Here is a 232750-nt window from a genome sequence, read left to right as displayed (position 1 = left end):
CCCTCATCCTTGTAGGGCACTTAGGCTCATATGTTCTGAAGCTTCACTGTCCAGTACAGTAGCCATGAGCCACTTTTTTTCTGTTTATATTTAAATTAATTAAAATTAGAAATAATTAAACATTTAGTTTATCACTTGCACAAGCCACATTTCAAGTGCTCAGTTGTTGCTAGTGGCTAGCATATTGGACAGTGCAGGTCTTTCCGTCATTGTACAAAGTCCTATTGGATGTCGCTGCTTCAGAGGAAGGAAGAGAGAAAATAAATGGTATAGTTTACGAGAGAGTATAGCACACAGATTGAGAAGGGTTATCTCCCAGGTGTGGAGAAAAAGGGATAATGGGTATGCAGAGAGCCCTCCAAGTGAATCAGTGACTTATTTTTTTAAACATTTTTAATGATTTCAGAGAGGAAGGGAGCGGGAGAGAGCCATAGATACATCAATGATGAGAGAGAATCATTAATTAGCTGCTTCCTACTGGGGATTGAACAAAAATAGATCCAGATTGAGTCTGAAACCTGGGCATGTGCCCTCAAAGAGGAGTAATCAAACCATGACCTTAGTTCATAGATTGATGCTCCACCACTGAGCCACACTGGCCAGGCAGTGACTTATTTCTTAAGCTGAGTGGTGGGTGTATGAATTTTTATTACATATATTCATATATATATATATATATATATATATATATATATATATGAAATATTTTGCAATTAGAGAATAGTTGAGCAAAGATCCTGGCTCTTGTACTTCATTCTCCCCCCGCCCCGCCCCCAAGCCCCACTCCACAGTCTCAGAATTGACCACAAGGGAGTAGAGTGAGGAGTGTGCTGTGGATAATGATGTGGCAAGAGGAAATGCTGTTGTCTGTTCCCTTCTTTTCAATCCAGTCCTCCCTCTGAAGAAGGCACTTCCACACATGAGACCCCCTCCCACATTTAGCGGTCCCCTGGTACTAATTGATATTCTGCTAATTAGCCTTATTGTCAGCACTAAGTGCCTCTTTCCCTAGGAGACCATTACCTCATTAACTGTGGAGTGGGTGGAGACAGCAGCTGCCTGGGGCTGGGCCAGGGGCTGGGCTCCGTGGCTTTCTGCTTCACATTGTGGGTGTATCTTGCCACAAGCCCCTACTCCCCCCCCCCCCGGCCCCCCCCCCCACATTTGTCCTGGAGTTTCTTGAATGGAGGCCACTACAGTGCAGGGAAAAGAGTAGTGAACTTGGAAATGGAAGAGTTGGCTCTAGGGAGACCAGCAATTTTCAACCTTTTTTTATCTCATGGCACACATAATTACTAAAATTCTGTGGCACACCAAAAAATACATTTTTGCTGATCTGACAAAAATAAGTATATATTTTTTTCTTTAAAAAAATTTTATTGTTTAAAGTATTACTTATGTCTCCTTTTCCCCCCATTGACCTCTCCCCGGCCATTACCACCTCCCAGCACATGCCCTCACCCCCTTACTGTCTGTGTCCATGGGTTATGCTTATATGCGTGCATAACAGTCTGACCTCTTACCCCCGCCTTCCCTCTGAGGTTGGATGGTCTGTTTGATGCTTCTATGTCTCTGGATCTATTTTTGTTAATCAGTTTATGTTGTTCATTATATTCCACAAATGAGTGAGATCATGTGATATTTATCTTTCCCCAATTGGCTTATTTACTGGCTTATTTTGCTTAGCATAATGCTCTCCAGGTCCATTCATGCTGCTGCAAATGGTAAGAGTTCCTTCTTTTTTACAGCAGTGTAGTATTCCATTGTGTAGATGTAACGCTGTGGTTTTTTTTATATTTTATTGATTTGTCACAGAGAGGAAGGAAGAGGGATAGAGAGTTAGAAACATCAATGGGGGAGAAACATCGATCAGCTGCCTCTTGCACACCTCCTACTGGGGATGTGCCCGCAACCAAGGTATATGCCCTTGACTGGAATCGAACCTGGGACCCTTCAGTCCGCAGGCCAACACTCTATCCACTGAGCCAAACCGGTTAGGGCTGTAACGCTGTTTTTTAATCCATTCATCTGCTGATGGGCACTTAGGCTGTTTCCAAATCTTAGCTATTGTAAATTGTGCTGCTGTGAACACAGGGGTGCATATGTCATTTCTGATTGGTGTTTCTGTTTTCTTGGACTATATTCCTAGAAGTGGGATTACTGGGTTAAATGGGAGTTCCATTTTTCATTTTTTTTAAAATATATTTTATTGATATTTTACAGAGAGGAAGGGAGAGGGATAGAGAGCTAGAAACATCGATGAGAGAGAAACATCGATCAGCTGCCTCCTGCACACCTCCCACTGGGGATGTGCCCGCAACCCAGGTACATGCCCTTAACCGGAATCAAACCCGGGACCCTTCAGTCCGCAGGCCGACGCTCTATCCACTGAGCCAAACCGGTTTCGGCCATTTTTCATTTTTTGAGGAAACTCCATACTGTTTCCTCCACAGTGGCTGCACTCCCACCAGTAGTGCACAAGGGATCCTTTTTCTCCACATCCTCACCAAGGTATAATTTTTATTCATTCACACCAGACAGCTATTGTTCTGTTGGCTGTTGTTTTTTTTTTTTTTTTTTTTTTTTTTTACAATCTAAGGAAAAGAGGTTAGTGCTCCTATAGGGTGGTGAAGGCCTGGGGTGGGGATAGGGGCAGGCTAGAAGAGGTCAATGGGGGGAGGGGGGAAGGAATATCTGTAATACTTTCAACAATAAAGATTAAAAAAAAAAAAAAAGAGGTCAATGCCCCTGACTAAATAGTCAGGTGCTGCATGTTTTAATTCTTGTGGCACACCAGTGTGCCAGGGCACACCAGGTGAAAATTGCTACTCGGCCCTGGCCAGATAGCTCAGTTGATTGGAGCATCATCCCCACACGCCACGGTTGTTAGGGCACATACAGGAAGCAACCGATGAGTGGATAAATATGTGGAACAACAAATTTACGTTTCTCTCTCTGTCTCCCTCAAAATTAATATTTAAAAATACAAATAAAATTCTTGCTGTAGTCCAAGTGGAAGAAAATAAATTCAGCCTCCCAAGGTGGGTGGGAGACACTGAGGGCCACTGGGCCTGTGTAAAATGTTCATTCATCGCCCAGGGGTACTATAATTTGTCTTTTTTTTTTTTTTTTTTTTTTTTTTTTTTTTTTTTTTTTTTTAATATATTTTATTGATTTTTTACAGAGAGGAAAGGGAGATGATAGATAGCTAGAAACATCGATGAGAGAGATACATCGATCAGCTGCCTCCTGCACACCCCCCACTGGGGATGTGCCCGCAACCAAGGTACATGCCCTTGACCGGAATCGAACCCGGGACCCTTCAGTCCGCAGGCCGACGCTCTATCCACTGAGCCAAACCGGTTCCGGCTATAATTTGTCTTTTTAAAAAATATATTTTTATTGATTTCAGAGAGGAAGAGAGAGGGAGAGAGAGAGTTAGAAACATCAATGAATGAGAGAGGATCATTGATCGGCTGCCTCACCTCAGGCCCCCTACTGGGGATAGAGCCCGCAACCCTAGCATGTGCCCTTGGCTGGAATTGAACACGGGATCCTTCAGTCCACAGGCCAACGCTTTATCCACTGAGCCAAACCGGCCAGGGCAATTTGTCTTATTTTTAATATATTAACTTTATTCATACCTGACCCAGGACTTCCTCCATCCACCTCATTGTCTCTAAGTTTTTTTTTGTTGTTTTTTTTTAATATTTTTATTGATTTCAGAGAGGAAGGGTGAGGGAGAGATAGAAACATCAATGATGAGACATAATCATTGACCGGCCATCTCCTGCACGCCCCCTACTGGGGATTGAGCCTGCAACCCAGGCATGTGCCTTTAACCAGAATTGAACCTGGGACCTTTCAGTCCACAGGTAGACGCTCTATCCATTGAGCCAAACCAGCTAGGGCACTCTTTAAGTTTTTATTAAGGACACATTTCATATGTATATACAGGAGTGGTCAAAAGTAGGTTAATAATAATACAATAATTAATTAATATAAGAATAAACTGTTTCACTTATAATTGTAAACCTACTTTTGCCAACCCTGCATATCTAAAAGTAGGGAATAGGATAATGAACCCTCACATATCTGGGAATCCAAATTCTGGCTTTGATGATTATCAGCACTGGACTAATTTTGTTTCCCTCTCCTTTCCTAACCCCCAGATTAATTGTCTCTTGAGGTTTAAATGGCCATTTATTCTATCCCTGTGATCTTAATTTGCTCATTCAACGATTCCATATCTCTTCATTAAACACTGCCTATGAGTCAGACATTAGTAAGTTTATTGAAGACCTAGTATATACCAAGTGTTTTACATACCATTTTATTTTATATTACCCTCCCTGTTATTATCTCTATTTTACGGATGATAGAATTGAGCCTCAGAGATTTAATGACTTGTTCAAAGCACTAACTTTAAATTCTATGTTTTGCCGAAACCGGTTTGGCTCAGTGGATAGAGCATCGGCCTGCGGACTGAAGGGTCCCAGGTTCGATTCCGGTCAAGGGCACATACCTTGGTTGTGGGCACATCCCCAGTGGGAGGTGTGCAGGAGGCAGCTGGTCGATGTTTCTCTCTCATCGATGTTTCTAACTGTCTATCCCTCTCTCTTCCTCTCTGTAAAAAAATCAATAAAATATATTAAAAAAAAAATTCTATGTTTTTTCCTATGACCCGATGGTCTTGACCTTGAATTACTATATATCACTGTTCTTCCCAGACAACAGAGGTCTTCATTCACTTATGTGTTACTGAACCTCTAAATGTGGGTGCCAGGCCCTGTGCTGAACACAACTGACATAATTCCTCCTTTAAGGTGATTCAACAGGCATTTACAATTCAAAGCGTTAAATGTTACCGTGGTTTTAAGCCAGGTAAAAACTCAATCGTAGTCAAAGAAGACTTCATGGAGGAAGTGTAGGACAAAACATGTAGCACAAAACAAAGGGCAGTGGGCATGGTTAGAAGTTCCAGGGAGGACAGCAAAGGCTGGAGGAGGGTCTGCTGAATTCCGTGGTTGTAGCATGGCTAGAATATGTAGAGTTGAATGGTGGAATAATGAAAAACAAGGCAGGAGAAGCAGGCGGAATCTTGAAGGGTCTTTGATGCCAAACTTTAGACTTTACTCAATTGACGGTGGGGGTGCTCAGCTGGTGTGGCTCAGTGGTTGAGCATGAACCTATGAATCAGGAGGTCATAGTTTGATTCCCAGTCAGGGTACATGCTGGGGTTGAGGGCTCCATCCCCATGTGGTGTGTGTGTGTGTGCGCGCGCAGAAAGCAGCCAACGACGATTTTCTTATCATTGATGTTCCTGTCTCTCCTTTTCCCTTCCTCTCTCTGAAGTCAATAAAAACGTATTTTTTAAAAAAGACTGTGGGTAGCCGAAACCGGTTTGGCTCAGTGGATAGAGCGTCGGCCTGCGGACTGAGGGGTCCCGGGTTCGATTCCGGTCAAGGGCATGTACATTGGTTGCGGGCACATCCCCAGTGGGAGGTGTGCAGGAGGCAGCTGATCGATGTTTCTCTCTCATCGATGTTTCTAGCTCTCTATCCTTCTCCCTTCCTCTCTGTGAAATATCAATAAAATATGTTTAAAAAAAAAAAAAAGACTGTGGGGAGCCAGTGAAGGGTCTTAAATAGGAGAGTGACACCAGATTTGAGTTTTAGAAAAATCACTAAGGATTTGGAGAATTGATTTAAGGGGGTTGGACAGGGAGACCAAGTAGGAGACTGATAATAGTAACGGAGGTAAGTAAGGTGTGTGGCTTGGACAAAGACAATGGCAAGGTAAATAGGAGGGTAGAGGAGCAAGCCTGGATGTGCACCTGAAAGTACTCAAGAGAAGGACTCAGAAAGGAGGGTGTTAGCCCCTTCCCAAGGACTTTTCATTATTCAAACTCTCCTAAACGGTGTTTACATTAAGGCAGGTGGTGGGGTCTTTCAGAGATAGTAATGTTTCTGGAAGTGAACTGGAGGATCAGCCTTCTCCCTCAACATCACAGTGAAAGAAATGTCCAGAGAAACAAAGCGACTTGCTCAAGATCACACAGCATGTCAATGGCAGAACATGACTCCTTGTTCATTACATGGAATTAACCCGGCCTCCAGTGAGGCTAGCAGCTGGGGGTGCTCTGCCAGCATGACTGGACCTAAGGTGACCCGAGCAAGATTTGAAGGGGTTGGACAGATTCTTCCTCCTCCCCTCTGCCTCTCCCTGCCACGCTTTCCCCTACACGTGGCTCCAGCGATCAGTCAAGGCATAATTGTTCAAACAGTTCCTTTGTGCAGAACAAGAGGTTCAGAAATTACGGTCTGCGGCAAGAGTACCTATCTTGAGATCTGAGATCCCCTCCTCCACAACCCTCTCCAGCTAAGGAAGGGGATAAAGGGCATTCCTGAGGCACCTAGTCCCACCCACTGTACTCCCCAACTCCCTTGTGGTTTCTCCAGTCAAGTTCTCACTGAGAGGCCCCTCCCTCAGCGGCTCCACTGTTGCCATAGCAATTAGGTGGGTGGACAGCCCATCCTACCTAGAGGCCACCCAACCCTCGCGTGGGGAGTTACCATAACAACCCCCTTAGTAATGAGGGGGTTGTGTCCTTCCCCCTTCTTCTGCAAAAGGAGAGGTGGGTGGCTTGATTGGCAGCTGAGCACACGAAAGAGGAGGGGAAGGAAAAGGGGAAGGAAAGGCGTCAACGGAGAGCTAAGAAGAAAATGGGGGAGAGAAAGGGCAAAAAAATAGGGGAAGGGAAGCAAACACGTGTGCGCACGCGCGGCAGCTGGTGGTGCGCGGCCGCCTCGGCCACCGCCCACTTCTTTCACGCCCGGCTCGCGCGGTCGCTCGGTCCTCACGCGCGCCTTTCTATACCTCCTCTGCGCTTGCGCGCAGGTGCCGGCGCCTAGGGGGAGGGGGACCCGGCGCGCTCGCGTCACGTTCTCTCGTCCACCCTCCCGGCGCGCCGCCACTCCGCGCCTGCGCAGCAGAGTCGGCAGGCTCGGGTTGCAGGCTCCCGGACGAAGACTCCTGTCAGCCCGTGGGTCGGTCCTCCCGCCGGCCCTCCCCTTCCCTGGTGGTGTCCGCCCCCAGGATCCCCCGATGGGGGAGAAGTGGCGACGGCGGCAGTGGAATAGCCGAGCAGGAGCGTGAGCGGCTCCGGGGCCCCATTCGCCGCGGAGGCCATGGGCGACCCAGCCCCCGCCCGCAGCCTGGACGACATCGACCTGTCCGCCCTGCGGGTGAGCGCGCCGTCCCCCAGCTTCGCCCGGGTTCCTGTCCCCGCCGCAGGGGAGCGGGTTGGCTGCTCGCCTCACGTGCTCCCCGGAGGCCCTCTCCGGCAGCGCGCCCGGTCCCCCTCGGCGACCCCCGCTCCTTTCCTGGGCGCCCACCGGGGCTGGGCCCCCGCCCTCTGCTCTTCTCTCTCCACTTGCTGCAGATTCTGGGGAGCCACCAGTTCGGTCCCCACCCTGTGGGGCCCCGCCCCCACACTTCCCTGCCACCTCTACCTTTGCTAAGGTTCCGGGCTCTCTTCCTTCAAGGTGTTCGATGGTCACCCTCTAGTAACTAGAGTCTAGTTCCTCTAAACTTAAGCTCCATCACCTGCAGAATCTTTATTATGGTGCCCCTCCCTAGCTGCCACCCCCCCCCCCCCGAGCCTCTTTCAATCCTTGCCCTTACTTAGGGCAAGGATTTCCTCCCCCTCCTTTTTCTGGGTTTCTCCAATGTTGACTTTGCAACTGTCTTGACAAGCCTCCCTCTCATCACCCTTTATCCTCCTCGGCCACCCCTGAATTGCATCTCTCTCTGGTCGGAATATCAGCCTCCCAACTCCACCCCACACCGCCTACCGTCGTCCTCATCCCTCCGTTCAGCTCTCCCTAGCCTAGCCCTTCTCTGGTGTTTCGAGTGCAGCAGTCTAGAACCAGGCATTTCCGGTCTCAGGGTCCCTGAATATTACATTACCAACTCTGCAGCAGTGTGGGGCTGGGAGGAAAGACAAGTGCATTGGTGGAGGAGGGACGCATTTATTCTCTTCAGAAACTCTAGCATGGGTTGGGAAGAGGATGTTTATGTATGTACACACACAAAACACATGCTGTATGTTATGTGGAAAACCTGCTTGAGGGATGGGGGGGTAATGAAGACCTCTCAAGGGAGGGGCTAATTTGAAAAAGGATGAGAAGAAACTACCGCAGCAGGAATTTCTTGGAAATACCTATTTATTGTTCCGCCTGGGGCGCTTGCATGCCCTCATATGGGAGCTTTCAGGAGCACTTGTGTGCTTTTCTTTCTTCAACAAGGAGCTCTGACTTAAGGGGCAATTTAGTGATTTCAAGGTGAACACTTTAGATTATCACCCAGGTGGTGTTTTTGTCCTGTGTCCTTCGAGCTTTTCATCAGGCCAAGATGTGGGGAGAGTAGGATTTCCCGTCTCTGGGTTAGCTTCTCTGGAGGCCGTTTACATTGTCTTCTGGCTTAGGAGTTCGCCAGGGAACACAGCCAGTATCAGAAAAAAGGCGGTCAGCCACACAGGTGCCCCGGATATGACTGGAGGGGAGAGGGGAATTGAAGAGAACAGAGTCATGTTGTTAATTTGTTAATTGGGTTTCTCTAGGTGACATAGATTTTCTTGCCATTCAGGTCATAATTTGTTTGGTGCAATGTTGGGCTAGGAGACCTGACTTGCTGGAGATAAGGTGATAAGTTGCTGAGGAGGGAGAGACTAAGCATCGAATTTCTGTGTGTGTATTGGTGGGGAAAGTGTCTGAAGGCTTTAGCAGGGAGATTTTTTTTAAAATATATATTTTATTGATTTTTTACAGAGAGGAAGGGAGAGAGATAGAGAGTTAGAAACATCGATGAGAGAGAAACATTGATCAGCTGCCTCCTGCACACCTCCTACTGGGGATGTGCCCGAAACTAAGGTACATGCCCTTGACTGGAATCGAACCTGGGACCTTTCAGTTTGCAGGCCGATGCTCTATCCACTAAGCCAAACCAGTTAGGGCAGCAGGGAGATTTTTAAGGTCAGTTTAAACTTTGATTCTCAAGTTAAGCCAGTTAGGATATAAGATGATAATTCAGGCTCCCCTTGATTTGCTCCTCTATGAGTCGAGTCCCCACTTTCCCTTCTTCCCTTCCCACTTTAGTTGTTAATTAACTCTGGCTACAGGTTCTGTGGCTGTGGTGACTAAATTACAATAAAAAAGGGGTGAGTTCAAACCATGACCTTTGATTTAAACCTTGTGGGACTCTGCTTGGGCTTCTGTTTTCTTTAGCCTCCTCTGCTAGTTTGGCCTGGATCCTCAGCCTGGGATTTCCAGCAATTCTGCAAACACCCTTTGACCTTGAATGTGGTATTTCCTTTCTGGACTTTTCTGCTGGAAGCAATGTTTGCCTCCTTCCTCAGTTGCCTCCTGCCTTATTCTCCTCTCTCCTTCCAGAGAGGCCGCTGATCTGCTCCCAAGTGCTCTGTCTTTCCTGCCTCAGGCTTCTTAATAAAGCACCCCCTCCCCCCACTACCACCCTGGTACGCCAGGGGTTGAGAGGGAGCTGTGCTTTCTTTGAAATGGGGCTCGAAAGGGCCTGCTTCCTCCTTGATGCTGACCTTTTCTCAATGCCTGTCCCCTCTACTCCACCTCAGAGAGCTGCTGTGGCACTGTGGAGCAACTAGCTCAGTCATCTCTTGCTCTGTTCCTGTCTATTTTCCAGTGAGAAATTGGTAACCTAGAGCCGTGGTCAGCAAACTGTGGCTTGAGAGCCACATGCGGCTCTTTGGCCCCTTGAGTGTGGCTCTTCCACAAAATACCACGGCCTGGGCGAGTCTATTTTGAAGAAGTGGCGTTAGAAGAAGTTTAAGTTTAAAAAATTTGGCTCTCGAAAGAAATTTCAATCCTTGTACTGTTGATATTTGTCTCTGTTGACTAATGGGTTTGCCGACCACTGCCCTAGGATTTGGCTCAGTGGATAGAGGGTCGGCCTGTGGACTGAAGGATCCCAGGTTCCATTCTGGTCAAGGGCACATGCCTGGGTTTCGGGCTCGATCCCTACTGGGGGCGTGCAGGAGGCAGCTGATGAATGATTCTCTCTCACCATTGATTTTTCTATCTCTCTCACCCTCTCCCTTCCTCTCTGAAATTAATAAAAATACTTAAAAAAAAAAAAAGATGTTTTCCTTTACATCATCTTGTGTTGGGGGCCTAGGGAGGGGGGATGGGAGAGGAACATATTCAGCATTTAGTAGCTGGTCTTAAAGAGGACAAATTGTCATTCTCCTCTTGTTTCAAGATAAGGCTTGATTTTTAGCTGGTGATGAGAGTAATAGTCTGATATTAGGGAAGACTGAATTGCACTAATCTCTTAGTCATGTGTGGGGAAGCCAGGTGGACCTGCCACTTTGTGATCACAGGCACCCTTGACCTCTTTGAGGCTCCATTTCTCACCATCAGCACAGTAGAATGGGGTTGTACTCCTAAGTTCAAGTCCTGGCTTTTTCACTGAAACCTTGGCCTTGCTCCTCCTTCCCTTACTTGCTACAGATTCTGCAAAGAGCCTTAACCTCTCTAAGGCTCTGTTTCCTCATTTGTATAGGAGAGGATAGTATACCAGTACTGAACTCAGTTGCTGAGGGTTAATGAAATACTGTATGCTAACTACTTAGTCCAATTTCTGGCACATAGTGAATATATACTAGCTTTTATTGTTGTTAATTGTTATCAAGTGGCAATCAGAGAAGCCTTCTAGGGCAACTGTATCTAAAATAGCACTCCCTCCCCTGCTTAATATTTATATAAAATTTTATGTAACATTTCCTTAGTCTGCTTTATTTTTACTTCATACTATATATCACCAGTTGACATATATATTTTCATCAACCCTGACTGAAATGTAAGTACTGTGAAAGCTAGGATTGTGACTGTTGTTCATTTTTGCATCCCGAGCACCTATAACAGTGTTTTGCGCATAAAGGGGGCTCAAAAGGTTGTTGAATAAATGCATGTTATAATAAGTGAAAGCTCTTAGCACAATGCTTAGAGAAAGCATTCAACAAATGTCATGCTTATTAGGCTTCCTCCTGCCACTCGTTTATATGCGCACAATCAAGAATATATCTTTTCTGAGTTTTTTTGAAATCAGACCTTGTCTGGTGGTAAAGAGGGTTCTGGAAACTTCTATCTGAGCAATGCTCGTGAAGTAAAGTTAGGATCATTCAAGAGAAAATTTGGGCCTCTTGTTTCAAACCTTTTTTGTGTCCAAGCTTGGTTATATTCCAGAAGAGTCTTCTGACTTGGAACTCTTGGCTTCTCACAGAGGGCAAGTATCAGTGGAAGTGGATGGGACAAGGAGGGAGCAGACCCCAGGCTGGCCCCTTTCCTTTGTATTGCTCCTTTTGGTTGACCTACTTCATAAATCAAACAGCTTCTCCTTACTGTCCAACCAGCTGGAAGTTTTAGACTGCAGTGTTCCTTGAAACTATGGAGCTAAGTACAGTGTTGCTGTATTGAAATAATATCATGGAGCGCAGTCAAGAGACTTGTTGCTAGGTAGTAGTGCTGACAGAGATGTTCTTTTCCAATGATTTTGTGTTGTTGTGTCTGTTCTTTGGAGAATATCTTCCCCCTCCTTGTCTCTTCATGAGACTGTAGAGCCAGCACCACTTGGAAAGCTGGCAGTTCTGGGCATGCATTTCTAGGCTGCTGAGCAACGTGGGACTGCTACTGTGTTCTGATGTGCTAGCTGTCCAAATGTTGATGACAGATGCCTCAGGCAGGGGAATGGGAAGACTGACCTATTGCAGAAGAAATGGTGTTAAATAGTGACTTTTTTCTTAGAGAACTGTAAATGGGGAGTGGGGCTGTTTGGGGAGCTCGTGGCATTTGGAATGAAGTGAAATACTGTTTGGCAAAATGAGGGAAGGAAGATTGCAGAGAGTTTTGCTGGAACTAGATGTTCAGCCATTCCCCCAAATGAAGGCAGAGACACCCCCACCCTTGATGCTGTGGGATAGGACAGATTGCCATAGTCCTTAGTGATACATGGAGGGGAAGGTCTTTGCAAAAGTGAGGTTTTAACAGTTAAGATAGTAGTAGGAGGGTTAGCAAGAGAGCCAGCGGATCCACTCTCTCAAGCTTGCCCCAGGAGCTCAGTTGACACTATGCTGTGTGGAATCCTGATTTCAGACTTAGCCTCCTCCATTCCTTGCAGCTTTGAACTGTGTGCCTAACACAGGGTAACCAGTGCTCGCTTTGGCAGTGTATATACTAAAATTGGAATGATACAGAGAAGGTTAGCGTGGCCCCTATGCAAGGATGACTCACAAATTCACGAAGCGTTCCATATTTTTAAAAAGAAAAAGACAGGATAACTCACACAGCTTGGATAGGTAGAGTGTCCTCAGTTGTCATTTTGGGGACAAGATGGTTGAAAGTGTGTAACCGCTCATTACAAGCTTGCACCTTTCGCATAGGTCTATAAATAAGGAATGTGGTAACCTCTCAACCCAGAAATATAAAACAGTTCTGGGACTGAGGAGCATCTCCAGAAGCCATCTGAGAGTCTGTCTGACTAATCATTCTGTCTCCAAAGTTGTGCCAGAGAAAGTTAATAATATCCTTTCTTGCATCAGTCAGTCACCAATCATTGTCAGTCTGCTGTATTGAGAATCAGGCTCTCGGTACTATGGGAAGGATGTAATATTGTACTCAGTACTGTAGAAAGCTATTTATTTAATCAGAGCTCTGGGAGCATCCACTTAAGAAATGCCTTTGTGTCCTGGCCAGGTAGCTCAGTTGGTTAGAGCATCAACCCAATATGCCAAGGTTTTGGGTTTGATCCACGATTGAGGAACATATAAGAATCAACCAATGAATGCATGGGTAGGTGGAACAACAGTTTGATGTTTTTTTCTCTCTCTCCTTCCCTTCCTCTCCCTCTCTAAAAAAAAAAAAATCAGTAAATAAAAATTTAAAAAGAAATGCCTTTGCAAGTTCAGGCTCCCCTTTTCTGATCTGTTATTGCTTTCCTCAATGCCTAAGAACCTTGGAGGAATTTCTTGTTAAATTTGTTTTCCATGAATTATACTCATTTTCTCTTATCCTCAGTCATCTTGAAATCCAGTCTTTTCCCTCCCTCAACAAACACTTTATACCCTCCAACTCCCTCAATCTTTTCTTTCCTAGGTTTAAGAAATAGAACAAAAATAATCAGGTTAATAAGTCAACTCTCAAAGCACTTCTTGAATGCCCACAGAATACAGAAAGACACAAAAACATCACTTGGTAGAAGAATTGGACCCCTGTCCACAGCCAACATTCATTGTCTCCTCTCTCCTGTTCTTCCTGCCATTCTTTTCCCAACCAACCAGTCCTTGACTTGAATCTGGGATTTTCCTATCTACAGGAAGCTCCTCCAGAGAGTAATTGGAAAGATACTTGAGGTGCTTTATAAGGGTAGGGAATGGTAGAGGAAGGAGAGAAGAAAGGGATGGAATTGTGGTGACTCAAGGAGCCTCTGGAGATTTTGTCTAGTGGCCAGATAGCCTGAGGATGTACTTGCTAACTGTGGGAAGGATTTCCTATCATGTCTGAGGAAAGATCTAAAACTAGGCATAGAGGATACAGTGACAAAACAATCATTGGTTTTCCTACAGTGTAGGTAGTAGGAGAGATATTAATAAAATAATCAGTGAATGAGCCCTGCCTGGTGTGGCTCAGTTGGTTGAGTGTTGTCCCATTCACTGATATCTCTGATTTGATTCCTGGTCAGGGCACTGCCCCGGTTGCAGGCTCGATCCCCAGTAGGGGGCATGCAGGAGGCAGCAGATCTATGTTTCTCTCTTTAATTGATGTTTCTTTCTCTCTCCCTCTTCATTCCTCTCTCTTTAAAATCAATAAAAACATATATGCCTGATATGCCGATTGGTGGGCTGTTTGGTCAACTGCTCAACCAGTCGCTATGACACACACTGACCACCAGGGGGCAGATGCTCCTACTGGTAGATTAGCTTGCTGCTGGAGTCTGGCCGATGGGGACTGGGCGAGATGGGCCTGACATGCCCTGGAGCCCTCCTGTGGTCCCTCCCCAGACGGCCAGCTCCCATCTGCCCCGATTGGGACTGGGCAAGACGGCCCCAATCGGCCCTGATTGCTGGCCAGGCAGAGGGACCTCACCTGTGCACGAATTCTTGCATCGGGCCTCTAGTTAAAAAAATATTCATATATAATACATATACATACAATTGCAAATGATGGTAAAGACTGTAGGAGAAAACTTTGGTATGACATGAAAACGTATAATAAGAATTGTCCTTACTTTTTACATGGCAGAAATATTTGGTTGGTTAGATTGAGAGAGAAGTAAATCACATATAAGAAGACCAAGCTGGTATTGCCATAGAAGGAGTAGATAGAAGTGAACCAGCAGGTGGAATTTGGTGATGACCAGAAATGGGAGAGCCTGGAATGGGGCTGTTCTTAGGGTGGAATATTTGGTCAAAAATCAAGGGCTTGGGGCCTGAGGATGGAGTGGAATTTTCTTCTTCTTTTAAATGCTTTTTATTTATTTTTATTTATTTCAGAGAGGGAGAGAGAGACAGAAACATCAATGATGAGAGAGAATCATTGATTGGCCACCTCCTGCACACCCCCTATTGGGGACCAAGCCCGCAACCGGGGCATGTGCCCTTGACCGGAATTGAACCCGCGACCCTTCAGTCCGTAGGCCAACGCTCTATCCACTGAGCCAAACCAGCCAGGAATGGGGTGGAATTTTCAAAAGGATTTCTTCTGAGCCTTACTATGGCGGGGGGGGGGGGGGGGGAGTTTATTTGTTTCAAAGGGTAAGGGCATATGACTCATATGACCCTCATTTTTTTTTTTAATATATTTTATTGATTTTTTTTTACAGAGAGGAAGGGAGAGGGATAGAGAGTTAGAAACATCGATGAGAGAGAAACATCGATCAGCTGCCTCCTGCACACCCCCCACTGGGGATGTGCCCACAACCAAGGTACATGCCCTTGACCGGAATCGAACCTGGGACCCTTTAATCCACAGGCCGACGCTCTATCCACTGAGCCAAACCAGTTAGGGCTGACCCTCATTTTTATTTAGTATGGGGAGAAACTCTGAGTCTGGGGTGTGTGGACTCACATGGTGCTTTGCAGAGGGTGGATGAAGGAATGTGCTTGTTGCCTAGAGAGGGCCTATGAGGGAGAAGGGCATATTAGTAGATGTTTTATTTTTTTAAAAGAAAAATTGTATATATTTAGGGTATACAACATGATGTGTTTTTGTTTTGTTTTTGTTAATCCTCACCTGAGAATATTTTTACCATTGATTTTTGAAGAGAGTTGAAGGGATGGTGGGAGGGAGAGAGAAATATTGATGTGAGAGAAACACATTGATTGGTTGCACACACCCTCACCATGGCTGAGGATTGAACCTGCAACCCAGGTACGTACCTTTGACCCAGGAATCAAACCTGTGACCCTTCGGTGTGTGGGCTGATGCTCTAACCATTGAGCACACCAGCCAGGGCTGCAACATGATATTTTGATATACATAGTGAAATGGTTGCTACAGTCAAGCTAATTAACATAGTCATCTCCTCATGTAGTATGTGTATTACTGTGTATTACTAAATGTCATTAACCTAAGTGGTAGCTAGGATTGGAAGGTTGGTAAGTCTCACAGAAATAAGTACAAGTAGGCCTGGTTGTTGTGGTCTGTGGGAAGTGGGATTCTTCCTGACATTAGATGTATATAAATAGATGATACTTTTCAGTTTACATTGTGTACAAGTAAAGGGTGAGTGGGGTGTGAAAGGGGAGTGTTCCTGATTTTGCATGCTTGAAATGAAATGGGTGAGAAGCCGTACTCCAGGAGCAGCTTCAGTATCTGGGGTGGCAGAGTAGAAGACAGTGGGATAAACTGAGAAATGTTTGATGGCACAGCCTGTGGGAGGAGCCTTAGTGGCTGGAGAGAGATGAATGGAGGAAATGGACTCTCTGCCTAAGAAAAATGGTGATGGCCGAAACCGGTTTGGCTCAGTGGATAGAGCGTCGGCCTGCAGACTGAAGGGTCCTGGGTTTGATTCCGGTTAAGGGCATGTACCTTGGTTGCGGGCACATTCCCAGTGGGAGGTGTGCAGGAGGCAGCTGATCGATGTTTCTCTCTCATCATTGTTTCTAGCTCTCTATCCCTCTCCCTTCCTCTCTGTAAAATATCAATAAAATATATATATATATATATATTTTTTTTTAAAAAAAGAAAAATGGTGGTGGTTGGTAAGGGAGGAGGCAGAAAACCTTTGACAGAGGAGGTAGTTAGGACCTCAGACTCATCTAGGAAGTGCATGTCCCCACAGCAAGAGAATCTTACAAGGTCGAAGGTGACTTGGAGAGCTTCTGTAATCACAACCAGGAACCCCCTCCACTCTGAGTCTGACTGAGTCAGTGCATGTGGCAGGGAATGCACCTCTGCCTTGCCTTTAGGAAGAGAAGGTCTTCTTAAAGAAGGCCTGCCATTAGCTGGTCTTCTGAAGAATTGGGAAATTCCTCACAACCTCTTCTTTTACCAGGAACCATTTGAGGCTGTGACCTGAAGGGCTTGCAGTGCTGAGCTGCTCCCGGAACCACAGGTTTGGAGGAGTTTTCTATGTACAGCGGTGCTTGCAGGGACAGATTGAGGATTAGGAGGGGCTGAGTGAATAAAATTTCACCTCCATCAAGAGTTACCTCAACTGCTTTTTCCACAAAGACTCTCCTGACTATGCTAGTCCTCACTGTTTGTGTTCTCCATCTTCTCACAGACCTTACAATTTAGCATTTGGTTATATATTACCTCATATTGAATAATATTTTATGGGTGTTTTTTTTCCCTGTCACTTCCTTACGTATAGAGACTAAGATCTGTATTTTCCATTGAGTTCTCACAGTGCTTACAAAAATGCTGAGCACATAGTAGGGGTTCAGTAATTACTTGCTTGGTAAGAGATATGGATTTAAACATTCCTGTGACTTGCCGAAACCGGTTTGGCTCAGTGGATAGAGCGTCGGCCTGCGGACTGAAGGGTCCCGGGTTCGATTCCGATCAAGGGCATGTACCTTGGTTGCGGGCACATCCCCAGTGGGAGGTGTGCAGGAGGCAGCTGATCAATGTTTCTCTCTCATCGATGTTTCTAGCTCTCTATCCCTCTCCCTTCCTCTCTCTGTAAAATATCAATAAAATATATTTTAAAAAATATAAACATTCCTGTGACTTGTCCTTTCCCCCTAGATTCAGTCTACAAGCACCAAAGCGTGCCTTATATGTGCTTGGCACTGCAACAGAAAACAATACAGGTTATTCAGTGCATTGCCTTCCAGGGGGTGTTTAGAAATGAGAGGGGGGAGGTTTAATTGTCACATGTCTTGGAAGCACTAACAGTATTTAATATTTGGGGATCAGAGATGTTAACCACCCTACAATGTCTAGACAGCACATTGAAAAATTGTGGGGTTTTTTTCCACCTAAATTTCCATTAGTGCCTCTTGTGAACTTGTTATGAACGAGGGAAAGGTTAGGTGGAGTACTAGACAGCTTTCTTTCATGAAATTGGAAAGTAGTTCCTAAGTGAGCTTTTACTTCTTTTGGGGTGGGGAGAGGAATGTAGGCTTTGCATGGCATAGATCTCTTCTAACAGCTTTTGTCTGTGAGCACACCTCAGGAGGTAAAATGGGCCTGCTCCAAGCCAAACTGTAAGGAAGAAGGTTTTCATGTTCTGTTTTCACCACCCACCCACTTTTTCTTTCAAGGCACATTTGTAAGAAAGTGGCTGAAGCATGTAGTTCTTGGTCTTTCATTCTAAGTGGCTCAGGAAAGAGTTTTCAAAAAAATCAAACATGGCAACCCCAAAGCCTAAGCAGTATGAGGCAGAGATAGGAGTGTGCACACACAGTGTTTGAGAAGGACAGCACCTTTGTCTCATCTTTCTGGTCACCTTGAATACAGAGGTGTCATCACTCAAATTTCAGAAAAGTAACCAGATGTAGAAGGCAACTTGCCTAGTGGATTCTTTGGAGAAAAAGACGATCGGGTGTGGGTGAGTGGCTGGGAGTAGAGCTGCTGATGGGGAGAAGTTGATGAAGCTGTCCATTCACTTCTCACTACGTATCTCCTAATCTAATTTAGGAGAGCAGAACTCGATGGGTTCTCTGAGTGGTATATTTCTGGCTGGAAGCTTTATTCAACAAACATGTATACATGTATTTTTTAGGAACTGTTCTAGGTTGTGAAAGCTTACATGTGGGTGACATCAGTTACAGGGAGTAGGTTTTTAATATCAGGTAGTATGAGTTTGGATGCTTCTCTCATGTCGGATTATGAGCCATGGAAAAGACCTAAATTCTTATGGAAAGAAGAAGGCGGTTACAGCTAAATGTGGTTTGGGGAAACCATGGGTAGCCTTTTAGGCCCCTTTAATGTTTCCTTCTGGGCCTTCAAACCTGCAGTTTGGAGCTGGGTCAGGCTCTGTATCCCTCTGTGGTGTCTACATTGCTGGACAGACCCAAAGCATGACCTAGAATTGAGTTAGATTTCTTAGACCAATTCAATGGCCTGCCTGGCCTCCTCACGTTCCTTGTCCACACTATTTACAGTTTTTTCATTGACCTTCATGGGGAAAGAGGAAAAAAGGAAGGAGAGACAGGCTTGGCTCTCAAGTCACCCAGGAAGAGAGGAAGGCAGGAGAGTCCTGTGTTGTAGAGAAGCCTGCCTCACAGGTCAAAATCCAGGCCACAGAGGCCTTGAGCTAGTAGGTTGGGGTTGACAGCTTAGGGCCCACTGTTTAGGGCTGTGTCCCTAGATCACCAGTTCTTGTGTTGGATTCCAAGGACTGAGGAAGAGTTTAAGGACTCGTAGTCTTTTTTCCTGTCTTCTATGCACAACAGGAGGAGGTTACATACATACAGTGTTTTCTTCTCCAGGGTCTGCCCAATACTGAATGGCCCTTCATGCCACAATCCCTCTCACTGCAACCTGAAGCCTACTTTTCTCTTAGATTGAGCCTAAAAATCCTTTGAGTATCTACTATGTGGGGCACTCTGTTCACAACACTGACTTAAACATCTGAATACCAGATGTGTGATTTGCAGTGTAGTATATGTAAGCAAAGGTGTATTTATGAGGTGGTGATGGTGTGTGTGAATTGAGGTTGATTATTTTCCTTGGACTGTTTTACCCAACCCTGGTGCTCAAAGTTTGAATGAAGAAATGTTCCACTCACTCACTCCTAGAAACACTGAATTTTGTAGGTGTTATCCTACAGTATGGTATTACTCACTGACTGTATATGGTTATCATCACCATCACTAATAAAAGTAAAAAGTGATTTAAGTGCCTATGTTTAAAGCAGAGCATTCATGGGCCATCTTACTTTTTTTTTTTAAAGTAATTTTATTGATTTCTTTAGAGAGAGAGACAGAAACATTGATGAGAGAGAAACATTGATCTGCTGCCTACTGCACGCCCTATCTAGGGATTGAGCCCACAACTGGGCATGTGCCCTGACTGGGAATTGAACTGTGACCTCTTGGTGCATGGGACAACACTCAATCCACTGAGCCACTCCAGCTGGGCCCATCTTACATTTTCCCCCCCAAATATATATTTTTTTATTGATTTCAGAGAGGAAGAGAGAGAGAGAGAGACAGAGAGAGAGAGACAGAGAGAGAGAGAGGAACATCAATGATGAGAGAGATTCATTGATCGGCTGCCTCCTGTACGGCCCACACTGGGGATCAAGCCTGCAACCTGGGCATGTGCCCTGACTGGGAATTGAACCCTGACCTCCTGGTTTATAGGCCAGTGCTCAACCACTGAACTACACCTGCTGGGCCCATCTTACATCTTTAAGGTGCCCGCAGTAGGTCAGGTCTCAGAGCTAGTTAGGTCTGACTTCCAATACTCTTGTGCTTAACCACTCCGCTATATTGCCCAGTCCCCACCAGAAACAAAGGGCTCCCATGTGTTTGGTCAGCCTGGGGTCCAAAGTCATTCTGTGGATGAGGTGTGTTTCACAAGTCAATGATGAATGCCCAGATACTTCTCAGATCCCCTGCCCTGTCCTCCTAAGTTCCTCAGACTGAGTAAAATTGACAGTCTCCAGAGAGCTCCTAGCTGGAGGCCTACTGACTGTAGAGGCTGTTGGAGCTTAGGCAATGTGATACTTGGAGTGAGCATGGCATTAGAAGCTGGGAGACCTGATTCCAGCTTCAGTCCCATCTGGTTTACAGGATGAGAGTGCTTTCTCTAGGATAGTTTCCTCACTAGCAAAAGAAGGGGATGAGAACAGTGGTTTTTAGTCACAGGCTGAATCAGAATCACAGGGGTACCTTTTTAACCTACATATACTCAGGCCCTGCCCTCGGAGGTGTGATTCAGTCATTCAGGGTGGGGCCAGGTGTGTGTGTTGTTCCAGGTAATCCGATGCATTTTCCTTCCAGAGCTACTGGACCAGATGAAACTTAAGGTTTTTCTAGACCCAGGAGTCCACTCCTGCCTTCTTTCCTTCCTCCCTTCCTAAAAATCTTCGAGTGCTTGCTATGTTCACAACACTGACTTAAACATCTGAATGTCCGATGCATGATTTGCAGTGTAGTATATGTAAGGAAAGGGAACTCATGGGGTGGTGATTGTGTGTGTGAAGCTGGGCAAAAACGATATTGGAGGAGGTTGGCCAGAGTTGGGTAACTGAGGATGATGTGTGAGCCGGTCTGGGAAACAGCAGCACCTGCTGTGTAAAGATCTCAGGGTGACCCTAGCCAGTTTGGGTGGATAGAGGGTCAGCCTGCAGACTGAAGAGTCCCCGGTTTAATTCCGGTTAAGAGCACATGCCTGGGTTGCAGTCTCGATTCCCAATAGGGGGCATGCAGGAGGCAGCCGATCAATGATTCTCTCTCATCATTGATGTTTCTGTCTCTCTCTTCCTCTCCCTTCCTCTCTGAAATCAATAAAAAAAAATATTTTTTTTAAAAGAATGATCTCAGGGTGGGGATAAAGTTGGGGTATGTGGCTGGGCATCTGGGAAGGACACAAGAAAAAGATCTAAAGGACTGTTTGAAGTATGAATCTCAGAATATGTGCACTCTGGAGACTGTTTCCTGAGTCTCTTAGTGCTGAGTGGAGAGCAGTCAGACTAGGTGAGGACTGACGCTGTAAGAAAGGGAATTTTTACTTGGGTTTTAAAGATAGGGAGGGGCCAGAAAGGTAGGACCTTCCCCATCATCACTCTCCCCCAAAGCCTGGCCCTTGTAGACAGGCTTTCATTCAAATCCCAGTTCTATCACTTAATGTGTGACCTATGACAAAGTCATTACTACCCCTATGCCTCATTTTCATTACTTGTCAAAGGAGGATAACAAGAACCACCCAATAGAGCTGTTGCTAGGGTTAAATACAAGTGTAGGTCTGATAAGTGCTCATTAGATAGGTGGTGGCTTCCTGATTTCTCTTATGAAAGAAAGCACCCAGAAAGGGTGTCTCCTGGGGTTCTGTTAATATTCCTCTCCTCCTGTGTTTTGTTTGGGAAAGAGAAAACCGCCCAGTCTATTGAGTTCTATCTTAATGGCTGTGGGTGGGTGAGTCACTGAGCCCCCAGGTGTGGGCATAGAATTCCTTGAGCCTGACCTCCCTTTCTCTGCCCTAGAGCCTTCTACCATCTCCTGAAAGTCTTCCAGCTTCATTGGAAGAAAGAGCAACTTTAAAATCTAATACCTGAACCTGAAACTCCTGTTTGTCCTGCCCCCTGAGTCAGGAATTTCCTGCAGTAGCTAGGCAATCACTCTGGCCCTGCTTACACTTTTGTGTCAAGGCTCTCTGGACCCACCCAGAGGAAGCACTGAGCCTGGGGGTGGGGGTGGGGGGTGGGACCTGTGCCTCACCCTTGGGAACATTCTGATGGGGATACATTGCTTTGTTCTGATGTGTAAGACAGGACATTCGCACAAAAATGCATAAAGTGCTTTGGCAAAAGGCACAGATTCCTGGGTGGGTGGCTAGGGCCTCTAGGCTCCTCACAAGGCCTTGCCTGGAGATTTAAGACTTTTCCAACCTCAGATCCTTGGGCCTTTCCTGCTACCCGACCTTTGCTAGCTTAACTCTTTATCCTTTTGGTCTTAGCTTGAATGTCACTTCCCCAGCAGGCCTTTCCTGGCTCACCTCCCCCATCATGACCTCCCTTTCATCTTTCTAATAGTGTTTTGTACTTTTTTCTTCATAGTCTATTATAGTTGGATTTGTGTAATTGTGTCATCATGTTCTTAAGGTCTGCTTCCTGTAAACCCCATTTCTATTTTCATTGCCACACTCTACTGTCTATCTAGTCGGCACTCGATATTTGAACTGGTGTCCTGGGCCCTAGAGTTGATATGAACGCAGGCAGGGAGGTTTTCTTAGGAGAAAGAGGAGAGATGGGCCTGTTTAAAAGTTGGGTGAGCATATTTGCTCCATCCTGTTGGTCAGGAAGTTCCATCTGTCTCACCTACATCCTTTGGGCTATTATTTATTGAGTTAGTCCTTGGCAGAGCAAGAGAATATCTGGTCTCCACCCTTTGGAGACTAACCCTGGTTTTCCTTTCTAAGTCTGATTCTGACAGTTCTCCATTCCCCTACTGCTGGCCCCACCCTTTATCTGCTCAGACTGCCATTCCTTCCAGGTTCTCTTTTCATAGTCCTCTTGTCTTTCATAGCATTCTTTCTCTCATGGCAGCTGGTCTCCTATCTGGAATTAGAAGCATGCAGGGGTAAGAGAAGTTACGGGTTTTCTTGGTCATAAAGCTTCCCCAGTCGTTTGCCTCGGATTTGTGGACATCTGACTCCCACAGGAGGAGGTTGGCAGTGAGGTATAATGATTTGTTTGTGCTCCAATTGAAAACCAGCAGTGAGAAGCCTTATTATTATCCAGCCCTGATTTTTGTTACCCTCTTCCGTGAGCTTGGTGTCTGCCAGCTTGAATGAGCTTGATGTCTTCCCCCCTTGCCTGCCTGCCTCCTGCTTCCATATTCTGCCCTTTCTTGCCTTCCCCTAGTGTCTGCTTCCCAGGGACTCCCCCTCCTCCCTGCCCCTTTTAGCCCTACCTCCAAGGTCATAGATCTTTTTCTCTCCCTTCTCTTTCACCTGCCCTCCTCTCAATTCTACTCTTTCATCCTATTTCTTTTCTGCTTAGTTGCCACTTCTTCACTCTAAACCCTAGTAACACCAACAGGCTTATTAGTAAATGACCTTTTTATTTTTTTTTAGCATGTGAATTTTTTTTTATTTGGGGGTAACATTGGTTAATAACATTAGATAAGTTTTATTTTTTTATTTTTTTAAATATATTTTATTGATTTTTTACAGAGAGGAAGAGAGAGGGATAGAGAGTTAGAAACATTGATGGGAGAGAAACATCAATCAGCTGCCTCTTGCACACCCCCTACTGGGGATGTGCCCGCAACCAAGGTACATGCCCTTGACCGGAATCGAACCTGGGACCTTTCAGTCCGCAGGCCGATGCTTTATCCACTGAGCCAAACCAGTTAGGGCAACATTAGATAAGTTTTAGGTGGTGTATGACATTATAACTTGATACCTGTATACACTATAGCATGCTCACCACCAAAAGTCTAGTTTCCATCTAACACCATAATATTTTATTCCCTTTTTCCATTTAACCCTCCATCCCCCCTGTAACCACCAAAGTATTGTCTATATCTCTGAGTTTGTTTTTGGTTTTTTGTTTCCTTTTTTTAATATTCCAGGTATGGGTGAAAACATACGGTTTTTGTTTTTGTTTTCTATCTAACTTATTTTGTTTAGCATAATAACCTCAAGATCCATCCATGTTGTTGCAAATGGCAATATTTTATCTTTTTTATGACTGAGTGGTATTTATTCCATTGTAGATGTATCACATCTCTATCCGTTCGTCATTGATGAACAGTTAGGTTTGACACAGTTTTTCCTTGCTCTATGGGAGGCAGTCTCTTCATAATAACTATGCAGATTTGTTGCATTTTATGGATTTAAAAATATTTACATCCATGAATTCTTGTGAGATGAGTTTGGGTAGATCAGGAAAAGAAACTCTGAGAGGTTAAATAATTTGCTGATTTGCCTAAATTACATGAAAGAATTAGATCGAGTGCCCAGGCCTTCTATCCTTGGTGAAGTATAAACACTAACCATTTTATACCATTCCATTTTTACTACACTCCTGGCTTCCTTTTTGCTAAAAAATAAATAAATAAAATCTGTTCTTACGTTTTCCTCTTAAAATTTTGAATCTTCCTGTAAATTGTACTCAGAGGTGGGATCACCTTCTGTCCTCACCAACCCATTCTCTGCCCACTTCTTTCTCCTTTTCAGAATACTTAGCTCCTTTCTCCTACAGGAAGCCTTCACTTTATCTCTTCTTGCCCTGTTGCTTCCTACAGTCTTTGGGTCCTTATTAATGTTCCTATTTGGGTTTTGCCAATTATATAGGAGTTCCCAGTTTTAAGAAAGTCCACTTTCTAATGACATCTATATACCAAATATATAAATTAGGGGGTGCTGATTTACATAACAAAAAAGGATTCCAAGCCCTGGCTAGGTAGCTCAGAGCATCATCCTGATATGCCAAGGTTGTGGGTTTGATCTCCAATCAGGGTAGATACAAGAAGTAACTAATGAATGCATAAATAAGTGGAACAACAAATCGATGGTTCTCTCTCCCTCTTTCTCTCTAAAATCAATCAATAAATTTATTTTAAAAAAAAGGATTCACATTTAGTAGCTGACTTAGTGCATTGCTTCTAAGTAAATATTCATGGATTATTTTGAAAGAATGGAGATAAATCCAAACTACTGTTAGAAACCATTGTATTAAGGAGAAGGGAAGGTTTTTCTAGATAACACCAGCCTTCTTTTATGTTTGTATTTATTCATTCAACAGAATGTGGTATTGAATGTGGCCCTGACCACCAAGAACTTAGGCTAGCAGAGAAGACAGCCAGTTAAAGTCAATCACAAAAATGTAATTGGTGCCATGAAGGGGACAGTACAGAGTCCTGTGAGAGCAGAGGATAGTCAGGGAAACTTCCTGGAGGAGGTGATGCCTCCATCGAGGTCTGGAAGAATGGGCATGGGACATTCAGGTAAGGAGGGGAGTGATGTGTAAGGAGGGAAGAGTAAATAGCATGTGCAAAGACCCTGAAGTGAGAAAGGGCATGGCAGATTAGAAGAACTGAAAGAAATCCAGTAGAGTGTAGGGCTCTTGCCCCTCAGCCTCGTCCCCAACCTAGCATGAAACAGAACGACCCCAAGATGGGAATTGGCAAAGCTCTAGATAAATTGCCCTGGGATAATCAGCTGTAAGGCAGTCAGATCTGAGCCTGAGGAAGAACCTCTTTGGCCCACAGATGCAAATGGAATCTAGTGGACAAAGCCAGGGGGTAGACTATGGGAGGCCTCCTTAGATTTGCCATCAGACGACTAAGCAAGCTTGAGTTCTAACTTCACCATCACAAACATTTAACTTCTCGGAGACTTGGTTTTATCATGTGTGAAATGGGGTAATAATTTCCACCTGGCTTCCCTATGGGTCTGAAGTGCAAATGAGATAATGGCTGTGAAGGCACCTTGTGGATTTTAAGGTGCTGGGCAGTTGGGTGATGGCAGCAGTTGGTTGTGGCCATGAGGTGATGAAATTGATTCTGCTGGTTGCAGAAAGATCAAATTGCTCTGATAGCTTTCAACATTTTGAAAGCAAAGACCTTAAAAAGTTGAGATTTATCCTACCTGGTTTGGCTCCGTGCCGTGGTCGGCAAACTGCGGCTTGCGAGCCACATGCGGCTCTTTGGCCCCTTGAGTGTGGCTCTTCCCCAAAATACCACGGCCTGGGCGAGTCTATTTTGAAGAAGTGGCGTTAGAAGAAGTTTAAGTTTAAAAAATTAGGCTCTCAAAAGAAATTTCAATCGTTGTACTGTTGATATTTGGCTCTGTTGACTAATGAGTAGTTTGCCTACCACTGGTGGATAGAGCGTCTGCCTGCGGACTGAAGGATCCCGGGTTTGATGCTGGTCAAGGGCACATGCCCAGGTTGCGGGCTCATTCACCAGTGGGCGGCCTGCTGAAAGCAACCAATCACTGGTTCTCTCTCATCATTGATGTTTCTATCTCTTTCTCCCTATCCCTTCCTATATGAAATCAATAAAAATCTATTTAAAAACAAAACAAACAAAAATGTTGAGACTTGGGAAGTAAGTATTGGAGAGAAAAAGGGAAGTACCACCTCAGCTGCCTAGAAGACTTTGCAACGTCTGCCAAGTCTGGGCAGGGGATGGCCAGAATGACCTCAACAGTCTTCAGACCTGAGAGCAGGGGTTGTTCTTGTAGGCCTCCAATTCTTAATTTTCCCTTAGAAGGCTCTGGAGGCAGGCGAAACTTCAGAAACAAGCTGTCTATCTTTTAGGGTTTTGGGTTTATTTTTAAATTTCTGACTGTAATGGTATTTATATTTTCTTTTTTCCTTTCCCCACTTCTCCAGCTCAGCATCAGGAAGGGACCATCTGTCTCCTGCCTTGCCTGTGGCCATTTTAGAACCAGCACATGGCTGCTCGAATTCTGGTCCATCTTCCATTTCCCTCCCTCCCCCTCTGCCTGACTTTCTCTCCTCTGCACTCTCCATCTAGCTCCCTCCATGTATCAGCTACCCATCTCCTGTGGGCCTCTGCAGCCCTGAAGACCTCTGGTCTGGATAAAGCACCAGCTCAGGGTCCCTGATCCTGTGCATGGAGACATGGCTAACCTCCTTGCTGAGGCTGCTTCTAACCTCCTCTGCTCTGACTGGTTTCTGATTAGAATGGTATTTATGTTCATGTATGTGTCATGTCTGAACTTGTTTTTGCCTTTGCGTGTATCTGCAAGCGTGTATGTTCATGTGTGTGTTCTGGCATAGAGACTCAGGAGTGACTTAAAAACTACTGCTCCCCCAGTGTTTTTTGAAGTAAAAACACTTCAAAACATCTATAACAGTCACTAGCTAAACAAAGTATTAATACTTCACTGTGTGGAACCAGAATAAAAAAATCTGATTCGGTTCCACAGTGTGAGAGGTAGGGTTAGCCCAGAGCCGAGTGGAGAGTCAGTTTTACAGAATGATAAAAGCTGGGGAAAGGAGTTTTTTTAAGACTTTATTCGAGTCCAGTTTATTATTGGACATGATGGACAATGGGGGATTGATTAGGGTTTGTTTGTTTGTTTTTAATCCTCACCTGAAGACATGCTTAGAGGGAGGGATGTAGGGAGGGAGCAAGGGGGGGAGAGAGAGAGAGAGAGAGAAACTTGCATGTGATGGAGATACATTGATCGGTTGCCTTCCATACGTGCCCTGACTGGGAATCCAACTGGCAACTTTTCATCTTTCCGTGCACACAACGACAACCAATGAGCCACTCTGGCTGGGCTGATGAGGGTTTTAATCTTCCTTTCGCTTTGTCTTCCTTCCAGTTTGTTGGTCCAATGAAGAGGTGCTCTGATGATCCCTCTCCTCAAACCCCCCTCTTCCCCTTTGTATGGGCTTTCTGGGTCACAGGAAGAGCTCAGGACTTCCTTTCTCACCATAGGAATATTTAATCTGTTTCATGCTTTGGCTTTGGGCCTGCTTTCCACACTGAGCCCTGTGCGGTAGGAATGGGGGTGATGCAACATACTTCCCCTGGTTGATTTAGGGGTAGATGGAGACTGACTCAGGCCTTGGAGGACCACCTCCTGTTGAGAAAGGCAGGCATCTGAACCAGTTGGGTCTTTAGGGCTGTGTCTAGTTTCTCTGCTTGGGTAGGAAGGAAGAGGTGACATAATGAAACTTTTCTTGCCACTTCCCTACCTCCAGTCCACACATCCACTCCCATTTCCCCCCGCTTACGCACTCTCTTTCTCTCTCTCTCTCTCTCTCTCTCTCTCACACACACACACCTTTCTGTATTTTTTTATCATGTGCACACATGAGCACATATCCTGTAGCTACTCATAGCTAATTGAAGGATGTCTAAGTATCCACCCCTCTACCAGAATAATCCCCCGACTCCATATCTCTGCCAGTACTGAGTAGGCTAGGCCTATGCCTAGTGGGACTTGAACTGTTGGAGCAGCCCTATCTCTGCCCCTCATCTCACAGGCCCTTAGCCTCTCCCCTGGTGGTGGAGTATCTCCTATAGAAGGGGTTTAGGGTTAGCAACCTGGCTAGTAGTGGGACTAAAGGTTGGGATTTCAAGTTGCATTTGCATGGTTCTCACTGTTCTAGCACTTAGATTATTGGTTTTTTGGGTGTGGCTTTGAGGCTGCTGCTGAGCTTCTGAGAGGTGGAAGGCCTCCTCCCCTAGGCTGTGCCTTGGTACCACACTGCTACCACACTGCCTTTGCCCCCCTCTTCCTCTTTGTGTGGGCTTTCTGGGTCACAGGAAGAGCTCAGGAAAACAGGCCTATTGTTTTTTTCTCTCAGTCCAGCCCAGTCTCAGCACCAGATAAATAGAGGCTCCACAGGCTCTGGCAGCCTGGCTCTTCAAGGGCAAAAGAGTTGTTTGTCTTGGGACTTTCTTATGCCAGCTCTGGGTTCCCTCTGTAGACCACAAGTTCCCATTCTCTTTCCCTAGTGGCCCCGCCATTCTTTTTCCTACTTCTTCCTCTGTTTGTCTCTATACACGTTTTTTTAGGTCTCTCATCCTCTGTGGAGTCCTGGTGTGCTTGGCAATAGGAATGGGCCTCTCTCTTGTAAGTGGGAGGATATGGGGCTGTGGCCCCCTCCCTTAGCCCTTGTCCTCCTATTCCCCCCACACCTCAGGGCAGCCCCACCTCCTGGCCCTGCTTCCCTGTTGGGGTAAGATGGCACCTTGCCTGGGTTTAGGAATGGCACTGGTTACAGCAGCAGGACATGCTGGGACATATTTGAGTGAATAATCATTGCTGGGCTTGAAACACAGAAGATGCCCTAACCGGTTTGGCTCAGTGGATAGAGCGTCGGCCTGCGGACTGAAGGGTCCCAGGTTCGATTCCGGTCAAGGGCATGTACCTTGGTTGCGGGCACATCCCCAGTAGGGGGCGTGCAGGAGGCAGCTGATCGATGTCTCTCATCGATGTTTCTAACTTTCTATCCCTCTCTCTTCCTCTCTGTAAAAAATCAATAAAATATATTTAAAAAAAAAAAAAAAGAAAGAAAAGAAACACAGAAGAGACCACTCCTTCCCTCATCTCTTTCCCAAGGACTCTAGCCCTTCCCCAGGCTTTATGCTTCTAATTCTTTCCGCTAATCTAGCAGCATCCTAGACTCGATATCCTGGAATTCTTAATGCATGGACCCTTCCAGCTCTGGAATTCTGTAACAAAAAAGTAGGGGATACATTTTCCTATTTTACCTGCTTCTCCTGCAGTTTCCTCACAAGCAGTCTTACTCCGTGTTTTAGCCTGTCACTCTTCTCAACATGTTCATTTGCTGTATTGATGTCTGACTTAAAAGGTAGAGCCAGGGCCAAAACCGGTTTGGCTCAGTGGATAGAGCGTCAGCCTGCGGACTGAAGGGTCCCAGGTTCGATTCCGGTCAAGGGCATGTAACTTGGTTGCGGGCACATCCCCAGTGGGAGGTGTGCAGGAGGCAGCTGATCGATGTTTCTCTCTCATCGATGTTTCTGACTATCTATCCCTCTTCCTTCCTCTCTGTAAAAAATCAATAAAATATATTTAAAAAAAAAAAAAAAAGGTAGAGCCAGGGTTTAAGAAGGCATTCTTTGCCAGGCACTTAAAAAAGATGCCAATTGCCTGCCAGCGTGGCTCAGTGGTTGAGCATCAACCTATGAACCAGGAGGTCATGGTTCAATTCCTGGTCAGGACACATGCCCAGGTTGCAGGCTTGATCCCCAGTGTGGGGCAAGCAGGAGGCAGCCAATCAATTATTCTCTCTCTCCCTCTCCCTTCCTCTCTGAAATCAATTAAAAAAAAGTATTAGCCCTGACCGGTTTGGCTCAGTGGATAGAGCGTCGGCCTGCGGACTGAAGGGTCCCGGGTTCGATTCCGGTCAAGGGCATGTACCTTGGTTGTGGGCACATCTCCAGTGGGAGGTGTGCAGGAGGCAGCTGATCGATGTTTCTCTCTCATCGATGTTTCTGGCTCTCTATCCCTCTCCCTTCCTCTCTGTAAAAAAATCAATAAAATACATTTTATTAAACAATAAAAATAAAAAAGTATTATATATATTTTTGAATCTTTATTGCTGAAAGTATTACATATGTCCCCTTCTTCCCCCCATTGGCCCCTTCTAGCTAAAAATATATTAAAAAAAGATGCCAGCTAATATATAAATACACACACACACACACACACACACACACTCACACTAAAACCCTAATATGCAAATCGACTAAACGGAGGAAGGACTGGCGGAACGGTCACTATGACATGCACTGACCACCAGGAAGGCAGACGCTCAGCACAGCAGCTGTCCCCTGGTGGTCAGTGCACTCCCACAGGGGGAGCGCTGCTCAGCCAGAAGCCGGCTTGCCCCGCTGGCGAGCGCAGCGGTGCCTTTCCCACCAGGCACCTCCGCTGCAAGTGGGTGGTAAGGAGCTGCGAGAGGGATGTCTGACTGTCGGCTTAGGCCCGATCCCGGACTGTGAGAGAGCGCAAGCCAGGCTGAGGGACGCCCCCCCCCCCCGCCCCGCCACAAGTCCATGAAATTTATGTACTGGGCCTCTAGGATATATACTAGTATATTTGCTGTTGTTGATGTTGTTAATTCTTACCTGAGGATATTTTTTCCAATTGCTTTTTCAGAGAGAGTGAAAAGGAGGGAGGAAGGGGCAGGGAGAGAGAGGGAAACATTGATGTGAGAGAACCACATCAACTGGTTGCCTCTTGCAGGTGCCCTGATTGAGGACAGGGCGTGAACCTGCAACCCAGGTACATGTTCTTGACTGGGAACAAACCCAGGATCCTGCAGTCTGTGGGCTGATGCTCTAACCACTGAGCAACCAGCCAGGGCAAAAAAAACCCACGATGCCAGCTAATATTGATAATAAATAGCAGATTGGCCCTAGCTGATTTGGCTCAGTGGATAGAGTGTCAGCCTGCAGACCGAAGGGTTCTGGGTTCGATTCTGATCAAGGGCACGGCACGTACCTCTGTTGCAGGCTCCTCCCTGGCCCGGGCCCTGGTAGGGGCGTGTGGAGGAGGCAACCAATTGATGTGTTTCTCTCATTGATATTTCCCTGTCTTTCCCTCTCTTTTCCACTCTCTCTAAAAATCAATGGAAAAATATCCTTGGGTGAGGATTAAAAATAATTTTTTAAAAATAAATAACAGTTTGCTTTCGTTGAAGTACTTAAAAAAACAACAAACAAACAAACCCTTACCCCTCAGAGGATTTCATCTACATGCAAGGCAGACATAGCATGAATGCCTGACTTGAATGACTGTGGCCATTTGGAGATGGCAATCAGAAGTACCCTGGGAAGAGGCACATTATTAGAGGAGGTATTGTTAATGGAACAAGACTGGAGGCCAGGGTTCTAATCTGCTACCTCTGGGCCACTTCCAAGAAATGTGACCCCAAACCTAAGGTATTTCCCTCCTTTTGCCTAGTCTGTCTCCCACCCCTTTCATCCTAAATGTCACTCTGACTCCAGACCTCTCCTGTACATTTCTAGGTACTCACATGCTAACTGTGAGGGAGCAATTGAGGTTTCCTTCTTCCCTTGCCCTACAGTTTTCAGTCACTGCTCCCTAGTCCTTGAGCTTCAGGTAGTAACCCCCTGCCCCACTCAGCCTCTGAACTGGATTGCGATTTGATAATCCTGAAATAATTGATGCATAAACTCTTTAGCATTTTCTCTTGGGAAATGGGTACAGTCTTCATTTCTTAACCTAATCTCAGTCTGTCCTACTACTGCATTCAAGTGACTTTTTGGTTTCAAGGAAGGGAAAGGAAAATGCCAGTTGGTACTGGTCCCCGAGCATCAGACTAACTGCCTTGCTGTTTGTCAGAGCTGTGCTTGCCATTTCCCTGTAGTTCTTTCTCTGGATATGAGCTGTGAGAGAGACCCAAGGAGCCCCTTCAGGGTCAGCAGAGCAAGGAAGAAAGAGCCGAAGGCCAGTTTGTGCCCAGTTCTCTCCTGGCCAGTCCTAGTGAGTACAGCCCTTGATGAAGGTGTAAATCCGCAACTTGGGAAGGATCAAGACGCTGTGCCTAGTCCCCATTCAGCTCACCTTTATCAAACACATAGCATGTGTTGAAGGCTGGGGAGATTCTAAAGCACAAGGTAGTGCCTTTTGGAAGTCCTTGGGCTATAGCTGGGGAGACTAACACACTTGAAATCGTTAAAGGGGAATTTAAGGCAGAGGAGAAGAGTCTGAAGGGACAACTTTCTGCCCCCTTGCCTACCCTCAGGCTGTGTTTCCTCTTTACCACCCAGGTTGGTGTCTCTTCTCTCCCTCTGGCTCTTTATCCTCAATTTCTTCCAGAAAGCTTTCCTTGACCAAACCCATCTCTATCTTGCTCTGTCTGGCATTTAAACATTAAATCAACAAGCATCTAAGTATCTTATGCATACTCAGAAACATACCTGGTGCTATGAGGAAAACAGAATGGGCAACAGGCATTTCCTGAATCGTGCAAGGGTAACATCCTGAATGAGCTGCCCCTCACTATGTTAAATGAGTGTGAAACATGGTCCCTTGTATTACACATTGCACATGGAGTTACATCCACCTGGAACGTTTTTGCAGTTAACATCATTGCTGGCTCTTCATATCTGAATGTGTATATTATAAATCGTAAGTGATACACAGTGTAAACCACAGTGCCATGTAACTTTTTTGCTGGCTGTTTTTGACCTACATGAGGGGGGTTGTCAATTGTCTCAGAGCCACACTTCAATAATTGATTCCAACACTTTGGTGATGCCTTCCTCGGCCTCTACATCAGCGGAATGCTTTATAAAGTTTTATGGCTTATAAAACATGGAGGATAAGAAATGCTTAGCAACATCAGCTCTAGTGGGTGAAAGAAAGCAGCCACAGGCTGTTACTCCACATGCTTACTATGCAACAAAAGTAGTTTGTGTGTGATACAGATTCTGAGCTGCACAGATAGCCTCACTGCTGTTATTTTTCATTCAGGCACCCATATCAGCACAAGTTTGCATAACTCATACTGTGTAGTACCCAGGGACCACCTAGTTCCTGCCATTAAAGAGCTTCTGTTCTATTTGGGAAGTTGAGACATTATCATGTGAAAAGTTAAATAGTGATGTTGTGGTCTAGTTTGTTTGGTTGCAAGGAACCTGCGCAAACTATGTCAGATGAAGGGATGATTGTAGCACAGACTCTGGAGCCAGGCTATAAGCATTCAAATCCTGCCTCTGCCACTTAATTAGCTGTTTGACTTTGGACAATTACTTTACATTCACTGTGCCTCAGTTTCCTCATCTGTAAAATGGCACAAACAATAGTATCAATGTCATGGAGTTGTGTGGGATTACATTGATTGGTATGTGTAAAGCTCTTAAAACAGTGCTGGCTATTAGAAATAATTTTTATTTACTTTAAGGTACAGAATCTCATTGGCACCTGAACACAGAAACTTGGAACTATATGGTAGTTCTGGATTCACGGTAACATCAAGGAACAACTAGAACAAATCAGTTAATCTCTCCCCACTTCCATCTCCCTCCATTTTGCTTTATTCTCAGCTTTCCTTTACCTGAGGTAATAATGGCCTCTCTAGCCCTGACTCTCTGTGTCCTCTCTGGCATCTTCCCTCTGGGTTTTAGTTGGAAAGGCTGAGGGAGAAATCATCTTTCTTTCTTCAGTCTTGGATTGACTACTCTTGTGCCAGGAACCCTTTTCTTAAACTCATGAGCTATGGCTGGGGCAACAAAGAAACCAAATGGTTGGAAACATGGTCCCTTAGACCCGTGGTCGGCAAACTGCAGCTCGCGAGTCACATGCGGCTCTTTGGCCCCTTGAGTATGGCTATTCCACAAGATACCACGTCCTGGGCGAGTCTATTTTGAAAAAGTGGCGTTAGAAGAAGTTTAAGTTTAAAAAATTTGGCTTTCAAAAGAAATTTCAATCACTGTACTGTTGATATTTGGCTCTGTTGACTAATGAGTTTGCCGACCACTGCCTTAGACAATAGGAACTGTGAGTAACTAGGGCAAAACAGAGCAGGGTAACACAGTGCTAGAGTCACATTTTTGAGGTCAGACCTTGGCTCCACCACTTCCTGGCTGTGTGTAACTCTGGGCAAGTCGTTTAATTGCTCTAAACTTTCTTCATCTGTGAAATTAATGTACCAACAGTATCAACCTCAAAGTTTGTTAGGAGATTATACTTCTAAAGCGCTAAGCAGTACCAGAAACAAAATACTAAAAAAATACTACCTTTTTAATTATTAAGGGGATATGGTGAATGTGGGCAGTGAGAGGTATCTCTGGGACAGATAATCTAGGAGAGCTTCATAAGATAATAAAGATAAGGGCCACAAGGATGGGATGGATAATAGCATTCATTGCTCAGAGGAGAGTAGTACTGGGAATGCTTTTAGACCCCAGCTTAAATATGTTGTCCTGAATGAGCCTTTCCCCAATTCCTCTGACTTGGTCAAGTTTGTTCTCTTAGCGCCAATACTTCTCCATAGTATGTAAGATGTATCATGGTTACAATTAAACAATTGTTATTTGATGTCTGCCTCCCCCATTAGAATGTAATCACCATTATGGCAGGGTCTGCCCCGTTTTGTTCACTGTATGTCTGAGCCCAGCACAGCTCCTCGCACACAGTAAGGATACATACATTAGGTTGGCAGCTTCATGGAATGTGGACTTGAACTTTTAGAATCATAAAGTTAGAACTGCAAAGTTTTTCTATTTGTTGAAAGGAAAACAGTGACTTGCCCCTAAAACCCACAGCCTGTTCACAGCAGAGCCAAGAATAGAAATCAAGTTGCCTCACTCTTCACCACTTTATAAGTGGTTGCATTTCATCGTTTTCTGTGTTTGTCTCAGGACTTTTTCATTTGTGTCATTAGGTCAGAAGCACTTTGAGAGCTTTCTTCATGTTAGTAGAGTAGCATTCTTGAGTGGAAACTGTCATTAATCAACAATAATTTATTGAGTGCTATGGAACATGCTCTTGGGATTATTATTTCTTTATTGAGGTATAATTGATATACAACATTATATTAGGCTCAGGTGTACCACACAATGACTCGACATGTATGGGAAAGGATCACCACAATAAATTCAGTTAACATCTGTCACCATACATACAGAATTTTTATTTTCTTGTGATAACTTTTTTTTTTTATATATTTTATTGATTTTTCACAGAGAGGAAGGGAGAGGAACAGAGAGTTAGAAACATCGATGAGAGAGGAACATCGATCAGCTGCCTCCTGCACACTCCCCACTGGGGATGTGCCCGCAACCAAGGTATATGCCCTTGACCGGAATCGAACCCGGGACCCTTGAGTCCGCAGGCCGATGCTCTATCCACTGAGCCAAACCGGCTAGGGCACTTGTGATAACTTTTAAGATTTACTCTTAGCAACTTTCAAATATGCAAATAGTATTATCTTACCTAATAATAGAGAAACATATAAATTGACTGTACCTCCGCTACACCCACAGCCAATCACAGTGACTATGCAAATTAACCCAACAAAGATGGTGGTTAATTTGCATACATACCTGGGTCCCAGGAACCTCCTCGGCACCCAGGTCACTCCCAGCCGGCCATCGGGCAGAGGCTTTAGACTTGGGAAGGGGCCGAGCCTGCGATCGGAGGGGCAGGGGCCGAGCCTGGGATCAGAGGGAAGGGGAAAAAAAATCAATGGAAACATATCCTCAGGTGAGGATAAAAAGAAAAATAAAGAAAGAAATGTCATGTCCTATGAAAGACACATCTTGAAAATGCCTAAAGAAAGTTGTCATTTTTTCATGGTGAAGGGACTGGAGTCTGTGTTGATGAAAATACCTTGGTGGCTGTGGTGACTGGCAGTGGCTGCAGCAGCGGGGTGATGGAGCTGGCGCCTTCCCCTGATCAGCCTGGTCGCCTCCTGCAAAGGGAGGCCAGACTATGGCTTAGGTCCGCTCCCCATTGGGGAGCGGACCTAAGCCATCAGTAGGACATCCCTTGAGGGCTCCCAGTATGTGAGAGGGGGCAGGCTGGGCTGAGGGACCCCTCCCCAGTGCACGAATTTCGTGCACCGGGCCCCTAGTTAACTATAGTCATCATGCTGTATATTACATTCCTATGACTTACTTATTTTATAACTGGAAATTTGTACCTTTAAACTACCATCAGGATTATTATTATTATTTTTTAAAATATATTTTATTGATTTTTTACAGAGAGGAAGGAAGAAGGATAGATAGTCAGAAACATCGATGAGAGAGAAACATTGATCAGCTGCCTCTTGCACACCTCCTACTGGGGATGTGCCCGCAACCAAGCCACATGCCCTTGACCGGAATCGAACCCGGGACCTTTCAGTCCGCAGGCCGACGCTCTATCCACTGAGCCAAACCGGTTTTGGCCAGGATTATTATTTTTAATAGTTTTATTGATATAACTCACATACCTCCAAATTCATTCTTTTAAAAGTATTTTAGAAGTCTTATGACTAAGGATTTACAGAAGAAGCCACTTCAAGACTGGTAGGAAGAGCAGAAATCGAAGAGAGCTGGCCTGCTCCCATGGACTGTGGCTGAGATTCCAGAGGGCTATCTCAGCTGCAAAGGTTCACCCTGAGGAGCGTGGGTCTCAGTCCCATGCTGGGCTTCCCAGCCCAGAGCACCAGAGCCAGGAAGAGATGTCCACATAACATCTGGCTTTGAAAATCAGCAGGGATTCTGTCTGCCAGAGAGAAATGGCAGTCTGCTAGAGACACAGGTGCCCTACTAAAGGGCCAACGCACAAAATCTCGATTGCAACTACTCACCCTGGGCTGTGGCAGAGGGAGGGTGGAGCGGATTAAAGTCTTATATGGGGGGAGGTTTGTGGCTCTGGGGAGAGAGCTAAGGGCACAGACGCCAGGACCCTTGATGTCTGAATCATTTTTCTACACCACAGACTCAATCTTTCTTGGATAGAGTACTCCCTTCTTATGGTATCAGCCTAGAGGAAAGCAATGGCCCCACCCTGCTGAGGAGTCAGCTGCCTGAGCTGTGGTGTAGAGGTCTGGGCAGACTCAGGGAGTGTCAGTGACTAAGTGGTGTAGCTTTGGGATGGGGGCCATTCCCCCCACTTTCCCATGAACCCCTCACTGGAGATCTCCTAGCCCACCCTTCGGGCTCCAGGTGGTCCCATCCTCTCGACTCCTAGTGGTCATGCTCTTTTGAACTTGGGCTCCTGGCATAATTTTGGACAGCTGAGTTTTATGGCTCTAAGACGGGGGCCATTTTTCCCTCACACGCCTGACTGGTTTGTTTGGGCCTCATAAACTGCTGGCCTCAGCCTGATGACTCCCTGAGACCCTGCCCCATGGCAAAGGTCTGCTGGCATACAGCAGGTGGCAGCTAGACTGGGTATACCCTGGGACATTCGCTGAGTAGTCTTAGATCCAGCACTGACACTGAATTTCAACCTGCATCAACCTGGTGAACACCACTCACCATACCTGGTGACTCACTGAGAACCTACTTCATTCAACTTGAGTGCTGCCAAGGACTCTTTCAGTGACTGAGCCTAACAGGCAGCTGGCAGGAGGAGGCAGATCTTGGGATTCCTTAGGACTTTTGCTGACCTGCTTCTGGGTCCAGTGCTGGTAAAAGCTGGCCTTGGTGGTCAGCTTGGTACTTCCCGCATACCCAGGCCCAGCAGAGGCAGGCACAAACAGTAGATTGCTTTGTAGTTCCAAACAGGTTGCCTAGAGCTAGTCACAGGCAGTGTCTGGCATTGGCCTTCACCAGTGTCTCCCAGAACCAACACACCCAGTGGCCAGCTTTAGACAATAGAGCAGCATCAATTAACTTAATAAACAGCATATCCAAAAGGATATCTTGGCAGTCACCAGACCCTGCTGAGGCAAATTTCGCTACATGTGATCAACACCTGCACAGCCTGGCAGTCAACCCCACACACGAGCGGGCCCATAGTAATCAAGACTAAATTATAATAGGAGGACCCACATAAGGGACATTCCTGGAGCACCCAGATCAGGTGATTAAGGAGATAGCACCGCTGGTTCTCAAAGGACACCTACTACCTAGGGCTACCCTACCAAGACTGGGAGTCATAGCAGATCTACCTAATACATAGAAGAAACACAGAGGCAGCCAAAATGGGGGGACAATGAAACATGCCCCAAATGAAAGAATAGGAGAAATCTTCAGAAAAAAGAGCTAAATGAAATGGAGGCAACCAATTTATCAGGTATAGAGTTAAACAAAAATGGTTATAAGGATGCTCAAGGAACCTAGTGAGAGCATCAACAAAGAGATAGTGAGCAGATAAAAGGACATAGAGCCAGGCCGGTGTGGCTCAGTAGTTGAGCGTGGACCCATGAACCAGGAGATCATGGTTCGATTCCCGGTCAGGGCACATGCCCAGGTTGCAGGCTCGATACCCAGTGGGGGGTGTGCTAGAGGCAGCCTATCAATGATTCTCATCTTTGATGTTTCTGTATATCTCTCTCTCCCTTCCTCTCTGAAATCAATAAAAATATATATATTTAAAAAGATTAGAACAGAAATAAATGTAATAGAGTAAAAAAATACAAAAGATTAATTAAATCAAGAGCTGGTTCTTTGAAAAGATAAACAAGATTGACAAACCTTTAGACTTATCAAGAAAGAAAGGAAGGAAGGAAGGAAGGAAGGAAGGAAGGAAGGAAGGAAGGAAGGAAGGAAGGAAGAAGGAAGGAAGGAAAGAAAGGAAGAAAAAAAGAAAGAAAGGAAGAAAGAAAGGAAGGGAGGGGAGGGGAGGGGGAGATCCAAAAGAAACAATCAGAAATAAAGAGAAGTAACAACTGACTCCAAAGAAATACAAAGCACTGTAAGAAAATATTACAAATAAGTAGATGCCAACAAATCAGACAATCTGGATAAAATGGATAGATTCCCAGAAACATACAATCTTCCAAAACTGATTAAGGAAGAATCAGAATCTGAATAGACAGATTACAACTAGTGAAACTGAAGCAGTAATCCAAACACTCCCAACAAACAAAAGTCCTGGACTGGATGGCTTCACAGGTGAATTTTACCCAAACATTCAAAGAAGAGCTGACACCTATCTTTCTCAAACTACTCCAAAAAATTAAGAGGAGGGAAGACTCCTAAGTTCATTTTAAGAGGCCAGCATTATCCTTATTCCAAAACCAGGTAAGGACACTACAAAGAAAGAAAGCCAGTATCCCTGATGAATATAGATTCTAAAATCATCAACAAAATATTAGGAAACCTGATGGAACAATACATTAAAAAGATCAGACACTCTGATAAAGTGGGCTTTATTCCAGGGATGCAAGGTTGATAAAATACCCACAAATCAATAAATGTGATACAACACATAACAAAATGAAGGATAAAAATCACATGATCATGTCAATAGATGCAGAAAAAGCATTTGATAAAATCTAGCACCCATCTATAATAAAAACTCTCAGCAAAGTGGGAATAGTGAGAACATACCTCACAACATAATAACGACCATATATGACAAATCCACAGGCTACATCATACTCAGTGGGCAAAAACTAAAGATCATGAACAAAACAGGAATGCCCACTTTCACCATTCAACATAGTACTGGAAGTCCCTAGCCCCAGGAAACAGACAAGAAGAAATAAAAGGCATTTAAATTGGAAAGGAAGAACTGAAGATGTCATTATTTACAGATGACATAATACTGTATCTAGAGAACCCTAAAGATTCCACCAAAAAAAAACCCACAAAACTACCAGAACTGATAAATGAATTCAATAAAGTAGCAGGATACAAAATAAATATCCCGAAGTTGGTTGCATTTTTATATACCAATAATGAACTATCAGAAAGGCAAACTAAGAAAACAATCCCATTTTCAGTGGCATAACAAAGAAAATACCTTGCATATAAAAGACCTATACTCAGAAAATTATAAGACACTGAAGAAAGAAATTGAAGATGATACAAATAAGTAGGAGCATATACCATGTTCATGGATAGGAAGAATTAACATCATTAAAACTTTGATACTACCCTGGCTGGTTGGCTTGGTTGGACATTGTCCTGTGCACCAAAAGGTTGCCAGTTTGATTTCCATTCAGGGCATATGCCCGGGTTGCGAGTTCTATCCCCAGTGTGGGGCGTGCATGAGGCAGCCGATCAGTGCTTCTCTCTTCTTTCTAAAATCAATAAAAATTTATATATTTTTAAAAATGTCCATAGTACTCAAAGCAATCTATAGATTCAATGCAATTCTTATTAAGATACCAATGGCATGCCGAAACCGGTTTGGCTCAGTGGATAGAGCGTCGGCCTGCGGACTGAAAGGTCCCGGGTTCGATTCCGGTCAAGGGCATGTACCTTGGTTGCAGGCACATCCCCAGTGGGAGGTGTGCAGGAGGCGGCTGATAGATGTTTCTGTCTCATCGATGTTTCTAGCTCTCTATCCCTCTCCCTTCCTCTCTGTGAAATATCAATAAAATATATTTTAAAAAAAAGATACCAATGGCATATTTCACAGTCCTAGAGCAAATGTTTCAAAAATTTATATGGAACCGCAAAAGATCCTGAATAGCCAACCACAGCAATCTTGAGAGAGAACAAAGTTGGAGGAATCTACTTCCTGATAATCAAACTATATTATAAGGCCATAGTAATCAAAACAGCATGGTACTTAGCCTAGTTGGTGTGGCTCAGTGGTTGAGCATTGATCTATAATGAACCAGGAGGTCACTGTTTGATTCCTTGTAAGGGCACATGCCTGGGTTTCAGGCTTGATCCCCAGTAGGGAGAGTGCAGGAGGCAGCCGATCAGTGATTGTCTCTCATCATTGATGTTTCTATTTCTCTATCCCTCTTCCTTCCCCTCTCTCTCAAAATCAATTTAAAAAAACATTTTAAAAATGGGTAGAGAACCGGAATAGACATTTCTCCAAAGAAGATACACAGTGGCCAATAAGCACATGAAAAGATGTTCAACATCATTAGTCACGAGGACAATTCGAAACAAAACCACAAGATACTACTTTATATCCACTAAAATAGCTATAACAAAAGGATGGATAATAACTAGCATTGGTGAGGGTGTGAAGAACTTGGAACCCTCACACGTTGTTGGTGGGTATATTAAAATGACGACGTTATTTTGGCAAACAGTTTGGTAGTCCTCAAAATGTAAAACAAAGTTACATATGACCCAGCAATTCTACTCCTAAGTAGATACCCAAGAGAATTGAAAATAGTATATGTCCACACAAAAATCTATATGAAATATTCACAGTAGCATTATGCATAACAGCCAAAAAGTAAAAAGTAGAAACAACCTAAATGTCCATCAACTGATGAGTGGATAAATGTGATATGTCCACATAATGGAATATTATTTGGCAATAAAAAATGTATAAAGTAATGATATATACTATAACATGGATGAACCTTGAAAAGATTATGTTAAATTGAAGCCAGTCAAAAAAGGCCACATATTGTTTGGTTCCATTTATGTGTAAAGCCCATAATAGGCAAATCCATAGTGATAGAAAATAGATTAGTGGCTTCCAGGGACTGAATGGAGGTAGGAATGGGTAGTTACTGCTAATATGTACTGCGTTTTATTTGGGTTTGATGAAAATGTGCTGATATTAATGTTGATGGCAGGTCTGTAAATATACAAAAAACACTTTAAAATACTTCATTATTTTTTAATTTTTATTGAAGTTATTAGGATTTAACTGGTTAATAAAATTATATAGGCTTCCCGTGTACAATTCTATAATACATCATCTGTATATTGTATTGTGTGTTTACCACCCCAAGTCAAATCTCCTTCTGTCACCATTTATCTCCACTTTGCCCTATTCTACCTCTCCCCACCCCCTTTGACACTGGTAATCACCATACTGTTGTATCTGTGTCTGTGAGTTTTTTTATTATTACTATTTTTTATTTTTTATTTTTATTGTTTGAAGTATTACAAATAGTAGTACATACGTCTCTTTTTTTTCCCCATTGACCTCCCCCCTGTGTCTGTGAGTTTTTTGTTTATTTGTTTAATCCCTTCACCTTTTTCACCCAGCCCCCCAAACCGCATACCCTCCAAGAGCTGTCAGTCTATTTACTGTATCTATGAGTCTGTTTCTATTCTGTTAGTTTATTTGTTCATTAGATTCCACATGTAAATGAACTCATATGGTATTTGTCTTTCTTTGACTGGCTTATTTCACTTACCATAATACTCTCCAGGTCCATCTACGCTATGGCAAAAGGTAAAATTTCCTTTTTTTTTTTTTTTGTTTATAGCCAAGTAGTATTCCATTGTGTAAATATATCAGCTTTTTTAGCCACTCATCTACTGATAGGCACTTGAGCTGCTTCCAAATCTTGGCTATCTATAATATCTATAATAATAAAAGCATAATATGCTAATCAGACCAGTCATCCTTCTGGACAAAGCTGCAGCAGGCAGGCGGGGGCCACGGCAGAGGCCCCTGGCCGTGGCTAAGGCCCTTGCACGAATTTCGTGCATCAGGTCTTTAGTTATAAATAACACTGCAATAAAGAGGGGTGCATATATTCTTTCAAATCAGTGTTTTGGGTTTCTTTGGACATATTCCCAGAAGTGTTATCGCTGAATCATAAGACAGTTCCATTTTTAATTTTTTAAGGAAACTCCATACTGTTTTCCACAGTGGCTGCACCAGTCTGCATTCCCACCAACAGTGCACAGGGTTTCCTTTTCTCCACATCCTCACCAATCTCTGCCCCCTTTATTTTTGTTGTTCAAATGTGGCTTCTATTTTTATCATTATTTTTTAAAATATATTTTTATGGATTTCAGAGAGGAAGAGAGAGGGAGAGAGATATAAAAACATCAATGATGAGAGAGAATCATTGATCGGTTGCCTCCTATACGCCCCCTACCAGGAATTGAGCCTGAAACCTGGGCATGTACCCTTAACCAGAATCAAACCTGGGATCCTTCAGTCTGCAGGCCAACACTCTATCCACTGAGCCAAACCAGCTAGGGCTCTGCCCATTTTTTAATTGGATCATTTGTCTTTTTGTTATTTTATTATTGAGGAGTCCTTTTTAAATAAAAATCTCTTATCGGGTGTAAATCCCTTATCTAGATACAAATCCCTTATCTGATATATAATTTTCAAATATTCTCTCCCATTCTGTGGGTTGTGTTTTCATTTTCTTGCTGGTGTCCTGTGAATCACAAAAGTTTTTAATTTTGAGAAGTTTAATTTATCTTTTTTTTTCTTTTGTTGCTTGTGTTTTTGCTGTCATGTGTAAGAAACCATTGCCTAGTCCAATGTCATGAAGATTTACTCCTATGTTTTCTTTTAAGACTCATGGTTTAAGCTCTTACATTTTAAAGTCTGTGATTTATTTTGAGTAAATTTTTTTGTATATGGTATGAGGTAGGGGTCCAGCTTCATTCTTTTGCAGGTGGATATTCAGTTGTCCCAGCACCATGTGTTGAAAAGACTATTGAATGAAGATCTTGGTACTCTTGTCAAAAATTAAGTGATCACAGTCCTGACTGGTTTGGCTCAGTGGATAGAGCGTTGGCCTGCGGACTGAAAGGTCCCAGGTTCGATTCCGGTCAAGGGCATGTGCCTTGGTTGCGGGCACGTCCCCAGTGGTGGGTGTGCAGGAGGCAGCTGATCGGTGTTTCTCTCTCATCGATGTTTCTGGCTCTCCATCCCTCTCCCTTCCTCTCTGTAAAAAAAAATCAATAAAATATATTTTTTAAAAAAATTAAGTGATCACAAATTTAGGCGTTTATTTTTGGATTCCCAGTTTTGGCCCATTGATCTGTATGTCATATTATCATGCCAGTATCACACTGTTTTGATTACTATAACTGTATAGTAAGTTTTGAAATTGGGAAGTGTGAGCCTTCCACTCCAACTTTGTTCTTCTTTTTTTTTAAAATATATTTTATTGATTTTTTTTTTTAGAGAGAGGAAGGGAGAAGAAGAGGTATAGAGAGTTAGAAACATCAATGAGAGAGAAACACTGATTCAGCTGCCTCCTGCACATTCCCTACTGGGGATGTGCCCGCAACCAAGGTACATGCCCTTGACAGGACTCGAACCTGGGACTCTGGGACCCTTCAGTCCGCAGGCCAACGCTCTATCCACTAAGCCAAACAGGTTAGGGCTGTTCTTATTTTTCAAGATAGTTTGTCTCTTCTGGATCCCTTACATTTCTATATGATTTTTAGGGTAAGCTTGTCAATTTCTACAAAAAAAGCCAGCTGGGCCCACCTGGAGTGACTCAGTGGTTGAGCATTGTCCCATGAACCAAGAGATCCTCTGTTCCATTCCTAGTCAGGGCACATGCCCAGGTTGCAGGCTCCATCCCCAGTAGGGGGCATGTAGGAAGCAGTCAATTTATGATTCTGTCTCATCATTGATGTTTCTATCTTTCTCTCCCTCTCCCTTCCTGTCCCTGTAATCAATAAAAACTTTTTTTTTAAAGCCAGCTGGGGTTTGATAGAAATGCATTGAATCTGTAGACCTTAACAAAATTAAGTATTCTGATCCATAAACATAGGATATCGTTCCATTTACTTAGGTCTTCTTTAATTTTTTCAACAATGTTTTGTCGTTTTTAACACTTTTTTTTGTTAAATTTATTCCTTTTGATACTTTTGTAACTTGTACTGCTTTCTTACTAGTACTTTTATTTTGGACTGTTTATTGTAGTATGTGGAAATGCACTTGTATCCTGCAAACTGCTGAACTCATTGATTAGTTCTAATGGGTTTTTAATGTATTTCTTATAATTTTCTACATACAAGATTATGTCATCTGCACATAGAGATAGTTTTACTTCTTCATTTTCAACCTGGATGTCTATTATTTCCTTTTCTTGCCTAATTTCCATACAGAACATTGAATAGAAGTGGCAAGAGTAAAAAACCTTGTTTTATTCTAAGATTATGTTTTAAAAATATATCCATTTGGTCATATTCTTGAGAAACTTAAACTCACGGTAGAGATGAAATTAATATGTGAAATTGAAGGTGAAATTTATGGGTGGGATAGCTTGTGGTGGGCTAGAGTAACTAGGGAAGATTTCCTGGGGGGAAAAACAACAATTTGTGATTTGGCTTGGCTGTAGGAGGTCATTTTTAGGCATGCTTGGATACTTGAACATAGAAAAAAATGGGGAGTAAAGATAGAGATTCTGTAGAGCTATTTTAGGAGAGAGCAGTAGTTGGTCATCCAGAGTGCTGATGGCTCTCCTACCACTGCTCAGCCTGCCTGGCTTCATTCAGCTCTCTGGACGGTCTACACCTTCATTCACCTATTAGTAACCCCCTAAAGCAGGGGTCCTCAAACTTTTTAAACAGGGGGCCAGTTCACTGTCCCTCAGACCGTTGGAGGGCCGGACTATAGTTTTTAAAAAAAGCTATGGGGGGCGTGCAGGAGGCAGCTGATCAATGTTTCTCTCTCATCGATGTTTCTAGCTCTCTATCCCTCCTCTCCCTTCCGCTCTGTAAAAAATCAATAAAGTATATTTAAAAAAAAAAAAAAAAAAGCTATGAACAAATTCCTATGCGCACTCTGGGCCCAGGACGAGTCGGCTGCTAAGCAGGACAGGCAGCGGCACCTGGCGGGCTGGATAAATGTCCTCGGTGGGCCGCATGTGGCCCGCCGGCCGTAGTTTGAGGACGCCTGCCCTAAAGTATAGTGTTGCTCAAAATGGGTCCACTGCCTTTTGCATTAGAATCACCCAGGGCAGTGGTCGGCAAACTGCGGCTCGCGAGCCACATGCAGCTCTTTGGCCCCTTGAGTGTGGCTCTTCCACAAAATACCACGTGCAGGCGCACACGTACAGTGCGATTGAAACTTTGTGGCCCATGCGCGGAAGTTGGTTTTTGGCTCTCAAAAGAAATTTCAATCGTTGTACTGTTGATATTTGGCTCTGTTGACTAATGAGTTTGCCGACCACTGACCCAGAGGGATCTGTTAAATGGACTGATACCTGCTCCTCACCTGTGGTGCTAATTCAGAATCTCTGGAGGCAGATCCTAGGAGTCTGATTCCCAGGTGATTCCTATATATCATGAAGTTTGGGAGACACTATCTTAAAGCACCTTGTGTAGCATCTGTTCCCAAGTTTTTCCCAACTCATTCAGGCCCCCAATTCTTAGTAGATGATCTTCCCGCTGACATTGTTAAAGTCAGAGTCATTCAATATTTATGGAGTTCCCTCATCTTCCTTCCTCTTTACTTCAACAGACCAGTATCTCTTCACTTTTTATCTTTTACTGTCCTTCTCCCTTCTCTCTTTAGTTATTCATACCCTTGTTCCCATCCCTTCCCACCTGTCAGCAGCTGGCTGGACAAGAAATTAGACTGCTGAGAACAAAGAGTTTGAGCACCAAGAGAAAGAGCTGGAGAAGGCCTACCACAGCATCATTACAGAGCTGTGTCCACTTGCAGGGGCCAAGCCAGGACTGTTTTGGTGGCTTCCCAGTAGCAGAGCACCTCCCTCTGCAGACACCTCTATTAGATCGCCATCAAAGAGGGTGACCAGGCACGGACAGGTGCATATTTGAAGGGCTCACATTTGAGACCAGATCAGTACATAAATCATATTTGAACTGCTAAGCATTTCTGGGCATTCTGAATCATTGGGTATGTGAATAAGAGAGAAATAGGCACTGTTGTATTTTAGCACTATGTAAATCAGTGGAAGATACAATTTACATGCTATGGAATACACATATACATGCGTATACACATATATATCATTAAAAAGTCAATTCATCAAGCATCATCAGTCTCCTCTTTTTGTGGCTTCTCTTCCACAAGCATGAGAGATCTTCCCTATTTTAGAAACCCTTTCGCCTGGCCCTTCTGCCTCCTCTAGCCATCATCTGATTTCCCCCTTCCTCTCCAAGTTAACATTCTCTAGTGAGGGGGCAGCACCCATAGCCTTTACTGCCTTGTTACGGCATCTCCTCTTCCTGCTCTCACAACTGCAGTTCCCACAGAGGTTCCTAGTGGTTTCCTGGGCGCTAAGTCACTGCTGTTTTCTTCAGTCCTGATTGCCTCCTCCTCTGGTGTCTGTTCTTCTACGCTCCATTGTGTGGCTCTTCCACAAAATACCACGTGCAGGCGCACACGTACAGTGCGATTGAAACTTTGTGGCCCATGCGCGGAAGTTGGTTTTTGGCTCTCAAAAGAAATTTCAATCGTTGTACTGTTGATATTTGCACATGGCCATTCCTCAGAGGCTGACCTTGGCTCTTTTATTTTTTCCCTGTGCATGCTCCCTGGACATCTGGTCTCCTGACTCCAACTCTCACACGTGTGAATGACCTCTAAATCTTTATCTCCGGACCTTTGTTTCTAACTGCCTGATAGACATTTACTCCTAAGCGTCCCCTAACATCTCAAACTCAAGACCCAAACCCAGACTGCTGTTCCTTAGCATGTTATGGTCTTCCCCACTCCTTTCTTTTTTAAAATATGTTTTTATTGATTTCAGAGAGAAAGGAAGGGGGTGGGGGAGAGAGAGAGACATGGATGGGCTGCGTCCTGCATCCCTCTCCCCTGGGGACTGAGCCCGCAGCCTTGGTAAGTGCTCCCACCAGGAATTGAACAAGTGACCTTTTGGCTCATGGGACTTTGCTCAATCAACTGAGCCACTCCAGCCAAGCAGCCTTCCCCAGTCTTAAATTCATATCACCGATCGAAACATTAGCCAGCTGCCAAAGCCCAGCGTAGACTCTCCTCTGGGGAGTCCGCCCGAGATTTCCAATCTGAATTTAGTTCTGTTCCCTGAAACCATGAAACAGATTTTTCACCCAGTTCAACTCCCTCTTAGTTTGTATGTGGAAGATGAGGCCCCAAACCGTTAAATACCTGCTTAGGGACATACAGCTAAAGTTCTTAGAAACTCTCTCTCCAGTGCTCTTTCCACTCCACCAAGCAGTTTCTTAATGCCTTGAGTGTTTTCAGTTGCTCTTATGGCAAATAATCATACACTGCCATGTGTACATGCTGGGGTACTTGTAAAGTTAGAAGATCCTGGAGCGACCTTCCATGTTTCTCAGGTATCACTGAGCTCCTCATTGTGCCTATTTGAGGAGTCATCACTTAGTTAGTGCTCAATAAATATTTAATTGCTGAATGAAAGAAGAGAAAGTTGCCTTATAGATTTTCCCTGATTAGGGCCTAGCCCGGTACAGGGTAGATGTAGACGCTCAGGAAATATTTATTGGTGACGAGCAACTGTAATGATCAGGCTGAGGTGTTTGGACTCTTCTTAGGCGGTGGGAGCCATGCTGGTTCTAGGCAGAAGAGTAGGATTTAAAAAGCACCATGTTAGGAGGGTTCAATCTGGCAGCAGCAGCAGAAGTGAGGCAGGAGCTCCAGGAGGGAAAAGAGGAGGGATTGCTTGGCTGGCAGCTTTAGGAATGGAGAGGAAAAGACAAACAGGGACATTCTGAAGGGAGGAAGGATAGGGTGACTGTGATGTGGAGAAGGAATGGGGAGGGGGGTAGAGAATGGTACAGAGGAGAGATTTTGCTTTGAAAATGGTATTGCTCTTTTTTTTAATTAATATTTTTATTGATTTCAGAGAAGAAGGGAGAGGGAGAGAGAGATAGAAACATCAATGATGAGAGAGAATCATTGATTGGCTGCCTCTTGCATGCCCCCCACTGGGAGATCAAGCCTGCAACCCAGGCATATGCCCTTGACCAGATTTGAACCTGGGACCCTTAAGTCCGCAGGCCGATGCTCTATCCACTGAGCCAAACCGGCTAGAGCAAACAGTATTGCTCTTGACGAGGGGAGAGGAGTAGTCTCTGAGGAGCATGCTCTGTGGAGGATGTTCGGTACATAAATGCTGTGACACATTCATGCTCTCAGCCTAGTTCTTAGCATAACCATTTCAAGTAGGTGTATTTATCTTTGCTTATGGGTCAGAACACGGGCTTGAAACCATTAAATCATCTTCTGAACCCAGTGTGTCTGACCTCAAAGATTGTTCTTTCATTTCTCAGTGCCTCCCAAACATATAGGAGGAGACAGATTTGGAGCTAAAATTATAAAATTAAATCTGTGCTGATTTGAGGTGATGGTGGTATATCATTGTGACTCTAATAGGCCCATCATATTTTCTTTTAGATTAGGAGCATCCAGAAAATCATAAGTCCTTTTTCCTTGTCTCTGTTCATCTAGAAAGAACTAAGTTGGATGCAGAAAAAGACATCTCAGCAGAGTTAAGAGGCCCCCAAATGGATGAGCCCTTCTATTGGGGAGATTTTTAGGGAACTGGGCTCCCTTCCTCTAAGTCTAGATTTGCAGGTAGACAAGATACCTTCTTCCAGGTTCCAGGCCTCTCATTAGTCCTCACAATATCTCACAGTGAAAATATCTTCCTTTCCTGTGGGGCCTGCTGTTTTATTAGACCTGTTCAAGGTCTTTTCTAAAGTAACTTCAGCTGGAGCTAAATAATTGAACATAGAACCACGAAATTCTTGGTCTGGTCAGCCCAGGCTCGTTCAGAGCACATAGAAGGAGCCGTCTTCTACTTCTATCAAGTCTTTCCCTGGAGTAGCTTGGGGATGTTCTTTCAGGCTTCTGTATGCTAGGCTCTGGGCGAGGTAGGTACTGGACACACTGGTAAACAAGGAGGACTTGGTCCCTTTTATCTGGGAAATGTCTAGACAAGTCGATACACAATTGCAGTGCATGCTAATACGTGCTCTGATAGGGGAAGTACATTTTTATCCTCCAGTTCCCCTCTTTGAGAAAATGGACGGAGATAGTATAGGGTAAGGATATTCTAAAAAGCCTCGGGCTGGTGTCTCCCTGGTCCCAACCATGCCCAAGTTATGTTCCATGTGCTGGATTCAGTGGATGAAAGGGGAAGGATTCTTTTGGTGTTTTTTGTTTGTTTTCTTTCTTGTTTTTTGTTTTTTTAGAAATCTTATATTGGTTTTCAAAATCAGGGAGAAAGAGTTTTAGATTCTATACGTCTAGGATTATCAGCACAGAGGCCCAAGCGCTGCCTGGAGAGTTTGTTTCCTAAGTGACATCCTCAGTTTGTGCCTCTCCTCTTAGTCCTGCAGGTGGCGGGAGAGGGTCTGCCCAGTCTGCAGAGCACAGGAGCCGGCTGGCTCTCAGCTTGCAGCCCCACTTCCCAGCCTCTCTCCCTTTTTCAAAAAAGAAGTCCTGCCCAGGAGGGTGTGGGCGGGCCTCCCGGCAGCTGTGCTGCTCAGCCAGGCTGCCTGCTCTTGGCTCAGCAGGCAATGAGCCTCTTTAGAGGCTTTGTCTGAGCCTTTCGGGCTCTCTCCTCCTGGCACTGCTTGGCTCAGGAAAGCAGGAACTGAAAGTTCTCCCTTCTCATCTGCCCCTGCCAATGGCCCTCTCACTGTCACCTGCTCTCACTCCCTACCTAGAGCTCTCTTCTACCCCCAAAGGCCACAAACACCGGCTCTGAAGCCCTTGGTCTCGGGAGGACTGGGAAGTGGGGGGGGGGAATGTCAAAAGGATGGTGGCTCTCAAGTTCCAACTCCCTGCTTTTAAAAAATTAGTAACTGAAAAAAAAAAATTAGTAACTGTAAGTAACTTATTGCACACACGCTCTTAACCAATACCAGGCATTGTCTTAACCATTTTATGGGCATTGCCTCATTTAAAGTTGACATCAACCCACCCTAGCCAGTTTGACTCAGACTGAAGGCTCCTAGGTTCCATTCCAGTCAAGGGCATGTACCTCGGTTGCAGGCTCAATCCCCAGCCCTGCATGTGTGGGAGGCAACCAGTAGCTGTGTCTTTTACATCGATGTTTCTCTGTCTCTCCCCCTCCCTTCCACTCTCTAAAAATCAATGGAAAAATATCCTTGGATGGGGATTAACAATCAGTCAATTAATCAATAAATTTGACACCAACCCCAGAGGTGGGTACTCAGGCACCCCGTTTTGCAGATTGGCTATACACTCTCAGAGTTTGTCATTGAGTTTGAAATCAGGAGCATGTCTTTGAAAAGCTAGCTGGGCTCTGGCTTCTGTTTTCTCTGATCTTCTGACTTTTCCCATAGAACATGAACTCTGAACCCATCCAGGAAAAGGGCAGCTGGCCATCAGGGTTCCTCTGCAGGCCTCTCATAATATACTAGTCTTCACTCTTCTCTCCTGATTGAATCCATCCCCACCACCACCCCCAGGCTACATAATCTTTTTCTGAAATCTGACACCTTATTCTTTCTCTCCCTCTCCCTGCCCCTCCAGGACCCTGCTGGAATCTTTGAACTGGTTGAAGTGGTTGGCAATGGAACCTATGGACAGGTGTACAAGGTGAGACACTAATGGTACAGAAGTGTGACTGTCTTCCCTGGGGCCCTCTCAGGAGGGGTGGAAGAAGTATATTCCAGGTCAGGAAAGTGGAGGGGTTATGGGAGATTGCAGAGGCCGGGGATGTGGGAAAAAAGAGAGAGAAGAGAAGAGAGGAAGAAAGTAATGAGGGAAGGAAGCAGCAAGAAGTGGGATGTTTTTGCTGGCTTCTGCCCGACTTTAGAACTATTGGTGTAGCGGGGACAGGTTTGGAGTTGAATGGGGTGTGGGAAAGGAACAGCTGAAGGCAGAGGGAATGGTATCAGAGCTCACTTGGGAGTCCAGAGTAAAGCTCAGGCCAGAGGTGCAGGTTTGGCCTGACAACAGAATAACCCAGGACTTGGAATGGGTGGGATCCAATGAGTGACCCTCTGCAGAGGCTTTCTTGAGCTCCCACAGCTGGTCTGCAGCAGGGTGGGAGCCGAAGCTCAGGCTTTCTGCCCTTGAGGCCGCCTCTCTCCCACAGAAGTGATGTTTCCTCAGCCACTGACTGTACCTTCTGGCCTGACCAGCTCGGCATTCTCGTGTGGCCTGATCTCTGGTCCCACTTGAATGGGGGGAGGTGGCCACAGCAGAGAGATGTTCAAGGTGGATGCTGCCCCAGAGAATACATGCGGGCTTCTTTGTCTCCAGACACAATGCTGGGTCTTTTCACAAGTCTCCTCTGTATCTCCAGGGCCTGTTTCCTGGGTCACTAGGACCACCTGCCTTTCTCTTACCCTTCTTCCATGTAAGCTTTGGGAAACAGGCACCTCCTCCCCCCTTTCCCCATCTCTTGCCTAATTGTTGCCATGGAAATCCTAGCTCTGTGTTCTGCTTTTCTGGGCTTGGGGTCTTGAATGACTGCTGAGGATAAAAATAATCCATGGCCTGGCAATGCCCATGTTCATCCCCATGAGGGGCTGCTTTCCCTCACTCTTCCCCAGGAAGCCTTGGACTTTCCTGTCCAAACCCCAGATGGCTTCTGCTAGGAATATTAGGAGGAGGGAGGAAGAGACAATGGCAGGGCCATCCTATATATAGAAGTTTCTTCCCATTAGCTCTGGTGATGGGGCCATCGACATGTTAGTGTTTCCCTAAAATCTCAGCTCTATTTTCTTAAAATATGTTTTTTATTGATTTTTTTTTAGAGAGAAAGGAAGGGAGAGGGATAGAGAGATAGAAACATCTATGAAAGAGAAACATTGCCCTAACCAGTTTGGCTCAGTGGATAGAGCATCGGCCTGCGGACTGAAGGGTCCCAGGTTCAATTCCAGTCAAGGGCATGTACCTTGGTTGCGGGCACATCCCCATTAGGGGGTGTGCAGGAGGCAGCTGGTCGATGTTTCTCTCTCATTGATGTTTCTAACTCTCTAGCCCTCTCCCTTCCTCTCTGTAAAAAAATCAATAAAATATTTATTTAAAAAACAAAAACAAAAAGAGAGAAACATCATTGATCAGCTGCCTCCTGCACACCCCCTACTGGGGATCGAGCCTGCAAACTGGGCATGTGCCCTGACCTGACCGGAACCGAATTAAGTGACCTCTTGCTTCCTGGATTGATGCTCATCCTCTGAGCCACAGCAGTGAGTTCGGCTCTATCTTAATTCTTTCCTGTCAACAAAATAAAAAGCCTGGGGGCAGGGAGGAGCCAGGGGAGGGTGCAGATCCTGGGAATAGCCTCCTATCCAAAGGGGGCTTGTGTTGCATAGAAGATGCAAAGAGAGGCAAAGACCCTCCCTCCTCAGCATCTTTCCCAGGTCCCTCCAGCTCTATCTGAGGATGGAGAAGATATCCTTGACTCCCCACTCTAACTTTCAAACGGTAGGAAGTACAAGCCAGAGAGGCTTGAGTATGAAGGGAGCAGCACAGAGCTTGGAAATCCAGTCTTGGTAGTTTTTCTGTAGCCCACTGTTAGTCCTGTGACCAACCAGTAAATTGAGGTGTCTAGCCACCATGATGGGGCATATTCTAAGATAGAAAAGGCCAAAAGGTGTGGCTCCTCCCAGAATCAAGCCCTCCGGGAGCATGACCCAGGCCCCTCTATGTTTGCCTTTCTGTGCACAGGGTCGGCACGTTAAGACTGGGCAGCTGGCTGCCATCAAGGTCATGGATGTCACGGAGGTAAGAAGCGGAATGGGGCAGAGGGGGATTGGAGCATTGAGGATGGGGCTCACCTTCTCCCATTCACTCAGGATGAGGAAGAAGAGATCAAGCAGGAGATCAACATGTTGAAAAAATACTCTCACCACCGCAACATTGCCACCTACTATGGAGCCTTCATCAAGAAGAGCCCCCCTGGGAACGATGACCAGCTCTGGGTGAGAGTGCCCCCTGGCCTGCACCTGCCCCTCCTTGCCCTTTCTGTCTCCAGGCTGCTTGTTTGGAACTCAGCATCAGTACCCAGAGTCTCCTGGCCAGCCTTTTCTTCAGTCCCACAGCCTCTCCTGTGTATGGATTGAGGGACCTCCTGACCCACACTTTGCAGTCTCTTGTTCTCTGGGCGTTTTGGTGGCAGGGGTTCTGGGGCTCCCCCCACCTTTGCCCTAACCAGTGCCTTACCCTGTGTCCAACAGGCACTTCATAATTATCGAGCAATGTAATCCTAGCAAGGGCTGGGAAAGACCACAGGGAGGTTAGTTGATGAGTTCTGCACTGGCACAGCCCCTAGGAAAGCAGCAGACCAAACTCTGTGGTAGGCGACAGATAGAGCTTGGACCCCTCCTGACAGGGTACAAGCCTCTGTGATTGTTCTAACCAGAACTTACTGCTGCTCTTTCGGTCTCCCCCAAATTCCCTCCTGGCCCAGAACATTTCTAAGTCATTCACCCTCCCTACCTGGGCACTGGTGCCAGCTGATTCCTCAGCCTCGCCCTCTCTGGTAGTCAGCCAGACCCAAGGACAGAGCAGCAGGGAACATGGCAGTGGCTGGGCAAGGTTGGGGTGGGAGGCAGCAGGGGATTGGTGTTCATGCCAGGTCTCCCCTTGCAGCAGTTGCCAGGTGAGTACTTATTTAGCACTTTCTGCATACCCTGCACAGATAAGTAAGAATCATGGTTCCTGTTTCTATGCAGTAGTCTTTCTGTAGGTGCCTGCGCACGCGTGCGCACACACACACACACACTCTCTCTCTCTCTCTCTCTCTCACATTCACATTTCATACACACAAAGGAAGGTGAAGTAAAGGGTTAGAGAGGTTTACCTGCCAACTGTACCTAGTGAGAGATCCTTGAGGACTAGAGGTTAGGTGCTAGTGACCAGGCGCCCCCTTCTGGACCTGTTGGACATTGTCCTCCCACTATGCTATACTCAGATGTGGAGCATATGTAAATTATTTTTGCATATGCAAATGTCCACATCTCTTCCAACCTTTTTCTGTGTTGGGTGTGGCTTTTAGAAAAGGTACAGTGAAAATATTTCCACAAACATGCCTGTCACCAGCGGGACTTACTTCCCTTTTGGCACCTGCCTCTGGGTCTCTGGTTCTTCCCTAGAGATGGCACAGGGAGCTCTCCTCATCTCCCCACTTTAGTCTTACCTCTGTTTGTGGAGTTTCCCCCAGAACACTACCAGGTTCCCTCAGCTCTCTGGTAGACCCTGTGTACTGTTTTTGTCTCTAGCAGACTGGAGAATTACTGGTTCTAGCCCCTTTCTTGACTGGGATGAGAGGTTGGCAAACTTTTTCTGTGAGGGACCAGATAGTAAATATTTGGGGCTTTGTGGATCATACTGTCTGTCACTACTCATCTCAGCCATTGTACCATGAAAGCAGCCATAGACAATAGAGTGGGCATTACTGTCTCCCCCAGGACCTTTATTTAGGACACTAGTTTGCATGTCCTGTGATCCTCTCTTTATTCTTTTCAGCCATTTGAAAATGTAAAAAACATGCTTAGCTCATTGGCCATAGTTTGCTGACCCTGCTCTAGAGCAGTAGGGGTTATGAGTCCCAAAGAGGATCTGATGAGCACATTGGACCCCTCATTTTGTCTATAATTTCAGGGATTCCTTGGGCTCCTACTCTGGACAAAGACCATGTCCCCAAACCCACCCTCTCTATCTTTTCCGACTGTATTTCCTTCCCCTTTTTCTCCTAATCTCAGGAAGTTCTATGGCCTTTGTGAGGGGGGCATGTGGCCCCTGCCCTTCAACTTATACCAGTTTTGACCCCAAGGCCTCTGGTTCTCCTCTAGGGAGCTGGCAGGGGAAAGGGGCCTTGCCTAACTGCTACTTTTCCTTCCCATCTCCCTGGGACTGCAGCTGGTAATGGAGTTCTGTGGTGCTGGTTCCGTGACGGACCTGGTAAAGAATACAAAAGGGAATGCCCTGAAGGAGGACTGCATCGCCTACATCTGCAGGGAGATTCTGCGGGTGAGCACCAGGCCCCTCCCTGCCTCCTGCTCCTGGGCCACCCCCACTGGAGCTTCTCCCTGGGCATGGACCCCCCTGCACTGAGGAGGAAATGGAATTATGCCCTCTTTTATTTAATTTAATTAAGTTATTGATTTCAGAGAGGGAGAGGGATAGAGAGAAACATCAATGAGAGAGAATCATTGATTGGCTGCCTCCTGCACGCCCCCTACTAGGGGTGGTATCGAGCCCGCGACCCGGGCATGTGCCCTTGGCCAGAATCAAACCTGAGACCCTTCACTCTGCAGGCCGACGCTCTAGCCACTGAGCCAAATCAGCTAGGGCTATGCCCTCTTTTACAGAGCAGGTGGCCTGATGGGGTTGGAGGCTAGAGACAGAGTCCTAACCTTGAGGACTCAAACTGTTGGAGGAGACAAGTGCCTCTGTTTCCAAGCTCTGCTATTTCTCCACTTGCAACCTACACCTGGGAATTCCCAGGAGCCACCACGCTGAGAAAACTCCAGGAAATCTCAGCCTGTACTTTGGGCACATGGTGGAGAGGGACTGCTTCTTCAGCCCAGCCCCATCCAGGCTGATGACCTCCCCTCCCTCTCAGTCAATCCACATTCTCGCTTCTTCCCCCCTCCTCCAACACCAAGCCTAATTCCCCCACTCTCTGCCCAGGGTCTGGCCCATCTCCACGCCCACAAGGTGATTCACCGAGACATCAAGGGGCAGAACGTGCTGCTGACAGAGAATGCCGAGGTCAAGCTAGGTACGCTGATTCCTTCTGGGTGGACAGGCCCTCTCACCTCCAGGACGAGAGGCCCCCTTTCCCCTCTGGGGGCTTAAGTCCCACAACCTGTAGGCTGGGAGGCTTGCTTTCCCATGCCCTCCCCTGGGATGCCCTGCTGTCTGCTGTGTCCCCAGTGCTATGCAGGTCCCTCTGGAGAGCTGGGGTATTTTTATCTGAGGTGTTGTCTTTTCACCTTGGTTTTTCCCAAGTCGCAGGGAGACTAGGTCAGGTTCTTCAGGGTGTTGATGGGATGGGAGAGGTTCCGGGGAGTGTCTAGGTAGAGCCAGGACCTCAGCTGCCTTGGGACATGCCCATGCTGGGTCCAAGATGAGGGGAGCAGATGTGACACTCTGCTATGACCCCTCTCTTCATGTCTTTTCAGTGGATTTTGGGGTGAGTGCTCAGCTGGACCGCACCGTGGGAAGGCGAAACACTTTCATTGGGACCCCCTACTGGATGGCCCCGGAGGTCATCGCCTGTGATGAGAACCCCGATGCCACCTATGATTACAGGGTATGGACCAGAGAGTGTGCAGCATGGGGCAGCCAAGGCAGGAAGTGAGATGGGGGTGATGGATAGATTGAAAATATCAGGGACTTAAGCAGCTTGGGGGACAAAATGAAGGTCTAATGATGTGTTGGCTATGAGGGTTGGGGGACATTTTGTGGCAGGGGAGGTATGGATGGGAATATTGGGTAAGTTGGAGGACGTGCAGGGTTAGAGGAGAGGCCTCAGGAAGGGATTGGCCAGCAAGGGGTTCTGAAGAGACCAGGGATTGTAGGTGAGGAGAGTCACCAGGAGCATTCACCTGTCCTTTCTTTCCCCTCTGTAGAGTGACATCTGGTCTCTAGGAATCACAGCCATTGAGATGGCAGAGGGAGCCCCCCGTAAGTGCGGAGTCTGGGAGAGAAGGGGGGGCCCAGAAAGGGGCTGTAGGGAAGAGGTGGCCCTTGGGAGGTCATGGTGAGAAGGGCTCCTTTAGGCTCTCTGCATGGCAAAGGGACTGATGGTCTCTTCCGTGTCCCAGCTCTGTGTGACATGCATCCCATGCGAGCCCTCTTCCTCATCCCTCGGAACCCACCACCCAGGCTCAAGTCCAAGAAATGGTAGGTCTCTGGGGATTTGGTGTCTAGGAAGGTCCCTGGACAAGGCCGCCTCCACCATAACCCCCTGGGTTCAGGCTTGGGTCTGCACCATACAAGAGGCATTGGGAGAGGCTGGTACTGCAGCCAGAGCATTAGGGGTGCTGGCGTTGGGGTATGGAGAACACAGAAGGGAAGTCAAAGCGGCTTTTTTTTTTCCAATTTAAATTTTTTATTGTTTAAAGTATTACATAAGTCTTTTTTTCCCCCCATTGACCTCTACCCAGCCACTCCTACCCCCCAGCACATGCCCTCACCCCCCTACTGCCTGTGTCCTTTGGTTATGCTCATATACATGCATACAAGTCCTTTGGTTGATCTCTTACCCGGCCTGAAGTGGCTTTTTGATGAATGATCTGCCCTCTTCCTCCTGTGACACCCCCTTCCAAGGGGGCCCTCCTAGTGTGAGCCATTGTTTCCAGGTCTAAGAAGTTCATCGACTTCATTGACACATGTCTCATCAAGACTTACCTGAGCCGCCCACCAACAGAGCAGCTGCTAAAGTTCCCCTTCATCCGCGACCAGCCCACAGAGCGGCAGGTCCGCATCCAGCTCAAGGACCACATCGACCGATCTCGGAAGAAGCGAGGCGAGAAAGGTCAGTGGGGGAGGCGGGGGGGTGGGGGGGTGGGTCAGGACACTCTTCAGCCCTTGCTCCTCTTCACCAGCCCTGGCTCCTCCTTGCTCCCATTCGGGCACCTCTCCCAGACCCTAGCTGTCCCCATCCGAAGACATCTCCATTCCCAGGCTTTCAACCCCAGAGTGCTTTTTCTCATACCACCAATTCAAGCCAGCCTTCCAAATGAGTGCGGCCCTTTTACATCCTTAGAAAAGTGTCCTTTGAACACATTCATTTGTGAGTGCATGCACACATTTAGTCACATCCCACCTACTATTGGGTCTAATCCCCATGTCTGTCCAGGCCCAAACCTGAGACCCACCGTCATTTCATTGCTCCAAGGAGGTGGGCAGGGACCCAGGTGCGTGGCCATCCAGACAGATCTTATTGGTTGTCCCCGTCTAAGGTTTTCCTAGCCCAGGGTGGGGTCTGGGGCACTGGGTGAAGAAACAGCAGTGATCTCCCCCCTGCAGAGGAGACAGAATATGAGTACAGCGGCAGTGAAGAGGAAGATGACAGCCATGGAGAGGAAGGAGAACCAAGGTAGGCTTGGCAGGTGGAGTTTGGGGGCCTCACTTTTCGTCCGAGGGGACATCAGAGGTCCTTGGCTTGGGGACTCTCAGCCTGGGGATGGTGGGTTAGAGACCCATAAAACAATCTCTGAGTGCTGAGAAGAAATGGAATGAATGAGCGAGAGGTGGCAAGAGCCCTGGCCAGCGTGGCTTGGTTGGTTGAGTGTCATCCCATGCACCAAATGGGTGCTGGTTTGGTTCCTGGTCAGGGCACATGCCCTGATTGTGGGCTTGGTTCCAGTAGGGGCATGCAGGTGGCAGCTGGTCCATATTTCTTTCTCTCTCAAAGAAAAAAAAAATCAATAAAAACATATTAAAAAAATAAAAAGAAGTGGGGAGAGGGTGATTCAGGGCTGCAGGCTGGGATGTTGCTGGAGGACATGGCCCAAGACTGGGCAGAAGAGAGTGACCAGAGGCAGACTGTCTGATCCAGGCAGAGCACCTACTCGGGTGGCTCCCAGGCGTGAAAGTGGGAAGTGACTGGGTTCTGACCCTCCCCCCTTCATTGTGCCACCCTGACCCAGCTCCATCATGAACGTGCCCGGCGAGTCCACGCTACGCCGGGAGTTCCTCCGGCTCCAGCAGGAGAATAAGAGCAACTCGGAGGCTTTAAAGCAGCAGCAGCAGCTGCAGCAGCAACAGCAGCGAGACCCTGAGGCGCACATCAAACACCTCCTGCACCAGCGGCAGCGCCGCATCGAGGAGCAGAAGGAAGAGCGGCGGCGCGTTGAGGAGGTGGGGTTGTCCTGGGAGGACCTGGCCAGGCCTGGTTCAGCACCCCTCCTGGTCCCATCCCTGCTTTCATTAGGACAACAGGGAGAAGAGGGAGCAAGCCAGGGCTTCCTAACCCGCTTCGTTCAGAATTGGATAGAAAGGGTCTGTCCTGTTAGAGGCCAGTCCCCACGTGCACTGCCCGCTCATCAGCCCTGTGTGAATGGTGGTGCTATCAGCGTCCCTTAGGAGCAGAGCCATTTCTGAAAAGCCATACTGGTTCCCCACAGACAGGACTGTCCCTGTCCTTGTTTCCACAAACCTCCACTTCAGGGTTGTCTAGCCCTGGGAGCTGGCGTCTGTGTACAAATACTTCAGGCCCCTGAGCATCTGACTGATAAGCAGTTGTCTAGTCTGAACATGAAGAGGAGCCTTCTCTTTACCCTCCTTTTACTTTTAAATTTTTGGGGGCTTAGATTTGCTGGAAAGTACAGTCTTGTCAGTCGGACTTACTGGAGGTGTGTGGGAGAAATTCATTTTAATAGAGAATCTTATTTTTAAATAGCTTTAGTTTTTTATTTTAACAGCACTATTTTAAAAGATTTATATGCATATTTATTTTTTCTATGCATATATATTTAAATGTATTTATTTTGCAGGGAGCCATGGTGGGAAAGGCAAGATATAGGTTGGTTTTAAAGATACCTTAAGTCAGTGGTGGGCAAACCGTGGCTCACGAGCCACATGCGACCGACACCCCCACTTCTTCTAACGCCACTTCTTCAAAATAGACTCACCCAGGCCAAAAACCGACTTCTGCACATGGGCCACAAAGTTTCAATCGCACTGTACGTGCGTGCCCGCACGTGGTATTTTGTGGAAGAGCCACACTCAAGGGGCCAAAGAGCCGCATGTGGCTCGTGAGCCGCGGTTTGCCAACCACTGCCTTAAGTGATGAACTTTTTGCTGAAACAATTACATGATTTCAAAGTTCATGGAGAGCTGGGCTTAACAAAAAAGTTAATAGAAGCATCCACACTGTCTATGAACTGCTCCCCAAAGCAGGCCCCAGTCTTTGTTGAACAAAAACAATTTGTAAGAAAGCCTGCTACAAGAGAACATAGTCAATATTGTTTTCGGGTAGCTGAGGGACAGAAAGTTGTGTCCAGCAGGTGTTTCCTGGAGCAGGCCTGCCAAATTCTCATTGTGGAAATAGGCACGGCACAGGCCCCTAACTGTAGTGACCCTAAGGGCTTAGCTTTTTTCTTTCTCTTTCCCTTCGTTTCTCTTTCTGAACATGAAAGGTCCTTCTAAAGAACCACCTTTTACTTTTGTTTCAGCTTAGATTTGTTGGAAAGTATAGTCTTGTCAGATGGGAGGGAGAAATTCATTTTAATAGACATCTTTTTCTCTTTTTCTTTTATTGGGGCAGACTCTTTGGTCAGAAAGGTTGTGAAAGTAAAATGCAACCTGAGCTTCTAATGTTTGCTAAGGACCTGGCCAACTCCCTCTCCTCTGGGTTGTGCTTCTGTGCATGGGCACCTGCTGCTCTCTTGTGGCCAAAGGCCATCATTACAGCCCACTCCTTTTGGATTTACAGGCAGGTTGTTTTGAGAGGCCAGGAATATTGTTGACTCTGGTTTTTGGTGGGCGAATGGATAGGAGAAGGTGTTATCCAATTCGGCCCACTCCAAGGACAGCAGCCAGCTGCTTAGTCTCTGGTTTCAAGCTCACAGCCACATTGGACAAGTAATTTTTCCCAAGCTAAGCCCCCCATGGGCTCCTGTGTAGGAGTAGGCAGGTCTATGGAAACAAGTTGAAGCCATTCTCTCTCACCATCATCCCAGGTGAGAAGGAGAATTGTCCTGAAAGGGTCGCCTTTCCAGGAGATGCCCGAAGTGGGCTGGGTTTCCCCTTCCAGCGCTGAGTGTACAGTCCTTAAGACCACACCTCTCTCACCCACAGCAACAACGGCGGGAGCGGGAACAGCGGAAGCTGCAGGAGAAGGAACAGCAACGGCGTCTGGAGGACATGCAGGCCCTGAGGCGGGAGGAGGAGAGGCGGCAAGCAGAGCGGGAGCAGGTACAGGCCCCCAGCGCACACTGCACACACCCCTTCCCTCCCCTGGCCTCCCTGCCCGCTCCTGCTGCCTGCATCCCTGCTCCCCGATACCCTTTTCCCCTTCTTTCCCTACCCCTAGATTCCTCCTATCTTTTCTAGCTTCACTCTTTCTCTCTGTTTTCTCCCACCCTTCAACCCCCAACCCTGGCTCCCTGCCCTCCTCCTGTCTCTGTGCCTTCATTCCCCATCTCTTTGCCCACCCTGACTCCTCTCCCCTGCACTCTCCCTCATGGGTCCTCCACCCTGACTTCCTCCTCATTCCCTGCCCCTTTGGGGCTCATCCCATCCCCGTCCTCTCTATTGCTCTTCCCTGCTCTCCTCATCCTCACCCCACCGATCCTTCCTCTTTCTCCAACTCCTTCGCCGCCGCCGCCTTTTCCTCTTTCCCTGCCCTTTGCCCCCACCCCAACCCCACCCCCCAGGAATATATTCGTCACAGGCTAGAGGAGGAGCAGCGACAGCTCGAGATCCTTCAGCAACAGCTGCTCCAGGAACAGGCCCTACTGCTGGTAACGGGGTCCCCCAGCTTTCTCTGGGAAGATATGTATCAGAGCTTCTCTGCCGGAATGGAATGGGATGGGAGCACTTCAGGGGAAGGGACTCACCCAGGCATCAAGGGGAGACATCTTTCTAGGCAGGAGAAAAGAAAGGGCATGCCACCTCTAACTTCCAGGGCTACATCTTGCTGAGCCCCTCTTCCTACCCTTGGGCCCAGGAATACAAGCGGAAGCAGCTGGAGGAGCAGCGGCAGTCGGAGCGCCTGCAGAGGCAGCTGCAGCAGGAGCACGCCTACCTCAAGTCCCTGCAGCAGCAGCAGCAGCAGCAGCAGCTGCAGAAACAGCAGCAGCAGCAGCAGCAGATCCTTTCTGGGGACAGGAAGCCCCTGTACCATTATGGTCGGGGAATTAACCCTGCCGACAAGCCAGCCTGGGCCCGAGAGGTACTCACTGCCTCCTTACAGCCTAAGACACCATCCTCCCAGTCCCTCTGCCCGAGGCCTGAGCTGTAAGAAGTGGTCATTCTGCACTGGCAGACACTGAGAAGGGGAAAGGGGTGCTCCGCTCAGGCATGAGGGCTGGAGCAGTGGGGCAGGTGGGGACCTACATTTTGAGGACAGTAAAGCAAAAGCTGGCCTGCTTGGCATCCTTTTGAATCACAGGTAGAGGAGAGAACAAGGATGAACAAGCAGCAGAACTCTCCCTTAGCCAAGACCAAGCCAAGCAGCACAGGGCCTGAGCCCCCTGTTCCTCAGGCCTCCCCTGGGCCCCCAGGACCACTTTCCCAAACTCCTCCTATGCAGAGGCCGGTGGAGCCCCAGGAGGGACCGCACAAGGTGAGTTTCTTCCCATTCCTGTCTTAACACAGACATAGGGAGCCTCAGTCAGCGCAGGGACACGCACACACAAACACATCCTTAACCAGGGATCACAGCCCTCATGATAGATACATGGGCAGAGATATTACCTGCTTGCTGCTGTATGTCTGTTCCTACATCTTGCCTGTTCTCGGGCTCCAGGAGCCCCTTTCACTTGATGGGTAATTGGAAGCTGGAGGCTTTACTTGCCCCTTCCTCTCAGCCCAGGCCCCGGCTCACAGGTGGGGATGTGCACAGAGTGGGCAGCCTACCCTCCCTGGTCTCTCCCTGCAGAGCCTGGTGGCACACCGGGTCCCACTGAAGCCATATGCAGCGCCTGTACCCCGATCCCAGTCCCTGCAGGACCAGCCCACCCGAAACCTGGCTGCCTTCCCAGCCTCTCATGACCCTGACCCTGCCGCCCCCACACCCACTGCCACGCCCAGTGCCCGAGGAGCTGTCATCCGCCAGAATTCAGACCCTACCTCGGAAGGGCCTGGCCCCAGCCCGAACCCCCCAGCCTGGGTCCGGCAGGATAATGAGGCCCCACCCAAGGTAAGGACAGGCCTGTGGGACCAGGAAAGAGCACAAAATACAGTTGACCCTTGAACAATATGGAGGTTAGGGGCACTGACTTCCACACAGTCAAAAATCTAAGTGTAACTTTAAAAATACGTTTTTATTGCTTTTTAGAGAGAGAGGAAGGGATAGGGAGAAGGGAGAGAAAGATATAGAAACATAGATGAGAGAGAAACATTGATCCTCCTGCATGCCCCCGACCAGGGATTAAGCCTGCAATCTGGGCATGTGGCCTGACTGGGAATCAAATCAGTGACCTCTTGGTGCGTGGGTCGATACTCAACCATTGAGCCACACTGGCTAAGTGTAACTTTTAAATGCCCCAAAACTAAATTACTTATAGTCTACTGTTGACCAGAAGCCTTACCATGAAGTAAGTAACATGAAGTTGATTAACACATAATTTTGTATGTTATACATATTGTAGAAGTTAGAGAAAAGAAAATGTTATTAATAAAGTCATAAGTGAAAAATAATACATTTACAGTGTTATACGAGTTTCTTGAGAAAAATCTGTGTATAAGTGGACCTGCGCAGTTCAAACACATGTTATTCAAGGGTCAACTACAGTAAGAGAGAGAATGGACGAGAGTGGAGGGAGCAGCGAGGTGGAGATGGGTTTGGGGTTGGAAGGCAAGAGAAAGACAAGTCATCCACCACAGCCCCCGTCCTGACGGGGTTACCGTCTGGGCCCATGAATGTGTTGTGATCCCAGCGGGTGATCCCGGTGTGAGTGTGTGAATAGAAGGATGCCCAGGGTGTTTGGGAAGCACTAGGGGCCAACCTTCTGGGTTGGAATCCCAGCTCTGCCATTTCCTAGCTTCATGACTCTGAACAGATTTATCAACTTCCTTGAGCTTAGCTGACTTCATAAAGGCTAGGAGAGCACCTTGTGAGCTTCAGCGAGGATGAATGTTTGTGGTTCCAGCATAGAGCTGGCTCCCAGCACTCTGACCCTCCTTCTCTCCTCAGGTGCCTCAGAGGACCTCATCTATTGCCACTGCCCTTAACACCAGTGGGGCCGGAGGGGCTCGGCCAGCCCAGGCTGTCCGTGCCAGGTAACACCTGAGCTGAACAAAGTTGGGTGGTAGGTTAGGGAGCGGGGCGGGGACAGAAGGGAGTTTGCCAGGTTACCCGCTTAGGGGTGGGCAAGCCCCGACCCAGTCACCTCAGCCCCCTCCCTGCCCCTGCCCCCGGCACCCCTGTGCTCCCTTCACAGACCTCGCAGCAACTCCGCCTGGCAAATCTATCTGCAAAGGAGGGCAGAGCGGGGGAGCCCCAAGCCTCCAGGGCCCCCTGCTCAGCCCCCTGGTCCGCCCAACGCCTGTAGGTAAATGGAGTTGTCCCCTCACTCACTCCCACCCTCACTTCTGCCACCTACTTGCCTCCCCTGGTGATGGCTCCCTCTACAGTGCAGCTCAGCCCCCAGGGAGGGGAGCACCTTGTTGTCCTGACCCCGTCTCTGCTCTCCCACAGTAACCCTGACCTCAGAAGGAGTGACCCTGGCTGGGAACGCTCGGATAGTGTCCTCCCCGCCTCTCACGGGCACCTTCCCCAGGCCGGCTCTCTGGAGCGGAACCGTGTGGGAGGTATGTGAGTGGGCCTGGCGGCCTGCTCTGGGGCCTGGACACAATCTCCATCAGGGCAGGGACTGAGACATCCTCAGGGTTAGGGTGGGGCCTGGGCTGGGCGTGGAGTGTGTCTCTGAGCTCCGGGGCTCAGGCCCCAGGTCTCAGCCCAGGGTGTGGGCTCAAGGTCACCCCCATCCAGGTGTCAGTGACCTCCCTTCTCCCACCGTGCCATATCTAGCCTCTTCCAAACTGGACAGCTCCCCAGTGCTGTCCCCTGGGAACAAAGCCAAGCCTGATGACCACCGCTCACGGCCAGGCCGGCCCGCAGTAAGTCGGCAGGTGGCAGCTGTTGCCCTGCCTTCTGGTCTGTGACTTTGGGGCCAGCTTGGAGCCTCTTAAGCTTGGGTACTGGGGGTGGGCCTTCATTAACCTGCCTGAGAGTGGGGGCTGCGGGATTACAGATGTACTTCTCAGTTACTAACCTTTCTTAACCTCTCTCCTGCCTCTTCCTGGCTGCCCTTCCCCTGTGGCCCCTCCCAGAGCTATAAGCGAGCCATTGGTGAGGTTAGTGAGAAGGGGCCTGCTTGCGGGAGCCCTCCTGTGACCCTGCCCCTTCTCCTTGGACATTCTCTACCACCGCCCTCTCCCCTCCCCCGTCCCCTCCTCACACAGCTCCTCCCTTGCAGGATTTTGTGTTGCTGAAAGAGCGGACCCTGGATGAGGCCCCACGGCCTCCCAAGAAGGCCATGGACTACTCATCGTCCAGTGAGGAGGTGGAGAGCAGTGAGGACGACGAGGAGGAAAGCAATGGCGAACCATCAGAAGGGAGCAGAGACACCCCTGGGGCCCGGTATGGGGCTCCCTGGGGGTGGTGGCACGCCCACATCAGAGGCACCCAGAGAGAAGGGATGTGGGTTCGAGGGAGGGGGACCTCTGGGCCAAATCTGTGGGGAACCCTGGTGTCACTGCTGGTGAGTGATTCCTTCCTTTCTCTAGAGAATGGGGTATGAGATGGGTGTTCCTCTCTCTTGCGTTTTGCTGTCAGTAGGGCGGTGGTCTCTTCAGGTATCTCTCTACCACCAGCCTTCCCCAACCCCAGTGCGGGGCCCAGGACACCCAACAGCGGGACAAGGTTGCTCAGTGGGGGCTGAGTGCATCGTGTTTTGAATAGAATCTGAAGCTGAAAGCGCTAGGCCTCCTGCTCTCGCCTGCTGCCATGGTACTTGGGTGGCAGGCAGGACCTGGAGGGCCTCATGACCTCCCTCTCTCCCATAGCAGTGATGGGGATACAGACAGCGTCAGCACCATGGTGGTCCATGATGTGGAGGAGATCGCCGGGACCCAGACCCCCTATGGGGGTGGCACCATGGTGGTCCAGCGTGTGAGTAGGCACCCCATTCTTCCCAGCACCTGCTGTGACCCTCCTTGGCCCTAGCACTGGCCCCCTTCCCTCTGTTTCTTTAGACACCTGAAGAGGAGCGTAGCCTGCTGCATGCCGACAGCAATGGTTACACAAACCTGCCAGACGTGGTCCAGCCCAGCCACTCGCCCACTGAAAGCAGCAAAGGTCAAAGCCCCCCCGTGAAGGATGGAGGCAGTGATGTAAGTGGGTGCAGGCAGGTCCATGGGACGAGGGGAGGGCACTGGCGGTGGGCAGATCAGGGCGTGTTTGGGGGTTACTGCGCTGGGCGGGCAGAGCACCTGGGCCAGGGATCCCCTGGGGGTACATGGGGCCAAGGAACAATAGAAGGGGGGCCACAGGCCGGGGTCTCGCATGTTTGCCTGACCACCACTCCTACCCCCACAGTACCAGTCTCGTGGGCTGGTGAAGGCCCCTGGCAAGAGCTCGTTCACGATGTTTGTGGACCTAGGCATCTACCAGTCTGGAGGCAGTGGGGACACCATCCCTATCACAGGTGAGGATGGGAGGACGAAGCTGCCATGAGGCCTGGAGAGGGCAAAGGTGAAGTCCTGGTGATGCGGTTCACAAAGCAGTCACGGCCTCCCCTCACCTGAGCACCTGCCCTGTACAGAGGCAGCAAGAGCTCCTGGGCCTCTTTAACCCGAGAGGGAACATGCTCAGCAGCACAGGGACCCATGGGACAGAAGGAGCACTTTGCCAAGCCTTTGGCTGTTTTAACACCTTCGTGCACCTCCTCCATTCTCTGGTCTTTCTCTTTCCTTCGGAGTATTCAAAGGAGCCCAGACTGAGTGTAAGGGTAGAGTAAGAAGAGACAGGGTAAGGGGACGGCAGCCCACGCCGCTTCTCTCCCCCTGCAGCCCTAGTGGGTGGAGAGGCCAGTCGGCTTGATCAGCTGCAGTATGATGTGCGGAAAGGCTCTGTGGTCAACGTGAACCCCACCAACACACGGGCCCACAGTGAAACCCCTGAGATTCGGAAGTACAAGAAGCGATTCAATTCCGAGATCCTCTGCGCGGCCCTTTGGGGTAAGCCAGGGCTGGGAAGGAAAAGAGGGATCTGTGTGCCCCTCTGCTCCTGGTCGGGTGAGGGCCTGGCTCTGCCTCTGATCTGCCCAAGGGCTCCCATTGTAGGTGTCAACCTGCTGGTGGGCACGGAGAACGGGCTGATGTTGCTGGACCGAAGTGGACAGGGCAAGGTGTATGGACTCATTGGGCGGCGGCGCTTCCAGCAAATGGATGTGCTGGAAGGACTCAACTTGCTCATCACCATCTCAGGTGTGTGTGTGGAGTACAGGGGTGGGGACAGGGCCCGGAGGAGGGGGCTCAGCTCCGTGGCTCTCTTCACCATCTTCAGCCTGGGCAGAGGGCAACCTTGGTCCAGGAGCCAGAAGGTGGGGCCACTTTCTCACCCCTTGTGGTACGCAGAATAGGATGGCGGGAGGCAGAGTCTGGATCTCCAACGAAGGGAGGGTGTGTGTGTGTGTCCTCGCCCCTCAGGGAAAAGGAACAAACTGCGCGTGTATTACCTGTCCTGGCTCCGGAACAAGATTCTGCACAATGACCCAGAAGTGGAGAAGAAGCAGGGCTGGACCACCGTGGGGGACATGGAGGGCTGCGGGCACTACCGCGTTGGTGAGGAGGTCACAGCAGAGTGGCCAGGGAACATTTGTTTATGAGAAGAAATGAGGGTTTGGGCTTAATGGTCATGAAGCCAGAGACTTGGGGCCTGGCACTGGGGGTTTAGTGACAGACCTGTGGGAGGGGCCTCGCAGTCCAAAAAGGGAAGTCCCAGCATCCCTCTTCTTTCCTGCCCCCAGTGAAATACGAACGTATTAAGTTCCTGGTCATCGCCCTGAAGAATTCCGTAGAGGTGTATGCTTGGGCCCCCAAACCCTACCACAAATTCATGGCCTTCAAGGTAATCCCAGCCTCAGCCCCCCAACACTGTTCCAAGGTCTGACTCCTCCACCTGTGTCCCCTGATCCCTTCTTTCCTCCACAGTCCTTTGCTGACCTGCCTCACCGCCCTCTGCTGGTGGACCTGACGGTAGAGGAGGGACAGCGACTCAAAGTCATCTATGGCTCCAGTGCTGGCTTCCACGCAGTGGATGTCGACTCGGGGAACAGCTATGACATCTACATCCCTGTTCATGTAAGCTCAGCTGAACTGTGGGCAGAGGGGGGCCGCCAGTCTGGGCTGCAGACTCAGGGACTCCAGCTCTCCTCTTCCCAGATCCAGAGCCAGATCACGCCCCACGCCATCATCTTCCTCCCCAACACCGATGGCATGGAGATGCTGCTGTGCTACGAGGACGAGGGCGTCTACGTCAACACGTACGGACGGATCATTAAGGATGTGGTGCTGCAGTGGGGAGAGATGCCCACTTCCGTGGGTGAGTGGTGCTTGTCCCCGAGCTGCAGGTCCCGAGCTGGCCCTAGGTGGGCCTGGGCTGCAATCCACTCACTGCCCCTCAACTTCTTTCTCCTCCAGCCTACATCTGCTCCAACCAGATAATGGGCTGGGGCGAGAAAGCCATCGAGATCCGCTCTGTGGAGACAGGCCACCTGGACGGGGTCTTCATGCACAAACGAGCTCAGAGGCTCAAGTTCCTGTGTGAGCGGAATGACAAGGTGGGAGCCTCTTGCCCCTTGGAAAGGGCCGGGGCCTGCATTGGTCTGGCTTCCAAAACCTTAGGTTCCTACCAAGGAGGTGACCATTGTGGAGTCTTCCTGAAAGGGGCCCTTGGGGAACACACACGCAGTCACAGCTTGCCCTTTCCCTTCCCCCGCCCTGTTTCTGAGAACTCCCAGATTCTTTCACCCTAGAGGTCTGCCAGCTGCCCTCTTCCCCAAGCACTTCTGCTCTTCAGGGGGATAGGAGTAGTTCTTTCTTTTTTGGGGGTAATCCTCACCCAGGGATATTTTTTTTTCATTGATTTTTAGAGAGGGGGTGGGGGTGGAGAGAGAGACACATCAACTGGTTGCCTCCTGCATGCGGAAGATTGAACCTGCAACCCAGGTATGTGCCCTTGACCAGGAATCGGACCTGTGACTCTTTGTTGCGTGGGCCATTGCTCTAACCCCGTGGTCGGCAAACTGCGGCTCGCAAGCCACATGCGGCTCTTTGGCCCCTTTAGTGTGGCTCTTCTACAAAATACCACGGCCTGGGCGAGTCTATTTTGAAAAAGTGGTGTTAGAAGAAGTTTAAGTTTAAAAAATTTGGCTCTCAAAAGAAATTTCAATCGTGGCACTATTGATATTTGGCTCTGCTGACTAATGAGTTTGCCGACCACTGCTCTAACCACTTACCAACACTGGTCGGGGCGGGGTGGAGTTATTCTGAGAGACTAAACTGCAGTTTCTCTCTCCCTCTCCCAAGTAATTGAAGCCCCCCCCCCCCATCCCTTGGTGACTTCTTCTCCTCCCCTCACCCCCAGGTATTCTTTGCCTCCGTCCGCTCTGGGGGCAGCAGCCAAGTTTACTTCATGACTCTGAACCGCAACTGCATCATGAACTGGTGACAGGCCCTGGGCTGGAGCTCTCGCACAGGGACCCAGCTCTCCCTCCACAGCCAGACTTCCCAGGCCGCCCTGCTTCCCCCTCCTTGGGCTTTTGCTTTTACTGGTTTGATTCACTGGAGCCTGCTGGGAACGTGACCTCTGACCCTTGATGCTTTTGTGATCACATGACCACTTTCTTCCCCAACATGTTCTCTTCCCCAAAACTGTGCCTGTCCCATCTTCTGGAGAGAGGCACAGCTTCCCCTTAACAGGAATTGAGTGGGCTTAGCCCCATCCCCCCTTTTCTCCACTTAAGAGGAGAGTGCTTGGGGCTTGGACCCCGTACCCCACTGCTGCTGACTGGGCAGGGCCCTGGGCCCCTTTATTTGCACGTCAGGGGAGCCGGCTCCCCCCTTGAATGTACCAGACCCTGGGGGGGTGTCACTGGGCCCTAGGTTTTAGGGGGGTCACCAGCCACTCCAGGGGCAGGGACCATTTCCTCATTTTCTGAAAGCACTTTAATGATTCCCCTCCTCCCAAACCCCAGGGAATGGAAGGGGGACCCCGCCAGCCAAAACATTTCTCCCTTTCCAACCCTCATCTCTTCTAGCCTCTGTCCTTTCCTGGTGGAGGGAGGGAGCATGGAGCTCAGGCCCTCCACACCCCCTTGCTTACATCTGTATATAGTGTGAGCAGCAAGTAGCCCTGTTCCCTCCCTGCCCCTACCCCTCCTCAATGTAGTGGCCTTGGATATCCCGTTTGTTAATAAAGACTATTCAACCAGCTCCCACCACTTCAGACTCCTTTTTATTCTGTTTTCTCTCACAGTCGATACTCACCAGGGCAAGCAAGCAGAGTTGGGACGAAGGGGGCAGGGTGGGGTGGAATCTACAATGAGTCTTGGGGATCCAAGTAGATGGGCAGTACTTGACCAAGAAAACCTAGAAGAAATGACTGAGGGAGGGCCAGGGCATCTGCAGCCTCATTCCCTGGGGGCCTGTGGGGCCTGCCCTGAAGGCATTTGGTCCCAGCTGCTCCAACAGGGCCAGGCCAGAGGGACCTGCTTCCTGGCTCTAGACTCCGTAAGTGCCAGTCCTGCAACGGTGTCTCCCGTGTGGCTATCAAATAGCTGCCAGCTTAGAAGCTCACAGGGCTAGAAGGTCCTACACGGCTGGAGCCTGCGCAAAACTGGAAGGTCAACAAGGCTGAATCAAGGATGGTCTTTGCTTCCCAGAGGATTGGCATTCAAGAGCTGTTTGAACCACCATCTTGGCTGGGTCAGTGGTTGGGCGGGGACCTGTGAACCAGGAGGTCACGGTTCAATTCGGGTCAGGGCACATGCCAGGTTATGGGCTCGATCCCCGGTGTGGGCATGCAGGAGGCAGCCAATCAATGATTCTCTCTTATTGATACTTATATCCCTCTCCAAAATCAATAACAATTTTTAAAAAGTCTTTCCTCTAATCCCTGCACAGTCACCAGACCTACACACTTGTGCACACGCAACATGTGTTTACAAAATACTGATTTATTATCTATCCCTGTTGGTAAAGGATCATAATATAGCAGTGGTAGCAACTTGTTTTTCAAAATCTATTTTCTCCTGGAAATCAGTGCGGCCACCAGCTCAGGTCTTGATGCACGGTGGGTAGGGCAGGTCGGGAACCTGGTTTAGGTAGCCCCCCAGGAAGATGAGGCTGGAGCCCACAGTGAAGAGCACCAGCGCCGCCCAGAAGCAGATGTTGTCCAGGGCCTTCCCCATGCGCACCCAGTCGGACACCTCCTAGGAAGGGGCGGGCGCGAGCTGAGTCCCTACAGGCTGCAGGAACCTGCAGCACAAACGCTGGTGGGGAGGCCTCGGCAGCGCACCCCCGCCCCTGACTCCGGCCCCACCTCGCCGCTGGCCTCCTGGTCTCGGGTGCTCTCGGCCATGAAGTTCACAGCATCCACACAGCAGCGGATCTCGGGGGCGGCGGCGCCCAGGCTCTGGTAGAGGGCAGCTGCGGGAAGGGGGAGCAGCCCGGTGGGTTATTAAGGCCTCCCCTGCTTCCAGCGCCCCCGGTGGCCCACCCGGCCACGCTGCTCACCGGTCCAGGTGCCGTGCCGGTACCTCTGCCCCTCAAACACGAGCTCGCTCCGCGGCTTTTTCAGTATCAGCTCCTCGGCGCGGAGCAATAAGCCCACGGACGATGCCCGCCTCGGGGGCAAGGCTGCCCCGGGGGTCTCCGGTGGCGCGCCCGAGCCCAGGAGGCGCGGCAGCAGCTCTAGCAAGACCTAGGGGCGGGGCGGGCGGGGCGGTGCTCAGCTCAAGGCCCGCCTCTCGCCCCGCCCCCGCCCCCGCCCCGCACTTACGTGGCGCAGCCGCGGGGACGTGGCGTGAGTGGCGGGCGTCCGCAAAGACACGTTGAGCACGAAGACGCAATTCATGACAATGAGCGTGGCAACCACCATGACGAAGATGAGGTACCTGAGGAGCCCGGAGTGCGTGACGTCACACCCTTCCCCCCCCACCCCCCGGCCCCGAGCCGCAGGTGGAGCCTGGTCCTCTGACCTCACAAACACACCTCGCTGCCAGGAGTGGGGCCTCCCCACCGCTCCTCTGCGGGGCCCCTCGCGCTCCCCGGCCCTCTCCCTTCCCTGCCACTCGTGGCAGCCATGAAGGGGACCCCCAGCTCCCTGGAGACCCTGCTGTGGGTCTACCACTTCCACAGCTCCACGGAGGTGAGGCGGCGCCCGTGGCCCGGCCTGAGGGTAGCACCTCGAGACCCCCGGGGAAGGTCTCCAGCGGCCCCCACCGCGACCTCTGTCCCATGACCCGCCGGCTCCACTGCCCCTGCTCCTTCTCCAGGTGGCCCTCCAGCCCCCGCTTCTGTCTTCGCTGGAGCTCGCTGTGGCCGCGGCCCACGAGTATCTGGAGCAGAGGTTCACGGAGCTGAAGTTGCGGGAGCCGCCCGCTCCGGAGCCCACCCTGGGGCTGCTGCTAAGAGAAGCCGCAGCCAGCGTCGTGAACTTCGGCACCACCTTGTTAGAGGTAGGGCGCTGGGGGGCTGAGGAGGGGCGGGAAGGGGGATAGGGACCTCTGCACCCCCAGCTAACTCCGGTACCCCCAATGAAGATCTCAGCCCTGTGGCTGCAGCAGGAGGTGCGGGGACTCGGCGGAGACAACAGCAACGCGGGCCCCGCCCCGAACGCCGGAGATCCTGGTGGCGCGCTGGCCCGGGTGGCCCAGGCTGCGGGACAAGGCACTCGGCAAGTGGGGGCTGCGGTGGGCGCGAGCGCACGGTTCCTGCTCCAGGGGGCATGGCTGTGCCTATGCGGACGGGGTCTACCGGGGTCCGCCTCATTCCTGCAGCAATGCGGAAGCTAGCTGGATCTCGGAACCCCCGGGGAACCGGTGAGTTCGGGATGGGGAGGTGATTTGGGAGCCAGAGGCGGCGCGGTTGGGGAGACACGGAGCCGCCTCCCTCCCCGCCCCCGGCAACAGAGATACTCAGAAGACCTCAAGGTGGCGTCCAGCGGCAGTGCAGAGGATGGGGGACCGGAGAACCCACAGTCGTCCCAGGCCCACCCTGCGTTCAAATAAAGCCCACGCGGAGACGAAGCAGCCAAAGGTGCTCCAGAGTCATTTGGTTTTGGCCCCGCCCACTCCGACCCAACCCTCTTAGCTCCGCCCCGTGCCAGTCTGGCTCCGCCCTTCGCGCTCCGCGTGGGCACCGTCGGGACCCTGGGGACCCTCGTGCCCTCACCTGCCCAGCAGCGGCACGCTCAGAGACGTCTCTGGGATTTTCTGGGCAATTAGGAACAGGAAGACGGTCTGGGCGAGCAGGACGTTGATGGAGACGGTGCATTTCTGGCCGCCGGCTGGAGGGAGCGCCCAGTGAGAGCTGCTGCCCCCCCCCCCACCATTCCCCAGAACGAACCCCACTTTCGGGTTGGGGCGACTCCTCACCCTGCGCCGGCAGGAAGTAGGCGAGCAGCACCAGGCCCGAGATGAGCACGCAGGGCACAATGATGTTAATGATGTAGAAGAGCGGCTTCCGGCGGATGATGAGCCAGTATACGATGTCAATGTCCCCTCGACCGTCAGCGGGGTCCCTGTCCTGGCGGTGGATCTTCCCAGGGCAGAAGTCGATGGCCCACTCGCCGTTCTCTGCAGGACGGGTGACGCGCTCAGCCTGCTCTCGGCGGCGGGCAGGACCGGGGTGCGTGGGACAGGGGGGCTGGATCGCTTGGGCCTTGGGCCGCCGGCATGCGGGCTATTCGGGCAGGGCCGAAAGGGTATTCCGGGTGCGGTATGGAACGACCGCGAGGAGGTAGGACTGGTCCGACCATCGAGAATAATTTCAGGAAAAGGGCAAATTAAAGCGCGGTTGCCAAAGTCGGTCCCTAGGATTGATGGTCTGGGGCAGCCCCACTTTGCAAGTCCCTTATCTGGACCCGTCTGGAAGCGGGTTTTAGGAGCAGGAGGGGACCTCACCGGTATAGGCCTCCGTGTCAATATCGATCTTGCTGATGGGTTCGCCGTCATCTCCCACCACAAAGGCGAACTCCACCTCTTGGGCATTGTACGTCTGAGAGCTGTGGAGGCAGGGGGCCCCCACCCCAGAAACTCGGACCCAGGCCCTAGCCTCAGGCCCTGTCCTGGATGCTGGAGTCTGGCGGGGTAATAACGCCCCACCCCGTTACCCAAATCATGCTATTTTCTCCCCTACTTCAAATTCGCTGGAGCAGCCCCACCCATTCCAGAGCCTGGCTCCGCCCTCAGCACAAAGCCCCGCCCCCAGATTAGTGTTTCCCCATAGGACGCCACCCCCTGCTCCCCTAATCCGTAAAGGTCCGGGCCCCCAAGGAACTCTTCCCACCGGAAAACGAGCGAGCAGTTCTGCCAGTCGAAGGGGAAGTAGGAGACCTCCACGGCGCAGGTGCTGCGGTAGATGGCGGGGGGCAGCCAGCTCACGTAGCCGCCCTCGTAGACCAGCACGTTGCAGTCGTAGGCCACACCGAAATGGCCGTCGATGCTGTGGGCTCCCAGAAACCCGGCGTTCGCGGAGGTCCGCAACCCCTCGCCCTCCCAGCAACCACCCGCCCCAACCAGGGCCAACCCAGCCCCCTCAGGCCTTGGCTTCGAACAGCCTGGTTTCCGTTCGCCCTTACTTGTTTTCCAGCACAATCTCTGGTAGCCATACGAGTTGTGATGGGACCCGCAGGATTCCTATGTCCCCAAAGTCCTTCTTACTGAAGTTGAGTCGGTAATCGTGCCAGTCCTAAGGGGTGGGACGGAAGGATATGTGTCCTGCATCTCCCACCTGGTGCCCACGAAGAGTTTGGGTGAAAGGGGCTCCCTGGACAAGACCTCGCACTGTCTCCCAGATTTGACTCACGATTCCAATCCAGACGCTGGTGGTGAGGGTCTCCTCTTTCTCGTTCTGCGTGGGGGAGATGAGGAGGGATTCCAGGGCCACTCGTGAGCTTTAGGACGGCGCTCGCTGGTTGGGGCCAGAAGTGGAATTTCAAGCTCAGAGATGGTGCTGGGAATGGAGGTGGGTATCTTACCAGTGAGATGAGGTTGGTCAGGGTGACCTTGAGGTTGATGCTGACAGTGTCCTCAGGCCCCCTCACAGGCCTGCATTTTGGGTCATAATTGTCGAAAAGATGGTGATAAAGGCGCAACTCCTCATTCTTCCCCTCGCCTCGGCCTGGGGATGGTGACAAGCAGTAGAGTCACTTGAGACGAAGAGGCTAGGGGGCCTCCCCCCTCTGCTCCCTCCGAATCTGCCCAGGGCTCTGCCTGCCTCTGAGACTGTATTTTTCCATGAGTGTCTTCTGAACCGATGTTATTGTGCTTGGGGACCAAATATTGCAACCCAGTCTACATCTTGGTCTCTGTCTTGGTCTTGTTTATGTTAGTGTCTCCATGTGTGTGTGTGTGTGTGTGTGTGTGTGTGTGTGTGTGTGTGTGTCTCCAACCACCCCCCCTGACCCCTGTCCATACCGAGAAGCTGCAAGAGGAATAGGGCGCTGAGCAGAGCCCCTGCCATCCTGCTGTCTGGTCCTCAGGGTTATTCTGAACTTGGGCAGGCTTGGAGCGGGGCAGGCCAAGGCTCATGAGTGAGGGGGAGGAGGGTGTTAGTTCCGGGCTGAGTTAGGGGACTGTCACCTAATCCTCTTACTGCCCCACCCCTACTGAAGCCAGGGACATCTTGTCTGCTTCCAGAGACAGCTGCCTCATCCCATGTTCCCTGCCACCACCCCATCCCAGCATCCTTTGCTTGGACTTCAGCCAGCTTCCCAGCAACAGAGCTCCTCCTCTCATGACTGGAGCAGGCTGAGTTCAGGTGAACAGGTCCTTTAAGAGCACCTGGAACCACAAGCCTGGCAGCAGGGGGATGGAGAAACCCTGCTTTCAACATGCACTGATGCCCTTTCAATAAGCTGCCTTGTGCAGGTGACATCCCTTGCCTCATACCCACGTGGAACACACATTACCACCCCCCAGCCCAGCCAAGGTCACACTGGTGCGGTTTCTGCTGGCAGAGTTTGGCAAAAGCAAAGTGTCTGTAAAGACCTGGTAATGAGACAGGCGGTCACAGGGGAGTAGTCTGCAGTAATAGACTTCAGCTGGCAAAGATGACCTGCTGAAATATAGGGCCCAGCTCCTCCCACAACCCATCCCCAAGTCCGCCCACTCCCAACCCCTCTCCTTGCCTCTCTCTCTCTGCTGCCACCTCGTGGCCACATATGATAGTACTGTCTTCACCACCCCTAACACACACACACACACACACACACACACACACACAACTTAATTGATCCTTTCAGTTTCTTAAAGTCTCCCTGGACCACCCTAATCAATCACCAAGGATACTTATTTAAAATTCAGATGTTTAGTCTCCATCCCCAAAGAATTCCAATTTAGGAAGATGGCAAAGATGGGATGCCAGGAATCTTTTTTAAGAAGCTATCCAGCCCTGGCCTATGTGGCTCCGTTGAGCATCTCACGCATTGAAGGGTCACAGGTTCAATTCCGGTCAGGGCACATCCCCAGGTTTCGGGTTTCATCCCAGTGGGGTGCATATGGGAGGTAACCAATCGATGTTTCTCTTTCTCTCTCTCCCTCTCCCCGCCCCCTTCCTTTTTCTCTTTCTCTCTCCCTTTAAAATTAACTAGATCCCTAGTAACAGCACTGATCCTCTCATGACTGGCGAAACATCGATGATCTCTAAAATCAATAAAAACATTTTTTAAAAGAAGCTACCCATATATTTCTTCATGGGTGGGAGGTACTGAACTAAGAAGCACTTTTTATGCCTTACGCATTGCCTCCTCAAGCCAATCCAGCAACGCAGTTACCATTGTGCTGAATGTATAAAAGAGGACTCTCAGATCAGGTGTAAGGTCACAGAAATAGATTGGCAATAATGCATGAGACTTATCGATAAGCTTTATTAATCATTTTTACCTGTGTTCATTTTACACTTCACAAAACACTTTCATGGCCATTTTGGGGGTCTCCTTCCTCTACCTGTGCGGTCCCCATGTTACAAGCACGGACACTAAAGACCAGACAAGTTTATCCATTTCCCACACATCTTTGAAACTTCTATGCTTCCTCTGCTGCCTTATCATTCCACGTTTTCCACTTCAGACCCCCAGAAAGAATCTACTTGGCCCATCTCACCTTTTTGCATGTGGCTGATACATATACTGATTATAAAATCTGTGATGCTGCTTATTCCAGAGCCTCTAGATTAGGGACTGGGCAAAGAGTTGTGATAAACAGATATTTATTCAAACACTAGTGGGCACCTGCAACACTCCCCGAACAGGGCCAGATGCTGTTATTATAGAGATGAGTAAGACATGGCCTCAAGGAGCAGAGGAAGGCTTATAAGCAGACAGTATCACCAGAACTGTCAAAAGGATAAAAAAACAGGAGCCACTTGGCTGGTGTAACTCAGTGGTTGAGAGTTGACCTATGAACCAGGAGGTCATGGTTAGCTTCCAGGTCAGGGCACATGCCCGGGTGCAGGCTAGGTCCCCAGTGTGGGGTGTGCAGGAGGCAGCTGATCAATGATTCTCTCTCATCATTGATATTTCTATCTTCTCCCTTCCTCTCTGAAAGCAATAAAACTATATATTTTTTAAAAACATACAGTAGTGAGGCAAAGCCACATCTGGACCAACAGCCTGCATGTGGGAGAGCAGTTTAGGGGGAGGGAGAGTGCGTAGAAATCCTCATTCCTTGCTGCCCAAGCCCCGTGTTGCTGCTTGGGTCATTAGCCCACCGTGTATCACATTCACCACAGAGCACCTTGCTGCAGGACCCCTGGCTGGGACTGTAACTTGTTTCAGGACCCCTGGCTGGGACTGTAGCTTGCTTGCAGGACCCCTGGCTGGGACTGTAGCTTGCTGCAGGACCCCTGGCTGGGACTGTAGCTTGCTGCAGGACCCCTGGCTGGGACTGTAACTCATAGGTGAAGGTCTTGCTCAGACTAGTGAATCCCACCAACATCTCTTGCAAAGTCTGCACATCAGAAACCTTCCCCTACTGCTCTCACTGGTTTGGCTCAGTAGATAGAGCTTCGGCCTGTGTACGGAAGGGGCCGTGGTCAAGGGCACATGCCTGGGTTGCGTGCTCAATCCCCAGTAGGGGGCATGCAGGAGGCAGCCAATCAATTCTCTCTCATCATTGATGTTTCTCTCTCCCTCTCCCTTCTTCTCTCTGAAATTATATATATATATATATATATATATATATATATATATATATATATATATATATATATAAAATCTCTTAAAAAGAAACCTTCCCTTATGTAGTCGCCAGGAGGGCCACTCACCCCTCACCCCTCCCTCCTCCCCTGCCCGGCTCCTGGCCGCAGTCCATCCCACTAGTGCTGGCACAGAGCTGAGCCATCTTTTTTTCTTTCTTTCTTTTCTTTTTGCTGTTTGCTCAGGATCTCAATTGTCTGAGGGACTGAGACTTTCTTTCAAGTTGGTGGAGTGAGGCACCGAACTCAGACCTGGGTTTTGTATTTTTATAATAAAAATTCCACAGATCCTTAGTGGGCTCTCTGACAATTTTGTTTCTGAGACGCCTTAACTTCCAAGCTAGACTCAAAGATCTCAGCTCAACAGGAAGCCACTCCCTTCACCTACTGGCTCTTGGCTGGTAACTCGGAACAGCTGCAGCTGTCCCCATTGGCCAGGCCAAGCTTCTCTTTCTTAGTCATCAGTGCCCTCACAGTGGAAATATCCCCAAGCTGCTCTGACTGAGGGGCCCCCTCTGACACAACAGAAAGAGACCCTTTTGTAAATTGGGAGAGTGGATTGGCTGAGCTAGGACAGGGAGCAGACACTGATTTCTAGGCTGTCTTCCTCACTGGAACCTAAGCTCTCCGGTCACTGAGACCTTGCTGGTTTACCGTGTTCCAGGCACATAGCACAGAGCCCAGCACATAATAGGCATGCAATAAAAATTTACTGAATAAATGAATGAGTGCCTTCAAATATATAGTGATGGAAGATGATTTGATCTTGGGTTGTGGGCACACAATGCATTATACAGATCATGTATCATAGAAAGGTAAACTTGCCCTAGCTGGTTTGGCTCAGTGGATAGAGCGTTGGCCTGTGGACTGAAGGGTCCCAGGTTCGATTCCGGTCAAGGGCATGTACCTTGGTTGCAGGCACATCCCCAGTAGGGGGTGTGCAGGAGGCAGCTGATCGATGTTTCTCTCTCATCGATGTTTCTAACTCTCTATCCCTCTCCCTTCCTCTCTGTAAAAATATCAATAAAATATATTTTAAAAAAAAACACCCAAAAAACCTATGTAATCTTAGTAACCAACATCATCCCAATTAATTTTAAAAAATGAGTGCCTTCCCTAGCCGGTTTGGCTTAGTAGATAGAGCGTCGGCCTGCGGACTGAAGGGTTCTGGGTTTGATTCCAGTCAAGGGCATATACTTTGGTTGCAGGCCCCTCCCCAGCTCGTGCAGGAGGCAACCAATCGATGTGTTTCTCTCACATCGCTGTTTCTCTCTGTCTTTCCCTCTCTCTCTAAAAATCAGTGGAAAAATATCCTCGGGTGAGGATTTAAAAAAATAAATAAATACAAACGAGTGCCTTATCTTCCCAGCACCCTCCCATCTACCAAGAACTGTTCGTCTCCAGCCATGTGACTCCAGAGGCTCTGCCAAGTACTTAGAGACTCCTCACCTCTGGCCAGAGTTGATGGATCCAGAACACCTGGCCAAAGAAAGCCCTTCCCTGAGAATATTGTCAAGCAGGAACTGAGGAAGTCAGTCTTTCTTTGCTGTAGGAGGGCAAGATATAACCTTCACATTTTTGTTGTTGTTATTAATCCTCACCAATGCTATGTTCCCATTGATTAAATTTTAGAGAGAGTGAAAGGGATGGAGGAGGGAAGGAAAGAGGGAGAGAGAGAGACATTGATGTGAGAGAGACACATCAATTGGTTGCCTCCTGCACGAGGCCCAACTGGGCTGGGGATCAAACCTGCAACTAAGGTATGTGCCCTTGACCAGGAATTGAATCCATGACCCTTTGGTTTCCCAGCCAAGGTCCTAACCACTGAGCAACCAGCCAGGGCAAGATATAAATTTAGATGCACAAGGCAGCCATGTTCATTCCCCATTTTTTACATGAATGAGAGAGAATGCAGCTGGTACACAAAGACAAGCAGAGACAAAAAAAAAAAAAAAAAAAAAAAAAAAAAGGCCTCCAGTATCCCAGGCCCTGGCCCCAGAAATTCCAGAGGCCCGGCTGCATTTGTCTCCTCCTACAGGCTGCTTGAATGAGGAACATCAGCATCCTTCTAGTAAATCCTCCTTTTCCTGACTTAAAGACATTGGGATTAAAAAAACAAACAAACTACGCCAGCTGGCGTGACTCAGTGGTTGAGCATCAGCCTATGAACCAGGAGGTCACGGTTTCATTCCCAGTCAGAGCATATGCCCCGGTTGTGGGCTCAATCCCCAGCGTGGGGCATGCAGGAGGCTGATCAGTGATTCTCTCTCATCATTGATGTTTCAATCTCTCTCTCCCTCTCCCTTCCTCTCTGAAATCAATAAAAATATATTTGAAAAGAAAAACAAAGAACACTAAAAAAGAAGAAATAAACTAGTATAAAGAAAAAAAATGCCTCATAACACACATCAATTGATTGACCTGAAAAACCCTTCTGATAAAAAAGGTAATACATGCCATCACTATAACAATTGAAGAGTGCAGAAGGACATAATGAAAACCCAAAGCTTGTTTCTACCCCTTCTTTCTCCCAAAGGTTGGCAGCCACGGTTAGCTGTAAATCTTCCTAAAGTCCAGCACATGTAAATATATATATATTTATATAAATATATAAATATATAAATATATAAATATATAAATATATAAATATATAAATATAAATATAAATATAAATATAAATATAAATATAAATAAATATATATATATATATATATATATATATATGGCATCAGACTATGTTTACTATTCTGCAGCTTTTGTTGAGATTGGCCCGTATCAGTACATACAAGTCTTCATTGTTCTTTTAAACTGCTGCACAGTGTTCCACTGCATGAATGTACCATAGATACTTTATCCAGTTCCCAATGGATAGACATTTAAGTGCTAACCATTTGGGGTTTTGCAATGACAAACTATGCGAACGTATTTATGCATTTATCTTTGGCATACTTTTGCAAATATATCCATAGGGTTAATTCCTAGCAGTGAAATTGCTGGGGCAGAGTTCATGCATTTTTTAAACTGTTGATGCCTTTTGCCAAATTGTTCTCCGAAAAAAAGCATTCACACCAACAGAGTGTGAGAATGCCTGTGTCATCATACCCTTCCCAGCAGAGAACATTATCAAACTTTTTTTTTCTTTCTTAAAAGCCTCTATTTATTGCCTGACCGGCATGGGTCATAAGAAGATAAGAGGTGGAGAGAAGAAGGCAGAAAGGCTAGGGACCTCGAAACCCAAGGAACAGCATGAGGACGGTGAGTTTCCTGGGTTTTCTTTTAACTTCACTCACCCCCGTCTTGGAAGTGAAGTCAGCAGGCTGGACACCAAGGCGCAGACAAAACAAGAAAAGCAAACAAAATAAAACCACAACAAAAACCTGCTCTCTCTAGCCAAAGGACCAGGAAAGGGGCAGCCTAACAAGAGAGAAAACTTGGAAAATAACCACTCTATTCCAGCCAAATACCACAGAAAAACGGTGCCACACCCACACCCACAACCACACCAGTGCTGAGCCTAGACTTCCACTCTTCCCGGGAGATAATGAGGCACCCCAACTCTCACCAGGGTGGTTTCCGAGAAGGTCAAGTAGGGAGTGGGGACTTTCATCCCCCCTCTCCCTACTCTCCCTCCCCCACCAGCTGGAAATGAGGCCTCCCACACTGCAGGGTCAGTAAGACCACGTGGGTGCCGGGACTTCAGTCCCAGATTGGCAGTGGCGAGGCATCCCTCAGCCTCCCTGCTGGGCTGTGTCAGAGGAGGCCTTCGCTCATTACGTCCTCCCCAGGTGGCAGTGCAGCCCCTGTGGGAACTGGAACCCTCCCCCTCACGCTGCAGCGAGGAGGCCCTCGCCTCCAGCAGATGTCAACAGAGGCTGAGCTGGACCTTGAAGGGCTACTTTCATCTGACGGTGAAAAGGCAGCACCCCCCCTGACCCCCCAGAGCCCTGTCAGAGAAAACCGGCTAAAACAGGAGGGTTAAATAAGGCCCAGAGTCTCATAAAATAATACAACAATGTCCATGTTTGGCGTGCGCCAAGCACACAGCGCGCGCTGGTGTAAGAATAAGAATCGGGAAACATCCTCTGGGGAAATGCTTCAGCTGCTGCGCCCACATGTCAGGACCTGGGGGTCTTTACGCGCATGCACGGCCACGAAAGCAACAAGCCGGCCAAACAGGAGACCTCGGACAAGAGCGCAGCTGAGCTGCGGCAGTGGTCCAGAGGAACAAGCCGAACCGGCACCTGCTGAGCGAGCTGCTGAGATGAAGAGGCTGGCCGGGGAGAGGGAGGAGATGCGGAAGGGGCCCAGATGTCTCGTGGCATCTGCCCAGGCCGGTGGCGAGCCCCTGTGCACTGGAGTCGTGCGAAGAGGTGGCACCCGGCGAGGGGCTGCCAGCTCTGCTGCCCGGTAGGCCGCGCACCGCTCACTCCGCAGCCTCTCGCCTCGGATGGAAGCCCCTCCTCTGCAGCCACGCATCGAGGGTTGGGGCCGAGGGCGGTAGGGGCGGCTCCAGTGCGTGGGGATGGCCAGGGCCACGTGCTGTACCTTACTGTTTCCGTGGGGGCCACCCATAGGTCTGGGTGGATGTGTTTTCAAGCGTCAACTCTGCCTGCCCGCACAGGTGAAAGCCGAGCTTGGGGATGACTGCTTGCAGGGACTTGCTGCGGACCGGTTTTATGAGGTTTTCATGAATTTTAGTACGTAACACGCACTGACCAGAAATGATAGTTGGATGACAGATGAAATGAGAGAGTGTTGGCGAGTCCTAGGGCGCCCTGGGCCCAGGGCTCCTGCGAGCCACTGCAGGGACCTGCTTAGAAGGCGCATGCTGGCAACCCATCCCCTCTCCTGCCTCCTGTGTTTTCCCTTTTCCTCTGAAAATGTTATAACAGGAACGAGTATCAGACCTTTTTGGTTTAAAATAAACACAATTTTAGCATTAAAAAATGTCCATGTTGCCCTTGAAAATCATTCCTCTTACCAAGAACTGGGAAGGCCCTGGGTGGTTTGGCTCAGTGGATAGAGCGTTGGCCTGTGGACTGAAGGGTCCCAGGTTCGATTCCTGGTCAGGAGGGCACATGCCCGGGTTGTGGGCTTGATCCCTAGTTGGGGGCGTGCAGGAGGCAGCCAATCAATGATTCTCTCATCGTTGATGTTTCTATCTCTCTCTCCCTCTCTCTTCCTCTCTGAAATCAATAAAAATATATTTTTAAAAAAGAATTGGGAATATCTCAAATTGAATAAAAAAAAAGACAATCAGCAGCTGCCAACACGCAAAGGAGAGAGGTGTTAGGATTATCTGAAAAAATATTTTCAAGCAGCCACGATAAAAATGCTTTAACAAGAAATTATGACTTGCTTGAAACAAAGAAAAAGATAAAAAGCTTTAGCAAAGAAATAGGTCTAAAGAAGAACCAAATGGAAATTTTATTGATTTTTTACAGAGAGGAAGGGAGAGGGATAGAGAGTTAGAAACATCTACGAGAGAGAAACATCAATCAGCTGCCTCCTGCACACCCCCTACTGGGGATGTGTCCGAAACCAAGGTACATGCCCTTGACCAGAATCGAACCTGGGACCCTTCAGTCCGCAGGCCGCCGCTCCATCCACTGAGCCACACCGGTCAGGGCCCAAACGGAAATTTTAGAACTGAAAATATAATAATTGAAATTAAAGTTCAGTTGAAATGGGCTCAACAACACTATTAATGAGAAAGCATGTGAGATGACACACAGTGGCACTCCCATGAAAAGTGTAATTTAAGTGGATTTACCTAAAAAGCAAAAATGATTGTATTTTCAATCTTTTTAGTGAACTAAGATTTCAACTCAAGAATGTAAAAAGAGGACATGAAAATAAGCTCAAAGTATGAGGCATTATTAACGATAAAACTAGACATTCATCATCAAATAGGAAAAGCACAGCAATTGACTAGTAAAACTAATTAGTTCTTCGACTGGTCCAATAAAATAGACCAATCTTTGGTAAGTCTGATGAAGAAAGAAGGGGCAGGAGAAGGAAGAGAGAAAATACAAATAAACAATACTAGGGGTTATTACTATAGATATGGAGATTTTAAAAGATGATAAAAGTATAAATGTTCAAACTTGCAATAGTAATTTTGAGCAGGCACATTAAATGTATATTTTAGTAGAAATATCAATTACCAAGTTTGACTCAACATGTAGAAATCTCAACAGAGCAATAATTATGGTAGGAATTGGAAAGGTATTCAAGGAGCTATCCCTCCAAAGGCATGAGGTCCAGATGGTTTTATAGGTGAATTCCACCAAGCCTGCATAGAACGGAAAATCCCTATGAGCTCTAATTTTTCCAGAGAATATAAAAATTCCCAACTTACTTTACAAGGCCACTCTCATAACAAAGCAGAACAAAAACAGAAAAAGACAAAGCCCCTCAAAAGAAATCTATGGGCCACTCTCATTTTCTTTATTTTTAACTTATGAGGCTCTATACTTTTTTTTAAATTTTTTAAATTGATTTCAGAGAGGAAGAAGGAGTGTGAGAGAGAAACATCAATGATGAGAGAGAATCATTGATCGGCTGCCTCCTGCAAACCCCCACTGGGGATCGAGCCCACAGCCCGGCCATGTGCCCTCCTGACCAGGAATTGAACCCGGGACCTTTCAGTTAGCAGGCCAACACTCTATCCACTGAGCAAAACCGGCTAGGCCGAGGCTCTATACTTTTAAAAATTAAATTTATTAGGGTGACATTGGTTAATAATAACATTATATAAGTTTCAGATATACACCTTTATAATATGATATTTGTGTATGCTATATTGTATGTTCACCACCCAAAGTCTCGTCTCCTTCTATCACCATATATTTGACATCCTTTACCCATCTCATCCTTCCTTACTCCCTCCCCCGTTCTGGTAAACACTATTCTGTTGTCTATACCTATGAGTTTGTCTTTTTGTTTCATTTATTGCTTTTTGTTTTTTATTTTACATGAATGAAATCATTACAGTTCTTGTCCTTTTCTGTATGACTTATTTCACTTAGCATACTACTCCCAAGATCCATCCACGTTGTTACAAATGGCAATATTTCATCTTTTATGGCCACATAGTATTCCATCCTATATATGAAGCACATCTTTGTCCAATCACTTGTTAATGGACACTTTTGTTATTTCCACGTCTTGGCTATTGTAAATAGTGCTGCAATGAACATAGGGGTACATATGTCTTTACAAATAAGTATTTTCAAAAATTTTGGGAAGATGCCCAGGAGAGAGATTGCTGGGCATATGTTAACTCTATTCTTAATTTTTTGAGGAGCATCCATACTGCTTTTCAGAGTGGCTGCACCAGTTTACATTCCCACCAGCAATATATGAAGGTTCCCTTTCTCCACATCCTCTGCAACATTTGTTATCTCTTGTCTTACTGATAGTAGCCATTCTAACCGTGTGAGGTGGTATTCTGTGGTTTTGATTTGCATTTCCCTTATTACTAGTGATGCTGAACATTTTAAAAATATATTTGTTGGCCACATGTATGTCTTCCTTGGAGAAGTGTCTATTCAGATCTTCTGCCAATGAGATCTTCTGCCAATTTTTATTTGGATTGTTTGTTTTGTTGCTGTTGAGTTGTGAGTTCTTTTTTTCTTTTAAGATATTTTATTGATTTTTTTACAGAGAGGAAGGGAGAGAGATCGAGAGTTAGAAACATCGATGAGAGAGAAACATTGATCAGCTGCCTCCTGCACACTCCCTACTGGGTATGTGCCCGCAACCAAGGCACATGCCCTTGACTGGAATCGAACCTGAGACCCTTCAGTCCACAGGCCAATGCTCTATCCACCGAGCCAAACCATCTAGGGCTGGGCTCTCAATTCTTTATAAAATTAAAAACATTTTCCATCCCCCTCCGCTTTGTCAAGCATCCGCTTATTCTCTATATCTGTGTGTCTGTTTTCTATTTCTATGGGCTCTCAATTCTGTTCCGTTGGTCTGGATATCTGTAGTTCTGCCAATACCATATTGTTTTGATTATTGTAGCTTTGTAGTATAGTTTGAAGTCAGGGAGTGTGATACCTCTGGCTTTGTTTTGTTTGTTTATTTGTTTTTTAGTTGCTTTGGCTATTTTTGGTCTTTTGTGTTTCCATACAAATTTGAGAATTTTTTTTGTTCTGTTTCTGTAAAAAAAAATGCTATTGGGGTTTTTATAGTGATTGCATTAAATCTGCATATTGCTTTAGGTAATATGGCTATTTTAACAATGTTAATTCTTCCAGTCCATGAACATGGAATATTTTTCCATTTCTTCAGTTTCAACAATGTCTTACAGTTTTCTGGGTATCGGTCCTTCACCTTCTTTGTTAAGTTTATTCCTAGGTATTTTATCCCTTTTGTTGCACTTGGGATTACTTTCTTCATTTCTGTTTTTGATGTTTCATTGTTAGTGCAATGAATTTTTGTATATTGATCTTGTGTCCTGCAACTTTACAGTGTTGGTTTATGATTTCTACTAGTTCTTTTTTTTTTTTTTTTTTTTTAGTCTTTAAAGTTCTCTATATATAGAATCATGTTATCTGCAAGTAGCCACAGTTTTCTTCATTCCCAATTTGGATGCCTTTTTTTTTTTTTTGGTCTTTTTCTTGTTTAATTTCTCTAGCGAGGACTTCCAGTACTATGTTGAATAACAGTGCAGGATAATGTTGGGCTCATAAAATGAGTTAGGAAGTATATCCTCCTCCTCCTCAATTTTTAAAAATAGGTTGAGATAGAGTGGTATTAAATCTTTGAATGTTTGGTAGAATTCACCAGTGAAGCCATCTAGTCCTGAACTTTTTTGGGTGTCTGTGTGGGGAGTTTGTGATTGCTGTTTCAATTTCCTTTATTTTAAAAAATATTTTATTGATTTTTTACAGAGAGGAAGGGAGAGAAATAGAGAGTTAGAAACATTGATGAGAGAGAAACATCAATCAGCCGCAGGCCGACGTTCTACCCACTGAGCCAAACCGGTTAGGCGCAGGGGTGGGTAAACTTTTTGACTCGAGGGCCACAATGGGTTCTTAAACTGAACCTGAGGGCCGGAACAAAAGCATGGATGGAGTGTTTGTGTGAACTAATATAAATTCAAAGTAAAGGAGCGGAGGGGAGAGCAAGAGAACTGGATAGAACAGCCGGATCCGGCCCGCGGGCCGTAGTTTGCCCACGGCTGTTAGGGCGATAATTTTTATTTTGTTTTGTTAATCCTCACCCAAGGAAATTTTTTCCATTCATTTTTTAAAATATATTTTTATTGATTTCAGAGAGGAATGGAGAGAGAGAGAATCATCAATGATGAGAATCATTGATTGGCTGCCTCCTGCACACCCCCTGCTGGGGATTGAGCCTGCAACCTGAGCATATGGCCTTGACTGGAATTGAACCCAGGACCCTTCAATCTGCAGGCCGATGCTCTATCTACTGAGCCAAACCAGCTAGGGCCCATTGATTTTTTAGAGAGAGTGGAGGGAGGGGGAGAGACAGAGAGAGAGAGAAACATCAATGTGAGAGACACATTGACTGGTTGCCTCCCGCATGGGGCCAGGGATTGAATCTGCAACCGAGATACATGCCCTTGATGGAATCAACCCCATGACTCTTTAGTCCTTGGGCTGACGCTCTGACCATTGAGCCAAACCAGCTAGGGCATAAAGGATGATTTTTGCTGGATATATTATGATTAGCTGATAGTTCTTCTCTTTCAATGTTATAAATAATAGTGGCCCAGTGCACGAAATTTGTGCACATTAAAAGGGGATTAATTAGAGGAAATATTTTAATATTGCTATTTGCCCTTTCTCTATAATAGAAGTGTCAGAGATGAAAGAAAATTAGTAAAATGTATATGAAAATCTTCCTCCTGTCAGAATCTGGGGCACACCATGGGACCCAGAGTCAAGTCCCCACCCACCCACGTGCACCTCAAAATTGCATAAGACCCAGACCCTGCCAGCCCCCGCTCCACTGGGCTAGATCTAGACCCGGTGGGTCCCATCCTTGTCAAGCCCCGCCAGGCAGGGGGTGCAGCCTCAAGTCCCCTGGCCGGGCACCAGGGCAGGGGGCGCAGCCTGAGGTCCCCGGTCAAGCCCCACCAGGCGGGGGGCATAGCCTCAGGTCCCCCGGCCTGATGCTGGGAGGGGGGGGCACAGCCTCAGGTCCCCCATCAAGCTCCACCAGAAGGGGGGTGCAGCCTCAGGTCCCCCGTCAAGCCCCACTGGGCAGGGGGGCATGGCCTGAGGTCCCCTGGCCGGGGGCGAGGGGAGCAGCCTGAGGTCCCCCGGCCCAGCACCAGGGTGGGGGGTGCACCTTGAGGTCCCCCATCAAGCCCTGCCAGGCAGGGGGCATGGCCTGAGGTCCCCCGGCCTGGCACCAGGGTGGGGGGCATGGCCTGAGGTCCCCTGTCAAGTCCCATAGGGGCTGGGGGGCGTGCAGCCTCAGGTCCCTGCTGATTGCTCATTAAGGCTCATTACGGGAACCCAACCTCAGCTGTGGGTGCAGCCATCTTGTGTTACGGAAACCCCCGCCTCTACTGTGGGTGCCGCCATCTTTTGTGGCGGAGTGATGGTCAATTTGCATATTCCCTCTTTATTATATAAGATTCCTCCTACTCTCTCCTGTCTTGTAATGTTTCTGCTTAAAAAATTGATGATAATCTAATGGGGTCTCCTTTGTAGGTTATAGTCTCCTCTGGCGGCCTCTATAATTCTTTGTTATTGATTTCTCATTTGTTAGCCTTTTCTGAAATTATAAGAGTCTATTTGAGACAAACTGATGACATATGCCATGGAGCAAGAGCTCAAATACTCCTGAGAATAAGTTTTGCAGCTTCTTTTATGTATATTGAAATTCAGGAGGTGATCTAAGGAAGACTGGAGAAAGCAAGGTTGGGATTGGAATAATAGGGTAGTTAACAAGATTATGTGCTCTCTTTAGGGCTGGCTAAAAACCTTTCACTAGCCCACTGGCAGACTGAAGAGTTGCAGGCTTGATCCCCGGCCCCAGTGGGAGGCAACAAATCGATGTTTCTCTCTCTGTCTCTCCCCCTCCATTCCACTCTCCCTAAAAATCAGTGGAAAAACATCCTCGGGTGAGGATTAACAAAAACAAAACAAAACAACCTTTCACTAAAGAAATTATAGGCCTAGAGCACAACTACCTACCATGTCCTGCCCAGTTAGGAATTTATGATTAGATCAGCCTGTGGGGTTACTTTCCATAGAAGTTCCCTTTTCATCCACAATCCCCCCTTTTGATCATTAATCAGCCTGAAGGATGCATTGATGACTAACCTTTGGGACAGATAGTATGGTCTCACAGCACTAGGAAGGCTCATTCCTAGGGAGTCAATATTGAAGTCTTTTGTTGACCATTGGGGATGGCAAAATACTGTAACTATGGGATATAGTTGAGGTCAAAATTTCCCCAAAAGGGAGGGACAGGTAATTGGAAGGCAGTCTGGTCTATGGCCTTCATTGCAATAAAGCACTCCAAACCATTTCTATCTTATGAACTATCATGATCCAAGTTTTGCCTTCTGTCTCATTTTTCTGTATCTGGCACCTAGTATTATTTTTTTAAATATATTTTTTTATTGATTTTTACAGAAAGGAAGGGAGAGGGATAGAGAGTTAGAAACACTGATGAGAGAGTAACATCGATCAGCTGCCTCCTGCACACCCCCTACTGGGGATCGAGCCTGCAACCAATCGAGCCTTTGACCAGAATCGAACCCGGGACCCTTCAGTCCGCAGGCCGACGCTCTATCCAGTGAGCCATACTGGCAAGGCTAGTATTATATTTACATAAGCCAAGAAAAGAGTATTAACAGTTACCTTATACATGTTCAGTAATCATAAATAGTTGGACTATATAGAAGAACCCAAAGAACAAGTATAACTATTATTATGACTAACATAATAGCATATAGGTAAAAACAATCAAACAAAATGGATTATACCCAGGTATAATACCCAGGTAAAAACAATCAAACAAAATGGATTATACCCAGGTATAATAAAGACATGTCTGTTTTACTTAAACCAATAAACTTAAGCTAGCTTTTATTTACTAAGGATTAATTTCAGATCACATGAACTTTTTAAAATATATATTTTTTTATTGATTTCAGAGAGGAAAGGAGAGGGAGAGAGAGATAGAAACATCAATGATGAGAGAGAATCACTGCTAGGCTGCCTCCTGCACGCCCCCACCGGGGACCAAGGCCACAACCTGGGCATATGCCCTGACCAGGAATCAAGCCAGTGACCTCTTAGTTCCTGGGTCGATGCTCAACTGCTCAGCCACACCCAGCTGGGCAGATCACGTGAACTTTAAAAACATTTGAGTTAGTTTCTATATTTCTGAGAATTTTAGAATACCCAATTCTTATATGCATTTGCCTTTAAATTAATTTTAATAATACCATCCAGAGGTAGAAAATTACCTCACAAAATACCACGCACATGGCCGACTTAAACAACAGATATTTGTTCTGAATATTCTGGAGACGGGAAGTCCCAGGTCAGGGTGCATGCCATGGGCTCCTGGCGAGAGTCTCTTCCTGGCCTGCAGATGCCATCTTCTTCTGTCCGCATAGGGCAGAAGATTAATTTTGACAGTTTGAATAAAATGTGACCTGGAGAAGTTCTTTTAGCTTTGGTCTGTGAGCTTCCTCTATTCTAAAGTCCAGTTCTTTCCATAAGCTTGGGAAGTTCTCATCAAGTATTTCTTTCACTAAGTTCTGTGTTCCCATCTCCCTCTCTTCTCCTTTTGGTATACCTATTATCCTTATGTTGCTCTTTCTAATTTAGTCAGATAGTTTTCATAGAGTTCTTTCATTAAAAAAAACAACTAAAAAAAATCAACAACAACCTCTTAGTTCTCTTTCTTCTCCCTCTTGAGTCACTTTATAGGTTGTTGTTTTTGTTTTTTACTTATAAGTTTTTATCTTCATGTTCACTCTTCCCTCTGATCTGCTCCATTTTCAGTGTTCTCTAGTGTATTCCTCTTCTCCTTTATTGAATTCTTCAGCTCCAGAATTTCTTTTTGGTTCTCTCTTATAGTTTCAATCTCTTTAGTAAAGATCACTGAACTGTCTTTCTCTGTATAACACCGAGCTTCTTCATAACTGCGATCTTAAATTCCTTGTCATTTGAATCATCATCTTCCATAACGTTGAGTTTGGTTTCTGGGGACTTATTTTCTTTCTGTTACCTTCATTGTTTATGGTATTTAATGGTTTGCTTCTCTGTCTGCGCATGGAAGAAATGAACTTTTTTCTTGTTTAGATACTGTTTGCTCTCAACAATTCAGCAGGTTGATGGATGGGTTACTTTCTTTTTGCTGTGGTGCTTAGGTCATCTCAGTTTTCTTTACCAGGCTCTGCCAGGGCGTGTGGGCAGGGGAGGTAAATTAGCAGTCTTGCAGCTACATCCCCCTGCCAGTAATGGCTGTCAGCACTGTTCTGTTGTTTTAAGCTTCCCAGCCATCTCTGCCTGGCTCTGCCATGATGGGGAAAGGAGAAGAGAGATGGCCTTTTGCAAGTGAGAAACTACTTCTTCTCCTCTTATGCTCCAGACCATCAGAGAAGGGCCGCACCCTGACTCCTCCTCTGCTACCACCCTGCGGGAGTCGCAGTGGATGCTGAACTGCATCATGCCCACTGTCCCGTCCTTCCCCCCGTGCCACTTCCCCTACTCCCCGTTTCAAAACGCCACCCTCTGATGTCCTGAATCTTCCAGGTGTGTGTGTGTGTGTTAAGCAAGGGAACCTTTATTGAGTTATAGTTGTATGACTTGTTGCAAGTTTAAGTGGAGCAACAATGGAGTCGTCTTAGTCATGATGCTGACATCAACCTGGACCACTCTTATTTTCTAATGTAGATGTAAAAGTTTTAAATAAAATGTGAGCAACCTGACCTAGAATTATACTAAAAAAAATAATTTGGAATGGCCAAATAAGGTTCATCCCAAGCATTCAAAGATGCAAAATTGGAAAAAATTAAGGACATTCACATGTGAAGAAAATAAAATATAGGATCATTTCAGCAGGTGCCCAAGCACATGAATCTCTTACCTATGACTGCAAAAATCCTTCAACTTATGAATCCTTGGAGAAGCAGAACTTGGCTCCTATTACAAACGCTGGAAATAGCAGATACTTGCTTTCACTGACCCACTGAGTCACAGGCACATGATCAATCAGGTCACCCCAGATGTTGATTCAGGAGTTACTATCACAAAGGAGTAGAGTGGCACAGAATCCTCGCTCTCTGCAGCGGGAGGTTGTGAAAACACTGAGTCCTGGCTCGGCAGCTGGAGCAGTGGAGCTTCAATGACCCGGTCTTGCAGCAGGAGCAGCGCTTTGCTCACCGGACTGGTTCTGCAGCCTAGTTCTGAGCACGGGCTACAGTTCCAAGTTTGGTTCTCTAGCTCTCACTGACAAATCTGTAAAGTAGCCAGTGTATTTTTAATAAATTCCTTTCCGCCTAAATTAACCAGATCATCTGCTGCTGCTTACAACTATAAGCCCTATTACTAATGCAGCAAAAACCAACAGCCTTAGGGCCTTATTCCACATTGTAATCTCTCTATATACAACTTTCTACCTCACTTCCTGCTGTTTGCTGTATCCTTTTCTCCACATTTTCAAATACTTTTTGCAGCTGGCAAATATATAAATGGCAAGACTGCGGACTGACTGCATCTGGCTCGTGTGCACCCCTTGTCCAGTCACCAATGGCAAGTAGACAAAGGCAGGCTCAGGCCCTTTCTGGGGTATAGTCGGTAGGACATGTTAATCATTAGGAAATGGTGGCTGAATCTCTGAAATAGGCACCTAACCTGATGTTGGCAAGTCCTAAAAGGTTTTCTGGATGAAGGAATTCTGGACTGGAACTTTCCATATAAGTAAGAGTTGCGCAGAAGGAGATGAGATAAGAGAGCCCAGGCACAAGAAAGAAAATGGTCTAGTGTTAAGAGATGGGGCTGGTGAGGTAGGCACAGGACTCTACAGGTCATGTTAGGGGTCTCAGACTTCCTCCTGTAAAGAGCCATTGATGAGTAAGCTGTGAAGTATTTGAGCAAATCTGAAGTTCTGAAAGACAGCTCCAGTGGAGAATGGGAGAAAGGGAAGTCAGAAAGCTAGGACACCAGATGGGAGGGAGGCTGTTGCGATGAAGCAGTAGAGAGAAGATAGCACCCTGGACTAGGAATGGTGGCAGTAGGAAAAGAAAAAAAAGTGGATTTGAGAGCGATTAGGAGGTAAAATCAATGGAACTTGGTGACAAGTTGGATGTGGGGATGAGGGAGGGGAGGAGTTAAGGATAACTATCAGGGATTTTGTTTGTATTGATTGAATAGCTAGACCAGCATTTTCTTTCTTTCTGTTGTTCTCTTTCTCCCTTTGGGCTTTTGTTTTATTTTGTCTTTTTTTTTTTTTAATCCTCACTCAAGGATATTTTTCCATTGATTTTTTGAGAGAGTGGAAGAGTGAAATATTGATGTGAGAGAAACACATTGATTGGTTGCCTCCTGCATGCACCCCAACCAGGGCCTGGGCCGGGGAAGGAGCCTGCAACTGAGGTATGTGCCCTTGACCAGAATCGAACCCGGGACCCTTCGGTCTGCAGGCCGACGCTATACACTGAGCCAAACCGGCTAGGGCTCATTTTGTCTTTGTTTTTGTTCTTTTCTTTTTCTTTCTTTCTTTCTTTCTTTCTTTCTTTCTTTCTTTCTTTCTTTCTTTTTTAATATATTTTATTGATATTTTACAGAGAGGAAGGGAGAGGGACAGAGAGCTAGAAACATCGATGAGAGAGAAACATCGACCAGCTGCCTCCTGCACACCCCGCACTGGGGATGTGCCCGCAACCAAGGCACATGCCCCCGACCGGAATCGAACCCGGGACCCTTCAGTCCGCAAGCCGACGCTCCATCCACTGAGCCAAACCGGCCTCGGCTCAGCTTCTTTATTTTTTTAAAAAACTTTTTAAATCAATATTATTTGGAGAGAGAGGGAGAGAAAGACACATTGATGTGAGAGTGAAACATTAATCAGCTGCCTCCTGCATGTCCCCCATTGGGGATCGAGCTCACAACTCAGGCATGTGCTCTGACCAGGAATTGAACTGGCAACGGTTCAGTGCAGGAGATGACGTCCAACCAACTGAGCCACACCAGCCAGGGCATCTTTCGTTCTTTTTTTGTATCTAAGACTAGCAATTTTCTTTATTTTTTAAAATTTATTGTTTTTAGAGAGAGGAAGGGAGAGGGGAACATCAGTTTGTTGTTCCATTTATGATGCATTCTTTGGTTGCTTTTTGTACGTGCCCAAACTGGAACACAAATCCACAATCTTGGTATATCAGGATGACACTCTAACAAGCCAGGGCCAGACCAGCAATTTTAAAAAATATGTTTTTATTGATTTGAGAGAGAGAAGAAGAAGGGAGAAGGGTAGATAGAAACATCAGTGATAAAGAAACATCGATCAGCTGCCTCCTGCACACCCCCTACTGGGGATTAAGCCTGAAACCCAGGCATGTGCCCTGACTGGGAATCGAACCAGTGACCTCTTGGTTCATGGGTCGACTCTCAACCACTGAGCCACACTGGCTGGGCCAGACCAGTGATTTTCAACCAGTATGCTGCGGCACACTAGTGTGCTGCAATAATTTTTAAAACATGCAATACCTGGCTATTTAGTCAGGGGCCCTGACCTCTTTTCCCTTAGACTGTCAAATTTTTAAAAATGACAACAGCCCTGCCTGGTTTGGCTCAGTAGTTAGAGCATCAGCCCATGGATTGAAGGATCTCACATTCAATTCCAGTGAAGCATTGTACCTCGGTTGCAGGCTCGATCCCCAGCCCAGTCGGGGCACACGCAGGAGGCAGCTGATAGATGTGAAAGAGACACATTGATGTTTCTTTCTCTCTGTCCCTTACCCTCTCTAACACTCTCTCTAAAATCAATGGAAAAATATCCTTGGGTGAGGATTAACAAAAAAACAAACAAAACAAACAGAAAAATGACAACAGCCTGGCCGGTGTGGCTCAGTAGTTGAGTGTCAACTCATGTTTCTCTGTCATCGATGTTTCTATCTCTCTCCCTTTCCCTTCCTCTAAAATCAATAAAAATATATTAAAAATAAATAAAAATGATGTTATTTTGAAAAATAAATAAATAAATAAATAAATAAATAACAGCCAACACAATAGCAGTCCAGTGTGAATGCCATCTTGAACCATAAATATATGTCATATAATAGAGTTGCATCTTGTTGATCACGTTGCATAATAAGGTTGCAACTGATTGGTTATATTTTGATATCAGAAATCCTTATATACAAATATAGGCACCTGGCTTTTTTTTTTTTTTTTTTTTATGGCACTTGACTTTTTAAAAAGTCACTTTGGAGCAAAAAGGGTAGGTAATTACCATTATTATTATTATTATTTTTGGTAAATCAATCAAAGTTATACCTATTTTTTTGTCAGATCAGCAAAAAATGTATTTTTTGGTGTGCTGCAGAATTTTAGTAATTAGTTTATGTGTGCCATGAAATGAAAACGGTTGAAAATCGCTAGTAGACAAATCAATGCATAATAGTACCATTCACCAGGCTGGACAACACGGGAGGATAAGCTTCTTGGAGAGAGATGATGAGCTCTGTTTTGAACACATTGTTCTAGTGTCTTTGGGACACTCCAGAAATCCAAAAGGCAGTGGGATATATGTGTTTGGGTCTCAAGAGAGAGGTCTGGGCTAGAGATAAAATTTTAAGTCACTGGAGTACAAGTGGTAGTTGAATGCAAGAGAATGGACAAGGATAATCTCAGGTGTTTGTATAGTATAAAAAAAAGAAGAAAAAAAGAGGCCCAAAGAACCAAAGTCTGGGGGCTGGTTAATTTTCATGAAGGACAGAGGAAGAAGAATCCACAAAGGAGATGGGGAAGGGCTAGCCGGAAAAGTAAGAGAAAACCAGGAAAATTAGTATTATGAGTCTCAAGGTGGGTGTGACCGTGAGTATGCAGGCTGTGGAAAATAAGTAAGATCATAATGGAGAAGTGTCCAGTGGTTGTAGAGGGGTTGGGGGCACTGGCAACCTTGGCAAGAATGCTGAACCAATGGAGGGGTGAAACCAGCCTAGAGTTAGGTGAGAAGGCAGAGGGAGGTGAGGGTTAAAATTAGGCAACTCTAACGATGTAGCTGTGAAGGGGAAGTGAGAGTGGCAGCTGGAGGGGTTTCTAAAAGCTGGATGAGGGTGGTGGTTAAAGACGTCCACTCCCAATCTCCCTGATGTAGAAGGAAAGTGGGAGAGAGTAGAGCCAAAAAGAGGGCTTGGGGGAAAGCTGTGGAAGGGGGTGATAAGGGCCTGTGTCCGGGAGGGAGACTGTTCACTGGGTCACAGAAGTCCCTATCAGGTTGGCACTTCCTCCCATCCCCATTCCCTTCCTGCCCCTGCCCAGGCCCTCCCTAGAGCTGGAAGAAAGAAGGATCCAGTCACACCCTGGAAGAAGCTCTGTGCCTTCGGAGGTTTTTCTGCCTGCCCGTAAGCTGGGGTTTGGGCTTTAAGGGGAGGGAGTCTGAGGGAGGGATGAGAGCCAAGGACCTGGAGCAGGCAATTAAGGCTTTGGGGGACAAGGGCGGGAGAGGAGAGTGGCTTGGGGTTGGGAGGTGTGGGAGCCAAGTTTCTGGGAAGGATTCTGGAGGCTTCAGCGAGGGCTAGGGCCTGGGGGAATAATGTTGGGGCCAGTGAGGTACCCACTCAAACTCCCTTTGCCCACAGGTCCTCATGCCTCTCCTCCTCTTGCTGCTCCTGCTTCTGAGCCTTTCACACCCCGTTCCCACCTGTGAGGTCTCCAGAGTGGCCAGCCAGGTGGAAGTGAACTGTGATAATCAGGGTCTGAAGGCGCTGCCTTCAGATTTGCCGGCAGACACCACCATCCTCCGCCTGGGTGAGAACCCCCTGCACACCTTCTCCATGGTGTCCCTGGAGCCTCTGACTAGCCTTACTCAGCTGCATCTGGGTGACAGCCAACTGACTGAACTGCAGGCTGATGTGAAACTACCCCTGCTGGAGACCCTGGAGATACCCCGCAACAAGTTGACAAGCCTGCCCTCGCTAGGACAGACTCTGCCAGCACTCACTACCCTGGACGCCTCCTTCAACAAGCTGACCTCATTGTCTCCGGGTGCCCTGGATGGCCTGAGCCACCTCCATGAGCTCTCCCTGCGTGGCAACAAGCTGAAGATTCTGCCACCCCGGCTCCTGGCGTCCACAACCCAGCTGAGGAAGCTCAATCTAGCCGAAAACCAGTTGACGGAGCTGCCCCTTGAGCTCCTGGATGGGTTGGAGGAGCTTGACACCCTCTACCTCCAAGGAAACTGGCTGCGTACAATACCAGAGGGCTTCTTTGGAGACCGCCTTCTGCCTTTTGCTTTTCTCCACAGCAACCCCTGGTTCTGCGACTGCAACATCCTTTATTTCAGTCGCTGGCTGCGACAGAATGCCGACAGTGTCTACTTATGGAAGGAGGGTGTGGATAACAAGGCCATGACTCCCAATGTGGAGAGCGTGCGATGTGTCAATCTCAAAACACCCGTCTCTGCCTACTTCGGGAAGGACTGCGCGCCTCTCAAAGGTGGGGATGGCACAGAGGACTATGATGACTATGACGAGGACCCTACGAGTGAGAAGGTGCCTACCATAAGGGCTGTGGTCACCAACACCAAAGCCCATACAACTCACTGGGGCCTACTTTACTCAGAATCTACTGCTTCTCCAGACAGCCAAGTGCACTACTTGCCGACAACCCCTGAGTCCACTAAGAAACAGACCACATTTCCAACCACGTTAGAATCAATTACATTCTCCCACACTCCCAAACCCACGACTGAAACCACCACAACCTGGACCACTCCAGAGCCCACCACAGCCCCGACTACCCCAGAGCCCACCACAGCCCCGACTGCCCCAGAGCCCACCACAGCCCCGACTGCCCCAGAGCCCACCACAGCCCCGACTGCCCCAGAGCCCACCACAGCCCCGACTGCCCCAGAGCCCACCACAGCCCCGACTGCCCCAGAGCCCTCCACAGCCCCGACTGCCCCAGAGCCCACCACAGCCCCGACTACCCCAGAGCCCACCACAGCCCCGACTGCCCCAGAGCCCTCCACAGCCCCGACTGCCCCAGAGCCCACCACAGCCCCGACTACCCCAGAGCCCACCACAGCCCCGACTACCCCAGAACCCACCACAATCCTGACCACCCCAGAACCCACAACCCCAGAACCCACAACCCTGACCACCCCAAAACCCATCACAACCCCGAGCACCCCAGAAACCACAACACCAACCACCTCAGAACCCACCACACTCCAGACCACCTCAGAACTGACCACATTAACCACCACAGAACCCACCTCCCTCCCTCCCTTAGAATCCACAACAATCATCTCTGACTTTGACAACCTCATCAAGGTCCAAGGATTGGCTCAAGGGAATGTGGATAGCTCCAGAAATGACCCTTTTCTCAACCCCGATTTTTGCTGTCTCCTTCCCCTGGGCTTCTACACCTTGGGTCTCCTCTGGCTCCTGTTTGCTTCTGTGGTCCTCATCCTGCTGCTGATCTGGGTCCGGCACATGAAAGCACAGCCCCTGGACTTTGGCCAGCCTGTTGCCCTGACCACAGCCAAGCACACCACACATCTGGAGCTGCAGAGGGGAAGGCAAGTGGCTGTGCCCCGGGCCTGGCTGCTTTTCCTCCAAGGATCATTCCCAACTTTCCGCTCCAGCCTCTTCCTGTGGATCCGGCCTAATGGCCGTGTGGGGCCTCTGGTGGTAGGACGGCGGCCCTCAGCCCTGAGTCTGGGTCGTGGTCAGGACCTGCTGGGTACAGTGGGCATTAGGTACTCTGGCCACAGCCTCTGAGGTTGGGTGATTTGGGGACTTTGAGAGGCTCTGATGGGTTTTCTTATTGGGATCTAGTGGGGGGGTGGGGGCTAGTGAAAATCACAGGGTCAGGGGGAGGTCTTAATTACTTTTTTATCAGAAGCCTCCCCTTCATACCACAGGAACATAACCTCAAAACCAGTAAGCCAGGAGAGGAAGTGAGATGGAGTTGGGTGGTTCATAGAAAAAAGCATTGGATGTAGGAGGGGGTGTCAGACCACTAGGTTATTACCACTTTGGGGAAGTTTTAGGAAAAAGCAAATAAAAAACAGAATAGAGCCTGGCTGGTGTGGCTTAGCGATTGAGCATCGTCCTACAAACCAAGAGGTAATGGTTCAATTCCTGGTCAGGGCATATGCCTGGGTTGTGGGCTCAATCCCGTGTGGGGCATGCAGGAGGCAGCCGATCGATGATTGATGTTTCTACCTCTCTATTCCTCTCTCTCAAAAAAAAAAAAAAAAAAAATCAATAAAAGTATTGCTTTTAAAATAGAAGAGTGGCCCCCACATTTATCTGTGTATTGAAAATTTGAAGAGATTTATCAAGATGTGAACCCTGATTGTCTTGGGGTGGTATAAATATGGTTTTCCTTTCCTCTGCTTGGCATTTTCTATCATCATATTATTTGTATAATAAAAAATAATTTCAAAAAGAATAATTAAGTTCTTTTGGAGAGGGAGAGTGGCTGGCATTCACAAGGCTCCAACTACCCCCTATCTAGTTGCACTACTCACCCCAAAAGATCTAGCCTTAGATTGCACTTCCCTGCTTGGGGTGCTTACTTGTCTCCTCCAGGGGTGACCACCCTCGAGGCCACCCCAAGCACCAGTTCCAGATCAAGAACCATACGTTTCCCTGGAGGTTAGTAACACCACCAAGGCCTGTCTGTGGCCCGCAGAACTACGAGTGAAGGTGGGTGCTTGCTCTCACCTGCAGCCTCAGAAACGCAGCTTTCCTGTGCTGTTCAGGTGAGTGGGACAGAGGAAAGGTGTGGGTTTTCCTGAATAGTGTTTTCTACTCTCAAGCTAGAATGCATGCTAATGGAACCCAGTTCTCTCATCTTGTGTCAGATTCTCCCATTCTCCTCACATTTGATGGCACCCTCTCCTACCTTGCCTCCAGCCCAAATCAAGGCTTGGGGCCCAGAGAATGAGAAGACCCCCTCTCCAGGTGGTGCTAGAAGAATCTTCCTAACTTGAAAACCCAACTGAATTTCTCCTGCTCTGAACTCTTCCCTGGGTAGAGGATAAATACTTGAGCATGACAATCAAGGACTTCTGTGCACTGATCCATCGAACACTTCAGCTTCATCTCACAAACACTTCACCACCTGTGTCCCAGCTATTGCACCTGCTCCCCAGCCTTTCCTGTCTTGTCAGCCAGAACAGCCCCACCCCCTTTCCCCAGCCAGTCTGCTACTGTGCACAGGTCTCTCCTCACCCAGGCAGAGCCGGGTGCTCCAAGTTACCCAGCACCAGCCTATTGCTCCACTCCCATTTCCCCGAACTGCTCCTGTGCCATCTTCCCCTCTGGACTTGGAATTCCTTAGAATGACTTAGGCCTCAAATGTCTCAAAGTGGCCACAAGGCCCAGGCCAGCATGTACCTAGAGCAGGTAAAAAGACAGGCAGAGGTGGGAGGGCCCAGCACGATGCCAGGCTGCTGAGCTCCACTTCTATCAAGAGGCTCTGCCAAGAGGACAGCTCCCACCTGCTGCCTGCCTGTCCCCTGACCTGGCTCATAAGCCTTCAGACCTCATACTACCCAACCCTCCTTCCAGTTGACCTTCTCATACCCTTTTATGCCCCAAGAGGTTTGGGGGCTCCTAGAGGCCAGGGTCTGGAAGTCACGCAGACAAGGCAGTCACTCTCCCCAACCTAGTGCCCAGATCAAGTCTCTGGCTCCTCAAACTCCAGGCTTTGGGAGTCTGGCTCCTGTGCTCACTCCCCAAGCCCTCCCTCAGAAATGCACCCCTCACACACATGCAGGTCAGCCTTCTCTTCTCATACTCTTTATTCCCTCCCTCTTTAGGCCACAGAAGCAGTCACCAGATCCGAGGCTTTCCTGGGGATTATGTGAGCTGACTTGTGCATCTGTCGCATTCTTGGGCAAGTGGCTGGGAAGCAAGACACAGTGCTTGGGTTTTGGTTTTCCTCACCCAGTCAGCTGCCACAATGAGACTGATTTACATCGCATTTTCATAAAACCAGCAGGTGCTTTTTCTTTAATAGTTTTTCTTAAAAACTCCAGTTTCTGTTCTCCAGGGGCATCGCTTCTTTGTCCAGTCTCCTCCCGCTCCAGCCCTCACAACTCTTCAAATTTGGGGGTAGTGTTATCAATCCAATTATGATGTCCTCAGTGAAGTGGAAGAAATCCAATTTATTATGTCCTCTCACTTCAGACCCTCTGACCATCTTGACAGCTTCCGCTCTCTCTAGTCCCTCAGCTCTGCCTTGGTTTCCCTACTGAGAAGGGGAATCTTCTGCTGTCCTATGTGTCCTGAAACTAACACCCAAGAGAAGGCTGGAAATTCTCAGGGAGTTTCTCAGCTTCCTCCAAGGCACAGCCAGGGACAGAGAGGTTTTGAGGATCAGGACAAGCAGGGTGAGCTGGAGCAGGGGTAGGGCAGACCAAACTCCTTTACGGCAGAGGAAGGAACCACACTGTGGAGGGAAAATAAATAGAGGGGCCCAGGGCAGCAGTCCAGGCCCCCCAGGGGCACACTGACTGTAGGAGCAGCAGGCAAGTGGGAGCCCAGCACACTGGCTCCAGGACCCTCGCCTGCCTCAGCCACTGAGGAAAAGACGCTTGTAGGCCTTGTTCATCTGCTCCAAGAAGATGAAGGTGAGGACGGTGTGGGGGCCCAAGCGGGCATAGTACGGTGTAAAGCCCTTCCACAGGCTGAAGAAGCCCTCGTAGCGAACGACCTTCGCCAGCACATCCTAGACAGGCAGGTGGGCAGGACACTGGGGCTAGGACCTGGCCTCTGGGGCCCTGGCCCTCATACCCACCTACCCTCACTGTTTTCCCAGGACATCCAATCCTCCAGCCCAAGCCCCCAGCCCTGTTTCCTCACCAGGCCGTTTTTGTATTCCGGCTTCCCGTCAATCATTCGCATGTTCTGGATCCTGAAGGAGAGAAGGTAGGGGTGTGAGAGACACAACGGGGGCCCTCCCTTCCTTCTCCAGGCGCAGGCCTGCAGACTCACCGGGTCTTGACAATGTCTACGGGCATGGAGGCAGCAGTAGTGACCAGGCCACTGATCATGCTGGCACAGAAGTGCAACAAGATGTTGTCAGAGAAGTAACCTGGAGGAGGTGGAGCAGGGAGTGGCAGTCAGTTGAGACCGGCTCAGGCCAGGCTGGGAGCTAAGGGCCCAGCTCTAGGTCTCACCTGAGTCCAGTAAGAACTGCTTGGATTGGGAGTAAGAGGCGAGCTGGGCAGCATTGACGACGACCGCCCGAGCCATGGTAGGGATGCAGCCCTGGGTGGGGAGAGGGAGAGGATTCAGAAATGCCTGGGACCTGACCCCATCCCTCAGGTCTCCAGCCCCTTCACTCACCCTCCATAGTGTGGGGACCCCCTCCTCGCGAGCGATTCGAATCAGGGCATTAAACACATTTTTGTAGCCACGGCGTTGGTCAGCTGGGAGCCTGGTGAGAAGGCAGGGAGAGGCCAAGCTCAGGACAGACCATCCTGTCCCACAGGAACAAAGAAAGGGAGTCCAGAACAGATGAATGCTCTGCTTTAGATCGAAGATAAGTTAGTCCTTAATTCTAGATTCCAAGGAATGGAGCTGGAGGCGGGCTCAGACCTGGAACTCACCGGCCATCGGCAGTCATGCGAATAAGAGCCACCTCAGCTGGTGTTCCCACAAAGGCACCAGTTGCACCTGCAGTCATGCCAATCAGGGCCTTCAGCAGAAAGCCAGGAGGTGTACCATCAGCCCCAGTCAGGCGTTCAAACAGCACAGTATAGATGCCAAGGCGGGTGGTGGTGTAAGTGGCCTGGCGCAGTAGGCCAGCTGACAACCTGGGGAGTGAAGGGGTCAGTGTATTAGGCCAAGGTCTGGAGCTGCCAACCCGTACCCTAATCCCCATCCTGTGGCCTCAATACCCGGTGTAAATGCCCCTCAGCCCTTCTGCCTTAAGGATACTGGTAAGGGCATGGAAGCTGGTTTTGTACTCCCGCGTTTTGGCTCCTTCCCCGCTCAGCTGCATCCGGTTCTTCACCAGGTCCAGGGGTTGTACAAAAACTGTAGCTCCCATCCTGGGGGAAGACAGGGGTAGAGTCAAGGCGTCCCAGATCTACCAATGCCTACTGGCACCTGGCAACAAGTCACAAGGGGCAGGGCCTGCCATACGATTGACTAAATGTTCAGGAGGTCGTTGGACATGTGTATAAGTCAATGCGTGTATCAAGAGTAATGGGACTAAACCGTCCAATGATCCAGCATGCAATGAAAGTGCTCCATAAACTCCAAGGGGGTCAAGCAGTGACTTGGGACTGCATGCAGTCCGACCCATTCAGGACCGGCAGGAGTCATGCAATGACCTGGAACGCCATAAACCCGGCAGAGCCAAGCAATGGGTTGAGAAATTCGGGTGGCCGCCCAGCGGGAGCCGTGCAATGACCCCGCATGCAGCCTAGTAAGGGCCCTGCAATGGGTAAAAATATCCTGGTATCCCATCAAGGACCTCGAAGAACACTGAGGACGGCGCTGACCCCGTGCCGGCTCAGTACACTGCAACAGACCCCAAGATGAACTGGGCCCGGTTCCTTGCACCCGTCCCTTCCTCCTCTTTACCATCCCTAGGGCCTGCGCTTACCCGGCCAGGCCCCCAAACAGGAACTTGACTGACTTAGGGGACGTACGGGGTTTCCCTTCCATCCCGCCGGCCCCGGGACTCGCCGTTGCCGCCATCGCTACTCGATGGCCCTGAACACCCGGTCCCGTGCACGCGCGGCCCGCTCGCGCCCAAGGTGACACCACGCGCAACAGGGGCGAGGGCGCGCGCGCACAGGCCGGCAGCTCCGGGGTCCAGAACCACGGAGATGACGGCGCAGGCGCGCAGCGCAAAGGTGGCCGGGAGTAAGGCGGAGTTGAAGGAGGAGCTCAAAGATGCGCTGCGAAGGGGTGTGGTTGATTTAGGAAGTCACAGCACAGGCGCAAATTTTTACCGAGTTGGAATCGCGGGAAAATAGACAGTGTGTTTGAAGATCTCGCGAGATCGGGTAAACTACGCTCGCCAGAGTTAGGAGGTGTCTCGCGATAGATACAGCAAGCTTCAGCAGGTGGGAGGGAACTGTGATGAGTCTCTCGCGAGAACTTAAGGTACCGCGACAGCGGCAGCGGCCAGAGGGAGGAGAGGTTTGTAAACTGGTCAGCTACAGGATTCGGGCTGTAAAGGGGAAACGACTGGATCGTCTTCTGGGACTTCAGTGCTTCTTTCATCTCTACAGGCACTCCCTCCACCTCTAACCTTTCTTTTAACCGGCCTTTTAGGACCGGAAGTCCTTCATCTTGAGCGTCCAATGCTGGAAGCGGCCTGACTTTCTTTACCGGAAACCCTTTTCCAGGACCTAGGAAGACGGCCCACCTATCCGGAAGTCCCACCTCTTTGAGCTCCCCCACCCTCCCAGAAGTTTTTCTGTCACTGGTGTTTACCTCCTTCTCCTTTCCCCGTTTTATCCCCATACGAGGAAAGGATACATTTAGTGTCTACCTCCTAGGTCCACTAAACAGATTGGATATCTCATTCCCCGAGCCGGGGTTCCTTCCCCGTATCTCCATGTAGCTGGGAAGTGGAACCTGGGGGTGGTTGGACCCCTAGGATCCTGGAGGGGCCAAGAGGGCGCAGAACTCCGCTTCTGCTCCTGCTACCAGGACGCTGCCTCAGCCTCTCCCTTCCCGCTGTCATGCACCCTGCGGCCTTCTCGCTTCCTGTAGTTGTGGCCACTGTGCTGTGGGGAGCGGCCCCCATCCGGGGTCTCATTCGAGCGGTGAGTCAAAGGGGTAGATGGGGGAAGGGCGCTTGAGGGAGAGATTGCAGGCTGAAGGGGAACATGCAATCTTTTGTCCGCAGACCTCGGACCACAATACGAGCATGGACTTTGCAGACCTCCCAGCTCTCTTTGGGACTGCCTTGAGCCAGGAGGGACTTCAGGTAATTTTCGCTTTTTCTGTTTCCTTAAATCTTCCATCCTGGGTAGGGGTTGAGGAGCCATACCCTTGGATGAAGCTAGAGGTAGGAAGAGTCAAGTTAGGAAGTGGATTAGCACATCTAGCGTGGAATCCAGAATCTAGAGAAGACCAAGCCTACCCTAAGAAATCTGAATCCTATGAGGGAGACTGAAAGTGGATCAAGATAAAAGGCAGAGAGAAGTGGTGCTTACAGTAGAATCTTTGGGGTCAGCTATTGGTTTATATGATCATGGACAAGTTAAAGCTCTCTGAGCCTTAGTTTGTTTTACTTTAGCATGGGATAATAGATGTTATCTCAGAACTATTGTGAGGATTAAATAAGATAAAGGAATTTTGTAGTACTTAATCACAAAGATGCCCACACAGCAAAAGCTGGGCATAGATATCAGTGTAATTGTTTGTAAGATGGGTAATTAGAAAATTAAAGAGAGCTGTTAAAAAACAAAATTCTAGCCTGGCAGGTGTGGCTCAGTGGTTGAGCCTTGACCCATGCACCGAGAGGTCACAGGTTGGATTCCAGGTCAGGGCACATGCTGGTTGTGGGCTCGATCCCTGGTGGAGGCTGTGCAGGAGGCAGCTAATCAATGATATTTCTCTCTAATTGATATTTGTCTCCCTCTCTAAAAATCAATAAAAACACACAGAATTCTACCGAGTAAATTTTAAAGACCTTCCTGGTTTTATCCAATGACTTATGAATTGGGCAATAACCTATATAGCAAATAGAAAGTAACTCCAAAGAACTGTACATATTGAAAGACTTTCATAGGCAGAAGGGAGCAGGACAAGGGAGTTATATTAGCAAAGAGCTGGTTGTTTTTGGCAAGGTCACCTTTCTTTAGGTAATGGCAGGGGGGGGAGTCTATCAGGCAGATTACTTCACTAGTGCTGACCAGGTAATTACAGAATGGCTTAAGATTCCATTCCTGGGAAAGGCTGAAACTGTAATTAAGTTAGGTATTAAGTCTCAGTTTGGTGACATGGGGCTTAGCACAAGTGACTCCATTTTTTAAATTGATGTTAGAGAGGAAGGGAGAGAAACATCAATCACTATCCTCCCGTACACACCAGGGATTGAGCCCACAACCTAGTACGTGCCCTGACTGGGAATGGAACCTGTGACCTTTTTTGTGTATGGGATGATACTCTAATCAATTGAGCAACACAGGCCAGGGCCCTGTTGCCTCTTTTTTTTTTTTTTAACAGAGAGGAGTATGTTCTGTATGAGTATGTACTGGAGAGGGAAGTGTGAAATGGAACTTGAGAGAAAGTGACATGGATAAGTGGAGAGTTGATGTACAATCAGTGGGAAACTGGAATGCAGAATTTGAATTAGCTTGGAGTATGGGGTATAGGTTAGCTCATCTGGGAAATGGAGAGGGATAATGGGATGGTCTGGTAAAAAGATGTTGTTTGATATAATTTCATCTTCAGGAGACTGAGAAGAGGTAGATTTCTGACTTAAGTGGGATGCTCAGACCCCAGGAATGAGAAGGAAGTAGATAGAGAGCATGCAGTATGTGGGGGCCAGTGTGCTTGGTGGGACCTATGGGGAGCAGAACTTAGGGAAGTGAAATCCAACTGTTGTTTACTTCTCTTCTCCAGGGCTTTCTTGTGGAGGCTCACCCAGCCAATGCCTGCAGCCCCATTGCCCCACCACCCCCAGCCCCGGTCAACGGGTCAGTCTTTATTGCACTGCTTCGAAGATTCGACTGCAACTTTGACCTCAAGGTTGCTGAATATGGAGTGGGAGCTGGGAATCCGAGGGTAAAAAAATGCACCAGGAATGAAGGGAGATAAAACCCATAATGGCTCCTTATCCTGTCTTGTCTCCCTAGGTCCTGAATGCTCAGAAGGCTGGGTACGGTGCAGCCGTGGTACACAATGTGAATTCCAATGAACTTCTGAACATGGTGTGGAATAGTGGTAAGGTTGGACCTGAACGGCTGGGTTTTCAGTGGAACTCAGACTTAAGAGATAGTGGATGGGCTAGAGCAGTGGTCGGCAAACTGCGGCTCGCGAGCCACATGCAGCTCTTTGGCCCCTTGAGTGTGGCTCTTCCACAAAATACCACGGCCTGGGCGAGTCTATTTTGAAGAAGTGGCACTAGAAGTTTAAAAAATTTGGCTCTCAAAAGAAATTTCAATTGTTGTACTGTTGATATTTGGCTCTGTTGACTAATGAGTTTGCCAACCATTGCTAGAGAATTAGGGGGAAGAAGTCAATCTTTGGGTGGGATGGCACAAAAGAACCAAATGTCAGGATTACCAAAGGATTTGAGTAGAGGCTTGAGTCCTCAGTGTAATGAATGCCCCGATCCCTGCAGAGGAAATCCAGCAGCAGATCTGGATCCCGTCGGTGTTTATTGGGGAAAGGAGCTCTGAGTACCTGCGTGCCCTCTTTGTCTACGAGAAGGGGTAGGATGTGTCCCTCTTTCCCACTCTTTCTTTAGCACTTCCATGCCAATCTAGAGCCCAAGCCTCAGGCCCTGACGGTCTCTTGACTTTCTTTCCACCCCTTTTCCATCCATGGGCCTTATCCAGAGTCAGTTACTTTTTCTGTCATTTTGCTTTTCCTGCCCCTGAACCTGATCTTCCTTTTCCCAGGGCTCGGGTGCTTCTGGTCCCGGACAGTAGCTTCCCATTGGGTTATTACCTCATCCCTTTCACAGGGATTGTGGGACTGCTGGTTTTGGCCATGGGAGCAGTGATGGTGAGTAGCTCAGGGAGCATGATGGGAAGAGCTGAGGCCTTTAAAACCAGACTGGCTCTGGGGTTTAAACTGGGGATGCTTTGTACTGGATTGTCCAGTTTTGTTCCCTAAGGCTGATCTGATCCATCCACTCCCTTTCCCCAGATAGTTCGTTGTATCCAGCACCGGAAACGGCTCCAGCGGAACCGACTGACGAAAGAGCAACTTAAACAGATTCCGACACATGACTATCAGAAGGGTGAGAGGGATAGGGGAGCGGAAGGCCTTCCCCATAGCACATGGTTCTGAAGGAGTTTGAGCCCAGGAGATAAGGGGCAAAGAAAGATGGCAGGGAGATGTCAGTCTGAGAGGCCATCTTTCCTCGCCACACCAGCCAGGCACCTTTCCCCCTTTTACACATATGTACAATGAAGACAGGATAAGAACAGAACAGAAGATGGGAAGTAAAGATGACTAATGTAGTAACTGGGGGAAAAGATGAGGACCAACCTTGATTATAAGAGAGAACAAAAATGGAAGGAGTGGGGAGGATTTACTCTTGAGAACAGGTGAGGAGGGGCTAGGTCTTTAGGCCCAGGAGTCTCCTTTGCCCAAATAAGGCAGAAGCCCTGCCCTCGTTTCCACTCCTCCCACTCTGGTATCTCCACCCTCACCCCTCCCCGGATAAAACCCACTTCCCTTCTTACCTCTGCTTTTCTTTGTGCCTTCTAAACCTCAGTTCCTCATGTTCTACCTTGGCCTTATCCTGCAAATCCCAGTCTTAGCTCTTCCACTGGCTCTATAGAACCAGGGAAAATAACTTGCAAGGTTTAGCTACCCACAGGCCTTCTAGAGTGAGTTCTTATGGGCCCTGGTCCAAAGTGGCTCAGTAAAAAGGACTCGTTTTTTTCCACCCCCAGGAGACCAGTACGATGTCTGTGCCATCTGCCTGGATGAGTATGTGGATGGTGACAAGCTGAGGGTACTCCCCTGTGCACATGGTGAGGCCCTCAGTTCCAGTGCCCATGTCCCACTCCACCAGCAGGCACCAGTTGTTTCACCTCATTCCTCTCGGCAGCTTATCACAGCCGCTGTGTGGACCCCTGGCTCACTCAGACCCGGAAGACCTGCCCCATTTGCAAGCAGCCTGTCCATCGAGGTCCTGGGGATGAGGAGCAGGAGGAAGAAACTCAGGGACAAGATGGTGATGAGGAAGGGGAACCAAGGGACCATCCTGCCTCAGAGCGGACCCCACTTCTGGGCTCTAGCCCTACAACACCCACCTCTTTTGGCTCCCTAGCCCCAGCCCCACTTGTTTTTCCTGAGTCTTCAACAGATCCCCCACCCTCTCCTCCCTCTCCCTCCTCAGCTGCCATCCTAGTCTAATAACCCTTGTCACCCCCACCCTGGTGACCTATTTTGCACAGCCTTTCTCCTCTAGTCTTCTATGTTGAAGAATAGGGGATATTCCTACCCTGGTTTTCTCCCTTACCCAACCCCATACTTTTGAGGGGGTTGGTACAAAGGGACTGGGTCTTCAATTACTGGGTTAATAAAATTGTTTTTGTTGACTAAGGAAGGGGAAGATCATTCTCACACAAGTGAACCTCTTACCCACTTGGGAAATTGCCCCCTTTTTTGTATAAAGGGGCAAGGGAGTTCTGGAAGAGACTAACCTAATCATGGGGATAGCCCCAGCATTTTGTGAGTCAGAGAGGGGGAGCCCCACCCACAGGATGACTCAACTGGCCCTGCCTTGCCTGCAGGCTGGGGCCCATTCTCTGGTCTGGATGGCTCTATTCCATTACCCACTAATTCAGCTAGCACACTGCGGAACTAGGGCTAGGACCTAGGGCTAGAAATAGGCGGCCAGATAGGCCTGAGGCAGGTGCTCAGTCCTAGACTTTGTAGTGCTTCAACCCTTCCTGCTCCTAGCCCCAAACAAAAGGAGGCAAGTCCTGGTGACTGCCCTCCACCCAGGCTAAAACCACACAGTACCTTGTTAGAATCTTTTTTTATTCAGAAAAAAACAAAACAAAAAAACCAAAAACAAAAAAAAATTGTTTTCCAATCACACACGGGAGGGGTATGGGTAGGGGGAGGTGTCTTCCATCCAGCCCTGGCCCCCAGCCCATGTGGTTTTGGCAGCAATAAGGGGTATAGGGTAATGGCCCAAAAAATAAAAATGGTATATGTGTGTGTATGGGAAGGAGAGGAGTGCCAAAGCAGTGGGAAGTGGTAGGGGGAAGGGAAAGACGAGGTCAGTACTGGGAACGCCGCAGGTGGGAGGCCATTTCATAACATTTCTTGTTGATCATACCACCGTGGACACCTTCTTTGCCCATCAGCAGGACTAGCGCTGGAGAAAAGAGAGAGGAGGCTAGGACCCAGGTGTCACAATGCTACCCCCTGCCAGCTGTTGAGCAGCTGTCCAGCCCTGGGGGCTGTAACCCAACCTCATCTCTCCAAACCCCACCCCCCCACACAGGCAGGCTAGGCTGTCAGTCACCCTGAAACAATAGCGCTTTTCAAAAATAAGGGGGGGGGGGGATGTCAAGCTAGAAGACTGGAAGCACAACACTAAAATTTAGGGGGTCAAAGGCTTATAGACCTGACTCCTGTTCAGGCTAGAAATGAATATGGATGAGCCTGCCAACCTCAAATTTTAACCAAAGGGTTCAAAAGACAAACCCTAAGTGTTGACTACAACCAATAGTCGGCCTCCTCCCAAAAAGGAGTTTCTCACCTGAAAAGGCTCAAGGCAGGAAGAAACTGAAGAGGTAATACAGTTCAATTTCTTTATATTGTAAGATAAGGAACTAAGAACTGGAGGGACTATCCAATATCCTAATATCCTGCACGCTGGGAGTAGAAGGCTGGTCTGATCCCTTCATACTGGGGAACCACACAGTAAACCCAAAGGATTCATAGAAGGATGTACATTAGGAATATTGGAGCTACAGAAAGGTAAGACTCAGAAAACTCACTCTTGGCAGTCATGGTGACAGTGATGTTGAAGGTGGGGGCTCCCCCAGTGCTCTTGGTACGAAGATCCATGGTAAATTCCCCATCCTGCAGCAGTGAGTCCCGGATCACAGAACATTTCTGGCCCCCGAGTGTCAGCCCATTCACGAAAAAACTTGACCGGTCTTTGCCAACCAGGACACCAACTTCAGCTGGCTGGAAGGGGAACCAAGCACTCATCAAGTTAGTACACCAAGGTTCCCAAGTTCTCCACGGGCATACCTGCTTCTCACTTCTCAGGAGCTAGAATCCTCTGGGGAGGAAAGGTGTGTATGTTAGGTGCTTTGTACTCATCTATGAAATCTGAGAAACTCTTAAGACTTTTGGAAGTGAGTCCACAAAAAGATCAGGATCCTCAAACCTAGAGAATGGTAATATGAAAGATGGCATATTCCTCTGGAGACTTGGAAAGCAAACCCAGGAAATAAAGGGCCAAATGCCAGTGAGGAAAGTGGAGTGGAATGGAGTAGGGAGCCTTTGGATGCTCAGAACTCTCCTTCAGGAAAAGCAGAAGCTAATAGGGGAAGAGAGGGGGCGGGCAAAACAGGAGAAGCAACTTTGTCCTTATTTGGTCAAAGGTTCTGAGGGAGTTGTTAGGGGCCCGGACGCCTGGGTCTCCAAGTAACCTAGAGTTTAGGTCCAGGTACCTATGCCCCAAGATGAGGAAGCAGATCCCGGGGTGCTTTCCGGGAAAGTTGGAAAACTTTTGAAAGGGGACCTGGGCTAGACACGGCACGCCTGCTCTCGGGTATAGATACCCCAAGAAACCTTTCCACCCCTCCCCCTTACACCCCAAATCCCCACATCCGGTCCCCTCCCGCCCGGAAATCCCCTTCCCCCCCATTCGAACTTCCGCTCCCCCTCCCCACTTCCGGGCAGTGTGGACCTGGGAGGTAGTGATGGGGACAGCAGTGGTCATTCCTTATTCCTTTACTTATACTATCCTAGAACTTCTCACAAAGTTCCCCTGCTCCAGGCCCCGCAGGATGGCGGGAAGGGAGGGCGAGGGGGCTTCCGGAATTGGTCTCACAGGAATGCTGAAGTCCACCGTGCAGACTTGGGGAGGGGAGTTGGGGACGTGAGGCGGCCCAGCCTTTTCCAACCAAGTTGGGAGGGGCAGGGAGCCCACAGAGGACCGGCATGGAACCTCGGCCACGCTCCCTCCCGCATAAGGGGGAACAATGGTGGAGGGGGCATGAGTTGGCGGCCGGATGTGGAGCTCGGGGGGCCAAGGGTCCCCCAGTCCCTTCTCAATCACAATCCCCGGTTGGAACTGCAGCGCGTGCCCGCCCCGCCCTGAACGAGGCGGAAGTGGGCCGCCGCACCGGGCGGCGCACCCCTCCCCGCCCTGTGCCCCGGATGTAACGCCCCGTCGCGGAAAGCGGGGCGGCGGGCTGGATGGGAGACGCCGCCTGGGGCGTAGCACTTAGGGGGCTACCGAGGGACCCTCACGTGCAGCCGCCATTCGCGCCGCTTCCAGGGCAAGGACCGGGTCACGGCCTTTCGCAGCCCTTCCCAGACCGCACCCGCCGCCACACAAGTCCCTCCCTCAAGGTCCAAGCTCGCCAGTACCCGGACCGCGGAGGCCTCGCAGTACCGTGATGTTGACGAAGGTTTTCCCGGGGACGGCGGCCCAGACGGAGGGCGAGTCCTTATAGCCCACGATGGCCGCGTCCTGACAGGTCCCGTCCGCCATGAGGTTGTCGATGTAGGCGTTCCACCCGGCCATGGCGCTGCTGCTGGGGCTGCTCTCGGCGCTGCTGCTGAGGCCGCGGGCTGGGCTCGGGCTGGCGGGTGGGGGGAGGCGGAGAGCTCGGGGCACGCGCTGCCGTCCGGACCGCGGCTCTGCTAGCTGTGCAGCAGCCCTCGCACCGCCACTTCCTGCTCCTCCCCCCCTTCTAGATTTTTATTTGCAAAGGGCGGTAGGGGCGGGGCCTGCTCCCCATTCCCTCCCTACCTCCCCCCTTGCCTGCCCAAATACCTAACTTCGTGCAAATGCAATTTAAAAAATCCCTCCCCCTATTGCAAAATTTGCAGAGTTCAATGGAAAGCAATATAAAGGGTTGAAAAGAGTGGGGAGCAGGAAGAGGTTAGGGTTAAGGCTCCCTCCAATTTGCATTGAATATAAACCACGCTTGGGTGTAAGGGAAGGGAGTGAGCCAGAGGAAGGAAAGTAAAAGGAGGAATTAGCAAACTGCCGATTTAGCAAATTAGAGTGGGTTCGGGGAACTCAGGGTTAAACGGAACGACTCCCCTTCCCCCACCTCCGCCGGAGGGAAGGAACGGCGGGCGGCGGCGCGTGCGCCCGCGCCTGCGCTGGGCCCCGGAGGGAAAGCGCGTGGGGCGGTTGGGGCCGGCTGCCGGATTCGCGGGCGCGCGTCGTGGTGCGCCCGCCTGGACCGATTTGGAACCCCAGCGAAGGAAGGCAGCCGGGGACGTGTCTCCCGCCGGGCGGAAGAGGCGGGGGCGAGAGCCGAGGCGTGCGCGTTACCGCTTCTCCACTTTTGATTTTATTTATAAAAAAATAAGAGCAAAGGGGAATTTGACAAAATACCCTGGCCAGTTTCAGAACTGAAGGCACCCACTGGAGACACTTCCGTCCTGTCTCTGTCTGGCCGGGTGGCACAATTTCGGCTCAATGGAGCCCACCCCACTTAATTTAGGGGATTATCCCTGGCTGTATCGGCTCCAGACCCAGGCCTCACTCTCACGTCCCAGCCCCGCCCGTTCCCCGGCCAGCAGTTCGGGTCACCGGCCGTGCTCCTGGGCGCAGAGGTCACCGAGCGCGGGCGCCCGCGGGGCTAGACGGGCGGGCCTATTTTTTAAGGCGGAAGAATAATAAGTTTCAAGGTTTGCAACTTTTTCAAGAAGGGGAAGGTCCCTTCTTTTTCAGTAAAACGTATGCCAACAACTTGAGTTCGAATAGATCGCCCGCCGCCAACTGGAAGGGGGTGGGGCAGGACCCGGCAGCTGGCTTAGGGGAACCAGCCGCGCTCCTGCCGCTGGGGCTGCCGAGGAGTCAGGCCGCTTCCGGTCCCCCGAGGGCGGGGAGCCTCCCGGGCGGGAAAGGGCTTCATCTCTCTCATCCTCCCGGGCTGGGCGCGGTTCCTCCGCGGCCACTCCGCACTCCTTGGGCACCCCGACGCCCCCCGAGCTCGGGTTCCTAGACAGCCGCTGGGGCTGAGTCACTGGCCCGCCGAGGCGGGGCCGCACTCGGGCACGTGGCGGCGCTCCCCGCCCGCCATCTCCTGACCTCTGGCCTGCCGCACCCCCTACCCCAGGGTGGAAAAATCCCGAGAGGGAGCGGCCAGAGATAAGGGGGGAGGGGCGAGACAGGGGAAGGGATTCTGGGCTGGGGGCTGGAAGGCGGACCACGCGGAGCAGGCAGTGCGGGGAGGGGAGCTGAGGACAGGCCCGCGGGAGTGAGTCAACGGCGCGGGCCGCTCTGGTGCGGCGGGAGGGGCCTCCGAGTCGGCGCGGGGGGCCGAGGCGCTCCGTGGCCCTCGCCCGCTGGCCGGCCGGCCCGAGCCTGGGTGTACCTCCCTCTCCGGGCCGGCTGCGGCAAAACTCTGGGCCGACCCCGCACTCCCCCCTTCCCCCCGCGCCGACAAGGCGTAGAATACCTGTGCCGAGACCCACTTCCCCGCAAGGCCACTAGAGGACCACCAGAGTGGCCCCGGGCGTTCGGACACTCTCTAAAGGCCACCCCCTCCCGTTCATTCATTGTCACTCCTGACTCAACATTGATGGGCTGGGACCGCGTCCTGAAACGCCCGCAGGCGATGGGGAAAAGGGCTCCTGACTGACAGTCTCTTCACTGGGCGATAAGCGCTGTCCCAGCGCCATCAGTAGGCAGCGCGCTTTCTCCCAGGGCCAGTCTAAATTCGTCTCCACTCCCTCTCCCCCACCTTCCTTGCTTGTGGGGAGAGGCCGCGATGAGGGCCCTAAGAGGTGAGACCCTCTTGCTTTCTGAATGAGGGTTTCAGTTTTAGACTTCAGAGCTTGCCCAGAACCCCGGTTCCTTCCCCCACCGAGGGCAGAGGCAACCCCTGCCTGCCATGTGAGCTCGGCATGTGTGGATGTCAATCCAGCAGCCCCTCTTCCAGGCCCCCTCCCCAGCCCTGCAGGGCTCAAGTTTCTCCTGGCCTTTCCTAAATGGCACTAGTTCCTCTTTAACCTTTACAAAAGGGGAATATAATCCTGGGGAGGGGAAAGACCCCTCCGCCCCCCTTCTGAAGCTCCTTCCCAGGGGTAGAATTAAAAGTAGGGACATTTTATAGGGGGACAGAGAGAAAGGAGGGGTAGTTATTGACCTTTGGGAAGGGGGCTTTAGGCTGTAGTGGGCACTTGGCAGCCAGCCGGGTGTGGAGGGGGAGGATAGAGAGAGAGAGAGGCGGGGCTGGCTGGGGGACAGGGTGGCTGGGGATAAATGCCCAGCCTGAGAGGGGGTGAGCTGACACTGTCCCAGCTGCCACCTAGACTCGGAGCTCACCCCAAGCCCCCAAGGCCAAGACATTCAGGTCTGGTGAATCTTTCAGCCCCAGGGGGTGGAAGTGGTAAAGGGTGAGGGTGGTGCTGGCTTGAAGGAAATGTCGGCGTTTTTTTCCCCTCCTGGGACTGGGGGTGTTTACAAAAGACTAGAGGAGTTGGATCAAGCTGGATGGGTACCCATGGATAGGGAAATGAGGCTGTGAAGAGAGGCAGGCAGAGATATAGAGAAGGGTAGTTAGAGCTACAGCCAGGCGGAGAATGTAGGCCCCCCTGAGGATCTGAAGACTGAAGAGCAGGAAAAAAACACACAGAATAATGACAAGATATGATGGCTAGGAAGCCATGGAGAACAGATTGCTTGACTTTTCGGTAAAGGGGTTCAGGGAGTGGTGGAATCAGAATCGCTGGAGTTGGAAAGGAGAGGCCCCTGGATTCTTAGGACGGGTGGAGGGTGGAATAGGAGCTATTCTGAGTGGGGGAGGGGGCTGTGCCTGCCTCTTTGGTCTGTGACCTTTTTGTGGGATATTTTTAGCTCCAGCACCTGCCTTCTTGGGGTGGGGAAGACTCTTAAAGGGCACAGGATTTGGGGTTCCTAAAGGGATCAACTGTCCACACTCACTCAACCTCTTGTCCTGCAGCCATGGCCATGCAGAAAATCCTTGCCCGGGAAATCCTGGACTCCAGGGGCAACCCCACTGTGGAGGTGGACCTGTACACAGCCAAAGGTAACACAGGCCCAATGAATTGGTTTGCCTTGGAAGACCCTGACCCCATCTGGTCATTATCCCCCAACTGTCCACATCCTCACCTTTCTCTGAGATCCCCTTCCACAGAGCTCTTCCCAGGCCTTCCTCTTCCAACCTGGCTCCCCTGCTAGTCTGTCGGCTGTTTGCATGCCTCCACCCTAGGCTCAGAGAGGAGACCTTGGCCCTTTGGGGGTAGATGGGACTCTCTGTGATCTTCCAATTCCTCTCACCCCAGGCCGATTCCGAGCAGCTGTGCCCAGCGGAGCTTCCACAGGCATCTATGAAGCTCTGGAGCTAAGAGATGGAGACAAATCTCGATACCTGGGCAAAGGTGAGGAAAGACCAACACTGAAAGAACCTGTGAGGGGTGGTTTCAGGAGGTGGACCCCCCTCCCCAATATCTGCTTGGAGTAAAGGACTGGAACCCAAAGTTCTTGAGGAGCTGGGGTCCACGGGAAGAGACCTGATTGAATCAGAGATCTGAACCCCCTCCCCTGGCCTCTAGGCGTCTTGAAGGCTGTGGAACACATCAACAAGACTCTGGGTCCTGCTCTGCTAGAAAAGGCAAGTGGGAAGAGCTTATTCCTCCTACCCCCCACCACCCCATGCCTGGGAGGGACCAATGGTTCATTTCTCCAAATACCTGCACTTCTTCCTTCTGCACATACCATGGCTCTTTAGAAATCTGACTTCTGCTCTCCCCTCCTCAAACCTGCTCTTCCAGAAACTAAGTGTCGTGGATCAAGAAAAAATTGACAAATTTATGATTGAACTGGATGGGACTGAGAATAAATGTGAGTGAAGGGCTAAGGACAGGTGAAGGGAAGGGATGTGGGATAGAGGGGGAGAGACCATGGGGCTAATGTCTGGTTAGGATTATTACTGTGTCCCACACTTGGGGGCACACCATAGCTGGATGGACTTTTATTCATTCCTCAGGCATTTCCTGATGGCTGTGGACACAGATGTGAAGCTGACACATTCCCCTTTGAGGAGATGACCCCAAACACTGGGGGAGAAGCTCTCACCCTTTCTTTGTGCTTGCTTCCTCCAGCCAAGTTTGGAGCCAATGCCATCCTGGGAGTGTCCCTGGCTGTGTGCAAGGCTGGAGCAGCTGAGAAGGGGGTCCCGCTCTACCGGCACATCGCAGATCTTGCTGGGAACCCGGACCTGGTCCTCCCAGTGCCTGTGAGTGCAGATGCCCCCCAGATCCCAGAGTGACAGAGGCCTCATCCAGCACAAAGTGTATAAGCAGCCCCTGGGAAGTGCACCTTCCAGACCCAGCTCCAAAGAAACAGTTTCCTGAAATGGAACCTCTCCTGCTCAGTCCAGCCCCCCTTTCTCTCCCACAATCCAAACCTTCCCTTAAGCCTCTCTGCTTCTTCTTCTTCACGTAACCCAGTTCCTTCACATTCCATTCTGAGGCTCAGTAACTGCAGCTTCTTATTTTGCTTTCTACCCCAACCCTCAAATCAGATAGAGAGCTTCTTTATGGCAAGGATCTTGGCATTTCTTTGTATCTTCTTTAATCCTTGTAAGCTCATTTCCTCTTTATGGAAACCCTTTGAATTTAATGTCAATAAAAATGTTATAGACAAAGCCTGAACTATGAACAACTTCATACCATAAAAGCTATTTTTTTAAAAAAGAGGTAAAATAAAAAGTTGCAATGTTTTTAAAGTTTTTATTGATTTCAGAGAGGAAGGGAGAGGGAGAGAGAGATAGAAACATCAATGATGCACGCCCTCCACTGGGGATTGAGCCCGCAACCAGAGCATGTGCCCTTGACTGGAATCGAACCTGGGACCTTCCAGTCCGCAGTCCAACACTCTACCCACTGAGCCAAACCAGCCAGGGCAAAAGTTGCAATTTTTTATTGTTACTTACTAGGCAGATGGTATAAGAACATGAGCTGTGGAGATAAGCTGCTGGGTTCGAATCCCGGCTTTGCCTGTGTGTTAGCTGTGTGATCTTAGGCAAGTTATTTAACTTCTCTATGCCTCCGTTTTATCATTTGCAGAGTGGGGGATAATAATAGTACCTAGTTCATAGGGTTGTTTAGAGAATGAAATGAGCTAATAGAATATATGTGAATCACCTAGAGCAGTGTCTGGCCTGTACTAAGTGCCATATCAGTTACTGTTGTGTACAGGAAATTGCTAGGAGCTTTACATTCAATTTCTCTAATTTTCAGCATAAGATCCTGCAGGGAAGCAGGTGGTATTCCCATGAGAGAAATGAGGAAAGAGGCTCTGAGGAGTAAAATTACTCACCCTAGGTCACTCAGCTAGTAAGTAGGGAAGCCAAGATTCCACCTCGATCCCTCCTCCCCAGCTCTTGATCCTTCATACCCTGGCCCAGGTCTGAACACCCACTCCTCCTCTCAGGCCTTCAATGTGATTAATGGGGGCTCCCATGCTGGAAACAAGCTGGCCATGCAGGAGTTCATGATTCTGCCTGTGGGAGCCAGCTCCTTCAAGGAAGCCATGCGCATTGGTGCGGAGGTCTACCACCACCTCAAAGGGGTCATCAAGGCCAAGTATGGGAAGGACGCCACCAATGTGGGTGATGAGGGCGGCTTTGCACCCAACATCCTGGAGAACAATGAGGGTCAGTGTGAGCACTCTGAAGGGCAGAACCCCTGGGTCTTCACAGAGGAGGGGGCTGTGGAGACAGGGTGCCCTGGAGCCTCAGGTCTTTTCTTGTCCTTCTCCCAGCCCTGGAGCTGCTGAAGACCGCCATCCAGGCAGCTGGCTACCCAGACAAGGTGGTGATTGGTATGGATGTGGCAGCATCTGAGTTCTATCGCAATGGGAAGTACGATCTTGACTTCAAGTCACCCGATGACCCCGCACGGCACATCACTGGAGAGAAGCTGGGGGAGCTGTACAAGAGCTTCATTAAAAACTATCCTGGTGAGATCCCCCAGGTGTTCCAGTGCACCTGCCTGAGTACCTGGCAACTGCCCAACACACTGACTTCAGAGCCTCCATTGCCACCAACTCAGTCCTTCAATCCTTAGCACCATTACAATCTCCATACGAATTCTTCTGACCTGTCACCCCCTTCATGAAGCTCTCAGACCTTTAACCTGACTCTGCCCATCTCCCGCCAGTGGTCTCCATTGAAGACCCCTTTGACCAGGATGACTGGGCCACTTGGACCGCGTTCCTCTCGGGGGTGGACATACAGATTGTAGGAGATGACCTCACAGTCACCAATCCCAAGAGGATTGCCCAGGCCGTGGAGAAGAAGGCTTGCAACTGCTTGCTGCTGAAGGTCAACCAGATTGGCTCGGTGACTGAATCCATCCAGGCGTGAGTGCCTCCTGGCCCTGGGGTGCACCATAGCCTCCCTCCACCCCAGTTCTGCCACCTCCAGCTGCAGTCCTGCTCTCAAACTCCAAATCTACCTTTCCCCTGGCTCCTAACCCATCCCACTCTCTTGACTGACCTCAAGGCTTTGACCAACTTTTAAAAATACATATTTTTTTTATTGATTTCAGAGAGGAAGGGAAAGGAAGAGATAGAAACATCAGTGATGAGAGAGAATCATTGATCAGCTGCCTCCTACACGCCCCCATTGGGATTCGAGCCCGCAACCCGGGCATGTGCCCCTTCTGGGAATTGAACCATGATCTCCTGGTTCATAGGTCAACACTCAACCACGGAGCCACACCAGCTGGGCAAGGCTTTGACTAAGTCTTGGTCTGGCCCCAAGAGCTTTGCCATTGTGACCTGCTATCCCCACCTCCACCCCACACTGTTCTTTTCTCCAAGATCCTGCCCTTCTTCCTCCCAGCATCTCAGGAACCCAAGTTCAAGATCAGGAATCTTCCCTTCTCTCCTAGTTTCCAAATAACTTTAGTCATTATCCTCCCCGCAAAGTGCCCACTCCCCAGAACAGAAAAGCCCCATCCAGCCCTGGCTTTCTCACTGAGGTCTCGTTAGGCCTTATGGAGTATCCTTTCTACCCAGCTGCAAACTGGCTCAGTCTAATGGCTGGGGAGTGATGGTGAGCCACCGCTCTGGGGAGACTGAAGACACGTTCATTGCCGACCTTGTGGTGGGGCTCTGCACAGGACAGGTACTCATGGCTCCCCTCTGTCATGTTAAATTTTTTTGGATCCCTGGCCTCTTGCCCATGAGTTGAATGGCACCACAGGCTACTTCCTCAGGGCCAGGCCCAATCCCTCCTCTCTAGCCTCATGCAACCCTTGGAATCCCTCTTCCCTCCTCAGATCAAGACTGGTGCCCCCTGCCGCTCAGAGCGTCTGGCCAAATACAACCAGCTCATGAGGTACAAGAGGGTGCAGTGGGCCTGGGTGTGGGAAGCTGAAGGCTGTTGGGTTAGAAGGATGCAGCTCTGACTTGGTCTACCTTCTAGGATTGAGGAGGCACTCGGGGACAAGGCTATCTTTGCTGGACGCAAGTTCCGCAACCCAAAGGCCAAGTGAGAAGCTGGGGGCCCCAGGACCCACAGGCTAGATGGAGGTCTTCAATCCCTTCTCCCTGAATAAACACTGGTGCCAGCCAACACAGTGGCGTGCTCCTTTGTGGGAGGGAGGAATGCTTGTCTCTGGACTGGAAAAGACAGGCGATGGGGCAGGAAAGGGAGAATAGATGTATCACCTGCTGTGACAAAGAGGGAGTGAGGGACTAGTCATTGAGGAAGTTGGGCTGGATCTAGAACAACAAAGTTCACATTGTGAAGGAGGCCGGGGGAAGCAGGTGCCACATGTGAAATGAAGCTGGAAGCACTGACAGAACATGGAACTAGAACCAGGAGAAGGGGGGATCGAGGGCCTGACATCACCAGGAGGGGAAGCTGCATCAGATCTGCCAGTAAGGTGGAGTACAGCCTGCAGCGTGTGGTGTAAGTCAGGTGCTTTGTGAGGATGACGTGAAAACCAGAGCAACCACCACTTCTGTGGAGCTCAAAGATCTGCAATTGCTCTCAATATCTGACACATATTGACTTGTGCAATCTTTGAAACAGTTCTATCAGATAGTTACCATTATTATCCCCATTTTATGGGTGAGGAAACTGAGGCACAAAAAAGTCAAATACCCTACCCAAGGTAACAGTAACTGGTACAGCCAGGATCCAAAACTAGGCCATCTGGCCCTAGCAATTGTGCTCTTAAAATACTCTCTCTTATGAAAGGGCCAATATTTGGCCATCTTTGTCTTACACAAACAACAATTTTATCCTGCTCAAGCTAAAATCACTTCTCTTCCTCTCCAGGACCCACCTCCTGTTCTGGTTAAACAAACCAAGACATTGGTTCAAACAGTGTTTATTGAATGTAAAGTAACCCCAGCCCCATGGGGAAGAAAGTTCCAAGGAGAACAGAATAATACAGATTAAATACCCACCTGTGCATTCACTCTCTTACGTGCGCGCACACACACACAAACACACACACACACACACACATATCCAAATTCTTAACAGTGACAAATCAAACACCTGCTTCCTCCAGCCTAAGTGATGGCTGTTAGCAGGTGGTTCAGAGGTGGGGCTCCAGAATGGGTTTTAATAGCAGCAGCCTGTCCCTCCCTTCCCTGCCCCAGAGAGCTGGGGTGCCTAGGAAGTAGGTGGCAACTCTTCCCCACTCTGCCGCAGACGCTTCTTGGCTCGGATCTCATTCATGGCCTCTTCAATGGAGCGTGTGTCCCTCTTGTTGGCCACGGGCACTAGGGGCAGAGGAAAGGGTGGGGAGGGCCTAGGATCCCTGTGCCTTAGCCTTCCCTCCCCTGCCCTTCCCACCCCCAACTGTGGCCTCACCACAGCCATAGGTCTTGTTGGCCTGTAGCATATGGGCTGCATCCTTGGCTGCCCCCTTGCCGATGAGGTGGCTGTACTTGTCCTTGTAGTCACTGGTGGGGCTCACTACCACAGGTCCCTGCTGAGCTGCCTCCTCCTCCTGCCGCTGGGCCAGCTCCTAGGGGTGCAGAAGTGGGGAACTGGTGCTCAGGGGTCTGACCCCAACCCCTCCCAGGTGGTGGGCTCCAGGGACTGCCAGGCATAACTCACCTTCAGCTTCCGTTTCTCCTCAGCCTTCTGGGGGTCCCACTCCTCTCCACGACGGTAGGAGTCCAGCTCTTCATCTGAGGGTGCAAACTCCTGGGGAAGAAGGGATGATGGGCTCAAGGCTCCATATACATGTTTCATCTCATTTCTCTTCCCCAGGGGGGCACAGGCTGAAAGGGAGAGAGTGGGGAACTCGGGCCTTTTACCTTTTTGAAGATCATGACATAGCGACATTCATCATCTTCCCCGAAGGAGAAGGATGTCAGGCCAGCCACTTCCACCACATCATGTCTGGGAAGGGAGGCAGGACAGAGAGGAAAGAGTATGTAGAGCCATGAGGGGGCCTAGCACCCTCCTCTTGTGGATTTCCACACTGGACCTTTCATGCCATCCTGGCCACCCATTTCCTGCCTCCCCCAGCCCAAGACACTCACAGTATGCTTCTCTCTATCTTGTTCATCGGCTGAAACTTTTTCTTGATCTGCCCACTGTCTTGGATGAAGTCGGACACCTCTTTCTCCATCTTGGGAGAGGGAAATGGGGAGAACATATGAGATGATGGCTCTGCCCCGATATCCCTCTTCCTAGCTGGGCCAATGGGCCTTTGCCTCCCCACACATAACCCAGCCTCCATGCCATTGGCTTCCAGGCTTCACCTCTCCTGAGACATTTTCAAAATCACTGAGTTCTAATTCTAACTTATTGGGAATCCTTCCTGAGGCTACCTTGATCTCTCCAGTTGTTCTCACCCTTTTACGAAACTCCACTTTCTGTTGTTTGTCTTGCTCCTGTAGTTTCTTCAGGCGGGCAGCCTGCTCTGGGGGTGAGAAATGGCAGCATGAGGCCAGGGCAGAAGCATGGGTGGGGAGGGTTGTAAGGTTTCAAAGGATGTCTGGTGTCCACTGGGAGGTATCAGGCTGGGAGGGAAGGGAGGGCTACTGTTTATTCACCAAGCATTTATCGATATTTAAACCTGGCACTGGACTAGGCCCTGGAGCACCAAGATCTTTAAGACATAGCTTTGCCCTTCAAGAGATCAGTTTAGGAGAAGTAGCAAAGATTAGAACCATGCTTAACCTCACTTCCCAATCTCACAGGGGAAACCAATGAACAAACATTTACTACCCACAATATACAAAGAACTATAAGGCACCTGCGGAGGTAAGAACAGACTAAGCCCTGGCCTTAAAGAGTTTATCATCTCATTGTCTACATAGGAAAGGGGAAATTATTTAACTTCCTACCTATATTTTGTAACCCCCTCCCCCCCGCCACAACTTCTCACTTCTGTAGACAAGATGAAGCTGAAATGACTAATCTGACACGGTTCTCCTTTGAGAGTGTAGGTGTTCAAAGTCAGTTGTAGAGGAACTTCCCATCCTTACATCTTTTTTTTTTTTTTTTTTTAAATATATTTTATTGATTTTTTACAGAGAGGAAGGGAAAGGGATAGAGAGTCAGAAACATCAATGAGAGAGAAACATCGATCAGCTGCCTCCTGCACACTCCCCACTGGGGATGTGCCCGCAACCAAGGTACATGCCCTTGACCGGAATCGAACCTGGGACCCTTCGTCCGCAGGCTGACGCTCTATCCACTGAGCCAAACCGGTGAGGGCTCCCATCCTTACATCTTAATGTCCCCTCTCCTCTCTTCTGTCATTTTATTTATTTATTTTTCTTCCGTCGTTTTAAATCCTTTATATCCTTAAGGCCCATTTCTTCCACAGGATCCAAATAGCTCTAGCTGCACTGACCTCTTCCCATTTTCCTAATCACTCCATGCCTTTGCACATGTTGTTCCTTCTGCTTGAAATGCTTTTCCTCCTCTTGCAAACTTTGAGATTCACCATGAGTCAGGGTTACTCACTTCTTCCTCTGGGGCCCACACACATTCGGCTCAGACATCCACTACAGCATGTGCTGAGAACCAATATAATGTAACTGTTTGTCTCCCCTACCATCCTATAAGCTCCTAGGAGGCAGGGACCCTGTTCACTTCCTATCCAGTTATTCTCTGTGGCCTCTGACAGCTTAGGAGCACTCATCTCTTTGACATCAAGGCTCTGACCATCAGTGGCCACTGAGTGTTTGATAACTGGTTTGAGTTCTCTCTGTGTCTGAGATGGCATATGATGATCGTTCAGGTCATAGGCTTAAAAGCCACACCTGGATTTAAAACCCTGCCACTTATTAACCCCGTGACCTCAGGCAAGTGACTAACTCTCAACTTTGTCTTCCCAGTCTGTCAACTGCTGCTGCTGCACCTAGGTAGTCATGGTGAGCATGAAATAATTCCAACTGCCAGTTCCCATTATGTTCCCTCCTTCCTCAGAGCTTTCAAATACACATCTGCCTGTAACACCTTGCTCCCCCTCTCACTTACTGGATTATCTATCCTTCACTTCAGATCTCAGGTCACCACAGACTAGGTTAAAGACCCCTAGGTAGTCGCTCTCAACTATTTTTCTTTCAGAGTTCTTATCAAGTTGATTATTAAACTTCTATGTGACCATTTAATCAACGTGCATTTCATCAATGCTTCAGACTGTGGGCTTCTGAGGGTACCCCTGGCTCCTAGCAACCGTTCAGTAAATAATAGCTATTTCGATATTAAGCAGCACTTGAGCGCACTGAAGGCCTCCAGCCTGCCCTGGCCCCTCGGGTGGGTGGGAAGCCGGGGGCCGGGCCGGGGCTAGTCTGTGGTCTCAAGGCCTGCAGGGTTGGGGGCTGGGGTCCTTCCCAAGGCACATTCTGTCTGACTCCACACGCCACAGCACGAGCAACCCAGGGGAAGGCTGCACCACCAGGCCGACCGCGCCCAACGCTGGCAGGCGAACTCTTGAGCCCGCCTGCAGGGAAGTTACTCAAAGAACGCAAATGGGGAGCCTACAGCCAATCGGACCGGCAGAGGCATTTTCTTCTCTCCAACATCACGACCCTCTCGGAGAACTGGGGAAAAGTAAGGCTACAGATGGGAAGGGTTGGAAAGAGGTTAAATCAAGTAGGGGGGGCATAGGGCAGCGAAAGGACCCATCAGCCAATTGGAGGTGCTTGAGGTGGGTGGATGGGTGGGCTAGAGGAAGGTCTTTAATAGGCAGACCTTTAAGATGGCCAATAGAGGTGAAAGGATTGCGGATGGGCGTGTCCTGGACCCAATCAGAATGGGAATGGGTCGTGGGACACTCCGGCCCGGAGTTGGGAGGGGCTGAGTGACCGAACACGCCCTCCTGCGACCCGAAGGCGGGCCAAGGAGCACCCAAGTTGGGTGGGGTCGGAGGCAACCTACCAATCAGAGCACGCCAGGAGCGGACAAGCGGGCCTGTTGGCGAATGGAAAACAAGGACTGCGAGGCCAGGAAAGAGGCAGGAAGCTGGCACTTGGCTTCGGGTAGCCAATCACCGTCCGCTACGAACAGCGGGCGGGTCAGCAGCCCTTGTAGGGACTCTGGGGGGCCTATGAAGGGGCCTTTGAGGGGTTTTTCAAGGTTGAAGAGGCGGCACCGTCTAAAGGAGGAAGAATGCGGTCCTGAGAACCGAATGAGGAAAAGCAGATGTGATTTGGGATCCTCACCTCGGGCCCTGCGCCGAGTCTCCTGGTCACTGAGGCTGGGTGGCTTTTCCATGGAGCTCAGGATGGAGCCCAGTAGGTCCGCCATCTTGGGAGTGACAGAGACGGGGCGGTGCGTCTTAAAGGGAAGGACGAAATGCCTTTAAGGCCGGAAACACGTCGGAGGTGGAAAACCTCGCACCGGTCCCGCCCAGGCGCTGAACTGGCCGGGCGCGCGGCAGCCTCTCCTGCCGAGGCCCCGCCCCGGCCCCCCTCTCCCCACGCCTAAGGCTTAGACAGAAGTCGGAGGCTGGCTGGTGCAGCGATGTTTAATGGCATTTCTTAGAAACTAAGCCCATGCACAAGTAGAAAGTGCTCGTGGGGCCGGCGGAGGCCCCCACAGCGTCCGGGAACCACAAGCCCGGCCACGCAGCCCTCCCCGCGGCGCCTTAAATAGATTCTTCACTATACTCTGTATGTTACATATTTACAAACCCCTCCCATCAGGGGATGGGGTGGGACTCCGCAACGCGTTCTTACATACAGTCTCCCCTTTGGCCCCGAAGTTGGTGGCCAGAGTCGGAGTGACGGGGGGAAGACAGGGCCAGAATGGGAGGAAACATGCGGAGTCGGGTGGGGGCACGGTCAGCCCTGAAACACGAGGGGCGAGCGCAGCGAAGGCAGAGGTGGGGCCAGGCCGATACATTCAGAGACGCGTCGAACAAATAAATAAGGCAATTCGGGAAAGGGGTGAGGCGGGTGCAGGCAAGGAGGGAGCTGTGGAGAAGGGGCAGGCAGGGCTCCGGAGGTCACAGCTAAAGATGCAGGTATGTGGGGTGTGGGTCTTCTGGAGCCAGGGACCAAAAGAGGGGGCACGACCCAGAGGGAAGAGCTGGGGGGTAGGAGAGGGAGTTCAGCACTTTGGAGGGGGAGGCGGGTAGAGACCTAGGAAGATCTCCAAATAAAGTGACGAGGAAAGCTGCCGGCAGGGCTCCTCCCCCAGAGAGCCCTCTCCCTTAAGACGGCAAGGAGCGGCCTCGAGAATTGGGAGAGGTCAGGTGGCCAGTCCAGGTTGGGGAAGCCCTTCCAGCTCCTGGTTCTGCTTCAGTTCCCTCATCCTGCAGAGAAACAAGGAAGGAGTCGAGATCAGCACATCTGGGGAGGTGGGGTGATGGAGGTGGCTGAGCAAAATCCAACAGAAGAAAGGATGGGTACCTGTGTCGGCAGCGTCGCAGGAATCTCATGATTTTCCGGGCTGCCTGGTCCTGCTTTTTGGTGAGAAAGGAGCCTCTGGCAGAAGGAAGAAAAGATGAGGAAAACTCACACAACACTCGGGCATCCTGTCCTCAGCCCTTTGGGACCCTAGCAAGGAAAGGCTGGGGGCAGAACGACGGGCTGGGAGTTGGGGGTCTATGGGCCATGGGCATGGATGCCGTGGGCAGGCACAGAGGGCTAGGGGCTGGACCCCTACTTGTTTCGGGGAGGTAGGCTGCCCGTGGGCCGGCGGCGGTAGGAGCGGTAGTGCTGCTGGATGAGCACAGCTGCTCGGCGGCTCTGCTGAAATCGCTTCTGTTCATAGTAGCTTCGAAACTTGCTCTGGATCAGGATGGCCGCCTGCGTCATCTTCTTATAGAGAGCAAACTGTGGGAGTGGGGAGGAGAGGCGGGCTGAATTGGAGGGACGGAAACCAAACCCTGAGGGTCACCCCAAGTTCAGCTGACGCGGGTCTCTTTCCCTAATCCACATGCTCGTGGAAAGGCTTGAATCACCACAGACAACCTCACACCCGGATCTCATGCCTAATACCTTAAGAGCAATCCAGGTCAGCTTGTGGAGAGAGAAGGGGAGTCAGGGTTCCAGCAGCATTCTGGATGCTCTGGGCTGGAATGGGTGGGTGTGGTTGTTATGCTTTAGGGAGGGAAGGGACTCACCTGCTTGTACTTCCGGTAACAGCGCTGGATCACAGCTGCTGCTACCTCCTGCTGCTCCTTCAGCCACCGGCCCTAAGGGGAAAGCAGAAGTCTCAGCACCTAAAGGCCCACCTCACAGACATGTGATCTGTCCCTCCAACTTGCCTGAGGTCCCCTGACCTTCGGCCCAAGGCCACTTTGGGTGACTGCTCTCCCTCCCAAAGTCCTGGGAGTCCACAGTCTGCCCTGACTCAAAGATTGTGTAATTCTTTCCCTGAGACCTCCCAGCCTCCTGACCTTGTACTTTCGGAAGGCCGTCTGGATGACTCGGGCTGCTTCATACAGTTCCCGCTGCTCATGATCCGATAATGTCAGCAGGGCAAAATCACTCTCCATCTTGCCACTGGCCGATGCAGAGAGAAACTCTGCCCAGGAAGGAGCTGGAGGAACCGCCAGGCGTCCCCGCTCAAAAGACAGTTCGCTGTAGGGGTAGGGAGAGGGCAGTCATGGGGCATGTGAAGTCCCCCTTTTGCCCAGGGGTTGCTATGAAGGGACAGCCCCAACAATGGAGCCTGGAGAGTATGGGTTCAGAGCTCAGCCAGTTTCAATGCCCTTCTCAAAGGCCCGTAGGGCCTCTGCCATAATGGATCTTTGACTATGGGGAAGCTGCCTTCCCCTTCCCATCTTCCCTCGAACAAGAATCTGGAGGCTTTGTCCTAAGCTGGTCACCTGGGAGGGGCGGAGCTGGGGAAATGGTCCACATTCTCCAGGTAGCTGGCCAGCCAGGACATGGTCTCGCTGAGCCCCAGGGCCCCTGTCCGCTCCCGTATTGAGGCTCCAGCCTCAGGCAGCCCCACAAAGCCCTCTCGTTTAATCCGCTCTGGTGTGGCTTCGATGATTTGCTTGGCCAGTGAGATCATGTCCACCTGGATGGAGAAGTGGGGTGAGCCTCGGGGGTCCCCACTGCCAGATGTTCCTGCCCTGACACAGCTGTAGCCTCAGTCCCCTTCCTGTCTTATTCCTCCTCTCACCACCAGATGAGGCATCAGGGATTTCTGTCCTTTCTAACCCCATCTTTCTCAGCCACTATTCCAAGATTCATTCGTTTGTATTTACTGGGCCTCCACCTGTGTTGAGATGTGGAGAACATAGGATAGGAAGGACATACTCCAAATGGAGAGTCAAGCTGAGCAAATGAAGGATTTAGCCTTCCAGGCTGACTGCTTACTGTCCTACCCAGGCCTGGCCCATGCATGCACATCATACCCACAGGTTTGGCCATGCCTGCCACCCCACCCCCCTTCAGCTCTCCAAGAACCAGCTCAACCAACCACACAACACCCTATTGAATGGCTTCAGCCTTGCTTTTACTCCAGTCCTGACGCCTGCAGCACTTCTTGCTGGCCACATGTAACACAGCCTACCTTGTGGGATCTTAAGTTTTTTGTACTTATAGTGCTACTCGGACCTCTCTAATCCATTTGCCTCTCTAAAGCCGGCATGTCCTCTGGTTCTTGCTGCTATACCTAAAGATTTACTCTCATTTATTTACCCCACAAGAGTTTCTTAGCTTTTACTATGTACAAGCTTCCTCCTCACCAAGTCATTGCCAGATACCTCCATCTTGCCAAGCTCTCTCTTCCACAACCCTCCCAATTTCTCTCTATCACTCTGGTTTCCCAGGAAGCTTGTCTCTTCATGGATCAACAGGTAACCCCTACAATCCAGCTCTAACTGAAGATATTCCCCAGAATTTTTAACCTCTGATGCCTCATGACTTCTGAGTCAAGCTCTGATAGAAGTTAAGCAAAGGATTACCTTGCTTGTTGGCCTCCCCCACCCCTGCACCCCTCTTTCTAGCCCTCATAATTCCATCACATGAGCAGTACCGGGATCACGTCCACAGCCGGAGGGCTGTAAGCTTCCTCTGGAGCAGCCCCTGCATCCAGGGCTGGTGGGAGAGGAGATGGTGAGGGTGGGGGCCCTTTGGGGTTGGTGGCTTCATAGTCCATGAGGAGTAGGGGGGCCTCTGGGGCACCAGAGGAGAGCGGGCCTGGGGCCATCTCCATAATAATCTCAGAGGCTGGCAGAGGAGCTGGGGGAGGACTTCCATCTGGGGCACTAGAATAGGCTGATGTGACAGAAAAGGTGCCATCGGACAGCTCTGAGGGCGAGGAGACACTGCTCAGACCTGGAAGGTAAGGGAGGAGGGTGAGGGCAGCAGAGGCCATCTGCCATCCCTTGAGACACCTATCTGCCCCATCTTTGCTCTCAGTCTCCCTGTCTGTTCTTGCTAGTATTATCTCCCCTTCCCTGCCTCCTCCTCGATTTCCCTCTCCCACACTTTCTGTCTCCCACTCTTCAGCTTCCCATGGCCTACTGTCCCACCCACATCCCCTCTTAAAAAGATTAGGGATAACCCTCACCCGTGTCTGGACTGGAGGAGGGTGGCGACAGGGCAAGTGGGGGCTCAGCTGAAGCTTCCTGCCTCTGCAGTTCCTCAAGGCAGCGGGCAAGGCGCACATGACCCCGGGAGTGAGCCACCGACAGGGGGAGGCGGCCCAGAGAGTCGGGAATGCTCAGCGCCTGCCGATTCCAACGGAAAAGGAGCACAGCGGCTTCCAGGTGCCCCAGGGCACAAGCCCACATCTAAGGGGAGGGGCAGGGAAAGGACAGTCGGAGGTGAGGCCAGAGGCCCTTTCTCCTGGTGTCCCATCTTCAGTCCCTTGTCCTCCCCACTCCTGCAGGTCTTCCCTTCAAAGCCCCCTTCCCATCTCCCCTCGCCCCACATGCACCCAGGACCATGGCATCCTCACCAGGGGAGTGCAAGAGAAGTGATCCACGTTGAGTGGGTCAACCTCTTGCTCTAAGTCCAAGCTTCCGGTCTCCACACTTCTGGAGGGTTTGGGGAAGGGACAACAGAGCCCAGTTAGGGGAAAAGTGGGCAAAGTGGGGACATAGGAACTGAAGGGCCTGGGAAGCCAGCTGTCTAGAAGCACTACAGTCAGTGGGATGAGGCAGTCAGAAATTAATAAATGTGAGGGGTGGGGGCGGTGCTGGGAGCAGGTGGAGGGATTGAACAAAAAAGAAAAGGAGAACTCATGACATGGACAACAGTGTGGTGATTATAGGCTGGGGGGGGGCGGTGGCTGTGGAAGAGGGGATGAATGGTGATGGAAAAGAAATAAATGTAAGGAGGTCAAGAAGTCAGTGTTGTAACTCGGGGGATGTTAAAATTCCTCCCAACACACATCTTCCAGCCCCTCTTCCTTCCCAGTGACTCCAGCTCCCTCTTAGCAGGGCTTCAGTGCCCTGACACTTCTGTTCCAGTGGCTGCCCAGTCCCCGCCCTGCGGCCCCTGCTCACCGCCACTGGCTCAGGGTCTCGATGAGGCGGGCGTAGCCCTGGGCAGCGGCCAGGTGCAGAAGACTCATGCCCCGGAAGGGGCTTTCGTGGGCCAGACGTTCAGGACCCCTCCAGGTGGAGCGTGGGATCATGCTCTCTACCAAGACCACTACCCGTGCCTCGAACCCGGGCCCCTGGCCTTCATCCTGCAATACACATCACCTTATGCAGAGAACTGAGCATCTGGTCCTCTGGTTTGAGATGGCCTTGGCCATCCCATACCTGGCCTCTCAGCTTCTAATTCTGCCCGCCCCCCACACTTCTCACTCCAGGTTTCCACCACACAGACCTCTGAAGGCCTGTCAGTTCTCCCAGTTCAAGTTCCTGGATGTCCCCTACTCCCATTGCCAACTTCCTGCAGACCCTCTGGCAGCCAGATCTCACACCCCCTGGCCCGTGTTGTGCCTTCACATCAGCTCAGGTCAGTGCCATATCCACAGATGCTTCTCCCCTTCAGAACCAGAGTCCTCTCCCAGTCTTCTTCCTTCAGACACTCAGGACTCCCAGAGCACTGACCCCCAACCTCCTGGTCCCCTCCCCCACCCTCTCCTTCACCTCCACCCTTCTTCAGACCAGAAATAGTCCGAAGCCTGTCATGCCAAGAGGGTGCCCAGAATAGCCACTCTTGCCACAGGGCGGGGGTGGGAGCAGGGTGACGTCAGGGATTAGGGAGGAGGGCTGCTGAGGCGGCGGGGGACAGGAGAGTGGAAGTCACACGCGAGAGCCATTTTCTTTAGGAAGACCCTCCCTCCATTCACTAGCTCCCTCATGGAAGTACCTGCATTGGAGGCCCATCAGGACCCTGGCAAGGTGCCTGGCCAGCTGCTGCGATCTCTGCCATCCGCTTCTCCATCTGCTCCAGCCGCTCCAGTATGGACATCCGGAACTGGTTGTCTGAGGGGGAAAGGGTATGGGAGGCTTATGGGCAGGGTCTAGGTGATGCCCTTAACACAGAACTAGACCTATCCCAGGATCTGGGAGGTAAAGACACTGAATCATATTCTTTACTCTTCTCCAAAACAACAGCCCCTTTACCCACCCACCTTTGAAACTCAGTCCTTAAGCTAGGGCTCTTAACACTACTCATCGACCCAGGACCAGAATCCAGAACCACAACTGTGTCCTTCAAGGCACAGAGACAGAAGGAATTCCCACATAGTATCCAGCCCCGAACTGCTCCAGATCATACACACACTCCCTCAGCCTTCTCCTAGGTGAAACGCTGTCAGCTCTTCCCCAGACACTACCTCTGTCCCCCATGCTGGGGCTGAAGGACTCTGTTAGCCCCAAACAGCTCAGGAACTGTGATTTGAAAAGCACCGCCCCTTCCTCCTGGCCCCCCACAGCTGTCCACAAAGAGGATGGTGGGGAGGGAACGTGACAGAGATGGATAGCCATCCATTCCTCCTCCTCCCCTCACCCCATGCACAAATACACACGCGCGCGCACACACACACATCCCAAGCTATATCTGTCCCCTCTTGAGATCACACAAGGACAAGGAGGAGGGGCGGGAGGGGATCAGAGCCATGGAAAAACAAGCATTAAGAAACAGCCTGGAGGTCAGGGATGTTCTGAGATGCTAGGCAGAAGGGGCCAAGGCATAGAAGTGATGGTGGGGAGGAAGGTGGAGAAGGATGAGCAGAAACCCTTGTATAACAGGGAGGAGAGAGAGCAGAAAGGATAAACAAGGGAAGAGAGAGGACGAAGGAAAGCTGGGGACTGTACCAAACAGCAACAAGGAAGAGAAGAAGAGGGACAAGTTAAGACCCTGGTCCAAAGAGAAATGAAAGAGGGGAGAGCTATGGTATAACTGATTAGGCAGGGACAGGAAAGGAAGGCGAGGGGCAGTCACAGCAGGACAGACAGAACAGGCCCGGGAGACCTGGCAAGATCCCATGGTAGGCTGCAGGGCAACCCACACACAGCCCCCTGAAGGGGCCGCTCAGGGAGGTGAGCCAGGACGAGCCCAGAGGGAGACAAGTAGGCATGGAGGGAGACACCTCAGGGTGACAGCAGAACTGAGACACTCAGAGGCAACAACAGAGACACCCAGAGGAGAAGACAGAGAAGCGCACACCCTGAGAAAGAAACAGGAGCGGAGAGAAACAATGTCTCAAAGCCAGTGCTGGATTTAAATAAATACACACAGCCCAGCCAGCACAGCTCAGTGGTTGAGCATCGACCTATGAACCAGGAGGTCACGATTCCATTCCTAGTCAGAGCACATGCCTAGATTGCAGGGTCGATCCCCAATGCGGGGCATGCACGAGGCAGCCAATCAATGATTCTCATCATTGATGTTTCTCTCCCTCTCTGAAATCAATAAAAATATACTTAAAAAAATACACACATACACATGCATGTATGCACATCTTTGAGTGTTTGTATGAGAAAGTACAGCATGCTATTAAAGTGGTAGATATTACTGAGTAGTAGTATCAGCAGTTTTCACTTTTAGTTTGTGCTTTTCTATAATTTCCTGTAATAAATACCTATCTTTATGGAGAGGAAAATAATACATGTCTATATGTATGTACACACTCGCACATCCTATGTGTATTTGCTCTAGAGCAGCTGTGGGCAAACTACGGCCCGCAGGCCGGATCCAGCCCGTTCGGCTGTTCTATCTGGCCCGCGGAGCCGAAAGAGCGGAGGGTTCTCTTGCTCTCCCCTCCGCTCCTTTACTTTGAATTTATATTAGTTCACACAAACACTCCATCCATGCTTTTGTTCCGGCCCTCTGGTCCAGTTTAAGAACCCATTGTGGCCCTCGAGTCAAAAAGTTTGCCCACCCCTGGTAGACCCTGTCCCTGCTCCCGCCTCTTGGTCTCTCTTGCCTAGATCCCATCCTTTGGGGTGGAGAAGGCAGGGCAAGGACTGAGACAACATGGCTCCCAGAGGCACAGGGAAGAGGGGGTAAGGGAAGGTTGCTGCTGCATTTAGAAACGACCAGTGAAGCAGGAGCTGAGAAAAGACTGGTAAATGTGGGCTCGGTGGTGGCCACCTGAGTGCTGAAGGGTCTAGGAGTGTCATGCTCAAAGGTTGTGGGGCCCGACACTTGGGATCCAAGGGCTCGCTACTTACCATCTAGTGACAGCCAGTCGAGCTGAGTACTAGGCAGGGACAGGAATCGGCGGGCTCGATACTCAAAGAGCACAGAGGCAGAAAGGGGTCCCTCCCGCCCGGCCACCTGCAAAGACACCAGCCCTACCTCATGGGCTGGGGAGGGCAAGGTCAGTGAGAAGGGCTCTCTCCCCCAGCGCCTTCTCTGGCCCTCTGTGTTAGAGCCATGGATGGTCATTTCATAGTGAGCTCCCCAGCTTCCCTGCTGTGGGCCAAGAGGCTGCTGGCTTCGGGGCCTTGGCACTAACTGGGAAGGGATTCCATTCCTTTGAGAACTCAGTATCTGCTATGGGCCAGAGACCCCTTGGACTCTAGACCCTGTAGTTAAGGATGTTTGTTATTCAGCACCAAGGCCTGGAAGCTGAGGGTCAAGGGACACCTATACTTATAAATAATTTGATGGTATATAAACCCCTAGGTCTCCCAGAATCAGTGTCCAGACGTCATGACCCTGTTACTAAGATGGGAGGAAGGAGAGCTAGCTGCTCACCAACGGTGTCTAGTGAGAGCGCTGTCCCAGCTATGGCCTTGAAAAGGAAACCATCAGGCCCTGGTCCCTGATGCACCATCTGTGCACCATTGAACAGGGCTGTTGAGATGGGGGAGAATACACGCACCGACAACAAAGCTGTCACCGCGTCACTGGTGAGCCTTTGGGGTCCCATAGTAAGGCTGACTGCTGAGTGCAGGGTTGGGGACAAGGTTGGTGGCAAAAGGGCAGAGACTAGAGGTTGCTCTGGCAGTGACGTCTAGACCAGCGCTGTCCCAACAAAACGTTCCTCAGTGATGGAAGTGCTTATCCACACTGCTTATCCACCATAGGGTAGCACTGGCCAGGTGGCTATTGATCACTCAGAATGTGGTTAATGTGACTGAGGAACTGAATTTTAAATTTTACTTAATTTTAATTGATTGCAATGGGCACATGTGGCTAACGGTTACTATATTAGATGGAAGCCAATGTCCTTCAGTCCCAAGATTGGTGGGAGGAGACCAACATCTCTCCCTTTTCATTCTTCCAAGAGCTAGACTCTGGCCATAAGGCCGGAACAGACATCAGAGACTCCCTGGGTCAAATGCCTGACCTTACAGGAGGGGAGGCCAAGGACCCGAGAAAAGAGCAGACTAAGGTCACTAGTCCAGTAAGGAGTAGATTTCTTGGACCAGAACCCAGATCTTCTGACACCTAAGCCCAGACTCATTTGCCTGCTGGAAGACCGTGGGACTCAGCCTCAAGACTGAATGCTTTGTGCTCTCAGGAACAACTCAACACGTTTGTCCCCAGGGCTTCCAGAAGTCCTAAATGCCGTTAGCTAGTCCCTTCCCCTACTAGTCCCTATCCCCATACCGGGACAGTAGCAGCGTAAGACACCAGGCTGGACGAGTGATGCTGGCACTGCGATGTGATCAAAGACACAGGAGTAATGCTCGGAGGCCTCCGTCCAAGGACCCGTGATGAGCACCTTGACCCCACCCTGCAGACAGAAGTCAGAGGGCCCTGTGGCTAGAGCTCTGTTGGGTATTCATTCACTCGCTCATTCATTAATATAGACTCTCAGAGAGTATCTACTTTGTGGCAGGCCCTGTGCTAGAGTCTGGTGGTACAGGGACTGGACAGGACCCACTGGGGTAAGGTCAGCTAGTCTGTCCCTCCTCCCCAACATCCCTGCCCTCCACCTGAGCCTGCTAGCCTCACCCAAGGCTACCGACTCATTTGCAGATAGCCGTCATCAGGAGGAAGTCCTTTTTTAGGCCCCAACTGTAGTTCCTCCTTCCCCTCGCTAGGGCAGCATAAAGCAGAACTTCCCTACTAATGAAGACAGTCTTTTAGCTTCCCAAAGTCTGCAATCATATCCCGACTATGTTTTCTCATCTCCATACTAAGTTGCCCCAATCCCCTCCCTGTGAAAGTCACCAAGGGAATGAAGTCCCCTGGGCACTTGGGGACTCATACAACCACGTGGAATGGGAAGGGAGGGAGAAGGGTGAGTCAGAAGGACTATGGAAACAGGAAAGAAGCCACTGTGGAAAAATAGAGGTTGGGAGAACTAAGCAGCCATGGTAACTAGGCCCCATACCATGGGGTAAGAGGGACAGGGATGAGAGACTCACCTCTGGGTAGGACCACTCTGGGGAGAAGTCTGTGATGGTGCTAAGAGCAGGTGAGAGCTGGGGGTTTGGGGCAGGGATGCTTGGAGCTTCCTCACTGATGAGTTCTCCCATAAGGTCTGGGAATGATGAAAGACTAAAGGGCTCCAGCTCGCTGGCCCCACTAGCTCCTCCAAACAAGGCCTCCCCTCTTCCTACCCTGCCCGATGGCTCCGAGGGGGCAGGTGAGGGGGGCGGTGAAGGAGGGGGTGAAGGTATGGGTGGGGCAGGCCCCTGGACCTTAAGGTCCTCTCCACTGTCATCATCTTGAATGAAGAAGCAGTTTCCTCTTCTCCCACCCCCTACTGACTGTGGAGGGGGACCCCGAGCAGCTGCCTGGGGCTCCAGGGCAGCAGCAGGCTCTAGGGCAGAACAGGGCGTATGGGCAGCCTCTGCCTCCGGGAAGTCTGGGCTTACCCCCTGCCCCCCTCCATATGTCTGGCCCCTCTGGGGGCTGTTGAGAAAACGATCAGGGTCAAAGGCAGGGCTGGGAGGAGCTGGTGGGGCAGAGGGCTCAGAACCAACAACCACTGCCAAGCTCATGGGAGGGTGCGGATCAGCCTGGGGAGCCAAGTGCCTGGTGGGCGTCAAGCCCCCAGTACGCTGCTCCAGTCCAGTCAGAAGTAAGATAGCGGTGCCACCCCTCGATGAACCCCCTTGAGAGGTGGGAGGACTAGGTCTGATCTCTAGGGGTTCTGCAAAGCCTGAGGAAGAGGAGGAAGAGGAGGAAGAAGATGGGGAGGTATGTGCCTTGGGGAGCTCTGGGGGAAGTGGGGCTACCAGTGGAGGGGGCTCAGGGGGATGGGGATGGGGGATAGAGGTCAGGGTTAAAGCTCGGGGCTCCACTTTGGGAGAGATGATGCGGTGTTTTGTGCTGCTGCATTTGTGCGTAAGGCTCCCGGAACCTGGAATGGAAAGTGGTAGGGAAGAGAGAAGGGATATGACACATCTTTCTCCATCATTCCCAGGCTGGGGTGGGGGCAGGGATAGTCTGTTCCCCAACTCTTCCTCTGTGCAGTCCCTTTGCAGGAATCCCAATTTTCCCACAACTTCCTCTTCAACCCTTACCCACCCCCACCTTTCCCCACACCTTCATGTAGTTAGTTCCTGGGACACCAATATATACCAGAGATGTAATACTGATTATGGCCACTGGGGGGCAGCAGAAACACTCCTCCTTCCTCATGTTAAACAGGACTGAAGGAGCATGGTGGGGCGGGGGGTGCGGGGAACAGAGGGCTTGGAGGAAAGGTGAGAAAAATAGGTAAAAGCATAAAAAAAAGGACAAAAAGAAAAAACCTAGGGGGTACCAATTAGGAGTAAAGCTAAGGCTGGGTCTAAGTGGTAGTGCTGGGGTGGAAGGAGTTGCTAAGGGTAGAAGGCAGATAAAAAGCTGGACTGCCAAGACTCAAGTAAAAGGAGCCGGGGTCAGTGTGCACCCAGATGGGAAGGGATGCAAATCCCAGCAAGATAGATAACCCCCTGGCTTAAGTGCAGTGTGACTAGACAGGACAAGAGCTCCAAAGTCGGGGGTCACTCACCAAGGCCCCCACTGCAGAGACAGGCATGGGTTCGTGGTGCAGGCTTGGTCGGGTGGGTGTCCAGGATCTGCTGCACCAGCTGCTCTACAGAGAACTCCTCTGTCCCGTTCCCACAGCTCCACTTGATGCCATGAACTAGAGGAGAGGTGGGGGGAAGTGCTATGGGACCCCCACAAAAGTCCCCAGAGCACCTTGACAGCTCGGCTCCTTCAAGCACCTGAGATGCTCCAAGACTTCTGGCAAGGTGCAAAGAGGCCAGCAGCCTCGAGACTGCTTGCATTTGTAGTTCACAGCTGTCCCTTCTCCACTTTAGAACTCACCAGGAGGCCTCGCACCCCCGCAGGAAAGCACCCTCCGGCTTAGAGGGACATGGTCACCCCACAGGCTCCTGGTGCCTCTGGGAGGGCCCTGTTTCCACTCTCCCTTGGAGCACTGTCCTAGCCCTGCTGCCTTACACATGGGCTTCAGCTGTCCCAACAGCTCCTCCCGGGACCACTTGAGCCACTCTCGACGGTCGCTGCTGATGGAACAAAAGATGGGGCTGCAGCCCTTTCCACAATCCTCCAGGGCTGGGACGTTAAGGTAGTGCACAAGGACGATGTCAGGGTTCTGAGGGCACAAGGGCACACACACAGAGCACGATGGGGTCCTGAGATCCAAAGCGATCTTCACTTTTTTCCCAGGCACCCCCCAACTCCATCCCCAAGTTCTGGTTCTCTCTATCCCAAACCCCCTACCTCCCAAGCTCCTTTACCCACTCAGAACTAGTCACCCTTCACTGCACCCTTCCAGACCCCATCTCCCTCAAAGAGCCAGGAAGAGTGTGCCTCCCTGAGCACTTCCATCCTTACCTGGAGCAGCCAGTAGCAGCGCCGATGGAATGTGGGGACGATGGAAGAGTGAACGTAGCAGCCATAGAGACACTGCCAGGAGACAGGCTGGGGTGGGGGGAGGGCTAGTCTGCTCCCCAACTCTTCCTCTGTTCAGTCCCTTTGCAGGAATCCCAATCTTTCCACCAGTTCCTCTTCAACCCTTACCCACCCCCACCTCTTCCCCACACCTTTAAAATCCCAGCACCCCAAATCATGGATGAGAGGCAGGAGAAGGGAACACTGGGACCAGGGCCTTACAATGAGGATCACATTTGAGATATAGGACTGTCTAGAAATCTGAGGGCAGGGCAAGAACACAACTAGATGAGGAGCAATGATTTGGGGAAGATAAACCTGTGCTTAGAGGTTAAATACTTGGATCCCTGAGGGAAATGCAAGTGAGGTGAGGGGACTGGGCATTGGTGTCCTCCAGGGGAGGCATAACCTAAGGCCTGCAGAGCTGGGACATGGAGGGAAATGGGGTGTGGAGGGTGGGCTATCAGCCAGATGATACAAAGCGAGTGAGAAGGGAGGGTGGTGAGGCAGACAATGGTCCCAAGTCCTGATAGGGCTGGAACCCAGCTAAGGGTTGAGAAGGGTGGGCCAAGGCAGATGAGCTGGATGCCTTGCTTACCTCCATGCCCTGGACCTTCAGCTTCATGTGGTCCTCTCGGGTGGTTTTCCCATCCTTCCGCTTCTTCCAGAGGTAACCATCCTTCCGGTATTTCACCTTCTTGCGGTTGTAGAGGATAATGGAGCCATTCTGAGGCCTGAAGACGGTAGGGTTGGCCTTGAGTTCTGTGAACAAAACCCAGGACCCCTGCCATTCGCCACCTTCACGAACTTTCTCACCTTGTCTTTGGGGCACAGGATAGCCACTCCTCATGCTTCTCAAAGGTGATCAAGTAGGATGCAATCTCCTGTAGAAGAGGAGGTACTCAGGTGGGTGTCCCCTGCATACAGTCTCAGACTGGCCTCTTGGCCACCCCCTCAGGGTCACTCTCTACTGAGTTCTGGCAGCTAGTGGAGGATGCTGCCAGCTATCTGGACCCAGCAAGGCTCATGCCCTTCTAAGAATCCCAGGTTCCATCACAAACGAAAGTCTAACCTCTGGAATTCCATTAGCCTGACTCCTTCCCTCCCTTCCAACTGGGGCTTTTATCTTGGGGCCAGACCTAAGCTCTTCATCATTCTTTGTTCATCATTATTTTACTCTCCAAATTCCACTTTTGTGCCACTTCCTGACTCAGAAAACTTCAATAGTTTGACATCACCAGGAATTCCAGATTCTTCAGCCTGACTCCAAGATTCTCCCTGACCAGGGATCAAACCATCGCTCCTACGTTCACACTATTTACCCATATTGCACCTACCATTCCTGCCGGACTGAACCACTGATTCTTCCCTGAACTTGAGCTGAGCAGCAATATCCTCAGTGTTAGTGCTGTACAAGCTTGAAGTGCCATGTACACATATCTTTGAGTCTGGAAATCCTAGCCATCCTATAGACCAAATCCCTTCCCAGATCTCCATGAAGCGCTGCTGACCTCTCTAGCCGTATCACACACACACACCCCTTTTGACTGACAGTCCTCTTCTAGTCAAATAATCAAATCAATAATGATCACCCACCAAGTACATACAAAGCACTGGGTGTAGGGAGCACAGAAGGTGTGTAACACAGGACATGCCCTCCAGAAGGAGCAAGCATAAGTGGTGGTTAAAAGCAGGAGCTCTGGAGCGAGTTAGAAAAGTACATGAGGTAAGTCATTTCCTCATCTGTACCACAGGGATAACCATACTTGCTCTATAGATAGCATCATCAGAGCTGCAGAATGAGATAGTGGAGGTCAAGTGCTTAACACAGTATCCGGTTTGTAAGAAATACTGTAAAGGTGGTAGCTATTATTCTTACTCAGGTGGCTATGCCAAGAAGTGAGTTCCTACAAGATGCAGGTCTTTATACCTCCCCTGTGGTCCCCAAAGAGCCGGGAATAGTACTCTGCACTTGGGAGTGTGGACAGACACAGAAAGACCCTCATTCCCTCTCACCAGACCTTGCTAAGCCCTGATCCCCCAAGCTCCCTAGGAAACCTCATTTGTATTCCACCGCAGCCGCTCTGGAGGCAGCAGTGGACATCGAGGAAGACACTCCAACAGCTTCTTCGGGAGAAAGATCTTCAGGTGGTGGCTGTTCTCTAGAGGGAATTAGAAAGGCGGGCTTAGGGTGCTGGCCTAGGGCAAAGGGCTGAATCCAGAGCGCTGGGGGAACTGAACAAGGAGAGCTGGGAATCCAAGAACTACAGGCACCACAGGGCAGGGAGGGAGGAAGGTTGTGTCCCAAGTGGGAACCTGGATTGTGAACTCACCAGCAACCTCGGTGGTGTCCTTGGTACTCATGGTGAGGGCTCCAGGGGCAAGGTCACCCCTGGCCGGAGGGGCCGGGGGGAGGGGGAGTCTGTGCTGGGATAAGAGAGAACAGGTCATGGCAGAAGCCCTCACACTTATCCAGGATGAGGTGGGAGAGGCAGTACAGAACTGGGCCATGGGAAAGAAGAGGAAGAGAGGAAGGAAGGGGATAGGCTCTGATGTGAGAGTAGAGCCAGGGAATGGGGGAGGGGGAGAGCCCAGACTTGGTGCCAGGAACCAACGTGAGTGGGGAGCCACGACAGAAGCATAATCAGGAAGAGTCGGGTGGAGTGGGGTGGGGTGGGGGAGGGGAGACACTGGCGGGCAGCGTAGGCTCTGGAGGAGGCTGGGGCTTTGGCGGGTCAGGTCCTGGGGACTGGGACTCAGGGCATCCGGTCCTTGGAGAATGGTTTGGCAAATGAGAGCCTGGATGCTGGGGGTTGGGCGTTGGGCAGGAGATCTAAGTCCAGTGGAGAGCGAGGCCTTGGAAGACACACCCTGAGTCCCTTCTCTATTTGATTTTTCCAAGAGGAAAGACAGATCTGATAACCGATCCTAACCTCTCTCTCTGGTCCAGGATGGTCAAGGCCTAGGATAATCTGGGATATTCACCCACGACCCAGCTTCACACCCTCAGGACAACCAGAGGCTGACAACCCTCTCCACCCCTAACCCACCTCTCTCCCCACCCTCCCCAAACGCCTCTGCTGCCCCCGGCCTCCAGCGTACCCTACACACCATCTACTCTCCGGCTCCAGCCCGAGCCCCCACCCTCCTGGGGGAACAGATGGAGCTGGAGGAGGCTGTCAGCGCGGGCTCCGCCAGGTGTCCGAGGATGAAGAGGGGGAGGAGGCCCCTCCGAGCTCGGCTGCGTGGGTTGGGGTAAGGACTCCGCCCCAGGGCGCAGGTGCACAGTCCGGGCTAGGCCGCCTACTAGGGTGCGGAGCGGGCCCAGGGGCGGCCCCCCACGGTGGGGCGGTGGTCCCCAGAGAAGCTCCGAGCTGGGAGAGTGCTGCCTCCAATCCGCAGGGAGGGATGTTCTGGAGAAACTGCGGAGCTGAGTCCGCGGGCGCGCGGCGCCCGAGGGGCAGTAGGGATTCGGGGGTCCCTAAGGCAGTCCCCGAGCGCAGGTCCGCGGTGGGGCCCTATGCGGAGCGGCTCCCCCTGACGCGGGGGAGGAGGACGGAAGCGGGCAGTGGAGCGACCGGAGGAGGGGCGGTGGTCTCCAGCGCGGCGCGCCGCGTCGGGACCGGTGGAGTTGCGCCCCCTGGCGCGGGGGCGGAGAGGCGGGCAAGAGGCCCTGGCTCTTACCTCCCGGGGTCCCGCAGGTGACGGCGGCAGCGGCCATTCTACCCCACACCGACCCCCCCCAGCGCCGGCTGACAGCGGCGTCCGACGTCACTGCGCACGGGGCGGGGCCTCCCAATTAAGGGGAAGAGGGTCGCGAAGGGAACCTGGGTGCTGCAGTGGGGCTCCGGGTGGGGCGCTGGTGGATGGATTCATTGCCGGGAAGTCCCTGAGGATGCAGCGGTGTGGAGGGGCAGGGTTCCGGGGTCCCGGAGGCGGAAGCTCGCCCCACTGGCGTGACAGTGGGGCGCGGTGGCTGTCCAGTGCTGGGTGAGGAACGCTGGACTGGGGGGGCAGACTTTTCTCGCCCAGTGCATGACTCCTTGAATTTTGGGGACCCAGCCCGACTTCATTGTAGCTGGGTCTTGCCCACGAGCCTTTCCATCACTGCTTCCCGGAAAGACAACTCTGGGCTCAACTTGTTTTCCTTTTAATGAAAGACCAGGGAAAAGAACACTGCGGGGAGCGAGGCTGGGCCCACCGGCCTTGGGGAGCTCCTGAGAGGGGTGGGTTGAGATGGGAGGCCCAGGGACTGTTAGTGCCTAGTGCAGAGACGGGAGGGGAAGCTGCGAAAGGCTAAGGACGGGGAAATGCCTTTGGGGGTGTTTCCAGCGACGATTAGGCGGCTTGGGTCCCTGAGGCAGCGCTAGCATGTTGGATAGGCATGGATGGTTTCTGTACCATCCATGGGCCTTCTTTAGTCTGCGGAGACTTTATAAGGGTTCTTCCTTATTCCTCGGGCAGCTCCATCCCCCAGGTATTGGAAAGGGGGTTCCTACTGGCTCTGACAGTGCTGTAGGGGGTCAGAGAGCTCAGCTGCCTGGAGAGGAAAGATCCTTCCTGGACCAGGGGACTCCAGGGAGACCAAAGCAGCTGTAAAGAGGAGAGAGATTGAAAAAAGAATGGACTAATGGAAAAGCGTGTCCCTCCAGATTTCCTAGTGCCCATACCCAGATGCCCCCACATCTCTGATTTGTTCCCCTCAAATCCAGCAAGCCAACTTGGCTCTTGGCTTCCGATGCCTCTCCATGCAAGACCAAGCATCCACATCACCCTCCATCACCCCTCCAAGTTCCTCTCCAACCATACCTGGGCCCTGCCAGAAGGGAACAAGTGGTCTTCTTCCTGTGGGCAGGTTGCCCCCTCCTCTTCCAGATCAGGGCATTCACTGGTGCTGAGGCTTCCACAGCTCGCTTCGCCAGGCACCAGGGGCTCGGCTGCAGCGCTTGAGCTGCTCCACTGGGCCTTCTTTAGTCTGTGGATATTTTAGGCTTAGCGGAGGTGCCTGGAGGCCAGGCTTCCTGTCTCTCCATTCTTCACCTTTCTGTCCTAAAATACTTCAAGCTGGGACCCAGGGGCATTGTCCTTTGACTTCCAACTCTTCACTCCCACTTTCTGCTCCCCTCAGACTGAAGTATTTTTAGTTCAAGGACTCAGAGGTGACCACCACCTCCCCACTATCCTCCAGTTCTCTGGAGTGCTTTCCTGTGTTTAGTGATCCAGTTTCCACTTCTTCCAGCTCATATGGCTCATGCACCATCCCTTAGTTCCCTCCTTTCCATATTATGGAAATTCTGCTGCAGTCCCACTAAGTTCATGATTCATTTCCAAACAACCTCCAATTCCTTCAAAATCCTCCACCCCTTCCTTAGTTCAAACAATTCTGCCTCCAAACCCTGCTAGGCTCTCGGAGCCCAGATGTCTCTCCTTACCCATTGATGATGCTCTGTCGCCTCCTTAGATCCTCCAGGTGGTAAGTGACAGCCCTTACTCGGGCTGGGATGCCCCCAGGTCCCTGCATTCCTGCCAAATATGACCTCCTTCTCTTTCTTCTGAAAAGTATCTCAGGGGGTGGTAGCCCCTCAGGGGGGTACACGCCAGGCTGGGAACAACCAGTGGCTCTCTGTGCCAAAGAAGGGGAAAAGGAGATAGATGGCAAAACTGGGGCTCTCAGGGGAGCTTTGACTGAAATAGGGAGTCAGGAGTCTTGGGAAGCTCAGATCACGAAAACAGCTGTGATCTGGAAAACATGATTGATAGAAAGGAGGGCCTGTTCCGTACTTTGGTTGGGGGACACTAGAGGGAACGTGTAATAGGAGAGCTGGGGTGCAGTTTTAACTGGGAAGTATTGAAGGGCAGAAAGTCTGTCATACCAGCAGGGATGGGATGTACTGTTCTTCCATCCAGGTAGAGCTGTGAAGCACAAAAAAGGGGGCTAAGTGCAGAGAGGCACCCCCATCCATGTTGTTTCTCTAAAGATCTCTCACAACCACCTATTTATCGGGCATTAGGAGCTACAATGTCCATCAACCAGTGAGGCAGTTATTCCCAGACTAGTGCATATTGCCATAAAGTTTTTTCCCCCTTAATCCTCACCTAAGGACATGCTTTTATTGATTTTAGAGTGAGAAGAAGGGAGAGAGAAACATTGATCGGTTGCCTCCTCACTTGTGCCAACCAGGGATCAAACCCGCAACCTGAATATGTGCCCCCACCAGGGTTCAAACTTGTCACCTTTCCGTGTTCCAGCCAACTGAGCCACACCGGCCAGGGCTATAAAGCTTTATGAATGTTAAAAATTGCACAGCCTCACCTTCCCACCTCCCGTTAGTCCCCGTTTTCTCCATTTCTACCCACCTGGGCCTTTGACTAAGATTATCCCAGAAGATGTCTCCATAATGCTGGGGTGTCAGTCTGAGGCTCTGGGAAGGCAAGCTGGGGGTGAAGATCGGCTGACCACCCTGGAATACCTGAGGTGGGGACAAGGGAGGCTAGGGTCTGGCTCTTCCCTTATATCTACTCACTCCAGGGATTCAGAGGCCCTGTCTATTTTATTTATTTATTTATTTATTTATTTATTTATTTATTTTTAGTTAATCCTCACCCGAGGATATTTTTCCATTGATTTTTAGGGAGAGTGGAAGAGAGTGGAAGAGAGAGGGAAAGACAGAGAGAAACATCTATGTGAAAGAGACACATTGATTGGTTGCCTCCTGGATGTGCCCCGACCAGAATCCCTGGGCTGGGGAGGAGCCTGATACCAAGGTATGTGCCCTTGGCCAGAATCAAACCCAGGACCCTTTGGTCCGCAGGCCGACACTCTATCCACTAAGCCAAATGGCTAGGGCCAGAGGCCCTGTCTTTCCATGAGACCATATAGCTACTCAGACTCCCTCAGGCTATGTCCTCACTTAATCCATTTTAGCTGAGGAAGGTGGTAAAGCCTCTGATTTGAAAGGAGATTGGAGCTGGGATGAGGGTGGAGATTGGCTATTGTTGAGCCTCAGATCTCACTGAACCTCAAGCTTCTACACCCCACAACCAGAGAACAACATATTTAGCAAGCAGGGCTGTTAAATAGGAAGGCCCAGCTATCAGCTACTCAGATGGTAATAGGTTAATGCAAGGATGCAGGAGAGCAGAACCCCTGTTTACTCCTGCTTCATCTCCCCTGTCTCAGAAAGACTAATATCGTTGTAGGTGGCGAGGGATGTACGGAGCTGTTTGAACAGTGCTCATCACCTCCAAAGCCTGCAGATTAAATGACTGCTCTCCTGCTCCATAGGAGGCGAGTGTCCAAGGGCTTAGGCCTGAGCCCTGTATCTTCCCCATTTCCATCCCTCTTTAGGTCATCTCACCCAGGCTCATGACTTAATCTCCCCCTGCCCCTATAACTTTAAATACCACTAATAACTCCCAAATCTGATGACTCCCAAATCTGTATTTCCAGCCTGGCTCCTTTCCTGAACTCCAGACTTGCAGGTTCAACTGCCTACTCAACATCTCCTTAGCCTTCCCATCTCACTGAAAGGCCCCTAATGCCCAGTTGCTAGAGCCCAAAACCTGGTATACCTCATTTTCCCTCACCTCCCAAATCTATCAGCAAGTCCTATCAGTTCTACATCTAAAATATACCCAAATTTGACCACTCCTCCTCATTTCCACTCATCACCATATTCCAGCTCATCTTCCGCTACACTGCCTGGACTTTTGCAATGGCCTCTTCCTCCTCTTCCTCTTTCTATCTGATCCCCTACAAACTACTCTTCACAGAACAGCTTGAGTGATCTTTTAGAAGTGATCATGTGAAATGATGTATAATTTGAGATTTACTTCAAAATAATCTGAGTAGTAGGAGGCTAGATGAGTATACAGATGAGATGATTATCCATATAATGACAATTATTGAAGCTGAGTTCATTATTGCTACCTTCTTTACTTCTGTATTTGTTTGAAATTTTCTGTAATAAAAAAGTTGAAGAAAAAAAAGCCTGCAGTCATTTCCTTGCTTAAAAACTTGCACTGATTGCCCTACCTGGTTTTTCTAGTGGTTAGAGCATCGGTCCAAGGACTTTAGGGTCTCAGATTTTATTCCGGTCAAGTACCTACCTGGGTTGCAGGCTGGATCCCCAGCGCTGGTCAGGGGCATGTGGGAGGCAACCAATTGATGTGTCTCTATCACATGGATGCTTCTCTCTGTCTCTCCTCCTCCCTTCTACTCTCTTTAAAAATCAATGGAAAAAATATCCTCAGGTAAGGGTTAAAAAAGAAACCCAACTTCCACTGATTTCTACTGTGCTTGGAGTTAAATCCAAACTCTTTTCAATGGCCTATTAGGTCCTCTGCCTAACTGTCTGACTTTACTTTCTATATTTCTCTGATCCCTAAGTTTCAGTTACACTGGCCTGATCCTGGTCCTAGAAGATACCAAGCCTGTTTCTGGGAGCTTTAAAAGACCTGCTATTCCACCCTGGCTGGTGTTCCCCAGTGGTCAGAGCCCCGGACCTCACGCTGAAGGGTTTTGGAGTATGATCCTCAGCCCCAGTCAGGCCTCGTGCAGGAGACAATCAATTCGCATTTTCTCTCTCTCTCTTCCTCTCCCCCTCTCTCCCTTCCCTTCCAAAGAAGTAAAAAAAAAAAAATAAAACCTACGATTCCTTCTTCTCCCCAGTGGTTCTTATCAGACTGGCCCCTTCTCATTGTTCAGATCTCAATTTAAATTCACCTCCCTAGAACAGTCTTCCACAATCACCTCACTACATTCTATTTTCCTATTACACTCCTGTTTTATTTATTTTTCACTAGTTGAAATTATGTTTATTTGCATATTCTGTCTCCTTCTTGAATGTAAGCTCTTTGAGCAGGATCCCTGTCTTCCTACTTCCTGAATCCCTGGTACCTAATACAGTGCCTAGAACAATGCAGTGTTCAAAAATTATTTGTTGAATAAATTAATGAAATTAATGAGTCATCAATCCCCTGAGCACAGGCATTGAGCTTCTTGTTCCTTATTTCCAACTCTTCTTAGGAAAGAGCCCAGGCATGCAATCTTCCCTCCATCCTTTCCCTATTCTCCCCAGTGGGTGGGGACGACTCACTTGGCAAAGGGGATGAGGTTGCCTCCATCTTCCTGTACCTGCATGGCTGGACTGGGCTGGCTGGCTGGACTGAGTCGCTTCATTGGTGCTGGGAGGATAATGAAAAATGAGTCATTCACTCATGTAAATGGCTGTAGGGATGAGACCAGTAGCAGATCTAGACATTGGAAAGAGGATACTGGGTCCTGAAAAAGGAGAGCTTTAAAGGTATTCCTAGAGCTGGACATGTCTATTAGCTGAATATACAGGTTGAAGATGGAGAGCCTAGGAAATGTGGATGTGGTAAAAGATAAAGGAGAAAATAAATTTTCTGAAGCCAAATGTATAGAGTAAGTGAAATTTACAAATGGCAGTTAAGTTACTTAATTATGAGATGATCAAGTGAAAAGGGATGGCAGGTGGAAACTAGATAGGACAGAGGAATTTGTGGATTGTGGTATGGAATTGGTGGTTGGGGGCAGTTAGAGAATTGAGGGTTGGTAAAAAAATATCAGTTAAGTGTGGACAGAATGGTCAATTGGTGACAGGGAAGGAGGGGGCAGTTGGGAATGTCTATAGGTAAAGGTGAGCAAAGGTCAGTTGCACAGAGCCAGGGGTAGGGGGAGCCAAATACAACCTGAGAGCCAGCTGGGATGTAAGGATGCTAGCTGCAAGAGTGCCTGTAGGAAACATAAAAGAAAAGGCCAATTGGAAACTTTATCCAAGGGCAACTAAAGATGGGATGAGAAAGCAGTTAGGTGAGGTAAAAAAGAGGATGTTTAGGGCTGAGGTGGCAGATGGGATAGAGCTGGGCTGAAAAGGCAGGAGGGGTCTAAATGCGATGTCCTGGGCCAGAAGGGGTAAGCTGACCTCAGGGGTCAATTAGGAGCTGGGGGCCATTCGGACCTCAGGTAGTTGGGTCTAAATGGGTGACCTAGATCTAAGGGACAGGACGGGGCTTCAGGAAGGTGGACGGAGTACTCAACAGTTGACCAAGGGTGCAGTCAAGGCCTCACTGGGCAGATGAGGGCCTGAGGGGTCTGGGCTGCGGGGAGAGGGTGGGTGGCCCTGCCTGGAGGGAAGGGCTAGGCCTGTGTGTGGCTTCGCCTAAGGGGGCTAAGGCGACCCTTGCTTGGCAGCCAGATTGGGGCATGGGCAGGCCTTCGGGGGCAGCCACGCCTGAGAGTCCGAGGACCGCATGAGGCCCCCTGGTTGAGGACTCCTGCCTGAGGGGACGGTCTGGGTCGGGAGGGGCGGCCTGGGCCTGAGGCGGCGGCAGGAGCAGAGCGCCCGGTGGCTGTGCCGCCGCAGCCCGCACTTGGCCTGGGCACCTGAGGCAGCTGCGCGGCGAGTTCTAGAACGCCAGGCCTGGCGGAGACGGGGGCGAGGCGGCGACGGGACAGGGGAGGAGCCGCCAGCACCGCGCGCCGGGGGCGGTGCCTGCGCGGACCCGCCTCCTGGGCGGGGCCCGGTGAGAGGCCCCGCCCCCCGAGCGCGCCTCCGCCGCGGCCGCGTGCGCGGGGCTGGCCTGGGTTCCCTACGGGGTCCGTTCCTCCTGTTCTGGCTCCTCAGGTGCTAATAACCTTCCCGAATCCCGGCGTCCAGCTTGCCCTTCGGCGACCGTAACTTGGTTCCCCACCCCCGCCTGGTGGGCCCACAGTCCCGAGGGCATTGCCCCTTTAACAGTAGTTCCAGTCTCTCCCGGGCCCTGCTCCGAGCGGCGCGCCCCCGCCCGCCCGCGTGCGCGCTCCCGTCGGCTCCCCGCCCCTCGCTCCCGCCCCAGCTCGCGCTGCCCGGGCGGGCGCCGGCCGCTGGCGCCGCTTCTGCTGCCGCCCGCGGGGCGTGAATCGGCCGCCCGCCGCCCGGGGACCCGGCGAGGGGCGGGGGCAGCCCCGAACCGGCCCCGGATCGCCCCGCTCGCGTCTCCCGCTTCCCGGGAAGTTTGTCTCTGTGCGCCGTGCCAGCCGCTCCGGGAGCCCCGCCGCCGCGAAGTGAGAGCTGGGGGAGGGGAGGGAGGGACGCCCGCGGAGGAATGTGTCGGGCTGGGGGGCGGGAGCGGGGTCCTAGTGTGCGCGACCCGGGAGGGCCGGCTGGCCGGAGAGCCGGGTCATGTGCTATTTGTCCCGCGGAGGCGCAGAGAGGTGCCAGGCCCGGGCAGCCGTCGGTTGGCTGGACAGGAGGACAGGGTCCGCACGGCCTCCCAGGAAGGCCGGGGACCGGGCCTGTGTGAGAACTGCCGGGCGGGCAGGGTCCAGGTGGTCCTTAGGCTCCGGTTCGGGTGGGTCAACCCCTCCCCAGTCCTGGTTCCTCCCTGTACCCACTGCTCCTTTACGCTGCACTGGCTGACCTGCCTGTCCCCTAGCCCTTTACCCCGCTATCCCCGAGCCGTGCCATCCCATTCCCTGCTCCATTGGCCCCCTCGGCGTCACCATTGAGTGTCCCCACCAGTGTGATCAGGATCTGGGGGTCAGGGCTGTTCTTCCTGAGAAAGCCTCTAATTTCAGCTACTCCCTTCTTGCACTGGGACAAACCAGCCCTCTCACTCTGCGCCCCCACCCCCAAGGCCGGTGAGGTGAGACCCAAACAACATGACAGGAGTTTGAGGCCCTTTAGGGTCTCAGAAGAGGCCCCAGCATCCCCGATCTCTCCACACTCTCCACCCTGCCTCCGTGGGCGTAGGCTGCTCAGCCTCTCCTCCCAGGGTGTGGGCACCCGATCACCCACATTCCTGGGCTCCAGTCTGGCACCTTCCCCAGGGCAGTGGACGCCATAGCATTTAGCCTTAGGCAGGGGCCGAGACCTGCCTGCACCTTTCCCTTCTCCCCCTTTTGAGGGAGACAGACCCCAGTGTTACCCTCCCTTCTCCATAAAGACAGGTATCCTGGCTTCCTCAACCCGGAGCTCGGGCTGGATGGATGCAGGATGACCCCGCCCTCCCCTGCCCATTGTCCTGGATCCTGAGGAGGAAGTGCTGGGGGCTGGGCAAGGGGTTTGGGGCCACAGGCCCTGTGGATCCCAGTCCTGGACTGTATCTCCAGCCCTTGCACTTTGCCCATTAGCAATCCCTGCCTCTGTGTGGGGGTTGTGGGCCCTGGGTGGGAGCTGGCTGCCACTTCTCCCTAGCTGACCCTGACCTTGTGTGGGAATTTTAGGGTAGGCTTTATATTTAGGATTTTCTCTCCTCCTGTTTCTCTTCTGGGCTCCCCGTTTGTGCTTTTGCCCTGGAGTCCTCCTCCCTGTCTGTCCTCCCATTTCTGTGTTTGTTGGCCTGCGCCTCTCCTTCCTTTTCCTCCCATTATTTCCTTCATAGCGTGACCTCGATTTTGCCTTCTCTCTGTGTCTCTGGTTTTCTTGGTATCTGTGACTTTCTGCCCCTCCTCTTCCCCCTTCCCGCCACCCTCAGGGTCTCTGCCCATGTGTCCCTTTCTCAGAATTGCCCTCTGTGCAGCCTCTCCTCTATCTGACGTTTAGTACACTTGTGAGTGACGAGGAATAAAAATATCACCATCTCTGCCCTTGGATTCACATTGCATTCGGCCACTCCAGAGGGACAGCCATCCTTACTTTTTCTGACATTACCCCCCACCCCTTATTCTCCAATCATGCAACCCCAAACATACCTCTGGAGCTACAGGTGCCTCCTAACCACTCTTCCCCCACAACCAGGGTTTCCCCCACAGCCCCAGCTGGCGTGGCCAGGCCCCAAGTGTAGGATGGGGCTCCCCCTACGAGGGCCGGTGGCAGCCAGAACTGATACAGCCCCCCTGGTCTGGGGCCAGGACGACAGGTAACTGCGAGCTGGGATATGGCTAGCAATACCTTTGGGAGTCCCTGAGGAGAGTGACATTTGGGAGGAAGGCCAGGGAACTAGGAACTGGGTTCTTGGGGGGTTGGGTAGCTGAGGGAGGGGGTTGGAGAGACTGGTTCCTTGGAGAAGCTGGGAGTTAATGCGTGGGTCCCCCCAGCAGCTCTAACCACCTCTTGTGTCTCTGTCCTCCAGCTGAGGAGGGTGGGAGTATCTGAAGCCATGACTGGTGCCTCAGTGAAAGTGGCAGTGAGGGTTCGGCCCTTCAATGCCCGTGAGACCAGCCAGGATGCCAAGTGTGTGGTCAGCATGCAGGGCAGCACCACCTGTGAGTGAGTCCCAGGGGCCTGGCAGCGGACAGGCGGGGTGGGCCAGGCCCACCACACAGGCTAGTCCTGCTGGGCGGCACCGGAGAAGGGCTGTGCCCAGCACAGAGCAGGTGCTAATTGTAAGGGTGGGGGTTGGGGCAGGCTGGCCTTTCCGTGCTCCCAGTCCCTGGGAGGGGGAATGCTGGCCTGGAGCCCTCCATTGCCCAATCCAAGGAGGCAGTCTGGTGGGGGCGGGTCCTAGGAAGCCAAAATTAGCTTTGGTGCGGGAGGGGGTGGGGAGTATTAAAGGGGAGAGATGAACTAGGACAGAGGAGGGAGTACTAGGATGCCTGGATTCAGGGGCTTGTGGGCAGTGGGCAGAGGTTGGGAGTACCTGACCTTGGCCTTCCTTTGCCCTCTCCTGCCCCCTCAGCCATCATCAATCCGAAACAAAGCAAAGATGGCCCCAAAAGCTTCACCTTTGACTACTCCTACTGGTCACACACTTCGGTAAGGTTGTTGGGCTGGGGAAGAGCTAAGCAACAAGGGACAGGGGGTTTAGGTCCTGGGAGAGGGCATTGTAGGGGAATAGCACCTCTGGGGGGTTGGTTGGGATGGGGTGTGTAGGACACAGCTTGTGACTGGGAGCAGGAAATTGAATAGGACCCCCAGGAATGATTAGGATGTGATGGGGGTGGGAAGCACACAGGACCTTTGGGCAGTCTTTGACAATGGGGGCAGGCCTCCTGGGATCTAGACACTGAGGACCAAGCCAGGTAGGGCTCATGCTGTCTTTTTCTGCTCCGTTTCCACCTAGGCTGAGGACCCCCAGTTTGCATCTCAGCAACAGGTATATCGGGACATTGGAGAAGAGATGCTGCTCCACGCCTTTGAAGGCTACAACGTGTGCATCTTTGCCTATGGGCAGACCGGGGCTGGGAAATCCTACACCATGATGGGGCGGCAGGAGCCAGGGCAGCAGGGCATTGTGCCCCAGGTACTTGCCGGGACCTGGCAGGGCCGCCAGGGCGGGAGCATCTTTAGCTGTCCCTAGGGGGTCTAAGGATTATGGAGCAGAGAGCTGGCTCTCTGAGGCCCTTAGTGACAGGGAATGTGATGGTGGGTAGGGGTTGGCTGCAACCTGCATATCCAGGACCCTCCAGAAGCAACAAGGCTCAGTAAGGAGAGCCAAAGCTATGGCATCGGAGAGCCCTGGTTCTGCCACTTAACACTTACCTTGACTCGTAACCACTGTGAGTATACCCACCCTGTATTCTGGTGTATCATAGTTAACGTGGTGACTATACAAGAAGCCAGCTGAGGATAACTGAGAGATGCTCGTAATTCTCCCTGGCTGTGCGGTGTAGTGGCCTTGCACACAGGCTCTGGAGTTAGGATCCCTGGGTTTGCTAGCTGTGACCCCGGGCAAGTGTGAACCTCTCTGAGGTTGCTTTCCCATCTGTAAAACTGGAATGACCCCTCCTTCAGGGCTGAGTTAGGGTTCAACTGGACCACTTAGGACAGGGCCGGGCACCGCAGGTGCGCTGTGAATAGCGGCTTTCCTGTGTCCTCTCCAGCTCTGTGAAGACCTCTTCTCTCGTGTTAGTAAGAACCAGAGCGCTGAGCTCTCCTATTCTGTGGAGGTAAGCCCAGGTCTAGGTGGGCAGGAGGGTGGGCATGGTGTTCCTGGGTAGAGGGGGGAGAGAGGAGTGTTTAAGACCAAGGGCAGTCTCTGAGTCAGACAGCCTGGGATTCATGCCCTGCCAGTTACCAACGGTGGCTTTGAGCAAATGATTTTATCTCTCAGCTGCTGAGTATGTTCATCTATGAAATGATAATGGCAGGATCCCCGTCCTAGGGTTGTTGGGTGGTTCAGTAAGCATATGCGAAGTGCTTAGCACCATGCCTGCTGCCTAGTAAATGCTCAGTGTAACGTTAGCTGAAATCACCAGTTTCATTCTCAGTGGAGTATAGGGTGTTTCATAGTCAGTATTTTGTTTGCTTGTTACTTTTTTAAAACTTTTTATTGAATTTATTGGGGTGACATTGGTTAATAGAATTATATAGATTTCAGGTATATGATTCTATAATACATCATCTGTACGTTGTGTTGTGCGTTTACTACTGCAGGTCAAGTCTTCCTTCACCATTTATCTCCCCATATGCTCTTCTGCCTCTCCCCAATCCCCTCTTTACTTCTGGTAATCAGTGTACTGTTATTTCTTATTTTCTTCTTCCACTTAGGTGAGCTATATGGAGATCTATTGTGAACGGGTACGCGACCTCTTGAACCCCAAGAGTCGGGGTGCTCTGCGGGTCCGGGAGCACCCCATCCTGGGCCCCTACGTGCAGGACTTGTCTAAATTGGCTGTGACCTCCTATGCAGACATTGCTGACCTCATGGACTGTGGAAATAAGGCGAGGTGAGGTGGGCCGGTGGAGTGGAGGGAAAGGGAGCCAGGCTTAGAACGGTGACAGGTGGGACCCAGTGACCACTCCCTTTCCCCCAGGACTGTGGCTGCCACCAACATGAATGAGACCAGCAGCCGTTCCCATGCCGTCTTCACCATTGTCTTCACACAGCGTTGCCATGACCAGCTCACTGGGCTGGACTCAGAGAAGGTGGGGACACCCCCACCCCCACTATCCCTACCTAGTAACATGAAATGGCCTTGTGTCCTCCTCCCTGCCCACGCTGGGTTTGAGTGCCTTCTCCAGGCTTACAAAGGTCTCTGTCCGTCTCCTCTCAGATCATAGGGTACAATCTCCTATTTGCTTGTTTGTCCTTCTTACTAGACTTCTCAGGGCAGGGCTTGGATCCCACTGTACCTTGTTCTGGCACACAGTGGGCAAGTAAATACCTATAAACAAATAAATGCACAAGTGGATGAATAACCAGTCCCTTACTATTGTCTTAATGAATTTCATTTCCTCCTGCCCTGTTCCTTCGTCCCCTCCTGCATTTTCCCATCCCTTGCCAATAGCCCAATTCCCTTGCTGGGTGTTCTGTTGATTTGCCTGCCCCGCCGCACTGACCCAGTCACCTCCTACCTCTTTCTTCTGACCCAGGTTAGTAAGATCAGTTTGGTGGACCTTGCTGGAAGTGAGCGGGCTGACTCCTCAGGAGCCCGGGGCATGCGCCTGAAGGTGAGGAGCCTTAGGAGGGATGGACAGGGGCAGTGTTGGGGGCTGTGTGCAGTGGTTTCTTATCCTAACCTGGGACTCTGGTTGCGGGGAGGAGGGTGGGGAAGTGGGTTGGAGTGGGAGAGTAGGGCCTCATTCCCCACATTCCTTATTGCTTTCCAGGAAGGTGCCAATATAAATAAGTCCCTGACTACTCTAGGGAAGGTGATCTCTGCCCTTGCGGATATGGTAAGACCTGGGGGTGGGAAGAGAAGGGGCTCTGGGTGAGGGGATACCGGGGATGGCCCACCCTGACCCCCTCCACCCTTCTATCCCCCAGCAATCAAAGAAGCGGAAGTCGGATTTTATCCCTTACAGGGACTCTGTGCTCACCTGGCTACTCAAGGAGAATTTGGGTGAGGGGCTCTTCCTCTCTGTCTTTGCTGACCTTGCCACCATTCTGCTAACCCCCTTTGATAAATCCCCTTGCCACCCCGAGAAGCTCAAATTCTCCAGTTGTACAATTGACTCTCCCCTGACCTGGGGAACATCCTTTGAAGATGTCCTGTTGCTGAGATTAAGGCCACACCCTGCCTGCCAAGCCAAGCACCTCACTAACCTGGCTACTCATGACCCCTTTCTGATCCCACACCCACTACTGACTTCATCCTTCTCCTACTGCTCTCTGTCCGACAGATGTCTGTTGTCTCCTTGACCTCACCCCTGCTCCCTCTAGCTACTAGATTTCATGTGTAGCTCCACAATGCTTAGCTTCACCCTACTTTGGACAGTGCCCCATCAGACCCCTGTCTGGGCACTAAGGCCCCCTGACCCAGTATGACTTTTCTTAGGACCCAGCCCAGCTTAAGCTTTCCCCTCCTCTCCATGCATAGGTGGGAACTCACGCACAGCAATGATTGCAGCCCTGAGCCCCGCAGACATCAATTACGAGGAGACTCTCAGCACCCTCAGGTGGGGCTCTGGTGGGGTGGAAACAGCATAAGAAAAGTGCCAGGGGAGCTCAGAGGCTGGTAGGTAGTTCAGGACCCTGCCCATGAGACAGAGTTGACCCTCAACTGTGCCCCAGTATTTTAAAACATGGGAGGGAGAGGGAAATTGGCAGCAGGCAGCAGACTAAGGTCACCTGGATCTGGGCCTCACCAATCCCAATCCACCCTCCTCACCCAGGTATGCTGACCGCACCAAGCAGATCCGCTGCAATGCCATCATCAATGAGGACCCTAATGCCCGGCTGATCCGGGAGCTGCAGGAGGAGGTGGCGCGGCTGCGGGAACTGCTGATGGCTCAGGGGCTCTCAGCCTCTGCTCTGGGAGGTAGGGCTCCAAGGGAGGGGCAGCTCAGGGATGCCCCTTGGCTTGCCTCATCCCTCCTCATTTGCCTTTGCCCAGTCCTGGGGCAGGGAGGGGCCACTGACGTTGAAGCCCTTCGTGTCCTCGGTGACATGGTACAGATATGGAGCGGGGACTTCCCATGTCTTGCAAAAGTTCGTGTGAAACATAAGCTTAACAACAGTTAATAGTGGGATGGTTTCTAAAGTTTACTGCTTAGCCTCACTGATACAAAATGATGTCGATTCTAGAATGTAGAACTGTATGGGCTGCATCAGGTGTTGACTCCGAATTCAGTATTTGGGTCCATCCCATTGAGGACAGTCAGGGTGCTGAGGGGCACAGTAAGGGAAATAAGGGTGTCCATTCTTGGTAAGAGAAGGATAAGGTAGATGTAAGAAAACGAAAACAAAAAACAGTCTATTCTGTCTTATCCTAGAAGGCAGGATCAGAAACAATGGCCACCTGTAATGGAGGTAGATTTTAGCTCAACATAGCTAAGAACTTTCTGATAGTGTGAGTCATTTAACAATGGAAGGAACTCATTGCCTTGTTCAGTAATGAGCTCTCCACACTTAGAGGGAAGCAAGCAGAGACTGGGTGCCCATTTGTTAAGGCTGCAGTAGGAGGGCTTCCTGTTCGGTGGAGGTTGACCAGATGTTTTCGGAAGTCCTTATAGACTGGTCCTCTCTGAGGCCTTCTCTACGTTTCCAATCAGCTACATCTTTCCTTAACCTCCTTCTTTGCCTTCTTTCTCCTTCCCAGGCCTGAAGGTGGATGAGGGGAGCCCTGGAGGTGCTCTGCCAGCTATAGCGTCTCCTCCTTCCCCAGCTTCACCCTCATCTCCCCCCACACACAATGGGGAACTGGAGCCATCATTCTCCCCCAATGCTGAGCCCCAGATTGGGCCTGAGGAGGCCATGGAGAGGCTGCAGGTAGGAAGCTGGAGCTGGCCAGGACTGGGGACCTGGGGGCTGATGGGAATGTAGTTCTCCAAAGCCAGGGTCGAAGAGGAGGAAGGAATCCCAGAAGTGATGTGGGCCCCATGGTAGGTACTTGTCCCAGAAGGTCCTGATCCCTGTCTGCCTTATGCCCCCAGGAAACAGAGAAGATCATAGCTGAACTGAATGAGACCTGGGAAGAGAAACTACGCAAGACGGAAGCCCTGAGGATGGAGAGGTATGAGGCGGAGGGGGGACAGCTGGAGCCTTGGAAGACTGTGGAATGGGGAGGGAAGGTCAGATTCTGCAGGGGAGGAGTTCATGGGTAGCGAGGATAAGACTAACATTTGTCTCTTGGCCTGCAGGGAAGCATTGCTGGCTGAGATGGGGGTGGCTGTCCGGGAGGACGGGGGAACCGTGGGTGTCTTCTCTCCGAAGAAGGTGAGTGAGTGGTTGGCTGAAGAGGCCTAGGAGACCCTGGATACTTAGAGAAGAGGGTTGGGGGTGAGAGAGTGATAAGTTCTAACCCTCATCTCCAAGGTCTCTGAATTGTCCCCCCATCATCTCTGTCCCCACTCCTGCATCTTCTCTCTGTGTTGTCTAGCCATCCTGCCTTCTCTCTCCCTCCATCTGACAGTTAGCCAAAGAGGCAAGTGCTCAGTAAGTGCCTGTGGCCAGGGACTCTAGGGACCCAGAAGGATGACAGGGCCCCTGCCCTTAGGGGGATTCAAGAGCTGCTTAGACTCTAGGTATTTACAAACATCACCTCACACGTGTGTATGTGAATTGATGCCTGGAATATATCTCAGTAAGAAACTAGTTACAGTGCTTGCCCCAGGAAAGAGGGAGAGGACCTGGGAGGTTGGAGGTTGCTTGGATAGAGACTTATTCACTGTACACTATTTTGTATCATTTGACTTCTGTACTCTGTACATATGGTATCTACTCAAAAAATTAGCTAAAAATACATTTCAAAAAGGATAACTTAGAAATAGATAAGAAATAAGCACCAAACTGTAAGATGTTGATTGCAGAAGCAGCGAGAGGTTTAAAGATGGTAGCATCAGTACAGCCTGTAGATGAATGGAAACTGTTTTCCTGGAGAAGGTGGTTTGGAAAATGGAGCGTGAAAGAAGGTCAAGATTTGGGAGTAGCTAAGAGCAGAGAGAACATAAGGCTAAGGAAACACAGGTATCAGTGGGTGGGGCGCACCAACGTGTGTCATGTGCCTGGTGTGTAGCGGGTAGCGGGTGCTCAGTACATCTTTACTGAGAGGGAGGGAGGGAGGGAGGGAGGGAGGGAGGGAGGGAGGGAGGGAGGGAGGGAGGGAGGGAGGGAGGGAGGAAGGAAGGAAGGAAGGAAGGAAGGAAGGAAGGAAGGAAGGAAGGAAGGAGGCTATGAGTGATCAAGCTCATCTGGAGGCACCAGCAGAGCATAGGAACGGACCAATCAGAATGGACGCTAGCCATAGACAGCCAGCACAGCTGTATGGGTCAGGCATACTGATGAAGGGATGACGTGGAGGCCAGTTTGAGTAAGTCAGGAATTCTCAGTCCCCTGGAAAGCTAGCCACATCTGTTTGGTCCACTTTACGAAGGACCAAAGTGCTTGATGCAGACAGTGTCACGGGGACTGCCTAGAAGAGGTGGCGGGTTATTGGAAGAAGCCCTCCTGGTTTCATAAGATCAGGGCCGTCTGGGAGGCTGAGCAAGCAGGGGTCATTGAACAGGGATCTGAAAAGAGAGGGGTTTGCTTTGCATGGCCTACGGCACAGTGAGGGAGTGAGAATGCTATGGGTGGATGATGGAGGGTGGCAGGCTGGACTGAGGGACCTGGTCTAGGGGTGGGTACCCAGGGCTTGGGGTCCTTCTGAGGTCTGCATCTGGGGGAGGAGCTACATATGGCTCTCAACATAGCTTGCAGCCACCTTGAGGTACTGGGTACCTGAGGAACTTCCACCACAGTTGAGGACTGGAGGAAAGGTAGAAATGGGTGGAGAAAGGTAGATGTGGTGGGTATTTCTTCCCTGGAGGGCTCCCACTGCACAGGGAAGCCACCTACTGAAGCTCAGGGACCAATAAGGATGAGTTGTTTTCTGTTTGTAATTATTCTTAAAAAGGTGATATGTACCAGAGAGAACCTTCACATAGCGCGGAGAGGTGGGTACAGTGAAAAGGAAGTCCTCTTCCTTCCCCCTTCAGGTTCCCCTCCCAGAGGCAAGCCCTCTTATCAGGTTCCGATGTGTTCTGGAGGTGGCCAGTGCACACACAAGTGTGGGTTATGTATAATTAGACGCAGGTGTGTGTGCATGCAGGCGTGAGTGCCTACACACATGACCTCTTTTTGGAATAGTAGTGGTTGGGTACTTTATACTTGACTTTTTCATATAATATTGAAATTCTGTCGTTCTTTTTCAGGGTGTCAGAATATCCTATTGATGTAGGATAATTTCATTAGCCAGTTTCCTAATGATGGTCATTTAGGTTGTATCCCATTTTTCAATGTTATAAACAATATTAAAACGGTTGGTCTTAAATAGGTCTGTTATCTGTAGAAAAAATTCCTAGAAGTGGAGATTTGGGTCAAATAGTAGCTATGTAAAATTTCAGTCTGTTTTGCCAAAGTGCCCTCCAAAGATAATAACCATGTCACTTTATACTCCCAGAAGCAACATCCTCACCCTCTTCTAATTTTTTATCTTTGCCAATCTGGTTAAATGGTGTTTTACTTTTGCATTTTCTCAAGGTGGTAAGGATGAACATATTTTCATATGTTTAAAAGACATGTATGCTTCAGGAGGGGGAGCTGTTAGACTACAAATGGGGAAATGGGTTTGGTGGCTCCAGCCTGGGAATGGTGGGATAGGAAATGTGGTCCTAGGGGAAAAGCTATAGTTGGTCTTGGAGAGGGCCAAGAGACTTAGGGAAAGTTCCCTTTCTGGGACCCCCCACCACCAGGCCTTCTTAACTAGGTGACTTTTAATCCTGGCTTGGTGCTGCTTTCACAGGGGTGGGAGTGGGTAAGGGTGGCGGGGGGAGGACCAAACTCTGGGTCTCCCACCACCAGCCTCATCCTGAGAGGCTCCCTGCTTATCTGCTTGACATATTCAGCTTCTAGGTCAGGTTTCATTTGAACAAAGGGTTCCAGGGCTGAACAAAGATTGAAAAGCACTGTCCTAAATCATGTCCCCTCTCCCAAGGGAGAGATCACTTTCTGCTCTCAGAGCCCATCAGTGTTTGGCATTCCTGACACTACAGTGTTGGGAGGGGCGTGAAAGTCCCTGGGGAGGAGAGGAAGTGTGGCAGCAGGGAATTGTTGGGGTGCCTGGGTAGAGGGGCAGGCACATGGATACATGGTATATCCACCATGGATCACCATCCAGGGGGTCCCCAAAGAAATATGGGGCCCGACTATTGGCTCTTTTTCCCCGCACTGTGTGCTTTCACGCTTCCATGCTGTTGTTCACACTCCTCTTTTACCTGGAACGCTCTTCATTCGGCACGTCCACGTCCTCATCCTCAAGATCGGATCCCATGCTGCCTTTCCACAAGGTCCTCTTGAACCTCCTCTGAGTTCCTGCAGTTCTTCACTTTATTCATCTTTGCATCTACCCTCCCCCCAGCCCAGGATATGGTGGCACTCAACTCCTGGGAACAAATGAGTGAATGACTTACTAAGTGAAGATGTGAAAAGATCAGAAACTCTACTGTGAGGCATCCCTTTCCCACTTGTAACGTTGCCAAGTCTTACCTCCCCACGTTGACGGATTTCCTTGCTGACAGGACAGCAGCATCGGGGTTGCTTCATCTCTGTGTCCCACCTAGCACTTCACAGGATCTTTAGAAAGTAATTCTTGTAGAAAGAGGCAGAGGATCTTGTCTTCAGTTGGAAGGCAGGGGAGAGCTTCATGGAGGAAGTGGCATTTGAGACAGACTGTGAGGGAAGTGAATGACTTTGACAGGTGGGGATAGGGGTGGGGCTGGGAGGGAGGCTGCTCCAGGTGAGGGAACATGGGTAGCAGCTCCAAGGCATGTTTAGGGTCAAGGAGGTCTTTTGAAATAAGTGTTCAGTAGTCCCACTGGGTGGGAACACAGAGGAGAGAGGGATCCCAGAAAGGGGCTGGGATAGGTGGGCTGGGGCCCTGATGTGGATGAGGCCCACGGATGCCAGCGTAAAAAGCAAGCTTAGCCCTAGCTGGTTTGGCTCAGTGGATAGAGCGTCAGCCTGTGGACTGAAGGGTCCCAGGTTTGATTCCGGTCAAGGACACATGCCCGGTCAAGGACACGTGCCCGGGTTGCTGATCGATCCTCTGTAGGGGACGTGCAGAAGGCAGCCGATCAATGATTCTCTCTCATCATTGAAGCTTCTGTCTCTCTCTCCTTCTCTCTTCCTCCCTGAAATCAATAAAAAAAAAAAAAAAAAAGGCAGGCTTATGTCAGGTGGGAATGGGTGCCAGCTGGGCTGGTCTGAGTGAAGAAGCATGACTCGGTCATGGTGTGGTATGAGAAGGAAAACTGGGAGACCCCTGGAGACGGCAGGAAGTCAGACAGGTGTGGCAGGGTAGGCCGAGGCAGCAGATAGGGAGGAAGACCTCCCCAGGATGGCAGCAGTGGCGTGCGAGGGTGTAGAGGGGGCTTATATACTGTGCTTTCCAGAGTTACACGCCTGGGGAGAGTGGGGTGTCGCTAGAGAAACCAGTCAGGAAAGGGTGCTTTGGGGGAAGGGAATGGGCTGAGTTTTTGATGTGGAGCAACATAATGATCAGCCCGTTAGATGGGGCTCGACAGGAACAGCACCAGGCAGCTGCTGCAGTGACCTTGGCCCCAGGTGAAGCAGGGCTGGGAATGGGTAGTGGCCAGGGAAGATTGGGGAGTCTGATGGGAAAAGGGGGTTTGTTTGTTTTATATGCTTTTGAATTGAACTGACACTGTTTTTTTTTAATCCTCACCTGAGGATATTTTTCCATTGTTTTTAGATAGAATGGAAGGGAAGGGGAAGTGGGGGGGACATTGATGTGAGAGAGACTGCAACTGAGGTACGTGCCCTTAACTGGGAATTGAATCTGAGACCTTTTGGTGTGTGGGCCAACGCTCTAACTACTGAGCAAACCCGGCCCGGGCTTGAACTGACACTTTTTATTTTTAAATTATGATTGTAAGTAAAAGTAATCCATGCTCCTAAGAAATTGAAGCTGTAATAAAAGGTGGGAAGTACCATTCCCCTCACCCAGTCCCCTCTTGTACTCTCCAGAAGTGGCAAGATACATTTTGAAGGAAGAAATGAGACCTGGGGACAGGGAATACAGGGAAAGCAGAGGCGAGGGCAGGTGGACTCTAGGTTTCAAAGAGATGGGTGGTCGAGGTGCCTCTGAAGAAAAGGGGCCTTAGGAAGGGTTGCTGACCTGGGAAGGGGTAGATGGATGGGGTTATTTTAGGCCCCATATGTATGAGGAGAGGGTGGGTTAGCCTGTTCTGAAAGTGATTGGAGTAAGTGGGAGTAAGGAGAGGGGAGAGTTCGCCGAGTGAGGGGAGGAGGAGCAGCTCAGTGCTAGAACCGGGAGGGATGTCCGCTGGAACTCCTTTTCTCCCCTGCGGCACCCCCTGTCTGGCTCTCAGGATCCCTTCCCTGACCCCCGCTTTCCTACAGACTCCCCACCTAGTGAACTTGAATGAAGACCCCCTGATGTCAGAATGTCTGCTCTACCACATCAAAGATGGCATCACCAGGTAATGTTTAATCAGTGGCCTGTGGGAAAGCCTCTCCTTTTGGGGTGTGATTTGCAGAGGGACGGCCACACTAGTGACTCCCTTTCCTGGTGACCTTGCTGGAAACACCCCAGATGTCAGGACGGCTGGCTCCACAGCTCTGCTCACTTTCTAGGCTTCCTGAGAAGTTGCTGAGCCTGGCCTCTAAGCAGCTGTCCTGCCTCACCCACCACTTTGGTTTGGCTGAGACGCCTCCTGGGACCAAACTGACCCAGTGCTTCGGGGATAGCTCCTGACTGCTTAGAGCACAGGCAGGGGTTGGAATCTAGACCACCACATTTTTAGCCCTTAGCACCACTGCCTCGGCCTCCCTTGATGGGACCCTCCCTGTGGGGTAGAGGGAATCGTGGTCCCAGGCCCTCATTGTTTAGGGGCAGTGCCTGTGCTGCAGGTGGCTGCATGGCTAATGCTAACCCCTGGGCTCGGTGCCTCTGAGGTCACCTCTTGGAGTTAACGAGTTGAGGGTGCCCCTTTCTGTCTCACCACAGGCATTTACTACCTGTCCATGGTAGGCAGTGAGCCCTCAGGGTTATCAGCTCTAAGGATGATGGGAGGCCCATCCCCTCTAGGTTCCCTTTTCTCTTCTACTATGTAACACAGTGACTGAGGACAGGGGCTTTGGAGTCAGGCAGATCTGGGTTCAAAATCCCAGCCTCACCACTCCTGGGCTGCATGACCTTGGGCAAGTTACTTTACCTTCTGAGCCTCAGTGTCCTCATCTGTGACAGAAATAATCACGCTTGGCTTACAAAGGGGGATGAGCTGGCATTCAGAAGCGGCTTGGCGAATGTCTAACACCTGCTTAGGAAATGTTGGCCATTGCTTTCCCAGGGTCGGCCAGGTAGATGTGGACATCAAGCTCACCGGGAAGTTCATTCGGGAGCAGCACTGTGTATTCCGGAGCATCCCTCAGCCGGACGGAGAAGGTAATGGCTGAGGGAGTGAGAGTGGAGTGGCCAGACAAGGAGAGGGACAGGACCCACGTTTCACACTCTGAATTGGGCACTGGGTGTGCAGCCATGTAAGAGGGCATGTGTCCTCGCCCTCACAGGGGCTTTGAGCTCATGGTAAGCATTAGGGAAATCAAGGGCCAGGCTGTCTGCCCTCAACCCGAGTGCTGCAAGGGGCAGCGCGTGGCGAGGGTCCCGAGGCAGAAACAGCACTGGCATTTTGGTGAAGAGGTCGTCTGCCTTCTTTCTTGACTTTTTTATCCTAAAATAGCATCCTGGTCATTTTTTTTTTTTTAAATATATTTTATTGATATTTCACAGAGAGGAAGGGAGAGGGATAGAGAGCTAGAAACATCAATGAGAGAGAAACATCGATCAGCTGCCTCCTGCACACCTCCCACTGAGGATGTGCCTGCAACCAAGGTACATGCCCTTGACCGGAATCGAACCCGGAACCTTTCAGTCCGCAGGCCGACGCTCTATCCACTGAGCCAAACCGGTTTCGGCTCCTGGTCATTTTTTATGGAAAAATTCTATTTGTTCCAGTGGGCCTTCTGAATTTATCTCTGGAAAATGTGTCTGTCTATCCAACTATGACTGCAATGGTTTCAGGGAGTTAATTGGCCCATGTATCCCTTTGATTCCAGAACTTTCAGAGATTTTTTTTGCCTCTCTATGGCCATAGCTGCAAAAGCTTTTAAGAATCACAAGCCCAAAGGGTGAAGGTAGTAGCCTGTCTGACATCAACAGAACAATGCTCCTGAGGTTCAGGGTGTATTTTGAGGTCACCATTTTGTTCTTGATCAGTCATTTTTTTAAAAAATGCAATGATTTGTGTTCAGTTAGGCCCAAGTGAAGTGAAGTTGAGCTGTAGGAAATGTGCTGGGCAGGGTGGCAGATGTTACACATGAGCTCTTCATCACCTTGAACTCATATCTTGTGTCTCACAAATCTGAAAGGCGTGCCTAGTCTGATGCTTTTGAAGGTACAGGGAGATGGGACAAGTAATGCCAGCACGTTTTTAAAAATAAGAAAAGACACTGTTGTGTGGCTTGCAGTTCAGGTGTTAGACATGCCCGTTGGGCTTCAGTTGGTTCAGGGTCAGCAGATTATTTTTATTTTTTAAATTGAACTTATTGGGTGACATTGGTTAATAAAATTATATAGGTTTCAGGTATACAGTTCCACAATGCATCATCCGTACATTGTATCGTGTGTTCACCACCCCAAGTCACGTTGGGTCAGCAGATTCATGCCATCGTTCTGGTCTGGTTCAGTGGCAGCATACGCTTCCAGCACTGTGGGCTAAAAGCTGTTGAATCATCCAGCCCAGTGAGTCATTGCCGAGTTCCTGTTCTGATGTTCCCTCAAGTCGTGCTGAGGCGATAGCAAAATCATCCCAGGCATGCGGAGTGAGCCCACCCTCAGGAGCTCAGAGTGTGTTTTGAGAGATGACAGGTGAAACACCATTAGTTACATCAGTAAAAGCAGCTGATGAATCTGTGCTCCAAAGATCGGGGGCTCTAAAAGTTCCGTCCATTTGTGCCTCTGTTCTTACAGCAGATTGAAGACTTGACCAAAGACAGGCAGAGGAGGTGGGTGCGAGCCTAGAAGAATAGTTGTCATTGACCATCTACTGCATGCCTTTGCTTTTTCTCATGCAGCTCCTGTGAGGCAACTGAGACCCAGGGTTAGGGAATTTGCCCAAGACCAATATGGCTAGAAGATGGCAGAACTAGTTTGAATATAGCGTGGCAGGCTCTAGGGCTATGCTGTGAGCTCTGCTCTGGGCTGCCTTAGTACGGATTGCTGTGAGTTCATGGACATGGAGAAGGCTGTCCTGGCCAGCTGTGGCAAAACCCTCTCCTTGGCCCATTTTCCTCTGTTACACCTATCTTTCTGACTTGAGACTACCTCCTGACTTATTCATTTGCTGTCTGTCTTACCACCTGGAAGTGAACTTTGTAAGAGCAGGGATTTGAGGTTTTATTTCTACTGCATTTCCATGACCTCAGATAGTGCCTGGCAGATAGTAGGGATGCAGTATATGTGTGGAATGGATGATTGAATTTTGGGGCATGACAGGGAATAAGGGTGGGCAATAGACTGGTACCCATTACAGGCACACCATCCTCTTCTCTGCTGCCTTCTTTCATTGTTGTTCTGGAGCATATGGTGATGCTTCTTTCTGTCTTTTTTTTCTTTTCCATCATTTCTTCCCCTTGAAATTTGAGGGTCTCTTCAAGCATCCGCTCAGAAATTGCTGCTTTCCCATACTCGTTTTTAGTCCTCTTGTCTAAGCTGAGTTCCTCTCTGCTTTCTTTGACTCCCACAGTATCAGTAGTCCCATCTCTGCCTTATCTTACAATTCACTCCAGTTTTTCTTACTTTCAGCATAAATCATAACTCATGTTTGCATATCACTTTATTTGGGCTTTCAACTACTCTGAGCTAACATCTGTGAGCTATAGAATGGGAAGTCTTTGATGATTACATTTAGCTCACAGAAGTTGGGTGATTTGCTCAGTGTCCCTCAGCTCAAGTGTTGCAGAGCCTGGATTTTTGGGATACAGGGCTCTCTCTGTGACAATAGGAAGACAGGAAGCTGCTGTCACGAGGACAGGAAGCTGCCTCAGGCATCTTTGTGTCTCAGCAAGCAGTAGGCTTGGTGATTTGTTCAGAGAAGCACCTCGATAAATGTTTGGGTTGGGTTGACTTTATCTTGTCCTGTGAAGACAATGATCTGTTTGTTGGCTGTGGCTTGAGCAGATTAGTCCGGTAGTGTTTTGTAAGATGCATCAGACAGAAGTGGGCTAGGGGCCTACTCCGGGATAATGCTAGTTGGAAAGGAAGGGTTGGGCATCTGGAAGGCAGGAATGACAGGGCCCGATGACCATTTGGCTGGGAATTACTGGTTTGCTAAGCTGCTGTGGGGAGGATGGTGGTGGGTGAGTACAGAGCTCCTGCAGAGGCTCCTGGGAATTTCAGCTGGGGCTCTAACCCTCCTTCTGCTCTTCCTTTCCCTTGCTGCCTGCCACCAGAGGGGCCATGACACCCCTAACAGGTACTGGGGGGGTGGGACTGGGGATGCATGTATTTCGGAGGGTAATGCAAGATGGGAGTATGACCATAACCCTCCTACCCCCAGGGTCTAATCGCTTCCTTTCCTTTTTCTCTCTCCCTCAGTGGTGGTCACCCTGGAGCCTTGTGAAGGAGCCGAGACCTATGTCAATGGGAAACTTGTGACTGAGCCACTGGTGCTGAAGTCAGGTAGAGGAAGTGTTCGGGGGGAGGGTGCTGGGCATGCTGTGCAGAGGAAGTGCTAGGGCGACGCTTCCTGGTGAATCTTAGGCAGCACCCAGAGAGAACTAGGGAGCAGCGTGGGGTGTGAAGAAGGGACTGGGAAGTGACGATCAAGGAGTCAGGTTTTGGTTTCTCTTGCTGCCCAGGCAAACGGGAACAGGATGCCCACTGCCCCAGGGCGGGTGGTTCCTGGTGTCAGCCGGAGGAGCCTGGGCTTAGACCACCCTCAGACTTGGCATGATTGGAGAGCTGGTGTCAGGGCCCCGGGGACTTGTGGGCAAGACCTTGTACATCTTGGGCACGGGGATGAGTTTGCTGCCATGGGGGAGCGAGTCCACTTTCCCCTCCTCCCATCTCCAGGGAATAGGATTGTGATGGGCAAGAACCACGTTTTCCGCTTCAATCACCCGGAGCAGGCACGGCTGGAACGGGAGCGAGGGGTTCCCCCACCCCCAGGACCACCCTCTGAGCCCGTGGACTGGAACTTTGCCCAAAAGGAGCTGCTGGAGCAGCAAGGCATTGACATCAAGCTGGAGATGGAGAAGAGGTGCGAGGAGGGCTGCTCCAGACCCCGGGGCCCTCTAGGCTGTTCCTCCAGGCCCCCAGGCCCCAGCATCTTGCTGTTGGACACCCATTGAGGTGGCTCCAGAATCTCACAAAGCCTTCCTCTCTCTTCCCCACCCCAGGCTGCAGGACCTGGAGAATCAGTACCGGAAAGAGAAGGAAGAGGCTGACCTTCTGCTGGAGCAGCAGCGACTGGTGAGGAGTTGGCAGGCGTGTGGGGTTCAGGAGCAGGAGACAGGCTGGCAGCGCTGCAACCTGACTCCGCTCTTGGTGCACACTGTGAGCCAGAGTGAGGAGTGGGCGTGGAGTCGGGTGGGGGTGGTGTCTAGGAGGAGATGGTTGTGAGAGAAATGTGACCCGCAGGACACTGTGTGCAGGGAACTGGAGTTCCTTCCAGGGCTCCCAGACTCCAGTCCAGCCGTGGACAAACTACGGCCCGCAGGCCGGATCCGGCCCGTTCGGCTGTTCTATCCGGCCCATGGAGCCGAAAGAGCGGAGGGTTCTCTTGCTCTCCCCTCCGCTCCTTTACTTTGAATTTATATTAGTTCACACAAACACTCCATCCATGCTTTTGTTCCGGCCCTCCGGTCCAGTTTAAGAACCCATTGTGGCCCTCGAGTCAAAAAGTTTGCCCACCCCTGCTCCAGTCGGTCCTGTGGCACCTTTATGATTTTCACCTGTCCTATTATTCATTTAAGATTGCTCTTCACGTGGACTTTTAAATAGTTTTTTATTTTATTTTATTTTATTTTATTTTAATTTTATTTTATTGATTTCAGAGAGGAAGGGAGAGGGAGAGACAGATAGAAACATCAATGATGAGAGGGAATCATTGATTGGCTTTCTCCTGCACGCCCCCTACTGGGGATCGAGCCCGAAACCCTAGCAGTGTCCTTGACCAGAATTGAACCCAGGACCCTTCAGTCTGCAGGCCAATGCTCTATCCACTGACCCAAATCGGCCAGGGTGACTTTTAAATCTTTAACCTCATCCTGAGCAGTAACGCATGTGCAAGAAATCGAGACGATATAGCTGCAGCTTGTGCTTATTGGTCACTTTCTGTGCTGGCCACTGTTTCCACACTTGGTGTACATTAACCCTCAGATTGTACCTGTGAGGGAGACAGTGGTATCATTTCTGTTGCGTGGATGAGCAGAAGTTAAGCAGCCCACCTAAGGGTGTGCGGTTCTGATGGGTGTTTCCAGTGTTGTTGGGACTCAAGGGTTTTGGGATGTCCTTAGCCTTCTCCCAATTTGTTCTCTCTCTGGCCCTACCCAGTACGCGGACTCTGACAGTGGGGATGACTCTGACAAGCGCTCCTGTGAAGAGAGCTGGAGGCTCATCTCCTCTTTGAGGGAGCAGCTGCCACCCACCACAGTCCAGACCATCGTCAAGCGCTGTGGCCTGCCCAGCAGTGGCAAGCGCCGAGCCCCACGCAGGGTGTATCAGATCCCGCAGCGTCGGCGGCTGCAGGGCAAAGACCCCCGCTGGGCCACCATGGCTGATCTGAAGATGCAGGCAGTAAAGGAGATCTGCTATGAGGTGGCCCTGGCTGACTTCCGCCACGGGCGGGCCGAGATCGAGGCCCTGGCCGCCCTCAAGATGCGGGAGCTGTGTCGTACCTATGGCAAGCCAGAGGGTCCCGGGGATGCCTGGAAGGCCGTGGCCCGGGATGTCTGGGACACAGTGGGCGAGGAGGAAGGCAGCGGAGGTGGAGGTGGTGGTGGCGAGGAGGGAGCCCGCGGGGCAGAGGTGGAGGACCTTCGGGCGCACATCGACAAGCTGACCGGGATCCTGCAGGAGGTGAAGCTGCAGAACAGCAGCAAGGACCGGGAGCTGCAGGCCCTGCGGGACCGCATGCTCCGCATGGAGAGGGTCATCCCCCTGACCCAGGTACCGAGGGCCTTGCCTGGCTTTCTCCCTCCTCAGCTATCCCCTTTCAGAATCTGAACCTCCTCCCAGCCTCCTTCCCCTTCTTGCTTTCAGAAATGTCATTCATGAATAGTAGCTTTTCTCAGTATAGTTTGTGAATCATGTGCCTCGGTCACTAGGGCACTAACAGAAAATGCAGATTCCTGGGTCCTGCCTCAAACCTACGGAATCAGCATCTTTGGGGATGAATCTGCACTTATGATAAGTGCCCAGGTGTTTCTGAGGTATAATGAAGTTTCAGGACCACTGAGACACAGTGCACTTTCTTAAGTTACCGCTTGCTGAATGTTCACATGTGCGTTCTCATAACCTCCCCTCTCCATGGGGGACCACTTATTCTGTGGTTGCTGCTGTGCTGAGCACGTTCCTTGTCACCCCATTTAATCTTCACAACAGCCCTGCGAGGGAGCGTTATCACTGATCCCTGACGTGCATGTGTTCACTCAATAAATGAATACTTGAGTGCTTACTGTGTACGAGGCTCTGTGCTAGCCACTGGGGCTTCCCAGCAGACAGAATGGCTGCTCTGCCAGCTTGCCTTCTGATGGAGGACAGCAGGCAGGCATCCACGGCAGCTCGTGGTTACTGAAGGCTTACTTCTCCAACACAGCTCCCTCTCTCGCTCTCTCCACTCCTGCCGCTCTGGCTTACTTGCTGGGCACACTCCTACCTCAAGGCCTTTGCACCTGCTGTTCCCTCTGTCTGGATGCCTTTCCCCATGAAAGTCTCACAGCTTGCCTCTCACTTTCTTCGGGTGTTTCCTGCAAGGGTAACTTCTCAGTAAAACCCTTTCTGGCGATACATTGCAGCCACCTCACCCTGGCCTCCCATCCCTCTTCCTTATTATTGTTCTGTTCTTCTTTATCTCAATATGTATAATTTATGTAAAGTATATTGTGTAATGTATGTACTTATATATAATATGGGTAATGTATACTAAGTAGTTTAAATATATACACTTATATTTAACTTTTTATTGAGCTATAATATATGTACCATATTATAATTTTTCTTATTTATCAACTGTCTCCCCCCATTAAAATGGTGGCCAGTCTTGTTCTTCCCTTTTTGTTGATTGCCATATCCCCAGGACACATTTATTCAGCTGTATTTGCTGAGTGCCTACTATGTATCAGGCACTGTTCTAAACACTTTACATTGTTTAATTTATTTAATTTTTAAAACAACCCTATGCAGTAGCTATTATTACTATTGACCTCATCTCACACATGAAGAGACTGAGGCACAGAGGTGACAAGCGAGTTCCAGACCATACAGCTGTGAAGGGGCAGACCAGGGCTGAGCTCAGACCCCCCGCTCCTGGGCCTGTGTTCCTAAACCACTGTCTCCAATCTCTTCTGGGGACCCCTTGACATCCGGCCACTCAGGGCCTTCTGACTTCTCCCAAACCCGCTGTGCTTAGGAAACGCGGCTCTTCTCACATTCCTCCTCTTCTCTCCCCTCTTTTCCTCCCAGGATCATGAGGATGAGAATGAAGAAGCCAATGAGGCCACCTGGGCCACGCCCCCAGGGTCAGAGGTATTAGAGGAGGAAGCCCCCAATGACCACGGGCCCTCAGCCCGGCCTACTTCGCCACCCCTGTCCAGCTGGGAGCGGGTGTCTCGGCTGATGGAGGAGGACCCTGCCTTCCGTCGTGGCCGCCTTCGCTGGCTCAAGCAGGAGCAGTTGCGGCTGCAAGGACTGCAGGGCTCTGGGGGCCGGGGTGGGGGGCTGCGCAGGCCCCCAGCCCGCTTTGTGCCCCCTCACGACTGTAAGCTGCGCTTTCCCTTCAAGAGCAACCCCCAGCATCGGGAGTCCTGGCCAGGGATGGGGAGCGGGGAGGCCCCAGCGCCACCCCAACCCCCTGAGGAGGTTACTCCCCCAGTGGTCACCCCTGCCCGCAGGCCCCCAAGTCCCCGAAGGTCCCACCGCCCCCGCAGGAATTCCCTGGATGGAGGGGGCCGATCCCGGGGAGGGGGTGCTGCACAGCCTGAACCTCAGCACTTCCAGCCTAAAAAGCACAACTATTATCCCCAGCAGCCCCAACCATACCCAGCCCAACGGCCCCCAGGGCCCCGCTACCCCCCATACACCACTCCCCCGCGAATGAGACGGCAGCGCTCAGCCCCTGACCTCAAGGACAGCGGGGCAGCTGTGTGAGTCCACGTCCTGGGCAGAGGGGGCCTGGTGGGCCCCTTGCTGGGAGGAGAGAAGATGCCTGAGATGCTGCTTCCCCACAAGCCTTGGGGCAGGGAAGCCCTAGAGATGAGAGAGAAGGTTCGAGTAGGTGCTAGATGACCAGGTGATGGGCCGGAGGCTGCAGGAAGGAAGAGGGCACGGAGATGCCAGGAGCAACCAAAGTGGAGGAAGACATGGGAAGCTGCCTGGGGGCCGCCCCTTGCAGAGGGGAGCCCCACAAACGCTGCTATGGGTGGGTGGGGCTGGGTGCTGTGTAACCAGTGTTTGACTTTCTTTTCAAGTGGGGGTGATGGGGGGAGAACCTAGAGTGAGGCACGTTCTCTTCCCCAGCCCTTGTCTGTCTGTCTGTGGTGGTTTCTGTTTCCAGGGAGGCGTGGTGGGATCATAAGTCATTCCCCTCCCCTTCTAGGCCTCCTGCTGTAAATGGAGGACCTGTCTGGTTTCTGGTTTGGCTGGGGTCCCATGAGGGTGTGGGACCCTTCAATAAAGGATAGCAAACGGAGCTTGTGGCTGGTGGTCGCTTGGTTTTGGTGTCTCATGGAGGTGTGGATCATATAAGGAAGATGCACGGATCTTAAGTGAGCAGCCCCAAGTTTCACATAGGTGTGATGCTGTGCAGTCACCACCTGGATCCCAAGATAAGAACAAGTCCACCTTGGTTTCTTGAACTTGCAACATCAGGTGCCTCCCTTCAGAGGGCACTAGCCATTTTAAAAAAATTATTGAAAGTATTACATATGTCCCCCTTTTTCCCATTGTCCTCTCCCAGCCTGCCACGCCCCCCAGCCCAGGTATGCCCACCCCCCCCCCCCATTGTCTGTGTCCAATGGTGATGCTTATATGCATACAAGTTCTTTGGTTGTTCTCTTACCCCATCCCCGCCCACCCTTCCCTGCCTTTATTTCCCTTTCATTTTTGCTTACCCAGTGCCTCCATCTCTGCCCTCAACACAGCTGTCATTGTCTAGGGCAGTGGTCGGCAAACTCATTAGTTAACAGAGCCAAATATCAACAGTACAACAATTGAAATTTCTTTTGAGAGCCAATTTTTTAAAACTTAAACTTCTTCTAACGCCACTTCTTCAAAATAGACTCACCCAGGCCGTGGTATTTTGTGGAAGAGCCACACTCAAGGGGCCAAAGAGCCACATGTGGCTCGCGAGCTGCAGTTTGACTATGGTTCTAGTGCAAAGGAGAGGGAGGATGAGAAGGGAGGTAGAGGAACAGGTCTGTCAGCACCTAGCTGGCTGTTCCTAACAGGAAATGGACGGACAAGGAGAGGTTCTGCTTCATGTGATCACTTGACTGCTGGCAAGGTCTCCTAAGGAGCCATAGTTTCCCCAGAGCCTGTTCATCTTGGATGTGTTCACCAGAGACTTGGTCAGGCCAACTGCACTTCCTATTTTCATCCTGCTTCTGTTTCCTGCCTTAGGGCAGGGTCCACACAGCATTCCAAGTAGCATTTTGTCTTAAGACTGTTTTCAACATGGATGCTGGCTGCTTGTCATGTTCTGACTTGGAGGAACATGCCCAGGACGATGTAATATTGTCAAAGGTTTACAGTTACACTGTATCCTTGCTCTGCCTTCACCTTGTCAATCCCTAGAATCCCCACTTTTCATCCTGTTCTCACAAAAACATTTCCACCCACTTGGAAATTGAGCTGCTTCTCCGCAGCTTCCTGATGTTAGTCTTGAGGTGCAATCAGCCAAAACCACAGACATTATCCCAGTTGCAGCCAAACCACAGCTCTGGGCAAGGGTGCGATTAGGTTTACTCTTGGTTTCTGTACCCGAATGCTGGCTACCTTTATTTTGGCACCTTTGACTAAAGCCAGGTCTTCAGGGACCTGTTGACAGTGACTCAAGATCTGGACTGTAATGGGTAGTTTGGCGACAGTGTTTACTTGAGCAGTTATAATCTGTCAGGGAGACTACCTGTGAGCAAGATGATGATCAAAGAGGAAGTTCTCTGAATTAGAGCAAGCTGAGTGGTCCAGACAGTGCTGTGGGACGTCAGATGGGAAAGAGCTCATTAATGTAAAATACAGTTGGGTTATTTTTCTCTAAAGAGTCCCTTATGTAAATGTATTATCTGACATTTTTATCCATTTCTCACTTCCAAATCAATCTTTAAAAATGTGATGAAATTTATTTTATTCAGAGAAGTGCCTGCTTATCTCTTATCTGTGCTACACACTAACATACCCTCCTTAGAACAGCCCTGTAAAGTTGGTCTCTTTTTGTCTCCATTTATCAGATAGGAAGACTGAGGTTTGAATAGATTAATGAGTTCCCAAAGGTCACACAGTTCATAAGGCAAAGTTAGGATTCCAACCGAAGCCAATGTGACTGAAGCCCAGACTTTATCTCTGATGTCACTAGGACATCAGATACCACTTTTCCTCTAGAAACCCTGCTGCCTTCTCCTCACATTGGGTCTTCTCAGTTATTTCATGAGTCTGTCTCTAGTTTCTGATCTCGCCCAACATTGTCCTGTGAAGGAGTGAGAACTATTTGTGGACCTCCTCTGAAATCAGGGGCAGAAGTCACCCCAACTATCTGCCAGGGTGGTTTTTTTCTTTCTTTCCCAATTTGGACATGTCTACAGTTTCACCCTTGGTTTCCTCGGAAATGCCATTTGATTTTTAAAATTTTTCTTTCTGGAGGCCTCTTTTGTTAGCTATTCATTTAGACTTTTTGTTCTTTCACCTGGAATTTTTATATCTGAGTACATTTGGAGATTCCCAAGATTTTTTATTTATTTTTTATTTTAAAATATATTTTATTGATTTTTTACAGAGAGGAAGGGAGAGGGATAGAGAGTTAGAAACATCGATGAGAGAGAAACATCAATCAGCTGCCTCCTGCACACTCCCCACTGGGTATGTGCCCACAACCAAGGTACATGCCCTTGACTGGAATCGAACCCGGGACCCTTGAGTCTGCAGGCCAACGTTCTATCCACTGAGCCAAACCGGTTAGGGCTCCCAAGATTTTTTAAAACAGTCTTTTGTACCTTTCCTATATTCCTAGCTTCTAATTTGGATTGGTTTGAAATTGTTCTTTTCCCTTTTAAAGATTTAACGTCAGCAGCTACCTGATGAAATTTTGGTTCAGGTGGACTGTGTGTAGGTTCTTACCATCCTGAAGACCCACCACTCCTGGCGGATCACAACCTCTGCTTGCATCATCAAATTCCTCCACAGGGAGTCTGGGTGTCCCCCGGGTCCTGCTTCCTTACCAGTAGTTTTAGAGCACACTCCTCAAGGCAGGCTGGCTTCAAGTATCCCACGTAACCTCACGGCTCGCAGCCTCTCCCCTAGACATCTCTGCTACCCACTAAGGTGAGCGTAGTGTACACCTCTCAGCAGGTCAAAGGCCAGCAGCTGCTGCCTCATTATACAAGTTCTCACTCCTACCATCCATTCTGTCTCCCTTGAAAGGCAGGAGGAGACTGGCATCATCTGGATATATGTCTCATAAAGTTCTGGTCACCAGCCTGGCCGGTGTGACTTAGTGGTGAAGTGTCGACCTATGAACCAGGAGGTCACGGTTTGATTCCCTGTCAGGGCATATGCTTGGGTTGTGGGCTCAGTCCCCAGTGTGGGGTGTGCAGGAGACAGCCAATCAATGATTCTCTCTCATCATTGATGTTTATAGCTCTCTCCCTCTCCCTTCCTCTCTGAAATCAATAAAAATATATTTAAAGTTCTGGTCACCAGATGGGTATTGTGGAAACGGCTTCTCTCATCCATGAACAATCCACAGTTGCAGGAGCTGACATCAACCAGCAATGCCCCTGATAGCCTCAGCCACGAGGATTCCCTCCTCAACCCCCCTCCCCCCAGTTTCTTTTTATTTTAAAATATATTTTATTGATATTTTACAGAGAGGAAGGGAGAGGGCTAGAGAGTTAGAAACATCGATGAGAGAGAAACATCGATCAGCTCCCTCCTGCACACCTCCTACTGGGGATGTGCCCACAACCAAGATACATGCCCTTGACCGGAATCGAACCCGGGACCCTTCAGTCTGCAGGCTGACGCTCTATCCACTGAGCCAAACCGGTTAGGCCCCCCAGTTTCTTGTGCTCCCTCCACCCTCAATCCTGGAGGACTAGGTTTCAGATACCTTGGAAGCTCAAGTTCTGAGCTGTGGCTGGGTTCTTGCCTGATACAACAGATGGACTAGCCTGACAAGTTTTCATGCCTCATGAGCTGAGCTTCTTTAAAAATGACCATGGAAACGGTTCTGGGTGTTTTACCTTCTCAGCTAGAGGAGACGCTCTCCTTTCTCCCAGTCCAGGGCCTCATTCCCGACAGGTTAGGGCCGTGGTCGGCAAACTGTGGCTCTTTGGCCCCTTGAGTGTGGCTCTTCCACAAAATACCACAGCCTGGGCAAGTCTATTTTGAAGAAGTGGCATTAGAAGAAGTTTAAGTTTAAAAAATTTGTCTCTCAAAAGAAATTTCAATCGTTGTACTGTTGATATTTGGCTCTGTTGACTAATGAGTTTGCCGATCACTGGGTTAGGGCTACAGTCAACCTTTAGAGCACACAGATCCAGCCTGATCACAAATTAGCTCTGGGTAAGTCACCCCCTTTGGGGCCTCATTATTCTTGTCTGTAAATAGCACAATTAGCCCAGTGAAGCTGTTGTGAAGATTTGATGCAAAGTGCCTAGCACACATTGGGAGCTCAAGGTGTTTTTAAAAAATATATATTCATTGATTTCAGAGAGGAAGGAAGAGGGAGAGAGGGAAACATCAATGATGAGAGAGAATCATTGATCAGCTGCCTCCTGCACGCCCCCTACTGGGGATCGAGCCTGCAACCCCAGCATGTGCCCTTGACCGGAATTGAACCTGAGACCTTCCAGTCCGCAGTCCAACGCTCTATCCACTGAGCCAAACCAGCTAGGTTTTGCCTTGCCTTTTTCCTTGTTTTTAACTGGAAATGAATTCTTGGGAAGGAAGGGAGGGACCGCAACATCAGGTCAGGTCCCCCCACATGTCAAAACTCTTCAGCTCAACCCTCTTCAACGTTTGACACCCCCAATCCGCTTCTTCCCTAAGCTCTGCTGTTCCACTGTTGTCCACCAGGAGGAGAAAAGGCGCAGGTTCCCTTTCTGGCTGCTTTCCCTTGCGCGTTCAGAGCCGCGAGAGCGCGGCCCGAGTCTCCCAGGGGCGGGGGCGGGGCGTGATTCGGAGCCAGCCACCTGCTTCCCTTTCTTGGTGGAGGTAGGTAGTTGGCTGTAGTTGAGGCTGGGGGTCTCGTGGGCCAGAGGAGGGCGGGCCAGCTTCCATCTTCGTTTTCCAGAAGGGATGACCTGATTCCTTTCAGAATTAGCATTTTTCCCCATCGTGGCTGCTCTTGAATTCCAAAGAAAGGGAAGAGAGAGGACGTTCATTCAGCACCGTCTGCCACAGGCATAGTGCAGGGGAAGTAGACCAACCTTAGGGGGAATGATGCCCCTGGAGGAGAGGAGGTTTGGAGTTTGCTTTATTCCAAATTTAGCAAATACAGAAAAGTAGAAGGAAGAAAATTAAATTAATCCATATTTCCTCACCCCCAAAGTACCCATTGGTGCCTCCTGAAAGTGTATACTAAAATTTTTGTTCAATAAGTTTATATTGAGCCCTAGCAGGTTTGGCTCAGGGGATAGAGCATTGGCCCCTGGACCAAAGGGTCCCGGGTTCAAGGGCACTGACCTCGGTTGCAGGCTTCTCTGAGGCTCCGGCCCTGGCCGGGGTTTGTGCAGGAGGCAACGAATCGATGTATTTCTCTCACATCGATATTTCTCTGCCTTTCCCCTCTCTCTTCCACTCTCTTTAAAAATCAATGGGAAAAATATTCTCAGGAGAGGATTAAAAACAACAACAACCGTTAAGTATTTATTGACACCTACCTATACTATGTGCTCAGTACTGTTTGGTTGTGTGGGGACTATAGAGGGACGAGAATGATGATCAGGAAGCAGGGTTTCTAGAAATCCGAGCAAATGAGCACATGTCAGTATCTTAAAGGAAGCAGGACAAAACCAGAGAATCACTTTACTAAGGAAGAATTCAGAAAAGAAAACCCACAGAAATGAGGAGCTATGGATGCGATGACGGAGCTACAATCTGCACCCGAATCTAATTGCACATTAGAGAATACATACAGTACGTAAGGAAAGTTATTTAGCCCAAACCTCTGGTTTTACTAATTTTTTCTTAAAAGGTTTTTATTTGACTTTTAAAAACAAAATAATAATGTATAATGTTAATTATATATAAAATTGTAAACCATCAGAATTTTCATACTCATGAGGAAAATGAGGCCCAGAAAAGCCAAATGACTTGCTTAGAATCAAGGAGGGCAGGACGGGGACTAGACCCTGGACCTCAGATTTCCAGGGCGGTACTGATTCTGTTGTATCAAATGTAGCTCAGGCTTTAAATGAAATTCTGAAATTATTGAGTTTCAGAGGATGCATCTTGGAGGAAATAAGTCTATAAACTTTATCTGAGCTGGCATTCTCAGATAAAAATTATATCTTGGATAATTCTTATTGGGAAGATCGTCTATAGAAAAAATGAGTAGCTTTGGGCTATATCATGACTTTTAGGAGATAGCAGGGTTTATACTGGAAAGTAGCTAAATATTTAATAAATATGATAAGAAGTCAGAAGTATTCTTATCTTTGTTAAATTCCGGGGAACTCACTCTTGAATTAGCTCCTGTAAAAGTTTACAACTTCCACAGAACCAGGTGGGTGCCTGTCACTCTTGTGATTGGAGGAGCCACCCGATTTGCTTTCTTTGTGATTCAGAATTTCGTGATTCTCTCTCTCTCTCTCTCTCTCTCTCTCTTTTATTTTTGGAAGAAGGAAGAAGAGAGAAACATCGATGTGAGAGTACAACATGGATCTGTTGCCTCCCGTACGCCCCCTACTGGGGATCAGGCTCAAAACCTAGGCATTTATTGAACATTTAGTTGTCTATGTGTTCAGAGGCAAAAGAAACCACGTTGTCTTTAGAACTGGAGCTCTGTAACTGAAGAGAAGCAGAAGGCTACAAAGGCCTCAACAGGGAAGCCAGGCCCACAAGAACGGAGTCTAGGAGTCGCTGTGAACAGTTACTGTCAGAATAAGTGTGCCTGGGGTGCTTGTGGTTGTAGGATTGTAAAGGCGCCTTTGTGGGGGAGGGGTCCAGCTAGGAGTGGATATTTGTAGTAGGAAGTGGAAGAATTTACTTAGTAAAGAACATCACTGGGCACTGCCATGTCCCAAGGTCAAACTTGTTTACGTCATGGGGGTGAGGGCTGACACATCTGGGGGAGAAAGGTCACTGTAGGTCTCAGTGGAAAGTGCCTCAAATCTTGGGCTTTACCAGAATTTTCACAAAAGAGCAGAAGCTGGGTTACACAGAATAGGAGTAGTGGCCCTGGGGAAGGGATGGGGCCGGGGAATAACCAAGGGGACCCAGGTCTGACTTGTTCTTCTCACCTGTAGAGTCCCTGTGCTCCTTGGTGGACTTGGGTTCATAGTACCTGAGGACCCTCAGCCACCCTACTGTGTGCCCCAGGGGCAGGCGCCCCCAGGGAATAGCACTTAAGATGAGGAGTGAGTGAGTTTGGGGGACCTAAGGCTGTCCCCATTTTGCTGCCAAGAAAGATGATGGCTCCTCATGCTCCCTCATAATATCCAGTCCAGTTGGGTGGGAGGTGCCAGTGGTAAGGATTTTCCAAATCTCCATTTCCTGACTTTTCACTTCCCCTAATATCCTTACCTATTAGCCACAGAGTACCTGGAATCCTAGCCAATTGCTACGGTTTCTTTCTTTCTTTAAAAAAAATTATTTTTATTGATTTCAGAGAGAGGAAGGAAGAGGGAGGGAGAGAGAGAGAGAAACATCAATGATGAGAGAGAACCACAGATCAGCTGCCTCCTGCACACCCCCCACCCCTCCACTGGGGATCGAGCCCACAACCTGGGCATGCGCCCCTACAGGGAATCGAACCATGACCTCCTGGTTCACAGGTCAATGCTCAACCACTGAGCCAAGACGGCCGGGCAAGGGTTTCTTTTTTTGAAGACCTTACACAGCATTCAATTAATGTTGCAGGGAGTGGGTTAGGAGGGCGGACACAAAATCCTTAAAGCGGATTGGGCTGGCCCTGGGGTAGGCACCTTTATTCATAGACTATTGTGCATGGGATAAACCATTCTTACTGATTGCAGTGACTTACCCCACGTCTGTGTTGGAGCTGTGGCTGTCGTCCAGCATTTGCCTTCTACTCTCTCCTCTATCTCAGGAACGGTGGCCTCAGAGCTCAGAGCAGGAGGTTAAGCCCAAGTCGACCTGAATTCTTTTCTTTCTTATCTTATTCCTCCGCTTCAAAGTGACTCCGCCTGAACCCCTCCCTGGGGTTGTCGAGGGCCACAGTCTTACCCTGGGTGTGACCGTCTCCAGTGCAAGGTCTGATTTTGACAACTCCCCCAGGGGGAGGGCAAACACAGCTGAATGGCATAATTTACCTTCAGGTGGGTTTTACACCACTCTCCCTCCCCCAAATAGATACTTTTATGAATGGAACAAACTTTCTAGAAAATAAGCCCATAAGGAGACTTGATACTCCCATTAGAAACTCACAATATTTGGAGCTCAGATCTCAGAGAGACCTTGGCAGCAGCACTGACTTGTGAGAAGAGCTAGGAACTTTGAACCCATCCTCTTACATTATTTATTTTAAAAAACATCGAAGAGCCTACTGCATAGGATGTATTTTGCTATGTATTTTGGACGTCACAAAGACATATTAAATATCTATGAAAGCCTGGCCCTGTCCTTCCTCTCCTGCCTTCTTTCGGGCACTCTCTGCCTCCAGCAAGTTGTTTATGGTTCTTTGTGAACACCACACTGTTTCCAGCCTCTGTGCCTTTCTTCCTCCTGGAAGGTCCTCCGTACCGCTCAGCCCCTTCCACTGGCTGCCTCCGTACTGCTCAGCCCCTTCCACTGGCTGCCTCCTCCTCACCCATGAGTCTCATTTTGGCTGCTGCAGTCTCAGGAGACCTTGATTCCCTCAGTGGGGGGTTAGGGATCCTTTTCCCCCCAAGCGTACCCTGGGCACATCTCTATCATTGCACTCACCACGTATAATAACACAATTGTAAATTCTGTCCTTGTCTCATCCCCTTGCCTCTAGACTCCTTGAGGTTAGGGACTGGACCTTATTTGCCCTTTGAATCAGACCTAGATTTTCCTCTAATGAAGACGGCAGTGCAGCCCTAGCTGGTTTGGCTTAGTAAATAGAGTGTCGGCCTGCAGACTGAAGGGTCCCGGGTTCAGTTCCAATCAAGGGCTTATGTCCGGGTTTCAGGCTCCATCCCCAATAGGGGGCATGCAGGAGGCGGCCAATCAATGACTCTCTCTCATCATTGATGGTTCTATCTTTTTCTCCCTCTCCCTTCCTCTCTGAAATCAATAAAAATATATTTTTTAAAAAAGACTGCAGTGTAGTAGGATAGAGAAACTGGCATGAGGCTTATACAATGATTGCATTGAGGTAGGTGTGATAAATACCATAACAGTAATGTAAGTGAGGAAACTGAGGCTGCTACTTGTGTAAAGTCAACTCTCGGCTTCTTGGCAGCAGGCCAGAGCTAGAAGTCCACCTCCAGCTGGAGGAATTAGCCTGGGAGGGGTGTGAAACCACATCAGACTTAGCGTTAGAGCTAAAGGCCTTGAGTCACAGGGAGGTTATATCAAGATCAGGAACCCAGGCCAGCCTGTGTGACTCAGTCTTTGAGCATTGACCCATGAACCGAGGTTACTGGTTCCATTCCCTGTAAGGACACATGTGGAGGTTGTGGGCTTCATCCCCAGTAGGGGGCGAGCAGGAGGCCGCCTATCAATGATGTTTCTCTCATCGATGTTTCTATTTCTCTATCCCTCTCACTTCCTCTCTCTCTAAAAAAGATCAATAAAAACATATTTAAAAAAAGATCAGGAGCCCAAGTCATAATCAGGTGAATGTTCTGATCGACAAGGAGGCAACGAGTAGTGGAAGGAGCCCAACACTAGGCATCAAGAGATGACCTGGGTCCTGGCTCATACTCTGTTCCATCTGATCCCTTGCCTTAGATCCATCTCAGCCCATAATGAGAACCCACTGGCCAAATGGGACTCCCCAACTTGTCATATCTAGTCCTCAGCCTAGAATAACTTCTGTCCTTCCTAGTGATCTCCTGGTCAAAATACTGCTCTTTTTTAAGATCCATCCCTAATCCTACATCCTGAGTGAAGCCTTCTTCATCTTCCTACCCAGATGTGAGGTGAGGATTTCTCTTCTCACCTCCGAGTCCCCATAGACACACTTACAGACCTCTCTTAGGAAACATAGTCTTGTTCTGCCTTACTGTTTACATAGATGCTTCTCTTCTTTCTCCTACTAAACTAACCCCATTAGATTTCCTCCTCCTTGAGAGCGAAGACCATATTTACTTGTGCAGCTTCCTTATTACCTACTTTATGGTAGATGCTCAAATATTTGTTGACTAAAAGAAGGACTCCCTTTTATCAGTAAGGTGTTGTGGCCAATGGCATGAACTCTGAGTCACTCACTAGCTGTGTGACTTTGGGCAAGTTAAGCTTTCTGTGTATCCGTTGCCCCAACAGAAAATGGGTATAACAGTACCTGCCTCATGAGGGGTGTTGAGGAGCCGGTGAGCACTTAGCTGGGAGACTAGTCCACTTCTTCAAAATGTGCCCGAGCTGGAATGCTGTCCTCAGTGTTAAAGGCCCTCGGGTAATGAGACCTTTCTCTTCCCTGAATGAGTGTCCTTCTCCCTCAGTCCCTGGTTCTGCTGTGAGCAAATCACCAGTGAGTTGTGAAATCCTCCCAGAGAACTTCAAATTGTTCTAGATATTTCTGTGGATTACTTGGTTTGGGTCTGCAGTCTACAGATGGAAAATTAAGATTCTGTATCATTTTTTCCAGTTCATTGTACAGTTTACTTATTAATTTGCTTTTTTCTTTTTCTTTCTTTCTTTCTTTTTTTTTTTTGCAAGAAGGAATGCCTTTAGATAGGTTCCTGAGAAGCCACGGAGGTTTTTTGTTTGTTTGTTTGTTTTGTTTTTTTAAAATATTTTTATTGATTTCAGAGAGGAAGGGAGAGGGAGGGAGAGATAGAAACATCACTGATGGGAGAGAACCATTAATCAGCTGACTCCTGCACGCCCCTTACTGGGGATTGAGTCCACAACCCCAGGCATGTGCCCTTGACCGGAATCGAACCCGGGACCTTTCAGTCCGAGCCAAACCGGCTAGTTTTTAAAATATATATATATATTTATTGATTGATTGATTTCAGAGCGGAAGGGAGAGGGAGATAGAAACATCAATGATGAGAGAGAATCATTGATTGGCTGATAGGCTTTTAAATTCCACAGGGTGAGGTGGATTTGTAGATAAAGGGGTGAGAAGCACAAGTGAGAAGCGTTAAGGGGAATAGGAGGGAAAGGGGCTGCCACCCCGGGGAGGGAAAGAGACAGGTTGCTCGGACTGATTCTCCGCTACTAACTCCGGCACAGCTGGCCCTCTGCCCGGTTTTGCTGCACAAATACTTTGTGTTTCAGAAGCTTTTCCTATTATAAGGCCCTGGGATGGAGCTGCGCTTCTTTTCCCAGTACCCACATCTGGCACCAGAGGGAGGCCTGCAGAGATAGGGAGCCTCCCCAGCCCTGCTTTCTTTCGAGGGCATGACAAACTGCAGACACCCCTTTTGGGTGTCTTCCCAGGCGCGGGCTCCTTCACTCGGGGCAGCCAGAGTGGGGAAAGGAGGGGGCAGCCTGGGCAAGCATCCTCCTCCTCATGCTGGTGCTTGTCTCCTTTTAAGGACATTTATTTTGTTTCTGTTCTCACAAACAAATAAGATGTCCTGTGGAGGGCTGGACAATCAGAGGAACTTCAAGGCGGGGGGGCATATTCCTGCTTTCTGTACAGCTGTGCAAGGGGGAGGGGAGGAGAGGGCAAAGATAGTCGTGGAAAACTTAACTGCATCCTTGAGCTGGTTTTCTGTTTCCGGGAAACAAGCATTAGAGTTAACCCTCATCACACACAAGCACTCCCCTACAGTGGAGAAGGGGTTCACAACAGTAACCATGGAGACTGAGGACTACATGGCACCCCAAAAGCAGCATTCAGTGTTGGAATGCTCAGTCCAGATGTGAAGACAGACAAGCATCGTGAGGAGTGTCAACGCAAGAAACCTCCAAACCTGTAGAGAATTTTTGAGTTTATTTGAGCCAAACTGATGACATATGCCAAAGAGCGAGATCTCAAATGCTTCAGAGAGTAATAGTTTTGTAGCTTTTTATTATGCACTTGAAATTGAGAGGGCAGCAAGGTTACATGGAGGTGGGAGAAAGCAAAGTGGGGGTCAGATTACAGGACAGTTAAGATTATGTGTTCTCTTGAGGGTGGTCATGTATTAGAAGGGAGTCTGAAAAGGGACATTTCAAAGGTGTATTAACCTAGATGCATAGAAACAATGGACAGGGCTTGCTAAAGTAAAGATAAACCTTTTGGCCCTGGCCAATAGCTCAGATGGTTAAAGCATTGTCACGATATGCAAATCAATGTCTCTCTCTCTCTCTCTCTCTCTCTCTCAAAAAGAAAGAAAGAAAGAAAGAAAGAAAGAAAGAAAGAAAGAAAGAAAGAAAGAAAGAAAGAAAGAAAAAGAAAAAGATAAATCTTTTCCTAAAGAAGTTATTGGCCTGGGGTGTGACTGCTCACCGTGACCTGCCCAGTTAGGAATTTATGCTCTGATCATGCTGTGAGGTGACTCCATAGAACCCATTTTTTCATCACACGAGGTTCAGTGGTTAGACTTTCTTGAGCTTTAGACATTTGACTAAACCCTTGAAGCTCTGAGTTTATGAGAGACAAAAAGAAGCAGTCCCAATATATTACATGGTCCCATTTATATGAAATATTCATAAGAAATCTCTAGAGTCAGGAAGTAGATGAGGGGTTGCTAGGGCTGGGGTGTGGTGGAGGAATGGAGAATGACTGCTAATGGGTACAAAGTTTCTTTCTGGGATGATGAAAATGTTCTAAAATTATGTTTTTATTGAATTTAGAGAGAGAGGGAGAGGGAGAGAGAGAGAAACATCCATCAGTTGCCTCCTGTGTGTGCGCTGACCAGGAATTGAACCTGGGTATGTATGTGTCCTGACCGGGAATTGAACCCACAACCTTTAGTTGCCTGGGATGACACTCAACGAGCTGAGCCACACTGGCCAGTGCAGGTCTGTATTTCTTTTACTGTTGTTTCCTGTTTGGGTTCACAAATTTGTTTTCCATAATTAAAATAAAATAGCTTCTAACTACAGTAGGTGCTTTTTCATTGCATCCAGATAGGCTTGCTGTCAAATTTTTGTTGAGTGTGATTTTCTGAAGTTCTGGTCATTGCATTAAGACTGGAAACAAAGATGCAGCTTTTGGTTCTATTGACTTCCTGTTTTCAGTCTCATTGATTTTTTTCTCTAATTTTTTAATGGCATCGACCAATTTTGTATTTATTTATTTACATATTTTTTTAAAACTCTTCACCTGAGGATATTTTTCCATTGATTTTTAGAGAGAGTGGAAGAAAGAGGGAAAGACAGAGAGAAACATCGATATGAGAGAAGCACATCGATTGGTTGCTTCCTGCATGAACCCTGACCAGGTCTCAGGCTAGGGAGGAGCCTGCAACCAAGGTATGTGCCCTTGACCAGAATCGAACCCAGGACCCTTGGGTCCGCAGGCCCACGCTCTATCCACTGAGCCAAACCAGCTAGGGCTCTCTAATTTTTATTATTTATTTTCTAATGCTTACTTTGCATTTAATTGGCTTTCTTTTACTAGTTTCCTAAGGTGGAAGCTTGGATGATTGATTTTAGATCGCTCTTCTTTTCTGATATATGCTTTTGTCGAATGAATTCAATATAAATTGGGAGGCTTTGCTGGAAATAAATGATAAAGATTTACTCAAGGATCTTAGAGTTTGCAAACTGGGAATACAATGAGGCAAAAACCTGGAAGTGTTCCAAAGAAGAAAAAAAAAATTAAAAGTTCTTATAATAAAAAGGACATTCTTTTTAAAAAAAATCCTCATCCAAAGATATGTTTTCTTGTTTGTTTTTTTGTTTTTGTTTTTGTTTTAGAGAGGGAGAGAGAGAGAAACATCGATGTGAGAGAGAAACAGAGAAACATTTATTAGTTGTCTCCCACACATGCTGACAGGGGATCTAACCCACAACCTAGGTATGTGCCCTGATTGGGAATCAAACCTGCAACCATTTTGATGTATGGGAAGACACTCCAACCAACTGAGCCACCCAGCTAGGGCTAAAAAGGACATTCTTGAGAATTACCTGTCCCGCATTCTTAGCCCTGCTCCAGAATGGTTAGTCAGATGTTAGGCAATCTGGATGTGAGTCCTTCGGGGGGGTAATCAGAGGGTTATCTGGAAGTTTGGTGTATGTCCAGATGTTTATCTAGGCATTGATGCATGACTGGAAAGTTCAAAACAAGTTTAAGTTCCCAGGATAGTTAGAACAAGAATGGAATCTTTCCTCATGCCTGAAACTTCGTAATGTTAATAATTTTAGCAGCTTGGTTAAAGTGACTCCTTTTATATATTCCCCTATCTTCACATGTTCCTCATATTTAATGCTATAAATTTCCCTCTAAGCACTGCTTTCACTGAGCCCCAGAAATTTTGGTAAGTTATGTTTTAATTTTCTTTTTTCCCCATGGTTTTAAAGATTTTATTTGCATATTTTAAATATTGTTCATTCCAATCATTAAAATCATTTGAAAGGGAGAGAAATGGCACACTGATGAAACTGCCTTGTACAGCCTGCATGACACTAGATCAGCTGGGTTTTTGCTCTAGATTTCACTGTCCTACCACCCAGCTTCTTCCTTCACCAACACGCAAGTTCTTTTCCTTTCCTGCCAGCCAGACAGGCAGATGAGAGAGGCAGGTGTGGCCTTTGTTGTCAGTAGTTCTCTTATGTGAAAGGGGCAACACAATCCTTCACACTGATTCAGCCTCCTTGCAGCTCACAAAATTAAACAACTCAAAGAAGCAAAATGAAAAGGCAGTGCACATTGGCAGAGCGCGTCTCTTTGCTGTTTGCCTGCTTGCTTTGTTCAGTTGTTTCTTTTGAAGGCAGTGGATTTTTCTCTTGCATTTCTGTCTTCATTGTTGACCTAGGGGATTTCTCAGTCTCAGCCATATCTTGTTTATCAGACATGGTTGCAGAGGAAGTGGGGTGAGGCGTGCAAACGAGTCGAGTCAGATCTGCTCAGCGGCCGCCACCGAGTTTAATTTTCATTTAGTTCAAAATATTTTTAAAAACTCTTGAGATTTCTTCTTTGACTAGTGTGTTAATTTAGAAGTGTGTTGTTTAATCTCCATGTATTTTGGGATTTCCCAATTATCTTTGTATTATTGATTGCTAGTTGAATTCCATTGTGATCTGAGAGCAAACATTGCATGATTTCTATTATTTTAAATTTGTGAAGGTATGTTTTATGGCCAGAAAGTGCTACATCTTGGCAAATGTTCCATGTGAACTTGGGGGAAAATATGTATTCTGCTGTTGTGGATGAAATAGTCTACAGATGTTCTCTATATCCAGCTGATTAATGCTGTTGAGCTCAACTAAGTCCTTACTGATTTTCTGCCTGCTGAATCTGCTCATTTCTGATAGAGGGTATTGAAGTCTCCAACTATAGTAGTGGATGCATCTATACCTTCTTTCTGTTCTGCCTTTTTTTTTTTTTTTTTGCCTTGTGTATTTTGATGCTCTGTTGTCAGGTGCATACACATTAGGGATTGTTATATCTTGGAGAATCGGCTCCTTTATCCGTGTGTAATAACCCTCTTTATCCTGATGATTTTCCTTGCTTTGAGGTTTGCTCTGTCTGAAATTAATATAGCCACTCCTATGTCCTTCTGATTAGTGGTAACCTGTTGTATCTTTCTCCATCCCTTTATTTTTATTTATTTTTAAAAATATATATTTTATTGATTTTTTACAGAGAGGAAGAGAGTTAGAAATATTGATGAGAGAGCAACACCGATCAGCTGCTTCCTGCACACCCCCTACTGGGGATGTGCCCGCAACCAAGGTACATGCCCTTGACTGGAATCGAACCTGGGACCCTTCAGTCTGCAGGCCGATGCTCTATCCACTGAGCCAAACCAGTCAGGGCTCCCTTTATTTTTAATCTGTATGTGTCTCTATATTTAAAGTGGGTTTTTTGTAGACAGCATATAATTGGGTCTTGTTTTTTGATCCACACTGACAATCTGTCTTTTATTTTTTTATTTTTTTAATATATATTTTATTGATTTTTCACAGAGAGGAAGGGAGAGGAAGAGAGAGTTAGAAACATCAATGAGAGAGAAACATCGATCAGCTGCCTCCTGCACACCCCCCGCTGGGTACATGCCCGCAACCAAGGCACATGCCCTTGACTGGAATTGAACCTGGGACCCTTATGTCCGCAGGCCAATGCTCTATCCACTGAGCCAAACCAGTTAGGGCTGACAATCTGTCTTTTAAGTGGTTCATTTAGACCATTGGTGTCCAAAGTGATTATTGTCATAGTTGGATTTGTATCTACTATATTTGTTACTATTTTCTACTTGTTGCTCTTTTTATTTGCTCCTATTTCTGTCTTATACTCTTTTTCTACCTTTTGTGGTTTTAATTGAGCATTTTGTATGATTTAATTTTCTCTCCTTTCTTAGTATATCAGTTATACTTCTTTTTTAAAATCTTTTTTAGTGGTTGCCCTAGAATTTGCCCTGGAGTTGCAATATACATTTACAATGAATCCAAATCCACTTTCAATAACACTATGCTGATTCATTGGTAGTGAAAATACCATGTTATAATAGAAAATCCTCATTGCTCCCTCCCATCCCTTGTATCATTGCTGTCATTCATTTCACTTATATATAAGCATATGTAATGCACACACACACACACACAATTGAATACATTGTTGCTATTATTTTGAAAAACTGTTATCTGTTAGTTCAATTAAGAATAAGCCCTAACCGGTTTTGCTCAGTGGCTAGAGCATCGGCCTGGGGACTGAGGGGTCCCGGGTTCGATTCCGGTCAAGGGCATGTACCTTGGTTGCGGGCACATCCCCAGTGCGGGGTGTGCAGGAGGCAGCTGATCGATGTCTCTCTCTCATTGATGTTTCTAACTCTCTATCCCTCTCTCTTCCTCTCTGTGAAAAATCAATAAAATATATTTTAAAAAAAAGAATAAGAAAAATAAAAGTTTATTTTATCTTTACTTATTCCTTTTTTGGTATTTTCTTCATATAGATTTCTTTTGTTTTGTTTTTTATTGATTTGAGAGAGGGAGGGATGATTGGAGAGAGAGAGAGAGAGAGAGAGAGAGAGAGAGAGAGAGAGAGAGAGAGGCATTGATTTGTTGTTTCACTTTATGTGTGCAGTCATTTGTTGCCTCTGTATGTGCCCTGATGGGATTGAGCCCACAACCTTAGCTTATCGGGACAATGCTCTAACCAACTGGGCCACCCAGCCAAGGCTTCTTTGTGTAGATTTCTAAGCTATATTAATTTCTTTCTCTCTAAAGAACTTCTTTGAATATTTCTTGCATGGCAGGTCTATTGGCAACAAATTCCCTCAGGTTTTGTTTGTTTGAGAAAGCTTGTTTTTCTCCTCTTCACTTTTGAAGGATAATTTTGCAGGGTATATAATTACAGATTTGTGGTTTTTTCCTCCTTTAACAATTTAAATATTTTATTCCACTCTCTTCTTGCTTGCATGGTTTCTGAGAAGTTGGATGTAATTTTTATCTTAGCTCTTTTGGAAGTCAGGTGTTTTTCCTCCCCTCTGGCTTCTTTCTTTATCTTTGATTTTTTTGTAGTTTGAAAATGATAAGCCTTGGTGTAGTTTTTTTTTTTTTTCAACGGGGGTGTGTGTGGCGGGGACATTGCATATATCTTGCTTGATGTTCTTTTGACTTCCTGGATCTGTGGTTTGGTGTCTGACATTAATTTGGGGAAATTCTGTCTTGTGTTTTATTTTTTTTTTCTCCTCTTGATATTCCCGTGACACATATGTTATACCTTTTGTAGTTGTCCCACAGTTCTTGGATATTCCTCTTTTTTTTTTTTTTTCTTTTTCTTTTCAGTCCTTGCTCTCTTTGATTTTATCATTTTGGACTTTTCCATTGAGATATGCTGAGGCTCATAGATTCTTTCCTCAGCTGTGCCCAGTCTACTAATAAACTCATCAAAGGCATTCTTCATTTCTGTTACAGTAGTATACCTTGGTTTAGATCTTTAGCATTTCTTTTTTTAAAATATATATTTTATTGATTTCAGAGAGGAAGGGAGAGAGAGAGAGAGAGAGAGAGAGAGAGAGAGGGAGAGAGAGAAACATCAATGATGAGAGAAAATTATTGATTGGCTGCCTCCTGCATGCCACCCACTGGGGATCTAGCCCAAAACCCAGGCATGTGCCCTGACCGGGAATCGAACTGTGACCTCCTGGTTCATAGGTTGACACTCAACCACTGACCTACACTGGCCGGACTTTAGCATTTCTTTTTGGTTTCTTCTTCTTCTTCTTCTCCTTTCGCTTAAAAATTTTAAAAAAATATACTGATTTTAGGGAGAGAGAGGAAGAGGAAGAGAGAAAGAGAAACATTGATTTGTTGTTCCACTGATTTGGGGGCAGTGGTTTGCCCTATGACCTCACTTCTCTATGGCTCTCAGCAGTTGTTTTCCCCACAGCTTGTTCAGCTTTTACTTGTTAGGATGGAGAGGTGACTTCCAAGCTCCTTACTTGTGGAACCAGAAACCAGAACAGATTCCAAGTTTAAATAATACATTCTCTAAACTTCCTTGCTCTATTATAACCATCTCCCCTTCCTGCGTTCACATCTCTTTATCTATCTCTTTCTTAGATTTCAGGGTTTTTAAAATAACGAATACCTTGCCCTGGTCGGTGTGACTCAGTTGGTTGGGTGTCTTCCCATGCACTGAAAGGTTGCTGGTTCGATTCCTGTCAGGGCTCATGCCCACATGCCTGGGTTTTGGGCTTGGCCCCCGGTAGGGGGCCTGTAGGAGGCAGCCCATCGACGTTTTGCTCTCATTTCGCTGTTTATCTCTCTCCCTTTCTTTATCCCTTTTTTCCTTTTCTCCTTCTCTTCCTCTCCCTCTCCCTTCCTCTGTCTCTAAAAATCAGTAAAAAATTTTAAAGAAATAAACACCAATACCTTTTTGTAGTACAGAATTCAAAAGAACAAAAGGGCACCAGCACCCTGCTTTCTTTCCTAGAGTTAGGGTCTCTGAGTCCTTCCAGAGATAGTCTGTGTGCATTCAATCAAATATGTGCTGTTTTCCTTTTGCTGTTGTTGTTACACCGTTAGTATTGTGCGGTAAACCCTATCCCGGAACCTTATTTTTATTTTTAAGATAGTTTCATTATGGTATATAAAGAGCTTCTTTGTTTTTATTTATTACTACTATTATTATTTACAAAAGTTTATTCTTACGTGTAGAACAGGCTCCAAGGCAGCACTTCCTTCTTGCTGTAGGTGGCAAGAGATGTTAAAACTGGAATGGAGTGAAGGATCACCATTGCCCCAGGCACAAGAACAGCTTACTCTTTGCCAGATTTCTTAATTTCACCCGTCGCCTGGGGCCCTACCCCAAGGCCTTTGTTTTTAGCTCCTTGAGTTTCTGCTCCTCTTTTGTTTCTGCTTGAATGTCTTATCTTCCTCGTCCATCTTCTGGGCCTGCTGCTGGGCTGCATCTGGGGCTTCTTCTTGCCACTTTGGCCTGGACATGGCGCCTGCCCCTTCCCCAGACCCTGCCATGAGAAGCTGAGCTCCCAGTTCCACCACTGCGCCTTTGCCTCTGGGCAGGCCACAGATTCTAGAGCCAAACACGCTTTTTGTTGTTGTTAATATTCACTCAAAGATAGATTTCCATTGATTTTTAGACAGAGTGGAAGGGAGGGGGAGAGACAAAGATAAACATTGCTGTGAGAAAGACACATCGACTTGTTGCCTCCTTCATGCGCCTCCACAAGGATCGAGCCTGCAACTGAGGTATGTGCCCTTGATCGGAGTTGAACCTGGGACCCTTCAGCCCGTGGGCCAATGCTCTATCCACTGAGCCAAACATTCTTAACCCCCTTTTAGCAGGTGATTTTAAAATCTTACTAGCAAACAAAACTAATTAGTATGTATAATTAATCTTCCAATAAACTTCTTGTGAAGTTTTTGAAAAATAAAACAACTTTTAATAACTTTTGACCGAGTAGAAATTTCAAAACTCTCTCCTTTTGTAGGTTGCCTAGAGAAAAATTCAGGAAATTCTGACATTGGTCAAGCAGCACCAACAGCAGAAAGCTCTGCAAAATGGGCCACCTCAGTCAAGATGGAAGCAAAGGCTCAGGAAACAGCCCACCACAGAGGCAGAGGCCGAACCAAGGACAGACTGCTTAACCCACAGACGGGCGGCTGAGGCCCTACCAAGAACCCCAGGCACGAGTGTTTCCCTAGCCAGTTGTTTCTGAGGGCCAAGCCACTTTCAAATTCCCGTCTCTGAGAAGGTATGCTTTATGCTCTCTGAAATGTATGACACCCAGCTTTAAAAGGAAAAAATAAGCGGGGGTGGGAGGAAGGGGGTGGTTTGGTGGGGGTGGGGGAGAAAGGGGAGGAAAAGACAGGAAGAGCTTCTTTTTTAAAAATATATTTTTATTGATTTCAGAGAGGAAGGGGGGAGAGAGAGAGATAGAAACATCAATAATGAGAATCATTGATCGGCTGCTTCCTGCACTGGGGATCGAGCCTGCAACCTGAGTATAGTATATGCCCTTGACCAGAATAGAACCCAGGACCCTTCAGTCTGCAGGCCAACGGTCTATCCACTGAGCCAAACCAGCTAGGGCAGGAAGAGCTTCTTCATTTTCAGTCGTGGCTGCAAGGTATCCCATTTTATGGCTATATCATCATTTATTTAACCACTTTCCCATTGGTCCATTTAGACTGTTTCAAGCCATTTGCTATTGTGAACCATGTTGCACTAAATAACCTTGTAAATGACCTTGTACACTTGCCATTTTACACACAACACGTCTCTCTGAAGAATGCATTACTAGACATGGAATTGTCCAGTGAAAAGGTGCGCACTTGATGTTCTCCTTGGAATTTGTATCAGTTGGATTCCTCTGACGAGGAGCAAGTGCTGCCCTCCCCACAACAAGGATTTATCCATTTTCTTCATTTTTACGAATGAGCTCGGTAAAAACGTGTGGCCAGAGGAATGTGTGCCATGCGCCACACAGGATAGCCCATGCAGGAGAAAAATGATGTACACGTCATAAATGCTGGACAGTTTTCAAAGGGAAGTCAGAACTTACTAAGTATTATTGGATTCATAGTGGAAAAACCCTGTGAGAGCAAGGAACGCATGGAAACTTCTAAGGTGGCGATTTCGACTTGTTCAGCATTAGAGACTTCGCCATGGAGACGTAGCATTGGCATGTAGAGAGAAAGCCTCCTGGAGGAGCTCATGCATTGCCCAAGCTCAGGAAGTTCGCTTGCGGGGAGCCTCTGGGAGGGCACTGAGTGTGGAGGAGCCCCAGCCTCAGCTTAGGCTTCCTGAACATCAGTGAGTTCGCAGTGAAAAAAAATCTATGAATGTAGGAGCACAGGGAAACATTTAGACACAATTCAGCCTCCCAGTCCGGAGACTTCATGCTAGAAGAGAACCCTCTCTTTTTATTTTTATTTTATTTTATTTTTAAAAATACATTTTATTGATTTTTTACAAAGAGGAAGGGAGAGGGATAGAGAGTTAAAAACATCAATGAGAGAGAAACATCGATCAGCTGCCTCCTGCACACCCCCTACTGAGTATGTGCCCGCAACCAAGGTAAATGCCCTTGATCAGAATCGAACCTGGGACCCTTCAGTCCGCAGGCCGACGCTCTATCCACTGAGCCAAACCGGTTAGGGCCCCTCCCTTTTTAAAAAACATATTTTTATTGATTTCAGAGTGGAAGAGAGAGAGGAAATAGAAACATCAATGATGAGAGAGAATCATCAATCGGCTGCTTCCTGCACGCCCTCTGTTGGGGATTGAGCCCACAACCTGGGCACGTGCCTTTGGCTGAAATCGAACTGCGACTTCCTGGCTCATAGGTCGATGATCAACCACTGAGCCACGCCGGTTGGCCTAGAAGAGAACCCCTTTGAAGGTAATGACTGATGGAAAGCCATTCCTCAGCCGCACACCTTACTCTATCTACAGCACTGTGTCTACTTGTGAGAGAAACTCCGTAATTTAGCCAATGTGGTAAAGCCTTTCATCAGAGCTTGAGTCTCATTCAACATCAAAGGCTTCATTCTGGAGAGAAACCCTGTAAATGCCATAAGTGTGGGAAGGCCTTCAATTATAGTTCAGACCTTATTTGACCGCAGATGATTCATATGGGAGAGAAACTGCTTGAATGTAATAAACGTGACAATGCTGTCTGGCCTAGGCCAATCTTGACAACTTCAAAGAATTCATTTCAGGGCAGAATCCTATGAATGTAATGGAAGCGAGGATACCTTCCACCAGACTAATGCCTGAGAATCTACTCTGTGAAAAAAGAGATGATAAAAACGTGAGCAATTAAGATATGTCTGTGAATTTATTTTGTGATGCAAAACGGCCAGCTGTGCACCTCCCAGGTTCGTACATTTCCTACATGAATAATGGATTCTGGGGTGAGCCTGGAGGACAGTTTTTCTACAGTCCTACTTATTTGTGCCGCGCCGGGTGGAAAAGCAGTGGCTGCAATTCTTGGAAATGAATGGACGCGTTCTGACTTGTCATGCCTTGTAAGCAGCCTTAACGTCCATGTTGATAAGGTCAGAGCTCCTGAAACCTCCTGCAGTCGTTTTTGTACCCCAAATCAGGGAAATGCAAGGTAGCCCAGAGATGGAGGGTGCTGACCATCAAGATATAGTTTTTACCCTGGCCGGTTTGGCTCAGTGGATAGAGCATCGGCCTGCGGACTGAAGCGTCCCAGGTTTGATTCTGCTCAATGGCATGTACCTCGGTTGCAGGCTCCTCCCTGGCCCTGGTTGTGGCGCGTGCAGGAGGCGATCAATCGGTGTGTTTCTCTCACATCGATGTTTCTTTCTGTCTTTCCCTCTCTCTTCCACTTTTTCTAAAAATCAATGGAAAAATATCCTCAGGTGAGGATTAAAAAAAAAAAGATATAGTTTTCTACCATTAAGATATAGTTCATAAAGATTCTGAGATGCTGTGGAAAAAGAGCTCTCTGAAAGGGTTGAATGGTGAAGGGGTCCTGGTAACAATGAGGGAAGTGGATGCTGGCCACCAGGACCCACTCCAGTTATTTTCCGGCACTTAAAGTTCACTGAATTAGCCTTTAGGATAGTGCACCCATAAGACACAGTGCAGCTTACCTGGATGAATGCTTCACTCTGTGTCCTGGACTTGGCCCCTGTGCTTCCCCTCATACCTGCCCATTCCCTCTGAACACACAAAACTGAGGGGTGTGGGTTCCCATGCAGAGATGCTTTCACGATAGAGTGCAGGGCCAAGAGAGAGCGAGGTGCCAGGGCTCAGAATGTGCGGAGGAGGTCACTCTCTTGTGTGACCCCGAGAGTGATGCCACCTGAAATATTGTGGCCTCGGGCTCATTGGCCTCACCCTGTCCTGGCCCTGGACAAAAGCCCTGGAGCCTGAATGACTTGCTTGGAGGTGACTAAATGGAAATCTGGATCTTGGGGGTCTGGGAACAGCTGGAACAGAGAGAAAGCGATGGGAGGGAAACACTTGGGAGGAAGCCAGCTGCGGGAACGTGCTTGGTCACAGGGCCACAGCTGGAAAAACTGGGCAGCTCTAGGACACAGATCTCCAGTCTTCAGGGGCACCAGTAAGGTGCCCTCCTGTATTCAGTGTCTTCAAGCACCCACAATGCCAGACACATTGCCATTAGAAATATGCTTTGTGGACCCTTTTCAAGCGAGGAGTGAAGGTGTTCAGAAACTAGCTCTGGGAACGGTGCCTTTTTATAAAGGTACTAGGTTTGTTGGATTATTTATCTTTTTGGCTTTATTGTAAAGGTAGAGGGCTATCACTTAGCGGGCCTGGGCTGCCCAAACCTTGTACATTCCAAAGATTTTCAGGACTGGCCCACCTTCTGGGGGATAAACTGGGCCCATGGAATAGCCTCCTGATAGGAGTATCTGTGTGTACCCGAGGCCTTGGGCCACACCACCTAACAAGGTGATGCGTGGGGAACACCTGTTTTTGCTTTCCTAGAGGCTTTGGGCCACACTGCATCAGTTTGTTTTTTAAATATAAATTTTCTTTTTTTAAAAATATTTTATTGATTTTTTACAGAGAGGAAGGGAGAGGGATAGAGAGCTAGAAACATCAATGAGAGAGAAACATCGATCAGCTGCCTCCTGCACACCCCCTACTGGGGATGTGCCCGCAACCAAGGTACATGCCTTTGACCGGAATCGAACCCGGGACCCCTCAGTCCGCAGGCCGACACTCTATCCACTGAGCCAAACCGGTTTCGGCTAAATATAAATTTTCATTGATTTCGGAGAGGAAGGGAGAGGGAGAGAGAGATAGAAACATCAATGATAAGTGAGAATCATTGATTGGCTGCCTCCTGCACGCCCCCTACTGGGGACCGAGCCCACAACCTGGGCATGTGCCCTTGACTGGAATCGAACCCAGGACCTTTCAGTCTGCAGGCCGACGCTCTATCCACTGAGCCAAACCGGCCAGGGTAACACACTGCATCAGTTTGCCTCATGGGAAGGTCACTGACTAGTTGAGGGCAGTCACAAGGGCACTCACTCCAGGCTTCCATAACTGACTGCAGTACAAATTCTGAACTCTGAGGCTTGACAGAGCTTCCCTGTTTGGCAACACGTTGTACACGTCGCCACACATCATTGCTGGGAGAGCAAAGTGCTGCTGTCCATGTGATCCTACCGGCAGCAGACAATTGGAAGCTTGTCTAGTGTCTCCTGGATTCCACCCTATGTGCCCTTTCCCTTTGTTGATTTAATCTGTCCCCTTTCACCACAGTAAAACATAACTCTACGTATCCCAGCTGTCTGACTGGTGAGTCATGCTAGCGAACCATCAAACCTGAGGGTGGCCTTGGGGCCCTCAACATAAGACAGATGCTCATGCAGGGGACCCGGGAAAAGCTGAACAGGAAGACCTTGGATGGTTTTGGATCCAAGGTAGCTGAAAGAACTTCTTCCTTTTAAACATAACTTTCAGCCACAGAACTTTATTTTTAAAGCAATTGTAAGTACCCAAGATAAAAGTTCAAAACACGAAAACAAAACAAAAAGAGGACACCAACAGCTATCGTCGTCTATATGCTGCTAATTCTAATGGCTCGAGAGGGATTGCACCAGATGTCTAACAGAGGATGTCTCTGGACTAGAGACAAGGCACAGGGCCTCATAGTTTGATGTTGGCTTTCCTGGAGGAACCCATCTGTGCCTTTCTCAGTTAATGGGCCCCTGGTCTTAACGATCAAAGCATCCTATCTATCATCTATCTATCTATCTATCTATCTATCTATCTATCTATCATCTATCTATCTACCATCATTCTACCATCTATCATCTTTGTTAATCCTCACTGGAGGTTATTTTTTCCATTGATTCTTAGAGAGTGGAAGGGGTGGGGGAGAGAGAAACATCATGCCAGAGAGACACATTGATTGGTTGCCTCCCACACAGGCCCCAACAAGCCGGAGCCTACAACCCAGGTACATGCCCTTCCTTGACTGGGAATCCAACCCACGATCCTTCGGTGCTGTGTGCAGGTGGACACTCTAACCACTTAGCAACAAAGGCCAGGGCCAAAGCATCCCTTTTCCCAGAGGAAGAGACTAGGACTAAATACTTAAGTATAGTGTCTTATCTATCGTTCCTTACTATCATCCCGGAACGTCTCAGTAATTACAAAAGTAAACTACTTATTGGGAAAAGTGCTTGTCAATGGTGACTCAGTAATAATTTATTGGGTGATTAATACCTTAAGCTTCACCTCCACTTGTCATTCTCTTATCTCAGAAACTTAGGACCTTGATTAAGCCCCGGTTACTGGTTTGGTGACTAATTCCGGCAGGGCCAGGGAGCTCGAAGGTCTTCCCGTGGTCCTCGCGCTCTAGGCGTCCGGCTCCCGTTCAGACAGCAGCGAGAGGAGCCTCCCGTCAGTCAAGCGCTCACTGCAGTGTCCTCCCCCTGCCCCCTTGCTTTTCTTCCTGACGCTACTCAGTTTTAAAAGTTTGAGGGTTGTCTTCCTATCCTTCTCACCACCTTCTCAGATCCATATTTTTTCTTAAAATAGTCTGTGTAAACAAAGCTAGCGTTCTTCTATGATGTATCAGCTGGATTGTGATTTAAGACCTGAAATAACAGTGGCTTCCGAATTATTTATGTTTATTTTTCTCTCCATTGTCCCGAGGTGGACAATTCAGCGTTTCCATGGAGCCCCTGTAGTCCCCTGGGATCCGGGCTGTTTCTAGCTTCCCACTCTGTCATCCTGGGGCACAGCCTCAGCCTTCAGGTATAAGGGGGAGCTCCTGTCATCAAAACCATGTTCCAGGCAGGGCATGGAGGGGGAACTTGCCATGTGCCTCTCAAGGAAACTTCCCACGGGCGCCACATGGCCACACGCAGCTCAAAGAAGACCGAGAGCTGCCTTGCGCCCAGCTAAACCTCTTACAGTGGTCGGCAAACTCATTAGTCAACAGAGTGGCAAACGGCGGCTCGCGATATGCTGAGAGGAGTGGGTATTACTGGGACAGACAACCACCAGTTTCAGTCACAGTTGTCATGACTTCTCACATTTGTCTCTTTCTTGTCTCCACCAGGGCTCACGTTTCACTGCTGTATTTGTCAGCAGAAATGGCTTGTCTGGTTTGGCATGTGGGTTATGTTACTTATGATAATAAGGAATATACTAACATACTGTTATAACATACAGTGTACATGTTTTTTCCTACCTTAATAAAATGTTATTTATACTTTGTTGTTGTTGTTGTTAATCTTCATCTGAAGATCTTTTTTCTATTGATTCTTTTTTTTTTTTTAAGAGAGAGTGGAAGGGAGGGGGAGAGGCAGAGAGAGAGAGAGAAACATCGATGTGAGAGAGACACATCGATTGGCTGCCTCCTGCACTTGGGGCACCAGGGTGCTCTGACTGGGGCCGGGGATCGAGCCTGCCCCTGACTGGAATCAAACCCAAGACTCCTCAGTTCTTGGGCTGACACTCTATCCAATGAGCCAAACCGGCGAGGGCTGTTATCTGGTATTTTAAAGACATACGCAAAGGCAGTTAAAACTTGACAGTCTTGATTTTGCTTAGCTAGATCCTTTATATAAAGGATTTTTAATTTTCCTCCTTAATTTAGCTGATGTGGTTAAATCACTGAGAAAATGTATCACTTTAATCTAGCATCATCCTAATATTGTTCACGATTAATAGTAGTACTCTATAATTAACAATATGGGGCCTAATTATTATTATTATTATTTTTTTTTTTTAAAAAATATATTTTATTGATTTTTTACAGAGAGGAAAGGAGAGGGATAGAGAGCTAGAAACATCGATGAGAGAGAAACATCAGTCAGCTGCCTCCTGCACACTCCCTACTGGGTATGTGCCCACAACCAAGGTACATGCCCTTGACCAGAATCGAACCTGGGACCCCTGAGCCCGCAGGCCGATGCTCTATCCACTGAGCCAAACCGGTTAGGGCTGGGGCCTAATTATTAAAAACAAACTTATATACAGGTCACAGTATCTTACCTAATAAAAGAGAAACATGCAAATTAACCATCACTCTGCTACGCCCACAGCCAATCAGAGTGAGTATGCAAATTAACCAAACAAAGATGGAGGAGTTGCGTGACGTGATGCAGAGCGGAGAGCAGCATGACGTGATGCCTGCTATGAGGGGAAGGGGGGCTGCGGAGGGAGCTACTGGAGCGGTGCTCTGGACAGAAGTGAGGACTTGCTGGCTCCTGGGCGTGAAGCCAGGGGAAGAAAGGCCTATTCTTGCGCGAATATCGTGCAACAGGCCTCTAGTACATCTATAATAATAAAAGTGTAATATGCTAATTAGATTGGATGACCTTTTGGACGAAGCTGGGGCTGCGAGGGAAGCCCAGGTCCCGGGTGCCAGAGGCAAGCCGGTGCCTGCAGCCGAGGGAAGGAAGGCCTACTCTTGCACGAATTTTGTGCATCAGGCCTCTAGTGTTTTAATATGTACCTTGATATACAAATAATTAGGGGGGAAATCTAGAGGATTTATTTATAGACTGAATTTTATGGCTTCTGTGAAATGTAAAAACTGACTTAAGATGCCCTATCTGTACAAAGTGCCAGCTGTGTCAGGGGGACCGGTGCTCATGGAGACTCAACTTTTTCCTTCTCCTCCACTTTCCCAGCCACAGTTGACTCTGATTTGCAGGCCCAGGGCGCCACCTGATGCCCAGGGAGGACACTGTCTCGTCATCTGTGCTCAGGGAGAGGAGGCCTAGATACATAAACATAGCTCCCGCTCCTGTGCCTTTAATGATTCCTCAGCTACTTGATTCCACTTCAGATAACCTTTCTCACACAGACACCGTTTCTTTCTGCCCCATTGTTCCAACTCCTTCCTGCTTCCCCCAGAAAAGCTCTTTCTCCTTATTTGCACTATCAGTAGCTGCCCTGGTAAGTGCCACTGCATCCATTCTAGTGCCTGGCATGTACTAAGTACTTTTTGTGCATTTAATTCTCACCAGAACCCTATGTACCAATATTATCTCATTTCACAGGAGAGGACACAGACTCGAAGCTCAGGTCATCTTCCCAGGTGTGCAGAGCTAGTAAGTGCCAGAAGCCCACGTGGGGCACAGGGCTGTCTCCAAAGCTCATGCTCTAGCAGTGGTTCTCAACCCCGGAAAGCTCTTAGAAAAGCATCATTTTAAAAATTTAATTGATCTGGGGGGAAACATAGTATGATGGGCTGAATTGTCATCTCACCCAAATTCATATGTTGAAATCCTAACCTCCAAGGTGACTACATTGGGAGATAGGGCCTTTAAGGAGGTAATTAAGGTAAAATGAGGTCATAAGGGTGGGGCCCAAATCCAATCTGACTGATGTCCTTTTAAGAAAAGAGGAAATACCAGGAATACTCCTGCATAAAGAAAAGGCCACGTGAGGACACAGTAAGAAGACAGCCGTCTACAAGGCGAGGAGAGAGGCTGAGGGAGAAACCCACGCTGCTGACACCTTAATATTGGACTTCCCAGCTTCCAGAACCGTGAGAAAATAAATTTCTGTTGTGCAAGCCCCATTGTCTGTGGTACTTTATTATGATAGTCCTAGCACACTAACACCTCAGGAGACTTCTTTTTTTTTATTTTGTTTTGTTAGTTCCCGAGGTGATTCTACAGTATATGCAGGTGAGAATACCTGAAACAAAACACTAGGAGAAAAGGCAGTCTTGGATTCTGGGGTAAAAAAGAACTAACAATCTTTAGAATTCTTGAAATAATTCAGATGGTTCTCTCGATAACTCTGTCTGTGTGCACATTTTCGTTTATTCTTGTTCTATTTACTCAACATCAACACTTCAGATAAATAAAATATTCTTTCTTATCTGCTTTCCTTTTGTTTTATGACTATAACACCACAGCATTCTTTCATGCTGCTCATTGCAAAGGTATGCTATTTCATTTGTGTTATTGGACAAACAACATTTTTGTGGGTTGTTAGGAGGCCTTATCCAACATGCATACAACGTTCCAAGGGTAAATAAAAGTATTTCAGGTTTCAATAACCACATTAAAAATGGGATTTGGTAACACCTCCTGAATGTAGGTTTAAGGATGTCTGTATACTTATGTGTTTGGCACATGTTTACTGAAATATTCATTATTAATTCTCTTGAGTGTGAATTTCATTATCTAGGCTGCTGTGTTACTTGGATATTGAATTTGAATTGACAGCCTTGTTCCTCAGAGCTGATGTGACTTTTAGATTTATATTTTAATCACCTGGGGGATTAAAATATAGATAGCTCTGCCCCCATCCTAGACTTTCTTTTCTTTTTTTCTTTATTAATGTAGTAGCTTTTTCCCAATTGCCAAAACTTAGAAACAAAGATATCCTTTAGTACATGAATGCATAAGCAAATCTGGATACATTTGGACAATGGGATATTATTCAGTGATAAAATGTAATGAGCTATGAACCCATGAAAAGACATGGAGAAAACCTAAATGCATATTACTAAGTGAAAAAAAGCCAATCTGAAAAGGTTATATACTGTATGATTCCAAGTGTATGACATTCTATAAAAGGTAAAACCATGAAGATAAAAATATCACTGGTTTCTAGGAGGAAGGGGGAGAGCCATGAATAGGCATAGCACAATACTTTTAGGGGAGTGAAAATACTCTACCTGATATTTATAATGATTGATGGAGTCCATGAAACTTTGGTCCATACCCACAGCATGTACACCACCAAGAGTGAACCCTACAGTCAACCATAGACTTCAGCTGATTACGATGTGTCAATAGATTAATCCTTGGTTAAAAGAAAGAAAGAAAGAAAGAAAGAAAGAAAGAAAGAAAGAAAGAAAGAAAGAAAGAAAGAAAGAAAGAAAGAAAGAAAGAAAGAAAAGAAAGAAAGAAAGAAGAAAGAAAGAAAGAAAGAAAGAAAGAAAGAAAGAAAGAAAGAAAGAAAGAAAGAGAGAGAGAAAGAAAGAAAGAAAGAAAGAAAGGAAGGAAGGAAGGAAGAAAGAAACCATTCTGGTGAGTGATGCTGATAATGAGGAAAACAGGAAATGCACTGGGCAGGAAAATCTCTGCACTTCTTTCTCAATTTTGTGGTAAACCTAAAACCGCTCTAAAAATCCCATCCTGGATGTTCTAAACCACAGTCTTCTAAGGTGGGCCCCGGAAATATGGAATCTGCCTTTTGTTCACCAGGGGAGCAGCCTCATGTCTGTGTGGTGTTACTGGACATTTTATGTGCTGTTGAGTACTTTGGAAGCATACGATAGAAAATTCATTTGGAATAAAGCCAATCTCCTCAAATTAAAACAAAATGTCAAGAATCACAATGTGAAAGCTTGTGAAGGAAACTGTGCACTGTTCACACGAATGCCTCCTGAGCTGATAAACAAACGCCTGCCTCCTTTGTGAGTATCAGAGGAGCGTGGCAGTTGTTCTGATTTGCTTCTGCACCTCCTGTGGTCATGCTGTGGATTGTGCTATTATCTTAAAAAATGCTGTTAGAGGAGCCTCAAGAGACATAACTACTAACTGTGATGTGTATTCTAGATGGAGGCCTGGGATAGGAAAAGGATATTAAGTAAAAACTAGAAATCTGAATAAGTTATGGACTTCAATTAGTAACAATGTATCAATTGGTTCATTAATTATAATAAATGTACCATATTCATGCAAGATGTGAATAGGGGAAACTGGATGTAGGGTATGTGGGACTCTACCACTTTTGCAATTTTTCTATCAATATAAAGCTGTTCTAAAATTAAAAGTTTACTATTTTTATTTTTTTCAGCTTTATTGAGATATAATTGACAGATACCATTGTATTAGTTTAAGGTGTACCACATATACTGTACAACATAAGATTATGTTGCAAAAAAGTTTATTTAAAATAAAAAGTAAAGGATTCCAAAGATGGCAAAAGTATAGTTATAATTTATAATATAACCCTTGCATTTATTACGTGATCATGTTAGCATTGAAAAATGCATGCAGAAATCTTATTTTAAAGGAGAAGTAAGATGTAATTAAACTCCATGGAAAAGTTTTAACAACCGCCTTGCTACTTGGTTCTATACATTTAGGAGAGAGTACTCTGTGAAATCATAGAGACAATAAACACAGCCTTAACCCTAAATATATTCATTGATTCTAGGTTTATGAGCCACATGATGACACCACTTCACTTTATCTTTATTCCTATTGGGGGAAGCATTTGAAGTTATATGACGTCTTTAGAAACTCATTTCTTGTCTAAGACTGACAGCTGTGTACTTAGTGGTTTTCACGTAAGGCACCTCATGAGCACACCAGGTTATTCCCATTTTCAGATCGGTGAACCGAGAGGTTAAGCCACTTTATTGAGGTCTCAGAAGTAGTAAATATTTGGCAGAGCCAGGATCAGAATCAGGCCGTGTGATGTTTAATCTACTCTGCAGCAGTAAGAACTGGTCCTTAACCCTTTTAAAAGGGTATGTCAGACTCTCTCCTTCCTTCCTATCAGAATGCCACTTTCACTTAGGTGCCTACACATGTCTGGAGCCCCTGAACTCCAGAAAAGACAACTGGGCCCCAGCTTCAGGTGGCTCCTCAGTAGTCTAACCAGGGACCTCAACGTCGGGGCACACTGGAATCACTCGGGAGCTTCACTGATGCTTCCGTCTCACCTCCAGAAATTCTGAAATATTTGGTCAACAGAGAAGACTGGGATTCATTTTTTTCTTGCCCTAAGTTTATGACATTTTGTTGTTTAATGTTGTTACCAAGGAACAGAAAAGGATCTGTCCATTTAATCTGCTTCAAAGGAGGTCATTGGAGTTTGGATTGGCTGTCACTTCTGCTGATCGTTTCAGAAGTCAGAACACTTCCCCTTTGGAGCAGATGTCTGGTTTTAGCCAACAGTCTTTGGGTCTTCTCCCCACAAAGAAGTACTACATCTCAAGATGTGAAACAGAATTCATCTGTTGGATGGTTTTAGGGTGAGTGCTTAGTCACACAAGCTAGCAGGGGTCCTCAAACTTTTTAAACAGGGGGCCAGTTCACTGTCCCTCAGACCGTTGGAGGGCCAGACTATAGTTTAAAAAAACAACTATGAACAAATTCCTATGCGCACTGCAGGCCCGGGACGAGTCGGCTGCTAAGCAGGACAGGCAGCGGCACCCGGCGGGCCGGATAAATGTCCTCAGTGGGCCACATGTGGCCCTCGGGCCGTAGTTTGAGTACCCCTGAAGGGCTAAAGAAACCTGGTTATAGCTGAATGTTGTGTGGTCTTGTTTTGAGTGAGCTGTTCTAAAGGAGCAGAACAGTCCTTTGACTAGTGTCAGAGGGGGCTGGGATATCCACTGTGTAGCATAATTTAACACTTAGGCCTTGTGAAGATAAGGGAGTCCCTTTGGTTTCAACAAGTACTAATAGAATAATGTATGTCCCTCTGTATTATGCCTAGTCTCCTCCAGGTTCAGCCCTAACTGCCCTCACTTGAACAATCCATATCCCATATGAAGCAGTATTTATGAGGATGCTGGGAGGTGTTACCTACTTACCCAGTGTGGAGATGTTCGTCCATCTCCTCCAGTGATGCTGTTTTCCCCTTTGTGGACTCTGGTCACTTTCAGCAATTGCCTACTAGTTCTTGAAATGACCCCAGATTCTTCTATCATCTTGGTACCAAAGATACTGCCTAGATCAACGTGTGTCCTCCCTTGAGTCCAGCACAGTAGGTCAAACTACATACTCAGAAATGAGTAGGAAAGGGTCTATTTTTGACCATCTAGACAGGGGTCCTCAAACTTTTTAAACAGGGGGCCAGTTCACTGTCCCTCAGACCGTTGGAGGGCCGGACTATAGTTTAAAAAAAAAAACTATGACAAATTCCTATGTGCACTGCGGGCCCGGGACGAGTCGGCTGCTAAGCAGGACAGGCAGCGGCACCCGGCGGGCTGGATAAATGTCCTCGGCGGGCCGCATGTGGCCCATGGGCTGTAGTTTGAGGACGCCTAATCTAGAATGTGTAACTTTACAAAATTGATTGTTGCTTATCAGGGGCTACCCCTAGATCTAAGGGTGGCCCTATCCAAAAATAAATACTGAAATATATAAAATAAAGAGATAAAAAATATGAGTTCAGTGAGATAAGAAAGAGGAAGAGAAACAGAAATCAAGATGTATTTAAAATATGTTTGCACAATTGAGGTCTCAGAAGAGAAGAGCCTGGGAACAGTTTAAAGATGTGGCCTTCCTGTCCGGCCGGCGTGGCTCAGAGGTTGAGCATCAGCCTATGAATCAGGAGGTTGCAGTTCGATTCCCAGTCAGGGCACATGCCTGGGTTGCGGACTCGATCCCCAGTGTGGGGCATGCAGGAGGCAGCCAATCAGATGATTCTCTCTCATCATTGATGTTTCTATCTCTTTCTCCCTCTCCCTTCCTCTCTGAAATCAATACAAATATATTAAAAAATAAAAAAAGATGTGGCCTTCCCCCTTCTAACCTGAGTAAATTTGGACAAGTCACTGAATCCTTTAGGCCTCCCTCATTTGGGAAAGCCTTATCTACAGTTGTCATAGACAGCCTAAGCTTCAAGAGACTGGCCATGGCAAATACACGTGAGGGGGCTTTGTAAATTATGTGAGGTATTTGTAAGATTTGGATTTGTTATAGTTTGTTTGTTTATGTATTTACTAGAGGCCAGATGCACGAAATTCATGCAAGAGTAGGCCTTCCTTCCCCCGGCTGCCGGCACCAGCTTCCCTCTGGCACCTGGGACCTGGGATTCTCTCGCAGCCCCAACTTCGTCCAGAAAGTTGTCCAGAAGGACGTCTGGTCTAATGAGCATATTACGCTTTTATTATTACAGACTTATTTATTTATTTGTTTATTTATTTATTTATTCCTCACTCGAGGATATTTTTCCATTGATTTTTAGAGAGAGTGGAAGAGAGAGGGAAAGACAGAGAGAAATATCAATGTGAGAGAAGCACATCGATTGGTTGCCTTTTGCATGAGCCCTGACCAGGGCCTGGGCCGAGGAGGAACCTGGAACTGAGGTACATGCCTTTGACCAGAATCGAACCTGGGACCCTTTGGTCCACTGGCCAATGCTTTATCCACAGAGCCAAACCAGCTAGGGCTGTTATTGTTCTTTTAAACCATCCCTCAAAGCCTATATTTTGCCCGTCTGGGTAAGAGTCACACGTGGTGATTTCTTTCCTTTTTTTAAAAAATATTTTTATTGATTTCAGAGAGGAAGGGAGAGGGAGAGAGAGATAGAAACACCAATGATGAGAGAATCATTTATCGGCTGCCTCCTGCATGCCCCCTACTGGGGATCGAGCTCGCAACCCGGGCATGTGCGCTTGGCCTGAATTGAACCTGGGACCCTTTAGTCTGCAGGTGGATGCTCTAGTCACTGAGCCAAACCGGGTAGGGCCATCAAGACTTCTTATACGGCATTAATGCAGTGAGGTCAAGGAGGGTCATGTGAATGACTCACGACTGCAGGGGTAGAGTGAGCTTGATTGAGAGGGAAAGACAACGAGCCCAAGATGAGTCCAGAGAGAGAATTTGTGGGTGTTGGCAGCATAATTAAGCCTCGGAGACAAAGGGATCCTTTTGCTTGAGAGGGACCCTGAGGTATTATCACAGTTATGAATTTCAGTGGCAGTGGAACAAGGACAGCATTGTGAACACAGAATGAAGAGTAAACAAGAGTGTGTGAGATGGCAAATGGATGATGTTAACATGAGGTTGAGTCATAGAGAAGGGAACTTACTGGGGGACGAATTAGTTCATCCAAGATTTTAAAAAAATATATATTTTATTGAATTTTTACAGAGAGGAAGGGAGAGGCATAGAGAGTTAGAAATATCAATGAGAGAGAAACATCGATCAACTGCCTCCTGCACACCTCCTACTGGGGATATGCCCGCAACCAAGGTACATGGCCTTGATCGGAATCGAACCTGGGACCTTTCAGTCCACAGGCCGATGCTCTATCCACTGAGCCAAACCGGCTAGGGCCATCCAAGATTTTTTGCTGGGCCACATCTTCAGCTGGGAAAATGACCATGTACCATGAAAATAGAATTGGGAGTCATTTTGACAGTCTCATGGTTCTCTAGTCACATTGGGAATTTATGTCCCTGCGATGGTGGGAAACACTGTGACTTGATTTTCCTCCCATAGTATTTTTTTCAAAAGAGAGACTCAGAAATACTCACATAGGATGGCTTTGGCCCTGGGAGGACAAATAATTTATACTCATATGCAAATTCAGACTAATTATTAACACAGCCGCCAGGAGCGCTGTGGTGACTGGGTGGACGCCAGGCTCAGTGGGCAGGGGCTTCATGATGGCTCAGTGGTGCCTTAGACCTGGTGGCAAGTGTGCTGATTACTTTGCGACTTTGTGAAGACTCCCGAGACCTGGTAAGGAGCCTCATACGCTGCGGTACAGCTGTCTTCTGCTTTGTCTTCTGATCACTTGCTGCCTTGTATATTCTGCTGTCATTTCCAGTGTACCCTCTCCCACCATTTCCAGCTCCCCTCCGCAAAGCCCAGCACTGACCCCTGTACCAGGGCAACCTTCTCTTCTCTGCCTCTCCACCTGGCACCAAACCAGGGAGCAGTTATTAGGAGGCTGAGGTTTCTGGGTGTTGTTCCATTTTATCATATGTGAAAAAGGCCATGTTTTGCCTGAGAGATGTGGCCCTTAGAGGATCCTGAAGGCACCTTTTAGGCTTAGAGACTTTGCCCAAGAAAGCTCTGCTATCCTGACACAGTGAAAACATGATCTTGCTGGGTCAGGCTCAGAATTGGTCTTCCTGGGCTCCTTGGTATAATTGTTAACTCTAGAGAAGGAGCTTGACTTTTTGTTTTATCTGCTTCTACATAGATGGAGGTGTGAGGGGAACACTGAGGACTTAATTGAACCTTGATCAACTTAAGCTGTTTGCTTGTGTGTGGAGGTGGGATGAGTATTTCAGGTCAGCTGGGTTCTACTGAATATGGACCCAGCATGGCTAGTGCTTCTCGGGGACATGTAACACTGTCGTGTTTCTCAAGGAACACTTTATCTGGGGTAAAGCTCTGTTCATAGGAAATGGCTAAGTCACATAGGCAAGATGCATTTGTGCCATGCTGAGTGAGGCTTCAGGTGTGTAAGGTTGGCTAGTTGAAAGGAAGGAAGATAGGATTGAGAAATAGGATCAAGTACAGCGATACAAGAAGTGGATGTGAGAAGGTAGGAAGGGAAGAGCAGTTCACAGGAGGAGAAAGCTCTTCAAGCCAGTGTCCTTGTGTTAATCATACTCTGGCCCGGAGTTATACAATAAGCCCTCACTTAACATCATCGATAGGTTCTGTGACTTTAAGTGAAACGACATATAACGAAACTAGCTTTACCATAGGCTAATTGATATAAACAAGAGTTAAGTTCCTGTGGTATCTCAATGACGTTGAACAAAATTATATTATTAAAGGACTTGCTGTACACCTGTGGGAGAAGGGGTTTTGAAAGACCTGAAAGTCTGCAAGGTGGGGTGTGCTTATGGTCATTTCTTCCAGAATCCTAACAGTGGCTTACACGTACATGCTGTCAGAGAAGACACTGAATGCTGTAACTCATAGTTTGGTAATGCTGGTGGTGGAAGTGGAGTTCTTGCAGTGTCACAAGGAAAGCATTCTGGGAGACCCTCATATGGGAGATTGTGTTGCGGTAAGATTTATTTTTGGCGGCAGATGCAAAATCAAAAGAGTGCCCCTTCTGGGTTCCCAATGTCCAATCTCTGTCCCTCCCGCCATGGAAAGAGTCCAGTCTTGTCTTCATCAAAACCAAAACAAAGGCCAGTGTCTGGAGTTTCTGTGCCATATTGAAGCTTAGTTCTTTGGAGCCTGCACCGTTTGCGGTGGGACTCAGGCGGCTGCTAAGTGGTCTCAGTCCCTGTCCGGGTAGCTTAGCACTGTTCCCATCTGCCATCGGTTGCTGTGCTGCTGTATCCAGGCTCCTGCCTGAAGCCTGGGTTTGGAGAATGAATACGTGATTACCTGGGGCAAGTGCCTGTTACTGGGATTACATCATCTTGGGCTTGGGAAGGGCCAGGCCCGCTTTCAAAATAACAAATCAATTTCCCAATCTTTTGCAGGGCTTGCACTGGGTCCGCCTTCTAACCAATCCGCTCTTTTCCCAGGCTGGACTGACAGGCCTCTACGGTCACCATCTTGGCTACTATTGTGCATGTGCCTACCTCCCTCTTTTTGTTCCATCCCTTCCCCTAGTGATCTTGGGGGACCAGATGGGCAATTCCCTGGGGAGTGTGTGAAGCTGTAACTTTCTGGTGAAGCAAGCAGGCTCATGTTCCCCAGTTGATTATGCTCATTAATGTCTAATTCCCTTGGCTCCCTTCCTTTATTAATATCTAGCTACGCACACTAACAGTAATAACTTGGAATGTGGTTAATGAAAGACCTGAATGTTTTCAGGTGCAGGTGGGGGGAGAGGGGGAGCAGGTGGTGGTGGTGGTGCTTATGGTCACTTATTCCAGAATCCTAACAATGGCTTATACTTACATGCTGAGATGACAACAGACAGCTGAAAATATAATTGCAATCAGCACCAGGCCCAAAACAGAGTTGTAAACTAATTAGATAGATGATGTGATTTAAAGTGTTAGAAATGAGTGTAGCTAGTGCTGATAGCGCCCCCTTCCCATGTGTTCCACAGACAGAAGAGAAGGGACAAGGGTGAACATGAGCAGTATGTCTTTTATTTTTCATGTGCCTGTCCCTGTGTGAATTGACGAAGGCAGACAAGGTTTCTACCTGCCATTTTTTTCTTTTTCCCCCAAGAGGAGCAACACTGCTCATAAAAACCTATTCAATCAAAGTCCTGAGCTTGTTAGGAAACCATGAAACATCAGCCCCTATCCAGTCTTACACATCCTCATTCACACTGGAAATTGGAATGGCATTTGTGGATCATATGCCTTGGTCTCCTTTCCTCAGTAAATTCCCATTGCTCCAGATGGCCCCTACACTGGTTAGTGTAATAAATCAGGTTGTCAGGGGGAATAGCCAGGAGGATAGAAGTTATCCTTTTCCTGTCTAACTCACATACAAGGACTGATCAAATGAAGCACTGTCAATATCTGGGCCAAACTTTAGTGTGCATTAGAACCCCTGAAGAGCTTGTTAAATACAGATTGTTGAGCCCTAACCCCTCAATTTCTGATTCAGAGACTACACTTTGAGAATCACTGAGCTAGGCTATTGGTTTTCAACCTTGTTAGCTGCATGTTAGAATCACTTGGGAAGCTAAAAAAGCAAACACAAACTTCTCTCCAACAAAACAAAACAAAAACAAAAAGAAAAAAACAACCTTGCCCAGATTATATCTGAGATTAATTGCAACAGAATCTATATGGGTGGCACTAGACATTAATATTTTAAAGGTCCCCAGGGGATTCCAATGTGCAGCCAAGTTTGAGAATCACTGATGTAGGCTCTTGATGCAGATGCCCATTAATGCAGGTATATTAGGTAAAGTCAGTAGGACCAAATGTGGTTCTGAGGCAGGATACTTTTGTAGTCTGGGCATCTTGGGATGAATGTGACCGGCAATCAATTGTGATGGTAACTGACTCCTCTTGGATCATGGCTTGAGCAGAATGAAGATTGAAATGGCAATCATGGAAAATGGTAGGCAAGCTGACTAGGGAAACAGAAAATGATTTCTGAGGAGCAGTGACAAACCTTTGGAAAGTGGAAATCATACCTTTATCCTGGGGCTCTTCCCCCAAATGTGTAATTTTCCCCACTAGTTATTAGCCTGGGCAAGGAAAATGGATATTTCAACTGATCCAGGGTTAACAAACTTCCTGGACAGTTGCAGACAGTAGGTCAAAAAAGTTAAGGATATTGGTGTGAGAGTGGCTAAAATGCTGGACCTTAGAGTCTAGAGTCTAGATTCTAGACCAGCCTTGGGCAAACTACGGCACGCGGGCCGGATCCGGCTGTTCTATCCGGTTCTCTTGCTCTCCCCTCCGCTCCTTTACTTTGAATTTATATTAGTTCACACAAACACTCCATCCATGCTTTTGTTCCGGCCCTCCAGTCCAGTTTAAGAACTCATTGTGGCCCTCGAGTCAAAAAGTTTGCCCACCCCTGCTCTAGACTCAGACTCTAGAGCTTAATCCCAATGATGAACTCAAGAGAAAGTTTCCTGCTAGGCATGTACTGGATATACAGGGTGTCCCAAAAAATGTATACACACTTTGAATAATTATTAATTCCAATGGTTAAATCTGAAAAGAAACATCAATTGAGCTACCTACCAGCCATTAACATTTGGAGGGGGGTGGGGGGAAGACACCCTGTATATACACAATATCCCTTTCTGAGAATAGTCACTCCCTTCCCTATTATAGTGAGGCGAACACAAAAGCTAGACCCCACAATTGGGGTAGATTGTGACCCAGATTTGGCTAATCCTACTATCCCTTTCCCCTGAATATAATGATTGGTCCAGGGGTGAGCACCAGACCCAAACAGGGTCAATCATAGCCCTTGCCTGTAATTGATATTTGGGAGGGACAGTATAGTTTGAGGCAACATTAGATAGGATGGAAGGCTACTCCAACCAGTTACTTTTGAACGGACACCTGAATAACAAGAATCTGCCTGGCAGGGATGGCTCAGTGGTTGTGCATCTACCTGTGAACCAGGAGGTCACGGTTCCATTCCTGTCCCGCACAAGCCTGGGTTGCCGGCTTCATCCCCAGTGGGGGGCGGGGGGGGGGGCGTGCAGGAGGCAGCCAATCAATGATTCTCCTTTATCTCTCTTCCTCACTCTTCCTCTCTGAAATCAATAAAAGCACATTAAAAAGAAAAAAAAAATCTTGTGCAAAGAAGAGCAGAGGAAGTAACAAGTACAAACGTTCTGAAGCGAGATGGGCTGACTATGCTTGTTCACGACGTAAAAAAGGCTAGCGTAGAATGCTGTTCCCATTGTTTGACCCTTCATATTTCAGTCCAAACCTCCCTTCCCCTCTCCAATAAGCCTTCCAGGACCGCAGGTCAGGTCTTCCTGCGTTCCCAGCTTCTTCCTGGGATCTAGGGGGCCTGTGTTTACTAGACTCACGTATAAGGGATGCAGGTTGGGGGTTTTAAGGAGGTCCCCCAGTCTCCGCCCGGCGAAGAAGCGAAGCCGACTCCCAGTTTCTCCAGCCGTCAATACTCAGGGAGCGACACCAGCGCGCAGAGCGGCCGGTCACAGGGCGGAAGTTCATCCCTGGAGCCGTTCTAGGAAATCCGGAGGACCCAGCTCCTTGGTGGCCCAAGGGCTGAAGTGGGCAATGGCCGGTTCACAGGGCCACTCCAGGGAGCAGCTTTGGCAGGTAGTGGCGAGAAGGCGCTCAGGTCACGGTGCGAGTCCGCAGAAAGCTATGCCGGAGAGGGGAGGAGGCGCCGGCGTGCGAACCACCTGCTCCTCCGCGGAGTGCGGCGCGCGCTGATTGGCTGGAGTGCCGTCCGGTACCGGAAGTAGCTGATGCCCGTCGCCAGTGAAACCAAGACAACAGCTGCGGGTTGTGTGCGAGCGGGCGGAGCAGCCCCGGGAGCCCGAGCGGAGCGAGCGTGGCGCGGTAGCGGCCTGCGGTGAGACCTCATTCCGTCCCGGCGGGAGGGAGGAGGGCGCTAGGCTTCCGACTTCCCGGCCCGCGAGCCGAGGGGAAACCAAGCGTTAGGCCCGTTCCTGACTCGGGTTCGCTTTGTGACCTTGGACTTGATGGTCAGCCCGGGCCTCCGTGTCCCACCCGCACACAGAGCGTGCGGTTCTGTGCCTGTCAACCGCGAGGGCGGAAGAAGCAGGGGTACGCCCTTCCTCGGTTCCTAGGTGGGGGCCAATGGGAGCTGTGGTTTTCTGACATACCATCCCCAAGTAAACTGCGGGGAGGAAAGGTGAGGCGATGTCAAAAACTCAAGCGTCCCCCCGCCCCCCCGCCCCCAGGCATATTGTGCCTTGTGCCGGCAGATAGGTTATTGGCTTATGAGGGTTAGTTTTGGAAAGGAGACAAGTAATAGAGCCTTCTTGATTATAGGAACCAGGGGGAGGACAGCAGAAAAGATGATAATAGTGCTTTAAATTAAATACCATCCGGATTGGGGAAAGGAACTCATTCCTACAAATAGTTTTTGTCATCAGCTATGTGTCAGGTATCGTTCTAGGCTGCTTAGATACAAAATGAATGAAATATCTAGTTAGTCCTCAAAGGGTATCACAGATTCGTTATGTAGATAAGGCATTTACACAGATTCATTTAACAAAATTTGCCAGGTACCTGAAATGTGCTAGGCACTGGGAATACCAAGATGATTAGAACGTCATCCTTGCTCACGTTATAAAGAGGGAAGCAGCCGAAACCGGTTTGGCTCAGTGGATAGAGCGTCAGCCTGCGGACTGAAAGGTCCCAGGTTCGATTCCCGTCCAGGGCACGTACCTTGGTTGCGGGCACATCCCCAGTGGGAGGTGTGCAGGAGGCAGCTGATCGATGTTTCTCTCTCATCGATGTTTCTAACTCTCTATCCCTCTCCCTTCCTCTCTGTAAAAAATCAATAAAATATATTTAAAAAAAAAAAGAGGGAAGCAGACATGAAAGTAGACTAATACAATGAGGTAACTGCTACAAGATGAAGGAGTCTTAGGGCAGGGAAGAAAACAGAAGGGACTGTGTGTGCCTGGCTGAGTCCCCTAGATGTTAAGTGCACAAGGTGGCCAGGCAGCGGGAATAACCTGTTTGCAAAGGCAAAGATGCTTTCAAGAATAGGGAGTGTTTGCACTGCAGGATCCTGAGCTTTCAACAGTCATTGGAGAGCATGGAACAGGTGATGGAAAGGGCGACAGAGGCCTGAGCAGGAGGGCATTATGAGCCATGTTAAGTTTTTATTCTGTAGGTTTGGGAAAGCAATGAACAGGAAGCGACATGATAACTATAGTACAAAGAAAGAGGTGAGTGAAAAGCTGGTTCAGAGGACCAAGAGAGAACCTCCTTCCTGCAGGTGTTAGTGGAAACTTTGGGGAGGAGGTGATTCTTATACTAGATATTGAGTATCTGGCCTTTCAGAAGTTAAGGGAAAGGATTTGTATCAAAAGTAAATGCTTTTGTCTGTAACGTAAGTAAGACTTCAGCTCAAGTTGGCTTAATGCATGCTATTAACTCTCATTATTAGAAGACAACAGGCAAAGTGGTTTCAGGACTGACTTAATCTCTTGGCCCTGGTTCCATTTCCCCTCAGTTTTCTTAGCTTTACCTGCCGTCACCCACAACTTGGGAGTGAAATGGCAGTAGCAGTTCCAGGCAACCATATATAGAAGTCTCTTCCTGAGACTTCTCTCAGGATGGCAGGAAACTATTCCCAGAAGCTCCCAGCAAACTTCCTCAGATTGTCACTGAGCCAGATGAAGGCATACGTTCACTTCTCAACCAGTTCCTGCTGTTTTGAGCAGTCACTTGCAAGTGGGATGGTATTAATTTGACTGGGTTAACTTAGTTGGGATTCACTCCTGGAGTTCTGAGAGCAAGGCCACTGCAAACTTTTTTCTCAAACACCCCATAAAATAATTTGAAAAGCTTTGTATCCTCTTACATATATGTAAGTTGACGTCCAAAATGTTTCATCTTTTTTTTCTCATAAATTTGAATAGTTGCAAAGGCTATTACTTTTGGTGTATTATAAATTTTGACATTTCAAAATTAAACCTCATGCCATTTCCCTGGATGCCTGTCCTTGGTTCCTTGTGCTCACCACATTCTTCACCTTCTCTGTGACCTCCATCTATTAGCATCCTATTCCTCCTTCCCTCCACTTCATTTGCCTCCCTGTCTCAGTCATCGCAAGTGTGTCCTGATTAACATGCTCAAGTCCCTCACTCTCTCTTTCTTCCATCATGCATATCTCTAGACTCTCAGCTGCCCTGGGACTGTCAAAAGTGTCACTGGAGAAAGATAGGAAGCCATGCCTATTGACTTCTCCTCACACTGATGCTCTCTATCATACTTATCTCATAAGGAAGTTGTGAGGGGTTAATAGGCTATTGTCTATAAGTTGCTTAGCACACAGTACATGGTAAGCACTCATCATTACTCTCCACATAGAAAATGTCAGTGCATCCTCACTTCTTTTTTATCTACACATAATACATTGATGTTAGAATGTTCTTCTTTCTGTTCCTTTATTCCTTCTGTACTTCCTGGCCTCTGAGGATTTGCTTACCTCATTCTCTGCTCAAAATGCTGTTGTGCAGTAGTTTTCGAACTGAAATACATGGAGGACGTATACAAACCCTTTCTGTAACATCTGTGGGCACATGGATTGTTGACTGCGAATCAGTTTCTAGATTCTGACTTCAATATTTATCATTGCTTTCAACCGATGTACTTGAGATTGGGCCTGTGGTCTATAGTTTTCTCTTTTCCTCCTCTACAAAAGAAACACACACCTCTCACCCATGGCCTCCTGAATTTTGCTATGGTGTATTACTCTGGGTAGAAAAACCTCTGGAGTAATACACAAAGGGAGGGTTTGTTGAGTAAGTAAATGATCCTGGACCTTTTGGAATTTAAGTCCTAATCTTTGCTTTCAACAAAATTTTTAAAACATCAAATCAAACTGTCAGCTGATAGATTATTTATTTATTTATTTTTACTGCAAATTACAATATGATTTTTGACAGGTAAGTTCAAAGGACTGAGTGTTATTTGCTATCACAAGCGGTATTGTAAACTCTGACTTAAGCAATTAGGGCAAACTCAGGTCCAGTCGCAGTATCTAGGGTCAGTCTGATAAGCATAACAGGCATGTGATTCTAATTCAGAAAAAGGAATCTAATCACTTGTATTATGTCTTCCCTGTCTGCCCTCAGAAGTTTAGGGAAGGGTAGGGGCAGTCAAGATGGGGGATAGGAAAAAAGAGCAAGAACTGACAATGTATCTATAATACTGCTGCTGTGCACATGGTTAGCTACTTGGTAGATCAGACCTTGGATAGGGATAGATGCACCAGATGGAGAGTGGGATAACGTCAGTCATTAAGACTGCCTAACACAGTGGTTTCCAAATCTGGTAGGTCATCAGAATCACCTGTGGTACCTGTTAAAAATACAGATCCCTTGGCCCACCCCTGGAGATTCTGATTCTGATAGTTCTGAGGTGGGAAATAAGTATTTTAAAAGAGTTCCCAGTTGATTCTTATGCATCTGGCCTAATTCCAAGCCAGAATCATTATTTAAGATTCATCAAAACATAATGAAACAAAATAAAAAACATCTCGCTATGATCGCAAGCCTACTAAACAATTTTCAGAGCCTACTAAGCAATTTTCAGTGTTTTATGTGGTTTCCCATTGTAGATTTTCATCTGGGCATTGTGGTCCTTTCAGAGCATATTTCTCATTGTTAATGAATAGGTGGGTATCTGGTTTATGCATTAGTATTTTGTGAACGAGGTTTTCTGAGCCTGCTCTAGGATGCATTGAAAACACACATACACACACACACACACACACACACACACACACATCCAGGTCTGCAGCACTGAAGACTCTATTCTGAACCGTGGAGATCCAGTTGAGGTCTGCTTGTCACCCCCCAGACTGAGGACCAAGAATGGTCATCCTCAGGTGGCACCTCCATCTTATCTCGATCCAGAAACAGCTCATTTCAATTCAGAAAAGTGAAGCGAGAAACATAAAGATAGGAAATTAGGTTTGGAAATGTAAATTTAGACTATGAGTAGTAGAGTGTTTTCATGTGAGGATGAGGTTTAATGTGTGGCTGTTCCTCTGGGAAAATCAACCAAATGGAGATTGGCTTTGATTTTTATATGAGGAGATACCTATAAAACAGTATTTAACAAATGACATTCATATTGTGTCACTGGTAGAATGCGAAGCAAAAGAATGGTCAGATGGGGTCAAATTTAGTAAATGACATTAATATTGTGTCACTGGTAGAATGTGAGGCAACAGAATGGTCAGATGGGGTCAAATTTAGTTGGGGAAGACTTTCTGGATTTGAATTTTGAACCAGATCTTGAAGTTGGAGATAGGTGCTTACCTAACTTTCATATCTTTATCTTGTTTTATGGTGGACAAGTGATTTTCCATATGGTGCGGCCATGAATGATGACTTTGTAAAGAGCTAGATGATGGAAAAGAAGTAACTGTAGGAGAGATGAGGGTGAAAAGGAAAGGCCAGAGAGGGGGCCTGAAGTAGATAGGGACTTGTTCTTGGCTGAGTATTAGAGAGAAATTTATTTAAGACAGTATGTTCCAACTCAAATGGTACTGTGGATGAAGATAGCTAAATTCTCTACAATGGATCCTTACAATTATATGGACACGTATTATCTATAATTTTCAACAAATAGGAGAAATCCAGCTTTGGGGTGCCCACCTACTCCATGGGAAAATAAGAGAAATGCTGAGGCAGGAAAAGTTGAAGAAGATTCCAGTTTATTTTGAGGAGTAGCACAGAGTTTCCAAGGCTTCAGGATTCCAATAGGAGAGAAGTTCCTAGCAGGTGTTGGAGGTATTGAGGGTGGGGGGGAAGAGGGGCGGTATTACCAGGCTGCACTGATGAGTGACTAAAGAGGCCCCAGGGTAGGATGGTGGTAGTAACTACCATCCTGAGGATGACTGGTGGGGGCTGGGCAGAGAAAAAGGGCAGTACAAAGGTCACCCAAAAATCATCGCTTTCCCTTTCCCTCACTTCTTGACCCCAGTCTCTCCTGCCTCTCAGGGTCTTCATTTCTTTAGTAATTGCACATGTTCCCTCTTAATCCCTGTCTCTCTACTGGCACCCTCACTCCTAATATAAACATATTCAAATCTTGCCCATCATAGAACATTCTTCTTTAGCCTTTCTTTGATCTCTAATGCTACTGCTCATCTTGGTCCTCTCCTTCCAAAAATTTTAAAAAAATATTTTTATTGATTTCAGAGAGGAAGGGAGAGGGAGAGAGAGAGATAGAAACATCAATGATGAGAGAGAGTCATTGATTGGCTGCCTCCTGCATGCCCCCACTGGGGATTGAGCCCACCACCCAGGCATGTGCCCTTGGCCAGAATCGAACCTGGGACCCTCCGAAGGCCGATGCTCTACTCTCTGAGCAAAACCGGCTAGGGCTCTTCCAAATTTTTTGAAAGAAGCAGCAAATTTACTAATCATTCCACTGTCACTGGCTTCTGCTTTTGTCATTCTACTGAATCTGTTCTCACAGATCATCTGTGACTACCTAATTGTCCCAGTAGACGTTTTCCTGTTCTTATTCTACTGGATCACTTAACTGCATGTGACATTTTAAAATTCCCTCTGCCATTGCCTTGATGACTTCTATGGCACTATATTCTGATTCTTCTCCTGCTTCACTAATCATTTTTTTTCTTCTTTCACCCATTCCTTTTTTAGGTCCCTAACAGGAAACAGATACATCACTCAAATTAAAATAATTTGGGGATGGTTTATTTGCAAAGAGGTTAATTGTGGGGGCATGGTGTTGAGGCAACTGTGGAGTGATCACCAGCCCCAGGTCATAAGAGACAAGAGGTAGGAGAGGTTACTAGAGAACCCAGTTAGTTGTTGAGACATTTGGGTAGGATAGACTTCTTGAGAGTAGTAATGATCTTCAATTGAGGGAAACTGTCAGCCCAAAGTGATCTCAGGAATCAGGAGAGTAAATACCCTGATCTTATTCTCTTCCCTACTTCCAGCCTCCTGCTGAGCCTCCCCATTGATGGAACACAACTAGAGGCCAGAGAACCTATTTATTTGTGCTGATAGGTTAGCCTTCTGGGGCAGAGAGCAGGGTGGAGAAAGGTAGAGGAAGATAACTGGAGTACCCTTAAGTGTTAGCTTTGGCTTTTTATGTGTCTGTCCTAGTATATCTGACAGTTATACTATACTCATACCATCTATGCTGAGTACTCTCATGTCTGAGTACTCTCTAGTCCTGACTGCTCTATACTTTAGAGTCTAGACCAGGGGTGGGCAAACTTTTTGACTCGAGGGCCACAATGGGTTCTTAAACTGGACCAGAGGGCCGGAACAAAAGCATGGATGGAGTGTTTGTGTGAACTAATATAAATTCAAAGTAAAGGAACGGAGGGGAGAGCAAGAGAACCGGATAGAACAGCTGGATCCGGCCCGCGGGCCGTAGTTTGCCCACGGCTGGTCTAGACTAATACAATATATTCCTTGATATAAAATATAGATTCCTTGATACCTTTATATGGATATATTGAGATTCATCTAGTCCAAATAGATTTACTCTTCCTTTCTAAACTAAATGCTCCTCCAGTATTCTCAACCTCAGTGGTACCACTATTCCTCTAATTACCATTCCTCAAACAAATGGAGATCTGGCACCATCTTTAACTTCCCTATTCCTTATATCTGTATCCAATCACACACTAAATTTTACAGAATTTGTCCTTTTAAATATTTCTGCAGTATGTCCTTTCATTACTATGGTTGCCATAGTTAGATTTAATCACCCTTTATCTTGATTACTTTATCAACCTTTTAACCGATTTCTCTATGTCTAGGAATAGTACTTTCTAGTTCAGCCACTGAATGGCCACTAGTGTACATCTACCTAATTCTAGTCTGACAATGGACTATTCGTGGCTTAACTAAAGTCCCATAGGTGCCCATTCCCGTTGAGAATCACCTTTCACAGTTAACACTTTTACTGATGGGATGATTGTGTTCCTCAGATTTGCTATGGTACAAAAATGCACTGGCCTAGGCAAGGGGCTTCTTCAATATTAGCTCCAGTTTGCTTACTACCTGAACAGAGACCAAGTTTATTCTCCCATCATTTGGACTTTACTTCTGTGACTGGGACAGCTAAATTCCTAGGGCCATTGTGCCAGTTAGGAGTAGTGGCTTTATAAATAAAAAAACAAAACACATAATAGCTCAAGCAAGGCAAAGTATTTCTTTCTTAAATAAAAGAAGTACAAAGGCAGACATTCCAGGGCTGCTATGTCAGCTCCATGGAATCATCAGGGACCCAGGTTCCTTCCAGCTCTAGTCCTGTCATAGGAAATGCCAGAGTACTCATGGTTCAAGACAGCACTCCAACTATCAGCTCATGCCCCAGGCATAAGAGGGAAGAAGAGGGTAAAGAAATGCATCCTCTCACCCTGAAGGAGACCTCCCATAAGTCCTATGTTCTTTCATTTGCATCTTCCTCTCTTGTTGGCCAGAAGTTGGTCACATGGTAATATCTAGCTGCAAAGAAGTCTGAGAATTTCTTCTTTTTACTTCAAATTAAAAGATAAACTTTATATAGAAAGTTACAGAGGTAGTAAAAGTGAGCTGTAGAAGAAATGGGCTAAGGAAACAAGTTACAAAGGCAAAAGGCCCTGCTCTAACCAGTTTGGCTCAGTGGATAGAGCGTCGGCCTGAGGACTGAAGGGTCCTAGGTTTGATTCTGGTCAAGAGCATGTACCTTAGTTGCAGGCACATCCCCAGTGGGGAGTGTGCAGGAGGCAGCTGATTGATGTTTCTCTCTCATTGATGTTTCTAACTATCCCTCTCCCTTCCTCTCTGTAAAAAAGTTAATAAAATATATTAAAAAAAAAAAAAAGGCAAAAGGCCTTTGGAGTGTAGGAAAGTACACTTAAAAAGAAGATTTGAATGGCTGTGCTCTGGGGGTGGGGGTTGGGGGAGAGAGCCGAGAATTTATTTCTTTAGCTAGGCTTTTTGCTATACTAAATTAATTCATTATTCTGTTGCTGATGAGGGAGGGAAGAATGGAAATTGGGATAGACAACCGAAAATCTTTGCCACAGCCTTTTTAGAAATTTTTAAAAAGTATAGGCTTTGGTTGGGGGGATAAGGATACATATGTAATACATTAATCAATAAAGAAATTTTTATAAAAGTATAGGCTTTGGGTCTATAAACATACTAAGAAAATTCTATAAAGGGACCAGTTACAAAATTAGTATGCAAAAATCAACAGCATTATTATCTATATAAATAATAACCAGTTGGAAAATATATGAAAAACATACTAAAAGAAAATTCATACAGAGACATGATAGATACAAACATTAAGATAAGTTAGGAAATTTTGCAAAATTATACTAAAATTTATTTAGAAAAATATGAAAATAGGAAATATGTGAAAAAGAAGACTAATGAGAGCTTGCTCTAACATTTTAAACATTTTAAACAAGCTATAGTAGTTTGAACAATTTAGTATTAGAGAGGGAATAGACAGATTAATAGAACTGAGTGGAGTCTGAAAATTGACCCAGAAATTAACCCAAATATATATGGCCTTTTAGACTAGGATATAGGTGACATTTCATATCTGCAGCAGAAAGAAAAATAGTTATTTATACAATTTACTAACTGTCTGGAGAGAATTAAGCTAGAACCTTACTTCATGCAAATGTAAGGGAATCAAAGGTAGAAGTAACTACCCTTGTGCTAGTTATAGCTAAGTGATGTTAACTGTTTGAATGGGTACATATATAATCCCCTGTTCTGTAAAGCTGGTGAGTACCACAGGACTGGGCTCAGGAAGTTTCTCTTGCTACTCATTTTCTGGTTACTTTTTCCTATAAATCCAAAAGTTGTTTGTATTAGTCATTTTTGCCCCTTCTCCCAACCTTTTCTATACAATGTAATATAGCCACCATTTTCCCTAAACATTTTTCTTGCCAAACCTCAGGTTCTTCCCCAACTCACTGTTAATGTTATGGAATTTTTATCAGCACCTCCTTGCCATCCATTTCCTGTTTTTCTCCTTAACTCTCTCCCTCTGATAATTTCTCTCACTCTTTTCAGTCAGCACATGCTGTATGTTTAGCATGTCCACCATAATTATAAACATATTCCGTCTCTTCAATTACATTCTACAATTTCACCAGGTACCAAGACTGTTTTTAAGAGTTGTCAGAGCCATGTCAAAGCTCCATACTCTTCTAGCATTAGTTTCATTTAGATATGATATGGCCACTTCACATACTTACTCTCTCTCATTTCAGATTGTAAGATGGGGACTGAGAACAAGGAGGTAATTCCCAAGGAAGAAATTTCTGAAGAATCTGAGCCACATGGGGCAATATTAGAAAAACTTCCAAAGGTAGTTTATGAGGGTCACGAGTTTGGAGTGGCATGTGAAGACAGCTTGTTGGAGGGGCATTCAAGAGAATCCACAGAAGAGATTATGGAGCAGATGTCTCCTGAGGAGAGAGACTTCGAATCAGGGCTGATTATCTTAAAGAAATCACCCTCAAGTGAGAAAGACCAGGAGAATGAAAGTGAGAGAGTCTGCAATTCCAGCCCAGACCTGATTACACATCAGGGAGATATTACAGCACAGACAGTTAGTACATTTGCTACCTCTGGCCAAAACTTCATAGAGAATTTAGAACCTAACAAAACACAGAGAAGTTCTGTGGGAGAAAAGCCTCATACATGCAAAGAATGTGGGAAATCCTTTAATCAGAATTCACATCTTATCCAGCATATGAGAGTTCATAGTGGAGAGAAACCCTTTGAATGCAAAGAATGTGGAAAAACATTTGGAACTAACTCAAGCCTTCGCAGGCACCTGAGAATTCATGCTGGAGAGAAGCCCTTTGCTTGTAATGAATGTGGAAAGGCCTTCATTCAGAGTTCACATCTTATCCACCATCATAGAATTCATACTGGAGAGAGACCTTATAAATGTGAAGAATGTGGTAAAGCCTTCAGTCAGAATTCAGCCCTTATTCTACATCAAAGAATCCACACTGGAGAGAAACCATATGAATGTAATGAATGTGGGAAAACTTTTAGGGTTAGCTCACAGCTTATTCAGCATCAGAGAATTCATACTGAAGAAAGATATCATGAATGCAGTGAGTGTGGCAAAGCCTTCAAGCATAGCTCAGGCCTTATTAGACACCAGAAAATTCATACTGGAGAAAAACCATATCTTTGTAACGAATGTGGAAAAGGCTTTGGTCAGAGTTCTGAGCTTATCAGGCATCAGAGAATTCATACAGGGGACAAACCATATGAATGTAATGAATGTGGAAAAACTTTTGGCCAGAACTCAGAGATTATTAGACATATTAGAATTCATACCGGCGAGAAGCCTTACGTATGTAAAGAATGTGGGAAGGCCTTTAGGGGGAACTCAGAACTTCTTAGACATGAGAGAATTCACACTGGAGAGAAACCCTATGAATGCTTTGAGTGTGGAAAAGCTTTTAGGCGGACCTCCCATCTTATTGTCCACCAGAGAATTCATACTGGAGAGAAACCTCATCAGTGTAATGAATGTGCAAGAACCTTCTTGGATAAATCTGAGCTGCTTCTCCACCAGAAAATTCACATTGGAGAGAAACCTTATAAATGTAATGAGTGTGGGAAAACATTCAGCCAGCATTCTCAACTTATCATACATCAGAGAATTCACACTGGAGAGAAGCCTTACGAGTGCCAAGAATGTCAGAAGACATTTAGTCGGAGCTCTCACCTCCTCCGACATCAAAGTGTTCACTGTATGGATTGATTTGCAAAATAGGAAGGCTTTCTGTGGAAAAGCTGAAGTTACACTTATTCATAACCTACACCCCAATTTTTCAGATCAACTGAATGGACAGAACCTCCTCTGTTCTGGTTTTAATTTAAACATTTGGTCAAATAGTATGAGGCACTTTTATGAGTTATTCGTTTAGAAGTTTCCGTGTACTGAGTTAAATTATAAAACCTGTTTCAGGCCTTAATTCTCTGCCCCTCTTTCCTTCTCTTCTTCCTCCCCTAGTGGGTCACATACCATTAGGGGTCTTTATACCAGCCATCTAGCCTCAATTTGTACTCTTCAGGAAAACTGGAGGAATGTGATTCCTCCACTTCCTAAGAATGGGAGTCAACTCATTGAATGTTATCCCCTAAAATGCTGGGAAGTTGCAGCCTAGAAGACACACTTTGTTCTCTCATCCAACATTTAGCACTGGAATAATTTAGTAAGCTTTTATTAGCTTCAGAATCTTTCAAACATGCTATCAAGTTCTCATTGAAGATGGCAGCACGAATGAAATGGAAATCTGGGTCATTTAATAACTCCTGCTCAAAAAGGTTTCCAGGATGGAGGAAACTGACAGGCAAATTATAGGATCATAAGTAATGGCCCTTAGAATCTAGAGGGGCTGGTGAGCAAGGCCAGGGGATGGAAAACGTGAGGCCAGGCTATTCTGCATGGGCAAAGCAGCTGTTTAGCAGCTATTTCACACTGGGCTACTCTGCTCCCAGGAACTTAGCTGCATTCACTTTTGGCCCCAGCTCCTGCTGCTTCTGACAGATACCATGTCAGGAAGTAGCAGAGAGCACGGTGCAGCTTTACTATCACCAGGCACCTGGCCACAGTGATGAACCGGTTCACCTGACTGACCAGGGCCACCTTGCCAAAGCACTTAATACTCTCGTGACCTGGATCCCAATGGACTGATAGGCCTTTTCTCATTTTTCCCTTGGCCTTGGAATTCTCTTTCTTCAGCATGTCTACATAAATTTTCTGTGTTCCTCCTATGTATTTTTCCTTTGAGGAAACACATCCTCATTTTTTCACATGTCCATGTTTCTGAGGCAGTGGGTGGGAGTGGGAATTGCACTAATGGGGACCCGGCAGTCTTAGGGTCCGGTTTTAGAGCTAGATCTTGAATAAGGCACTTCACCTGTTGGTTCCTAATTTTCTCTAAAATGAGGGGAGTTGAACTAAACGATCTCTAAAGTTTCAACCAATCCAGTAGTTCTTTGGTTCCTTTTAAAATCTAACTTTATATACCTTAAGTGTTCTATTTTTAATTTTTTCTTTATTATTCTAATACTAATCACTAGTATTTATTGTGTTTCCTATATGCCAGGCACAATGCCAGTTTACACTTTTTTTTTCACAGCATATCTATGGTCTAGGTCAGTGGTCGGCAAACTCATTAGTCAACAGAGTCAAATATCAACAGTACAACTATTGAAATTTCTTTTGAGAGCCAAATTTTTTAAACTTCTTCTAATGCCACTTCTTCAAAATAGACTTGTCCAGGCCATGGTATTTTGTGGAAGAGCCACGCTCAAGGGGCCAAAGAGCCGCATGTGGCTCGCGAGCCGCAGTTTGCCGACCATGCTCTTAGTCTTTTTAAAAACAGCTTTGTTGAGCATACTTTACATACCATAAAATTCACCTGTTTTAAGTGTTGAGTTGAATGCTTTTTAGTTGGTTTACAGTTACACACCCATCAATGCGGGTAGTCCTACTCCAGTTTAAAAGATGAGGAGGGGCAGGGGATGTTAATTGACTTACCCATGATCACACAGCTGGTAAGAGCCCAAACTCCAACCCTGGTCTGTGCTCTTAACCACTGTGCTGTGCTCTGGCTGGGTGGATTCATTAATGGCTTATTTGAAATCATTTGCACATTTTATATTATTGCTTCATGGACTTGAATATAAAAGATTTATATCATGTACTGGTCACAGCCCAAACCCACCAAGTGGATTTGTTCTGTACCCCAGTATATGATCACCCAGGTTCATACCCTTGGCTTGAGAAAAGGGCTGTACAAATAAACAGTTGATTTCACAGTTTCCACATCCTTTCAGGTACTTCTGCCTGTAACAGTCAAATTAGCAGAAGTTCTTTAACATCTCTTTCTGTAGGGTAATTACAAGTGAAATGTAATCTCAAACTCGAATTATACCCAGATCATATCTTTCTCACACGAAACCTCGATGTCACCTATCCCTTTAACTTCTGATTTCTGTGTTTGCATATTTTATTTCCACATTCAACCCTTACTAGCCCTTGATTTAGATCCCAGCACCTCTCCAAGCTCTCCCCCTCCCCAAAGAATCCCCTCACACAAACACATCCATGATTAATATGACTTTCCTGAAGATGCTGTTGTGTAAGAGGTGGAGAAGTGGGTTCACATCCTATCAGACATTTTGACCTCAGATGTCCCTTGGCCAAACCACCACTGAAGTTTTCTCTGTCCTCCCTCAGGGCTCTATCACCTTGGCTCCCTTTTTATTTTTTCTTCAGATATCCAATCCCTGCCCTCAGCGAAATTACCTTCTTAAACACCCACTGCTCAGCAAAAGAAAAGATCCTTCAGTTAACAATCCACTCATTGGGACATTCATTAGTAGGCAGTTAAGTGACCAACTTGCATGTACCTAGTATATTGGGCGGTAGGTCTCACATTCCATTTCAAGAAGAGTCTTCCAACAAGAGGAATTCTGGTGAATGAAATTATTTCCATATTGTTATATATACTGTACACACATCCAGTGACCTCATTCCCTGCTATTGTCCACCTCCGTTACCTCTGGGTTTCTCCTTGTTTGCCTCCCTCCCTCTCAATTTACTTGGGAGTCAAAACCTGACCATAATTTTTACTGGTAGTCACAATTTTATGCAAATAAAATTCTATCAAGGAAGAGAAAAAACATGAATTTTATTAATTTTAGAACCATTTAAAAAATCAGGTCTCAATCTCAAAGGCCTGCCTAAATACCCACAAAGACCTTCAGAATTTTTGCAGCTATGTTCATGTATGTTTTCATCCTCCCTTAATTAAACTGGTATGCTAACTTTTGGATAAGTAAAGTATTTCTTCATAATTTTACTGATTCAACACCTTTCTGATGTTTATTATTCTAAAGTACATTGTTTCATTATGGTCTTAATATGATTTTGTATAATAGTCCCTATCCTGTGTCACCCTTACCTTAGTACCCCACCCTGTTGTGCTCTGTTAAGTGTCTGGTTTTGCATAAGCTGATCACTCTGTCCTTGATCTTCTGTTCTGCTTAGTGAGCTCCTTTACCTTTCATAATGGGACAAGTGTTAACCTATTTGTGTGTGTGTGTGTGTGTGTGTGTGTGTGTAGTGTTTCATGATTAACAACTTAATATAAGATATTCTGAGAATTTGGAGGTTCTTTTTGTACGTGTGTGTGTGTTTTTAAAATACGTATTTTTATTGATTTCAGAGAAGAAGGGAGGAGGAGGAGAGAAAGAGAAACATCAATGATGAGAGAGAATCATTGATGGGCTCCCTCCTACACACCTCCTATTGGGGATTGAGCCCGAAACCAGGGCATATACCCTGATGAGGATTGAACCGTGACCTCCTGGTTCGATGCTCAACCACTGAACTATGCTGGCTGGTTGGATTCATTTTTTTGTTTTGTTTTAAATCACCTTATTACTGAGATGTCTGGGCTGGTGTTTATTATTGTTATTGGCTAAGGTACATTTTTTAAAAAAAGTGTTCTAAGTGATTCCTGGTCTAAGGCAGGCCCCTAAGGTTGTTAGGTCAGGGATCTTTGGAACTCAGGAAAGCTCTGCCTATAAAAATGTGCATGCAATTTCAGGGAATTCGTGGACCATCTGAAACCCATCCTTGAACCACTGTAGTACTTCACAAGTTCCTAAAAGCAAAGTTTTACCTTAAAAAAATACCAAGTAATCACAATAACCTTTCCCTCACTGCATCCTTCAGCTTTTGGGATAAAACTGAGAAAAAGACCTGCTTAGGCGAACCCCTGAAAATGGACTGGGGCTGGAGTCTCAGTAAAATCTAGTGGACAGGCTAGGACGATTCTGGTAATAACCTGAGGAGGGAGCCCCAGTAGTGCGGAAGGGTGCACATTCATCAGCCACTTGCTGAGCAACTGTTAGGCAATAAGAGTAGTTCTGTGTTCGGGGGCTAAGCACTAAGAGGCTGGTGAGGACATGAGCAATCTACCATTGACCTGATTGAGGTTGAGATTCGGTTCCCAGTCAGGGCACATGCCCAGCTTGATCCCCAGTTGGGGGCACGTAGGAGGAGGCCAATCAATGATTCTCATCATCGATGTCTCTATCTCTCCCTCCCTGAAATCAATAAAATTATATTTTTTAAAAAGTTGCTCATAGTTTCTGAGTCCTCGTAAATACCTGTTGAGATGCAGCAAGCCCTGGTACCCTTCACTCCCCTGCACTCTGTCCTGACAGAGATTGCCTTATGCGGGGACTGGTAGTGTACGGTGCCTGGCCGCATGCCGCACTACCTCTGGGCACAGAGCTGACAGTTATTTTGCTTTCCTGACCTTAGTTTCCTGTTTAGAAACAGTAGTTTTCACCAATTAAGACCAAGGCAAAGAATGCAAGAGAAAATTGGAGTTAAGTCTTTATCACAGTAGCCAGCACATAGGAAATGCTAAGACTAGAGTGAGTTAAGGAGGGAGGAGCTTTCCTGGTAGAGCGAACAGCTGTGGAAAGGCCATAGGTAAGAGGGCAGTGCCTAGGTCCTTGGGAACTGTAGATAGTTCAGAGGTAAATGTTGGATTTAGGAAGATAAGCACGTTGCAGAAAATCCTCCCCAACTAGGTCAAAGCCCACTGCAGTATCTTGCCTCTCCTTTGTGGCACTTACCATGGTGCTAATTTTACTTATGATTCTAATTAATCTCACCTCTGATCCACCAGGGCAAAGATGGTTGTCTATTTCTGCTCACCCCTCTTTGTACCCCCTGGTGCCTGACACATATTGAAGCTCAATAAATATTTACTAAAGGAGTGGACTAATGGAGCCATATCAGAAAATGTGTGTCACTTTAAGGACTGGGCTTCAGGCTCACGCTAGTGGGAAAGCACTGCAGAAGTTTAGCAATGGGTGGCACTATCAGATTTGTTCTAAGGAAAGGACATTCGGTTGCTCTGTAGGAAGATGGAAGCAGGAGGCATATTAGGAGGCTGTAGTAATAACACAAGCAAGAGGTGATGATGGTGGCCTCACTCTAAGGACATCAAAAATTGAGAAAAATGGACTCAGCTGGCAGATTATTGGGTAACATTCCCTTCCTCTACTATACTCACATGCTTTCTCCCCAAGAGTCTTGTTTCCTATGAAATATTTATATAGAGAAACTCCTCTTAATCCACTTTCCAATCACACCTGTTCCTTAAAGAGACTTAATAATGTCTCTGCCTTGGTCCTCCTGGAGTTTAGGTCTTTAGCTATTTAAGGTCTCATGACAGCAGACTTTTATCCTTTCGGTTCTTTTTTTCAAAGTTCCAGAGCAGGCTGCTCTCTAACAGGTAAATAGTATTCTGTGCAATTCAGGTGTACAAATGAACACGACTACATTCAATTTCTTTTCTTTTTTTTTTTATATATATATATTTTATTGATATTTTACAGAGAGGAAGGGAGTGGGATAGAGAGTTAGAAACATCGATGAAGAGAGGAACATCAATCAGCTGCCTCCTGCACACCCCCTACTGGGGATGTGCCCGCAACCCAGGTACATGCCCTTGACCGGAATCGAACCTGGGACCCTTCAGTCCGCAGGCCGACGCTCTATCCACTGAGCCAAACTGGTTTTGGCTACATTCAGTTTCACTAAAGCTTTGGATGGATCTTCTTTTAATAAATTGTCTACTTAACTGAAGATTAATTCTTGTCCTCCCTCAGCTGCCACTGCATTGTAAGCTCCTGGAAGAACTGTCTTTCTCTAGCCCTATCAAATTATGACCCTTAGCACATATTAGGCACTCAATTATTTCTTGCATTTATTTTATTTTAACATTTACAGTTGAAAGCATTTCCATACTGTAACAAAAATCTCCCTCTGCTTTCAAAAGTCCAATACATTCAATATAGTACAAGCTCTATCAGGGATGAAATGAAAAGGTTAGTTTTCAATTTGAAGTGTTCAAGCAATAGTTAATTTTTAAAAGCCCAAAGCAAATTATATATTTGCCCACAAAAGAGCTAAAAAGACTAATGAAAATGTTAAGAAATTTACTTTGGATTGGAATTTTAATACCTAGGTCTGGTTACATTACACCAATCAGAAGCACATGCATTTGAATAACAAAAAGAACTCATTAGCCTATCTAATAAAAGAGTAATATGCAAATTAACCATCACTCCAACACACAAGATGGATGCCCCCATGTGGTCAAAGATGGCCACCACAAGATGGCCTGCAGGGGAGGGCAGTTGGGGGGGACCAGGCCTGCAGGGGAGGGCAGTTGGGGGGGACCAGGCCTGCAGGGGAGGGCAGTTGGGGGCAACCAGGCCTGCAGGGGAGGGCAGTTGGGAGCAACCAGGCTGGCAGGGGAGGGCAGTTAGGGGCAATAGAGCGGGCCTAAATGGGCAGTCAGACATCCCTCGAGGGGTCCCAGATTGGAGAGGGTGCAGGTTGGGCTGAGGGACACCCCCCCCCCCGTGCATGAATTTCGTGCACTGGGCCTCTAGTTCTTTAATAAGTACAGTTTGGTAAGCAAAAGATTTTAAAACATGGCACAGGAGAGTAAAAAAAAAGGGCCTGATATTTAGAAAGTTAGAAACCACTGCATTAAATTAAATTACCTTCAAGTCCCTTTCAATATCCTACTTATCCTTATAAACATCTTTCTCACTGTACAGCACTGTACATACAGGTAAAGGACACAGACATGGGTTTATTAGAATAAAGTACTAATTCCTTTCTTAAAAAAAAAGAAAAAGAATGCTAAACGTCCCAGTTAACTAATGGTTTTCATTAGTTAGAATCTGGGATAACTAAAAAATGTTAAGTATCTTTAATTTTTACTCCAAGTGTATCATTGATAATAGCTATTTTGAATTCCTTTTGCTTCCCAAATATATTTAAAGATATTCTCATGTATAA

The 232750-nt window shown here is 48.4% G+C and overlaps 13 protein-coding genes across 54 annotated transcripts; 7 read left to right on the top strand and 6 right to left on the bottom strand.

Annotated features, from left to right (window-relative positions):
* The first annotated feature begins 6975 nt into the window (after nucleotides 1–6975).
* MINK1 (misshapen like kinase 1) lies at nucleotides 6976–71080 on the top strand. Of its 19 annotated transcripts, none has more exons than XM_080681683.1 (34): nucleotides 7060–7247; nucleotides 51471–51536; nucleotides 53619–53675; nucleotides 53747–53872; nucleotides 55812–55922; nucleotides 56586–56676; nucleotides 57080–57210; nucleotides 57530–57584; nucleotides 57725–57803; nucleotides 58262–58437; nucleotides 58932–59001; nucleotides 59555–59765; nucleotides 61707–61823; nucleotides 62285–62371; nucleotides 62578–62802; nucleotides 63022–63195; nucleotides 63571–63771; nucleotides 64768–64853; nucleotides 65015–65125; nucleotides 65272–65384; nucleotides 65605–65693; nucleotides 65907–65930; nucleotides 66053–66216; nucleotides 66642–66747; nucleotides 66831–66968; nucleotides 67174–67282; nucleotides 67647–67814; nucleotides 67920–68063; nucleotides 68286–68420; nucleotides 68606–68706; nucleotides 68790–68939; nucleotides 69021–69180; nucleotides 69279–69418; nucleotides 70225–71080. In XM_080681683.1, the coding sequence occupies exons 1-34, from the start codon at nucleotides 7191–7193 to the stop codon at nucleotides 70306–70308; spliced, it is 4056 nt and encodes a 1351-aa protein (XP_080537809.1). In that variant the 5' UTR covers nucleotides 7060–7190; the 3' UTR covers nucleotides 70309–71080. The 19 variants fall into 19 exon arrangements, with proteins under 19 accessions (XP_080537812.1, XP_080537797.1, XP_080537803.1 ...); XM_080681680.1 differs by having other exon boundaries at nucleotides 63511–63771; nucleotides 66645–66747; XM_080681669.1 differs by having other exon boundaries at nucleotides 63511–63771.
* CHRNE (cholinergic receptor nicotinic epsilon subunit) lies at nucleotides 71076–76550 on the bottom strand. Of its 4 annotated transcripts, none has more exons than XM_080681688.1 (12): nucleotides 76280–76550; nucleotides 75841–75983; nucleotides 75669–75713; nucleotides 75442–75551; nucleotides 75150–75305; nucleotides 74765–74865; nucleotides 74237–74437; nucleotides 74034–74148; nucleotides 72640–72754; nucleotides 72375–72561; nucleotides 72181–72287; nucleotides 71076–72070 (listed from the first exon to the last, which is right to left on the bottom strand). In XM_080681688.1, the coding sequence occupies exons 1-12, from the start codon at nucleotides 76323–76325 to the stop codon at nucleotides 71915–71917; spliced, it is 1482 nt and encodes a 493-aa protein (XP_080537814.1). In that variant the 5' UTR covers nucleotides 76326–76550; the 3' UTR covers nucleotides 71076–71914. The 4 variants fall into 4 exon arrangements, with proteins under 4 accessions (XP_080537814.1, XP_080537816.1, XP_080537815.1 ...); XM_080681690.1 differs by having other exon boundaries at nucleotides 75150–75212; nucleotides 76280–76445; XM_080681689.1 differs by lacking the exon at nucleotides 76280–76550 and adding an exon at nucleotides 76080–76221.
* Nucleotides 72807–74128, top strand: LOC308254980 (uncharacterized protein C17orf107). Its single transcript, XM_080681692.1, is given in 6 exon segments — nucleotides 72807–73008; nucleotides 73136–73318; nucleotides 73403–73651; nucleotides 73655–73681; nucleotides 73772–73898; nucleotides 74087–74128. Coding segments are annotated over 5 exon segments (624 nt in total). The 5' UTR covers nucleotides 72807–72942; the 3' UTR covers nucleotides 73871–73898; nucleotides 74087–74128.
* A 20881-nt stretch (nucleotides 76551–97431) lies between the features above and the next one.
* GP1BA (glycoprotein Ib platelet subunit alpha) lies at nucleotides 97432–100014 on the top strand (the record flags this gene model as incomplete). Its single annotated transcript, XM_080679567.1, has 2 exons — nucleotides 97432–97632; nucleotides 97870–100014. The coding sequence occupies exon 2, from the start codon at nucleotides 97876–97878 to the stop codon at nucleotides 100012–100014; it is 2139 nt and encodes a 712-aa protein (XP_080535693.1). The 5' UTR covers nucleotides 97432–97632; nucleotides 97870–97875.
* Nucleotides 100015–102029: 2015 nt separating this feature from the next.
* Nucleotides 102030–105221, bottom strand: SLC25A11 (solute carrier family 25 member 11). The gene is made up of 8 exons (XM_080682285.1): nucleotides 104864–105221; nucleotides 104151–104303; nucleotides 103860–104066; nucleotides 103597–103687; nucleotides 103428–103518; nucleotides 103243–103342; nucleotides 103111–103162; nucleotides 102030–102976 (listed from the first exon to the last, which is right to left on the bottom strand). The coding sequence occupies exons 1-8, from the start codon at nucleotides 104956–104958 to the stop codon at nucleotides 102821–102823; spliced, it is 945 nt and encodes a 314-aa protein (XP_080538411.1). The 5' UTR covers nucleotides 104959–105221; the 3' UTR covers nucleotides 102030–102820.
* Nucleotides 105108–110505, top strand: RNF167 (ring finger protein 167). Of its 5 annotated transcripts, none has more exons than XM_080682280.1 (10): nucleotides 105108–105405; nucleotides 105541–106037; nucleotides 106121–106201; nucleotides 107845–107970; nucleotides 108078–108165; nucleotides 108566–108656; nucleotides 108846–108951; nucleotides 109096–109189; nucleotides 109851–109931; nucleotides 110009–110505. In XM_080682280.1, exons 2-10 carry the CDS (start codon nucleotides 105954–105956, stop codon nucleotides 110314–110316), a joined length of 1059 nt encoding a protein of 352 aa, XP_080538406.1. In that variant the 5' UTR covers nucleotides 105108–105405; nucleotides 105541–105953; the 3' UTR covers nucleotides 110317–110505. The 5 variants fall into 5 exon arrangements, with proteins under 5 accessions (XP_080538406.1, XP_080538408.1, XP_080538410.1 ...); XM_080682282.1 differs by having other exon boundaries at nucleotides 105146–105269; XM_080682284.1 differs by having other exon boundaries at nucleotides 105316–105405; nucleotides 107845–107918.
* A 424-nt stretch (nucleotides 110506–110929) lies between these two features.
* Nucleotides 110930–114368, bottom strand: PFN1 (profilin 1). Its single transcript, XM_080682289.1, has 3 exons — nucleotides 113552–114368; nucleotides 111918–112110; nucleotides 110930–111289 (listed from the first exon to the last, which is right to left on the bottom strand). The coding sequence occupies exons 1-3, from the start codon at nucleotides 113681–113683 to the stop codon at nucleotides 111192–111194; spliced, it is 423 nt and encodes a 140-aa protein (XP_080538415.1). The 5' UTR covers nucleotides 113684–114368; the 3' UTR covers nucleotides 110930–111191.
* ENO3 (enolase 3) lies at nucleotides 113303–122567 on the top strand. 8 transcript variants are annotated; one of them, XM_080682274.1, is made up of 12 exons: nucleotides 113303–113653; nucleotides 117084–117170; nucleotides 117427–117522; nucleotides 117697–117755; nucleotides 117916–117985; nucleotides 118246–118379; nucleotides 119579–119801; nucleotides 119909–120106; nucleotides 120307–120508; nucleotides 121169–121277; nucleotides 121432–121490; nucleotides 121578–121731. In XM_080682274.1, the coding sequence occupies exons 2-12, from the start codon at nucleotides 117086–117088 to the stop codon at nucleotides 121645–121647; spliced, it is 1305 nt and encodes a 434-aa protein (XP_080538400.1). In that variant the 5' UTR covers nucleotides 113303–113653; nucleotides 117084–117085; the 3' UTR covers nucleotides 121648–121731. The 8 variants fall into 8 exon arrangements, with proteins under 8 accessions (XP_080538400.1, XP_080538402.1, XP_080538401.1 ...); XM_080682276.1 differs by having other exon boundaries at nucleotides 113305–113662; XM_080682275.1 differs by having other exon boundaries at nucleotides 113318–113636.
* On the bottom strand, nucleotides 122476–127761 carry SPAG7 (sperm associated antigen 7). 2 transcript variants are annotated; one of them, XM_080682288.1, is made up of 8 exons: nucleotides 127721–127761; nucleotides 126800–126914; nucleotides 123977–124044; nucleotides 123662–123750; nucleotides 123434–123518; nucleotides 123231–123320; nucleotides 122982–123138; nucleotides 122476–122890 (listed from the first exon to the last, which is right to left on the bottom strand). In XM_080682288.1, exons 2-8 carry the CDS (start codon nucleotides 126882–126884, stop codon nucleotides 122781–122783), a joined length of 684 nt encoding a protein of 227 aa, XP_080538414.1. In that variant the 5' UTR covers nucleotides 126885–126914; nucleotides 127721–127761; the 3' UTR covers nucleotides 122476–122780. The 2 variants fall into 2 exon arrangements, with proteins under 2 accessions (XP_080538414.1, XP_080538413.1); XM_080682287.1 differs by lacking the exon at nucleotides 127721–127761 and having other exon boundaries at nucleotides 126800–126985.
* CAMTA2 (calmodulin binding transcription activator 2) lies at nucleotides 127091–143571 on the bottom strand. 8 transcript variants are annotated; one of them, XM_080682263.1, is made up of 23 exons: nucleotides 143498–143571; nucleotides 142147–142240; nucleotides 141872–141975; nucleotides 140630–140697; nucleotides 140412–140547; nucleotides 139757–139843; nucleotides 139361–139514; nucleotides 138906–139040; nucleotides 137329–138269; nucleotides 136565–136691; nucleotides 135178–135312; nucleotides 132869–132984; nucleotides 132052–132236; nucleotides 131502–131580; nucleotides 131112–131334; nucleotides 130575–130876; nucleotides 129415–129611; nucleotides 128983–129166; nucleotides 128707–128778; nucleotides 128582–128602; nucleotides 128247–128416; nucleotides 127991–128065; nucleotides 127091–127893 (listed from the first exon to the last, which is right to left on the bottom strand). In XM_080682263.1, exons 2-23 carry the CDS (start codon nucleotides 142175–142177, stop codon nucleotides 127830–127832), a joined length of 3606 nt encoding a protein of 1201 aa, XP_080538389.1. In that variant the 5' UTR covers nucleotides 142178–142240; nucleotides 143498–143571; the 3' UTR covers nucleotides 127091–127829. The 8 variants fall into 8 exon arrangements, with proteins under 8 accessions (XP_080538389.1, XP_080538391.1, XP_080538390.1 ...); XM_080682265.1 differs by having other exon boundaries at nucleotides 139757–139828; XM_080682264.1 differs by having other exon boundaries at nucleotides 142147–142235; nucleotides 143498–143550.
* A 377-nt stretch (nucleotides 143572–143948) lies between these two features.
* On the bottom strand, nucleotides 143949–150270 carry INCA1 (inhibitor of CDK, cyclin A1 interacting protein 1). The gene is given in 9 exon segments (XM_080681129.1): nucleotides 143949–144406; nucleotides 144623–144788; nucleotides 145246–145436; nucleotides 145687–145726; nucleotides 146171–146249; nucleotides 146252–146283; nucleotides 148912–148999; nucleotides 149528–149570; nucleotides 150222–150270. Coding segments are annotated over 7 exon segments (735 nt in total). The 5' UTR covers nucleotides 148995–148999; nucleotides 149528–149570; nucleotides 150222–150270; the 3' UTR covers nucleotides 143949–144262.
* Nucleotides 150271–150744: 474 nt separating this feature from the next.
* On the top strand, nucleotides 150745–173631 carry KIF1C (kinesin family member 1C). 2 transcript variants are annotated; one of them, XM_080677715.1, is made up of 23 exons: nucleotides 150745–150881; nucleotides 152557–152677; nucleotides 152891–153023; nucleotides 153437–153513; nucleotides 153821–154000; nucleotides 154581–154646; nucleotides 155248–155426; nucleotides 155514–155625; nucleotides 156073–156150; nucleotides 156310–156375; nucleotides 156467–156542; nucleotides 157020–157098; nucleotides 157315–157460; nucleotides 158241–158410; nucleotides 158575–158654; nucleotides 158782–158857; nucleotides 164063–164142; nucleotides 165013–165107; nucleotides 168318–168401; nucleotides 168795–168981; nucleotides 169121–169193; nucleotides 170277–170891; nucleotides 172407–173631. In XM_080677715.1, exons 3-23 carry the CDS (start codon nucleotides 152918–152920, stop codon nucleotides 173088–173090), a joined length of 3309 nt encoding a protein of 1102 aa, XP_080533841.1. In that variant the 5' UTR covers nucleotides 150745–150881; nucleotides 152557–152677; nucleotides 152891–152917; the 3' UTR covers nucleotides 173091–173631. The 2 variants fall into 2 exon arrangements, with proteins under 2 accessions (XP_080533841.1, XP_080533842.1); XM_080677716.1 differs by lacking the exons at nucleotides 150745–150881; nucleotides 152557–152677 and having other exon boundaries at nucleotides 152891–153027.
* Nucleotides 173632–214353: 40722 nt separating this feature from the next.
* On the top strand, nucleotides 214354–229999 carry ZFP3 (ZFP3 zinc finger protein). The gene is made up of 2 exons (XM_080680497.1): nucleotides 214354–214679; nucleotides 224085–229999. The coding sequence occupies exon 2, from the start codon at nucleotides 224093–224095 to the stop codon at nucleotides 225599–225601; it is 1509 nt and encodes a 502-aa protein (XP_080536623.1). The 5' UTR covers nucleotides 214354–214679; nucleotides 224085–224092; the 3' UTR covers nucleotides 225602–229999.
* The last annotated feature ends 2751 nt before the right edge of the window (nucleotides 230000–232750 follow it).

Source organism: Plecotus auritus (assembly GCF_963455305.1).
Source record: "Plecotus auritus genome assembly, chromosome: 7".
NCBI lineage: Eukaryota > Metazoa > Chordata > Mammalia > Chiroptera > Vespertilionidae > Plecotus > Plecotus auritus.
The sequence above is the reverse complement of the archived record's forward strand: the minus strand, read 5'-3'. Positions and strand labels throughout refer to the sequence as shown.

What these genes read in the sequence shown, in the direction of transcription:
- MINK1 (XM_080681669.1), top strand. Translation starts at nt 7,191, where the DNA reads ATGGGCGACCCAGCCCCCGCCCGCAGCCTGGACGACATCGACCTGTCC. An exon ending in GATGGCAGAGGGAGCCCCCC is followed by an intron (nt 57,585 to 57,724) that starts GTAAGTGCGGAG and finishes TCCGTGTCCCAG; the next exon opens with CTCTGTGTGACATGCATCCC. An exon ending in CACGGCCAGGCCGGCCCGCA is followed by an intron (nt 65,694 to 65,906) that starts GTAAGTCGGCAG and finishes GGCCCCTCCCAG; the next exon opens with AGCTATAAGCGAGCCATTGG.
- CHRNE (XM_080681688.1), bottom strand. Translation starts at nt 76,325, where the DNA reads ATGGCAGGGGCTCTGCTCAGCGCCCTATTCCTCTTGCAGCTTCTCG. An exon ending in TGACACGGAGGCCTATACCG is followed by an intron (nt 74,438 to 74,764) that starts GTGAGGTCCCCT and finishes CCCGTCCTGCAG; the next exon opens with AGAACGGCGAGTGGGCCATC. An exon ending in CGTCCCCGCGGCTGCGCCAC is followed by an intron (nt 72,562 to 72,639) that starts GTAAGTGCGGGG and finishes CCCCGCCCCTAG; the next exon opens with GTCTTGCTAGAGCTGCTGCC.
- SLC25A11 (XM_080682285.1), bottom strand. Translation starts at nt 104,958, where the DNA reads ATGGCGGCAACGGCGAGTCCCGGGGCCGGCGGGATGGAAGGGAAACCC. An exon ending in CGCATGACTGCCGATGGCCG is followed by an intron (nt 103,688 to 103,859) that starts GTGAGTTCCAGG and finishes CCTTCTCACCAG; the next exon opens with GCTCCCAGCTGACCAACGCC. An exon ending in GCAGTTCTTACTGGACTCAG is followed by an intron (nt 103,343 to 103,427) that starts GTGAGACCTAGA and finishes CACCTCCTCCAG; the next exon opens with GTTACTTCTCTGACAACATC.
- RNF167 (XM_080682280.1), top strand. Translation starts at nt 105,954, where the DNA reads ATGCACCCTGCGGCCTTCTCGCTTCCTGTAGTTGTGGCCACTGTGCTG. An exon ending in TCCGGGGTCTCATTCGAGCG is followed by an intron (nt 106,038 to 106,120) that starts GTGAGTCAAAGG and finishes TTTTGTCCGCAG; the next exon opens with ACCTCGGACCACAATACGAG. An exon ending in GACACATGACTATCAGAAGG is followed by an intron (nt 109,190 to 109,850) that starts GTGAGAGGGATA and finishes TTCCACCCCCAG; the next exon opens with GAGACCAGTACGATGTCTGT.
- PFN1 (XM_080682289.1), bottom strand. Translation starts at nt 113,683, where the DNA reads ATGGCCGGGTGGAACGCCTACATCGACAACCTCATGGCGGACGGGACC. An exon ending in AAACCTTCGTCAACATCACG is followed by an intron (nt 112,111 to 113,551) that starts GTACTGCGAGGC and finishes TTCCCCTTCCAG; the next exon opens with CCAGCTGAAGTTGGTGTCCT. An exon ending in TGTCACCATGACTGCCAAGA is followed by an intron (nt 111,290 to 111,917) that starts GTGAGTTTTCTG and finishes TCTTTTCTCCAG; the next exon opens with CGCTAGTCCTGCTGATGGGC.
- ENO3 (XM_080682272.1), top strand. Translation starts at nt 116,384, where the DNA reads ATGCCCAGCCTGAGAGGGGGTGAGCTGACACTGTCCCAGCTGCCACCT. An exon ending in GGACCTGTACACAGCCAAAG is followed by an intron (nt 117,171 to 117,426) that starts GTAACACAGGCC and finishes CTCTCACCCCAG; the next exon opens with GCCGATTCCGAGCAGCTGTG. An exon ending in ACCTGGTCCTCCCAGTGCCT is followed by an intron (nt 118,380 to 119,578) that starts GTGAGTGCAGAT and finishes TCCTCCTCTCAG; the next exon opens with GCCTTCAATGTGATTAATGG.
- SPAG7 (XM_080682288.1), bottom strand. Translation starts at nt 126,884, where the DNA reads ATGGCGGACCTACTGGGCTCCATCCTGAGCTCCATGGAAAAGCCACCC. An exon ending in GACTCGGCGCAGGGCCCGAG is followed by an intron (nt 124,045 to 126,799) that starts GTGAGGATCCCA and finishes TCTCACCCCCAG; the next exon opens with AGCAGGCTGCCCGCCTGAAG. An exon ending in ATGTCATGATCTTCAAAAAG is followed by an intron (nt 123,321 to 123,433) that starts GTAAAAGGCCCG and finishes CTTCTTCCCCAG; the next exon opens with GAGTTTGCACCCTCAGATGA.
- CAMTA2 (XM_080682263.1), bottom strand. Translation starts at nt 142,177, where the DNA reads ATGAGTACCAAGGACACCACCGAGGTTGCTG. An exon ending in ACTTCTCTTGCACTCCCCTG is followed by an intron (nt 131,335 to 131,501) that starts GTGAGGATGCCA and finishes CCCTCCCCTTAG; the next exon opens with ATGTGGGCTTGTGCCCTGGG. An exon ending in CTGCGACGCTGCCGACACAG is followed by an intron (nt 127,894 to 127,990) that starts GTACCCATCCTT and finishes GTTTCTCTGCAG; the next exon opens with GATGAGGGAACTGAAGCAGA.
- KIF1C (XM_080677715.1), top strand. Translation starts at nt 152,918, where the DNA reads ATGACTGGTGCCTCAGTGAAAGTGGCAGTGAGGGTTCGGCCCTTCAAT. An exon ending in GAGACTCTCAGCACCCTCAG is followed by an intron (nt 157,099 to 157,314) that starts GTGGGGCTCTGG and finishes CTCCTCACCCAG; the next exon opens with GTATGCTGACCGCACCAAGC. An exon ending in GGGTCATCCCCCTGACCCAG is followed by an intron (nt 170,892 to 172,406) that starts GTACCGAGGGCC and finishes TTTTCCTCCCAG; the next exon opens with GATCATGAGGATGAGAATGA.
- ZFP3 (XM_080680497.1), top strand. Translation starts at nt 224,093, where the DNA reads ATGGGGACTGAGAACAAGGAGGTAATTCCCAAGGAAGAAATTTCTGAA.